Genomic DNA, 288358 nt, shown 5'->3' with positions numbered 1-288358 from the left:
ATTACAATAAAACCAATTTTTAACATTTGGATTTTTTAAAAAATTGAGTTTCAAATCTTTTCCCTCCCTCCCTCCTCTCTACCACTCATTGAGAATGCAAGCAATTTAATAAAGGTTATACGTGTGCAATCATGCAAAAAAATATTTTCATGTTAGTCATGTTGTGAGAGAAAATATAGACCAAAAAAAAAACCCCCAAGAAAAATAAAAGAAAAAGTACACTTCGATCTGCATTCAGACTCTATCAGTTCTTTCTCTGGAGATGGATAGCATTTTTCATCATACGTCCTTCAGAATTGTCTTGGATCATTATATTGCTGAGAATAGCCAAGTCATTGACAATGCCTGGTCATATGATATTGCTGTCACTTTATACAGTGTTCTCTTGGTTCTGCTTATTTCACTTTGCATCAGTTCATGTAGGTCTTTCCACACACTTATGTAGTTTTAATTACTTTTTCTTTTTTGTTCTCATGCCAAAACCTTGTGAGGTCTCCCCAGTCATAATTTTCTATATAAGCATCCATGTGGGATCCCTATAGTACCTGGCATCATAAGATAACATTCTTTATGTCTGCCTTGTTAGTTAATCTCATATAGATGGAGGTGAGGGGAAGGGATTCCATCCCTTTGATTCTTATCCTCCTCAACCAATTACATGTAAGGACTACTTGTCCACTGATTACAGTACCCAAAGATCATAAGGCATAAATCTGGAATTGGAGAGTACAAATAATCTTAATGAACTACTTATCACCATCCAGACACCCCTAAAATGGAGAGAGTATTCCTAACATGTCAGAGATGGGACCTTGTCCTGTATAAAAAGTGAAAGATAGGGGGAATGTTGGGAATTGCCACCCCAATCAGATTCGGAGGACTGGAGCATCCCCTTTAATTCCATCTCTCTTTAGTGTACAGTATAAAGTGTACAGAATATACTTTAATAAATTTCACTGCAAGTGTAAATCTTATGCTTAGGATTTCTTCTTTTCCTTAGTGAAGATTCTGAATTATAATATAATATAACCACTTATTTTAGAGGCTTTTGACACCAATTTTAATTATTGAGATGAGTAGGAAAAATTTAACAAGTGTTCTCATTTTAAGAGTCCTAGAACTTAGAGTGCTCATTCAAATTGCTTCAGTGAGTGACCTTGATTCAGTGTCTACATTCATTAAAATCATTGTCTGTGAGCCCCCATTAATGTGTCTTCCAGGGGGCCTATTAAACTAAACATAATTACTTTAAAAAATAGAGGCATTTAAATGAAATGGTGTGGTAAGAAAAGTAGCAATAAAATTTTCCCTCCTGCCTAAAATGGGTACACTGTCCCCAAAATACATAATCTGGAGGTAGATTGAGATACATAGGAAATATACATAGCCAGGGCATATACTTAGGGAACCCACACACAAGAAGGGCATCTCAAATCTCTGATAGTGAGAAGCTATTGATATCTCCTGATGATATCTTCATGCTACACTTTCTAGTGTCCATTGGATATATAGTCTCTTACAAATACCATTCAGCTGGCATAAAGTCTCTGCTAGATGTGGCTTACATAGTCTCCTCCATATTTTTCATGAGCTTATGATCATTGAGTGTCTTTATCCTTTTAGCTTCCAGCCTCAGCTATAATCTTCAGTTCTCTTAGTCCCCAGCCAGAGATCTTTTTCAAAAATAAAATTTTATTGATATATTTTTATTTTATATAACCAACATTCCCTAGCATCCTCCTCACAGCCTTAAAGGATATAATCCTCACAACAAAGGATTAAAATGAGTAGGGGAAAATGTTTAGCAAAATTGACCAATACAACCAAAATGTCTGACACTGTATGAAACGTCCCATGCTCACAGTTCTGTACCTATTTAAAGAAGTGTGGGGATGTGCATTTTCCAAAGGCTCTTTTAAAGGTCATCTTGCCTTAAATCAACCAAAAGCCTTTCTTTTCTTGATCTCTTAGAATTTTGACCAGGCCTCTTATCTTGAAGAGGAGATTCTGAGCTCTAGAAAACAAGCTCTTTAGATCAAAGAGTAAGGGCTTGTCAGCTAGCTAATAGTCTCAAACTTCATCTTTTCTTTGGACTCAACTTTTCTGATCCCTGACTGGGCTTAGGGCCTCCATGGGTGACCTCACTCTAGGTCAGGGGTTCTTAACTTTTTTCTGTGTCACGTGAATGACATGATTTAACCTTTTTTTTTTGGCAGTCTGATAAAACCTAGCAATATTTTTTTCGGAGTATTTAGAAGTGTACAAAATACATTTTGAAGAAAATGAAGAAGTATTAAAGAAATCAATTGTATTGAAATGCAGTTTATCACAATACATATTTGAAAAACAAGTTCATGGACCTCAAGTTAAGAATCTTTGCTTTAGGTCACAGTGAGCATTTCTTGTGCCTCCTGATTTTGATCTCTCTATCCAGGGGTGTGGAACCTGCAGCCTCAGGTAGACCCTGGGACTCATCAGCAGCAGATATGATATTTGAATCCATAGGAGCTGGTGAGATCACTAAGTGACATAGTGTAGAGGGAAAAGAGAAGAGAGCCCAGGAAAGATCCCTATGGGATACCTAGAGTTAGCAGGTGTGACCTAGATAAAAATCTGGCAAAGGAGACTTAGAAGTGAAGGTCAGAGAAGTAGGAAGGGAACCAGGAGAAAGCAGTGCCACAAAAACCTAGAGAGAAGAGAGTATCAAGGAGAAGTGGGTGATCTGCAGTGTCAAAAGCTTCAGGGAGGTCAAAGAGAATGAGGATTGAGAAAAGGCCATTGGATTTGGCAGAGAATGGTTTTGGATGAATGATGAAGGTAGAAGGCAGACTGTAAAAGTTAAGAAGGGAGTTACAGGTAAGAAAGTGGCAGACCTAATGTATGTGGTCTTTTCAAAGAGTTTAGCCACAAGAGATGAGAGATACAGGATGATAATTAGCAGTGAGGGATGAATGAAGTGGTTTTTTTTTTTGAGGATAGGTAGATGTGAGCATATTTATAAGCAGTAAGGAAGCAGCCAGTAGACAAGAAAAGGTTGAAGGTGAAAGTAGGGATGAGACAGGGCAATTTGCTGGAGAAGACAGGATGGAATGGGATCACGTATGTAGATGTATATATGTAGAAAGCTTCTCCTTGACAAGGAGATAGTGTCCTATGTGAGGTATGTGGGATGAGTGATTGTGAGGAGTTGAGGATGGTACTGAGGTTGTAGGTTTAGGTGGAGATGGAAGGAGATGAAAAGGAAAGTCAAACGGGAGGACTGTTGGAATTGGAAGGAAGAACTTAAGAGAGGAACTATTTTAGCTTTCTCCTTTCTGCTTCTAAAGTTGTAAAAGCCTTGTTGTCTAGTAGCAAGAGCACCTGACTTTGAGCCAGAAAATACTTGGGTTTGCTTGCATGGATGCATCCTTTGTGACTATCAGTGGGTTGCCTTTGGATCTTCATTTGTAAAATGAAGATAATAGTAACCAACATTGACATAGCATTGTAAGACTTGCAAAGCACTTTATATGTATTATTTCATTCGATAGCAATGCTAGAGGTGCCTATTTCTCAATAGGGTTGTGAAAGTCAAATCAGATAATGAATACAAAGCTCAATCAATCAACAAGGTTTCTTAATGCTTACTGCGTTCCAGGAGCTATTCTATGGAAGCTTCACATTTGAGCAGCAGTGCAGAGTAATAATAGAGAATATCTTGGGGTTCAAGTCCTTCTTCTGACACATACTGGCTACATGTGAACTCGGACATGTCACAACCTCTCAGTCCCCAGGTAGCTTTCTAGCACAAATAATTACAGAGCAGGTGTGTCCTACGTTGGTGGATGGAGTTCGCTATACCAGTGTAATTATTGGTATGGTCCAAAAAGAAGGAAATCACTTTTTAAGACAGTCACGAAGTAGGTGCCCATCAACTGGGGAATGACTGAACACATTATGGTATATGAATGTGATGAGAGTTCCATGAGATAGAAAGAAGGAGATGAAAAGGGTGGAAGTTAGGTTGTTGAAGTCTCACTAGTACCTCATGCCACAGGTGATTAGGAAAGAGAAAGACCAAAAAAAAAAGATTCTAAATACAACTACAAATGAAATGGAGCTCAAAAATTATAAGTCACTGGATCACAGATTTGGCCCAGAAGGGACTGCTGTTGACTAATTAAGCTGCCAGTGCTGTCTGTGACCTGTATGACCTACAAACGTGCTCTTGATACCTTCTTATTTATAACCGCTAGCTTTACCCGTAAGTCCCCAAGGAACATTGACAATAAATTTTCAAGACTCCAGACAAGGAGAACTGCTATTCATATTCTATGTTTATTTTGAGCCTTTTACCATTCAATGTACAGATGCGTGATAGAAATTTGACACTTACATAGTTGATTTCATCCCTGTAGATATCTATATCTACATTGATATAATTCAGACTCTCATATTCTCACTTAAAGGACCCAAATGACTTATGTTGTTGAAGTTTTATTGCAGGATGGAAAGCCTAGGGAGAGCTGAGCTGTAAAACAATTGTTCAGGTTTGGAAAAAATCCTCAAATCCCCTACTTTTGGGGGCCAGCTGAATTCAAATTGGACTTCTGTTTGTTGAGCAAACAATCTGGTGAACCAGATAATTGGCCACTCTTCATTAGATACAGTCTCTGGGTAGTTTTTGACCTTCAGCATGGAGACATACTTGTTCCTTCCAGTATTTAATCTCTAAACCTGAATTTTTCATGATCCTCTGAATTTAAGAAACCTTGGCTGCTGTATAATTTTAGGCTATTAAGCAATTTCTTCATTATGCATAGATGAAGATGCTTTAACGTTCATACAATACTAAATTCTAAACAGTATAAATCAATTTTAATAGCCTAAAAGTACACTGTATGATATGTGGATATTGACAACTTAATGCTTCCTGGTAGCTATAGACATCAATTAGCTCTGAATTGGGGCCATAGAAAATGCTTAACTCAGCTGCTGATTATGGAAACGATGGTGGCCATGAGAGATGGCAGCTTAAGTGGAGAGTGAGGCATTTTAAAATTCTATTCCTTAAGTTGTTTTTCTTTACTTATTCAGAGAAATATAGAATCTCAGAGCTGGATGGGAGCCCAGACCTTACCCAGACCTGAACCAGCAGCCCCTTTACAATGTGCCCAAGAGGCATCCTGCTTTTCCTTCATGACTTTTAGTCATGGGGGAACCTACTGTGTTCTGTGGCAGTTTCCTTCAATTTTGGAAGGCTCCAATTATAAGAAAGTTTTCCTTTACATCCTACCCAAATGTGCCTTTCTACAACCTTCACCTTCTAGAAAATGTTAACTCTTTGAGAGCAAGGAGGAAATGACCAAATGAATAAAAGATCATTTATTATGTTCTATGCATAAAGCTTTGTGCTATGTGTGGGAAATACAAAAATAAAAGCAGCGATTGTCCCTTCTCTTAAGGAGCTCACATTCTAATGGAGGAGGCAACACATATAGGAGGTTTCAGCTGCAAATTAGATAGAAATGTCTTTAGAGTACAGCAGCATAGCAGATGGTGAAGCCTTTTTAAAAAATGTTATTTCACATGTTAAAATCATATGTTTTTGATGTTGAACCATTTGACTATGCTAAGGACTTTAATGGGGAGAACTTTGTTTTCCCAGGTTTCAATAGCTGTGGTTGCTGATGGGGTGGAGGCTTCAGCACCTGCGGAAGCAGTTACCAGGTCCCATTTCCATAGAGTATGCCTCCTGGAAAAAGTGACCCGGGCAAGGAATGATGAGACACTCTCTTATTTTTTCTATTTATATCTCCAGTGCCTAGTGTAAGAGCCTGATACACTTAAGAAATGTTTGTGGACTGATGGGTTGGCTCCTAGGGCCAAACAGACCAAGTTCAATATCTCTTCAAAATCTTCCATATTCCCTTTGAAGGGAACCCTCCCTCTACCCCAGAGAACAGGAAAAACACTGGGATTTTATGATAACTCAGGAAAAAATGATAGAGAAGACACCAAAAAGGCCTCAACATTTGACAGATGAAGAAACTGGCTGAAGGTTAAGTGATTTGTCCAAGGTACCACAGATAGTAAATGGAAAGCTGAGTGAACAACTGAGACATTTTTCCTAGGAGAGTGAAGATGAATGAATAATGATCTTTTTCAGGACTAGCTGTGATGGCAAGGTCAGCTCTTCTAAGTTAGCCAAGAAAGCAGAGCACTGAGTGCCCCTTGCAGGTAGTCGCAACTTTGCCATTTTAGAGACATAAAATGGTTTTTCCTGATGGGTAGCAAGGTCAGAGGAAATGTGAGGATGTGTCAGTGGTATATTGAAAACTGTTCCCATGAATAATAAGGAGTAAAAAACTGCTGCCGTTGTGAAGACACATATGAGAAATAGGAATGATAAAGGGAAGATCCAGTGTGTTCTCTTCTCCCTTCTCCCTGATGTGCTCATACCAAGAGCTCTTTTGTTATAAGCTGCCCTTCCCTTTGGAAAATTCCTAAAGTGACTTCTCTGTTTTCTAGCTGCACCCCAGTTCCTCAAAGACCTTAACTGTGAACGACTCAACATGATACATAGCATTAGACTTCTAGAGCGGGAAGGGACCCTAGGGACCAGGTAGTTTACTCTTGCCTTGTTTTATGGAGGAGTAGTGACTTGTCTAAGGTTTCATACAAGTACAAATGACAGAGGCAGGACTAATAGTAAAGCGTGCCTCCTGCCTCTTGGCAGAGAGAAGGGCAGAGCAGGGGCAGAATGAGACTTTCAGATATTGCCCATATGTTCATTTATTTTGCCTTATTTTGATACAAGGGAGGGTTCTATTTGGGTGTACTTCCACGTGATTTCTCTTTCTGGGCTCTCTCCTTTTTCTATTCACCTGCTACCCTGGAGAAACCTTTGCTGTGACTCCTACTTCTCCTTGCTTTGCCTTGGCCCCTACTTTCACTCCTCCAGTTTTCCAGCTTGTCCTTATGTGTTGTGTTCCCCCAACAGGTTTCTTGTTTGTATGTGTCCCCAGCACCTAGCCCAGTGCCTGACATGTTGTGAATAATAAATGCTCTCTTTCTCTCTCTCTCTCTCTCTCTCTCTCTCTCTCTCTCTCTCTCTCTCTCTCTCTCTCTCTCTCTCTCTCTCTCTCTGTTTTTGTTTTTCTTTCTCCCTCTCTTAAAAAAAAAAGCAAACCACAAAGAAGGAAGACATTTGCATGCGAGCCAGGACAGCCTTGTCCATGGATTGAAGGATCTATCTTCCACCTGTCAAGGAAATGCTCTCCTTGCCGAGATCACAGCTAATCCTGGAAACCTAGGTAACCATTGTAGCCAGGAGTGTTTTCTTCCATTTATGAGAGTGAGTCAGACATACACACCTTCCACTAAGCCAGGCTTCTTTCCGTAAGCTGCATCTTGATCTGTCAAGCATCAGAAGCCAAATGAAAACTGCATTGAGTTCAAAATCCATTGGCTCACCATCTGCACATAATTCACTGAGGTCACAGCCCATCTAACTGGACTGGTGAATGAGTGGACAAAGGGTTCCTTTCAAAGGAGGATCCTTAGTTATGATGCTCTGAATATCAGCGAACTTACATTTTTATTCTTTGTTTATTCACTTCAAAATTCTCCATAAAGGTCTCCAGTCTGTGAAACTCCTTTCTGAAGGAGTCACCTGCTTCCTGATCATTTTCAGGAAATGGCACAAGATCCAACTGTTACTTCATGTTGGGGGCCTGAAGAACAACATGAATGCCCTTGGAAATGAGCCCAGCAGCCCTTGCCCCTAGAATCACTGAATGTCTGAGCTGGAGTGAGTCTTAGGAGTCATCTCCAAGCTATTACCCCAAAGCTTTTAGGGTATGGTTGGTTGTCTTCCCTCCCAGACTCAGTCTTGCCCTTGGTAGTCCCAGAGACTGAGGAGGGAGTGCTCAAAGGATCCCAAGATAAACTTAAATCTTAGCAAATCTTCAGGAAGTGAGGAGGAGAGACAGAGACAGAGGGACACAGAGAGAGAGGGAGAGAAAGATAGAGGGAAAGAGAAGAGGGAGAGGGGAAGAGAGAGAGACAGACAACAGGCAAAGAGAGAGACAGAGACAGAGGGACACAGAGAGAGAGGGAGAGAAAGATACAGGGAAAGAGAAGAAGGAGAGAGGAAGAGAGAGAGAGAGAGAGACAGACAGACAACAGACAAAGAGAGAGACAGAGACAGACAGAGAGACAGAGGGACACACACAGACAGAGAAAGATAGAGGGAAAGAGAAGCAGGAGGGAGGAAGAGAGAGAGAGACAGACAGACAGACAACAGACAGACAAAGACAGAGACAGAGACAGAAAGATGTAGAGAGGAAGAGAAAGATAAAAGGAAAAAGAAGAGGGAGGGAGGAAGGGAGAGAGAGAGACAGAGAGAAGGGAGAGAGAGACAGAGAGGGAGAGAGAAAAGGGAGAGGGAGAAGGAAAGGAAAAAGGAGAGATGAAGAGGGAGATAAAGGGGGGAAGAAAGAGGGAGAGGGAAAAGAGAGACAAAGACAGAAGGAGACAAAGAGACAAAGTCAGGCATACAAAGTGCTACAGCATCCTAAAATCCTGACTTAGATCACAACTCATCATGATCTTGATGGCTGCCTTATAGAATAGCACTTCCATATTCTTTCTGGTGCCAAAAAAATATGGAAATGCAGGGGCAAAACAAAAGCATTCTCTAGAAGCCATCAAAACGTGGGTTTAAATGCAAATGAAGAAAGTGAAGCAGGGAATAGTTGAGTCACTTGTGGAGGTCACCCAGTTTAGAGGCAGTGTATGGAAAAATGATGGAAAGAACCAGAGGACCGAGGCAAAAATCCAACCTTTGATGGTTCCTACCTTTATGACCTTGGGTAAGACATTTAATACTTGGGTGTCAGTTTCCTCTTCTGCAAAATGAAGAAGTGATGATCTTTGTGATCCTTTCTAGATGTAGGCAGTGAGAGAGTGAAGGTGAGAGCCCGGGTCTCCTGCCATAATTGGCTTTTCCTGCAATACTCATGCTTACAGTATCCATATGTCACTGTACCGACAGAAGAGTCAACCAAAGGGAATGAACATTAGCCTTTCTAAAAATAAATGAGGAGTAGTATGGTATAGTAGAGAGTCCTAGGCTAGGAGCTGGGAAATCTGGGTTCAAACTGTGCCTCTGACACTTATTACCTCTGTGACCCTGTGCAAGTCACTTACACTTTATCTAATTCAGGCAAGTCCCTGGGGCTCATCAACTGAATCCTATGTTGTCATCTTTAGAGCAAGGGTTCTTACTTTGCAGTGTATCATGGACCCCTTTGGCAGTCTGCTCGAGATTATGGGCTTCTCCAAATAATGTTTTTAAATGTACAAAATAAAACACAGTACAAAGGAAACTAATTATATTGAAGTAGTTATCAGTATGTTGTTATTCAGTTGTTCAGTCATGTCTAATTCTTTGTGACTCTTGGCAAAGATAATGCACTGATCTGCCATTTCCTTCTTCAACCTATCCCCATTTTACAGATGAGGAGCTGAGGCAAATAGAGATTAAGTGACTTGCTTGGGGTCACATAGCTAGTAAGTGTCTGAGTTATCAATATGTTGTTCAGTTGTTCAGTCACGTTCAACTCTGTGACCCCATGGACATATCCATGGAGTTTTCTGGTGAAAAACACTGGAGCAGTTTGCCATTTCCTGGCAAGTTACTAATATAAATGGGTATAAATATGTGTGTTTGTGTGTATACACACATACACATACTACATCTATATATAGATATGGATAGATATATAGATATTGATACAAAAAGCATATATCTGAAGATAGCTGTAAATACATACATAGATACATATCTATAAAGATAACTATATGTAATATAGCTATTTCTAGCTCTATATGTGAATCTCTAGATCTATCTCTAGATATTTATACATATTTGTAGATCTAGAGATACCTAGATTCATATATAGATATAGATCTAGAGATATTTATACATCTAGATAAATAGATTTCTATTTATCTAGATCTATAAATAGGTATCAAAAATCCATAGATCTATATCTATCTATCTATCTGTCAATCTTTCTACCCAAATTCATGGACCTTAGTTAAGAGCCCTTGCTTTAGAGGGAGTTTCAGCTCTCTGATAATGATGATGATATTATAAATCTTCTGTCTCTTGATGTATTTACATAAAAATACTTGAGTGTGACCTTTGGAGGAGGCAGGTACTTCATTGGCAGTAAATAAATATTTTCTGAGCATAAGGAGGCTTGTAGCAACCGTTGCAGGGTGAAGTAAGCAGAACCAGAAAAACCAGCTAATTGAAATGGAATGCTGTGACCAAGCTTACCCCCAAAGAATTGATATGAGAAAGTAGTTTTCTATGCATCTTCACAGAAGTGGGGTGTTAGGGGTGTGGAACACTGCATAAAAGGTCAGCTTTTAAGAAACATTGGTTAATTTTGCTGAATTGTTATTTCTTCTTCTTCTACCTACTCTTCTTTCTTCTTTTTCTTCTTTTCCTCCTCCTCCTCCTTGTCCTTCATGCTAATGGCTCAGGAATTCAAGACAGGTTTGTAGATCCAGGGCATCTCCTGAACTGATAGTAATCTTGGGGTTCCAATGTTCTTTGGTCTTGTGTAGAAGTCTTTCTACTGCCTTCAGATTTCCTTCTATATTTTCAGAGCCTGAAGGAATAGTTTTGTGATAATTGTGAGGAATAAGAATCCTGTGGAGACCTGTCTGTGTCATCCATCCATGGGTTCTGGGAACAAGTAGGGTTGGGAACCCTGTACTCTTAGATCACAGAAGCAACCAAATTTGTCCTCAAGTTCTGCTATTTAACACATGTTGTTCATGTTTATCAATATATATTCTTTTGACAAATGTGATGTTTTAGGAAGGCAGCATGGTACAGTGTAAAGAATGCTAACTCTGGAGTCTGAATATCTGAGTTGAGATTTTGCCTCTGAAACTTACCTGTATGACTTTGGCCAAATTACTTAACTTCCCTGGGTCCTAGTTTCCTCACCTCTAAAATGAAGAGGTTGTATTATATATCTTCTAAGGTCCCTTTCAGTTCTAGAGCTGAACCTATGATCCTTGTTCCTCAAATGATTGTGTTCCTACACATTTGTTCATATGTTGTATTCCCCCTGAAGAATGCAAGTAATATGAAGTCTTTTTGTTTTTATGTCCTCGATGCCCTAGCACAATGCTTCACACATAGTTGATTTGCTATTTTCTGCTTATTTTGCATGGTTATTACTAGATGGTACTCTCTCTTGGTCTCATAGCTACTGACTTACCAGCTTCTGCTACTTATCCCTTCAGTATACCTTCTGACCATCTTGGTTCCTGTCTGCTAGGGTACCTCTATCTGAAAAGACTGTATTATTGGACCAAAAACAGACAAAAGTGCTCCAAGACTAAGATTAAACTAGTTTTTAAATATTATTTCTACAGTTAGAAGGAACCATATCCTTGTCCCAAGTCTCTATCTGATTTGAGTTAGAAAGTCCTTGCAGACCTGTTAAAGTTACAAAATTAATCATACCCTTTGACCCAATTATTCTTTTATTGGGAATGTACCCTCAATGGTTTGTCAACAATAAAAACAACAAAAGATATTTATTTAAAGATTTTCATAGCAGCATTTTATTTATGTGCAAAACCCACATCAACCTAAATGCTCATCAATTAAGGAATGGTTAAATAAATTATGTTACATTAGTGTAATGGAATATCACATTGTAATTAGAACCAGAAAAATATGAGGAATGTAAAGATATCTGGAAAGGTCTTTGTGAGATAATGCAAAGTGGAAAAAAGCATGATTAGAATGGAATATACCTTAACTATGATCCACATGACCATACAAAAAAAAAGTCAATGAGAATGAATGGACAAAGAATCCTGATGAGGATGTAGAGGACTATTAGATTGTAATCTCCTTGAGGCCAAGGACTATCTTTGCCTTTTTTGTATCCCTGTGCTTAGCACAGTGTCTGGCATATAGTAGTCACTTAATAAATGCTTATTGATTGATTGGCTTGGAAGAGGGGAGGAAAGGGAAAGGAATAACCATTTATATAGCACCTACTGTGTGCTGGGCACTGTGTTAAGCAGTTTTGTAATTATTATCCTTTGATCCTTGCCTATGAGGAGTTTATGGTTTATTAGAGAACATGAAGGAAACACAGATGTCTTCTGTAAAAGCTGTATGTGAAAAGGAAAGAGAAAGGAAAGGGATAGCATTTATATAGCACCTACTATTTGCCAGGAACTGGGCTAAGTGCTTTATAAATATTATTTCATTTGATCCTCTCAACAGCCCTGCTGAAGCAGATACTATTATTAACCCCATTTTTATAGTTGAGGAAACTGAGGAATAACTGAAACATTATAATACATCATATGTTGGCATTAATTTAAATGTAAGTAGTTATTAAGCAAGTTTAGTTGGTTATTTTGATACTCAGCGCTCAGTTTGTAATAAAACATTAATTTTTTTTTAAAAGGAAGTCCATGTGTGCCCCTGATCTCATTCGAGGGAGCTTTCCTATAAAACCCATGGGATTCTTTGTGTTTAAGTCATTTTTTCCCCTGAGACTCCTAAATTCCATGCATTTTGCCAGCAAATGTATCTGAACAAACACAAAAGCTAGACCATGAGGGCAAGGTTGTTTTCTTTCTTTTATTCCCATTGGGTTTCCTTTTTCTTAATTTCTTTCTTTATTCTGTATTTGTGACCCAGCAACAAGCCTTCCAGGCTTTGAGCAGCCCTACAGAAGTTATCCCTGATATTATTACCCTAAGAAGCAGTATTGAGATGGGAAGGCAATCTGAAGTCTGTTGGCCAAGAAATTTGGGAATAGAAGGGTATGATGGGGTGTATATGTAAGTGGAAATAATAGCTAAATGATTCTTATTAAATTTTTGAATGTTGAATGCCTATTTGAACCTTCCCTTATTCTGACATGAAAACAAAACAAAACTTTTCACAATGGAGAGATACAATTATTTTGACAATCATGTTATTGTTTATTACATATATGGTAGCTGTGTTTTCTGAACTAAAACTTGGGACAGATGGTTTGGCAATGGCTTTTTTTTTGTTGTGAAACCTTATTAAAATGCATTTTCTTTTCTTGAAATTGAGGCTGTTCTAGGAAATCTGATGCTTATGGTCAGTATAATTATAGATAACTGTGGGATGTTTCATTGGGGACAGGGTGGGAACCTTTCAAATCACTGAATTGTGATGTACCCACAGCCTCAAAATAATATATTTTAACTTTGAAAATCATTCTTAATTATGTAACCAACCTCAATCATTTCCAACTCATTTATTCCAAGCATTCTTCTAATGCTATTGACTTTAAACCATATTTGGGGGTGATGGTGCTTAGAGCTTTTAAATCCTGTTGGCTTTTACTGTACCTTACAAATCAAATGAAGTAATATTTGTAAAGTGCTTAGCACAGCGGTGACACATAGCAGGTGCTTATTCCCTTCTTGCCCTTACAGACATTCCTCGTACACTTCTAGTTTAAAAAAATTATTAATATTCTTCCAAAGTTGGGAGACAAAATAATCCTATTAAGGAGAATTTTGTGAATATTAACAACCAGCACTGTGAATCATATTAATTGCTTTTTGGAAATCAGAAAGTAATGTATTCTAGAGAATTTTTAATTTTTAATTGGTCCATAAATTGAGGATAGTAGTAAAATAACTATAAAATACAATGAAATTCTAAACCTTGACCTTGTGCTGGAGACCTAAGGTGGTGCTGTACCTTAGTGTGATAATATTTGTAAAGTACTTAGCAGTAGTAAGTGTTTAATAAATGCTTATTCTCTTCCCACCTTCCCTTCCCCTGTATCTATAATAATAAGCCAGCCACAAAAATACTTATTCTTAAAATTGGATTATTGACTAATGCTCTTCAAAGTGCCAAGAATTTTTTGTGGTGAGTAGGAACATACCTGCAGCCCCCCATCCCCAACATCTTCCCCAGTGGTTTGGATATGTTTATATTTTCCTTGGTCAGGTTTTTAAGAAATATGCCTAAAGCCATATCACCCTGAATATATCTGGTCTTGTTTGATCTCAGAAGACAAGCAGAGTGGAGCATGATTAATAATAATAATAACAACAATAGCTAGCATTTACATTGTTTTTAAGGTTTGTAAAGTACTTTCTAAATATCATGTCATTTTATCCTCACAACCACCCTGGGATAAAGGCACTATTATTATAGCCATCTTACAGATGAAGAAACTGAGGCAGGCAGAAGTTATGCGACTTGTCCAGGGTCTCACACAGCCAGTAAGTGAATGAGATCACATATGAACTCAGATCTTCCTGTCTCCAGGTCTAGGGCTTCATCCACTGTGCTGCTTATGCTGTCTTTGTTAGTGCTTGGTTGGAGATTGTCTGGGAATAGAATACCAGGGACTTTTGTTTGAGGCAGTGCCCTATAATGGATAAAATCCCAGACAAGGGAATCAGAAGATCTGAGTTCTAATCCTTACCCTGACACTTTCTGTGCCCCTTAGCCATGTGATTTTAACCTCTTTGGGCTTTGTTTTCCTTGTCTGTAAAATGAAGGTAGTAGTACTTATCCTGTCTTCTTCACAGAGTTGTTGTGAGGGTCATCTTAGATCATGAAAGTGCTTTGGTAACTCTAAGGCCATTCCAGAAGAGTGAGTGGTCATCATGGACTCACTGTGTCCTCTTTGGATTCCTCCATGCCTGGAATGCTCTCCCTCCTCTGCTCCAACTGCTGACCTCTCTGGCTTCTGTTAAGTCCCACCTACAATCCCCTCTTCTACTGGAAATCTTCCCCAATCCTTCTTAATTCCAGTGCCTTCCCTTCATTAATTATTGCCTATTTATTCTCTGTATAGCTTCTTTTGTGTATATTTGTTTGCATGATTACAAGCTCCTTGAGGACAGGGACTGGTTTTTGACTCTTTTTGTATCCCCAGCACTTAACAACAGTACCTGGCACATAGCAGGTGCTCAATAAATGTTGACTGATCATCTAAATGTGTAGGACAACATGGAAATCCTTTTGATTTTGCCTTTCCCTCCAACTGGTTCCCCTTTAATTTTAATTTTGAAATTGGAATGGGATCATTTGTTCCCTTCCAGAAGATGCTGACCACACACTTCCTTATGCAGGATGAGAAGAGCTTTGCTGTCATGCATAGACAAAAGAAAGAAGGAAGTTCACACCTTTTCCCTTTAGGCACCAGACGCTTTGCTGCTTCTTCCTGTCTGTCGAAGTTGCTTACTCCAAATGCTGGATTCTAAAGCAAACATGGGCTTGAGAATCAGAGCCAGGTGGGACAAGCCCAGCAAGGTTGGATACAAAGCTTTCTGTCTGAGGTGGGGTCCTTAATGAACCTTCTATTTTGTTATGTTTTTAAAGTTCTTAGAGAGGATCAAGTTGGGGTAAAGGGGTGAGTGACTTGTCTAAGGCTACATAGCTAGTAAGTGTCTGGGGCAGGATTTGAACTCAAATCTTCCCAGTTTGGTGCTCTGTCAGTTAGAGCACCTAGCTATCTTAGTGAGGGAACTCCCTCAACCCATGTAGTCTGAATAAATGATAAAGGGCTTACTATGTGCCTATACTATACTAAATGCCAAGGAATACAAAGACAGTCCTTTATATGATAATGGAGGAAGACAGTTCCTAAAGGGGAGCTAGAAAGGGAGGGTGTTGAAATGCCTGAGAAGTGATGTTTAGAAGCTAGGAGCCAGCCAGAGAAACTGAAAAACTCATGTATCTAAACCCAGTTCTAAGGAAAGAGTCCAAAGTTTCCATGGGAGGGTGTGAGGAGGATGTAAAGGCAATATGGTTTGGAAATGACTGAAAAGTGAACTCCAAGACTTCTAGTCTTGGGGAGTTGTACTTAACAAGTATTTAATGAATGATTGTTGGATTGTGTTGGGTTGTGTGAGAGAGATGGAATTTGTCATGGGTCTGAGGGCTAACATGTGAGGCTTGATGGTATCCTTTAGTGCCATCTGTTCATGGGCCTTTATTAGGGCTGGACCCAATTGGGCTGAGCCAAGGCATACAGGGCAGCATGGGAGTGCCTACAAGATATCTTCTAGTATTCAGTGATGCCATTTTGCAGTGGATGAGTGTCTAGCTGTGTGTATGCTCTGTGTAGACCTGTCATGATGTAGGAGCATTTTGGGTAATGCCTCAACCTTGGCTTTCACCTTCATCTTCCACTTGGGTCTGGGCAGGAAGGGAATGGAACAAAAGAGACAGGGAGTCGGGGAGGTGGGCCAAGAGGTGAATGCATAATTATGGTCTGGCTCCAGGCTCAAGGATCCATTGGTGAAGAGCAGCAGCTCAGTCTGAGTCCTCACTGAGCTCTTCTCTCTCCCAGCCTGCTTCCTGTTTGATGGACTTCTGGGGAAAGGGAAGCTTTCTGACTCTCCAGAATTTCTCTTCTGCCTGAACTAGGATGAGATCTGCCTCCTGGACTGGAGCCGGAGGCAAAAGAGGGCCATTCTTTCCCAGGGCCTCCTTTCCTCCCTCCACAAATTGCTATGTGTTCACCAGAATAGATTCTACCTTAGTCTGATAACCTCAATCTCACATTTTTTATATTTATTTGAATTGACTCCCAGGAGAGCAGAAAATTGCAGGACAATGAATGGATAAGTCTATAATGGTCACAACTATAGGCATTGTGACTTCTGGATGGAGGAGGTATTTTGAGGATGGGGGCCTTCCCACCTTGCCAGCCTTCTTTTGTGTGTTCTTAACATAAGAGTTCCTGCTGTAAGGGACCATTGAGGTCTTTGAGTCTATTTTACAGATGAGGAAACTGAGGCCCCAGAAAAGTTAAAATACATACACAGCTAGTGTCTCTTAGGCAGGATTTGAACTCTGGTTTTCCCGATTGTACGTCAGGTGCTGTCCCCATTATGCCAGCTAGTTGCCTTAGAAATTTGGCAAGGATCATACAGCAAGTATGTGTTACAGGCAGGACCTGAATGCAGGTCTCCCTCATTCCAAGTTCCACTCTCTAACCCCTATTCCAGAGTTTCTATGTGGTGGCACGATTATGAGATCCATTTGAGAAAACCCAACCAATCAATCAATAAAGAAGCATTTATTAACTGCCAAGGCACTGCCCATCGTGCTAGAGTGATAAAGAAAAAAATGAGAAAGACCTCACCCTCAAGGAACTTACATTCTGTCGGGCAGACAGCTTAAAAACCTATAGGTGAATCTAAAATATTTATACCACATATACAGTACTTTGGTGGGGGAAGAGGAAGGCACTAGCCCAGCAGGCAGGGAACATCAGGGAAGGCCTTCTCTGGAAGGGGCTGTGTGCACTGAATCCAGAAGCCCATGTGTATTTACTTCCCAAGATAGGGGCTGCGCTTATGTTCTCACCATCTTGCAGTTGGCTGGATTGCTAGCCCTTAGAATGCTGGTGCCGGTCTACTATGAGGTTGGTTCTGACTGACTTCCCCCTCCCCCCTAGTCTTTGGGAGTTTGGCTCTAGGAGGGAAGAACAGAAGGGGCATCTTGAAGCTGTGATGCATCTAACAGAGCTAAGACTCTGTTGCTTGTTCTTAGAAAAATTTTGAAAGGAAGAGCAAGGGTGGAATATGTACCTGTGAGGGTTGTAGTCATGGACCAGACCTGGAAGGCCAATACATGGACACCCATTTACACTGTTAACAAGGCATTCACACTCTGACATTTGCACAGGGATATGTTCTCCTCATGGATATTCCCGTGTCTCAGGAAAGACAAACATTTCCATACAGACCCTTGAGACCCTTAGTCCTGCATTTTGAATTTACTTAAGATAAAGGAGTTCAGGACCCAGGCTAAAGGTAAGAGGAGGGAAGGGAGATAGAACTAGCAGGAAATGAACACTGGACCAGGAAGATGAAAAGGGCTTCAGCCTAGATGGAAATGGTGGGTTTGATCTTGGGCATGGCACTAAGTGGTAATCCAATCAATAAGTCAATCAACCAACAAGATTTTATTAAGCTTCTGCTAGTGTTAAGCATTATGCCAGAGGCTAGAGAAGCAAAGTCAAAAGTGAACCAATCTTGGTCCCAAAGGAGCTTAATGATCTGGAGCTGGAGTGGGAGGATGGAGGAGAAAATCAAAATGGATACAAGATGATTTGGGGTGAAGGGGAAGTAGTAACAGATGGGAGGATAATAGAGTCATAGATTTGGAGCTATTGGGATCTTAGAGACTCAATCTTCTTATTGAGGTCACTGAGGCATGAGAAGTTAAGTGACTTGTCCAGATCAGACAGGTAGTAAGTGTCTGAGGCAAGATCATCTTAATGTTGAATTGGGTGTGAAACAAAAAATTTAAAAAGAAACAGCTTCTAAAACCTTTTATCAGCTCTTATCAGAAAGTATTTCTGCCTTGTTGAGGGAAATATTGGGCTGTGAATAGGGGGATTCTCACTATTACCTGTAAGTTAACTTTTGGTTCTGAATACTATAAATGCATTATTCTCCTTCCCATCGAAAGATGATCCTGTTGACATCCTCTGAGGCAATGTGTTTGGAGTTGTTTTTCTGATACTAGTGTGAGGGATTGTCCCTTTTCCCCTTCCTCCCCCCTCGACAGCGTTGTTGCTAAACCATCTGTAGCCTGTTTCATCCATTCTGTGAATGAGGCCCTTACAAAATGGTAAAGACTAGAACTGGAGGAATATTAGCTGTTGTCACACTGTCCTAGGACTCAGTGCATTGGCACAGATTGTCTTTGCCAGCCTGGCCCCCTTTCCACCATGCCTTCGTCACATCTTCACCCCCCCAAATTCTCTTCTTTCAAGGCTTACTTCATTTGCCACCTCCTCAATGGAGCCTTTTCTGATTTCCCCAAACTGAAAGAAAGCATCCTCTCTTTCCTCAGATTTTCCTGGTTCACTTTCTGGATCTCTCCTTCACCCTCATCACATCCTAGCATGTATTATACTTATCCCCAAATGTCAAAATCAACCCTGCTCTAAAGGGTTAACAAAGAAATGGGCAGAAGAAGTTGTGCAAAAAGATTTGTGAGGGAGACAGAAGAATACTGGACTTGGAGTCAGGAAGATCTGAGTTTGAATTCTGCCTCAGACACTGGCTTTGTGACCCTGGGCAAGTCATATAACCTCTCTCAGCCTCAGTTTCCTCATCTGTAAAATGGGGATAATACCTCACACAATTGGTTTGAGGATCAAAAAGGATAATATGTAAAGTGCCTACCAGACCACAAATCTATGTAAAATATATTATTATTTTTACTTCAAGAATGATGGGCAGTCTATATGTTCTGCTGGTATCTGTTCAATGTCAAGAGGTCTAGAGAAAGGTCCATAAAATATTTGGTGGACTCACCATGAAAAATTTCCAAGAGGACATAAACAAAGGCTGCACAGAATGAAAAATTGTGGATAGGTTGCAATTCAAACCAGGGAGGGAGTACACATGCCTAATCAAGGACAAATCCATCAAAATGTTAAAATATTCCTCCTCTCCCCAAGTAGAATGTAAGATCCCCAGGGGCAAGTACAATTTCTATTTCTTTCTTTCTTTCTTTTTCTTTTTCTTTTTTTTTGTTGTTGTCCCCTTAGGGACTACCCCAGAGCCTTGCATATGGTAAACACATGTTCAGTTAAACATTTGTTGTATTGAATGAAAATTTTCTTGTTGCAAATCTGAGTGGTCCATTGATCAATGGAGCATCTTTGTCTATTGCCCTCATCCCCAGCTGTGCTCTAATAATAAGAATACAGCAGTTATGACCATTCTCCCTGTATTGTATCATACCATTGGAAAACATTTGCCGGGTGTACTTCTTTAGGGAAGTAAATCAAGCTACATGGACTGCAGGTGGGCAATGCCTTGCTGAGCTTGCAGATGGCAGAGAATATTTAGACATGGCTCAGTGAAAGTGGTGTTTCAGAGGGTGTGTGGGAATGAACAGAAGGGGGAAGAGTGCAGTCAATGGGACCAAATGGTCTCTATGGCAATCCAACTTTCCCTATTACTGTTGAGGGCATTACTAACCTTGGTGCCATCCTTGATTCTTCACTGCCTCATCCTTCATATGCAATCTGTTTCCAAGTCCTATTGATTCTTCCTTCTTAACCTCTCCCATTTATGTTCCCTTCTCTCCACTTACAAATGCTGCCCTGGTACAGGCCCTCATCACCTCTTAGACTTTAACAATAGTCTTCTGGTTGGTCTCTTTGCATCAAGTTTTTTCTTACTCTAGTCTGTTCTTCACTTAGCTGCCAAAATGATCTTCCTAAAGTATACATCTGACCATGTCACTCCCCTACTCAAGAAATTCCAGTGGCTCCCTATCTCTTCAGGATCAAATGGAAAATTATGTGTTTGACATCTAAGGCCCTTCACAACCTGGCCCCTTCCTACCTTCTCAATTTTCTCATGCCTGCTTCCATGTATTCTATAATCCAGTGACATTGACCTTATTGCTGTTCCTTGTACATGGCTCTTCATCTCCCATCTCCATGCCTGGATATCCCCATGCTTGGAATGCCCTTTCTCCTTACCTCTACCTCCTGGTTTCCTGCAACACTCAAATTCTACTTTTTGCAGGATGCCTTTCCTGGTCTCCCCTACTGCTAGTGCCTTCCCTCTCAAGATTCTCTCCCATTGACCTTGTCTTAATCTGGTATGTAAATAATTGTTTGTGTGTTGCCTTCCTCATTAGAATGTCTGTCTTGATATCAAGGACAATGTTTGTGCCTTTTTTTTTTTTGAGGGATATCACAGCAGAAATGGAAAGGAATATTAGAAGGGAAAAATAATAGGGATAATAATAGTTGACAATGACACCCTAACATTTCCCAACTGTGGCCCAGAGCCTAGAACAGCTTTGTGTGTATATTGGAAGTGGGATGAGGTGGAGGAGATGGGGGTTGGAGAGTCACATTTGCATTCTGGATGGGCTGTGCCCTATATTTTAAGCTTCTTAGATTCTTCAAAGCCGTATATTCCCTGCCCCTCTCTCATTTGCAAATGAGGAAGCGGATGCCCAGAGAAGTTAAGAGACATGTCCAAGGTTACACAGGTTGTAAGCACCAGAAGTAGGATGTGATGCCAGAGCCTGTGGTCTTGCTACTTGTCCATTGTCTATATCTTTTAGGGCTCCTGTAAGAAAGATAGAATGAGCACTCTGAGGAGGGGTTGCCCACTGAGTACAGAGAACACCCTAGTGGAGGTGCCAAATTACAACCAGGATGGATGGTAGCGTGTCTAAGGAGCCCTCCACCCCAGCCTAGACCATTGTTGATTTGGCATGGACAAGCTGTCAAGATGAAGGGTACCACCTAATAACTGGTAAGAAACTGTTGCACACTGGAATGTTACAAGGGTCCTTCCCTGCTCTAATCATGTTTACTCCTAAGCTTTGTTTACTCAGACTTTTGTTTCTTTTCCTTCTCTAGGCTAGACTGTTGCCTAAGGATGTATTGATGTTACAAAATGCTCCCATAAATGGGAGCTGGTTTTTTTCCATGAGAACTTCAGATTTAAAGAGTGAGGTGGGGTCATCTTCAGAGATCATTGGGTGATAATAGATGCTTTTTGACTGACTTATTGAAGAGATGAGGGCCATCACAGCAGGAAAGGAAGGGAACATTAGAAAGGAAAAATCCACAAGAAAGCCTGATTGGTTGGATAACAATAGTTCACAATGACACACTAACATTTCCCGACTGTGGCTCAGACCCTAACCAGACAAACAAAAAAAGGTTAAAACTTCTTTTGTAGTAAGAACAGAATTGAATGTACCTACTTAAAGTTGGAGCAAAGGGATAATGGCTTTCTATTGTCATAACTAATTCACATCGACACAATACCTAATAGTTTACAAAATTCTTACCTTACCAAAACCATAGATGGCAGGTAGTATAGATTTTGTCACCCCACTTTGCAGATGTGTATTTTTTGGTGGTCACATAGCTAGTAAGTGATGGATCCCAAGATGGAACCCAGGTATTCTAACTCACAGTTAGGGATGTTTGATTAGAGAGCTAGAGACAGAAGGGACCTTTGAGGTCATTGGAGGCCAGGCCTGACTCAGGTGGTCTGGCAGTTCTGGGTTGAGACTGGAAAAAAATAAGGCACTCAAGGTCCCTCAGATAGGTAACAAAAAGAGGCTTACTTAGCCACATCATGGAAAGGATACTCAAAGGCTGTCACACTGATTCAGGTAGGTTTGGCCCTCTTCTTATCCGTGCAGCAGTGAGTCTGGCCTACAAGTCAGGGTGGGGTGACTCCACCATGAAGGCAGGGGAGACATCCATCATGTCTGAGGGGCACTGACTTTTCATGGGCTGGCCCATTTTATGCCTTTGGGCAACCAGGAACCTGGTTTAATGACTCCAGCCTTAGTCCTGTGGGCCAGTCTTCTCAGGGACAATCTTCTTAACTTTTCCCTCCCCCAGAAACCTAGCTTGGAATGTGGAAATATGTTTAACATGATTGTACGTGTATAACATATCAGATTGGTTGCTGTTGTGGGGAGGGAGAGGAGAGGGGAGAAGGAGAAAAATTTGGAACTCAAGATCTTACAAAAATGAATGTTGAAAACTATTTTTACATGAAATTGGAAAAAAATACTATTAAATACAAAATAAAATAAGGTATAAAAGAAACAAAGAGTTTAGGCTGAAATAAAATCAAATTCTCAGTTACAGAAAGAGGAAAATTGTGGTGTGACAGAAGTTAATGAAAAGATGAAAGGGTTTTATTTAGCTAGAAGATCAATAGAAGTGAAAAATATGATGTGGAAGTTCTTAGTGTGGAAGCCACCTCATCTTCAACTTATGGTCTGGAGAGCAGACCAGAGCCCTGAGACTTGTCCATGTTCCTGCATTTAATATGGATGAGAAGGAAATAAACTCAGATATTCTTAACTCCAGTAGTACAAGAGTACTTTATCCACTAAGTCACACTGACAAGAATACTGTGATGTTAGATTATAATAAAAATATATTTATTCCAAAAAAAGAAAAGAAAAGAACCCTAGCTTAGATTACATAGCAGTGACCAAAATGTCCCCCCAGAAGTGATTCCTGGAAGTGATACTATTGCTTTAGGACATTTTGTCATCATTTACACTTTGCCGGACTTTGAAATGTTAATTTAAAAAATTAAGATTACCCTTTATCGAATTTATTATCCAATTAGTAGAGGCTTTACCCATACAGAAAATTTAAAAATACATATACACATATACACATGTGTACATATATGTGTATATACACATATATGTATAGTTTCTTTTCACTTGAAGTATCACCCTTGAATTTTTCAAAATGAAAAACAAACTTTTTTCTCATGACACAAAATTGCTGATGAAAAACGTGATGATATAAATAGCTTTGCATAAACATAAAACCTAAAATCCACTGGAATTTAATGTCTCCAGTAATATTTAACAAATTGAGCGCTCAGAAAGTGCACCTCCCTGTCTACATTGCAGAAGTAGTAGATTAGGAGTGTGTGATGTTATGTATCTTGTTAGATACATGTCAATTGATCAATCAAGAAGGATTTATTAATTCACTATTATAGGGTGGCCACTGTACTAGGCACTGGGGACACATAGACAGAAATGCAACAACTCCTGCCCTCAAGAAGCTTACCTTCTATGGAGTATGTTAGTTTTGCTGTTGGGTATGTTGCTTTTCCCCCTCTTTCTTTTAAAATCTCTGTTCCAAAGGATTGCTCACTGGGGTAGGGGAATGGAGAAGGAATCCCTTCAGAAACAAATGTAATATAAAAAGACATCAGTAAAAAGAGAAATTTTAAAAGGACCTTTGGGAGGTTAAAATTTTAAAAAAAAGATCTTCTTTGGAAATGTCTTGTGTGTTTAGGCATTTCTTAGAGATTTAAAAGTATTTGTTTAACCTGCCCTGTTTTTAGGACTGATCCTCAGTGGAGCTTTCCTGAAAATTCTCCTTCATATTTGTGAATCCTTAAGAATCCCTCTAATCATGTGTCTCAATAGATTCAAAGGACTTTGACATCCTGGTATAAAAACATCTTGGTCTCATCAGGAGTGTTGTTTCATATGAAAATTGTGTATTTATCTTTGATTTATGTGAAGTAACATCTGTGACCTTTGTGAGGCTGAAAGTTAGTGGAAGGAATGTAACCAGAGGAGTGACAGATTTGGTTCTTCTCTGCAAGCCAGAGGGATATGTTTCCTTTTTGGGCAGCCAGAGGCAGTTTTCGAGTGTGAATGCTCATTATGAAAGGCAATGTGAAAGGCACATTATGACCAGAGGCTTTCAAGGCCCTAGTAGGCCTGGGTAGACTACATGACCTTGGGACATGACCAGCTGAAAGTGACCATGCCATCAAGAGAATGACAATGGACAGAAGGCAGCAAGTCGGGGCCTCCAGTGCAATTATTTTAGACATTAATATCACATTTTGATGTGTCTTCCATGACAAAATCCATTGCCATAAAGCCCTAAGTTAAAATAAGCATTTTATAGGTGTTCAGCCAGTGTTAAATAGAATAAATATAACAAGAATAATTGGCATAGAAAATTACTGCCTAATTAAGTATTTTCTTCTATGAACTGTCATTTGTCTTTAGGGGAAAAGCTATTGTATAGAAGCCTGAATCCCATTTTTCCTTCTTCTACATCTAAAAAAAAAAGACTGAAGTGGGCACAATACTTTGATTTTTGAAGACTTTTGTGAAGTGACAAGTTAGAACAAAGACTTGAGCAAAAGAATAGTTTTAGTCATCTACATGAAAAGGCTTTTCCCATCCGTTCTGATTGAGTTGAAAGTGAATAATTTGGATGAGAATGGGAGAAAATGTCTAAAGGGATACAGGAGATAACCTAGGGAGTGCATCAATGAGCTCAGATTTCAGAAGGACATATCAAAAAGATAGAAGTGAGGGCAGGCAACTGAGAACAATACCAAAAGCATGTACGTGTGGGCCTGTGAGGATAACAAGCAAAACTAAATCATAGAATGAGCTAAAGCTTGCAATTAATGCTAAGAAGAGCAACAACGGCATGAAGGCTTTTAGAAGTGATGTTGGAACCAATGTTCAAAAATGCCCTCTTTGATTCTGTGTGCTTGGAATTAGATGAAAATGAGATGATGGGGAGAAGATTATTCCTCTACATTTCTTCTTCTTCAGGGTTAAGTGACTTGCCCAGGTTCACACAGCTAGTAAGTGTCTGAGGCCACATTTGAACACATTTGACTTTAGGGCTAGTGCTTTATCCACTGTGCTACCTAGCTGCCTCTACTTTTCTTCTCTAAAGGAAATTAAGTTTCCTTTATAGGGAGGCCTAGAGAAAATATGGATTGGGACAGGGATTGAACCTGTGATTTCATTGATGTAGGAACTCCTGGATGAAGAAATTTTCTGCCAGCATAAGTTGGCACCTTCTCTGTACATAGCCAATATGTGATTGAACTTGAACCTAGATCTTCCTGGCTGTGAGGTCTGCTGTCCATCTGCTATGCCAGGATCACTCTATAAGCAAAGGTGATTATCAGGATTTGAAACATAAAAAGGAGTTGGTAATTGGTGAATTGTCACCAGGCCTAAACAAACTACATGTAAGGATAAAGAAGGAATTTGCCAGTGTGATGGTTGGTGATTTTTGAAGAATCATTTGGGGAATCTTTGAGGGGAGAGGTGCTGAAGGAATGAAGATGGGTAAAAGTATCTCTTTTCAATAAAGAAGAACAAGGTGGAAAAAAGAAAAAGACCTATATGTACAAAAATATTTATATAGTAGCTCTCTTTGTGGTGGGAAAGAATTGGAAATTGAGGGGATACCTATCAACTGGAGAATGGCTGAACAAGCTGTGGTATATGATTGTGGTGGAATACTATTTTGCTATAAGAAATGACAAGCAGGATGGTTTCAGAAAAACCTGAGAAGATTTAAATGAACTGATGCAAAGTGAAGTGAGCAGAACCAGGAGAACATTGTACACAGTAACAGCAACATTGTACAATGATCAACTGTGAATGACTTGGCCATTTTGATCAATACAATGATCCAAGACAATTCTTAAAAATGCTGTCCACCTGTGGAAAGAGAACTGGTGGAGTCTGAGTGCAGGTTGAAGTATAATTTTTTTACTTTCTTTGTTTTTCTTGCTTTTTTTTTTTTTGCAACATGGCTACTATGTACCAGATACTCTGCTAAGTGTTGGGAATACAAAGAAAGGCAAAAACAGTCCCTATCCTCAAAGAACTCACAAAGTGAATTAAATACAAATAAATGCAAAGTAGTTAAATAAAAAGAGGTTTGGGAAGGAAGGGGGTGGAGGTGATTAGGAAGGCCTCATACAGAAGGAGGTACCTGACCTTCAAATTTAAAGGAAGAACATGATTTTTTGAGGTGAAGATACTGATGGAGTGCGTGCATGCGAGATGGCCCATGCAAAAGTCCATATTCCCAAGATGGAGTGGTATTTGTGAAGAATATGGAGAAGGACAAATTCATTGAATCTCAGGGTCAAGGAGAAGGAGTAAGGCTCAGGGAAGTTGGAAAGATAGGTTGGGGTCAGGTTGTTTAGCATTTTAAAGGCCGACCAGAGAAATTTATATCTGATTCTAGAGGCAGTAGGTTGGTTAATTGGAGGAGTCACGTGGTCAGATATACATTTAAGGAATATCAAGTGAGGAGACACTTGAGGCAGGGAGAACAATTAGGAAGCATTTGCAATAATCTAAATCATAGGATAGCACAATTTCTAAGGAATCAAAATTTGCTAGTCACTTAAAGGATGTCATATGGTGGGCATAAATAGGCTATAATACATTATCAATGATAAATTGCAAGGGAAAAAAAGCCTTAAAAATTACCAAAAGGGTTTTTGAATGCTTTTATTTTCAATGATAATTGATTGCTGTATGTATAAATTATTTTCATAAGGATTTTGTAAATTTGAGAAGTTAGGTATTTGGTTGAGTAATTGTTGACATTTCCTAAATCATCATTTTTTTTGTCATAAAAATATCTATGACATTTTCCCCTTAATTTTTAATTTTCCTTAATTTCCTAAGGTTTTTTTCTAGAGCTGGAAGGAATTGTTTAGGTCATCTAGTCCAACCTCATAATTTTAGGCATGAGGAGACTAAGGCTTAGAGAATGTGATTTGCCTATAGTCTAGCAGGTAGTATGAGAAGGTGGGGTTGGAACCCAGGTCCCATGACTGCAGAGTCAGAGTTCTGTCCACAGCACCATGCTGAGAATTAATCTCTTTATGCCTTCAAAATTTGTGTGACCTATAGTGTAGACATTTTTATATATGCATACTTTGGTCTAGTTCAGCTGCTATTCCATTCTTGAGTTCTTTTTCTTTTTGTGGCATTTCTATTTACTCTGGCAGCATAATAGCAACTGTGATGTTAAAGTACAAATGTGGTAGCTTATTGTTATTGATGGAGAAAATTGTTTAGACATTTTGAACATGCCTATATATGCTTACATAATACATACATGTATATATGTATGTGCATACATATATACACACTCAAAAAGCATACACATACACTTCACTGAATAGAAGTAAGCTTCTTTAGGACAGAGACTATATTTCATCTTGTCTATATACTCGATGCCTCATATAATGCTTAGCACATAGTAGATACTTAATAACTATTTGTTGATTTATGGATATAGCCTCCCATGGTGACTTGAAGTATGACTCATATATTTAAACAAGCTCTGATGTGTTTCTTTTTTTTTTAAAGTCAGTTCCATTATTTTATAGCTATACCTAACAGATTTTAATTTACTTTGGCATTGATTGATAGACACCTCTCGATGAGTTACTGTTTTTTAATAAATGGCTGGAGAGAATCTGAAAGTTTGTTCTTTGTGGCCATGAACCAGGACCAACATTTCAATCAGAGTTAAATCAGTGCTTTGCAGTGGAAAGCCATGAGAGAAGGATGGAAGGAAATACCCAGTAATCATAACTGTGAATGTGAATGGGATGAACTCTTCCATAAAACAAAAGCAGATAGCACAGTAGATTAAAAACCAGAATCCTACAATATGTTGTTTACAAGAAACACATTTGAAGCAGAGAGATGCACAGAATAAAGGTAAAAGACTGTAGCAGAACATATCCCTAATTAAACATTGAATTAGAAATTCTGAAAATCAAAGGAGAGATTAATAAATTGAAAGGGAGAAAACTATTGAACTAATAAATAAAACCAAGAGCTGAGTTTTATGGAAAAAAAACCACCCAATAAAATTGATAAACCTTTGGTTAATTTGATTAAAAAAAAACAAGAAAGAAGAAAACCAAATCATCAGTATCAAAAATGAAAAGGGTTACTTCACCACCAATGAAGAGGAAATTAAAGCAATATTTAGGAGCTCTTTTGCCCAACTGTGTGCCAATAAATCTGTCCATCTAAGTGAAATGGATGAATATTTACAAAAATGTAAATTACCCAAATTAACAGAAGAGGAAATAAAATACTTAAATAATCCCATTTTAGAAACAGAAATTGAACAAGCCATCAATGAACTCCCTAAGAAAAAAATCTCCAAGGACAGATGAATTTACAAGTGAATTCTATCAGACCTTTAAAGAAGAATTAATTCCAATACTATATAAATATTTGGAAAAATAGGTGAAGGAGTCCTATCAAATTCCTTTTATGACACAAATATGGGGCTGATACCTAAATCAGGAAGAGCCAAAACAGAGAAAGAAAATTATAGATCAATTTCCCTAATGAATATTAATGTAAACATTTAAATAAAATATTAGCAAAGAGATTATAGCAATTTATCACCAGGATAATACGCTATAACTAAGTGGGATTTATGCCAGGAATGCAAGGCTGGTTCAGTATTAGGAAAACTATTAGCATAATTGACCATATCTATAACAAAACCAACAGAAATCATGATTATCTCAAGAGGTGTGGAAATAGCTTTTGACAAAATATAGCGCCCATTCCTATTAAAAACACTAGAGAGCATAGGAATAAATGGAAATTTCTTTAAAATGATAAGTAGTATCTATCTAAAATCATCACTAAGCATTATCTATAGTTGGGATGAACTAGAAGCCTTCCCGGTAAGAACAGGGGTGAAAGAAGGATGCCCATTATCACCACTATTATTCAATATTGTACTAGAAATGTTAGCTTTAGCATTAAGAGAAGAAAGAGAAATTGAAGGAATTAGACTAGGCAATGTGGAAATAAAACTATCACTCTTTGTAGATGATATCATGGTATACTTAGAGAATCCTAGAGAATCAACTAAAAAACCACTCGAAACAATTAACAACTTTAGCAAAGTTGCAGGATATAAAATAAACCCATATAAATCATCAACATTTCTATATATAACAAAGCCTAGCAGTGAGAGATAGAGAAATTCCATTTAAAATAACTGCAGACAATGTAAAATATTTGAGAATCTGCCTGCCAAGACAAATCTAGGAACTATATGAACACAATTACAAAACACTTTTCACACAAATAAAGTCAGATCTAAATAATTGGAAAAACATCAGTTGCTCATGGATAGGCCAAGCTAATATAATAAAAATGACAATTCTACCTAAGCTAATTTACTTATTCAGTGCCATATCAGTCAAACTGCCAAAAATTATTTTATAGAGGTAGAAAAATAATAACAAAACTCATCTGGAAAAGAAAAGGTCAAGATTATCAAGGGAATTAATGAAAAAAATGCAAAAGAAGGTGGCCTGGTCATATTATATTATATTATATTATATAATTATATTATAAATTATATTATAAATCAGCAATCATCAAAACTATTTGGTACTGGCTAAGAAATAGAGTGATGGATTAGTGGAATAGCTATGGTACACAAGACGAGTAGTAAATGAAAATAGTAATCTACTGTTTGATAAATCCAAAGACTTCAGCTTGTGGGATATGAAATCACTATTTGACAGAACCTGCTGGGAAAACTAGAAAATAGTATGGCAGAAACTAGGCATAGACCAGCATCTCACACCATAGACCAAGATAAGGTCAAAATGGATACATGATTTAGGCATAAAGAGTGATATCATAAGCAAATTAGGAGAGCAAGGAATAGTCCATCTATCGGGTCTATGGAGAAAGGAAGAATTTATGACCAAACAAGAGATAGAGAACATTGTGAAATGCAAAATGGATTATTTTGGTTACATTAAATTAAAAAAGTTTTTGCACAAACAAAACAATCAATCAAGATTAGAAGGAAAGCAGGAAAATGGGAAGCAGTTGTTACAGTAAGTATTCCTGATAAAAGCCTAATTTCTCAAATAGATAGACAACTGAGTCAAATTTATAAGAACACAAGTCATTCCCCAATTGATAAATGGTCAAAGGATATGAACAGGCAACATTCAGATAAAGAAATTAAAGCTAACTGTAACATATGAAAAAATGCTCCAAATCATTAGTAATTAGAGAAATGCAAATTAAAACAACTCTGAGGTACTATCTCACACCAATCAGATTGGCTAATATGACAGAAAAGGAATGATAAATATTGGAGAAGGTGTGGGAAAATTGGAACACTAATACATTGTTGGTGGAGTTGTGAACTGAACAAGCCATTCTGGAAAGCAATTTGAAACTATGCCCAAAGGGCAATCAAACTGTGCATACCTTTTGATTCAGCAATACCACCACTAGGTCTGTATTCCAAAGATATCATAAAAAAAGGGAAAAGGAACTATATGCACAAAAATATTTGTAGCAGTTTTTTTTGTGGTGGCAAAGACTTAGAAATTGAGGGGATGCCCATCAATTGAGGAATGACTGAACAAGTTGTAGTGTATGAATATAATGGAATATTATTGTGCTGTAAGAGATAATGAGCAGGCAGACTTCAGAAAAACCTGGAAAGACTTACATGAACTGATGCTGAGTGAAGTGAGCAGAGCCAGGAGAACATTGTGCACAGTAACTAATAGCAACATTATGCGATGATCAACTATGACTAACTTAGCTCTTAGCAATATGGTGTTCCAAGACAATTCCAAAGGCTCATGATGGAAAATGCTAACCATATCCAGAGAAAGAACTATGGAGTCTGAATGCAGATCAAAGCATACTGTTTTCACTTTTTTTGTGTCTTTTGTGACTTTCTCCTTTTGTTCTTTTTCTTCTTTCACAATATGACTAATGTGGAAATATGTTTACATAATTGTACATGTGTAACCCATATGTAATTGCTTGCCGTCTTGGGAAGGAAGGATAGGAGAGAGGGAGAAAAAATTTGGAATTCAAAATTTTACAAAAATGAACGTTGAAAACTATCTTTACATGTAATTGGAAAAAAATTGAATAGTATTTTTTTAAAAGTGCATAGGCACACAAAAAAAGAAGAAAAGAAAAGAAAAAAGAAAGAACATGTGATTGGAAGCTAAATGGCAAGTACCTTGGTCTGCTCTGGCAAGAGCAAACCCAATAGCATCCTGAGCCTTCTTCCTGGCCATTTTTGAGATAACATGGTTCCACAGTGAAGGGCTTAGTGCTTTGGGATGACACAACACATCCTAGGTGGTCCTTTGGTACCTTTCCTTTCCCTCCTACATGGCTATAGAATTGACCTCTGATCCAGGAAGAATGGAAAACTTTGTGGACCTTAAAGGGAACGACACTGCCCACTAGTACTCTCTTGATTTCCACCTACTGAACTCATCAGGGATCTCTGAGTATCTCTCTGAAGGGATGGGAGAGGGGAAAAACTCCTTGTACATGTATTAGTCAAGGTGAGTTCAAGACTCACATACTACTGAAGACAATTGATTTGTATGCAGATAAGTAAATACAAAATATATGTGTAGATTGAAAGTATAGGTTAGTTTGTTTGTTTTAGTCAGAGGGAAGGAATGAACGCCCTTTGGAAGCAGAAGCCACTTGCAACTGGATAAGCCTAGGAATTTTTGCACCCTGATAGGAGTCCAGGGGTATTCAGATACATGCTAACATCAGTGGCCAGCCCATTGTAGGGAAAGGGTGCTGATATCTTGATCTGAATCTCATGTTAGCCAACATCATTGTTCTGACTCGGTGTTTGTTACCTAGAGATGATCAAAAACCTTGGGTGCTGCAACCGAACCTCCTACTCAAAGCTTCTCTGTCTATACCCAAGGTCCATTGAATAAACTCAATCCAGTCCAAACCAACTTGGTTCAATGAAAAGAAAGATTACCCCCATACTAATTATTGACTCAGCATGTGTTTCCTTGAACCATGGTCTGAATTCATCTAACTGAATAAATTCTGCAAACACGAGGAAAGCCCCTTAAGGAATAATAGCTAGCATTTATATCATGTTTTAACATTTGCAAAGTGTCTTACAAACATTTTCTATGAGAAAATATTTGGTATTTTCCACTCCTATGTTGTTGAACTAACTTTAGACCAATAGGTGACCCTAGTCTGGCCCACTAACCCATTTAAAGAGTGATCTGCCCAGATAGAATTTGCTTCCCCATTGGGGGATCCAAGTGAATTTATCTCCTCTCTACTTCCTCCCCCTCCTCTACCTCACTGATGCTAGAAACCTAGTATTATTTATCCTTATATCTTGATTATTTGCCATCTGTGTCGTTACAATTGTCTCCAGAAAAAGATAAGGTGATTTTTTTTTTATTGTGCTCTTCGTGAATGTTTGCTGTAAATGAATGGTCAACAGTGTGTGGAAGGGCAAACTAAAACAAACTCCAGGACAATTAGTCCTAGACTTAACCTTGAGCCTATATTAAAGCTCTCTTTCTATCTCTAGAAGAACAAATAAGGGCTTCATATGCAAAATACTTCGCTTGTATCTTTGTGAAGGTAGGAGATAACAGATGTGGAACATTGTATACCAAGTTTGGCTTGAATGAACTACTTTCTTCCCATCTTTCTTTTTCATTTTTTGTTACAAGGGATGGCTTTCTGGGTAGAGGATAGAAAAGAAATCTATCCAGAAAAGAAAGTTATATAAAAATAATAGATACTAATACAATTAAAATATGCAAATAAAAACATTTTGGGGTGGGGGAGGATAGCACTAACTTCTGGAGATATCAGAAAGGGATCTTGCAGGAGGTGACATTTGTGAAGGAAATTAAGGATTCTGAGGGACAGAGATGAGGAGGGAGAGCATTGCGAGAATGGAAGATAATTTGTACAAAGGAATGGAGGTGGCAGATGAAATATTTTGTACAAGGAATGTTTATGTATTTTACAAAGGATACTTTTATTGGTCTAAAGTTGGTTCAGCAACATAGTAGAAAATACCAAATATTTTCTCATAGAAAATGTTTGTAAGACACTTTGCAAATGTTAAAACATGATATAAATGCTAGCTATTATTCCTTAAGGGGCTTTCCTCGTGTTTGCAGAATTTATTCAGTTAGATGAATTCAGACCATGGTTCAAGGAAACACATGCTGAGTCAATAATTAGTATGGGAGTAATCTTTCTTTTCATTGAGCCAAGTTGGTTTGGACTGGATTGAGTTTATTCAATGGACCTTGGGTATAGACAGAGAAGCTTTGAGTAGGAGGTTCGGTTGGAGCACCCAAGGTTTTTGATCATCTCTAGGTAACAAACACCGAGTCAGAACAATGATGTTGGCTAACGTGAGATTCTGGGAACTGATGACCAAGATCCAGATCAGACTTCTAAAGGGAGCCAGGTCAATGATTCACTATAATATACTTTACTCCCTCCAACCCCCTTAAGTCTATATACATGGTGTTTGCCAGTGTAGATCTCCTTCCTGTCTCACCTTTAACTTGGCTTCATAAAAAGAAAAGGCAAGTCAAGAAAACAGCTAAGGTGGGGGGAAGGGGTAACTTCACAGGCCATTTAGCCCTGAATAGGAGTCCTTTTCCATCCAACTTTTGCTTAAAGATTTCCAGTGATGGAGAATCCACATTTCCCAAGGCAACCTGTTCCATATCTGAATAATTCTAATCACTACAGAACTTTTTCCTTACCTTGAATCAGGAAATTAAGTACATTGCTTCTAGCTCAGCTTTGTAAACCTTTGAAATATTATATAAACAGGAATTGATATTATTTCTGAAGCAAATCTAGAAGCTTGGCTCTGGGTGACATCTCTCTCCTCTCCTCCATTTCCCCACTTATTTCCTTCCCTTCACTTCAAGCTTATTATTTTGCTGATCCCCTCTCACCTCTCCCCTACATCTGTGCCTTTCTCCCTTGTGTCCTTGATTGACTGGAAGCAATTTTCACTGCCAGGCCACCTTCCTGCTTTTTCCCCAATACTCCCCTCTAGACTCACTTCCTTAGAGGAAGTCTCTTTCTCACTGCCTTGACCATATGAAATCTTTGGACACAAAGGTGACAGAATCAACACGGCCAACATCTCTCCTTGTGCCTAGGGTTTGTCTTGTGTGGCTGCCAAGGTTCAAATGGCCAGGGGCTGAATTTAATTCCTGTTCTATATGGGCTAGCCCACTATTGGTCCTTGGTAAGTGTTAAAGAACAGCCATTTTGGTGAAGAATGCCGACAGCATGGGATAGTGGAAAGAACAATGAAATGGAAGCCAGAGGACCTGGGTTCAATTCCCATTTCTGCCACTTATTATATGTGTGACCTTTGGCAAGTTGATTAACTTCCCTCAATTTCCTCACCCATAGAATGTTGAGTGGGACTAGATGACCCTAATGTATCATTGCCACTCTACATCTATGATCCTATGAGTGTACCAAGAAAGGACAACATTTCCATATATGGATCCTTTTAATTAGCCCTGACCCCACCTAACCTCATTTGCATTTGTGTTATGGGATAGGAGCTGGAGCTGTGATTTCACTTGTGTAGGGAACCGCATGGTGAGGAAGCTCCTACCAGTACAAGTCAGTGTCTTCATTGCATCGCAGAGTCTCAGAGAGTTGTCTGGGACACTGAGTCACACAGCCAGTATGGACCAGAGGTAGACTTGGGCCTGGGTCATTCAGGCTTCGAGGTCAGTTTTCTTACCACTGTCATGCTGTCATTCACTCCACAAGTGGGCTGACTCTTTAGCATCCTCCTTGACTTGGGTCCATGTTCTTTGAGGCTGGTGTCAGCAATGATTCACGAAGATAAGTGATCATTTGTTACTTACAGGGTTGGAGGGTTATCACTGGGCCCCTTTTTGTAGCTGAAGGATTGATTATGAGGAGAAGGAGAACAAATGGAAGTTTCTTTTCATAGTGCTGCTAGTCATTGCCAGAAGCATCAAAGGTTTCAAACCTAATGTAGGCAGGGAGGGTAATGGGAATAGTGGAGAAGTAGACTGGGCACCTTCACTAGTGCTCAAAGAGATTCCTGGGAGTAGAATCACTTATCCAAAGTGGGGTGGGTGGGAGGGAGATGAATATAAGTTAGAGGAGAGGGCATAGGTAGGAGAAGACCATTGGGAGACAAAATAAATCAATAATGGCAGCTTATGTCTATATTGTAGTTTTAGTTTTAGAGCTGGAAGGAATCTTAGAGGCCTTTGAGTCCAACCTCTTCCTCCTACAGATGAGGAATCCAAGGCACAGAGGTTAAATGACTTGCCTAGGGTCACTCAGCTAATAAGGGTCAGAGGTAGGATTTGAACCTAGGCCTTCCAGCTCTGAGTCTATCTTTCTCTTCAATGTCCCATACTGCCTCTTGGTATAGTTGATGGTGAATGGGCCTTGAAACCAGAATGATCTGGTTTCAAGTCTTGTCTCTGATGCATGTTAGTTGTGTGACCCTGGGCAAATCACCCAATTCTCAACACTCTAGGCAACTATCTTATAATTAAATAAGATATTATTTGTAAAGCACTTAGTGAAGTACCTGGCACATGCTGGATGCTTAATAAATGCCTGCTCCTTTCCCTTTCCTTCTCCCTATCCAACTTTAAATTACAAAGTACACACCTACCTGCATTGGTAAAGGTAATTTCCTCACCAGAGAGTTCGAGTATAGTCAAAGGTCCAGTCCCTATTGCTATCTAAGGCTTACAAAGTGTGTTAATAATAAGCCAAATGTTACAAATGACTTTCATCACAACCACTAAGATAGGCAAAGTGTCCCAAAGAAAGGAGGTAACCATCCTGCTTTCCCCTGCCTCGCTCAAACCAGTAAGATGCAATAAAGTGTTTCGAGCACCACATGTTAAAGACACCCTGGAGAGTATATTAAGAAGGGCAAACTGGATGGTGAGGGGCTCCTAATCATTCCATTTGGGAATCAGTTGTAGAGAAAAATGGGAATATCTAGCTAAGAAAAAGAGGACATGACAGCTGTAGAAGATGGACGAGATCTATTTTGATCAGGCCTAGAGGACAAAACCAAGAGCAGCTTTGAACTCAATGTACAGAAAAGCTTCCTAACTTTTGGAGTTCCCAAAGTGGACTGAATTATCTTGACATGTTGTGAATTCTCTTTGACTTGAGGTCATAGAATTGTGGGCTTCTAGATCTAGAGTTGGAAGGGACCTTAGAGGTCATTTGTTTCCAACTCCCTTATTTTACAGATGAGAAAACTGAGTCCCAGGCAGGTGGAATAACTTGCCCAAAGTCATATAGAGCTGGAAGTTACCTCAGAGACCATCTGGTCCTTTCCCCTCCATTCATTTTCTGTTACTGTTGTTCAGTAATTTCAGTTGTATCTGACTCTTTGTGACCCCATTTGGGGTTTTCTTGGCAAATCTATGGAATGGCTTGCCATTTCCTTCTCCAGCTCATCTTACAGATGAGGAAACTAAGACCCAGAAAATATGTGACTTGTCCAAGATCATATAGGTAGTAAGTGGTAGAGCTGAGGTTCCGAGTTCAGCACTCTTTCCACAGTCTCACAGCTTGTCTTCAACTAAAGGTTGGGGCGATGTTCTCCTGACAATATTGTAGAGGAGATTTTGGTCAGGTAAGGGTTAGAATCTTTAAGATCATAAATTGTAGAGCAGGTGCCCATTTGCACTGATAGAAGCAGTTCACTCCAGGAATCCTCTATGTCAATGAACTCACAGATGAACTAATTTTTTTTAAAAATGTTGGACTAGATGACTTCTGAGATTTTCAAGATAAAATTTCTGTGATTCTTTGAATCTTGTGTGGGCATAAGTTTCATTACCCCACAGTGGAAAGGACTGATGGAGATACTAAATATTGATAAGACATGGTCCCTGCCCTCAGGAACTTATAATAAGTAGGGAGATAAGACATGTACAAGAAACAAATGCCTATAATTACGATATTAATTAATTAGCTAAAGAGATGATAGATAAAGGAGAGAGATATGTAGATAGATAGAGGAAAGAGATATGTAGATTTATTGATAGAGGAGATAGATAAATAGATAGAGGGTAGGTAATTAGGTAGATTGATAGAATGTTTATCAAGGCTTACTATGTGGGAGAAGGGAGGGGAGGATATTCTGGGGAGAGAGCAAAGATGGTGGTGGGAAAGTACAGAATGTGTTGAGGTGGTCAAAGATAAGTCAAATTGCTTGAGTATTGAGTATGTGTAGGGTAAGGCTGTAGTATGAGATATAATTAGAAAGAGAAGTTGCTACAAGATTGTGGAAGTCCTTGAATATTAGACCAAAAAGTTCAGAATTTACCTAGGCAGTAGGGAGCACTAAAGATTTTTAAGCAGAGTTGTGATATAAATTTGTTGTAAAGTTGTTTTTGAGTCTTGTCCAACTCTTCATGGCCCCATTTGGGGTTTTCTTGGCAAAGATACTGGAGTGCTTGGCCATTTCCTTCTCCAGCTCATTTGACAGATGAGGAACTAAGGCAAATAGGGTTAAGTGACTTGTCCAGAGTCACATAGCTAGTATGTATCTGAGGCTGGATTTGAATTCAGAAAGTTGAGTCTTTCTGATTCTAAGCCCAATGTTCTATCCATTGTGCAGCCTGCTCTAGGCTGGTGGCTGTGGGAGCAGAAAGGATGGGACCCATGTGAAAGATATTGTTGAGATGGAATTTATAGGACCTGATACCCAATTGGATATAAGAGGCGAAGGAGAGGGAAGGATCAAAATAATTCCTAATTTTCCAATATTGGTTACTGGGTGGTGTTGGTACTAGAAGAAATAGCAAAGTCAGAAGTCCTTCTCTTACTGATATCTATGGCCTTCTAGTCCTATATATTTTTTCTGGCATTGCTGTGCTCCAAACAAATATAGTCTTCCAGTCATGAGTCCTGACATTTTCTTACCCATTGTAAATTACAGAATCTTAGAGCTGGAAGGGACCTTAGAGGTCACCTAAACTGACCCGTTGGCTGAGCCAGATTTCATTGCTGGTTTCAGTATCGCTCATGGGCCCTTTTTCAATGACACGCAAGAACTTCAGAGTTTGAGAAGTGATGTGTCACTATACGGATAAAACACACAGGTCTATACCTAACATTATAAAGTAAATAATGTCTAAAGAATCAATTTTTCAAGAAATAAAGGTATTCCAGTTTTTTTAATGCATAGACTGATTTCTTTAAATCTGCTAATTTCTTTGAAGCTAGAGAAGGTATTAATTTTTTCCATTTCTTTTTTCTTTTCATTTCTTCCTTTCTTTTTTCTCTTTCTCTCTATCTTCTCTCCCTCTTTTCTTCCTTCCTTCCTTCCTTCCTTCCTTCCTTCCTTCCTTTCTCTTTCCTCCCTTCCTCCCTCTTACCTTTCTTTATTTCTTTCCTTTTTTATTCAGAAATTTTAAACTTCAAAACATTTATTTAGTGCCTAGTATATGCACTACTCTATGTAAGAACTTGGGGAAGATACAAAATTTAGATAAAACAGATCTTGCCCTCAGCCATCAAACAATAAACCATCTTTTATTAAGCACCTTCTGTGTGCCTGGAACTGCACTAGGAACTGTGGATAAAATGACAAAAATGAAACAATCCCTGTCCTCAAGGAGTTTACATGCTAATGGATTAAACAACATACATATGTATGATCCACCAACAAGCATTTATTAATCGCCTACTCTGTGTTAGTCTTTGGGGATAGAAAGTAAGAAATGAAACAACCCCTGACTTCAAGAACCATTTACATTCTCTCAGCGAAGATGATATGAACGTGCATAAATGCATACAAAATAAATAAAAGACAGCCACTGGAGAGGGAGAAGACACTATTAGCAGGGGAATTAGGAAAGGCCTTATGAGATCTGAAAGAAACCGGGGATTCTCAAAGGTGGTGGTGAGGAGTCATTGGAAAAAGCATCAGTGGGGGCAGCGAGGTGGCACAGTGGATAGAGCACCAGCCCTGGAGTCAGGAGGACCTGAGTTCAAATCCAGCCTCAGACACATAACACTTACTAGCTGTGTGACTCTGGGCAAGTCACTTAACCCCAATTGCCTAGCAAGAAAAATACAAGAAAAGAAAAACAAAAGAAAGAAAAGCATCAATATCCGAGGCTGAAGGCAAAGCTGAAACTTGGTTGAACCAAGGAGTTAAATTAATTTACCTCTAAATTTCCTTCAAACTTCCACATAAAAACAGAGATAAGAGATGGGAGATGGAGTCTTGTGCATGAGTTAACGCAAGAAGGCCAGTTTGACTGGATGGTAGGATGGTGAAGGGGAATGGTATGTATGTGAAGGGCTTTAGATGTCAAATGGAAGAGTTTATTTGCTCCTAGAGGTAACGGGGAGCCACTGGAATTTACTCAGGAAGGTGGGGGCATGGATAGATCTGCACTTTAGAAAACATCACTCATGAATGACACCTAACAGTTCTGGATTCCATCTGTCCTGATGCCAGGGTCTTTTACTCCTCAGATAATACATCCAATGTGTCTTCTGTAAGAGGAGTTTTGATTGTCTGCTTCTTGATTTAACCAAGCTAGTACTGTCAGCCACCTCCATGAGACAAAGTTCCCAGAAATGACCACCTTCAGGTACGCTTATTTCTTTAGGAGAACCAGAGCTAATTCTAGTTCCTTCCTCTGAGATGCTTTCAGCTTTTTCTTGGAATCTCGCAAATAGACACTTGCAATAAGAGCTGGCCTTTCTGTAGTGGTGAAAATGCTGGCATTTAAAACTCTTCATGGCCCCCTCTCACCTTTCCCATCTTCTTACACTTTGCTTGCCTCAGCTACCTTTGCATCTTTGCTATCTGTACTTTTCCCTGGCTGTCCTGGCCCTCCATGCCCTCTGCCTCTTAGTTTCTCTGGCTTCCTTGGAGACTCAAATTCTACCTTCTGCAGGAGGCATTTCCCCAGTCCCCCAGCTGTTACTGCCTTCCCTCTGAGATGTTCTCCAGTTTACACTCTATATACCCTGTATGTGCTGGGTTTTTATGTGCTGTCTCCCCTATTAGAATGTAAGCTCCTTGAGTGCAGGGATCGGATTTTTGCCTTTCTTTGTATCCTCAGAGCTTAGCACAGTAAGCACTTCACAAAGGCTTGTTGGCTGACTTACTAACTACTTTGTCAAGTGTTTTACTCACAGTAATCTTTGTGGGTGAAAATATGTTTTGTATGACTGCACATGTATAAACTATATCAGATTGCTTGCCTTATCAATGAGAGGGGAGGAGAAGGAGGGAGAGAATTTGGAGCTGAAAAAAAATTTAAAAACAAATGTTAAAAATTGTTTTTGCATGTAATTGAGGGAAAAATAAAATATTAATTTTTTTTAAAAGAAATTTTCTAATGAAGAAAAAAAAAACCCAATCATTGTGGGGCAGCTGATGTATGCATTATTGTTTTGCAGATGAGGAAAGTGGGACTTGGAAAGGTTGCATGGTCAGTAAATGATAGTGTGAAACCAACTCTTGTAACTCAGTCCATTCTTTTTCCACTATGTCAGGCTGCCGCTTGAATAGAATTTCCCCCTCATGAAAGAAATGCAGAGGCCTTTTTGTCTTAATATGCAGACAATGCTATCCACTCCTTATTCGAGTTTAAGAAGTGATAGGCAGATTGCTGTCAGGTGATTAGAAAAGAAACTGATTTTTGTTCCAACCCTTTCTTTTTAAACTACCTGTGAAGCTGATAGGATTATAGATTTAGATGTGGAGGATACCTTAGAGGCCATAGAGTTCAACTCTTTTATTTTGTAGATGTGGAAACTGAGACTCAAAGAGATTAAATGAATTGTGTTGAGTCACATAGTAAGTGTCAGAGGCAGGATTTGAACTCACACCTTCCAAATTTCAGGTCTAGTACTTTCACCACTATGCCAGGGGTTAAATGACTTGGCTATAGTCACCACCCCTACCAGGTTTCTGAGTCAAGATTTGAACTCAAGTTTTTTTCCTGAAAACAAGTACAGGGCCCCTTCCCTTGCTATTTGTCCATCCACATCCATCCATCCATCCATCCATCCATGTCTAGGAGTCCTGGACCCAGCAAGCTCATAGATCCACAGCATGGTACAGTGAAAGGAGAGCTAGATTTGGAGTTAGAGGATAAAGGTTCAAATCCTGTCTTGGACACTTATTACCTTTGTTGACTTATGTAGGTCACTTACCTCTCTGAGCTTCAGTTTTCTGATCTTTAAAATGTGGGATTTGGACTTGACTAAACTTATGATTTAAATACCAAAACTGATTAAGATGTAGTTGCCATTTCCATTTCTTTCCAAACCACCTGACCTATTTGTTCTCCTCATCAGGCACTAAGGCTTCCCTTTTCCAAATGCCTTCTCTTTACTCTGTGTGTGTATATCGGATGTACTTAGTGATTTACATATTGCTTCCCACAACTAGATTGTGAGCTTCTTGAGGGTAGGTACCATTCTTGCTTTTCTTTTGTTCTCTAGCCCTTAGCATTGTGCCCAGTACATAAGAACCTTATTGACTGATTCTCACTTGGCTGTGTGTCCATGAGATCCAGTTGGTAGATCAAGTGATCTAGTAGGTATCCTCCTGATCTCTTTACCTAATAAGTCACCACCTTAGTATTTGTCACCTCTGACTCTCTGCAGAGCTTTTGGCTTATCACATAGTCCTGTAGAGAGACCCTGCCTAATGTGTTTTCCTTTGGGTTCTGGGTGACCTCTGACCACTGCTCTTTGCTTACCATTGAGAACAACCTTCTGCTCTATCAATCTGTGAGAAGCACTATGGCGTTGAACATCTTTGTACAGATTTCCATGGGGACTTCATTGTTAAATAGAGATGCTTATCTGAGAATTTCTCTCTCTCTTTCATTATCTATCTCTCAAATCTCTAATCTATTATATCTATTTATCCACCTATCATCTATTATATTTATCAATCATCTATTTTATCTATCCATCTACCATCTATTATATTTACAAATCATCTATTATATCTACCACCTATTATGTCTACCATCTGTCTGCTATCTGTCTTTATTTATATATCTCCCTATCACTATCCATTTATCTATTTAATGAAGTAGAAACAGAAAGAAAAGAGGGTTATATGACTTTCTTGTGATAACAATATGGCTGGCCAAAGCTGTGAATTTGGTGAAATTCGCCTCTCCTTTTTGGGCCCTTTCTTTCTCTTTAGGTGCTCTGGTCTCCCTCACCTAATAGGGTCCCAAGGCACTCATCCTGTCATAGTCTCTTCTGTTAGGTATGAAAGTAGTTTAATAGAACATTATCCTTTGACTTAATGGGAATTACTAGAAAATGACAGACAATGGGCAAAAGCTTAACCAAAGAAATACATTACTAATGGTAGAATATTTGTTATCAGTAGAAGAGACAGGATGTAGTGTAGTGGAAGCAGCCCTGACCTGGAAACCATGAGAGACTAGGATTCTAGACTTGTTTCTGCCATTACAGAGATAAGCAGGTTTCTACACATTATTTTACTTTCCCATAATTTATCTGTAGTTGAGAGGTTTGCATAAGACAGTCTCTAAAATTACTCCCTGCTCTAATATATATTCAGATATTTTTAGTTGGGATGGTCTTCCTGGTGTCCCTACTCTGCCAATACTAGTCCTTTTGACTAAGAGGGGTCTATGCTCCTGTGTGTGTGTGTGTGTGTGTGTGTGTGTGTGTGTGTGTGTATGTGTGTGTGTGTGTGTGTGTACATGCAGGCACGCTCGTGTCCACAACCCATGACTCAAGGCCATGTTTGGATTTTTGGTGCCTGTTACGTACGGATCCTTTGAAGCAATTACTAAGACAGAAAATGGCCCCCACAAATAGGCTCATAGTTCTAGAGGTAGAGGCCATCTCAGCCAAGGCTTTCATTTTACAGATGAAGAAACTGAGGCCCAGGGAGGTAAATTAGGTAAAATAGTAATTATGTAAATTAGTCACATAGGCAACAAGTGGCCAAATGTGGGATTCAAACCCAAGTCCTTGGGCTCCAGAATCAATATTCTTACAATATACTGCACTGCTGCAAAGGACACACACATATATGCATGTGTATGTGGTATGTATATAGATATGTACAGGCATCTATATAAACAATATACTCATGAAGTTCATCAACACATATATGTATATACACATGTATAAATTCATGTATGTACAATTCCATATGGGTGTATATTATTATATAATCATATATATAGGTATATATAATTATATATTTAATTCCATACGTGCATATATGTATAAAATTATATTATATATACACATAAAATTATATAATTATATGTGTGTATATAAAATTGTATAGTTATATATGTATATACATATAAAAGTATAAAACTATACATGTGGCTGTATAAAATTATATATATACACACATATACACACACACACACACATACATTTTACAAATAAACTTTGTTTTAATCACCCCAGTCATGTGAAGTCTACAAACTGAAGCTCTCAGCTTTTTCTGGTCTGGGTTTGCTAACACATGGGGCCCAGATTCTTCTCTCAATCCTTCTGTCACCATGAAGGGCATTAAAAAAAAACCCCAAACCCAAACTTCTCCTTTCCCTCTCCCAGCCCCAGAGCCAAAATTTCCCATGTTCTCAATCCAAGAGTTAATCCATTCTCCTTAAAGAAATGCTGACAGACTCTTAGTCTGGCTTTGATGTTTATCTTAGGTAGACTGGTGATAAACTCCAGTTCCACCCACTGGTGTTGTTTCCTTCTTACTCCTGCTTCCCATCTCAGTTTCTGAGAACATGTGAGGAGGTATGTCAGAGTGAGCTAACCAACCATTGCTAGTCAAAAACATTTTCCTCTGGCCATCTGTGTGATTCATTGTGGACTTTGGTTGAGATAATTGTTGAATTGAGGCTTCTAACCTTTGAGGCAGGTAGGGATTTTGCGCTTAGAATCAGGAAGACCTGAGATGAAATCTTGTCTCAGACACTTAGGAACAAGTCTCTTAAACTTTCTCAGCCTCAGTTTCTTCATCTGTAAAATGGAAATACCTTCCAAGGTTGTTGTGAGGAGTAAATCAGCAAAACCTTAAAATGCTATTTAAATGTTAGCTATTATTATTTGTCTGGTTGCCCACCTGTGCTGTAGACAAAGGGAACAGATCATTTCATTTCTTAGAGCTGCCAGTGGGACTAAGCTTTGCCCATAGGGGCTTTGGCAGTCTTAAGAGTGAGACATGGAGGAGGAAAGATAGATGAAGATGGAAGGGGCATCAGAGGAAGTTAAGTGACTTGCCCAAAGTCACACAGCTAAGTGTCAGAGACTGGATTTGAACCTAAGTTCTCTGATACTATAGCAGCTTTTCTCCTGCACTCTGGTCCTTTCTAAGTCTAGATGTATGACCACATGAAAAAACCTGCAGTGAAGACCCCTAATAATAATCTCAAGGGACTACTCAAGTTTGCTGAGGCCAAAGGTTGGCAGCTTTCCTCCCAGCGTCTGTGGCAGGGACCCAAAGCTTTTTAGAGAGTGAGAACCCCTTGTTGATGGCAAAAACCTTGATGTACCTCCCAACTGAAGCAGTGGCAAAGACCATTGTTGAGGTGGAGGTGGTGTCAGCACAAGGGGCAATCTGATGCAAAGTAGCGGTGGATAATCCAATCATGGAAAAAGTCTTGCTTGAGAGGGGTGGCTCATTCTCTGGAAAGTCTGACCTGTGCCCCCCTGGAGGTTGGGGGTGGATGGGAAGGCAAGTGACAGGACCTTGTAGGTAGCTGCCCAGAGCTAAGCAAGGGGTTAGGGTTCCACTGAACCAGATGGGATTGTAAAGAGTAGGGATGCCAATGGTTATTGGAGGGTAGAAGTCCCTGTGAATTAGGGGTGAGTCGTGTCTCCTGTATGGAGAAAGCCTCCTCATGGAAGAAGAAGCACCCCCTTGGATATTCAGGCCCTGGAGCAAAGCCCTGATTGCCCCAATCTCGTTACAATTCAGTCCCCAACATGAGAGTAGTTATTGAAACTAAATAAAAGTTAAAATGATAATGCTTGGTGTGTCTCCCCCTGCCAATAACTTTGTGGCCTTTTAGGGCTCTGTGGCCCCAGGTTGGGAATCAGTGCTCTAGAACCTAAGTCTTGTTTTTGTCCCTGAATAATTAAAATGGTTTTTCCAAATTGCAAAATTAAAATGGACTCTTCTGTTTTGCTTCCTTTTTGTTCAACTCTCTCTTTTCAAATGTAAGAGTGGCTCTTAATAATCAAAAGATATGGTATGAATACTGTATTGGAAATATTCAACTTAGAGTCACTAATGTTGGGGTAAAATTTTGTATCTAATGTTTATGACTTGAGTTTTGTGTTCTATAAAATGCAGTAGTTGGATTAAATGGCCTCTGGGGTCCCCTCTAGTTCTAAAAAGATGATCTAGTGACCCCTTTACAGGTCACTTCCTCTCCTTGGGCCTCAGTTTCCCCATCTGTAAAATGAGAGGATTGGATCAGATATCTCTTAAGGCCCCTTTGAGCTCTAGAGATCTTTTTCAGTCAGGTCCCACTCTTTATGACCCCATTTGGGGTTTTCTTGGCCAAGATATTGGAATGGTTTGCCATTTCCTTCTCCAGCTCATTTTACAGAAGAAGAAACTGAGGCAAACAACATTACATGATTTGCCAAGGGTCACACAGCTAGGAAGTATCTAAGGCCAGATTTGAACTCAGGTTGTCCTGACTCCAGACCAGGCACCACCTAACTGCCTAATGATTCTGCTTCCCTACCTACTTTCTCAAGTCTTTAGGGCCCTGTCAAGTTTTAAGCAACTTCTTTCGTCATTCAGAAGCTTCTACCTTCCCACCCCTGGATTTCCCTCATTTCAAGCCTGCAGCAATCAGCTGATTATTTTGTTTTAATTAAAAGAAGAGTCTTTAAGCTAGGATTGAAACTATACACCCATACACACACCCATACACACACAAATATGCACACACCTCCACGCACACACACACATATTTCTGAGCTGCTCTGGAAATAGGCTGTACGTAGTGTGCCAAGGGTTATCATCAGAGGTCAGAGATATTTTAGGGCTTGCGGACAACAGCTGATCATTTCTAACACAGCAGTGAAATTAGCCTTGTTCTCTTTGGGAAGAAACAAATAATAACAGTAATAATAATCTGGAGGCAGCTGTGATGGTGAGGAGAGAGATTTGAAATCAGAGGATGTTATATTAATTACAATTAATTATATTAATTATAATATATTAATATTAACAACATTAATTATAATAATAGCTAGCATTTATGTATCACCTGCTATATGCTGGGTGCTGTGCTAAGTGCTTTACAAAATTTTATTTGATCCTCTCAATGACCCTGGGAAATAGGTGCTGTTATTACCCCCGCATTTTACAGGTGAGAGAATTGAGGCAGACAGAGGGGAAGTGACTTGCCCAGTGTCCCAAAGCTACTAAGTGTTTGAGGACAGATTTATTCCTGGTTCAATCACTTACCAACTCGATGACTTTGGGTGAGTCACCTAACCTCACTTTGCCTCAATTTCCTGATCTGTAAAATGAGAATGGACTAGGTCTAGCTCTCTTCCAGTTCTAAATAGAGAATCCTAATAACTCACATTCCTATGGGAACTTTAAGGCTTACAAGGCTTTCATGTAGTACCTGGGGATACTTTCCCACTCACAAGAAAGGTCCCCCAAGGAATGGCTAGCAGGGCACTCTGTGGGTATATATCCCCATAAGGCCCCCACAAGTATATTTATCTTTAACAGTCAGTCAAGGGACACAATTAATTCAAAGCAAAAGACATTTAATGAAATTATCTAATTTTTAAAAAAGTAACAACCAAATATTTTCCCAATGAACCTGGAAGACATTCCCCACAGATACATACAACATCAGTGGGTAGCATGGACACAGAGAGGGCTTGCAGGTGAGGAAGTGCCAATACACACACACACACACACACACACACACACACTTTTACTGCCCTGGTCTTAGCTTCCACCAGATGCTATGCCATCTCTGAATGTTGCTCCACTGTCCTCTTCATTGCACCTATCACTATTACTATCACTAGGCTTACTCTCTGGGTAAGTTACTTACTTCTTTCATGACCCCATTTGGGGTTTTCTTGGCAAAGATACTGGAGCAGTTTGCCATTTCCTTCTCTAGTTCATTTTACAGATGAGGAAACTGAGGCAAACAAGGCAAAGCGACTTGCTCAGGGTCACACAGCTAGTAAGTATCTGAGGCCAGATTTGAACGCAGGAAGAGGAGTCTTCCTAACTTCAAGCCCAGTGGTCTATCTATGGTAACTCCCTAGGACTCGTCTCTTAAGTAGGAAGAAGTTCTCATAGTACACCTTCATATATAGATGGGATCACTGAATCTCAGAAATGGAAAGTAGCCTGTCCGCGCTTACACAGCTGTCAGAACCAGGATTCAAACTCAGTTCTTTCCAACTCCAGCATTAAAGAGGTCATGGCCTAGTGTATAGAACACTGACAGACTTGTAGACAGGAAAACTTGGGTTCCAATCCTGCCTCAGACACTTACTAGCTCTGTGACCATAAGAAAATCACTTAACATCATTGTGCTTCAGTTTTCCTTATCTGTAAAATGGAGGATAGCAATAGTATCTACTTTTATAGTTGTAATAAAGTATATAATAAGAGTATCTACTTTGCAGTTGTTATAAAGATCAAACAAGATAATGTATATAAAGTGTTTTGTAATCTTTAAGGCTCTATATGAATGCCAGCTATTATTATCATAATCATTATTATTATTACTTTTTTTTGCCACAAGAAATGAACCCAAAAAATCAAAGCAGACGTGTAGTTGGAAGGAAAGCATCATCAGCACTGGCCACATTCTGGTTCTAGGGGCTTTGGTAAAAATTGGATCTGCAGAGTAATAGACAGGTGGTATTTTTTAACCTATTCATCCCTTTAGGAAAGTAAAGCTGGAATTAGAGGGGACCTCAGAGCTCATCAAGTCCAGTCTCCCCCATTTTACAATTTAGGAAACAGACCCAGAGACTTGTCCAAAATCACACAGGTAATATGTATCCAAGGCACTATTTGAACACAAGTCCTCTGATTCCAAATACAATATTCTTTGATTTGAACCCAGGCCATGAGATCACAGATTTAGAGCTGGAAGGGAACCCAGAGGCCATTTGTCCAACCCTCTTCTCTTGCAGTTGAGGAAAAAGATACCCAGAGAAAATAACTGACTTGTCCTCAGATCACAGAGGTAGTAAGCATCAGACAAAAGACTCAAACCTGGGTCCTTTTGTTTCCAATCCAATACTTTCATCACACTTTGGCTAAAATGCTGTGTTAATGAAGTGGGTCTATGAGTGGAGTCTCCATGGGTGACATACTTGTGACACATTCCTTTGGGATCAGTTTGACTAACACAAGGACATTGCAGTGTGGCCAAGCCAGCAGAACAGGGCCATGCTATCTCTAGGGCCATCCTCACCTAAATTAGGTCTGTGTGGCATGGGCCCTTAAGCCACTGTAGGAGTCCCCGACTCCCCTGCCAAATATCTTCATCTCGACTGTTCTTATATTGTGAGAACAGCTGGTAAAGCTCAGACAATCCAGAGCTTGATGTAGGTCGTCAGGCCTTGGCGAACAAATATCTTTCCATTTCCCTTGCCTGGAATGCCCCAAGGATCCCATGGAGGAGCTCCTTCATCATGTCAGCTCAGGACAGTTGGGATTTCTGGTGGCTACTCCTGGGAAGAATTTCCTTGGTGCTGAAAGACAACACCATGGCTATAGACCAACTGTGAAGTGGAAGTGGCCAAGGGCCTGGAAGAGCTCCCCTTCTGATGACAGCTGCCCTGCTGTGGGGACGTCTTGGAGCTGGGCATTACTTGAGCTGAGGGCCTGGGAAAAATGCTCTAGACTGTTCATGGGAGAAAAGATTTCAAAGAAATAAGAACCAAGAAGTGGAAGGGATCTTAAAGGGACCTGACCTGGTCCAACCTTTTCTTCTTATGAAGGAGGAAAGTAAGGCCCAGGGAAAGGAAGTGACCTATCCAAGGTCACCCAAGTAGCAAACTGTAGAGCTGCGATCATCAGATCCTAGATCAAGAACTGGAAGGGACCTTACAGGCCGTTTAATCCAATCCAAAGTCCATACCATATTTTCCAGGTAGAATTGGTCTTTGATCACTCTGATACTGGTGGTGTGGAAGTGTAGGCATGGATGGGAATGGTAAATAAGAAGTTTCATCTCACAGAATAACTGCTTTATATCACGCTTTTTGTGTATACAGTTACATTTGGGAGGAACAAGATGATAAATGACTTAATTGAAACCAGATTTGAGAAACATTCTATATAATGGGAAGTTCAGGAGCTGAGATTGGCAGCCCCCAAACTAGCCCCTGTACTGAACAACCTTCCACTTTGAGAATGGGGTTGAGACTGACAAATTTAGGAAACAAAGTAGAATCTAACAGAGACAGCTAGGTGGCTTAGTGGACAGAGCCCTGGGCCTAGAGTCAGGAAGACCTGAGTTCAAATCTGGCCTCAGATACTTGTGATACTATATGACCTTGGGCAAGTCTCTTAATTTCTATTTGCCTTAGTCCCCTGGAGAAGGAAATGGCAAACCACTTCACTATCTTTGCTAAGAAAACCCCACGGACAGGACATGGTGTCCATGGGTCGTGAAGAGTTGAGCACGACTGAACAATGGTATCTATTCTGGAGTAAGGAAGTGAATCCTTTTTTTTTTTTTTTTGGCTAGGCAATGGGGTTAAGTGACTTGCCCAGGGTCACACAGAGCTAGTAAGTGTTATGTGTCTGAGGCCAGCTAGCTGCCCTGTGAATCCTTTTTTATTCATTGAAAAGACTATGTGTACATAATACAAGTGTATCTTAAAGCAGGTACATGAAAATGATATGTTTTAATGACACAAGCTAATAGGACTGGAAATGCAGGAGAGTAAAACCCAAAGCCCTGATCAAATACCAAAGATATAAACAATTAAGAATCTTAATTCAGGAAGTCATAAAGCTCAACTTTTCTCTCATTAATGTGGCTTTCATTAATCATGGTGGCTGGAAATCCAAATGCCAAAGGAGTTTTATAGTATCAGTGAAAGACCAGTAACTGTACTTGGAAGACCATAAGGTTCATAGGTGGCAACAATGACTAGTTAACAGCTAGGCTATTGAGGAAGCATCAAAACATGTCGTTCGTGTTGGTATTGAAAAAAGTGTGGCAGTAAATAGAATTTCCTGGGTGTATGAAGTCAGTGTGTCTGATAGGCCTTGAGTGGTGACAGTCAAGAGGATGAATGAAGACACTCTAGAGTGAGTCAGGAGGAATGACGAGAGATGGTCTAGAGGAACAGTAGCCCTCAAGTCATCAATTAAAGACACTCAAGTATCAATTACCAGAGTATCTTTAAGAGGAAAAGACTCAAAAATAATGAAAAAGGTCAGAGATGGTACTTCTGCCCCTGAAAACTGCAATTGAGAGGATATCAATTACAGACCCGTATGTATTCTTTTTCTACAACCTATGAAAATAGTCTATCTATGCTGAAGGGAGGCCAGCTTGCACCAGCTCAGGACAGCTGATTGTTAAATTTTCAGTGGAAGCATCTACACCTTGTAAATCAGAAACGCTGTAATTGAGGCTTGATGTCTTATTTGTTGGTTGTCTAGACATAAGAAAGGGACAGAGAAAATGTTAATTCAAATTCTGCTTTAAAGTGTGTTGTGACTGTCAGGGGGGATAGGCTTGCCATGTGGATAGGATGAAAGATGGACCAATGGCTGACTGAAGTGGTCTATTGGCACCTCTATGATACTCAAGGAACCAAAGACCACTAGCAGATTGGTTAGATCTTCAATGTGGAGTTTGCAAAAAGATATGGACCAATCCGGCCTCAGACTAAACACTTGACACTTACTAGCTGTGTGACCCTGGGCAAGTCACTTAACCCCAACTACCTAAAAAAAAAGATATGAACCAGAATTGCATAGGAACAGAAGGCGTGGGGTATGTAGGGTCTCTATCAGTGGAAGGAATACCAACACCCATGATATCATGGAAACTCCAAAGAACTAATTAAAAGTATATAATCCAATCAGACCCAACAAGCTTTTATTAAATGTCTCATGTTTAAAGCACATTCCTGGAAAGTATACTACCAAGGTAAGGGAACTTACCCACAGCATTCAGAACTTCTCCATTTGTTGTAACCAATAGTTCCATGTATGTGGTGTGGTGGTGGCTGAGGGAGCACCTGTGTTTTCTTGGTGTTCATTGTTAGGCCCAAATTAACACAAGCAGCAGAGAATTGATCTATACTTTGTTTCATCTCAGCTTCAGCGGCTGGACTGAGTGCACAATCATCTGCAGAAAGAAAATCATGCACCAACCCTCCTTCCACTTTGGTCTTGGCTTGTAGCCTTTTCAAGCTAAAGAATTTACCATCAGTGCAGTAGCTGACCTTGTTGTCGTGTTCATCTTCACTGAAAGCATTTGACAACATGGCTGAAAACATCATGCTAAAAATCATGGGAGCAAGCACACAGCCTTGTTTCACTCCATTGGTGACGAGGAAAGTATGACAACATTGTTTATTATCCAGAACCCAGGCAAGCATGCTGTCATGAAATTGACATGCGATGCTGATGAACTTCTCTGGGCAGCCAAATTTTGGCATCATTTTCTTTTTACATAATTTTCCATAAACCCTCACGATTGGCAGTATCAAAGGCCCTGGTCAGATCTACGGATGTTGCATGCACACCTCTGTTCTGCTCCTGGCATTTCTCCTGGAGCTGTTGGGTAGCAAACACCATAATGACTGTTCCTCAGCCCTTTCTAAAGCCACACTGGCTCTCAGGTAGATGCCCATCCTCCAGGTGAAGGATCAGCCTATTAAGGAGGACTCTGGCAAGAATCTTGCTAGCAGTGACTAAGAGAGAGACCCCCTTGTGATCGTCACAGGACAATCTATTTCCTTTACCTTTATAGAGATGGACAGTGGAGGCATCCTTGAACTCCTGGGGATAACCTCCTCTTGCCATATAACCTGGAAGATTTCAGTGAGCTTTTGTATGAGCAATGAACCCCGTACCTTGTAAATATCAGCTGGAATAGAATCAGTACCAGGAACTTTGCCACATGGAAGGAGCCTAATGGCTTTTAAAACCTCTTCTTCAGTTGGAACTTCAGCTAGGGAGGGATTGACCTCAACCTGAGATAAATGGTCAGTGACCTCAGGATTGACTGATGATGGTCTGTTGAGAACACTATGGAAGTATTCCCCCTGTCTCTAGGATCGTGTCCTTATCACTAGTCAATGTGGCTCTATCAGCATCGAGTAGTTGAGATGCACCATAGGTCTTTGACCAGAGCTAGCTCAGTGTTTGGGAGGCTCTGAAGGAAAGTATGGGAGAGAAGAGGTATTAGACTGACTACCAAACTGAAGGTCTACAGAGCCATTGTGCTGACCTCATTGTTGTATGCCTATGAAACCTGGACAGTATACCAGTGCCATGCCAGGAAACTGAATCGCTTCCATTTGAATTGTCTTAAGAAGATTCTGAAGATCACCTGGCAGGATAAGATACCAGATACTGACGTCCTTTCTCGAACTAAACTGCGAAGCATTCAAACTCTGCTTCAGAGAGTGCAACTTTGAGGGGCTGGCCACATTGCTCGAATGCAAAACATGTGCATGCCAAAAAGACTATTTTATGGAGAACTCACACAGGGGAAGCATTCACATGGTGGTCAGAAGAAGTGATACAAGGACACTCTCAAGGTCTCTCTTAAGAACTTTGGACTTGATTGTGTGACATGGGAGACACTGGCACAGGACTGCCCGGCCTGGCATGCCCACATCACAGAAGGTGCTGTTCTCTATGAGCAAAGCAGAATTGAAGTAGCTCAAAGGAAACACAGGAGGTGCAAATTTAGAGAAACCACTCCCAATGGTCACATGGACTATTTGTGCCTAACCTGTGGGAGGGCATTCTGAGCTTGAATTGGTCTGATCAGCCACAGCCAGACACACTGAAACTTGACTCTAGAATAATGATGTCATTCTGGTCTTCTACACAACAACTTTGTTTAAAGCACCAAGAATATAAAGACATGAAGAAAAAATATCCCTGCCCTCAAGGAACTTACATTTTAGGGATACAAAATATAAAAAAAAAGTAAAAACATGATAATTTGAGGAGAGACGCAGGATTTACAATTAGGTGGATCTGCATAATAATGCAGAATAAAGGATAGCATTATAATAATCGTAGTTTTCCATTAAAGTCCTATTTTGATTCCTTGTGATGATCCTGGATTCTTGAAGGCTAGCAAAACACCAGCTCCAGGTTGTACCAAGTGAGCAAACTCTCCTGTATGGGCCTAGCGTTGGACCATGTGCCTAGAGTCTGAGACCCAGCTTAGTTCAATTTAAGGAGGCTCACTGCCAGAAGCTTGATGGTAACTTTTTTTTTTTGGCTGTAATAACTCATGTAGACTGTTTACTAAAGTCTGTAGAAGGTTGTAGTCTGGATTGATGGAGAGAATTGAAACAAAAGCCCTTTCTAAGTGACAGAGAGGGCTGGCTTCAGGGCCAGCATGATCTGAATAAATTTCTCACACAAGTCCCACCACTGACCCATACTAGCTATCATTTAGCTTAATACTATGCAGCCTTTCTAAGACTATAAACTAAAGAATGATTGCTCATCTGCACTGGTGGTTCCCTCACAAGGAGTTCCCTTAAACAATGAAATAATACATCTAGATAAAAAATATTAACATAATCATCTCTGTACTTTTAAAATGGAAATGAAGAAAGTCCTAAATGTCTTTACAATCAGGCACAAATCTCATTTTTAAAAATTACCTTGTAAAGCCTTCTGTCTATATGCATTTGGTAATTGCTGAGAAAAATCGGAAAGGCTGAGGCTGTGCTTCTAATTAACTTCACCATGGATGGTGGTATAGTCTTTAGTGTGTGTGAAGGGGGGTTGGGTTGCTCTTTAAAGATGGTATTATTGCTAAAGAAATAGGAATGAAAATCTCAAAGCTTAGTGAAGGTCCATGAGGTCCAGGACTTCAGTGTTTATATCCTTTACCCTGAAATTTTTTTTTTTTGGTGAGGTGATCAGCATTAATTGACTTGCCCAGGGTCATACAGCTAGTAGTGTTAAGTGTCTGAGGCTGGATTTGAACTCAGGTCCTGCTGACTCCAAGGCCAGAGCTCTATCCACTGTGTAACCTAGCTGCCCTTACCCTGAAATTCTTAAGGATGAAAGGGGGAAGTTAGAGATGTACTATCACCCAGTCCAGAGGTGACCACTCTCTCTAAGAAAGGGAAAGGGAATGTGAGTCTACAAAAACATCATTCACTGTGGTGGTGGGGACACAGTACTAGAGACAAGATAACTTGGGAGTGGCTATAATCCAGTGCTATGGAAACCTTTCCACGAACCAGACCCAGATGTTAGTTTCCTGGCTTCTGTTTTCCCTTAACACCTTCCTTTAACCAGTCTTCTTCAACCAGCCCACTTCATACTACCACCTTCTGCCCCCTGACCACACTCTCCAGAGCCTTACTTCCATCCATACCTGACTTCTATGAGAACATCACCATCTCCTATGACCTAGCAGGTCTAATCACCTGCCTGTCTTAATTGGCTTTTCTCCATCTTCTGCCTGGACTCATTCCTCAATAGTTAGTATACTACATACTTCGAGTGATTCTGAATAGCTGGATGCTGATAATAAAACGTTTTCTCCGTCAACAACCACCTACTCACTCCAATTTTCTTTAACCCTTCCCCAAAACCCCGCTCTAGATCTTCCTGTCCTTTTCACTGTGTTCTATGGAGTGCATGTTCCATAGATAACAAATCTCCTTTTACCCTAAACCTTTTCCTTTTTCCATCTTCCATATTTCAGAACTCACTGAAATCTGGCTCTCTTCTGAAAACTCTGCAACTGTGGCCACCTTTTTCACTAATGGTTCCATTTTCACTCATTCTGTCAATACTGACTGTGGTGGAAGAGTTGAATACTCCTTTACCTCCATCACCACTTCCAGACTCTTCTTCTACCACCATCACTCAGCAACTCCTTTGAGGTTCATGACATCCAAATTTTCAGTCAATCCAGATTCTGGAAGCCATTATATGCTGATCCCTAGGAAATTCTCCTTCCTTCTTTAATGAGTTCAATGCCTACCTCATAATCAATCATTCCCCCCACCTTCTCCCTCCACCTCCACTCCTGCTTTCATATTAGGAGACAAGCAAGTTGACACTCTCTCAAATAATCTAACTTTCTTATTCCTCAGTCTACTCAATTTCCCATGATCTACTCCTCCACTGCACCTCAGTTGCATTCAGAGATGGTTATAGCTTTGCCTTAGCCATCATCCGTAAGTATTCCACTTGTTCATAAACTTGAATTCACTTATTTGGTTATAAAGTTTTATTATTGTACTTCATTATTGCATCTTTCCTTATGCCTTCTGATCCCCAACACTGTTCTTCATTTTCCCTGTGCCCTTTATTTGCTCCAGCTCTCCATTCTTCAGTGAACTGTTCAGTTCAGTTCATCACCCTTTCCCTGGCTATGCTCTCCTCCTTATCTTTCTCTATCCCCTAGTGAACCAGTTCAGCTCTAGGCTATTTTATACTCTCAAATCTCTTGGCCCCATGTCCTATCAACAATCATGCCTTGCCAAACTCCAGCTCTGGACTCCTTTCATTCTCTGCTTCCTTCACTCCTATTCATATGCTGCTGAAGAGAGCGAGGGGAAATTATAAAATCATGCTGATTGATTTCACTATAGGATAAGCTTGACTGGGTCTTCACTGCATCAAGGCAATTCCTTATATGTCTAATTGATTTACTATTCCATTCACCAACATAGCTATTCTAAGCTTTTTCTTCCCTTGTATATGCAGTTTTATACTCTAGGCTTCTTAACCCTGCCCAGAGTCTCTAGCCACCAAGTAGCACTGTCTTTCAAGTCAGTCAGTCAATAAGCACTTATTTATTTACTTATTTTTGGCTAGGCAATGCCCAGGGTCAAACAGCTAATGAGTGTTCTGTGTCTGAGGCTGGATTTGAACTCAGGTCCTCCTGACTCCAGGGCCAGTGCTCTATCCACTGAGCCACCTAGCTGCCCCCCCACAAGTATTTATTAAGTGTCTACTGTATAGCAGGCATTGTACTAAATGCTAGAGAAGCAATGAAAAGCAAAAGACAATCCCTAACCTCAAGGAGCTTACAGTCTAATGGAAGACACAACATGCAAACAACTATGTACAAAGAGGCTATAGACAGGATAAATAGGAAGTAATAGGACCTTTGAACTGAGTGGTTGGGAAAGGTTTCTTGTAGAAGGTGAGATTTTAGCTGGGGCTTAAAGGAAGCCAGAGAAGCCAGGAGGCTGGGATGAGGCTACAGAGCACTGAAGGCATGGCAGGCAGCCAAAGAAAGTGCCCAGAGCTAGGAGACAGAGTGTCTAGTGCAAGGAACAGCCAGGAGCTCGGTGTCACTGGGTGGAAGAGGACATTTCGAGTCATAAAGTGTAAGAAGACTGGGAAGGCAGAGGAAGCTAGATTGTGTCCACACAGGTTAGCTGTCACAGAGCATTATCTAAAAATTTGAACTTTGAAGTAGCTAGCCATGAGAGAACAGGTGCTTTTTCACGCAATATTTTGAAGAAAGGCAGAATACAAAGAAGTGAAGAGCATAAGGTTATGTGATTCTCTGATAATGAAACTAAGGGTGAACAGATGTTACTCATTGTAAAGGGGCCCACTGCTGTGCCAGTAGGGCTGTTCCATCACCAAAGATCTCCTACTTGGAAAGTTAAGCAAATTGCCTGTAAAAATCCATCATTGCCCTGGTGCTCGTTGATGTAGTAAGGACTCCATCAACTCCTCAGCAAACCTCATGGTATCTTGACATCAATGCAGGAAAGAGGCAAAGAATTCATTTGCTTGGATAGCCGTTCCTGTCCAAAGGGATGAGATGAGCTCTTATAGCAATGAACCTGGGCATTCCTATTAGTTTAAAAGCTCTTTGGGCTCGGACTAATGTGGAACCCCACTTATGTCTGTACAAGACTCATTGTTTAGCATGACACAATGGGACAAACATTGGATCTAGAGTGAGGTTACCTACATCTGTTTGTTGGCTCTGATACTAGCTACATGTGGGACCTTGGACAAAGCACTTCCTTCTCCGTGCCTCAGTTTCTCATCTATAAAATGATGGAGTTGGATTAGATAAGACCTAGAACTGTGTGTTGGCTGTGATGCCAACTACATGTAGGACCTTGGAGAAAGCACTTCCTTCTCTGTGCCTCAGTTTCTCATTTGTAAAATCATAAAGTTGGACAAGATGGGTTCTGAAATCCCTTTCAGTTCTAGATCTAAATACCTAGATGACTTGTAATAAGAATAAAAATAATGATAATTAACATTTATGTAGTACTTTAAGTTTTATAAATCTCTCACTTTAACTGAGAGGTAGGTGCTATTATCCCCATTTTACAGCTAAGGAAACTGAGGCAGACAGCAGTTAAGTTTTTTCCCAGGGTCACACAACTATTAAGTATATAAAGCTGAATTTGAACTCAGGTCTTCTTGACTTTAGATCCATACCTTATCCACTGTGCCACCTAGGTAGGCACAATTCTTTCAAGATTCTAGGAATTTCTCCTTTAGGTGATCACTGATCACTACCACAGCAGGAACAGAGAACATTTGTGATGTTTGAATAAAGGACTGAGTGGAAAAAACTTTCTTTTTTGAATAAGTACTTATGGTGGTGGGGTTGACACAATTTTATTGAGTAGAGAAGATGGGAGACCTGCTTGAATGAACCTTGAATGATAAAAATGACTTCCAAATGGATCATGAGATTTTGTTTACAGTATAGTGCTTTATGAGCGTTGGAAAGTATTAGAAAACAGTTTTCCAAAAGTAGTTTAAGCATTCTTCCTCCACTATTGACCCTATCCATTTCACTAGTAATCCCTTTCTCATTTGTCTGAAGGCAAACGCCATGTCCACGCTGGGTCTACATGCCACTGGGGTTATAAAACTCCAGATCTAGAGCTGGAGGGGACCTCAGAGGCATTGAGTCCAAGCACTTTCATCAGACAGGTGAGCAAAGTCAGGCCTGTTGTTGTTCAGTCATGTCCGACTCTTGGTGACTGCATTTATAGTTTTCTTAGAAAGGGTACTCGAGTGGTTTGCCATTTCCTTCTCCAGCTCATTTTACAGATGAGGAAACTGAGGCAAACAGAGTGAAGTGACTTGCCCAGGGTCACACAACTAGTAAGTGTCTGAGGCCAGATTTGAAGAGAAGTCTTCCTGACTCCAAGCCCAGTATGCCACCTAGCCATCCCAAAACAGGCCTGGGTTAGGGTTAAATATTTGCCCAGAGGCACACGGGTTCTGAATTAGTGGAATCCAAATTGATGGGATCTTAATGTATTCTTTGAAGAAAAGTTATTATTATAAACAGAAAAGAATGCCCTTACACTGACGTCATCCTTATGTCTGTTGAGGGATTGGCTTTTATTCAGAAGGCCCAGGATAAGGCTCTGGAGCTGGAGAGTGGTTTTTCAACATTTCTGTAAGTAAAGAGGGTGTGGTAGATAGTTGACTTCAAAGCCAGGAAGACTTGGGTCCAAGTCCTGTCCCTGGTATGTAATGGCTATGTGACTTTGGGCTGGTCACAACCTTTCCCTGCCCCTAGGCAGCTCTCTAAGACTGAGAAATAGCAAAGAAGACTTTGCTGTTGCTGTTATTCAGTCATTTCAGTCATGTCCGACTCTCTCTGACCTCATGTGGGGTATTCTTGACAAAGATACTGAAGTGGTTTTCCATTTCCTTCTCCAACTCATTTTACAGATGAGAAAACTGAGGCAAACAGGTTTAAGTGACTTGCCTAGGGTCACACAGCTAGTAAGTGTCTGAGACCAGATTTGAACTCAGTCTTCCTGACTCCAGACCTGGCACTCTATCCACTGTGCCATCTAACTGCCCCACAGTATAGCATGGATACCACTAAGTGGTACTTTTAAAAAAAATAGCATTTATTAAGCATCTCCTGTGCGCCAGGGACTGTGTTAAGCACTTTGCAGATATTATCTTGTTTGAGCTTCATGACAACCCTGGAAAGTAGGTGCTGTTATTATCCCCATTTTACAGATGAGGTGCAGATAGTACCTATAGAATACAGACCATCTTAGATGTATGTTCCCCTGGGGGAGGGGAAGGAGAAACTGGAAACCCAAAAAGCCAAATTTCTTGTGACATCAAAAGATGATATTATCTATAAGATGATTATGCTTTTGTGCAATTACATGCACAGAGGGTCATACCTTGAGTGATGGAAAGGACCTTAGAGGTCCTGTATTCCAGAAGTGTCAGACCCATAAATGGCATCACTGAGCCATGCATAAGGATCCCTGTGGGCACATATTTCCTTAGAAGCTCACATATTAACATTACCTGTGTTTTATTGTTTATTGTTTATTTTGTTTTTAAAAACAATTCCCCAATTATGTTTTAGTTCAGTTCAGACTGCACTTGGGAGTATTTCCAGCTGCATTTAACACCTTAGATGTAGACCAACTACCTCATTTGGCAGGTAAGACAACTGAGACTAGGGAGGTCATAGTATCACAGCATCATGAACTCAAAGGGACCTCAGTGGCTATTTAATCCCAATTGATGGCTAAGGAAACTGAGGCCCAGAGAGTCAGAGTGACTCTCCAAGGTCACATGGTAATAAATGCCTGGGATAGGATTCAGAACCAGTCCCCTGACTCCACATCCAGTGCCCTTTCTCTTTCTCTGGAGCCATGTTGCTTCTCCTGTGTAAAGGCTTCCCAAAATTTAAAGCCGTGTTAATTCCAACCATACACTAAGCCGGAAGTCTTAAAAGTGCTGAGGAGCTCAGTGGCTTGTGCGGTTTTCCTCTTGAAAACTGACTTGGCATGTCTTGGCTGTAATTTCATTGACTATGGCAGTGCCAATCACTAAAAGGGAGGCTTCCCAGGAATGAGATTTTTTTCCTTTCCCTGTTCCTGTGGGATTTTAAAAATTGCCCTTCTGAAGGCCAGTCTCTGCTTAGCGAGTCTTTTATTCAGCTGTTTTATCTGCTGATTGGTTCTGAGGGAAATAATGTCCATCAGTGGGAGCACAGTGACTTACAGCCCCTACTGAGGCATGTGTCCAAGAACTTCATCTCCTCCTGGTGTCATAGCATGAAAGGACCTTCTCCAGGCTGTCTGTAACACCCACCAGAATTAGATTAGGAATCAGGCAATCTTGTGCTGGGCTCTACTGCTGACCAACACAAGTTACTTTACTTCCCCAAGCCTCAGTTTCCCCATCTGTAAAATGGAGATAAAGATACCTCTTACAGTGTTATTGTGAGGTTCAAAGGAAAGAGCTTCATAAACTCTGAAGTGCTATACAAACATCTCACCCTCTTTACCAAAGGTTGGAATCAGTAGTATAATGGAAAGACCCCTGAATGGGTAACCACAGGACTTGAGTTCAAATTCTGTCTGAGCCATGTACTACTTGTTTGACTCTGAGCAAATCATTTCACCTCCTTTGGCCTTAGTTTCTCCATCTGTAAAATAAAAGAGTTCAACTAAAATGCCTCTAAGATTACTTCCAGCTCTAGATCTGTGATATTTTGTTAGGAATACATTTGAAAAATGAGCTATGCATTTTAAGGTCATTAGTAATACAAAATCAATGACCAGAATTTAATATTGACATTAACAACTAATAAAGTATCATTGAAATACTCATATTTTGAGTATTATCCTGTATGTTGATTATTATTATCACCTTGATAAAAGGCAATGCATGATAACTTAAGCTGAGAAGACCTGAGTTCAAGTCCTGCCTCTAACATATATTGGTTTTATGATCCTGGGTAAGTCACTGAACCACTTAATGCTCTAGGCAATTCTCTAAGACTATAAGTTTCAGAGAAAGTGTGAACCTTTATTGGGAGATGGAATTTATTTACTCTAGAGTTCCCTATGCCAGTGAAAATCCTAGGTCCTATCTCTGTCCTTATGATCATTGAGAGACTGTCATAGCAAAGAGCAGGCTTGACCTGGAGCCTTGAAGACTGTGGTTCATGTCCTAGTTGTAGCTGGCCCTAGGCAAGTCACTTGACTCTCACCCTCAGTGCTATCAGCAACTCTCTAAGACTATGTTAATTACAGAAGTATTAATGATCTGCATTGGTGTTGGGAATTTATACTCTGGGAGTTCCCTGAATTGATAAAATCACTGGTCTGGACCCCTTGCAAGGGGGCTTTATGGAGGGGACATTCCTACAATATGAAGGGCAGTCAGGTAAGGTGGAGGAAACAGGTCAGGTCCCCTGGAACCTGGGTGGAATTGGGTGCTCTCTGTTGAGGCCCCAGAGGGAACAGGGCAACCCAAGCCAGTAAAATGTGGTGAATTTTTATAAGGTCTTATCTGTATCTAGCAGGACCATGCACTGGGGGAAGGGAGCCAGAAGCCTGCAGCTGGGGACTGGTTTTAATTCATGCTAGTTTAGAGGGAGGCTTCTGGAGAATTGTCAGCTAGTTTATATTCAAACTCCCCAAAACAGGAAAGGGGCTTTGAGTCATTACTATGGACCTTATCCTGATCCAGTGACTTGGGAATTTTTAGCTTTCCCAGGGCCTCTTAATTTAGGGGGTTGGGGAAGCTATTGGGATCATTACATGGCCGCTATTGGATGAGTCCAGTAGAAAGCTGGCCAAATGCCCAGCACGGAATTGGATGCCATCCATAAAGCAAGTTGGGTAAACTTCCAGAATGCCAGGTTACTAGATGATATTTACGGGGTCCTCAGGCCACTCCTATACCCTCCCCTGCTGGGGAAACATCCATAAAAATGTAGGTCACCCCGAGAATTTCTAGGCAAAGGTCTGATAGCTCCATAGAAAAGCCTATTACTTCCCCAGGAGCTTTGGAAAGTAGAATGTCCTTTTTTGAAAGGGCAGGCTAGCAAGCAACTCATTTGTGTTACTGTCACCCCATACTCTGCTGACCACTATTCCCTGGAATTCTCACCCCGAGACACTCTGCCCCATAGATGACCTGGTCAGTGATTTGGCAAAATGGGAACATGGTTAATCTAGTCTGACCCTGATATTCAGGGCTTACCTCCTCTCCAGCAGTGATCAAAATGTCTCTATACCGGGCACCCATATACTTCATCCTTTGAAAATGGGGAGACTTATATGAACAGATGCAAAATGAAGTAGGCAAAACCAGTAAAACAATGTGTGTGTGTGTGTGTGTGTGTGTGTGTGTGCACATGTGTATATGCAGGCAGCTAGGTGGAACAGTGGATAGAGTGCAGGGCCTGGAGTCAGGAAGACATAAGTTCAAATGCAGCTAGCTCTTGCTAGCTATGTGATCCTAGGTAAACCACTTAATCCTGCTTGCCTTAGTTTCTTCATCCAAAAAATGAGCTGGTGAAGGAAAAGTCAGACCACTCCAGCAACTTTGCCAAGAAAACCCCAAAAGGGATCACAAACAGTCAGACATGACAGGGAAAAAAATAAACAACAACAATTATGGATATGGATATGATGTCTCCTTCCAGTAGAATGCAAAATCTTTGAAACTAAGTATTGTCTCATTTTTGTTCTCATAGTTCCAGTGCTTGCAACATTGGGATAGGACAGGACCTGAGATTTCACCAGTATAGGGAACTACTGGATGAGAAAACCCCTATACCGATGAAGGTCTGCACCTTCTCTTCGATTTATATTCTTAGAGAGTTGTCTGAGGACATCGAGAAACTAAGTGATTTGCTCAATTTCATATAGTGGGTGCTTCTCAGAGTTGGGACTTAGACCCAGATCCCCCTGATTATATGTTTATTGATTGATTGACTTTGAGGCCAGATCTCTGTATGCTATGCTGTTTTCTACTTGGTACACAGTAGATACTTAATGAATGTTTTTTTAATTGCTTGTAGGAATTGCTGTTGAAATGTTTAAAAATACAATTTAAGGGAATCTGTAGGATTTTTTTGTGGGGGGGGGAGGGAAGAAGATATATTTATTTTATTCTTTTTTCCTTAAAGTGTCCTAAGAATGTGAGCAGTTATTTAGTAATAGACATATTAAGGGTTAAATAAATGAAAGCCTCCTTAACGGTATTTTTAAATGTTTTCTTTCCCCTTTGAAATGCTGCTCATAAAGTCTTTGCAAGTAGGCATGGGAAACAGACTACCAACTCGGATTAATCTTTAAGTGAGAACAGAATGGGGGTGGGGGCGGGGAGTACTGTACCTCATTAACAAGCGGATATCCATTGTGTCCTTTTCTAGATGAATGGTAAAACTGCCCCCATCGAGATAAAGGGTGAAACCACAGAGTTTCCACTTTCCCAAGGATTTAGCCCCCCTCCTCCCCGTGCACCTCCACCCCAACCTCCATCCTTCTCTCCTCTCCCAGCCTAGCCACTCACCCCCTGGCCTGAGCTTTGCCAGCTCTGTCCGCCCAGTTCCTCTTTGGCTGTGAGCTCTGGCCCTGAGCCCGTGCTGTCCCAGAGGTCAGGAGAGAACTCCTATTTCCCTGCTGCCAAACCATCTCATTCAAAGATTTCCTTCAAATCTCATAGAAATGTAAGATGTTAGAGCCTTACAGGGGCATTTCTTCCAAACCTTTTATTTTATAGATAAGGAAACTGAGGCCCGGAGTGATATACTTGCTCACGATTATGTAGATAAGGGGCAGAGCTGAGACTAGAAGCCAGGTCTCCTGACTCTCAGGCTAGTGCAAGTTCAACTACAAGAGGTCTTAGAAATGGCTTTGATAGGGGCAGCTGGATGGCTCAGTAGAGAGAGTCCAGCCCTGGAATCAGGAGGACCTGAGTTCAAATACAGCCTTAGACACCTACTAGCTGTGTGACCCTGGGCAAGTCACTTAACCCCTATTGCCTCCAAAAAAAGAAAAAGAAAAAGAAAAAAAGGAAAAAAATGACCTTGATAACCCCCAGCCAATGAAAATCAGCATCTTTCTGCATCTTCTGGCCTTAGAGAATTGCCTGAGTGTACAGAGAAGAAGTAAAGGCTCACATAGCACCCAAGGTTACACAGCCACTATGTGTCAGAGGCAGGAATTAAACCCAGGTCTTCCTGGGTTCCTGCAAACAACTATACAACTAGGTAAAGTAGAAGTTAGAGCCCTGGACTTGTCAAGAAGAACTGAGTTCAAATTCTGCCCCAGACACTTGCTGGCTATGTGACCTTGGGCGGCAGTTCACTTAACTTTTCAGCCTCAGTTTCCTCATCTGTAAAATGTTAATGATAATAATAGCATTTACTTCACAGAGTTGTTATGAGAATCAAATAAGATAACATGTACAGGGCTACATAAATGCTAGCTGTTATTATTAGCAACAACAACAACAACAACAACAATTTGTATCACATCTATGATTTCAGTGGAATAGGGAACTTCTTCTACCAGTACTAATCTGTACCTGCTCTTCCATTTATACAGAATTCCACTGAGAGGTCATATGGCCGGTTCATAAAGTCTGTCAGGGGTAGAAATTGAACTCAGACCTTCCTGACTCTGGGCTCAGCTCTCTACTACCACATTGCCTTTACATAAGGAGCCTTTTCCAATTAAATGGCTAATGTTTGTAATTGATCAATTATTTATTAATAATAGCTAGCATTTATATAGTACTTTAAAATTTACAAAGCACTTTACAAATATGTCATTTTATCCCCACAAAAATCCTGGGAAGTAGCTGCTATTATTATCCCCATTTTACAGATGAGACATCTGAGGCATGCATATTAATCAGGCATTGAGAATATGATGAAGAAAAGGAATCAGTCACTGCCCTCAAGAATCATGTTTCATCATAGGAAATGGCATATACACATATAAAAAAAGTAATGGGGGGATCAGCAGAGTGGGGGCTGACCTAGCCACTAGGAGGTACAGGAAAAGACTCCATGGAGGAGGAAGGGGCTTTTGAGCTGAGATTCCAAGGAATGGGGACAAGGACAGAGACCATTTCAGGTAGTAAAGAGGACAGCAAATGCAAAGAGACGTTCTAGATTCCTCTTCTTCTTCTTCTTCTTCTTCTTCTTCTTCTTCTTCTTCTTCTTCTTCTTCTTCTTCTTCTTCTTCTTCTTCTTCTTCTTCTTCTTCTTCTTTTTGCTAGGCAATGGGGTTAAGTGACTTGCCCAGGGCCACACAGCTGGTAAGTGTTATGTGTCGAGGCTGGATTTGAGCTCAGGTCTTCCTGACTTCAGAGCCAATGCTCTATCTACTGTGCCACTTAGCTGCCCTGACATTCTAGATTCTTAACTGTTATTTGTTTACTTGTCCAAACGATTCTAGACCCCATGAAGTTCATATTAAAGACAAAAGCAAAGGAAAAAAAATCTCATAAAAAATGAAAGGAGTTTTCTCTCTCTTTTTCTCTCTCTCCCTCTCCATATATGTATAAAAACATTTATTTATCTGTCTATCCAACTATCTTGTTGCCTTAGGAACTAAATTGATTAAAGGCAAGAACTGTGACTTTTCATATTTTGGTGCAGTGTTTCTGAATTCCGAGTATTCAAGGTTCTTTCCTGAGGCATTCTGGGAAAGTCTGGCATTTGTACCCCCAGCCTACGTCAGTGCCACTGTAAGCAGATAACTGCAATATCTTGCTCATCTGACACCATTCGGGAGTCCTGAAAGTTTCAAAAAATAAAGGGAGGGGTAGCTGAATTTCTGTTGCTCTGATTTTAGCACCATTCTTCAGGCTTTTATGGAGGCTTAAGAGCCAAAGTTTAAAGTTCAGCTTTGACCTTCTGAATGGAATCCAGTAAAATTTTGTTGGCATAACAAGCATTGTCTGTTTGTTTGACTTTTATGGTCTGTCTGGGTAAGTGCCCGGTTTCCAAAGCCATGAAAAATATTCGCTAGGCTTGGTCTGTGACATAGGGTATATCATTTATGCTCAGAGTCTGGGTTTTTCCTTTTGTCAAATTCAATGCTGTTCATTTCAGTTTGATTTAATTTGCTCCAGTCCAAAGTGCTAGGGATATAGAGACACAAACTTCCTTCCTTTGGCTTTAGAGGGATTGAAAGTTAGTTTGAAGGTTGAATTTCATGAATTTAACCTTTGGGTTCTAAGAGTAAGGGTCCAGTAGACTAAGATAAAGTCAGAAGCTTAGATTTAATATAGACTCCAGTCCTGGCTTGGTTATTAACTTTTTAGATGATTTTGGAAAGGTTGCAAATATCCTGGCTTCTTATTAAGAGAGGAAATTACCCAGCATTATGGGACAAGCGTCACATAAATGGCCCATGGTATTGGATTTTGCCAAATGAAAGTGACATAGAGATACTTTATTTTCTCTTACAGGGATGGAAGGAGAGGGGAAAATAAAGAACAACTCTTTTTTCTTCTAGAAGTGGAGAGTTAGGGAGTTAAATGGAGTCATCATATCATTGTGGGTAGATATTGGAACAAGGCATTGTGTGGTTGGGTAGGTTCCACTCCCCCACCCCTCAAATACACTTGGGTACACTCCCATGGATAGCCAAGGTCAGATTCCACTGTTGCTGGTTAGGATTGAGCAACTCTTAAAGTGACTGTTCCACATTGCAAAGTTGTAGTGCCAAGGTTGTACTCTTAATGTATCCTGGGAAACATATGACCTAGGATTCTAGAATCATAGGACCAAAGACCTAGACCTAGAAGTGACCTCTGAGGCCATCTAGTCCAGCCCTCAATTTTATAGATGAGAAAACTGAGGCACTGGGAGGTTACATGTCACATAGGTAATCAATACCAGAGGCAGAATTGGAACCCGGCTTCCCTGTCTCCAAATTTTGTGCTCTTTTCAGTACATCTCATTGCTGTAGAGTCCATTGAGGTAAATTCGTGTGTCTGTGTATTCAGAACAGCCAAGGATGGTTGAGTTGTTCCAGCAAAAGGTGATCACAGAATAACATAACTTTGGAATCAGAAGAGATCAATCCACACCTGAAAAAAAAATTCTTGTTGCGCTTTACCTGGCAGGTGGTTATCCAGTCTTTGCTTGCAGACCCCCAATAAAGGAAGACCCACCACCTCCTAAGGCATCTCTATTCACCTCTTTTTGAACAACTCTAATTTTTAGGAGGTTTTTCCTGACATCCTTGGGATGCCAGGCAAAGTAAATCTAATCTCTCCTCCAGAGGTTGTTGAGTTGTTTTTCAGTCTTGTCCGACTGCCATGACCCCATTTAGGGTTTTCTTGGTAGAGATACTGGAGTGGTTTGCGATTTCCTTCTTCAGCTCATTTGAGAGATGAGGAAACTGAGGCAAACAGCACTAAGTGACTTGCTGGGGGTCACACAGCAAGGAAGTGTCTGAGGCTGGATTTGAACTCAGGAAGATGATTCTTCCTGACTCTAGACCCAGTATGGTGCCACGTAGCTGCCCTTCTTTCAAATGAGAACTACTCAGTTACTGTAGGATATCAAGACTTCTGAGCCTTCCCTTGCCATGTTAACCATCTCCTTTTAGTTGCAAGTGTTTGAAGAACTTTTGGCCAATCATATGGACTTGGGTTGATTAGATGGAATTTTAAGGCAATGGAAGATTTATGGCAGCAAACATGTTAATTTTCAGTAACAGCATTTCCCAGTGATACTGATAATACATATTGTTTTAAATTTAAGGAAATAACTTTTTTTTTCATATTTGTAAGTCTGGGTGTTGCTATAAGAATTTTGTCTTTTGTATACCATAAATTCAAAACAAGTTGTAAGCTCCCTCTCCTTTTAGCCATGTACATGCCTATATCTTAGTCTTTTTTAAATTAAAAACTTTCTTTTTTTAAAATTTTTATTTTTTAGGCAATTGGAGTTAAGTGACTTGCCCAGAGTCACACAGCTAGTAAGTGTTTTAAGTGTTTGATCTGAGGCCGGATTTGAACTCAGGTACTCCTGACTTCAGGGCCGGTTCTCTATCCACTGCGCCACCCTAAATTAAAAATTTTCAATTAATGAACATTTTTCTTCCTCTCACCCTTTATTTCCACCTCTCCCCCCAGAATAACCACCACCATCACCAACACACAAACTTCCTAATAAATACACATAACCAACCAAACAAAAAAAACCTCCCATGTTGACCATGTCCAGAAATGTGTGTCTTATTCTGTGCCCTGAATCTATCATTTCTGTGTTCTAAAGTGGTCTTCAGTCTGGACTAATCCTTTGTCATTGCTTGATCTGAATACTTAAGTCTTCCAGAATATTTGTCTTTATCATGTCGTTATTATTCTATAAATTGTTCTCTTGGTTCGGCTCACTTTACTCTGCCTCAGTTCATGGAAGTCTTCCCAGTTTTCTGTTAAACTCTCCCAGAAACTGTCTCTGGACACTTATTTAGTGTCATACCAATACAACTACCAAAAGATTAATAGAGCTAGAAAAAATAATAATGAAATTTATCTGGAGGAATAAGCAGTCAGTAATCTCAAGGGAAATCATAAAAAAAAGGAGGTAAGAAGGGGTCTTAACAGTATCAGATCACAAACAATACAAAGATTACAAACAAAATGGATTACAGATTAAAACCAGAAACAAAACAATAAGCATCGAGATGATTTGGTAGTGGCCAAAGCCGTGCTTCTCAAAGTACAGTCTGGGGATCCCAGGGGACCCCTGAGATGTTTAGACCCTTTCAGGGGGTCCTCAAGGTGAAAAAAAAAATTGCATACTAATACGAAGATATTTAGCACTGAGCCCAGTGCAATAGTAGGTGTTTAATAAGTATTTATCGATTCATTGATCATTTCTAACATAGTAAATACTATTAGATATAACCCATAAAAATACAAGCTCATGGAGGGGGAGTCCTCAATAATTTTAAGAGGTAAAGGAGTCCTGAGACAAAAAAGTTTGAGAACTGGAGAGTAAAGGAATAGAGAGGGATCCGTGGAACATATTGGGTATGTGACATACAGAAGAAAATAAATGCAGTATCATAGTGTTTGATAAGTCCAAAGATCCTGACCAATGTATTAACGACTCACTTACTTGACCCAAACATCTGGGAAAAAATTCTTTCCATTAATCCCCTCTCAATGCTTCTTATCGGCAGAAGGCTTCCACTGTTGCTTTAAAGCCAGAGAAGATTTATGAGAGATGAGATCATAATCACTCTCTTCTCCGAGAGAGGAATTGTCCTTACAAGAAAACGCAGAAGCTGCAGAAAGGCCTGGGGCTTGGTTCAGGAAGGGAGAGGAGTTAGCAGTACGGAAAAAACGGTCTCTTCTTGTGTGAGCAATGACATTAGTTATTTCGTACAGCCTCCCCGGAAAGCACTGCAGTGTTGTAGCTTGTAATTGAGGAATGGAAATAAAATGAAACCTCATTAGTGAAAATGGATTTGGAGTGGAGAAAGGGGAGAAGAGAAAGTCAAAAGGAAAAAAAACACAAACACAGTTATTTTTATTCTCTCTGCCTCTCTAGAGGTGTAAATTGTGAATTAAATCGAGTCTGCTCATAAAACAGGAGGTGTTGACTAGGGCTGACACCTGTCTTCTGCCTGTTCTTACCCAGCTGGAAATAGGGGAGTCTGCCTATTAATAAGTTAATTCTGGGCCTCACTGGATTGAACTGGTAATAAATCAGGAGTGGAGATGATTCTGGGAGGGGGGAGTCTGGGGCCTGCTGCTAACAGGGCTAGTGTTCCTTAAGGCAAAGGAGATACCAGGTCAGAGCAGTCATGTCCATAAATCTGGCTTTCATGGCCAGGTGATTTGAGAAATAAAATAAGCCCCAAGACAGGATAGTGAATTTTTATGGATTCCTGAAGGTTCACACATAGCCATAGAACTGATAAAATAATTTTAATATACTTAGGAAGATAAGCAATTTCTGAATTTAGAATCATAGAACTAGAGCTTTGAGGGAAGTTAGAGGGCATTTATACTAGCTCCGTCATTTTACAAATGAGGAAACTGAGGCTCAAGAAGGCTGAGTGGCTTGCCCTAGGTACCAGAGGTGAGAAGCCTCAGGGACAGGATTTGAAGATCAGTCCTCTTTCCATTGTACTGTGATTTCTCTCTAGGCCTTTTTTCATGTCCTTGAGATTCCTGTTGTCTAAAGTAGGGGCTCTTAACCTAGGATGATACATAGACTCTGGTGGTTTTCAGAGGGTAGTGAACTTGGATAGGAAAAAATTACATCTTTATTTTTACTAATTTGTGATTTTCTTGTAATCTTATGTATTTTGTTTTATATGACTAAAAATGGTGTTCTGCAAAGGGCTCCATCCCCCTTTTGTCTCAATCAGACCCCCTGCCCAAGGGGTCCACTAAAAACATGTGTTCCTTACATAAGCAAGCTTGGAAAGGATGGACAACTGACCCCCTCTACTCCCTGAAATAAACATACAACAATGGCTCCAAAGAAGAAAGAAATTATTACTGGATAGTATCTTTCAGATTTATTCTGACAAAATATGAAGAATATGGGAAATATGAATGTGATATAAATATGCTTGGTGAGTCTGTGTGAGGCATCCACACTAATTTTCATCAGTGTGGGAGAACTTCTGGTGTGGAAACTCCCTCCACTGCTGCAGGTCAGCAACTCATCTATCATTCATAGTCTCAAAGAGTTGCCTGTGGCACTGAGAGGTTAAGTGACTTGACCCATGGTCACTTAGCCAGCATGCCTTAAGGGCAGGACTCAAAAGCTTCCTGACTAGGAGGCTAGTTTTCTAGTTAATGTGATAACATGCCTTTTTCTCTTATAATAATGTTCACAATATAGCATTTAAGGTTTGCAAAATGCTTTATTACATCTCTTGTTGTTCATCCTTGGTTTCTCAAAGAGTACCAGTGACATCACAAGGGTGATGTCTTGACTGGGCATGAATTGGATTCAACATGCTCAAAGTTGTCAGCCTCACTCTCTCCTCCAGAATCACCTATTGCCTCATTTCATCTTTACAATAATCCTATGGAGTAGCTGCTATTATTATCTCCATTTTACAGATGAGGAAACTGAGTTCAAAAGAGTTTAAGTCACTTACCAAGCATCCCGAAGTTAGTCAGTATCTGGCTTTCTCTACTCAAAGTCCAGCGTTCTGTCTTCTAAACTACCCAGCTACCTAGGTACAGAGTAATCACTTATTAAATGTTTTTTGAAGAGAATCAAATTGAACTCTCTTTTTCCGGGCATAGGCACATAGAAAAAATTTCAAAAGAGGAAGAAGAGAGAGCACTGGTTGCTTTTGCTTTTGCTTAACAACTTCCAAGAAGCTTTTATGGTCCTTTTTTATGGGCCAACATTCTAATGCTAAGGAAGATCTCAAGCACTCATAAAAACGGACATTTTGCAGGTAATGAAAACAAATAAAATTTTGGGATAGCATAGTCCAAATGAAAATTCTTCATCTTTACCATTATTATGAGAAACTAGAGATGCTGTACACTGTATTATTTCATCCAGGAAATTGATTTTGCTAAATATGTGAATGCGTTTTGCATCTTTCCAAAAACATTCTCCAGTGGTCTTTGTATTTGGAAATGAACAGGAGCCCTTTGGGATTTGAGTTGTTTACCTTGAGGCAAAACGTAATTTTCTCTTTCTAAATAATGGCTTCTTTAACTCTAATTGTTCTGAGCTGCAGTTCAATAGGAGATGTGACAAACATGAATATCTAACCTCCTCTCTCACTTTCACTCCTGCCCTGTGTCTCTAACTTTTCCACTTGGATATTCCACAAGAACCTTTAACTTAATATGTTCAAAACTGAATTAATAACCTCCCCCACCTCCCCCACATCTTTTTCATTTCTGGACTTCCCTATTTTTGTTATGCCTCTCGTCTGGATGTGCTCTTTGCTTGCATGTACTTACATGGCTATGACCTTAGCCTTGGCCTGACCCCTTTTGAATTAATCTCTATCCCCTGCCTCCACCACTCATCAACTTCTCCTCCTTTGAGGAAATATATATCTGTCTAGATATATCACCATATCTGGAGCTAAGTCATTCTTCTTCCTTTAGCAAGGAATTTTATTCTGGCTTACAGTGTCTTCTCTATCTTTGAAGGCTTCAACCTTTGTATTATGTCTTCTCAAAGCCTTGTTTTCTCAGTTTATTAACTTTCTCAATTCCCATGCTCTGCACTTTTATTGTATCTCAGTCACACCCAGGTTAATCAATCAATCAGTTATTCAGAATTAAGTGCTTACTATGTGCCAGGCACTGTGGTAAGGTCATATTCATAAGCTCACTGTCACCAATAAATGTTTCACTTCCACAACTAAAAACTCTGAAATTCTTCTGACTATAATCTCCAATTTTTGTATCTCTCCCTGTGCCTGACCCCTCCATTTAAAAAAAGAATCAATTTGATTTGTTCAATCATTTAATTTCTCTACCCCTCCCACCCCCAACTCCTTTCTCTTGTTGCCGTCTCCCACTAAAACAGAAAAGAGAAAGAAAAAGGCAACTATGAGTAACAACATGCAAGGCAGATTCCCTGCTTGGTCACATCTAAAAATGTATGTCTCATTCTCCAATTTGAGTTCATCACTTCTTTGTCAGGAGGTAAGCAGCATGCTTCTCCTGGAAGCTGGTCCTTTGGAATTGTGACTGTTGACCGCTTAGTCAATACCTCATTCCTCTTAACCCTCTGCTTCTTGCTCACCATGACCTCTAGTCACTCCATCACTTAAGGCACTCCCAGGCCATCTTTGCTTTGTTTATGTTCTTTCTCAATCTTCATCCTTTAATTAATCAGTTCAACTTTATACTCTCTTCACTGAAGAGAAAACCTTGAAAACCTTGTCTTCTTGTTCTATCATCACTCATGCTTTGCTAACCCCCACCATCTACCTTCTTTGTATATCAGATGCCAACTGGGCTCTCACTGCTACAGGATAATCCATTTACCCTTCTCTAATTGACACATCACTGCCCTCCCCCCAGTGGTTGTTTAAAATCTTTTCTTCTTACACTTGCCACACTATCTCCTATCCCCATCCTCTCAATAGAGAACCTTGACTCATACTTGGCTGAGAAAAATGGAAACTATTTACCATGAGCTCTGTCTCTTCTGTTCTAAATCTCAAAATCCCTCAACATCATCCTTTTTTTCTCTCTTCTTTGTTCTAGTCTCTGATGATGAGATGGTCCTACTCTTCATGGAGACTAGTGCCTCTATTTGTGTCCTTGATATCATGACCTCCCATTTTCTTTAGAAGCTTGTATCTATAAGCATACTCTCTTTCTCTAATTTTCTGCCACTATCTATTGGATCCTTCCATGCTGCCTCTAAGTCTCTCCCATCCTTAAAAAAATCCAGATGACTCTACCATCTTCTTGAGCTATCATGAAATATCTCTACCCCCTTTCCTAGAAAAAGCTGGTTCTGTTTACTGCCTTTCATTTATCTTCTCTCACTCACTTCTCAATCTCTCACAATGTAGTTTCTAACCAACCACTCAGCTCAAACTGCCTTCTCCAAGGTTATTTTCTTTCCCACTTGCCAGTGTAACCATGAATGAGTCACTTAATCTTTCTGAGCCTCAGTCTCTTCATTTACAAAATGAGGATAATAAAACTTGTAGGATAGTTGGATATTTTAAATGAGACAGTCAATCAACAAACATTTATTAAGCACCTACCATGTGCAGACACTGTGGGATACACATAAAAAAATGAAAAAAAAATCCAACTCTCAAGGAGCTTACATTCTAGTGGAATAGTGTTTGTAAAGCCTTTGTAAACCTTAAGGAAAATATAAATATCAGCTGCTATTAATATGTTACTATATAATTATTTTTTTAAATTTTATTAATTTATTTTGATTTATCAACAATCACTTCCATATGCTTTTGAGTTTAAAATTTTTCTCCCCCTTCCTCCCCACCACCCTCCCCAAGACAGCGCACAATCTGATATAGGCTATACATTTACATTCCTATTAAACATATTTTCACATTAGTGATGTTGTAAGTAAAAATTAAAACCAATAGGAGGAACCATCGGAAAGAGGAAACAAAACTCAACAGAAGAGAAGAAAAAATGATAGCAATTCAACTTCCATAGTTCTTTCTTTGGATGTGGATAGCTTTTTCCATCATGAGGCCTCTGGAGATGTCTTAGATCCTTGTATTGCTGAGAAGAGTTAAGTTTATCAATATTAGTCATCTCACAACATGGCTGTTACTGTGTACAACGTTCTCTTGGTTCTGCTCACTTCACTCAGCATCAGACCATACAAGTCTTTCCAGGTTTTTCTGAAGTCATCCTGTCATCATTTCTTATAGCACAATAGTATTCCATTACATTCATATACCACAACTTGCTCAGCCATTCCCCAACTGATGGGCATCCTCTCAATTTCCAATTCTTTGCCACCACAAAAAGAGCTGCTATGAATATTTTTGTACATGTGGGTCCTTTTCCCATTTGTTTGATCTCTTTGGGATATAGCCCTAGAAGTGCTATTGCTGGGTCAAAGGGTATGCACATTTTTATAGCCCTTTGGGCATAGTTCCAAATTGTTCTCCAGAATGGTTGGATCATTTCACAACTCCACCAACAGTGCATTAGTGTTCCAATTTTCCCACATCTTCTCCAACATTTATCATTTTCCTGTTTTGTCATGTTGGCCAATCTGATAGGTGTGATGTGGTACCTCAGAGTTGTTTTGATTTTCATTTCTCTAATCAATAATGATTTAGAGCATTTTTTCATATGACTATAGATGGCTTTAATTTCTTCATCTGAGAACTGTCTGTTCATATCCTTTGACCATTTATCAATTGGGGAATGGCTTGTATTCTTATAAATTTGTCTTAATTCTCTATATATTTTAGAAATGAGGCCTTTACAACTAGAGAGACTGGTTGTAAAAATTCTCAATTTTCTACCTTCCTTCTAATCTTAATTGCATTGGCTTTGTTTGTGCAAAAACTTTTCAATTTAATGTAATCAGAATTATCCATTTTGCTTTTCATATGTTCTCTATCTCCTGTTTGGTCATGAATTCTTCTGTTCTCCATAGATCACAATATAATTATTAATAACAAATGAAATAAGGGAAGGATTTTGAAAGCATCATACAAATGCAAAGTAGTATCATTAGCCAATGTTGTTAATATGTTTGACTGTTCAGGACTTCAAAGTAAAATACGAAAGGACCCAGTGAATACTCTTTATTTTTATTTTCAGTACTGGTCATTTTTTGCAAAAGAGTTCAAATGGATAATTTTTTTCACGGACGTTTGGAGTACTTGCTCTCATTGAGATGTCGTGTGTTTAGGGACAATTTCTCTAAATTTACTTCCCCCGCCATGATGACCAAATAAACTTGACCTCATTAAAAGAAGCCTGACAAAATTGGTTAAAACTTGTACAGTCTGTTTCATGAGATGTACAGTGGTTATTCTGGGTAGTTTTCTTCTACTGCTCCCCAGGGAAGATGGTAAATTTAGAAGGATCCTAATTATAATCCAAGAAGTCAGAGAGGTGATCAAGTGCTGGCTGATATTCTAGCCCCCATCCCTACATGAGTTTTAAGAGACATTGAATGAGATGGTAAAAGATGCATGAAACCCAGCCGTAATTCAGAGCTAAGTATACTGTCAGCAGTCTGCCAGGATCATTGCTATTTATTTTATTTCCTTCATTCTCCCATCTCAGTCTTTCCTCCTAAATATAGGGAAGGTTTGAGCTGATTGCATATGGCTAAGGGGAGTGCTATTTTCTCCTGGTTTTCATTGTCCTCTAGAGTGGAACCTCTAAAGGCTTGATGAGATAACTGACGTGTTACTCTCTGTTTCGCAGTTTCTTTCATCAGAACTTTAGCCTCTCAGGGCTGCAATTGTTAGTAACAAGTAGCCCACCAAGGATGAAATTCTGTACTGGCAAAAACAAAACCAGACAAATACACTTTGTACCCAATTGTCAAAAATAGATGGTGTGGAATATGGGAGGAGGGAAAATATGTAAGCAGATACAGTAATGATGACAGGAAGGTGCTTAAGATCCAAATTTCTCTTTGCTGAAAATTAATCAGTGATGATGGAGAGGAGGAAGAAGGGGAAAAGGTTTGGAGGGAGTGAAGATCAAAAGTGTTCATCGAGTCAGAACCAGGGTCAAATAGCAGGAGATCCATCAGTAGCAATTTGAGAAAGGAACAAGAGTAGAAGACCTAGATAAGGAGTAAGTCAGGGTATAATCGATTCACCAGGCTGGGTACCTGTAATGATACCTTGGAATCCAGTAATGATTCTCTGCAAATAGCATCAGCCTTTCTTTGTTTTAGAAACAGAGACTCTATAACTAAGAGTTTTGCATTTTTTAATATAAAATTGGCTTTATTACATATTAATGCTAATTATGGAAGCTAGGTGGCACAGTGGATAGAATACTGGGCCTAGAGTCAGTAAGACCTGAGCTGAAATCCAGCCTCAGACACTTACTAGCTGTGTGACCTTGGGCAAGTCATTTAACCTCTGCCTGCCTCAGTTTTCTTATCTGTAAAATGGGATAATAATAGCATCTACCTCCCAGGGTTATGAGGATCAATTGAGATAGTACTTATATAGCACTTAACATAGTGCCTGGTACATAGTAGTCTATAAAAATGTTAGCTGCTGCTACTACTTCTAATACTACTACTACTACTGCTGCTGCTGCTGCTGCTACTACTACTACTACTACTACTACAACAAAATACATACACACATACATATATACATATTATATGTATATATGTCAATGTATGTATATGTATGCATACATATACATACATATATACACATACATGTGTATGTATGTGTGTATGTATATTTATATATGTATGTATGCCTACCTCAAATCTAGCTCAAAATCTGTGATTTTTATGATCTCTTGGCTTCTGGGACACTCATGTCTTCTGATTCTATTCCTCAGTTTCTTTTTAGTGAATCAGCAAGGATTTATTAAGCACCTGCTATGTGCCGGACACTGTGCATTGAGGATACAGAGAAAGCCACCTTTGTTTCCTTGAACTGGGTGTTCTCCAAAACCCTGTCCTGCGCCCTCCTCTTCTCTCTTGGCACAAAGACTCTTGAAGATGTCATCAATTTCCAAGGGTTCGAGTATCATCTCTACCCAGATGGCTCCTAAATCTATGTATCCAGTCCTGATCTCTCTCCTGAGCTTCAATTGTGAATGGTCAGCTTTCTGTTGGATATCTCTTCCTGGATGTCTGTAGTCATTTCACATTCCACATGGAACTTTTAACTCAGAAGGAACTTTTCCTTCTTTAAATCTACCCCTCCCCTAAACTTCCCTCTTCCTATTGAAGGTATCCTTTTAGTCACCTGGATTCCCAACCCTGAAGTTTTCACTCTCTGTAACTCCATAAGTCTTGTTGATTCTCACCTCTATCCCCTCCTCTCCATGGTCACTCTAGGCAAGGCTCACATCGCTGCTCATCTGGACTATTGCAGTATTGGTCTCCCAGCTTCCAGTCTTTCCCTTCTCCAGTCAATCCTGTCCACAGCTGCCAAGACAATCTTCCAAAAGAATCTTTGGTGGCTCTCATCTCCCTCTAGGATAAACTGCCAACTCCTCAGGCAGGCGTTTCAAGCCCTTTACATTCTGGAGCCAGCCTACTTCTCCAGACTTGTTTGCTATCCCCTCACTTTATGCATTTTCCATTCCAGACAAACTTGCTGTTTCTTAAACTCAGCATTCCATTTCCCAACTTCATGTCTTTGCAGAGATTGCCTCCCATTCCTGGAATGTACTCCTTCCTGTGTCACTCAAAGACCGCAGGTTACTTCAAGAATCAATTTAGGTATGCTAGCTAGGTGGCACAGTGGATAGAGCAGTAGCTCTGGAGTCAGGAGGACCTGAGTTCAAATCCAGCCTCCAACACTTACTAGCTATGTGACCCTGGACAAGTCACTTAATACCTATTGTCTCTCCAAAGGGGGGAAAAATCAATTCAGCATTCACCTCCTACTAGATGTACTAGTTAAATGATCTTGTATTTACATCTCTGTTTACGTGGTGAGCCTGCAGTAACTGGAACATGAGATATCATTCTGAGGTTTTGTATTTGCCTTATAAGCAGCTGTCAGTTAATAAATAGTCACTGAATTGAAATAAATTTGTTGCCATACTTTGGATGTAGACACATGGAGCTTCTGTCCTCCTAGGAAGATCTCTAACTATACCCACATGAACAGCTTCCCACTAATATCTGTCGTGAGTTTGTGTCATATAGTGGAGAGCAGACAAGCCTTCTCACTTGAAGTGAGGGAGTGAACTTGTTTATATTTGGGCTTGTAATTCATCAAACGTTATTGAACACCTTGTAGAAGGCACTATGCAAAAACAAAATGGAGATAGTGGATGCCCTCAAGGATCTTAAGTTCAATTACATAGATGCAACTGAGTGGATTTGATAGAGAAGGGTTAATAACAGGATCTGGATGTAGGAGGTAGCATCTGATCTGGGCTTGGAAGGAATCTGGGATTCATCAAAATGGAGGTGAGGAAGGAGCTCATACCAATCATGGGGCCCCACTCATGCAAAGGCACATAACTAAAAAAACATGAATTTCCCCTTTCCTCTTTTCTTTCCCCGATCCTTAATTCATTAAAAGAATAGTAATTGTAGAATTAGACTGGAGGATGCTAGGGCTTAAATTAGGTAGTATTTCATAGAGTCTGGGATCTATCCATTTCCTTCCAGACACAGCTCAAATGCCACCTCCTACATGAAGCCATTCCTGAGACCCCCCAACTGCTAGTTTCCTTCCTCTGTTTCTCCATTATATTTAACCACTTTGTATTTATTATTTTCATATTTTTTCTGTACATAATTATATATGTATTTGTTGTCCTACTTTATTAAAATGTACTCTCCTTGAGAGTAAGGATTTGTGTGTGTGTGTGTGTGTGTGTGTGTGTGTGTGTTATATGTGTTTATCTCCAGTACAGAAAACATAGTAGGAACTTAATAAATGCTTGTTGATCAATTGATTTATTTTATTTTTATGCCAATCTCAGTTGGATGAAGATAGAAGTCTGTAGAAATTTCATCTTTGGCTGGCATGAAGGGGAATGTATTCCTTAGTCATCCCTCTCTCCTCTCCCTTTCCTTCCTACCAAATAATTAAGGCCCTAGTGACATGTATAAATAGCCCAAGTTGAGAACACAGTCATATCTATGTCTCTCTCATCACCACCAGACTCCATAACTGATGTGACAATTAAAATACTAATTTAGTTCCGAGAGGCACATGGCAAGTGTCCTACAGAAGATGGTATTTATATCCATAGTGAGCGATGCTGACTTTGTCAACTGTACCTTTGGCACATCATCTGATCCTTTCCCTAGGAGTTAATGCAATTCTTGTTATAACTGAGGATCCGTGGTGATTAGCTTTCTAGGCCCCCTTATCTTACAGTTATCTTCTTGGCTTGGGACTGTACTGCTGTCATATCGATAACTGGGAAAGTATAGAGGAAGCAAGGAGTCAATTTGAAGTATCAGATTCAACAGAAAAGCTAGTTGAAAAGAGGCTGATTCTGAGCTGAACACACATTCTGTAGCTTCCTGAAACAAAAGACATTTGACTTCAGCTGTGCCAGCAGGAATTCACAATTCTTACTGTGTGTTAAATTGTGCATTGTGACATTGAAGGAAATAAGGACAGATTGCCCAGGTTGCTTGAGTCCTCCACAGAATGACTAATCATTCGAAGTCATAGAACTTTCATTTTTCTTTGTTATCTCTCAGCTCCCATCATCATTTGTTGTACATAGTAGGTATTTAATAAATGCTTATTCAAATGAATGGGAATCACAGTGGGAAAGATTTGGGAGGCTAGCTGTTCTAGCCCCCTGCTTAGTACATGAATCCCCTCCCCCATATATTTATGTGTATATATATATCTTATATATATATATATATATATATATCTATATATATATATATATATATATATGTATATCATATATGTGTGTATATAAGAAATGCAAATGCCCATTCTGCCTGATGTTTGAACACATACATAGTACATCAGAGAAAGAGTGTTGTACATGAAATTGCAGGTAACTTTTAGCTTCCAAAGCTGTGCTTCTTGTGTGTGCTTCTTTTTTTGGCCTTCCTTCTGTTCTATTTTCTGCATTTTAAAAAAGATGTTTCAATGATCCTTTTTTTCTTTCTTTGTTTCTTTCTTCTTTTATTGCCCCTTTCTTCCTTTCTCCTCTTCCTTCTTCTCTCTCTCCTTCCCTCTCCCTTTCTTTCTTTTCTTTCTTTCTCTCTCCTTCCTTCCTTTTTCTTCCTTCCCTATTCCCCCTTACCTTCCCACCCTAATCTCCAATTGGTGGAAAAAAACCACAGAGCCCTTGTAACAAATATCCATAGTCAAACAAAATGGATCTCAAGATTTTTCTTGATTCATTCTGCTGCTGATGCCTCCCCACCCTCTGAAATTACTTTGTATCTTACAACATTGATTCTATATATTCTTTAAAAAGGACATTTCATTTCCCCCAATAGAATGAAAAATCCTTGAGGGTAGGGATGGTTTCATTTTTGTGTTTGTATCAACAATTCCCAGCATAATGCCTGGTATACAATTGGTGCTTAATAAATATTGCTGATTGATTAATTTGGATAAGACACATTAATGTAATGGAAACTTAGAGACTGACTGTTTTCCCTTTTCATCCATCCATAAGGATGTTGGCAGTGGGTCCCCTTTTAGGCAGGAGAAGAAAATCCTTCCCCTCTTTTCCTTCTACTTCTAGATTTTCCCCACGTGGCTGCTGTTTGAGGATTTTAGTTAAGTCTATCCCAGCAATGTCACACTGAATCAGCAATGCAGCTTAAAAAACAAACATGATCTGAGGATTTACAACTAGGGATCTAAGCATGTAGGAAGAGTGAAATAACTTTCCCATTATACTTAGTCCTTATCTAACCTTGGTCTTTAATTCAAGGTTCTATGACTGAAGAAAGTCTTATGGGGAGCCACTAAGATAACAAAAATAGATGGTCTAGAGAAAAAATGACCCGTGATGAAAAATTATAGGAATTGGAATTTCTTGTTTTAGGGAAATGAAGGCTAAGATGATGATTTGATCTAACAGAGTATGATATGATTTAATATAATAATAGTAATATTAGTTTTTATTCAGATAACATTCTAAGGTTTATGAAGTGATTTATATAATAGTTTTTCCCCCTTTGGTCCTCTTCACAACCCATGTGAGGAACACAGTACAGATTTTACTATCCTGTCACAAAAAGTGCCCTGGGCTCAGAGTCAGGAATACCTGGATCCAGATTATTTCTTCTGTACTTACTAGCTGTCTGATCATAGATAAGTCACTCAACACTTTTTTTTTTTGCCTTTTGGTGAGGCAATCAGGGTTAAGTGACTTGCCCAGGGTCACACAGCTAGTAAGTGTCACATGTCTGAGGCTGGATTTGAACTCAGTCCTGACTCCAAGGCCAGAGTTCTACCCATTGTGCCATCTAGCTGCCCCCGTCACTCAACACTTTTAAGCCTCAATTTTCTCATCTGTAAAATGGGGATAAAATATTTGTCTTACATATCTCATAAGGATCTAGTGAGAAAATGAATATAAAGTACTTCATAAATCTAAAAGCATTGTTTTAATAATAATAGCAATTATTATTATTATTAATATTATCTTCATTTTGGGATCATAAATTTATGCTCAGAGTTCATCTAGTCCAACCCTTTTGTTTATAGATGAGGAAACTGAGGCTGAAAGAATGTCTTACTTTAATATTTCCAGGATCCCTGATTGTGTTGATATAGGTACTCCCTCCACCTATTCTGGCGGAGAACTATTCTGTTCCTAACCCCTTTTTGTTGGGAGATAGTGTTTGTGAGTTGTGGCTAAAATATTCATCACCTTTCAACCAATTCAATTCAATTCAATAAGCAATTATAAAGTGTGTTCACTATGCTAGGTACTAGGTAAAACACTGGTGATATAGAGACCAAGATGAAAAGGTTCTCACCCTCAAGGAGCTTATGTTCCATTGGAGACAGCAACAAATACATGAATACGAGTAAATACAAAATATTACACAGTCATTTTGGGGAGTAGATAGCGCTAATGATTTGATGTCTGAGAATGGCCCCTATGTAGGAAAGGATGCTTGAGCTGGGGATTCCAAGACAGAGGTGAAGAGGGAGGGCTTTCTAGGCATAGAGAGAACTGAATGGTACAAGGAACAGCACAAAGACCAGTGTGACTGAAACCGAGAGTGAATGAATAATGATAATGATAATAATAATAATAGTAAAAAATAAGCTTGAAAAAGTTGGCTGGAGCTAGATTGTGAAGGCATTTAAAATTCAGAGGTGGTTGTTGCTATTATTGTTGCTGAGTTGTTTTTAGTTGTATCTGATTTTCCAGGACCCCATTTGAGGTTTTATTGGTAAAGATACTCGAGGGGTTTGCCATTTCCTTCTCCAGCTCATTTTACAGATGAAGAAACTGAGGCAAATAGGGTTAAGTGACTTGCTCAGGGTCACACAGCGAGTAAGTGTCTGAGACCAGATTTGATGTTGTGGAGTTAGACAAGACAATAATTGACAAATAATTGGATGGGAAGGTGAGGGAGAATGAAAGGTCAAGGTGAATCTGATGTTGTGAACTAAACTGACCAGAAGGATAGGAGAGTTAAGAAAAAAAGGAGAGATAAAGATATTGAACTCTGTATTGGGCATATTAAAACACCCTGCAGGGTAATTATTGGGAAGAACGTAACATCTCAGTCCTGGAACAGACCTCAGAGGTCATCCAGTGCAAATTCCTCATTTTATAGATGAGGAACCTAACGCCCAGACTGGGGAAGGACTCTCCACAAATTATGCAGGTATAAATAGCAGAAGAGGCAACTAGATAGCTCTGCAGATTTTGTACCTGGCCTGGAGTCAGGAAGACCTGAGTTCAGATCTGGCCTCAGACCCTTACTAGCTGTATGACCCTGGGTAAGTCACTTAACCTCTGTCTTAATCCACTGGAGAAGGGAATGACAAACCTCTCCAGGATCTTTGCCAAGAAAACCCCATGGACAGTATGGTCCACAGGGTTACAAAGAGTTGGACATAACTGATTAACTGAACAACAACAGCGGATGACAGAGTGGGGATTTGAACCCACATCCTCTGACTACAAATCTACTGTTTTGGCTATTGTAATGTGGAAGTGATGCTCAGGAGACAATTTGGGGGGCTAGATATATGGATTTGGAAGTCACTGAATTAAATTAAATCAAAAACTTGTTTTTTATCCAAAGGTCTTAAAAGTGACATATATTTGTACTAGCAAAGGTGAATCGTGCCCTTTACCTTCTGACCTCATTAGTGCTTGCCTGAATGTTAGACATTTCCTGGGGAGGGTGGATGTGGTTTGCTATGAAATAAGCAGGGCTTAGGGTTCAAACTCTATTCTGTTGCCTATTGTGTCATGGCGGTAGGTATTCCTGGGTTCTTAGAGAATCAGAGAATGTTAGAGTTGGAAATGACATCAGGAGTCACCTAGACCAATCCACACATGAAAGGAATACTTACTGGAAGATGCCTGACAGGTCCTTATCCAATTTCTGCTTGAAAAGCACCAAGGAGAAAGCACACCACCCCCACTTCTCCATCTCTGGAGGCAGCCTCTTCTACCCGGGGACAGCTCAGGTTTTTGAGAAGACACTCTTGACACAAAGGCTCAACTGGCCTCTTAACAATGCCCACCCATTACTCCTTGTCCTTCCCATTTGGGTCAAACAAAATAAGTGTGATCCCCCTTCCACATACTGCACTTCCTATATTTGGAGACAATTGCTATGTCTGCTTTGGGTCCTCTCTATTGAACCTCAGTTTCTCCATGGGTGTGTTGTGGATGATCACAGCTGTGGCTCATCTTCCTCATAGAGGTGCTGGGAGGCTTAATAAGAGAATTGGTGAACCCTTGGATTTGATGAGCATTATTGTTACCATGACTGTCACAGTGCCTAGATGTCATGGTGATTGGTACCATGGAAACCTGGAAAAAATAAGGAATATCATTTTCTCTCCTGCCTTTTTTCTTTTAATGACTTCAACTCAAATCCTGGTGGTAGGTTGGCATGCTTTTGTGATTTAGTGGAACGAAGAAATGTATTATTGAAAGCACGTTGGTCTATTTGGTAAGTTGTAAAGCTTGTTGAGAAAACTAATGGAAGGAAATATGCATTAATTTTAGCCCCCTACTTCTGAGAAACTCAATCTTTCTCCTGGTTATCTAAATTTTGGGGGTTTTAACCTCCTGTAAATACAATATGAGTCAAGAATGTGAAATGGCAGCCAAAAAAAAAAAGCTAACTCATCTTAAGCTTCATTAAAATGTAATTGTTGTGATATAGGCTCCTTCTGGACACAAAAGCCAGTGTCACTTTTAAACCATTCACTTTATCTGGCTTGTTTGTCCCCACACAAGTGGCATCTGGGAATACTACTTTAAGTCACTACCTTGAAAGACAGAAAGATAGACAGGAAGGAAGGAAGGAAAAGAAAGCAGAGAAGGAAGGAAGGAAGGAAGGAGGGAGGGAGGGAAGTAAAGGAGGGAAGGAGGAAGGAGGAAGAAAGGAAGAAGGGAAGGAGAGAAAAAGGGAAGAAGGAGTGAAGAGAGGAGAGAAAGAAGAAGGAAAATAATTTATTAATAATGTCTTACCATATGACAAACACTGTTCTAATTGCCCAGTGATATAAATGCAAAAGCAGAGATGGTCTTTGACCTGAATGGACTTACATTGTAATAGGAAAAGACAACACATTGAGAAAAGTAGTGACCAGGGTAGGGTATTTTGGTTTAGGAAGTTTAGGGATGATGAGTTGAACTAAAGAGAGAAGAGGGACACACTCTATCCAGGAGCAATGGCAGAATTGACGTGATTATAGTCCCCAAACTAGAAAGTGTGGGGAAGAACAGAAGGTAAAAATAAGACCAAGGCATGATCTTTGGATTCCATATAGCAAGTCAGCTGGCAGGAAGATGGTCAGGGAGTAAGAGAGTAGAAAGAAGCATGGCTGGGGCAATTCTGAAATAGTGGGTGACCATCAGTTACCCTTACAAGCACTTGGACTTACAAGACATCATACATGGAACAGGTTTTATTGATACAGTAAAGAACACAGAAAAGACTTGTACTGGAGGTCATAAAGAGTCAAGAGAGTTCCTTTCTCTGTTCTTGTGGGCTCTTCCTTGCCCTATCCTAAGAGAGACCTATGTAGTGGCCATTATTGCTCTTGGGTGGGAGTTGGGGGGGTAAAAATTAGAATTTTCTTATTCCAATTGCTGTGGCTTCATCTCCCATTTGATGCCTTTTGCTATTGGCCAATGTTATAGGATTCCTCATTAACATTGGTATCCTTTAGAGTTCTCCTTCCATAGATACTCTCTCAAAGTTGCTCCCTTTGCCAGGGATAGGGTATCAGATCTGGAGTATCAGAATGTGGCGGGACAACACTGGGGTCTTGATGCTCAAAGAGTTACATTTCTTTTACCATTACTTCCCATCCAAGGCTAGAATAACTCCAGGCTCTTACTCCTTTTCTTTTATGCTGGGTCCAAAAGTACCACTCTACAAATAAGAGCCTTTTCAGGTGCTAAGGGTGCTATCTTCTACTGACCTGGCTTAGCTGATTTTCTATTTCTCAATCCTACATGAGTTAGAATGAATTGGTCTTAAGTATTCCCTCAGAGCTTCTAGTTAGGAGGCTTCCTGCTCCCTCAATGAATAAGGGTGTTTAGAGGAGCAACTTGGCTTCATCTCCTGCTTGTGTTTCTATTTCTTATCTTCCTCCATGGAGGCTGAGACAGGCTATATACAGACTAATGTGGGAGTTTTAAGAGAGCCCTGGAAGGTCAATGGAAAGTGATTTGGAATTATATTAAGTAAGTGACCACACTGTCTACCCACTTTTGATCCAGAGGTCTCACTGTCAGGCATACAGCTTAATAGGTCAAAGACAGAAAGAAAGGTCTAATTTATAATAAAATATTTATAGTGACATGTTTTGTAGCAATGAACTGGAAAAAAATTGGTACTTATAATCTGGGAAATGGCTAAACAAATTGTGATATGTGAATGCAATGGAATATTACTGTGCAGTGAGAAACTAGGAAGAATAGAGAGAAACACGTGAAGATTTATGTAAACTGATACAAAATGAAGCTAGCAGAACCAGGAGAACTATGTATATAACTAAACAATATAGATGGAAATAATAACAAAAAATTACAATAAATCTCTCCATGAACTAAATGCTGCATAATTATAATGAGTAAACTTGACTTTTGGTTAAGATATGAGAAAATGCACCTTCCTTCCTTCTTTGCAGAGGTGTGAGATCGTGGATGCAGAATTTTATATGTATTGTCAGACTCAGCAGATATGTTCTTGTTTTGTTTTTTTGGCCAGGCAATGGGGTTAAGTGATTTGCCCATTGTCAAGTGTCTGAATCTGGATTTGAACTCAGGTCCTCCTGACTCCAGGACTGGTCTCTATCCACTGTGCCACCTAGCTGCTCCCTCAGCAGATATGTTGGTTGGTTTTGATAAATTGCTTTTCTTCCACTCTCTTTTTTTGTTCTACATTACAAGGGATAGCTCTATTCGTGAGGAAGAGGGAGGGATATATTTAGAAATGGAGGTATCATAGAAATGAGAGATTTAATAGTATTTTTTAAAAGAAGAAAGAATTAGAAGTTGGGGGGACACAGAATTTGGGGTGATAGTGTGGGGAATGGAAGCTATCCCTTAATCCTAATAGAAGAACAGTGACTAGGACAAAAGAACAGTCCTGCTCAGACTAGGTAGAATATTACGTTCAGTTCTGGATGGCACATTTTAGGAAGCACATTCACAAACTGGAAAGGTCCAGCAGAGTGTGATCAGGATAATTAAGAGGACCAGAGACCATTTATACTATACTGGAATTGATGGCAAGAACTACATGAGTTTAACTTGAAGAAGAAGAGACATAAAAGGGACATGACAGTGGTCTTAAAGTATTCAAAGGGCTGTCACAAATGTAAGAGAAATTAAATATGTTCTTCCTTAGGTAAAAACTAGGAGCAGTAGTTAGAAGTTTCAGGGAGGCAGAAAAAGAGGCCAGATGAGCAGTTGTTGCCAATGCTGTAGAACAGAATTCTGAATTGGCTTACATGGTCTCTGAGATGCCTTCTGACATTGGGATATTGGTGTTCTCTTTTGTTCATTGCATTGATTGGAAGACATGGGTTGGGGAGGGTCATGGGAATTGTATTCCTTTGTCCTTTTATCTAGTGCCATAATGGAAGAAGAAATGGCTACAGGCACATTTCTTAAGTAGGAAGGTTTCTCTCCAGATCTTCTGATAATTCATCATCTTATTCTTTGCCTGTAGATTTTTGCAGTTGCCAAAAGGAAATAGGTCCATGCTTGGGAAATTAACTCATCAGATTTGCTGTAACCTTTTGAATGATGAGTCAACATCCTCATTATTGGTTGTAATAGAAATTTCAGAGTGTTAAAACCAACAGCTCACTTTTGCATTGTTCTCTATGAATTAACATGCCTGCTACTCATTTCCTTCTGGAATGGCTCGTCCAATTTTACAATGATTATTTAAAGCATTAATTTCCTGGAAAGAAACAACACTGAAGCCATCAGCATTATGCATGTTGTGCACAGTGGAATGCAAAGCTAAAGTCTTATTTCAAGAGTTTATTGCCATTTTGACAACATATTTCATCTCTTCCACTGAAGTGTTATTGGAAAAATGGCCCCGTGTATAATCTGGTTCTAAAGCTTTACTGTGAGTGTCAAGAATATTTATTATAGATTGTGAAGAGGAAAGCATTACCCATTGCTAGGAAAAAGCTTGTTTGGCATTTCACAGTCCCTTTTGGTTTCTCCTTCAGAAAACATTGATGCAGGCATTGACTGATCTGATTAGAAATGCAGATCTGATGGGCTATTTTTCTTTTTCTTTCTTTCTTTCTTTTTTAGTTTAAAATAATTCACAGAATCTAGTGGATTAAAAAAAGAGATAACAAATGTGAGAGAAAGGAATGAATGATTTTCTGAGAACAGAGAAATTAACTGTTCTATCCATGGGTGTCCTGCTAATTTGGAACACAAGAAGGATATTATAAAGGTTATCACTGGAAAGACATTCTAAACATCAGGGTAACCCACCCAAGCCTTCTCATCCCGTGCAATTTATCTTCTTTCTTTCAATATATTTTCCAAAGAGGATCTGCCCAATGCACAGATGACCTTCTTCAGGTCTTTTAACATCCATTGGGTACCAATGAAGCACTCAGGCTATCCATCTTATTTGGGTTTCTTGACTGACCCACCTCCTTTTCCAAGCAGACATTGCTTGATGATATATTATTTTCTCTCCTTCTTGAGTGTAAAACATTGTTGGTAATATGCTACAATCTACTCACTCCCACTTTCCTTGTGTCTCTTCGTTGCCTTTTGGGTCATTCTCAATTTTAATTCTTTGGCAGGCAAAGTATTCTATAATGTACTGCTATATGGTATCACTGGGAGAAAACTGTTTAAAAAAAATGATAGTACAGTAGAAAGAACACTGGCTCTGGAATCCGACTAGATTAAAATCTTTTCTCTCCATCTTACTACCTGAGTGGCCTTGGGTAAGTCATTTAAACTCCTTGGGCCTCATTTTCATCATTTGTAAAATGAGGGGTTTGGGCTAGATGGTGGCTGAAGTCCCTTTCAGCTCTAGTACTATGGTCCTGTCACACAAAATAAGGAGGGTAGACCAAAACATATTGGCATAAACTAATCTTTTTTTTTTTTTTTTTGCTTTCTGGTTTCCTGAATACCTGTGCTTTGGGAAAAAAGCCCCATAAACACGTGTTGCTGTAGTCATTTCAAAGAGTTTTTATACCTGTGAAGTAACATGTAACTGTGAGGCTTCCCATGGGATGGCATCTTCTCTCCATTTACCTTGGTTGTTTCTAATTTGAGAGTACCTACTGATCCAGCTATGTACTGGAGCTATATATCCAGGAGGGATGCACTGTTTCTATCCAAGATCATGGGTGCTTGGTGATGGAAGAATGCAGGTTTGTTCCACATAGTGAATATTTCTTATTTATCTGTTCCTATTGGCAAGTTTTTGGGTCACAAATAAACCATCATCACACTGCTAGCCAGAGTCAATACAAAGAATTGCATGGTCAGCTAAAGTTTATTTGTGTCTGTATGCCTTTTCCCTTCCTGCTTTAGCAAACCAACAAGATCCTTTGCTTTGCCAATAGGGGCCCACTATTCTACACTTGGCTGCTCAGTCCAGACCTGATAGCTTTTCAAATTCCCAGTGCTCTGAAACTGCCTCTCTCTAAAGTTGCCTTCACTTGCTTGCCCTCATCAAAGCTTCCATTTTCTCAGCATAGTTGGATATCATGTGTGAGGAAGAAAACTATGGGATGAAACAAATTCACAGGAACCTGTGAAAGACTGAGAGTCTTTTAACCTTGAAAAAGGGGGATGCTTGTCTTGGCCTCAGGGAAGAGTTGGGAAAGTATTCCTCCTTCCTTTCTTTTTTCTGATTTGGAAAAGTATGAGGGTAGAACGTTGCATATTCTCTTAGAAAGGATCAATAACAATAATGCTAGCAAACATTTACACAACACTTTAAGGTTTACAAAACACTTCAGCATTATTGCATCATTTGATCTTCACAAAAATCCTATAAAGTAGGCACTATTATTATTCCCATTTTACTGATGAGAAAATTGAGACTGAGAGGACTTGCCCAGAGTCATACAGCTAGTAAGTGTCTGAAGCAAGATTCAAATTCAAGTCCTTCTAACTCCAAATCATACACTTGATCCACTTTGGCACCTGAACTCTGCCGTACAGATCACGGGGAATCCTATGTCCATATGAGCCTTGGAGCTATGACATACTGCTGTGAATAATTTTCACCAGATCAGAATTCTCAAGGGCATAGGCCACCTTCTGTTTAGACAGTCCTGGGAAAACCATAATTATAAACTGAACCCTGGGTTACATTCTAGATCCTTGGAATGGGAGAAGGAGGCCATTATAATTTTTCCTTTCTTCCTTCAGTTATAGCCAGAGCATTAGGCCCCAGGAAAGTAGTCCCCAGTGAGTCAGGCAACTAGATGGAGGTGGCAGCTTTCTATTGCTGTTAGGGTAGGTCTTCCTTAATTCAAAACTGATTTGTCCCTTGAAAAGGAATGCTGCCTCCTAAAATCTAGCCTAGAGCTTAGAATGCAGGATATATAATGTGGCTTCCAAAGTGCAGGAACCTGAGACATGACCTCTCTAGCTTGGAAGTAGCAGACTGGGCCTAACAACATGGAGGTCCTCCAAAGAGTCTATTTTTCCCTGTGCCTATTCTCAACCCTCTCCCGAGTTCTTCCCTCTTTGTCTCTCCTTTGACCATAGTTCTGAGGATCAGATTTTTCAGAGTTGGGGAAGTATGAGTATGGAACATTGCATATTCTCTCGGAAAGGATCGATAATAATGCTACTAATGCTAGCAAACACTTGCACAGTATTTTAAGGTTTATGGAATACTTCAGCTGTATTATGTTGTTTGATCCTTACCAAGACCCTATAAAGTAGATGCTATTATCACCCCCATTTTACAGATGAGGAAACTGAGGCTAAGAGAGGATTTGCCCAGAGTCACAATATTAATTTTTACAAATAATAATATTTGTAAAAGCACTTAACACAGTCTTTAGCATATAACGAATGCTTTATAAATGTTTATTTCCTTCCTTACTTCTGCCCCTTCCCCCCATCTTGTATTAGACCTGGTAAACCAGCGTGGCCTGATGTCAAGGTGGGCACAACTGAGCCAAAGATCATAGAATTAGATTCAAAGCTAGAAGAGCCTTGGAAGGCTATCTACTTCAACTCCCTCAATTTACCTGTGAGGAAATTGAGGCTTTTAAAGGTTAATTAACTTACCCAGAGTTACACAGTCAGTAAGTGTCTGAGGCAGGATTTTAACTCAGGTCTTTGTGACCTCAAGACCAGTGCTCCATTCACTGTGCCTTATAATTTCCTCAAGGAGAAATGATCTAACTCTAGGATTATTAGGATTGCTATTAAGAATTATATTCTCAATAAACAGGGGTAATTTTGGTAGATTTTTGTATTAGTACTAGCTCGAGATTTCTCTGAAAGTCCTTGTGCTTGTTAGTTTTCATTAAATTACTTTCTCCTCTCTCTTGAGCAAAAGTGTCTGTTTATTCAGTGGGATTCCGTCTGCCAAGAGTCCTTTTGTCCACTGCCAAGAAGATTCCGTGGCGTGAGAGCATTGGCCTGTGACAAATTTGGTGGCAAAATGTGGGCAGTGTTCTTAATATTTGCCTAGTTGGCAAAGACTGAACCCAGGGACAGAGAATGCTTGAAGATTTTTTTTTGCTTGAATTTCCAGAAACAGTGGTCTACTTGTGATTGTTCCCCCATGGCCCTCCATGTCCATCTCCATCCCTTTGCTTTGGGCTGTCCTCATACCTGCAATGTTCTCCCTTTTCCCCTGCATCTCTCTCCTTCTCTGGCTTCCTTCAAGGCTCAGTTCAGATCTCATCTTTTGTAGGTTAAAATCTTTCCTTCTGAGATTATCTTCCAGCTACTCTGTGTATTTATGTAGGTGTATATACACATACATACACATATACATAGATACATATGTGCACACATGTATGCACGTATGTGTACACACATAATACAATACAATACAATACAATATAATATAATATGATATGATATGATATAATATAGTATAGTATAATATAATATATGATATGATATGATATGATATAATATAATATAGTATAGTATAACATAATATAACATAACATAACGTAACATAACATAACATAACATAACATAACATAACATAACGTAACGTAACGTAACGTAACATAACATAACATAACATAATATAATATAGTAATGTAATATAATATAATATGACATAATGTATAAATATGTCTTATGTCACTAGTTATTTACATGTTGTTTTCTTCATTAAAATGGGAGCCCTTTGAGGGCAGAAACTGTTTTGTTTGCTTTTTGTTGGATTCCCTGTGCTTAGCACAGTGCCTGAACATAGTAGGCACTTAATAAATGTTTATGGATTAATTGATTGATCATTTTCTTAAATCTGGACAAGCAATAAACAATAACTCAAGCCTTAGTTTGTTGTGTTTGTTGATTTCGGAGTTGTAAATGCTTACACTGAGAATTAAAAAATTTGCTGCACAGCCCTGGAGGAATTCTCAGTCCTAATTTGAGTATTAGTTCAGTTTTGTTTACCTCGTTCTTTTAATAAGCTGTTCCCCTGTAATGTTTTCAAGTGAATGGATGAATGAGCTTACTAAGAGCTTACTACTTGCCAAATACTGCCGAGGGAATACAAATATAAGGCCTGCCCTGAAGGAGGAAACTCCTTGTAAACATCATGTATGAACATTCTAATGGGGGAGACAACATGGAGGTCAGGAAGGGAAGGGAGGGCTTGGTCCATAGCCTAATTGAAATGGATAGCTTTTTCTAGGTTTTTTGGATGAGGGTGTGTGAACTAAGAGAAATGAAAGAAGGTCTCTCCAAATACACATGGACCCTTCATGCTGTAAGAGTCTCTGACACATGGGTTAAAGAATCATTATGACTCATCAATAAGGTTCCCTGATTTGCTGCGGAAAAAGTCCTCTTCAGGCACATAGGAGGCCAAAGTATCACTGAATCAGGGCTTTACAGTTAGAGGCAAATTTCAAGACATTTTCTCATTTTGCAAATGGAGGACATTGGAGTCCAGAGAGGTTTGGGGATCTGCCCAAAGTCATACAGATCGTAAATAGCAGAGTATAAATTTGAACCCAGGTTCTCTAATGTCAGATCCAGCACTCTCTCTGTACACTGCTGTATTTCCCTTTTCTACATATATCAGCTGTTAATGGGCTTGGGTACCCTATCTGGCTTTGGTCATCTCTGTCTTCAGTCCACTGTGAAAGAAGTAGCATCTTAATTATTGTGGTTAATCAGCACCTGAGCTTGCTTTAGTACCTTGACAGAGTAGCATTGTCAACTGGACTGGGGTCTGGTTGTACTAACACAAAAATGAAATGATACTTATTTACTTGGGAGATGATACAGGGTGTCCCAAAGGTCTTTGTGCCATTTCATCTATTAAAGTTCAATTGCTTAAAATGGCAGGAAGACTTTAGGAATACCCAGTGTATGTATGTGTATATCTATAGACCTACATCTATATAGATATGTATCTGTATAGATAAGTATATATTTATATCTATCAATGTGTATGTATATATACATATGTACATACACATATATGTATATATATATACATGCACACATATATATGTGGGTATGTGTATATGTGTGTATATGTGTGTGTATATATATGTATATCTGTGTATCTGTCTCTCTACCTGGTCAGCTAAATGGCACAGTGGATAGAGTACCAGCTCTGGAGTCAGAAAGACCTGAATTTAAATCCAACCTCAGATACTTACTAGCTATGTCACCCTGAGCAGTTCACTTAACTCTGCCTCAGTTTCCTCATCTGTCAAATGAGGTGGAGAAGGAAATGGCAAACTACTCAGGTGTCTCTGCCAAGAAAACCCCAAATGGGGTCATGAAGAGCTGGACATGACTGAAATGGATGAAAAACAACAAATGTGTATATATGCATATATGCAGGTAGATAGAGAGATAGATAGATAGACAGACAGACAGAGGCAGTTGGGTGGTGCAGTGGATAGTGCTAGGCCTGAAGTCAGGAAGACTCATATTCTTGAATTCAAATCTGGCCTCAGACACTTAACTAGCTGTGTGACCCTGGAAAACCATTGAACCCTGTTTGCCTCAGTTTCCTCATCTGTAAAAGGAGCTGGAGAAGGAAATGGCAAACCACTCCAGTATCTTTGCCAAAAAAACCCCAAATGGGGTCACAGAGAGTCAGACACAACTGAAACAACTGAACAACAAAATAGATGGATATCCATATAGATAAATAGATGTAGAGATAGATATATAAATTACTGTAAATTCTTTGTCACGTGGCTGTGGAAGAAATACAAACAACATGCTCCATGCAAGTGAGCCACTATAATTTCTCCCTGCTTTTTCATATTTAAAAGAAATGAGATGTTCAGTCCTTTGTCGTTCTTGTTTGCAGCTTTCCTGGGAGGCATTTAGATTTTTGGTCTATTTCCTTGTCTTTGAGACCTGTCTTTTATTATCTGGTGACTACTTGGGAGCTATCTGTGCCATACAGGCCTCTGAAAGGATTCTTCATTTTACCCCAAGATGCTTGTGTTGCTACAAGAATGGACACCAGAATCCAAAGCTTCATATAGTCTCGTAACTCGAAGCATCAGTCTCTTTTCCAACCTCCATTAGCCTCAATAACCACTCTTTCCATGTTCCCACAAATTTGGGAGCAAATTCCTCTTTATGGGACCAACTGGTTCCATATCATCTGTACCCTCACTCTCTCTATACTGATCAATGCCTCTTTTCTCTTTCATCTTTCCCTTCTCCCTTCCTCTTTCTTTCCTTCTCCCTCCATCTCTCCCTGCATCTCTCCACATCTCTTTCTGTCTCCCTGTCTCTGTCTCTGTCTTTCTCTCCTCTCCTCTCTTTTTCTCCCCCTCCTCCCCTCTCTCTTGTTTCTCACTTTCATTCTACTTAATTCACTCAGAAACTGCTCCATGCCTCATTCTGTCACAAACACAGATCCAGATCTTACTAACGCCTTGCCAAGCATGCTCGATCAGGAAATGCATTGGTCCACTTTAAATGGCATGGCAGGATAATTAACAATTGTGGACAGCTTGCAGTCATGTTGGCCTTCCCTGCACAATTTTCTACTTTGTCTCCAAAGCTTCATCTTAATGCTAAGAAGAAAAGGGGTTTAGAGGAGTAAATGAATGATAATGATTTTAGAAGGCTTCAATCTATAGGAAATGATATTAAAACTAACAGTTAAATAAGAATAGAAAATTCCTGTTTATTTAAAAAAAGAACAATGAATTAATTGTCTTCTTTTGGGAGATGGAGTGACCATCTAATCTCCACAATAGAAGAATGCAAGGTCATTCCTAGTCTGATTAGCCTAATTAACTTCAGTAAGTATCCTTATTCTTGAGTATAGTGAAGACTTATGGAAATGAAATCAGCTATCCATGAACAAAAGACATTTGAAAGAATGTATTTTCATCTAACTCACAACCTCATAACCATAGAATAATTAGCAGGCATAATGATATTTATTCATTTATTCATTCACCAAACATTTATCAAGTGCTGGTTGAGTGTAGAACACTGTGCTAAGGCGTTGGGGAAAATATGATGATGACTTATCGTTGCTTTCATTAAGCTTATAGTCTGATGTCTAATATGCAGACTTTGAAATATACACAGCATTAGTGTTTAATCTGGGAAATAACATGTAGCTTTGTTGCTTCCCATGGGATGCCATCTTTTCTTCATGTACTTTGGTTGTTGCTAAGTAGAGAGCACTTACTAATCCAACCGTGTATGAGGACTCAAAATCCAGGAGGGATGCACTGTTCTTGTCCAAGATGCTTGGCACTGGAAGAATACAAGTTTATTCAACCTAGTGAATATTTTGGACTTACATATTCTAAGTGGCAAGTTTTTGGGTAATTCTGTTGTTCAACGTACCCATCATCACATCGATAGCCAGGGTCAGTATGTTGAAGAATTAATTGTAAGATGGGCAAAGTTTGTTTGTTTGTGTCTGTGTGCATTTCCCCTCCCCCACCCCCTACATTCTCAAACCAAGCAACTTCTTTGCTTTACCAACAGGAGCCCATTATGCCACACTTAGCTGCTTAGTCCAGATCTGCTTGTTGGCTTTCCAAATTCCCCATGCTCCAAAGTTACCTCTCTCTATTCACTTTCCTATAATTGCTTCAAAACTCCCATTTTCTCAGCACAGTTGGACCTCATTGTGAGGAAGAAAACTATGGGATGGAACAAATTCACAGGAACATGGGAAAGACTAATAATATTTTAACCTTGAAAAGGGGATGCTTGTCTTGGCTTCAGGGGAGAGTTAAGAAAGTATTCTTCCTTCCCTTCTTTTTCAGAGTTGGGGAAGTATGGGTGTGGAACATTGCATGTCTTCTTAATGCCAGCAAACATTTACATAGCACTTTAAGGTTTATAAAACAATTCAGTTGTATTGTATCATTTGATTCTCACAAAATACCTATGAGGTAAGTGCTATATCATCCCCATTTTACAGATGAAGAATGATGAGGCTGAGTGGGGTTAAGAACTTGCTTGGGGTCACACACCTAGTACATGTTTGGAGCAGAATTCAAATTCAGGTCTTACTGACTCCAAGTCCAACACTTTTCCACTATGCCTGCAACATCTAGCTGTCCACCAGTCCTAATGTGACATGATCTAGAGTAGGGCTTCTTAACTTCGGGTTCTTAGTAGTAAATAAAATTGTTAACTCTATTTTGATGACCAATATAATTACTTTCTTTTGTAACCATATATACTTTATTTTATGCATTTAAAAATATCAATCTGAGAAGGGATCCCTAGATTTTTTTAAGCAGGCTGCCAAGGAGTCCATGACAACTCTAAAATTGGGATAATAATAGCACCTACCTTTTAAAATATTTTCATAACTCTATTTCAATATAATTGTTTTCCTTTGTAACCATACATATAATACATTTAAAATATTAGTCTGAGAAGGGATCCATAGATTTTTTTAAAATTTTTACCCAGTCTGCCTATCTTTTAAAAATTATTTTTATAACTGTATCTCAGTATAATTGTTTTCCTTTGTAACCATAACTTTATTTATGCATTTAAGAGTCTTAATCTGAAAAGGGATTCATAGGCTTCACTAGCCTGCCAGAGGGGTCCAGGATACCAAAAAGGTTAAGAAACCCTGGTGTGGAAAGTCCCCTCATCCTTCTGGGCACCCTTGCATCCTTTCCTGGCAGCAGAATCAGAACCTTTATGCCAGATGGTAGGCAAGCCACATGGATACGTTCCTTGGTATGTACAGTTCAATTTGACAAGCATTTATTATGCCAACTACATGCCCTGCTTAGAGCTGGGAAATAAGGCAAAAAAAAGAAAAGAAAAAGAAAAGAAATGGTACTTGCCCTCAAGAAGCGTACCTTCTTATTGATGGCAGAAGGAAGGACAACCTATGCAGGTGCAAATAAGTGTGGATTTGCTGTTCTCCAGCACCTAGGAAGGAGGCTTCTTCAAGAATGGAGTCATGAAGGTTGGCTGGGTCCTGGGGTCATTCTACGTGGTGCCGAATTACTAGGTCCTAAAGTCGTTTGAGAACTTTGCAGCTTTTCCTTTTTCACAGCCAGGGGTGTCAGATTTAACACTGACTGCACAAAATATACTCTCTTGGGGGGGGGTTAGGGCAGGGAGCACTGGGACAAAGTAGTTTGGGTAAACAAACTTATTAATAGAAATGAGGCCCCACAGGACACATAAACATATACAAGCCACGTGATATTAAATTCATGTGTGAAGTTAACGTGGATTAAGCAAAACTTTTTATAGGGCGTGTGGTTAGTATCAAGTTTGGGAGCCGGGCAACGTCTAGTCAGACTGTTATTTGGTGATGTTATTAACTATTTCCAATCAGTTTAAGGCCAGCATGAGGGCAAGGATGGTTTGTTTGAAGACGCAGAGCACAGAGCTTGGCACACAGCAAGTGCTTAATAAATGCTTGCTGAAAGAACAAACTTGGCCCCAAAGAGACCTCTTCCTACTGTTTTGTAGAGATGGGGGTCCACGAGCATAGAGCATTGCATATATTGTCAGATTTTTTCAATATAGTGATAGGTTTTGTTTATTTTTGTTCTTCCTCTTTAAAAATTGTTGTTTTTTAATGTAGGATGGCTCTCTGAGGGAGGAGAGGGAGAGGGATACAGGAAGAAATTTAAGCTATATAAAAATAAAAGACATCAATGAAATTTCTAAAAACTGCTTGTTGAGTTATTGCTCAGAAAGCCGTCTTCAAATTCTGCCTCTGACATTTAATAGCTGTGTGATCAGAACTAGTCACTTAATAGCTGAGTGCCTCTGTTTACTTATCTGTGAAATGGGGATAAAGTACCCCTAGCCCTATTGTGCCCTTCAGTGAAGAGGTCACAGTATCTAAAGGGTACCATAACCTTTAAAGTGCTACATCAACAGCAGTTGTCATTATTATCAGTGGTTCATAACACCTTGGAGTCATGATTTGTCATGCTCCTCATGTGAAGCAGACAGTGGCTGGAATCTTTGGCCTGCTTTTTCAGATAGAGCTATGGCCTCACATTTCTATTGTACTCCTCCTAGGTAAGCCAGCGAATCACCCTGAGGCCCAAGCATGGGCTCCCACTTCTCACTGACCAAATTCCTTGGAAGATCTTGGGTAGCTGGAAAGCTATGATAGACACACTCAGATGAGTAGTCTGGGCCTGAATTAGAAAAGATGATTAACTGTCCCTTACTTGGTGAGCCCCAAAATGAAAGGGAATGTGAATATGAATATAACACAAACTACTGGCCTCAGTTTCCTCATCTGTTAAATGAACTGGAGAAGGAAATGGCGAAACACTCCAGTATCTTTGATGAGAAAACCCCAGATGGGGTCATGGAGAGTTGGACAAAAGTGAAAAGTGGCTGAAAATTATATAAAACAAAACTGTTCTGAGATTAGCTTGAAATACTCCATGTATTGTATAATTAATATCACATCGATTACCTTCTCAGTGGGTGGGGGAGGGGCTGGGAGGAAGGGAGAGAATTTGGAACTCAAAATTTAAGAAGAAAATGTTTAAAATAAATAATAACTATAATAATATATAATATAATAAATTAATTAACAAAAGGGTCTCATCTTCCTTTCTAGTAGAGACAGTGTTCTGTGTGGTGGTCAGTCATCCAGTATTTATTTATCGCCTACTCTGTGCCAGGCATTCTGCTAAGCATGGAGCTCATAAGGGTAGAGCTCCTGGCTCAGTCAATGAGACCCAGGTTCAAATGTCCCCTCAAATATTCACTTGCTGTTACCACCTTGGGCAAGTTTTTTAATTGCTTCCCCCCCTTCAGCTTGCTTATCTCTAAAATAGGGATAATAATAGCACCTACCTTACAGGGTGGTTGTAAGGATAAAATGAGATAATGTGCATATAGTGCTTTACAAATCATAAAGTGCTGTAGATAGCTGTTATTAATCCTTAGTCAGAGTTGTTCATTTCAGTCATTTTTCAGTTGTGTCTGACTCTTCGTGACCCCATTTGGGATTTTCTTGGCAAAGATACTAGAGTGGTTTGCCGTTTCCTTCTCCAGCTCTTTTGACAGATGAGGAAACTGAGACAATTGGGGTTAAGTGACTTGCCCAGGGTCACACAGCTGGTAAGTGTCAAGTGTTTGGTCTGAGGCTGGGTATGAACTCAGGTCCTCTTGACTTCAGGGTTGGTGCTCTATCCACTGGGCCACCTAGCTGTCCCCAGAGAGGAGAAATTCTTAAGGAGATTGGAGAGGTAGGGAGGGTCAGGTTGTGAAGAACTTTAAAAGCCAAAAAGGATTTTATATTTGATCCTGGAAGTAATATGGAGCCACTGGAGTTTCTTAAGTGAGGGGCAGTATGTGTATGACAGAGTCTGACCTGCTGTCTAGGAAGATCACCACGGGGGCTGTGTGCAGGATGGGTTGCTGGACAGATACGCTGGAGTCAGATTGCCTGTCTTAGAAACCAGACTAATGAGTTTGTCTCTTATCCTAGAGACAAAAGAAGATCCTGAAGGTTTTCAACTGGTACCACCAAACCTGTTTCTTAGGAAGCTTATTTTGTTGCCCATGTGGCAAATAAATTTTGGGGGAGAGATGAGTCAGGGAGACAAATTAGCAGGTGATTAAGGTCACTATTAAGGCAGAAATGACAAGGTTTAGCAATCAATTAGCTAGGTGGGTGTGTAGAAGTGATGAGCTGAGGATAATGCCAAGGATATGAACCTTGGTGTGGAAAGGATGGATGGGTCAGTTGAAAGATGATGAGGACCAAAATCCAGAGTCTGGTAGGTGGAGACCCTTTATGTAAATCATTTATGGATACTATAATAATAACAACAGTAATAGCTAACATCAATTCAGCATTTAAAGATTTGCAATGTACTTCCCATACACTACTCTCACTTAATCCTCATGGGAACAGTGTGAGGTGGGTACTCTTATTATTTATTCCTCATTTACTGGTAAGAAAAGTGGGGCTCAGAGAACTGAAATGACGTGTCCAGGATCTCCTTGCCAGCAAAATTCAGAAGCAGGCTTTAACAGCAAGTCCTTCTGACTTGTGCAGTGGTCTTCCATTTGGCCTAAGGAGAGGAGTCCAGGAAAGGATGAGCATGCATGGCTTTCTGGGCTAGTTGTCCTTAGGGCAAAAGAACGTTAGAGGAGAGGGCAGAGACAAAAGATGACAGAGGGAAATGGAGGAATTTTCTTTGAGCAGAAGAGTAATGCAGTCACATCTTTAGGATCATAGAATCCTGCATTTAGAGCTGGAAAGAATCTTAGAGGCTCGATAGTTTATAGATGAGGAAATTGAGGTCCAGAGAGCTCTCACAGCTAGTAAGTGGCAGAGTCCTGGGGCTCTGACTCCAAATTCAGGGTGCTTTCCACAACACCAAATTGTCAGTAAACAGAAAATTCCAAATGAAAAGAATGTTCCAACTAGACCACAACAGATTGTGTTTGGAATGATTTGGGTTGTTAATTCTATACTCTGAAAGATTTCCCTCTGATTCTGGCATATGGATGCTTTTAACATTCACCTGTGGAAAAGAGGAAAATGGATGGCCACCCCATTGACTCAAATGGGCTTGAGCAGCCCTGTTTTGTAAAGATCATCATGTCTTGTAATCTAATCTACCAAAAACTCATAGGCCAGCTAGGAAACCTGGAAAAAAAATGCCCTTCCACAACTTCTCTATTTCTGCTGAGGGCAGCACATCCCTTAGATTGTGAGCTCCTTGAAGGCAGGGACTATGTTTTTGAGTGCTTAGCATCTGGTAAGTCCTTAATATGTTTGTTGGCTAATTAACTAGACTAACATCCTCCCAGTCACTCCATTAGATAACTCAGAGTCTCTTTGGACTCTTCCCTCTTCCCCATATCCCACACCCTGTCCTTTGTTAAATGCTTTTTCTCCTTTATCGGGTCCCAGCCTCATTCATCTCTGTTCCCTATCCACTCATCTGGCCACCACCGTCTTCATGGGTTTCACCTCTGCCTGTTTCAATCTTACCTATCCTCTAAGACTGAACTCAAGTGCTTTCTCTTCCATCAAGGTTGTCCTCCCCACTTTGGAAATGATGTCCCCTCATTTCTACATCACACAGTATTTCTTTATTAGCTCTTCTACTACTTATAGTGCCCTATTTGCTATTATAATTTTTTGGGCGCCTATCTCATTCCCCCTACTAGGTTGTAATCCCCATGAGGGTTCCATAAGATCAGAGATTTAGAGAAGGAATATCACAGACCATTTAAGCCAAACACTTCCTTTAAATTTAAAAAAAAAATTTTGTTATTTTGAACTTGTTAGGCATTAGATATTTCCATAGAAGAACAGAAAAATAGAATTGCATATGAAATCAGGAATTGCTATTACAAATAGCTTGCTTTTTTAAAAAAAGCATATAATATATTCAATGTGTTAGTTTTAAAGTTCAGCTTCTCTGTCTCCCTCCAAACCTTCTTCTGTTCTCTTTTGTGTTTATTTAAATGTTTCTATAATATTGTACATATAGTTATTTGTACATTATTCCCTTCAACAGAATGTGAAAAATTTTTTTTCTGTTTAAATGTATTTTATTAAATAGCTTCAGTTCAGAGTTTCATTGTAACAAAACCATGAAGGGGCTACCAACATTCAGAACAAACACTAGCTAGTTTTAAAATTATTTTTATGTCATCATGCAAAAATTCTGTATCAAATGCCTTCTATTTTCTATTTAAAAGAAGATTTTTTTAAAAAAAAATTATCTAGGAGCCGCTAGATGGCGCAGTGGATAGAGCTCTGGCCTTGAAGTCAGGAAGACATGAGTTCAAATCCAGTCTCAGACGCATGACACTTACTAGCTGTGTGACCCTGGGGCAAGTCACTTAACCCCAATTGCCTCACTAAAAGGAAAAAAAAAGAAAGAAAAAAATTATCTAAATTCTATAGATGCTGATGTTAGCCCCAGAAGAGGAGAGTAAGAATGCTAAGGAAAGGTGGGGCTTGAGCCCCAATATTAAGCTGTGGCTCTCAAGGACCATTTGCCTCCAAGACTGCAAAACTAAACCATGTTGTGAAGTTGTCTCCATGCTGGTAATGCAGAATGCAGGAAAGGAAAAGGAATCTAGAGCCCAGAGGATGGGCTTGCACATTGTGCTCCATTGAGTCTGACCAACAGAGCACAGGGACCAGGTTTTTTAAATTTAAATTTAAATTATTTTATCCCCACACTTAGTATATACTTGTTGACTAAAAGAATGGCTCTTTTCTTTTCTTTTCTTTTCTTTTTTTAAAGACCATGATTACTCAGTCCCCTCAAATCCCCCTGCTTATTAAAAAAATCCTTCCCCTGTGACCAAATCCACATATTGGCAATATCTGAAAATACTTGTCTCTTTCTGCATCTAGCCTCCATTACCTCAAAGTCAGGAATTGGACAGTGTGCTCCATTATTAATCCTTTGAAGGCCTGATTGGTCACTGTACTCATTAGGTTTTTTTTTTTAAGGCATTTGGGGTTAAGTGACTTGCCCAGGGTCACACAGCTAGTAAGAGTTATGTGTTTAGTCTGAGGTTGGATTTGAACTCAAGTCCTCCCAACTTCAGGGCCGGTGCTGTCTCCACTGTGCCACCTAGCTGCTCTGTACTCTTTAGTTCCTAAGTCATTCAAAGTTGTTTTTCTTTACAGTGTTGTAGTTGTTGTGGTCTAGGAGAGACAGGACCCCGAAATTCAAGGGCAAGCAATGCAGGTCCTGCCTCGAAGAATTCAACCCAAGCCTTCTTTCAGCCAAAGACAAGGTTTATTTGAACACTGATAGAGGTGGGCAAGATTTTAAGAATCTGAGCCTTCGTAATGAGAATACAACTGGGCCAGATTCTTGGAAATCGGAGAACCTTAATGTAGGCAAGATGGACCTTTTACACAGTGGTCAAGGAGTGGCCAATAGTTTGGGTGACTGGGGGGTAACAGAGAAGGACCCAGGAGGGCCCTGTGCCCCAGGTGAATACCAGGGACCTGGGCCATGTAGGAAAGTCCAGGGTCTTTTAGAGGTCCATCATTAGTGCCCCATCATAGTCACCACATAAATTGTTCTTCTGGTTCTACTCATTTCACTTTGCATTAGTTCCTAGATATGTGGCACCCCCTCTGAGGCCCCTCACCCAAGGTACATTGGCAGGATGGGTCTCTAGGAGGATTAATATTACTCCTTCCCTCAGGATTCTAGGGGTTATCCTAATGGGTTCTAGCTTCTAACAGTGTAGCTATTGCACCCCCATTGAGTCCCCCACCCCATATCAAGCAACCAGCTGACATCAATGAACTTTTGCAAAAGAGATATTTACTGAGAAGGTGAGGACAAATGTCGTTTTTAAAAATCTCCCAAAACAGGAGGGTGGGACCATTATTAAAGTAGAATTGTAGTGAGGTACATACATGGAGAACATATATGGCCAAGGAGTACTTTCCCATTCCTGGCCCCAGACAGAGACAGAGACAGAGAGAGACAGAGACAGAGAGAGAGAGAGAGAGAGAGAGAGAGAGAGAGAGAGAGAGAGAGAGAGAGAGAGAGAGAGAGAGATCAGCTGCTAGAGGCTTTTGTATACATGCTCAGTTCTGGCTCATCTTCTTAAGTCGTCAGTCCTTATGACTCAGAAGTCAATTAGAAGGCATTCCATCATTACATATTACTAATTCTGAGTCATTATGACCCAATCTAGGCACTGTGCAAGTTTCTACTATGGCTTTTGGACAGAGACCAAGTAGGGAATATCTCAATAGGCTTTAGAGATTGGGGCCCTCATTGGCCAATCCACCTATTATAAAGCTCTTGCTAGGTTTCTGAATCCAATCCTTTTATCGTTTCTTATGATGCAAGAATATTTCATTACTTTATATACCATATTTCATTCAACCATTTCCCAATTGCTGGCTATTCCTTTATTTTCCAATTCTTTGCTACAGTGCTGCTGTAAATATTTTTGCATTTATGGATCCTTTACCCTTTAGCCTTGATCTCATTGGAAGTATAAATCTAGTAGTGCTATCATTGGGTCAAAGATTATACACAGTTTAGTGACTTTTTGAGTATAGTCCAAATTGCCTTCCAGAATTGAGGGACCGTTTTACAACTTTATTAAAGTTGTCTTAGTGTGACTGCATTCTCATATCCCCAGTGAGAATGGATATGCTTTCCCTTTGGGTCATCTTTGCCAATATGATGCCAATGACTTCATTTCACAGATGATGAAAATGAAACTCAGAGCGACTAAGTGATTTGTCCAGAATAATGTAGCCATTAAGTGTCAGAGTCTGGATTTGACTCATAGTCATAGATCTAGCATAGACCACAGAGCCCAACCATTTACAACCCCCTCATTTTATGTACAAAGAAACTGAGGCTCAGAGAAGTTTAGCGACTTCAGTCACAGAGCCTGGTCCTTCTTAACCTTAGTGTTTTCCCTCTGATGTCATCTCCAGTTTATCCTGTATATCACTTGCTTGTACACAGTTGTTTGCACATTGTCTCCCCTATAAGACTGTGAGCTTCTTGAGAGCAGGGATTGTTCTTTGTCTTTTTCTGTATCCCCGGTGCTCAGTGCCTGGCATATAGTAGGTGCTTAATAAATGCTTGTGGATTTGACTTGACTGGAAAGGGTCTGAAGCAGCAGTTTAAGCCTTTTCATTTTTAGCTCCTTTCCCTCTTTCATTCTCATCTTCATTCTTTATCTTTTTTTCCGCTTTTCATTTCATCACCTTCTTTCTCTTTCTCTTTGTTACTCTTTTTCTTTTTCTCCTTCCTATTCCCTTTTTTCTGTTTATGTCCCTTTCAATCTTTCATTCTTTCTGCTTCCCTCTTTCATGCTTTTTTATCTTTCATTCTTTCTCTTCTATTTCTTTTTCATTTTCTCTCCCCATCTCCCTCTGTCCCTCTTTTTCATTCTTTTTCTTTTTAGTTGTCTCCTTCATTCTTTCCCCTTTCTTCTTCCTGCCTCCTTTTTCTTTCTCCCTTGCTTTTTCTTTCTCTTTCTTATCTCACACACTTCCTCCTTACCATCTTCCTTTTATTTTGCTTATTCACATCATCTATCATCTCCTTTTGCTCCCTTTCATTCTCTCTCACTTTTCTCATTCTTTTATTCTCTTTCTCTTTGGCTCTTCCCCTTTTGACTTCTCTCCACTCTCACTCTTCCTCTTTTTCCTCTCCCTCCATCCTTCACTTCCTGTCCCTTTCTCCTCTCCCTACTTCTCTCTCTTTCCCCCTCTTTCTCTTCCTTTCTCCTTTCCTTCCCCCTCATTATCTCTTCCCTCTCTCTCTTTCTCTCTCTTACCCAGCCTTTCACTTTCTGTCCTGGATTTCATTTACTCGGGGGTCTACTTGTGAGCCACTGTAGAGCTTTCTCTCCACTGGCTAGCTTTGGGTTACTGTCTGCTGTTCCTTTTCCATGGGCGGGGCATGACTAATTGGGCTCAGTTAAAGCTGATAAGGCAAATATAGAGTCAAGTACTGCAGAGCAGGGTGCCCTTTCTTCAGCATCTTTTCCTGAGATCTGAGGTGGCTAGAGCTTGCTGACTTAGTAAGCCTGGGGCCAGAGAACACAGAAGAGTTTTATTCTTCATGCCTGTGAGCTTAGTCAGTAAGAACATTGTGCTAATGAGGAGAATGCGGTCATGGAAGGAGATCTGCCCTTGGAGGCAGAAAGCTTGGGTGTGAGTCCTGGCTGTGACATGGGCTGCGTAGGCAAATCCCCTACTGTGTCTGGGCTTCACTTTCCTCCACTATCAAGTAGACTCGTGGTACCTGCATCACAAGGTTGGTTTTTAGAATCAAAGAAATGGCATATAAAATTGATTGGGGATGCCAAGCTACAGATGATGCCAAGCCACAGCCGGGGGCCTTGACTGAACACTCTTCTTGCCTCTGCACAGTCCCCGGAGAGAAGGAGCCAGTTACAGATAGAAATGTTAAAAAAGCAATAGAATTGTTAAGGGAGGGAAGGGGAAGAAAAAATGGAGAAATGAGAGCTGAAGAGAGGCAGGGAAGAGAGAAAGGAAGAGATGAGTGTGAAGGAGGGAAAGAATAGGAGATGAAGGAAGGGGGAAAGAGACTGATAAAGCAGGGAACTGTAAGCATTAAGGATCAATGAAGCTCAGAGCCAAAGAATAGTAAATATATGGAGCTTGCTTTTTGCTGGTATTTTGAATCATATGGACTGGATAGGTCACCTGGTAATGATGAGGACCACTCCCTCTACCTCTGGTAGATGCCCCCAATAGGAAAGATCATTTTCATTCTTTCTTTTTAAAGTGAAAAAAAAACCATGCTTCAATCTGCACCCAGAGTTCATCACTTCTGAAGGATCATTATCTTAACTATTGATGGACTTAGGTATGAGGTCTTTGGTCATTTTTCTTTGTTTCAATGGATAGGTTAAATCACATCTATTCTATATTTGATGGCTGATTAAACTGAGTATTTGCATGAGAGCAAAATGAGCCATGTGCTAATATTACCAGGGTTTCCCTGGGTTTAGGCATAAGTCAGAAGTTTTTGGTGAAAGGCATCCTTCCCTCCCCATTGCACCTGAGTCCTCATGTCAGGGGATACTCAGCCATCAGGGAAACACTCACAGCTGTCAGGTCTTGGCACAAGAAGGTCAGGGTGAAAAGATTCTGAGCAAATCCACTGGAATGCAGCCTGAAGGGTACCTTCTAATGAAAGGGCCAGTGACGTCATTTCTCTATACAAGGGACACCACTTTTATTTTGACATGGAACTTGGAGGCTGAAAGAGGCAATAAATGAAATATTCAGTTACTGGTAGTTGGGGAAGGAGGGGTGCACTAGGAGTGGTTTGTTATTCTGATCACCCTCCTCTTCTCTCCATCCTCCCCCCATACCCACCTCCCTGATCTCCCTGGGGAAAAAGAGCAGTGGAAAGTTCTGATTTTGGTGTTTGGGTACAATGTCAGTGTTCTGCCCTGCCTCCTTCCTGCTTCTGCCAGTCACTGATCTTGTTTGGCCTCAGGCAGTCTCTTTCTTGCTCCATAGCCCCCTTTCTCACCCCCCTTCTCTTCTGTTCTCTACTCTTCTCTCTCTCCCTCCTATCTTCCCTTTCCCTCTCTTTCCTTGCCCCCCGCGTCTCTCTTTCTCTTTCTCTGTTTCTTTGTCTGTCTTTCTCTATGTGTGTGTCTAACTGTGGGTCTCTTTGTCTGTCTGTCTGCCTCTCTCTGTGTCTGTCTCTCTCTCCTTCTCCCTCCCTTTCTCTCCATCTTCCTCCCTTTCCCTCCTTCCCTCTCTCTGTTTCTCTTTTTGTCTCTCTCTGTCTCTGTCTGTCTCCCTTTGTGTCTGTGTCTGTCTTTATTTCTGTGTGTCTCTGTGTCTTTCTGTCTGACTCTCTGTTTCTACCTTTGTCTCTGTGTCTCTCTGTCTGTCTGTCTCCCTCCCTCCCCACCTCCCTCCCCTTCTCTCATACACTCACACCTAAAAAAGATCACTTTTATAATTTGCTGGTGGATTTCCAAATGCCAGTGTTCATTTCAGGAGCACATTTGTTTCTCTTGCTTGGGACAGCCTAAATTTTCCACTGGCTCAGAGCTGAGAAAGCTTCCTTTTTGTAGCCTCTCCCATCCCTTGGTACTGAGGAGGGAGTGCAGGGGGTAGAAAGCCATATGCCAACAGGCTCATCCTGGTGTGCTTAGAAGAATCGTGTTCATCAGAGAAGGCATATTTCTGGAATTACTCGAGGGCAGAGTTTGGCTAAGGCTTAGCTCACATTGTTTCAGTGTGGGCCATTCCTTGAAGATGATAGGAGGTGAAGGACTAGGAAAAGCAAAATATACGATGTAAATAGATAAAGAACAGTAACAACCATGAGAACAAAGCTGAAAAGCTGTGTCATTATAAGGATCAATCTTAGCCCCAAAGGAGAGAAAAAACTGCACCTGCCTCCTTTGTTTGAAGAGGTGGGGGGGGCGGGTCATGAGTATGGAACATTGAATATACTGTTAGATTTGGTTAATGGTTACTTTTACTGAACTGACATTTTTTCTCTAGATCTCCCCCCCCCCTTTTTTTCTTTGTCATAAGAGTTGGCTTCCTGTACAGGGAGAATTGAAGGATATATTTAAAAATGAGGATGATGTCAAAAGAAAAGCTATCAATAAAAAAAAGGTAATAATAAAATGTGACAAAAATTAGTCACAAAACCCAAAAGAAAATGGTAAGGGTGAATGGTATTAGGGAATAAAAAGCCCAAAGCAAAGTGACCCCTGACTTTCTAAGTTGCTATTGCTAACAAGATCAGCAAAGTTTCAGTTTCCTAGGAGGAGAGAACTAGTGGAATCCAAAAAACTCTGAAAGGAGAAAGTATAAATATTACTCACTGTCCAGTAATTAATCTGAAAGGTCCTTACTGCTTTGAAGGACAGCTGCACATGTAACTATTCTTCAAGGATGGGCTCAGGGCTAACCTTTCACAGGGGCTAAGGGTCCTGGCACTCTGGAGGTTATACAGTATCACTTTGGGGCCCTGTGGGAGTTTCACTCCTGTTCTCTGGGCTGACGCCAGAGATTCTTTGGACAAGACCATTTCTTAACCTGAGCCAAAGGTTTAAAATACATATAACCCGGAGGAGGCTGTACATGATTATGGTCAATATTAACATTTAAATACATCAATTTAGGACTGGAAGGGATCTTGGAGGTCATGTTACTCACCTTTCTGATTTTACAGATGAAGAAACTGAGGCCCAGAAAAATTCAATAACTTGTCCAAGGTCACTCCTGGCTTAGAAGCCAGATACCCAGCCTCTATACTGTGCAGCTTCTCAATTTGCCATTAGCCATTATTCTCTAATGTTGCATGTACTTTTATCTAATTCCATTTAAAAATGCTTATGATTCTTTTCCTTTCTTCATGGCAACCCAAGCTTCCAAGACCTGCCTAGTGTCATGCATGTCTCTGGCCACTCTCAATTCCTTAGGCTGAGTTATACAAACCTGTGAAAGTCAATCTTGATGCTGTTCGTCATGTGGTTACTGCCTGGGTAAATGAGCATAGGATCTTATGGGTCATGTACTCTGCACATGTATCACCTTATCTTAGATGTGCTGAGAGCTTCGAAGGCAAAACAAGAGCCCCAGGAAGAGATCTGTTTCCATATAGGACCTGATGTATGTATTAATGGCCTGTGCCATATTTCAGTGTGCAATCCAGGCGTGATTTCAGTAGCACATATATTTACATGCACAGGGAGCTCATAACTGTGTCACTGTGCCTACTCCAAAGTGAGTGTCTGACCTTTGTGTATGCTCAGCTTAGAACTGTCGGCCGTGTAGGAAGAGTGAGAAGGAATTTTGGAGCTCTCGGTGTGGTCCCCAGATAGGAGCCAGCTCAGGAGATCACAGATGTAAAGCTGGATGGTGGGCCTTCGAGGTCATCCAGTCTAACCTCTTCATTTTACAGATGAGGAAAATGAGACCCAGAGAACTGAAGCGACTGCCCAGTCACACAATCCTGTCTGAGGCAGGATTCAAATCCAGGCCTCCCTGACTCTAAGTCCAGTGGCCTCTCAAATTCCTCAGGGCTAATTAATTTCAAAAGCTTTCCTTTGTGTTCTACTCTTTGTTGACTTTTTTTCTTGGTCCAAAGCCTCACCCTCACCATGACTTTCTAGATCATCTTTGCATCCTATCCCATTTGACTCCCTTTCCTCAAATCTTATTTTTCTGCTCAGCTGAACTATTTGTTACTTCCTGAATTTGCCCTATTCTTTCTCAAAGTTCCTTATGCTAGATTCTCCACCTGAAAAGCCATTCATGCCATTTGTTACTTCTGAAATAGAGACCAAACAAAAATACTACTTCTTTCGTGAAGACTTTCTTTGATTTCCCCAGTTGGAATTTGTTTCACTTCCAGCCAACATTTTTAAGCCCCTCCTATGTGTAAGGCTTTATGCTAAGTGCTGGGAATATAAAGAACACAATACTTTTGGTTTTAAGGGGCTCACAATCTAATAAGTATGAAAAGATAGACAGAGTTTAATGTCCATGCTTGTCCCTGAGGAAATGTAGAAAGTTCGTAAAGGACTCACATAAAGAATGGATACAATTCTCCTCCTTTTTAGGCGAATCTTACCTTCTCTATATGACCTTATATAGCTCCTCAGACTAGTAGAACCAAGCCCTCTCCCCCTCTAGTCCAGACTCCTTTCGGAAGGGAAATGAACATAAGGTTGTTAGAGAGGTGTAGAGAGACTCTGGACTTTTCCAGAGTGAGACCAGCCATGTCTCTCCCTTAGTGTTTTGTGGATACTCCTGAGGGGTAGGGGTATCTTTCTCTAGTAATATGGACTCAAGGTACCATTTCAGTGTTCTGACTGTTGACCTATAGTGATTAGCACCTCATTCTCTTTAACTAATGAACTTCAATTACCCTTTACAATTACACTTTACTCCATAGATATAGCAAGGACAGAGGTATAAATAAACCTTTCCTCCAACACTAGGCGCATTCTTTTCTATACCACCTTGGTTCCTAGAGAGAGTAGACTCAGACAATTCATTTTCTATACAGCATTGGTCCTACCAAGTTCACTTCCAAACCTGCCATAATCACCAAATGAGCTCCTGCTGGGCTGAATCCTGAAGGCCTTTCTTCAGGGGCTCAATACTGAGCTGGCTGGATGACACACCTGGTATGGACCCCCTTATCACAATTCCTGATGGTTCACTGCTCATCTTTCAAAGCTCAGAATATAGCCATCTTCAATATCATTCTTCTAACCCAGTATCATTTGCCTAAAATAGAAAAAACAAACAAATGAACAAAAAGAGCAAAGGAACAGAGGCTTGTGTTCACAAACCACATATCAACATTGGATAGAGAGTACCTGAGGCATACATCTTAGGTCCTTATCTCTATCACCTGAATAAGCAGTTAGAAAAGAGAGAGAGAAAATGCAAAGGCCAGCCCCTGGCTGACACTGTAATACAAGGAGATACAGACTACAGCTGTGATTTCAGTGTTCCAAGAGGAATATTTTCCTACCTCTTTTCCAAGGTCAAGTTTCTTGGTCATTAGAAGTTCATAGCATTTAGTTTCTTTGTTTTTGTGCTCGTTCTTTCCATTTACGTTGTTGTAGTCATTGAGTATATTGTTTTCTTGGCTCTGCTTACTGAAATACTCCCAAGCATGTGAAGATTTCCTCTGGCAGAATGGGCGGATGAGAACAATTTGTTCCCACGGCCATGAAGGTGGCTGCAGCAAGCACTGTGGAGTGCTTGGAGCTTGGTTAGACATGGAAGATGCCAATGTCATCCACTGAATCCTGGATCATCCTCAGTCATCTTGACTATTGTCCTGCCACTGGACTTGAATAACTCAGGAAGAAAGGGTAAGGCTGATGACTTTGTGAAATTCTGCCTCACTTAAGTCCAATTCACGTGTGAGTCAAGATATCACCCTCCAAGAGTCTTTTGAAAGTATTAAATTGGTCACTGTTTACATTTTGTATAAAAAGGCAAAGCCATAAAAAAGAAATTTAGAAAAAGACCAGAATGGGATACAAGTGAGGACTATATAATGCTGCTTTGAAAGCATTGTATTTTTTCCAACTTTTTAAAAAAAATTTTTAGGCAATTGGGGTTAGGTGACTTGCCCAGTGTCACACAGCTAAGTAAGTGTCAAGTGTTTGGTCTGAGGCCAGATTTGAACTTAGGTCCTTCTGACTTCAGGGCCGGTGCTCTATCTGCTGTGCCACCTAGCTGCCCCTATTTTTCCAACTTTTGGAAAGCATGTTAGAGATGAATGAGGTCAAGTAACTTTCTAAAAGGTCGGAAGATTCTAGGAAGGTGAGAGTTAATTTATTAGAGCTGTGCTGTCTCCATATCCCTACATTTCCCTAGCTGGAAAAGGGAACCCTTCTCTACCTCAAAGGGAATAGAATTGTATGGGTTAACTGAAGCCTGAAGATGTTCCGTAGGAACTTGGGAAAAGATACATGAAGGCACAAGCTCTGCTGTTAAGACCAAGTCCCAGAGAACAACTCAGCCGCTAAAAATCTGAAATAATTAATTCATCAGTGAAGGTCCCTGAAAATGAGTCAGAGGAACTCGATGAGCCTACCTCTTTTCTTGCTTAGTAAACACATCTCTCCTTTATGTCTTTTTAAAAATTCTTATCTTGCCCGTGGGCAGTCTAGAGAAAGACAGCATTCTTCCTTTGTGGTTACCTAGCCTCTCAAATGTGTCTTATTAAAGTTTCTACCACTTTTATTTTTTTCTTTCCAAAGTATTTGGAGTTCTTCTCCTGGGGTGCTTCTCTCTCAGACTGCTGAGCCTTGCAGCTTGTGTGAGCCTCCAAACTGGAGTTGGGAATTCACATATCCATGAGGGGTGTATGTCAGACATGTCCTCTCAGAGTGCATTGTCAGCAAATGAGATTCTTGGTGCTCCTTGAGCCTCCTTGAGAGAGGATGTGCCAGGCAGTCAGCAAACCAGAGAGAGTTTGGGAAATGAATTTGACCTGTGTAGCTAAATTCTCTAGGAGATTGAAGCTATTGGAGTGAGGAAGATTCGCTTGAAAACATTTTGTGACTAAGTTGGGAATTCTTGGAGGCAAGGCTTTGGTCCACTGGTGCTCCTGTTCTTTGAGAGGGCTCACACTGAAGACTTCTTTTGTCCTTAATGAGAACAACTACTGGCAATCCCAGATGTGCCCCGAGGATGCTTTCAAGCCAGACAAGACACCAAGATTATATCACTATCATGTGATATTCTGAAGCTCTTGTGATACTGAGGTATCCATATTAATGACGATGAATGGCCCATAGGTCTGGATGATTTGGTACTGAATCTGGGCAGAGTTAGAAATAGCTTAATAAATGGCTTTATAGCCTCTGAGGCACCTATTGTTAGATATGAGATTATAATTTGCAAAGTTAATAGGTAGTCCTGTGCTTGAGGGATCATTATATTCATTTAATTTCCTTCCTTCCTTCCTCCTTTCTCCCTCCCGCACTCTCTTTTCTTTCTTTCTTTCTTTCTTTCTTTCTTTCTTTCTTTCTTTCTTTCTTTCTTTCTTTCTTTCTTTCTTTCTTCTTCCTTCCTTCCTTCCTTCCTTCCTTCCTTTTTTTCTTTCTCTCTTCCTTTCCTTCCTTTATTTCTTTTCTTTTCTTTCCTTCCTCACAAAAGGGAACTAGCCAGTGAGTCCAGTCATCATGAGCACACTCAGTCATCTTGACTGATGCAATCACTATATGGATTGTAGCATATATACAAATAATATTTCCATCCTGCTGATCGTGCAAAAAAGAGATGCCTTTCAATTGGCTGCCTAGCCAATAGCCAAGTCCCAAGGAGGGTTAAGTGACTGGTCCATGGTCTCATAAGTGGTAAGCATCAGAAGGGTTATTTGAACCCAGATCCTCTGATTCCTGGATTTCAGTTTCTTCATCTGTAAAAAGCACAGGTTGGACTAGATGGTTTGTTGTGTCTTTCCCATCTCTAGATCTATGCTCCTCTGATCTTGTTATTTTGACCTCCCACAGAGGCCCTCCTTAGATACTTCCCTGAGTCACAGAGGTGAGTCTAAGTTCAAGAATAGGTGAAGCCAGGAGACAGACAAACCTTGCTTATTTGTCAAGGTTAAGTTTGCAGAGACTCATCCTTTGGAGAAGGCAGAAACTTCTTTGGCCCCAGGAACTTGGGAAATTGCTATTCCCACTGATTGAGGAATGGCTAAGCAAATTATGGTACAAGACTGTAATAGAATATTGCTGCCCTGTAAGAAATGATGAATATGAATAGCCTAGAAAAGCATCAGAAAAATATATATGGACTGATGCAAAGTGCTGAAAGCTGAACCAGGTAAACAATAAGAACAATAACTCTGACAATGTAAATGAAAACAAAATTAACACGTATTAAGTCTAGTCTATAAACATAGTTGAAGTGAAGCCTCATATACTGGATAAAGAATCAGGAACAGTTGGAAATTGGCAAATGCTATCGATCAGTGCTTGATTTATTGTTTTGTTGATTGTGTAGACTAAAGAAAGTGATGGAGAAAGCATTAATAATTGTTAAACATTGACCAGCATGCTTCTGTATGAGGACATAGCTTCAATGTGTCCTCTGTGAGTTATTTGAGAAAAAACTGAAAAGATTCCGTCCCAAACAGCAACAGAAGCAGAGAATGGACCTTTGAGCTGAGCTTGATCCCCTCTATTCTGCTTACCATTCCTGGCTTTCAGCAGAATACTCACAAAAAAGAAACTCTCTTGCTTAAAGAGCTAGACTTGGAATCAGGAAACCTGAGTTTGAATTCTCCCACAGGCAGTTACTCACTGTATCACTTCTCTGTGGCTTCAGGCACATCATCTGTAAAATGAGGGCTGTTGGCCTCAGTGGCTTTTAAGGCCCCTTCCAGCTCCAAATTTATGATCCTATGAACCCAATATTGAATGTTGCGATACTTGAGAACCAAACAAATAATCCCATAAAGCAACAGCTCTACATTAAACACCATTCTGCTAGGTCTTCTAATCTGTTTATGCTACCCCCCACTTTAAGTTTAGGGCAGGTAGGTGGTGCAGTGGGGTGCCAGACCTGCAGTCAGGAAGACTCATCTTCCTGAGTTCAAATCCAGTGTCAGACACTTACTAGCTGTGTGACTCAGGGTAAGTCACTTAACCCTGTTTGCCTCAGTTTCCTCATCTGTAAAATGAATTAGAGAAGGAAACAGCAAACCATTCTAGGATTTTTGCCAAGAAAACCTCAAATGGGGTCATGAAAAGTTGAACATGACTGAGCAACAAAGACTTTGAGTGGCAGAATTGGATTAACTGAAGATAGTGTTGTGAGAGAACCATTGCTGGCCTAGGAGTACCTCAGTGATTATGATGAGGGTCCTTGTGATGAGAAATTTCTGCAAGACTGTTTGGTGCCCATCAGATGATTTCTGCATTTGGGTCAGGCCTCTCCAACTATAAACAAAAGGAGATTTTTGGCTGGAGAAATATCAAATTTACTTTGTTAATGAGGGAGGTTGAAACTGGGAAAATAATCATGTGTTGTAAACACAGCCTTGTGGTTGGACTTGTGTAAAACATAACCCTGGGAAAAGGCTAACAAGAAAAATGGCCTTGGAGAGAACAAAAAGACAGACAAATTTAAGCAAGCCCAAGGAATAATCTAGGCGAACACTGAAAATCATTTCAAAAAGAGGGAAGGGTCTAATTAGTTGGTGAGCTACTTGCCTTAGAAAAATTCTATAAAAGGGGCAAAATATAAAAAGCATGTCTTTTGTTACAGTTTTTGAAATAGAATTATTATAGAATCATAAAATTACTAATTTAAAGCTGAGAGGAAGAGGTCATTTAGTCCACTTCTCCATTTTACATGTGAGGAAACCGAGGCTCAGAGAAATGACATGATGAAATGACTTACCCAAGGTCACAGAGGTTTGTGATAGGATCATAGATCCAGGGCTGAAGGGGACCTTAGAAACCACTTAGTCTAGGAGATGAGGAAACTGAGTCTTCGAGAGCAGAAGTGAATGTCCAGGGTCAAAGAGAGAAGCAGAGCCAGTGAGTATTTGGGCTCTGTACTCTGTCCAGAATATTCCTCGGCTTTATCTTAGCCCTAGAAGTTGTTTTACCCATTGGATTGGGAGCTCTTTGAAGCAGGGACTCTCATTTTGTCCTTTGTATTTCCAGCACTTAGCACAGTGCTAGGCACAGAGTAGATGCTTAATATTAGTTTATTAACTGACAACCCGATGATAAAATCTTAAGTGAATCCGTTTTTTCGCTTGCATTTTAAAACCTTCCCCCATGCTCCCCCTTCTGCTTTAGTCCTCTGGTTAATGTGTTCAGATGGGATCTTGGCAGCCAGATGGAATGTGATCTATATTTAGGGGCTCCATTTGACCTTAAGTCTAAATATGCTACCATTTCTTAATTTCTTCATAAATATTCTTGGAAAGTAGATTGTCATTTATCTTTATGGCGTACAAAAGTCGTTATGTTGACGAGGCTATTTTTTCCTCAAAGAAATTTAAAAAATCATATTTATTCTCTTAAAAACTGTTCCCATTTTGACAAAAGTGAAACGGCTAATTTAAAACCATTTTTACCTTGTTTGCCCCTTGTCTTGCCAGGTGCCTGTGCACAGAATTGCAACTGGCATGGGGCCATTTGGGCTTTGCCCCAGAGTGGAGAGGGAACTAGACTTGGAGCCAGGAAGAGCTGGGTTCAAATCCTGCTTCAGACACTTAATACATGATCCTGTGCTTCAGTTTCTGCAGCTATCAGATTGGGTGGTGGTGGTAGAATCAATGGCTTTTTAAGGTTTCTCCCCTTTTTGGTCTAGTTACCCCAAACTGCTCTTTTTCCACTCTGCTTGTGGCAGCAGACTCATCCCAGGGGACACTTCCTATCCCTTTAGCACCTTAGAAAACTATGGTATCTATTGGAGCTAGTTTCTTCTGCCCAGGGGCCATATGCTCCCTTTCCTTGCATATCCTGCTACTCACTCAAGATAGAAACATTGCTAGTCATGGCACTAACTAGGAGTACAGGGTGGCACAGGGGCAAAGTGAGGGTCACCCTTTCAGCTGGTGGGAATTCAGCTAGAAAGCAGTTCTGAGAGTTAAGAAAGAGGAGGATATAGTATGACTTCAGCATCAATGCTGAATTTTGCTAACGTGATTTTTTTTTTTCTGTTCTAAGAAACTGTGCCTACCCGTGTATGGGCGTCATGGTGAAAAGATGCCGGTGACAGGCAAAGAGGGAAGTATAAAAGATGGTGCTTTTCTTAAGCCAGAGAGAAGCAAGAAAATGAATACACAATGACTACATCATTGTAAATAGAAGGAATAACCACTGCAAAACAGTAGAAAATTAATATTGCAAAAAATCAAGAATGACTGAAAAAGAAATGTGAGAAAAAGCTTCTCCCACTCCTTTGTACAGGTGATGCGAGTGGTCTATGGGTGTGCAACATTGCACATAATGTCAAAAAAAATTTATTTGATATATTGATTGATTTTGCAGAATTTTTTGGTCTTTTTCTTTAAACTTTTGTTATGAAGGAAGAATTCTCTCTGGGAGGGTAGAGGGGGAGAACTACAGGAGGAATCCAAGCAATGAAAAAATTGAGGTTATAAATAAAAATCTACTAAAAAAGAAAAACTAAAACAAAAAAGGAATGAACTTAGCATTTGTCAAAGTTGCTTGGGTTTCAGTGCTGTAGACAAAAGTCCTCTGTTTTGCCACCACTCTCAAAATTCACATGCAGAGCAGGGCCTTCATAATTCTTCTGCTGTCCTGGAGCAAGGAAGTCCTAGTGAGCCAACAGGAAGCTGGCATTGACAGTAGCATCCGCTGGTCAGGGCAATGGAACCCTGTGGCGGGTTCCAATCAATGTAGCAGAAAGAATAGTCATTCTGAATTTGATTTTTCTTTTTCTTTTGAAAAGGCTTTGAAAGATAACATTCACATCAATGGGTCTTTCAGGTATCAGAAAAAGAAGGCTGTAAAATATGAGCAGGCTTGTGGGGGTTTGTGATATCTGTCTTCAAGTATTTGAAGCATTGTCCAGTAAAAGAGAGATTCTACTTGTTCTACTTGGCTGCAAAGGGTAAAACAGGGAACAATAGGTGTATGTTGCAGTGGGACAGATTTAGACTTGATTTAAATAGTATCTACAAACATTTATTAAACACCTATTGTATGCCAAGCACTATGTTAAGTGCTTTTTGTTGTTGTTTAGTTGTTTTCAGTCATGTTCAACTCTTTGTGACCCTTTTGGGGGATTTCTTGGCAAAGATACTGGAGTGGTTTGCCCTTTCCTTCTCCAGCACATTTTATACATAAGGAAACTGAGGCAACCAGGGTTAAATGACTTGCTCATGGTCACATAGCTATTGAGTGTCTGAAGCTGGATTTGAACTCAGGTCTTCTTGATTCTAGGACCAGTGCTTTATCCACTGAGACACGTAAGTGCACCATATGAAGTGCTGGATTTAAGTGTGTGTGCAGGGGAAATCATCAAAAGTAGAGCCTACCCAAAAGTGGGATGGATTGCTTTAAGCATTTTTTAAAACATTTTTATTTAAAAATTTGGGTTCCAAATTCTATCCCTTCTTCCCTCCTTCTCCTCCTTCCTCTCTGAGATGACAAGCAATCAGATATAGGTTATACATGTGCAATTATGTAAAACATTTCATTTTGTATAAAATGTATAAAACATGGTCATTTTGTGTAAGGAGACTTGAATAAAAGAAAAAAAAGAAAGAAGTGAAAAATAGCATGATTCAATCTGTATTCAATTAATATCAGTTCTTACTCTGGAGGCAGATAGTATGCTGTGTCATTAATCCTTTGGAATTGTCTTGGATCATTGTATTGCTGAGAAGAGCTAAGTCATTCATAATTCTTCATCAAACAATATTGCTGTTAACTGTGTACAACTTTTTCCTGGTTCTGTTCACTTCACTCTGCATCAGTTCATGTAAGTCTTTCCAGGTTTTTCTGAAATCATCCTGCTTATCATTTTTTATAGCACAATAATGCTCCATTATAATCTTATACCACAGCTTGTTTAGCCATTCCCCAATTCATGGGCATCCCCTCAATTTCCAATTCTTAGCCACCACAAAAAGAGCTGTTATAAATATTTTTGTACAAAAGCTCCTTTCCTCTTATTTTGGATGTCTTTGGGTTATAGACAGACTTAGCACATAGTTGCACATAGTTCCAAATTGTTCTCCAGAATGGTTGGATCAGTTCACAACTCCACCAACAGTGTGTTAGTGTCCCAGTTTTCCCACATCCCTTCCAACATCCAACATTTTCCTTTTTTTGTCATATCAGCCACTCTGACAGGTATGAGGCAGTACCTCAGAGTTTTAATTTGAATTTCTCTGATCAATAGTGATTTAGAACATTTTTTTTTCATCTGACTGTAGATAGCTTTGGTTTATTCATCTGAAAACTACCTGATCAAATCCTTTGGCCATTTATCAATTGGGAAATGACTTGTATTTTTATAAATTTGACTCAGTTCTCTGCATATTTGGGAAATGAGGCCTTTATCAAAGATACGTGTCACAAAAATTTTCCCACAGGTTTTTGCTTTCCTTATAATTTTGGCTACATTGATTTTGTTTGTTCAAAAACTTTTAAATTTTTTATAATCAAAATTACCTATTTTATATTTTGTAAGGCTCTCTGTATCTTCTTTGGTCCTAAATTCTTCCCTTATCTGTAAATCTGACAGGTAAATTATTCTGTGCTCTCTTAATTTCTTATGGTATCACCCTTTATTTGTGAATCATGTACTCATTTTGACCTTATCTTAATATATGGTGCAAGATGTTGGTCTATAGTTTCTGCCATTCTGTTTTCTAGTTTTCATCAGATAATGAGTTTTTTGTTCCAAAGGCTTAGATCTTTGGGTTTATCATATTTACTATGATAATTTACTATAATGTAATTTGTTAATCTATTGCATTGATATACCACTCTATTTCCTAGCCAGTACAAAATTGTTGTGGTAATTACTGCTTTATGATACTGTTTGAGATCTGGTAAGTCTATACCTCTTCCTATTTTCACATGTTTTTTCATTGATTTCCTTGATATCCTTGAGCTTTTGCTCTTCCAAATGCATTTTGTTAATTTTTTTAGCTCGATAAAATAATTTTTGGTAGTTTGATTGGTATGAAAATAAATAAATTAACTAATTTAAGTAGAATTGTCATTTTCATTATATTGGCTTGACCTACCCATGAGCAAGTAATATTTTTCCAGTTGTTTAGATCTGACTTGTGTGAAAAGTGTTTTATAGTTGTGTTCAAATAGTTCCTGGGTCTGTCTTGGCAGGTAGACTCCCAAGTATTTTATTTGTCTATAGTTATTTTAAATGGAATTTCTCTATCTCTTGCTGCTGGACTTTGTTGATAATATAGAGAAATGTTGATGATTTATGTGGGTGCTTTTAACATTTATTAAGCACCTCTCATGTTTCTGGGACTGTGTAAGGCAGTGGAGATACAAAGAATAAAACAATCCCTACTATCTAGGGGCTTACATTCTAAGGGAGTGTGGTATGGTTGGGGGGAGGGCAGAAGGCTATAGTTGAGGTTGAAGTGGCAATACTTTTTTATGGATGGATTAGATTAGATTTCTTCTAAACTTCCTTCCAAGCCAGACCCAGCAATTCTGTGCAAATTGCCTCATAAACTAGAGAAGGAGGTCATGACCCTAATCGATCATGATGACTGTTTGAACTTTGTAGAAATATTTTCCATGGATTTGGTCATTGAATGAAAAGAACCATTGTGCCAAATATGTGGCATGATGGGATTCCCATTTACAGGAGATGCTAACGTTCGTCTCACAGATTCTGAGTTGGGAGGGACCTCAGAGGCCATCTAGGCCAACTTGGACCTGACCAAGAATGGCCTCGATGAAATGTTCGACAAGGGATCCTCTGGCCTCTACCTAAAGACCTCCACTGAGGGGAGAACTCACTACCACTGAGTTAGTCCACTCCATCATTGGATGGCTCTAGTTATTGGCAAATCTAATTCACATATGGAATTTAAATCTTAGCCTATATGACCAGAGTCAGTGTGGTGCAATGGAAAGAGGGCTAAATTTGAATTTAGTGTCAGAGAACCTCCCATCTCTACCAGATGTTACTCCAGATTACACAGGGAACACTCAACCACTCCAGATATGCATTTTATTCTCCAGTGAGCTCCAGCAGTTACATTTTGTTCACTTTCACAACTTCTTCCCCTTCTTCCCACTCCATTGGTAGACATCTTAGATGGCATCTTTGAAGAGCTATAATTCAGGTGGGATGACCAGGACTTTGGACCAAGGAGCTAAAATTTAGTGGACAATTACAGCCCATGAAATCCATCAGCAGCACAGAAATAATTAAACTTGGCATTTATTTGCCATGAATAAGTAGTTAAGACAGGATGCTACCAGACTGAATGTTTTTTCCTTGTTTTTCTAAATCACCCCTATCTTCCATGGATGTACCTCAGACAAGTTTCTCCCTGGATCAGGACCACCCTGTTCTCCCCCAGCTCTCTAGCAGCCATCTCACTGTGTACCAAAGTCTTATCCCATTCTCAATGGATTTATCTTTAAAAGTTGATGTGGAGATATGATCCATGCTGTTTGTACTAGGCACAAAAATCACTAGTTATGGCTCTGCATCTATGTGGATTGCCTACTGGATATCCAAAAAAGGAAAGTGGGTACTTCTGGAAAAGGGAAGCAGATATGATACTGAACTGGTTAAAAGGAGAATTAAAGGGAAAAAAATCAAAATAAAATGATGCCATCTTCACCACCAAGGGCATGGAGGTAGCTGAAGGAAGAATACTGCCAATCATACTAATGGTAATGATGATGATAATATTTATATGATGATAATATTTGCTATATAAATGTGCCAGGTACTGTGCTAAGTGCTTCACAAATATTACCTCATTTGATCCTTAGAACAGCCCTGGGAAGTAGATGCCATTATTATACCCATTTTACAGTTGAGGAAAGTGAGGCAAACAGAGGTTAAGTGAATTGCCCAAGGCCACAGGCTAGTAAGTAATTTTACAGATGAGGAAACCAAGGCCTAGAAAGGTGAAATGATTTGCTCAAGATCGTTTAAAGAGTAAACAGAGGGGCAGCTAGGTGGTGCAGTGGATAGAGCACCGGCCTTGGATTCAGGAGGACCTGAGTTCAAATCCGGCCTCAGACACATAATAACACTTACTAGCTGTGTGACCTTGGGCAACTCACTTAACCCCATTGCCTAACCAAATAAAAAAAAAACAAAACTAAAGAGTAAACAGAGTCAAGATTTACACCTGCGTCCTCTGACACCAGGGCCCAGTCATTTCCACTGAAAGATATTTGTTTCCCAGTTCATTCTGTGCCTCAGTTTCTCCATTGTTACATAAAAAATGTGCATCTTCTCCTTTCAGCCAGAGAATATTGGTCAAGGGTTCTCTCATATTGGAATGGAAAACCACATGTAAGGTCTATCAAGGATTACTAAGGGTGCCTTTTCTTCTCTGATTTTAATGAAACAATTTCTGCCAAAGGATCTTAACTCTCCAGGTTTTCCTAGGTTGAGTTAATTAGCATAGGCCTTTACTAAGAATTCTAGGTGTGTTTTCACGGGGCTAGTGCCTGTTAATCATTCTTTACCCCTCATCTCCATATATAACATCATTATAATAGAAAGCACAATCATTGGATTGGCTTCTCCATGGACAGAGATTGGATTTGAGATCTCATTGGTATTAGGAACTTCCTGTTCAGGAAACTTCCTCTCCCAGTGCAGGTCAGTACTTTCTCTCCAACCTATAGTATTAGAGATCTGCCCAGAGCACAGAGAGCTCACAGAGTCACATAGCCAGCAAGTATCAGAGTATCAGATTGGAACCCAGACCTTCCTAGGTTGACTGTCCACTCTGGGTACTCATGCTGCTTCTACAGTATCACAGGAACATAAATTTCTCACAGGCAGAAGGGATTTGAGATCCATCATTGTATTTAAGGAAACTGAGGCCCAGAGAAAATAAGTGATTTATTCATAGAATTTATAAATGCCATTTCAATAAAGCACTGTTCCTGTGGACCATCTTTATGCCATATGTTTTAGGATCCCAGATCTAGAGCTGGAAGGGGTCTCAGAGGCCATCTGTTTCAACCTTCTCATTTTATAGACAAGGAAACTGAGGTTCAGAGAACTGAAGTGACTTTAATGAAGACCTCATAGGTAGTAAGTATGAAATGCATGATTTGAACACAGATCCTCTGGCCCAAAGCTAATGTTTGTTCCTTCCACTGTACTACATTGCCTACGTTTGGGGCTCTGAAGTGGCTTTGAAAACCAGAGTCCTATGTTAGAAGAGTATTTAGTAAAATGAGCTTTTGACTCCTTTTTATATGACTCCTAATAGTGATGAAACAGCAGCATGTAAGCTCTTTGAGGGCAGGGACTATTCCTTTTTGCCTTTGTATCGCCAGCGTCCAACACAGTACTTTGCACATAGTACTCGTGTGATAGATGAGATATTGAGATATTTGGCTGACTCCTAATAGATGCTTTGTTGTTGTTTGGTCATGACCAGTTCTTCATGGCCTCATTTAGGATTTTCTTGGCAAAGATACCTGAGGGTTTGTCGTTTCCTTCTCTTTTCTTTCCTTTCTTTTTTCTTTTTTTTTGCTAGGTAATGGGGTTAAGTGACTTGCCCAGGGTCACACAGCTAGTAAGTGTTATGTGTCTGAGGCCGGATTTGAACTCGGGTATTCCTGACTTCAGGGCCGGTGCTCTATCCACTGCGCCACCTAGCTGCCCCTGCCGTTTCCTTCTCCATCTCATTTGATAGATGAGGAAACTGAGGCAAACAGGGTTAAGTGACTTACTCAGGGTCACACAGCTAGGAAATGTCTAAGGCCAGATTCATACTTGGGAAGATGAGTCTTCCTGACTCAAGGCCCAGAACTCTATCTGCTGTGCCACCTAGCTGCTCTAGTAGGTGCTTACTATACAAGCATACCTTTCCCTCTCCTTTTGTTGAATTGAATTGATACATGTATGTATGTGTGTATGGAAAGTGGTCTCATAACTACCTGACTTTTACCTCCTTTGTGTCGTTTGAACCTCACAACAATCCCATGGTGTGGTATTCTGGGCATTTTCATCCGCAATTTAGAGGTATGGATATTGAGTTTTCAGACTTCCCTAAGGGACTGGCCTAAGCTAGCAAGGGTCAGAGACAGGATTCAAACTCAAATTTCCCTGGCTCAAAGTCCAATACCCCATTCACTATGCCTTCTGATCTTAAGATGGGCAGGCTTCCTTCCATCTTTTTCATGTTTGGGTTCTGGCCCATCACAATCTCAGCCCTACTTTCCCTTCTCCCTCTCAGTTCTAAATAGCTGACGTGCACGTGACTCTTGGTTGCTTCTGTGGGGCACTATCCCTTGGGCATTTGTGAGAGGAGATGTGGCCTGGTATGTAGGCCTCCAAAGCAAGCTGCCAATGTTTTACTGAAAGGAAAAAAAATCACGTGAAGATACAGAGAGGAAAAATAAACTCACTTTATCTTCCACAAATACTTTGAATACAAGAATTTCCCCCCCAGGGGGTGGAGTGCTGGGGAGGATAGGGAGGTTAGGTAGTTTATTTAAAACACATAAGCCAAAACAAGGCTATGTGTTCTTTTTAAATCTTTATTTCTTCAAAAAATATTTTTCTAACCATATAATCCTATTTCAGCACTTGTTCCGCTGTAGGAGGAGGGGGTGTAATATTCCCTTTGTTGCTAGAAATTCCCACTGGATCTCTTCCTATTAATAGACTTACTGGATGAACACTTGGGTAAATGGAAAAACCCCAGAACACATCTTAGGAAGGGACTAAGCCAACTATACCCCTGCCTATACATCTGCATATAAGCCGGTAATCATTAACTGCTTGACTTAAATTTGAGCTCTGAACTCTGTGGCAAGAAGCCATCACTGGTTAAAACTTAACTGTTAGCAAAATGTCCTTCGTTTTCAAAAGTCTAGGTTATTAAACTAACTGGTTATTAAAATGCCCACGTTCAGTGGCATGGCAAGAGTTTGGGCCGTTGTTTCTATTTAGAAGCTAAAAATATAAAGAAAAACCCCAGGCCTGTGGAAAAAAAAATGAGAGTGCTCTGTTGGGAAGTAGAAAAACCCATGAGAGAGGACAAGGGGGTAGAAAAAAAAAAGTCAGGCCGAATATTCCCAGAAGACGCAGTTTTTATCTGTTCTCTTATGACCCCATCTAAACTCAGTACGATAATTCATTGGAGAGAACCTTGTAATTTGATGAGGGTTTTTTAAAAATTTTGTTTTGGTTTGTTTTTGTGGAACAACAACAAGACAGCCTTTCTTTCTGGAAAATAACTTGGTCGATAATAATGTATTTTTCCCTTTTTTAGGAAATTAATTTATTTTTCAAAGATAGTATCAATGCCTTTTTATTTCTTACATCACAGTCATTTCTGCATATTCTCTCCCTCTGCCTCCACCACCCAATGAACCTTCCTTGATAGCAAAGTAAAACAGTCAAAACCAATCACCATAGCAATAGTATCAGGCAGCCTTTGCTTCTGAGTTCAGTTTCATGAACTGGGAAAGGGTCCCATGGACTTTCTTGGAGCTTGGGCTGCATTTAATTTTCATTTGACTGACATACAGGATACATTTTCAATTACTTGATTCTATTTTCTCTCAGGGGCTGCTCTTGCTGAGATAGGAAAGCAAAAGTTGATAGGACACTGGCCTCTTTTATATTGTAGCTTGCACTCCAGTAGTCTATCTCCTTAGTACCATGGCCTTGATTTAGATTTAGAGCTGGAAGAGATCTTAGAGGTCATATACCGTAATTCTCTTTTTTATTTTAGAAATGAGGGAACCTAGACCATGAAAGTTAAGCTATTAGCTCAAGGTCACAGAGCTAGTAGGTGTCAGAACTGGGATTTGAACTTGTATCTCTTTTTCCAAATCCATCACCTTTTCCTTTGTGCAAATAATGTTGATATTTTCTTTCTTTCATCATTGATCTGGCCTCCCCTTCTCTCTTCTCTCATCCTCGCCTTCTTCTTTGAAGTGACTTTAATAATTATAGTTTACACTTGTTTGCAACTCTTTCACTCCTACAACCGTGTGAGGATAGTTGTAAAGAGGCGAGTCATAGAAATGTGCTTCTGTGAGCCCCAAAGATTAGTCAGGACCATGGACAGGGATGACTATTAATCATCTGCACTCCTCCCACCCCCAATTACAGTCCTTTAACTTGGAGGTTAACTCATTCAATTGTTCCTCCACCTATGTGACCATGCCCATTCCTCTTGTTCCCAGGATGTAGTGTCAATCAAAAGTTTCTGCCAATGAGTGCTTACATTTGTAAGTAGTTCTATTGGATTACATAGATGTGCATATCAGTTCTCCATTATCTTCTGTAAGGTAAAACCTCACTTTTACTGACATTAGCTGCAGTGTAAGAAAACAGAAAATTCCATGTTTTACGCAAAATGCCTGATTCCCAACAGGCTCAGAAAAAAGTGGCTTGAATCATTCATGGTGGTCGGTACTGACTTCTTCCCCTTAGCTCAAGCTCATAAGAATGACCTTGACCATCATGGTCTGTGTGCTGACACATGTTATATGCATTCCTGTGCTCAAGGTGCAGAAACTCAGATTCCTGTTCCATCAAGTCTTTGCATGAATGAAGACAAAAAGAGGTCTATTTTGCCATCACAGAAGAATCAGTCTGGGAGGGGAAGACCTTTAGAGTTTCTGGCCAGAACAGAAAACAATTGCTAATAATGCTCACTCTAAGCTCTCAGAACACAAACAGTGAGCAAGTGAGGCTTGGCCTAGGACCTATTATTGCCGATCTGTGAAAGCCAGAGTGATTTGGGTTTAAAGGCATAGTGTAGTACCTTCATTTGAATCACAATGGGCTTTTTCAAAGCCTGTTTTTTCAGAGCTATATTTCAAGAAGTCATAAATGTAAACTGTGCAAGACAAAGGGTTAATTGTCCCAGCTTTTTGGAGAAAAATGATTTAGGACAGTAATCTGGGGGAAGCTTATAAATCCCTGGACATAGACCTATTACATAGGCAATATAGGTATAATTGTCTCACTTTTGCAGATGATGAAATGGAGATTCAGGGAGAAATTACTTCTCAAGGCAAGAGTGTGCTGGAGCCAGCTCAAGCCAGCTAAGGGGAGCCAATTGTTAAATTTTCTATGTGAACATTTCACACTTTGGAAATCAGTAAGTTATAATTCTGGGCTTAGATTATTGTTTTGTTGATTGTCTAGATTTAAGAAAGTGATGGAGAAAATGCTAATGCAGACTAGATTTAAACATGTATCCCCTGAGCATTTTTTTCCCTTGGAAACTTCATTGTTATTGTTTAGTCATTTTCAGTTGTGTCTGACTCTTTGTGACCCCATTTGGGGTTTTCTTGGCAAAGATACTAGAGTGGTTTGCCATTTCCTTCTCCAGCTCATTTTATAGATAAAGAAACTGAACAAACAAGGTGAAGTGATTCATCCAGGGTCACACAGCTAGTAAGTATCTGAGGCCAGATTTGAACTCAGGGAGATGAGTGTCTTCCTGACTCCAGGCCCAGCACTCTATCCACTGGGCCACCTAGCTGTCCTGGAAAGCCAGTTGTTAAGTATTTACCAGCATACCCCTGTCTCAAGATAGAGTTACAGATAGAAAGTTAAAAGGTCATTGATCTAAATCTAGAAAGAACCTTAGAGGTCATGGGGTCCAACCTCCCCCTTTTAGAGGCAAGAAACTATAGGCATAAAGAAATTGTGACTTGCCCAAGGTCACACAGCTAGTAAGTGTCTGAGGCAGGATTTGAACTCTGATCTTCCTGACTCTAAGTTCAGTGTCAGAGGGAGGATTTGAACCTAGATCTCCTGACTCCAAATCCAATGTTTTTTTTATTCCACATTGAACACAAAGACATGATGAGAGGGTAAAGGGGTTCAAAGTGATAGGATAACTTTTGAGACTCACAGTATTAGGATCAAAAGGTACCTTAGAAATCATCTAGTTCATTCCTCTTATTTTCAAGAATGGTGGATGAAAGACCACTGGCCTTGGAGTCCACAGTCCAACACTTATTAACTTTATGATCACTGGGATTCATTTAAGTAATTTTCTTTATGTGTTATCTAAACATATATATATATATATATATATATATACATATATTCAATGTTGCCTAATAAATAATTTTCAAAGAATATTCCCTTTACCTTTGCTTAGTCATTTACTGGTTTCTTCTAAAAAATGCAATAGAAGATGGGAATATTAATATATATGCCACCAGGATTTTTCTATGTGAGTCAGTTTCTTGCCTTAGGATAGGGGTTTTTCAGGGGGACCCTAGGACCATAGATTTCAAGTGCTCCCATGCACTTGGATGGCAAAAAAAAAGCATATTTATTTTCAGTAATCTTTAACTAAAATTTAGTGTTTCTTCCAATTTTTTAAAAACATGATTCTGAGATGGGCTCCATAGGCTTCATCAGATAACCATAGAGGATCATGCCATAAAAAAGGTTGAGAAGATTCACTTGAATAGCTGGTTTCCAGAAATATGGTGCATCCAAAAGCAAGGATCATTTATTTTTATTTTTGGAATCAAAAAGCTTTTCCTTAAAAAAAATTTAATTGAATTTTTATTTTCAGTTCCAAGTTTTTCCTCTCCCTTCACTCCCTCCTCTACCCATAAGAAGTCAAGAAATATGATACCCATTACACATATGAAGTCATTTAAAACATATTTCCACATCAGCTATGTTGCCTAAAAAGGCAAAGAAAATAAAGAAAGGAAATAAAAATATACTTCAGGCTACACATTGAGACCATCTGTTCTTTATTTGGAGGTGAGTAGCATTTTACATCATGAATCCTTTGAAGTGATGGTGGATCATTGTATTGATTGGTTATCAAATCTCGATTATCTTTACAATGTTGCTGCTAGGTATAGATTGCTCTCTTAGTTCTGCTTACTTCACTTTTTGGAGTAATATATTTTTATTTATTTTATTAAATATTTATCAATTACATGTAAAAAAATTTTAACATTCATTTTTTAAAAAAATTCTCTCCCTCCCTCCTGCCTCTTTTTCACCCCTTGAAAAGGCAAGCAATGTGATATTGATTATACCTGTGAAGTCATGCAAAACACATTTCCATATTAGCTATATTGCAAAAGAAAACATATACACAAAACAAGACATATAAAGAAAGTTTTAAAAAGTATGCTTCAATCTGCACTCAGTGTTTATCAGTTATCTTTCTGGAGAGGGATAGCATTTTTCATTATGAGTCCTTTGGAATTGTCATGGATCATTGTATTGATCAGAGTGGCTAAGCCATTCACAGTACATGATCCTTACAATACTGCTGTTACTATGTACAATGTTCTCCTGGTTCTGCATACTTCACTTTTCATCAGTTCATTTAAGACTTCATGGGTTTTTTCTGAAACCGTCCTTCCTGTCATGTCTTATATTATACTATTATATTCCATCACAATCATATACCACAATTTGTTCAGTCATTTTCAAATTGATGGTCATCCCCTCAATTTCCAAGCTATTTCCAAACTTTAAACCCTGGATTAGATTCAATCTATTCTAGTTAATGGTCTAGATTCCTCAGTCTTCCTGAGATTTCTTCTTCCCAGACCAATAATCAATGAATAGCTTCATCTTATGGGAAAAAAAAACAATTTACTTAAAACAGACAGCACAGCCATTTCAAGAGCAGCAAAGAAGAGATTACATATAGTGTAGTACCTTGAGGCATACCCTGACTCACAGGGCAGATTCCTCCAGAGAAGAACTAAGCTGGCTTCAAGAACTATGGGTCAGGGGCAGTACAGTAGATAGAACTCTGGTCTTGGAGTCAGGAGGAAGTGAATTCAAATCCAGTCTCAGACATGTGACACTTACTGGATGTGTGACCCTGGGTAAGTCACTTAACCCCGATTGCTTCATGGAAAAAGCAAAACAACAACAACAACAACAAAAACAACCAAACCCAAAACAAACAAAAAAACTATTGGTCAATATGGGTCTATATCCTAAAGCCATGACTTGAAAACATTGATCATTAGGCCAATTTGTGCTTCGAATGGATAGCCATTGAAGCTATTAGTTCAAAGCAAATATATTTAATTAAATTGTACAGCAAGAAAAGTAGCAACAAATTTTTGTTTTCTTCATAAACCTGTGGTGGTGCATTCTCCCGTAAACATATATAAGATCATTAGGAAGAGTGGACATAGAAAGTATGTGCAGGACTGCACTGATAAAATGTTTAACAACCAGCTCTCTGGGGAAAAATGTAGCTGTGACACACTTTTGAACTTAATCTGCACTATTAACATTTTCTCCATTTTTAGAAAGTCTAGAATCTAGACTCTAGATAATCAACAAAACAATAAATGAAGCCCTGATTTGTAGCATTTGCTGATTACTAAGGTGTAAATGCTTACACCGAAAATTTAACAATTGGTGGTCTGGGGCTGGCTCCAGCAAACCCCTGAACATGTGTAGAGGAGTCCATACAAGGAGCCAGTATAATCAAGGCATATATGTGGAGAAACCTACAGGGAACATGGGTGGTAGGGCAAACACTGAGGGTGCACATGTATAGAGAGCATGTGTCTAGAGCAAATGCATGGAGGAGCAATTCTTGCCTTGGAGGCTATAGGGCTGCTAGTGCCTACTATTGACGTCATTGTGCTGCTGCTTCTGCCAGACCTCTTTACTGATCTTGTAGTCTCTTCCCAGCGCTGCTCTGATGGGCATTCATCCAGATGTTTTCTAGCCTGACTCATTGTCTTGCCAGAAGCTGCTCTTCCAGACACATAGACTTCACCTGCCTTCCCCTTCCAGCGGGGGGAAGGCATTCTTCTTAAGCCTCTTGCTTCTGGCTCAGCTGAAATCCTTTGCTTTGTCTTGCTTAAGAGAAAAGCAGGTGCTGCCATGTTCATTTAGTTTAAATCCCAGAGATACTTTCCTGCTATAGCTCCTTTAGAAAAAAGAAGAAATCTTGCTTCAGACCAGCAAAAAGTATCCCCTTAGGTTTTCCTAGTTTGTTCCCTCTAGTCTTAGCTACTAAATTCATTTCCCTAGTAGAAAATTCTCAGTCCTAGGTTCCAAGTTTAGTACAGTACAGAGCAAAAGTCCTCCCAGTTAGCTAATGCTATTGGGCTTAATGTTTTCTTTCAATGAAATTTTTTGTTTGCTGAATTTCAGGTTTGTTGAGGGAGTTCGAATTAGTGAGCATTTCATATACTACAGTGGGCATTCTGCATAAGTACTAATTTTAATTTCTGAAGCCTAAAATATAAATCAGGTAACAGCCATTTGCTCTATAATAGTCAATAAGCTTGGTGGGTGTGGGGTGGGAAGGGGTATGGGATTTCCAAATTTTGGAACCCAAAGCCTGTTCTACTCTCCCATGCCCATGGATAGGGGCAGGAGAGGAATCACTGAGGTAAGGCCAAGATCTAATGACAAGATCTTTGTCTCCTCCATAACCACAGTTCTGGCTCTTTTATGGGCTTTGAGGCACTCCTTAGAATTCCAGATACCCTCTGGGAAAGGGAAGGGAAAGGAAGGGAAGAAGTATTTATTGGGTGCCTACTCTGTGCCAGAGACTGTGGTAAGTACTTTTTACATATATTATCTCATTTGATTCTCACAGCAATCCTGTAAGGTAGTTGCTATTATTATCCTTATTTTACAGTCAAGGAAACTGAGGCAGACAGAGGTTAAGTTACTTATCCAGGATCATACAGCTGGGAAGTATCTGAGGATGGATTTGAAATCAGGTCTTCCTGACTGTAGGACCAGTACTTGATCTACTATGTCACCAGCTGCCTCTAATCACCCTCCCAAACCATCTCCATCCACATTCTTGACTCCCTATCCACTAGTAACTAGCCTTCCTTGTCATTCATTTCCACTCGTCATCGCTGTCTTATTGAAAGTTAGGGGGAAGGGGAAGAGTGTCCGACTTGTTGGGCTGTTGTTTCGTTACTCTCTCTCTCTCATACTCTGGTGTATCTGAGATTTCTTCAATATGAGTGCTCCTCATGATGATGTCAAGCACAATCTATCCCCATGCGTTTCCCTAAGTTGACTACAGAGAGTCTCTGAGCATGTTGGGCATCTTTTCCCCATTGTCTTGATATCCTGAGCCTATTAGTGGAGCTTGCGGGCTGTCCGTTACTCACTTTCTTTTTCTATCATACTAGTCTTTGATGACATCTTTTATTCTGTTTCTCTTATAATTCTTCCTGTTACAGCCTGCCCACACTTCCCAGATGCATCTCCCATGCTCTCTGGATGAAAGTCATCTTTAATTTTTTGAGATTCATGGTCATACCTTCTCTTTGGTTATATATAGTATTGGTATTAAATAGTATTGATATTACCATGGATATAGTATTGGTATTGAAAATAAATCTTTGTTTCTGGGAGAAGTTTAGGGGTCATTAATTTTTTTCCATTTATAAAAAAGCAATATAATGCCCTTCCTCCTTTTCACCTCTAATTTAATTCTACTTCCAACTCATTGTCTGTTTGTGGGGTCTGTCTAAAATATAAAGATTGGTAGACAAAAAATTTGACCCACTTCTACCACAATGCATAAGTAGAAGGAGAGAGTCTAGGACCCCTAACAGTTCAATTGGTTAGAGAGAATAAGGAAAAGTTGAGGTGGGAGTGGGTCTGGAATTTGACTACATGTTTTTTCCTGCTAAGAAAGCAGCTACAGCTCTAAAGAAGCGAAAGTAAAGGTCACCCAAAGGAGAATAGAGAGATAGATGATGAATGTGAGCAGACCAGGAAGGATTAATTTAGAAGCAGCAAAAGTATGTCATCAGAGATATATTGCTGGAAAAAAGATGGGCCAGTCACGTAATGAGAGTAATGGATATTAAATGGACAACCTTTATATGACTGGTAACTACACCATGCAAAGAGATGTAGAAGGCTCCCAGCAGATTTGTTGGGTTATTGAAAGGTCATGGAAACTAGAGATAAAGGAAAGGGGATGGGCTGCTCTGTGCTTGTGTTGATGAGATCATAGATACAACCGAATAGTGCCTGCATCATGACTAGCTTAATCTCCATTATATTTACTCAAGAACGTTAATGGATTATTTATGAAAGCTGAGCCTAAGGGACCCCTCATATCCCTTCCACCAGTAAGCAGTTACGATCACAATCATTGAGTCCATTGTGTTTTCCAGGAGCAGAAATGACCTTCTACATAGTTCCCTCACATGAAAGCCTATCATTTTGGGGGCCACATTTCAGAAATGATAGGCTTTCATGTGAGGGAACTATGTAGAAGGTCATTTCTGCTCCTGGAAAACACAGTGGACTCAATGATTGTGATCGTAACTGCTTCTCTGTAGGTTGAAAAATAAGCATTCGTATTTGGAATATTATTCACAGGGTAGCAGCATGCTATCTAATCTCTCTGAATATTTTTAAAGATAACCAATTAAGAGATGAAATCCTTATTTTTTCTCCTGCTCTTTATATTAAGCTGCCCCTAAACTTTAAAGACATAGTGTTCTAGATCCATGATACTGTTAAATATCTTAAATAGAAATATCACTACAAGGACCATAGTGGAAAATGTTCTCAATTGGCTAAGAAGTGGCTTCCTCAAGTGCTGCTTCTGAGAAAAAGAGCGCAGGTGGTTTTTTGTTCTTATTTATTTATTTACTTGCTTATTTATTTATTTGTTTGTTTGTTTGTTTGTTTGTTTTTGCTGCCTTGGGTCTAGATGTCATTCTGGTTCTTTTCTAGCCAAGACAGAAGAAATCATAAAATCAGGGAAACTCTCTGAACCGTGAACGTTGAGGATCTCTGCATTACTAGTAGACATTGACTTTCATATGTAATATTCCATCTCCTCCTCTATATCTTTGCATGGGCTGTGCCCCATGGTGCAATGGAAAAGGATTTGGAGTCAGAGGATATGGGTTCAAAGACCAACTTCACCACTTGCTACCTGTGTGATCCCAGACCTTATTTTCCACATCTGCAAAATGAGTGTGTTATGTTAGTTCTCTTCCAGCTCTAAGTCAATGCTCTTCTGATCTTAGATTCTTATGATTGTCTGATTTGTCACCACAGGGAACCAACAGTTTTCCATTGGAGCTGATGTCACTGAACTTGAGTTAAGTTCCCTTTCTGGGCTATCCAGTAAATGCTAGACCGCTGTGACACAGTGCTACAATCCGAGGCTGTGCCTCATAGGCCAAATGAAACCTGAATTTAAGCTCACTCCGGAACAGATGGTATTAAAATTGGGGTACTACTCATTCTTCTGGAATGGAGGTCAGCTATTTTATGCCCAGTGAATAAGTCAAACCCATCACAGAACGTGAGGAAACTTCCAATTTGCCCATTTCATCCAATAGTATACTCTAATCCAATAGATCATATCCTTTTGATGCTGTTACAAGAATGATTCAGGCTATTTTTGCCCAGCTTGGTCCAGATATCATTCATTAGCTATACAAGTGCTTTGGTCAAATGCCTGAATGAACAGGTGTAAGACTATTAGCTGACCAAATATAAACTCACATAGTTCATATGCTTAACATGCTCAAGCATTTATTTAGAAAGCATATTCATTGCTGAAGGCACTACTTTGTCAGCTGTCTTGGTATACGTGTCTATTGAAAACATTATGAAAACTGGAAAGGTTTAAGCTACTTTATAGGGGAAAGAAGAGGTGATTAAAAAGATGATAAAAGATATCTTCATTATGCTTGGTAGGCTGTTATGGGATGGGACATTTAAACTCCTTCCTCTGTGACTTCATATAATCTACAATATCCTCCTTCCTTACTTTAATGTCTTAGAATCTTTAGATCCTTCCAAAACTTGGCTCAGGCACCATCCCCTATATGAGATCCTTCCTGATCCCTCACCCCCTCCTAAATCATAGGATCATAGAGCAAGAGCTGAAAATTGCTTCAGAGGCCATGTAGCCCAACCTACTCATTTTATACATAAGGAAACTGAAGTCCAAAGAGGTCGTAGTCATAGATCTCGAGATAAAAAGGGACCCTAGAGGCCATCTGGCCCAACCTTCTCATTTTACATGCAAGTTAATATCCTTGCTTTGCCATTTGAATAAATGCCTTTGCTAAAGAACTAACTGAGTTTACTGCCTGATTAAGGGAAAACACACAATGGGGGCTTGTGAGCTAGCATTTAGTAGGATAGTCACACACAGGATTGCCCCTAGCACTCTGGGAATAGGAACAGCCACCATTTTGGGGACCTAGCCAATCAGTGATAATGTGAGATAGGGAAGTGAGCCCCAAGGAGGTGTGAGATACAGATAAGAAAACTGAGGCCCAAGGAAATTAAGTCATCTGCCCAAGACCAGACAGTAAGTAAACATTAAGCCAAGGTCCTCTGATTCCAGAGTCAATTCTCTTGGCACTGTACCATGCTGCCTCCTTGTCAGTGCACAACCTACCAATATTTATTCATCTCTATTCATACCTAATTTTCCAAGCAGAATGTTAACTCATCTCTATTCGTGTCATATTGTCCCAGGAGAATGTAAACTCCTTACATATGGGGACTGTGTTTTACTTTGTTTTTGTATCCCCAATGTCTAACAGAGTGCCTCGCACACTAGGCACTGGAAAAAATGGTAAAAAAAAAATTGACTATTGTAATTTTTTGTCATTTTTGCCAACGTGAAGATTATGAGAGGAAGCCTCAGTGTTGTTGATCTAGATCTTGCCACTAGACCCAGATGGCTCCAGAGGAGAAAATGAGTCTGGTAATGTTGCACAGCCCACCCTCACTGAAATCCAATTCACTTGCAAGTCATCGCATCACCTTCCTGATGTCATGGTCTTCTTGGAGAAGGAAGGACGAACAACAACAACTAAATGGTTGTGGATTTGAATTAAATTGATTTCAGCTGAGTTGCTTATCTATTCCTGAGTCAAATGCTTCTCTCCAGTTGTCTGAAATGCAAAAATTCTCTCTTCCAGCACTGTACTCTCAGGAAAGTTTTAAATAGTACATCTATTCATCTTCTTGACAGCACTAATTTCACGTATATACATGGTTGGCTTTTGTTGTTGTTACTTCATGATAAATTCAATACAGGGAAGGTACTATTTGGCTCCAGAGAAATCTGTAGTTCTTTTTTAAAAAAAGTCTTTAATTTCTGGCAATTTCATTTCATTTGGGGTGTTTGGTATGTCTTCCTCTGGGTTGCCTTTTTATATATTATTATCTGACTTCGAAGATTGGATAGGAAAAGAATACTTTTTAGTTTACTTCTAAGTAATCCTTGTTTAACAAGGGCACATTTTCATTTTCATATTTAATTTCTTTTAAAAACCTTCCTCTAACACTCAATAGATCATGTAGGCTTCTCTCTCCCCATCTTAAAACAGATAATGCTTTTGTAAAGCAAGCAGCCTTTGAGGGTGACTGTCTCCTATAGAGAGAATGCAGGCAATGAAAGGAAGAATAAATCAGATCTGACAGGAAAAAAAGTCTAGTGCTTTATCGCTGGTTGACTGGTGTTCAATGTGGGGGCCATTCAGATATTCTGCATTCCTGAGAGTCACTGTATACTAATCATTGCTTCACTGCAGGCATTTCAGCAGGATTTATTGCAGCAGACAAGCCATGTGATCTAATCACAAAGTATTAAATTAGTGTCTGGGAAGCCATGTTGGTGCATAATGTATGAGTTCTCTTTGTGGTTCTCTGCTGCAACAAAATGGGTCGCTTTGAGGAAAGTTAGCTGCCTTTATCAGCTTTTCCATCCATAAAATGGAAAGTGCATTTCTTTTCACATAAGACTTTGAGACGGTCAGGTGAGAAAGCGAGCCAGAGAGGATGTGAACCTACAGCTTATCTCCATAAATGATTTGTATACAAACAATAACATTAGGGATACTGACCAGGAAATGTCTAATTAGAAAGGGAAGTGGACCAGTCATAAAATGGCACCAGGAGTAACTCATGGGACAGCTCAAGCTCTGCCTTTGTGTCTGCAAAATTCTAAAAGGCTTCCAGTCTAATGGCATTTGCTGCGTGGAGGATTTGCCCAACAGTATTGGAAGGCACAGATAGATTATGATCTATCCCTCATCATCCCCCTAGACTCCATACCTTTACACTGGCTGTACTCCATCTCTGGAATGCCTTCTCTCCTACCTCCTGGATTTCCTGGAGACTCAGTTTAAATCCCACATTCTGTAGGAAGCCTTTTTCTGTTCCTCTGCCAGTGCCTTTTCCCAGATTACATCCCACTGACACTGAATATATTAAATATATACATAGTTATTAACATGTCTTCTCCATTGGAATGTGAGTTTCTTCAGGGAGGGGACCATGTTTTTATCTATACTGATATCCCTAGGATCAAGGACAGTACCTAGTGCAGGTTCCCCAACCCTGGCCTAGTATATAGTAAGCAGCTAATAAATGTTTGTTGATAGACTGACTGATCTATATCAATGAGATCATGAATTCACTGAAGCATATTCCTGTCCATAAATAGTCCTGAGACCATCAAAGAAAGACAGGTCAAAGATATATAAGATTATAAGTCAAAATAACACTTTGACTAACTCTACCTCTACCTGTGTAGAATGAGCATCCCCCATTTCATTTTCTGTTTCCTTGAACTGAGCAAAATGGTTGCCTATTTTGGGCACCTCACAGAGAAAAATCATAATATTAATACGGTACATCTAATGTGAAAGCTTTAAATGAACAGGAAAGCCAGACCTCCCAGTATAGGTTATTTAAGTTTACAGAATATATGCTGAGAGGAAAATATTACCTCATCTTTGCTATGGTCATGTGAGATTGAGAAAAAACCTGAAAGGCAAGCTCAGACTATTTCACGATTACATCAGATAATTGTATACGCCCTGACAAAATGGCCCTGCTTAGTCTAGGTTTTGAATGGCAGCCAATGACCTCATGAAGAAAGAAAAATTAACAAATTCTAAAATCAGAGACCTGCTTGCTCTTCCATTTTGAAGGCTGATCATTCTTTGTTTTATACAAGACATTCTTCATTCAACAAGGCCCATAAGTAATGATGACATCTTTGACTTTCTGTTGTTGTTCAGTCATGTCCAACTCTTCATGACCCCATTTGGGGTTTTCTTGGCAAAGTTACTGAAGAGGTTTGCCATTTTCTTCTCCAGTTCATTTGACAGATGGGGAAACTGAGGCAAACAGGATTAAGTGACTTGCCCAGGGTGATACAGCTAGTAAATGTCTGAGGCCAGATTGGAATTCACAAAGATGAGTCTTCCTGACTCCAGGCCCTGCATTGTCCACTGCATTGCTCAGCTGCACTATCTTTTTGTAGGTGTATGTGAATATTTTCAGCTATGTAATCGGCAGGGATCTAAGTTTAGTGAATGCTGTATGTACTGTCTAATGCCTACTGTGTGATCAAAGCATTATAATCTGAGGCATCTAGGTGGTGCAGTGGATAGAGTGTTGGACTGGAGTCTTAAAGACCTGAGTTCAAATCTCATCTCTGATACTCTATGTGTGACTTTGGGAAAGTCACTTAATCTCCTGTTTCCACATCTCAGAAAGAAAAGAATTGGACTAAAGGACTTCCAAAGTTGTTTCCTGCTGTAGAGCTAAGTGGGTTGCTTAGAGAGGTTATAATCCTGCCCCAGGTCACATAGTAAGTAGGAGAATCAATGGATTTGAATATGTCTCCAGATTCCAGGGCAGCTGGGTGGTGCAGTGGATAGAGTGCCAGGCCTGAAGTCAGGAAGACCTGAGTTCAAATGTGACCTCAAACACTTATTAGCTGTGTGACCCTGGGCAAGTCATTTCACTCTGTTTGCCTCAGTTTCCACATCTGTAAAGTGAGCTGGAGAAGGAAATAGCAAACCACTCTAGAATCTCTGCCCAGAAAACCCTAAATGGGGTCATGAAGATTCAGACATGACTGAAATGATTAAACAACTCCTGATTCCAAATCTAATATTCTTTCAAATGTAACAGAGGTCTTACTTAAGCTGAAGAATATTTCTTTCACAGCAGAACTTTTTCAAGTCTGCAAATGCTAGGTCTTGAACCAAAGCCTATGACCTCTGTTCTTGCCATGGTGGTATGTAGCCTTCTCACACTGAAGGCCTGGCCCAATATCCATTATGCAGAGGCATTGCTTGGTGAAAATAGGAGGCAACACAATATGGTGGGCATGTACTAACTCTGTATTGAAAGGCCCTGTGTGAAGTCCCAGGCTTCTGACTTATTACCAAGATACTTGCCCTCACTGGGCCTCAGTTTTCTGCTCTGTAAAATGAGGTTTCAGAGATGGAAGAGGTCTTGGAGGCCACCTTGTCTGACCCCTTCATTTTAGTAAGTAACTTGTCCAAAGTCACACAGGTATTAAGAACGAGAGGCAGGAGTCTTTCTAATTCATCATTCATAGTGGTGGCACCAGAGAACTTCTGAGGTCCCTTCTAGCTCCATATGTGTGATCCTATGACTTAGACTAGCAAAAGAAGAATAGGTCAGAAAGGGAGGAAGACAATAGTAGCAGTAGTAGAGACAGCTCATGAGTCTCTTAGGTCAGGAAAGTGCCGAAGATACTGTGATAGTTGCCAGAAGATGCAGCTCGAGGAGCATGTTTCACCGGCACCATCTTGAATCTTGCCATAGTCATGTTCCCATTCTGCCCAGGGCAAGGCTGAAGATTCAGCAAAGGAGATGCGAGCATCTCGGGTGGGGTCCCTCTGTCATACATCATGCCTTGGGCTGGGATGAGAGGATGTCTTTGGGTCTTTGATGGGTTTCCTCAAGGACTCTAAAAACCAGCGGGGGCAGTTGGCCAATTGAGAGATGACTCTTATTCCTTCTTGACTTCATGATCTCAGCCCAGTTAAAAAAAAAGAAGAAATAAAAAGCTCTGGCTACCAGACTTGGCTTTGAAATGATGAGAATAATAATCCTTTTGGCAGAATGGAATTTGTTTCCCTCATCAAGGGCTGGCTGTGTCAGGCTGGGTGGGGCCTTCAATACCTGTCTGAGCCACAGTCCCCCCCCCTCCCCATTATTCCAGAAGAAGAATTAACCCTTTCAGCCTAGGTGGTACCTGAATTCAATGACATTAATTAATTAACCAACCAACCAAGCATTTAGCTTGTTTGTGTATATTTGTTTGGGGCAGCTAAGTGGTGTAGTGGATAGACCATTGGACCTGGAGTCAGGAGTATTCATCTTCCTGGCCTCAAACACTTAATAGCAGTGTGACCCTGGGCAAGTCACTTACCTTGTTTGCCTCAGTTTCCTCATCTGTAAAATAAGCTGGAGAAGGAAATGGAAAACCACTCCAGTATCTCTGCCAAGAAAACCCCAAATGGTGTCACAAAGGGTCAGACTCAAATAAAAAACAACTGAAAAACATATATTTGTTTGCATGCTGTCTCTTTCACTAGATTACAAGGTCCTTGAGGGCAAGGGCTATTTTTAACCTCTTTTTTTTTTTCACCCCAGCATTTAGCACAGTGCCTGGCACATAGTAGGTGCTTAATAGGTACTTATTGGTTTCTATTAAGTACCTACTATGTGTTGAGTACAATGCTAAGAATGCAAAGACAAAGGGAAATAGTCTGTACTGTTAAGAAACTTGCATCTATGAGAAAAAAATAGATACACATAGAAGTAAACACAATCATTTTTTAAAAACCAGGCCTATGATTTTAATGGAATAGAAACTAACTCCCTCTACCAAACCAAATTAGCCCCTGCTCTGCAGTTTATAGTTTTAGAGAGCTGCATGGTGTGTTGAGGACTGGAGTGACTTGCCCACAGGCACAAGGCCAGTATGTATCAGCCATGGGAACTGAGCCCAGGTTTTCCTGGCTCTGAGGCCAGCTGTCCATACATTACACTGTGGCTCCCTCTTATACATGGCAGGCATTTAATAGCATAATTGCTCAGCTTTCCAGATCTCTCTGGACTCAGTAGAGCTCTTTGCTCAGACCCAGTTTGCGAGAGCACAGAGACTACCTTGTAACCTAGAGCTTTGGCTTAGCGACAGTGGGAGGGAGCAGAGGATTGTGAAGGATGCTGCTTGGATTTTATCTTTGGGTCTGACGTTAGAGTTTGATAACCCTCCTCATGTCAGGCCAGACTATGGGATGGGCGCCTTTGCTTAATGCGTCATCCTGATTCCCTATTTCTATCCATGCATTATCTTTTTCTTGGTCACTGAGGCTCAAAACTTGAGAGTCATATTTCACTCCACCCTCTCTCTTATTCCCATTTCCCAAACCTGTTAATTCCATCTCTGAAATCTCTCTCTAATCTGTCTCCTCCTTTCTATCCTATTACTATGAAGCCTAAATCAGGACCTCATTACCTTTCTCTTGGACCATTGCCATGATCTCCTATCTGGCCTCTCAGTCTATTTCTTCCCTGAATCAACCTATATATTGCTTCCAGATAACATGCCTAAGGTACACCTGTGACTACCTGGTAGCGTATCAGGAAGACATCTTTATACAATGGAAAGAGAACTGACCTTGGAGTCAGAGGATCTGAGTTCAAATCCTACCTTTGAGGCTTACTGCATGAGTGATGTTGAACAAGATCACTTAGCCTCCCTGGGGCTCAGTTTCCTCATCTGTAAAATGAGGGTGGTGGGGTTGGGCTATATGATTGCTGAGGTTCCTTCCAGCTTGAGGTCTAGAATTTTTTTCACATATGATGGCGTAGGGAATGTTGGCCTTGAATCTGAGCTGGAATTCTACCTCATACACTTCCTAGCTGTGTGATCTTTCATCTTTCTGAACTTATTTCTTCAGTAAAGTGGGAACTTTCTGAACTTATTTCTTAAGTAAAATGAGACTAATAATGGCATCTACCTCACAAGGTTTTTGTGAAGGTCAAATGAGGCAATATACATAATTTGCTGTATATTGATTTTGCAGACATATATGTGTATTTGTGTGTGCTCATCAGGTTTTGTAAGTTTTAAAGATCTATAAAATGATTAGCTATTATTATTATTATTATTATTAATGCCATCTCCCGCATCTATACCTTTGCAAAAGTTGCTCCCTCATGCCTGGAATGCTCTCCTTCCTCACTTCTACCTTTTAGAATCCCAACCTATTTAAAGCTCAGCTCTAATGCCATCTCAGAAAGGGTTTCCTGATCCTTTCAGGTGTTAGTGATTTCACCCCACCCACAAATTACTTGGTACGGATTTTATATTTACTTATCTGTGAATGTGTTACTTTTTCCCAATAAAATATATGCTCTTTGAGGTCAGGGACTTACTTTTGTTTTCTTTTTTTGTATCTCTGTTCATAGCTCAGTGCTTGGCTAAGAGTTGCTCCTCTTTTGTTTTCAAAGAGGACCAGTGACATCATGGTGATGTCATGGCTTGTGCGTGAATTGGATTTAAGTGGGGCAGAGTTGCACAAAGCTGTCAGCCTCACTCTCTCTTCCTGAGCCATAGAAGTCCAGGAAAAAAGTCAAGATGACTGGCGATGGCCCAGGAATGCAGTGGATGACCTTGGCGTCTTTGATGCCTGACCAATCTCTATAGTAGGTTGCTATTGGTTGAATCTCTGACTTCTCTGCCCCACCAAAAAAAAAATTGACTCTGGATATAGTCTTTATCTAGCTATTTCTCTCTCTCTCTCTCTCTCTTCTCTCTCTCTCTCTCTCTCTCTCTCTCTCTCTCATCTGTCTCTTTCTGTCTCTCTGTCTCTGTTTCACCTTCCACACTTTGTACCACACTTATAGTATTTTGCCTTGTAGTACTTACATATTTGCGTACTCTTATCTCCTTGATCTAGACTGAGGTCAGAGATTGTGCATTATTCATCCTTATATGCCTCCTCCACCCTCAGATCCTAACTCTTGCTCAATAAATAATTTTTTAAATGAATCAATAGATTGACCTGGAATGTAGCAAGGAGTGGTGGAAAGAGCACAAGCTTTGGAGTCAGAAGACCAGGTGTCAAATTCCAGCTATGTTACTGGTAACCTGAGATTCAGTGTCCTTATCTATCAAATCAAGATGTTAGACTCTTCTTACATCCCTTTGCTGCTTTAAATCTATGAGGCAACATCATACAGTGGAAAGAAAGCTGGATTTGAAATCAGAAAACCTGTGAGTTTGGGTAAGTCATTCAGATAAAAGCAAGATGCCTTTTTTGCCTGCAAGTAAAAGTAAACACACCATGAGCTGAGATTCTGAGTGGTTGCCACCCTGGAAGCTCAAAACAATCCTGGAGCTGACAAAGACAGTTCATCATATAGTACTGACCCTGAGTGCTACCAATCTCAACCAGCTCTCTGGATCTCTACATGAAAAAAGAGCTCTAGGAACATTTTCTTTCTGTATTGTATGCATATATAGCCACACCTTCTCCCTCTAATTTATGTGTCCTAGCCCTGACTCAAAAGATTGTATTGATTTTTTTTATATCACCTTTATTTCCAAATACATCCCTCTCCCTTCCCCTACTCAGAGAGCCATCCCTTGATAAAAAGAGTAAAAAAGAGAGGAGAAAAAACCCAGTTTAATGAAACTAAGCAACACATTAAGTGAGACTGACAGTAGGACAGAGATGTTCTTCACCCATGCTCCCACATCTCTACAAAGAAGGAAGGGAGGTGCATTTTTTTACTCTCTTCTTTGGGGAGAATTTTGATTCTTATAATCCTATCTAGTACTCAGTTTTGAATTGTTGTTGTTTTTTAATTTACATTGTTGCAGTTATTGCGTATCTTGTTTTCTTGGTTCTTCTTACTTCACTTTGCATCAGATCATATATGTCTTCTTGTGCTACTCTGTATTCATCACAGTCATACTTTTTTTACTCTGGGATAATATTCCTTTCCATTAAAATCAATCATAATAATGATGATGATGATAGCTAGCATTTACATAGGACTTAAAGGTTTGCAAAGTGCTTGACAAACATCTCAAAACAACCCTGAGAGGTAGGAGCTATCATTATCCCCATTTTACAGATGAGAAAATTGAGGTAGAGATGTTAAGTGATATACCCCAGGGTCACACAGTTAAATGTGAGAGCCTGGATCTGAATTCAGAAATCCAGGAATTTCTTCCTCCAAAGTCTAGCATTCTGTCTTCTGAGACACAACAATGTGTTATCTATAGACAGTTAATAATTTCATTTCCAGTTCTTTACTCATTAAAATGCTGCTATAAATATTTCGGCATATATGGAGATTCTAGTTTTTGTCTATGAACTCTTTGAGATATATATGCCTAGAAGTGTAATATCTGGGTTAAAGGACATGGGCGTTTTAGTAACTTTTCTTAACATAATTCCAAATCACATTCAGTTCATAGTGCCCACAACTCCAACATAGCCCAAAGACTAACCTCAACACTAACTTCAACCCTGCTTTTAATCCCAATCTCCCTAAACCAAACCTCCAACCCCAATCCAAACCTCAACCCTAACTGCATCCCTAGCCTTACTCCATCTTTATGTATCACCCAGCATAGCACAGTTCTTTGAACATAAGTCCCAAAGGTTAAGTGATGCAGTGCTGGAGTTGGAATGAGAAAAATCTGAGTTCAAATCTTTCATCAGGTACTTACTAACCATGTGACTCTGGGCAAGTCACTTGACTTCTCTTAGTCTCAGTTTCTTCATCTATAAAATGGGGATAGCCCCTACCTCACAGGGTGAGGATGAAATAAAATAATATTGGTATAGCACTTTGCAAACCTTAAAGTACTATAGAAATGATAACTATTATTAATATATTTGTCAAATGGCATTAAAGGAACAGACAGGAAGAGATTTATCCTTACTCAGTCCTTCCCAGCTCAGTAGGTTTATCCGTATAAGGTATCCTCCTCTTCTATAGGCAAATAGGAACTGAGAATCAGTTCATTGACATCCCCAAGGCAAGAAGAGCGAGTGACTCCTATAATGCAGAGTCCCTGCATGTCATTGTGAGCTAAGATTTTCATCACTGTGCCATTAAATCACTATGTATGTGCCATGGCATCATGACACAAGTCCAATGACGTGATTTGTTTCAGTTTGACAAAGTGTATTCCCAGGGCTCAATCCCTCCTCCTGCTTTTGATGAATGTTCTGCTTTCTCTGGGACCTTGGGCGAGGTCCATCTGACCATTCTATGTTACAGTTATCCATTCAGCAGAAATAGAATGGAGATAATGATTGGGCAAGTGGAATGATTCAAGATCAGCCAAGGAGAGGGGCTGCAGAGGGCTGAAGTTATATCTTTTTTCTTAGTACTGTTATTAACAAGACTAGCTCCTTTCATTCGGACACAGGGCGAAGTATAGACACAGGCTCAGCCAGTGCATAGTGTCTGATGTCACACAAGACATGATGGGAGGAATCATAATTGATTTTTTTCTCACTAGAATTTCACTCGTAACCTCTTCACTCCTGGTTCAGGGCATTTGAAGTCATCTTTCATTCTCCTGGCTCCTGTACCAACTATATCCGAGCAGTTGCCAAAATCTGTTGATTCTCTTGCTAAAGCATCACATATAACCATCTACTCCTCTCCAGTAACATGGCCATCATCCTAGTTTGGGTCCACATTGCCTCTGGTGTGGAATATTATGTAACTTCATAAATGGTCTGGCTACCATCAGTTTGGACATTCTCCAGTCTATCCTTCGTGCAGCTGGCAAAATAATTAATGGAAGCATTCCCCTTCTTCACAGGCTTTAGGATGCCTCTGGGATGAAAGACAAACTCTTCATCCTGGCATTTAAGACCCTTCAAAATCTGATTCCAGGATGCATTTCACACACATTGCCTTTTAACAACTTATATTCTAGCCAAACTACACTATTATAGCTGGTCCTCAATTTTCCTCTGCCCTCTCCTACCTTCATGTATTCGTGCTAACTGCTTCCCAGACCTGGAAGACACTTATGTCTCATTTCTACTTCACATAATCTAATGGAAAGAGTACTAGGGATAGAGGACCTAGGTTCTAATCCTACCTCTGATTCTTAACTAACTTGGGTGACCTTGGGCAAGTCACTTAAACTCTCTAGGTCTTAGTTTTGTGTGAAATGGTTGGATAAGATTATCTCCATTTAATCTTAGCATAAGCAGGTTGAGAAATTATCAGACAAATGATCTTTAAAGTACTTTATACCTTGAAATATATGATCTCTACCTTTTGAAATCTTTCTCTTTCTTCCACATCCAGTGGAGATTCCCTCTAAGTGAAGCCTTCCCTCATTCTTCTGGGTGAAAGTGATTTCCTATATCAATCATTCAATCAACAAGCATTTATTAAGCAATTTCTGCATTAGACACTGGGAATGAAAAGATAAGATTAAAAGTTCTGTCCTCAAGAAGCTTACATGCGAAGAGAGGGAGGAGGGATAGCGGGGAACAATACATACTGAAATAAATAAATAAAAGTTATATACACAATAAGTATATAGTGTCTCCTCCAAGTTACTTGAGCAGCTAGGTGGCACAGTTTCTTCATGAGTTCAGATCTGGCCTCAGACATTTGCTAGCTGTGTAACCCTGGGCAAGTCACTTAACCCTGTTTGCCCTAGTTCCTCATCTGTAAAGTGAGCTGGAGAAATAAATGGCAAATCATTCCAATATCTTTGCCAAGAGAACACTAAATGGGGTCACAAAGAGTAGGTCATAACTGAAAGGACTGAACAACAACAAAACCAGTTTACTTCCTTAACTCTTACAGCATTGGCAAGTTGGGTTCCCAGAGAGTACTGCTGCTTCTCCCTTCAAGATTCTCTTTTCAGCTTCTGGCACTATGGCTCCTGTGTGGTCCCCAGTATCAATCAACCAATTGAACTTCATCTTCTTTAAGAAATTTACTAAGATGGTATAAAAAATATTTCCCCTCAAAAGATATTTACTGAGAAGGAATAAGAGGTAGTATAAAACATTCCTACCATTCTGGGGTGCTCTGTCCCTGTGTACACAAGGTTGGTGGGAAGAATGGGGTGAAACTTAAAGTACAAAGGTAGTAAGATACATATGAGGTCCAGGCGTGTTTCATGAGTATTGGCTTGAGAGTCCTCTCTCTTTGTGGAGTCCACATGAAGTTCAAAACAGGGTTTGGTGTTAATGATGGGCAAGTCACTCTTCTGCTCAGCTCTTTGCAGGGTTTTACCTGGTCTCCTCCATCTCAGAATATTCATTCGCCTAAGGTGAAGAAAGAATCATCATCAACAATAAAACTAAACTGGAAGAGTCATGTGTTCACAGGCTCATGGTGGCTGGTTAGGATAATGCAGCCAGCTGCCCCTGCTGAGAAGCTAAAACCAATCTTCCTTCTTGAAGCTGACAAAGAAAAGAGTGAGGGATCAATGGATTGATCCTTTTTATTTGCACACTTGATTCTGGCTCATCATCTCCTAAGCCATCACTCTTTTCAGCTCCATAGCCAATTAGAAAGCTAGATATTATCATAAAGTACTATCCCTGAGTCATCATGGCTGGAAACTAGCTCCCCAAAATTTCACATAAATTAGTTAGATGGAAAAGAATATCTATGTATACTTCAAAGGTGACCAGTTCCCCTCCCCCCCTCCCAATTATAAATGCAGAGTAAAGTAAAAGTAGCTGAGGAAAGGTCTCATGTGTAGGAGATGATGCTTGACTGGAACTTTGAAGGGACTCAGGGATTCCAAGAGGCAGAGGTGAGGAGGAGGAGCATTCAAGACTTGGGGGGACAGTGCATACAAAGACATAGAGATAGGAGATAAATAAAACCCTCCAAGACTCTGATACCTGATGACTTCAATGAAATGGTGGGAAATTATAAAATCCTCAGTTTAGTTTTTAAAGCCCTTTCCAACCTGCTCCCAACCTGTGTTTCTAGCCTCAGTGGACATTACTCTCCCTTCTACACTTTGTGATTCAGCCAAACTAGCCTTTTCTCTATTTCTCACATATGACACTCTATCTCCTAGCTCCATGCCTTTTCCTTGGATTTCTGCCATGCCTGGAATGCACTCCCTCCTTATCTTTACCTTGTGGAGTTCCTCTCTTCTTTGTGCCTATCTTGTTAATGGTCCAGTAACAAAATGGCAGATCTTCACTGGAGTACCTCCAGGGAGCTGTCCTTGGTCCTGTTGTTTAAATTTTTTTTTTTAAATCAATGACTTGGGTAAAGTTATAGATGGCACATTCATCAAATTTTGCAGATGACAAAAGGCTGTAAGAGATCGCTAATACAGTAGATGTCAGAGTCAGGACTCAAAAGGATCTTGACAGGCTAGGTCACTGAGCTGTATCTAACAAGATGAAGTTCAATGGCAGTAAATATAAAGTCTTGCTTTTGGCCACAAAAAAAATCAACTTCACAAGTATAAGATGGGGAAAGCATAATTATATAACAGTTATTCTAAAAAATGTCTGGGGATTTCAGTAAACTGCAAGCTCAATGAGTCAGCACTGTGTAGTGACAGTCAAAGAAGTGATCCTGGGTTATATTAAGAAAAATATCTCTTAAGGGGGATGGAGAGATGCTAATCCCAGTGTACTCTGCTCTTGTCAGACCTCATCTACAGCACAGTATTCAGGTCAGGGAATCAGGGTTTAAGAAGGTCACTGGTAATCTGGAGAGTGTTCAAAGGAGGGCAAATAGGATGGTGAAGGACTTTGAGTCTTTGGAGAGTCAGTTGAAGGAACTAAGGATGTTTAACTTGAGAGGAGATTCAGAGATAAGGGGTGGGCATGACAGTTGTCTTCAAGTATTTGAAGAGTTGTCATGTCATGTCATATCATGTCATGTCATATGTCATGTCATTTAATGAGGAAGGATTGAGTTTATTCAGTTTGGCTTGAGGGAGAAGAACCAGGAGCAAAGGAGGCAAGGCACAAATAGGTCAATTTTAGTCTTGATGCCAGGAAAAACTTCTTAACAACTTAACAACTGTCCAAAAGTAATAGGAGCTGCCTCAGGAGATAATGGGCTTCTCCCGCTCCGAGGTTTTCAAACAGAGGTAGGTGATTCAGGGTGGGCATTCCTTTTGTGTGTAAGGAAGCCCTGATGGCTGCTAAGGTGCTAACTTACAACTCTCACATGCTTTGATGAATAAGTAATTCTGTTACGTATAACTAGGCACCTGCACAAAGAAGCTTTCATTGGCGGCTTCTAGGTGACCCCTTTTGTATAACCAAGGAAGGAACAGCAACAGCCTATGGGCCTCACACCTGGAGAGGCTGCCTTTCCATGTAGACTCTAGGTATGAAGGACCACCAAAGTAATGTACCTAGATGACATTTTTTCTGAAGCTCTCTTCCTTCCCTTCCCAAGTTGAAAACATTGTTTCTCCTCCTCCTCCTCCTCTTCCTCCTCCTCCTCTTTTCCTCCTTCTCCTTCTCCTTCTCCTCTTCCTCCTCCTCCTCTTTCTCCTCCTTCTCCTTCTCCTTCTCCTCCTTCTCCTTCTCCTTCTCCTTCTCCTTCTCCTTCTCCTTCTCCTCTCTCCTCCTCCTCCTCCTCCTCCTCCTTTCCTTCTTTTTCCTTTTTCTCCTCCTTCTCCTCTTCCATCATTTACATAGGACTTTAAGGTTTGTAAAGTTTTTGATGTCACATAGCTTGTAAATGTCTGAAGTAGAATTCAAACTCATATCTTCCTCCTTCCAAGTCCAACCTTCTCTCCATTGTACCACTTAGCTGTTGATATTAAGCTTTCTTCTTCTAGGCTAAAGGAGCTGGTCTAGTGGCATGCTTAGATGCAGACAGCAAATGGGTTTCATTATTGAGCCTAAATCGATGTTTTTATCAGCATTCATACTTCATACATGGAGGTCTTGGCTCTTTGAGGGTTTGGAGAAGGTAAATGTCAGGGAAGTCTCTTGTTTACTGATACCACAGAGGGACCTTAGAGATCTAGTCCAACTTTCTCATTTACAGATGTGGAAACTGAGCATAAAGGGAGCCAAAGTAACTTACTGAAGGTCACACAGGCAGTAAGTAACAGGGTTAAGATTTGAAATTCATTGCTCTTCCATTAATGTATACTAGCTTTGGAACTTAGATTTCAAAGGGATTGTAGAGGCCTTAGGATCATAGATATAGAGATGTAAGGGACATCTGGGTCCTTTTAGTGCACCCCTCTCATTTAACATGTGGGAAAACTGAGTCTCAGGGAGGTAGAGTTACTTGTCCAAGATCATGGAGATAATAAGAAACAGTGTCAGAATATGAGCTCAGTGCTCTAGTTCCAAATCCAGCACTCTTTCTATACGCTGATTTCCTTCAAGGATTCATGTAGATCTTTTTTCTTGAAGGAGAGACAAGATACTAAGCCAATGATGTCAAACTCAGATAGAAACTGGGGGTCACTTAATTGGACATAAGGATCCCTGCAGGCTGCCTTGAGTTAGAAAACTACATACTGACATTATCTATGTTCTATTGTATTTTTTTTTATTTTGTTAAATATTTCCCAATCATATTTTGATCTGGCTCAGGCTGTACTTAAGAGTGTTTCTGGCGGCAATGCAGCCCTTTTGCCATATGTTTGACACTTCTGTGTTAAGCCATCATTTTCACCTTCCAATCTACCATCAATCTGGGTAGAATTCTCATTGAATTTGCTAGCACTGGTGGTTACGTAAAGACTTTGCCTTTCATTTTTTTTTTCCAGTCAAGCCATGGGTAAGTTGTAAAAGGTTACCAGATTGGCTCTGTATCTGTGATCAGTCAAAGGGGGAAAACTTGGTATCATATGAAAATGAAAAACATTCCGCATCAGAGGACTCAGCTGGTTACAAAACAAACACCAAAGCACCACACTGTTTCTCATGTTACAAGAGCAAATAAAAGAGGGTGAAGGTGGAATTGTAGCACATACAGAATGTTGGGTAAACAGGAGAGAAGCTAGAGAATGTTATGAATCTTTTAACTTTTTTTTTAATCACAAGAAGCAAGCAAAGGCTCTGAAATGAAAATGAAAAATATTCTACTCTAGGCTGTCCCCTCCAAACCCAAGAGAAATTGTTGAAATTCCCTTATAAAGGATTCCTTGTCTCTGGTTGCCCAACAATCTGCTTTGGATTTTTGGATTTAAATCGCTATTGAAGATTAGTTGATGTGAAATTTATCCCTGGAAAAGAGATGAGGAATTGTACCTCTCTCCTTTCATTGCAGAGTTGGGGGATTATAAATGTAAAGGATAACATACATGGCCAGACTCAGCTGAAGTGTTGCTTAATTTTGCAGAACTGTTTTTCTTCTCTTTCTGTTTTTGTCCTTTGTCAGAAGTTATGGCTCATTCAGAAGGTGTGGGGGAGGGAATTTTTTGGAAGTGAAGGTGATTGATAAACAAAAGATAACAATAAAAATTAATCAGTCGGTAGGGTTTTGTAGGGGGAAAGAAGAGGGGTGGAGGAAAAAGGAAGGGAAAGATAAGGAAGGACACTATTGTGACATGAAAACAAAATAATACAGTGCAGTTAACTGATACTATTTACAAAGTCTAGTAAACACAGGGAGGGCAAAGTAGAAAACACGTAGAATTTAGTGTCCTAGCTTGATGCATGAGGCAATCAGGCAATCTAGTGGTAACAACCTTCTGCCTAGTTTCTGCTCAAGAAGCTTAAAGCTCGTAGGATCATGGGACCTAGAAGGGCCATAGAGATAATTTCTTTCTTTCTTTCTTTCTTTCTTTCTTTCTTTCTTTCTTTCTTTCTTTCTTTCTTTCTTTCTTTCTTTCTTTCTTTCTTTCTTTCTTTCTTTCTTTCTTTTTTTCTTCTTTCTTTTTTCTTTCTTTCTTTTTTCTTTCTTCTTCTTCCTTTCTTTCTTTCTTCTCTTCTCTCTTCTCTTTCTCTTCTTCTCTTCTTTTCTCTTCCTTCTTTTTCTTTCTTTCTTTTTCTTTCTTTTCTTTCTTTTTCTCTTCTTCTTTCTTTCTTTTCTTTCTTTCTTTCTTTTTCTCTTTCTTTCTTTCTTTCTTTCTTTCTTTCCTTCTTTCCTTCTTTCTTTCTTCTCTCTCTCTCTCTCTCTCTCTCTCTCTCTCTCTCTCTCTCTCTTCCTTCCTTCCTCCTTCCTTCCTTCCTTCCTTTTCTTTTCCTTTCTTTCCTTCCTTTTCTTTCTTTGTTTTTTTCCTTCCTTCTTTTTCTTTCCTTCTTCCTTCCTTCTTTTGTATCAGGAAGTGCTAAGCACTAGAGATGCAAAGGCAAAAGTCAGAGAGTCTGCTCTCCAGGAGCTTATATTCTACTAGGAACTACTTTCATCCCAGTTACCCACAACACCTAGTTTCTCTTCTTTATAATATCTTTATGGCAATTCTCTTAATGAAAACAGAGAAGTTATTGAAATTTTTTTTTCCAGAGAAGCCCACATCATGCACACACATGCACACACATATATGTTGTTAGAACTTATTTGATCTTTAGAGATTATTTTCAAAGTCATAACAGTTTTAACAATGCGAATCGCACTGCTTATTGTTTGTTGATTAAAAGAAACAATGACCCAGTTAAAGGCAATGTAACCTTAAAAATTATCCTCAAATAAGGTCTGTTTTATATATGTTAAAATTACACACGTATACATGAAAGACCTAACTTTATCTAACAATCCACTAAATATCAGCATCAAATAAGAAACAAAACAGGGAGACATGTGCTCACCCCCCGCATTTACTAATCATGATATCCTGTACCAAGCCCATGTAGAAGAGGGAGCCTTTATCTACCATGACAGTCTCCACATGTTCCTTTTGGTGATTTACATTGTGCTGATTACATCAAAACTCTGAAATACTATAAAGTCTCCTTAATGGAATCCATGGCTATTCCGAAGAGAACAGTTCATCCACCCACACTGTAAAAAAATACAAAGTGGTTGAAGAACACATATTTTCAAGATTATTACAGATAGAATGACTATCTATGGATATAGTCCATCAGAATATATGGATTAAGGCCAATCGATGGTGCAGCTCTGGGTCTAGAGTCAGGAAGACCTGAGTTCAAATCCAGCATCAGATACTTACTGGCTGTGTGACCCTGGGCAAGTCGCCTAACCCTGTTTGCCTCAGTTTCCTCATCTGTAAAATGTGCTGGAGAAGGAAATGGCAAACAACTCCGGTATCTTTGCTAAGAAAACCCCAGATGGAGTCATGAAGAGTCAGACATGCCTGAAAACAATTGAACAACCATAATATATGGATTAAGTCTATATATATGGAGTAAATTCCTGGATAGTCAGTCAAACTGCATGTCAGAGTCTGGGAAAGATATGTTTTTCATCCTCTATGTTTTTGCATGCAGATGACTAAACTGGTCTCCTTTGAATAATCATGGACCTTATTAAAATTACCATAGTTCTCTTCCTTTTTTTCTATGCACATATATACATACATATATGTATATATATGTATGTGTATACATATATATACATATATGTATACACATACATTATCATGTATGTTTCAAATCCTGATCCACATTGTTGTTTGTTTATATAATTTGTCCAACAGATAGAAATATACACATGCATTATGTATGTGTTATATATATGTGTATGTGTGTGTGTATGCATGTGTGTATATGACAGGTGATATAAGTGAACAAAAATCTGGACCAGGAATTGAAATTTATACAGACACATATAATGTATGTGTGTGTACATATCCATACATATGTGCAGGTGAACAATAACAACCTGGACCAGAAATTGAATAAAAGGAGAAAAGATTCAAACCAAAGTCTTCTAGACTCCAAGGGGCAGGATGATTTCAGCAAAACCTGGAAAGACTTACATGAACTGATGCAGAGTGAAGTGAACAGAACCAGGAAAAAGTTGTACACAGTTAACAGCAATATTGTTTGATGAAGAATTATGAATGACTTAGCTCTTCTCAGCAATACAATGATCCAAGACAATTCCAAAGGATTAATGACACAGCATACTATGGCAGTTAATGACATACTACTTTGCAACATCTCTGATATCAGTGGCTTTATAGGTTTATAGGTGGCACAGTAGAGAGTGCCTAACTTGAGCCAGGAAGACTTGAGTTCATATCCTCAGCCTTAGACACTAGCTGTGTGACCCTGGGCAAGTCATTTGACCAGTCTAGATTCCTCCCTTGTAAAATGAGGATAATAATAGCACTGACTTTACAGGGTTGTTGTGAGGATGAAATGAAATAACCTACATAAAGCACTATGCAAAATGTAATGCTCCATATACATTCTAGCTATTATTATTATCATAATTATTGTTATTTATACCTTTTCTTTCTAACTTACTTGATGAGGTCTTAGAAGGCAGTGACCATATCCGATACTTCCTTGTGTCTCCCATAGCACCAAGAATAATGGTTTGTTCATAGTTTTGTTGTTGAGTTCTTTCAGTCATATCCTGCTCTTCATGACCCCATTTGGGGTTTTCTTGGTAGAGATACCCAAGTGGTTTGCCATTTCCTTCTCCAGCTCATTTTACAGATGAGGAAACTGAGGCAAACGGGGTGAAGTGACTTACCCAGGGTCACACAGTGAGTAAGTGTCTGAGGCTGGAGTTGAACTCATGTCCAGGCCTGGTGCTCTATCCAATGCACCACCTAGCTGCCCTTTGTTCATAGTAAGGGCGTAACAAATTCTTATTAATGGATTAATGGATCAATTTCACAATCATTTATCCTTACCACCACCCTCCTCAACTTCCCAGCAGCTGAAATCTGATTAAGGACAGCCTTCTGCTTGGATAAAGAGAAAGGAGAAATATCATTGCCTCATAGATCTAAAATTAAGAGGGAGCTCAGGGACCATCTGGTCCAGGAGTTCTCATACCCATCATAAATGCGCATGCCTCAGGGTGAGAACTATGAATCTAGTCCATCACTTACTTATATAAGTGGAGAAACTGAGGCCCAGAGAGGTTTCTGATTTGCCCAAGGTTGCATAGGAAATGCTGAAAATTGAATCCTGCTTCTCTAATTCCAAATCCACCACTCTTTCCCCTAAGAGTATGTAGTATGGTTGGGAGAGGGGCATTGGCTGGAAGGAACCTTAAAGTGCAATATACATGTGAACCTAATGTTGCCTACAACCAGCCCTGAGACAGCTAGGTGGTGCCATAGTGCACTGAGCGCAAGCCATGGAGTCAGGCAGACTCCTCTTCCTGAGTTCAAATCTGGGCTCAGGCACTTATTAGCTGTGTGATCCTGGGCAAGTCACTTCACCCTGTTTATTTCAGTTTCCTCATCTGTGAAATGAGCTGGAGAAGGAAATGGCAAAACCCTCCAGTACTGGTGCCAAGAAAACTCCAAATGGGTTCACAAAGCATTGGACACAGCTGAAAAATAGAACAACAACAAAGATGCCAGGCACTGTACTGAGCTCTGGGGATGCAAAAGAGGGCACAAAACTGGTCACTGCTCTCAAAGAGCCCACTGTCTAGTCTAATGGGTCCAGTCTAATGGAGCCAGTCCCTGTCTATATGAATATAGAGAAAATGCCCCCAAAGTCTTCATGTGCACTAAGATTTTAGGGACACTTGGTTTGCCCACAGCTTCACAGAACATAGAACTGGGAGAGACTTTGAAAGCCATTTAATATAAATGCCTCGTTTTATAGCTAAGGAAGCCATGGCTCGTAACAGTTGGAAAGAGGTATGAATTTGGAATCATAAAGACCTAGGTTTTAATTCCACCCTTTATGCCTACTTGTTTTGTGACTGTGGGCAAGACACTTGAATCCAGGGATGTGCAGCTCTCACTATCTCAGAGAACCTATTGTTAAATTTTCAGTGAGCCAGTTGTTAAATTTTCAGTGGGCATTTGCATCTCAGAGAGTGACAGATGCTGCAGATCAGGGCTTCATTTATTGATTTGTTGATTGTCCAGCTCAAGAAAGTTATTGAGAAATGTTAATGATGAAGATTTCAACTTAAAAGTATGTTATTGAAAGCACATTATGTAGGAGAGAGGTGGTTGTTAAATATTCACCAGCATACCACTGCTAAATCCCTCAGAGCCCTAGTTTCTACACCTGTAAAATGGTCATAATAACAAGGTAATTATGAGAATCAAATGAGATAATGTGTGTAATGTGCTGTGTAAGTCTCAAGGTCTCAAAGAACTCTATGACACAGGGTGTCTGTGGCTCTGGAACTCCCCTATTGTAGGGTTTGGTACACTGTGACTGCCCTAATTCATTTCTTAGTGTCTAGGAGGTGACTTGTATGGGCTTTCTTAGGATGTCTGAAAGGATATTAGAATTTTCTAACTTCAAAGTACTACCTTTCTGGGGAATGTAAATGAAGTGGTATTCTTTGGAGAAAAATATACCTTCAGAGACAGTTTTATATGTATCTTCATAATTAATACTTCCCCTTCCCCCTGTTAGGATCTTTGTATTTTGGAATTTTATATCTCTTTCCCTTTAGAATATGAGTTAGCATTCTTATGTAGAATCTCATTGGGGGTAAAAACCTCAAATGACTCCATAAGGTTTTTGATCCTTACCTGAAAGGCCAACCCAAAGCCCTCCTCCTGGCACTGGGAAAGCAACTTAAAATTGGTTACTGACTTGTAAATCTAGGCAGTTTTAATGGCTTCTCATTTTCCTTTTGTTCTCACCCCTGAAACCAGCTGAGAATATTTCCCCGTTTCCTCAATTAAAACTTTATAGATAACTGCTCATTTGCAGCTAAACAGCCCCAAAGCACCTGGCATCATAGATAAAAGACTACATATCTCCTTTATTAACCAACCTTGAGTAAATGAGGAAAACATTCCACTCATACTTGCATGCCCCTCAGCCAAAGATCTTCAAGGGTAGCCATTGAAGTGCAGGGAACAGATAACATACTGTTCCCTACTTATCATTGTCCTTGAAAAGGAGGGAGCATCTCTAATATATGCCAGAGAATGCACCTTTTCTATACAGAGGGAAAACTGGGAAGCCATTTTGGAAAGAGCTGCCATATCATCACCCTATTCTGATCACAGATTTGGAGGATGATAACACCCTTCCTCGCCTGGCTTCAGCCAGTGGCAAAGAACGTGCTGTAATATCTTTTAGATATATAAGTCTCATGTGTGAGCTTTCTCCTTTTCCCTTCTCTAGTGTGGAAGCTGGGTTACCATATGAACACTCATTTGATGAGGTATTTGCCACCAAATAGAAATGAGTAGGAGAAACTGATGAAGTAGTTTTCAAACTCAAATTCACACAGAGAGACCTCCTTCTGATCACTTCAGTGAATGGCTCTCATTTATCCTGTCTTTCTCCTTTCCCCAGGATTAGTGTGGGAAATTTGAAATAATCATAGTTATATAAATATAGCTTGAGCCCCCGTCTAGCACATTATCAACCAACAGACCAGACAGAAGTCATAAATCAAATAGCAAACATTAAATTGGAATAGAATCCTAATGATAAAGTAAATAACAAAAGAAATCAAAATGTCTGGTCATTCTTCTTCTCCTCTACACAAAGGGATATGATTTCTCATCCTCATGGGAACATACTGGAAACATCTCTCCAAGTTCTATTTCTTGTTAGTTAGCTAGCCTTCACTGTTGCCCTTTCTCTCTGCCTCTGGAGCTTCCTTTCACTGTATCTCTTCCAACCTGTTACTGCCATCTGCTGGAGCTTTCATAGGGCCATAGATCTAGAGCTAGAGGGTCCTTAGAGGTCATCTATTCAGCCCCTCATTTTGCAGATGAGGAAACAGAAGCCCAAGGAAATGGCTTGCCTAAGATCACACAAGTAGTAAGCCACAGAACAAGGTTGGGACCCAGTCCTCCTGACTCTAAATCCAACGCTCACTCGTTCCATTGTATCCGACCACCTCTCTGATGCCATTTTGGTTTCTTTTGCGGAGGTATGTTTGTGGCTTCTATCAGCTAGAGCTGCCACCTGCTCTGACTTCCTCTTCCTCAATGAACTACTTATGCCATTTTCTGGACTTGTTATTTTCTATAAGTTATTTGGCCTTGAAGGGAGTGTTATTCCTTTTATTGTGTGAGACTACTCAGGGCCAGCATACCTCGGGTTAGTCAACACTTTCTCAGCTGTTTAGTAAATCTGGCTTTTAGCTATTGCTGAGTAGCCCACAAAGGGATCTCTTAAGTAACTCTGCAAATTTTTTAAAAATCTAATTAAATTTTATTTTTCTAATTCACAAAAATCTATTTTCTCTCTCTCTTACCTCTCTCCATTGAAAAAGAAAGACCAAATTTCCACATTGCCATGTCCCAAAAATTTATGTCTCAGTCTGTACTCCGAGACCCTAAGTCTATCATGTGTTTGTCAGGAAATAATATAATTGAAAAAAAACCCCACTTCACTCATTTATTCCTCCTCCTCCTCCCTCTTGCCCTTCCCCTCCCCTCATTCCCTTTCTTATCCCCCCATCTTAATCTACCTTCCACCTGCCTTTCTCTCTCTCCCCTCCTTCCATCTTAATTTCCCTTCCGTTCCCCTCCTTCCCTTTCCTCTATCTTGATCACCCTTCTCCTCCCTCTCTCCCTCCTAATGTCCCTTTCCCTCCCTTCCCCTTCTTCCCCTCCTTTTTCCTCCTTCCCTCCTCCTCCTCTTTTAGCCCTCTTACTCAATTAGGTTAAGGTAAGTGAATTCCTTTTAGCTCCCATCACACCTCTGGCAGCTAGCATCAGATCCATGAAAATTACCTAGACACTTTGAAAAGCCTCAAGGAGGTCTTTAGAAGTGTCAAATCTGTGACCTTTGCCCTGCATTTCTGCCATCAAGACCAAGGTACATTTGCCAGCTAGTGACTTTTACCCTACATTCCTTCTGCTCCAGCAAAGTTCCCTATCTCCTTTATATAAATGTCAACCATTACAATTATTTTTATTAAGTGAATTACCCAGGGTTACACAGGTGGTCAGCATCAGAGGCACATGATTTCATAGTAAAAGAAAAAGGCTGCCTGCCTCAGAGAAAATCCTTTTCATTCCTATCTCTGACACTGGGCAGCCCTGATCTTTGTTTATCCCTGGTCCTTATCATTCTCATTCCTTGCCGGATCTTCTCTGGAACCAAGCCCCTTCACTCTCTTAAGTGAAGAGGGCTGGGTGGCCAGGCTGCTTCCAAAGACTTTTGCCCCCTTGAAGCCTGAAGACAGCAGCCCAATTCAGTTTTCTTCTCTGGTTGACAATCTGACAGGACTCTCAACCTTTAGGGCAAAGAGCAGATAAAGAGAAGATCTTTAGAGTCCACCCAATTTTTTCCCCCTCAAAGACCACCAGAATTAGAATGGTCTATTTCCACACGCTTTGCACAAGCAGCCTTTTCCAACTTCCTGTCACTATGCAAGTACCCCATTAGCTCTCATCAGCTACAAAGGGACATTGGTCAAGCCCTACAACCGAACTCCCCAGTTTTATCAGACACTTGAAACCTCTGCCAACAAACACAGAGAAAGCATGACCGTTCTTTCCAGCTAGATTTGACTTTTATATAAGTGTTTGACTGTGTTGACAGGAGAACAGCCCATGATGATATTACAGACCTTACTGTAGCTATTAGCCGGAGAGACTGAGGGAGGCCCCTTATGCCCACATCAGCCTTGGGTAGCAATCACTCTGATAAAATGTACTTTTCGCGTGTTTATTTTTCCTGGTAACCTTCTTTTGGGTCAAGAGAGGCACACTATTTCCATCTCATGTTCCCACTCTGCTCTGTTGCATTCTGTTCTTGTAAGTAGAATAACTGAGGGATAGAGGCAAAATCAGCAAAATAGTTCATGCTTTCAACTGCAGCATGGGCTGAATTTTTGAGACTGGCTATTGAGAGGGGTTCGTTCACAAGGGAAACTGCAATGATTGAGCAGTCCTCAAATCAAAAATGACTCGGGAAAATAGAATTAGGATTTTCACTAAGGCCTGGGGTATCATTAAGAAACAAATACCTCTAGGCAGTTAGGTGTCAGTCAGTCAAGAAACATATATTAAGCACCTACTTTGTGCCAGGCTGTGTGCTAAGCACTGAAGATACAAAAAAAAAAAAAAAGGCAAAAGATAGTACCTGTCCTCAAGGAGCTTATAGTCTAATGGGGGAGACAGCAAACAAAGAAATATGTACAAACCTTCTATTTACAGGATAAATATTATTGTTCAGTTGTGTCTGACTCTTTGGACCCCATCCGGGGTTTTCTTGGCAAAGAGACTGTTGTGGTTTGCTGTTTTCTTCTGCTGTTGAGATGAGGAAACTCAGGCAAATAGGGTTAAATGACTTGCCTGAGGTCACAGAGCCAGTAAATGTCTGAGACAAGATTTGAACTCAGGTCCTTTTGACTCCAGACACCACCTAAAGGATAAATAGGAAGTAATTAAAAAAGAGAAGCCATTAGAAGTTAGAGAGGTTGAGAATATCTTCCTGTAGAAGATGACATTTTAGTTGGGACTTAAAGGAAGATGGGAAAACCAGCAGGTGGAGTTGACGGAATGCTGATTGGGAAGACCTGAGTTCAAATTTGCCCTCAGACACTCACTGTGTGACCCCGGGGAAGTCACTGCCTTGGTTTCCTCATCTGTAAAATGGGATAATAATAGCACCTAACTTCCAGGATTGTTGTAAGAATAAGATGGAATAATCTATGTAAAGCACTTTGCACGTCTTAAGGCGTAACTATTATTGTCAGAATGCAAACTTCACAGAGAATTCTTGGGCAGAGTTATTTTATAGCAGATACTATTGGAGCAGCGTTTTCCACACAGGGATCATAAATCTAGAGTTACAAAAGGCCTCAGAGTCCAACTAGTTCACAGGTTCTTGATGGGAGTTGGTGGACTTTTTATTTTTAATATTCTGATAAATGTGTTTGCATATAATTGAATGTAATCCCGTGTGTTTTATCTTATGCATTTTAAAGCATGACTCTAAGAAGGGGTCACTCAGCCTCAGCAGACTGCCAGAGGGGTCCATGACGAGTGAGGTTAAGAACTACTGCTCTAGCCAAAGCCTTCACATCACAAGGGATCATCTTTCCAGCCAGGGCAGCTTCAGAGGAGCTTGATTGCATATCAAGTGGCTGATCTCTAGTGGTATAAACAGTGGCAGCTGGGTGAGAAGCCCTGAATTAGGACTGGGGAGATCTCATGGTGCCCACATTACCAAGTTCACTGTTGTTAACACTTATGTGGATATCATTATCAAATTATCATCCAGGAAGGATGATGGATTCAACAAACACTGATATTAAGGACTGGTTAAAAAAATTTTTTTTACCTTAATGTAGAAAATATCTTGGCAGAGATGTAACCAAATGTAACCACTGGGCATTGTCTTCCCCCATTAAAATGTAAGCTCAATGAGGGTAGATGCTGTCCTGCCTGCTTGTATTTGGATGCCAAAGACTGAGATCGCAAACACTTAATAAATGCTCTATCTATTGGCCACATAATGAGAAGATGGAACTCGTTGGAAAAGACCCTGATGCTGGGAAAGATTGCAGGCAAAAGAAAAAGGGGATAGCAGAGGATAAGATAGATAGATAGTATCATGGAAGCAACGAACGTGAACTTGGATAGACTTTGAGAGATAGTGGAGGATGGAGATGCCTGGTGTGCTATGGTCCATGGGGTCACGAAGAGTTTGGCCTGGCTGAACAACTGAACAACAACAAAACTAAAAAAAAAATCTACCAATCAATTGATTGATCTACCTACTTGTGTATCTGTATCAATCTGTCTCTAGCTATCAATCTATCTTTATCTATCAATCTTTTTCCATCTGTTCATCTATCTATCTATCTATCATCTATCTGTCTGTGTATCTGTCTTTATCAATCTGTCTGTCTCTAGCTATCAATCTACCTGTATCTATCAGTCTGTCTCTATCTACCTATCGGTCTGTTGTATCAATCTATCTGTTTCTATCAATCCATCTATCCATCTATCTGTCTGTCTGTCTCTTTAGCTAGCTAGCTAGCTTTACTTACATATAAGTGTTATTGTTAAACCATTTTTGCAGATGAGGGAAATGAAGCCAAGGGTCATGCAGCTAACAAAGTGATTAAGGCAGGGTTTGAGATCCTTTTGAGTCCAGATCCAGCCCACTGTCCAAGTAACCAAGATACTCCTGAAATTCAAGTGCTGTTTGGGTGCTGCATTTACATTTATTCTGAGATGCTCAGCTTAGCTAGTATAAGGGTGGAAGGCTATGGGATGTGTGTGAAGCAGCCATGTTCTTCCTTATGATTTACTTTTTTTTTTTTTTGGTGAGGCAATCAGGGTTAAGTGACTTGCCCAGGGTCCACAGCTAAGTAAGTGTCAAGTGTCTGAGGTTGGATTTGAACTTATGATTTAGTTCTCCCTGCTGAAAAGCCCCCAAGTCCTTTCAGGTTCTACCATTCTAAATACTCCCAACACCCCAATCCCTGCAGACCCATTGGTAGTGGAATTTGAAATAATTAAAGGGTAAGATTGGTGGAAGGGAAAGGTGAGGGATGAGGAGGAATCACATTCCTATAATGTAGAGTATGGGGAAAGAAAAAATGAGCATGAACAATGGAAAATATTCTATAAATTATCTCCTCAGCTCTAGTGCAGCAGAAATTTGACAAGGGAAATATAGCAGATGGGAATGAACTTAAAGGCATAAGGCTAGGACCAAATTACGTGCAGTTGGGAAACCCAGAAGAGCCTGGGATGACTTGATTGGAGGGTTTGCCTTGAGGAGGTGTAGGAAATAAGATTGAGTGAGTCAAGTAGAGGCTTGGAGGCCTTGAATGCCATAGTTTGGAATTTTTCACCTTACATGTGCTGGCTACCTCCATCACCAGATTCATACACCCTGATGGGAGTGAGTGACATGACAAGAAAGTAGAAAACCTTTCTATTCTTCCTTTGGCCTTTTGGGTCAGCTTCTCTCTTGTTTCTCTCACTTGTCTGACTCCCAGTTTTTTCACTCCATTTATTTCTCACTTTCCTAGGTTTCTGAAAGTGGTATCTCAATACATATTTTTAGGATCATAAATTTAGAGTAAGAAGGAATTTTTAAAAATCAATCCAACCAACCCTTTCATTTTATAAATGAGTAAACAGAGGCCCAGAGAAATGAAGTGACTTGCCCAGGGTCACAAGAAAAGAGAAGTGGGTTTGAACCCATGTCTTCTCAACCCAAATATTATGATTTTTCTATTGTGGTTCCATATTCTGCTATGCTGGTTGGTTTCAGAAGGTAGAATTAGAAGTAATAATATTAACATAATTGAGAATTTATGTAATGCTTTATGAGCTGTAAAGCACTTTATAAATATTATCTCATTTTATCCTCACAACAACCCTGGGAGATATGTGCTATTGTTATTCACACTTTACAGATGAAGAAACTGAGTTAGATAGAGGTTAAGTGACTTGCCCAGGGTCACATAGCTAGTAAGTAGAGGCTGAGGCTGAGTTTGAACTCAAGTCTTTCTACCTCCTGTTAAGCGATTATTCACAGCACTAGCTAGTTGCAGTAGAGTAATGGGGAGAGGCAAATTTTAGCATGGTGTTAGGAAAAATTTCCTAGTAATTCTCCCAGAGTAGAACTGGCCACTTTGGGAGGTAGTGGGGTTCCACTTTATTGGTGGTTTTCAGGCAAAGGCTATGACTACTTAGGATCCTAGATATAGGGCTGGAAAAGTCCTTTGAGTTCCAACCCACTTAGGTCAACCTTTTCATTAAGAAACTGAGGTCCAGAAAGGTCAATATCACATAGGTATTAAGTCTCAGGGCCAGGATTTGAACTCAGATTTTCTGACTCCAGAAGTAGTATTCCACAACACTATCTAAGACATTTGGGGCACTTAATTTATATAAAAATAAATTAATAACTATTATTATAATATAACACTGTAAAATAGATCCTGTCTCCAGAGGCGGCAGAGTAGAGTGGAAAGAACATGGGTTTAAATCTTGTTTCTTCATATTTATTCCATTGTGTGACCTTAGGCAAGCCACTTCACTCTAGGTTTGTAGGTTCCTTCAATATCTAGACCAGGGATTCTTGACCTTTTCTATTTTATGTCATGGACCCTTATGGCAATTTGGTGAAGTGTATTTTTAAAAAATCATAATTGAAGGAAAGGCTAACTTTCAGTTAGAGGTTAGTGGGTTTTCCCCTTATCTAAGTTCACAAAACCCCTGACATCCATGGACTCCTTAGGGGAGCTAAGAACTCCAGCTTTAGATCAATGATTTCACGGTCAATTTCCTCATCCCAGAGATCAGCCTATATAAACATTAAGGTCCTTTCTAGCTCTAAATCTTATGGACTGTGTTACAAAAAGGTTGGCTTGGATGGAAGGTACCATCATTCCTTGCATGTCTACTTCATATCTTTTTAATCAAAGGACTCTGAACAGAGGCTGCATTTGAGTTTTATGATTTCATTTGGAAAGGTTTCTCTTAATTCTCTCTGTTTAATCCTCATTAACCTTTATATTACCTACTTCATTTTATAATACAGAAGATTAATTTTTTTTAATGGTAGTACAGTGCCTGGGAAATGGAAAAACAGGTTTTCAATAACTGAAGTGGTTCTGCCCATCTGACCACCTTGGCTTCATTACTGGTTTCTTGGCTTTGACTGTAAATCGTGATGCATCCTGGGTAGCTGAAGGAGGTCAGGGGATTGGCTACCATGTGCACAGATCCAAACTGGCTCATTTTCTGCCCATTATGTTTAGAAAGAAGCAGAGAAGTGTTTTGTAAGTTCTACAAATACCTCCTCCACACTCAGGCCATGGAATCTTCCTAAGCTCAAGTGTAGCAGTAAATAATCAACTAATTCTCCCCCCATCTCCAGGTTGGCTGAAATTTAACTTTCTTTGAATCTCTGTCTTCCATAAAAGTAAAACCACATCCCAGTTGGAGGAGTTCCTCCCCCTTCCCCTCTTCCTCCTCCTCCCCTTCTCTTCAGTCACCCTGGAACAAGACCTGGCCAGACTGTGCCAGAGAAGACAGCCAGGCTTTACCAGTATGGGGAGAAGGGTGACTAGTTAGAATTTAACAGAAGGGGTGAAAGAAAAGCCCCATTTCATCTTGGCCCTTGCCAAATAAGACTTTCTAATCACCTCCACCAGAAAAAGGATGCCTGAGAGAGTTGCCCATCACTTTTTACTGGGGTTAAGCCAAAGTCTGTGAGAAATTTTGAGTTGATTCAGAGAAAATGAGGTTGGTTGAAAAAAATATGAATGCACGTCAAACTAGAAGCTTTTACTTCAGTGTCTAGGAGCAAGTCACAGAATATTAGCTCAGAAGAAATGGCAGAAGAGCTGACTTATTCCTACATATGTACAGGTCTCAGAAAGGCAAAGCTGAGCTGGGGAGATCAATCAACAAGCATTTATTAAATGACTAGTATGTGCCAGGTACTGTATTAGGGAGTACAAAGACCAAAAAGAAAAAAAAGAAAAAGAAAGTCCCTCCACTTAAGAAATTTACAATCTATATACATAGATACAAATAGACATAGGGACTGGACTTGTGATTTCATTGGTATACAGAACTTCCAAGGGATGAAACTCCCTCTGCCAATACAGGTTAGCATCTTCTTTACCATTTATAGTCTTCAGAGTTGCCTAAAGTATTGAGAAGTTGAGTGATTTATCCCGGGGTAAATCCAGACAGTATTTCAAAGAGGTGGATCCCAAGTACAGGTCTTTCTGGCTTTAAGTCCAGGTCTTTATCAACTATTAACAAGCTAATTTTAGGGGCATCGAAGTGGTGCAGTGGATAGAGTGCCTGGCCTAGAGTCAAGAAGACCTGAGTTCAAATCTGGCCTCAGATACTTACTAGCTGTGTGACCCTGGGCAAATCACTCAACCGTTTGCCTCAGTTTTCTCATCTGTAAAATTAATTTGGAAATAGCAAACCAGTCCAGTGTCTTAAAATAACTCCCTTATTTAAACTAAGATCACTAACCTGGTTTAAATCCTTTAGCATGTATGCAAAGATATCTTTGAAATTTAAAAGTAGTTATGAATTTCACAAGTTTAAAATTTTTTTTAAGGAAAACCAGGGCTGTCAACCAATTCCCAATAGCTGTAATTAAGTTCTCTTTAAACTAAAGCTAATAACAACAAAAATAATTGGGAGCCCTGATTTGTTTTTCATTAGTATAGAGATTTCCTGGTGTTGATGAGCACTTACCCTCCAATTTACAATTTTAGAAAGTTGCCTGGGGCACTCAGACATTAAGTGACTTGCCAAGGTCACCTAGCTAGAGTAAGTCAGAAACAGAACACATGATAGCCTTCCCATACTTGAAGATAGCTATCATGTACCACGTGAGTCTTTTTTTCCTCTAAGCTAAAATGTGATTAGTTCCTTCAACCAATCATTTTTTGGCTGCCACATCACACTACTGATTCATTTAATTTTCAGTCCAATAAAACCCTCCAGATTTTTTTTTCATAATGTCTCCCCCACCTCATACTCATGAAATCTATTTTTTGTACCCAACGTAAGACTTCACGTTTATCACTCTGGAATTTTATATTATTAGATTCAATTCAACAATCTAGCCTGTCAAAATTCCTCTGGATCCAGACCGTGTCATCTGTTGTGTTAGCTGTCTCTAAAAGTTGTTTTTTTTTTAATCAGCTGCAAATGTGATGATCATATTTTCTATGCCTCTATCCAAGTCATTGAAAAAAATGTCAACTAGCACAGAACCAAGGACAGGTCCCTTGTATAGTCCCTGGAAGACTTCCTGCCGTGTTAACATTGAACCATTAACAGCAACTCTTTGAGTCCAGCCATCCAGCTAGTTTTGCATACATTGTACTGTATTATTGTCTAATCTATGTGACTTTATGTCCTCCATAAGAAATATACGTGATACTTTATTTTACTTTTTCTTGGGCAAAGTGTTAAGTGTTAAGTAACTCGCCCAGGGTCACACAGCTAGTAAGTGTTATGTGTCTGAGGCCGGATTTGAACTCAGGTCCTCCTGAATCCAGGGCTGGTGTTCTATCCACTGCACCCACCTAGGTGCCCCCTATGTGATACTTTATCAAAAACTTTGCTAAAATATAGATAAACTATACTCACAGTTTTCCTCTCATCTTCCAGTTTAGTGATCCTGTCCAAAAAAAAAAAAGGCAATAACATTAGTCAGGCATCATCTTGAAAAAGTTATGTTGGCTCTTTGTAATCATTGCTTTCCTATCTAAGTAGCTGCCAACCATCCTTTAATGATCTATTCTAGAATTTTCCTAGGAATCCAAATCAAGTTCACTGGCCTAGAGTTTTCAGACCCTCCCCTTCCTTTCTCTCTCTGAAAATCAGAACATTTGCCCTTCTCATATCTTGTGATACCTCTCCCATTTCCTATGATCCCTCACATGTTACTTAAAGTGGCTTAGCCATCACACCTGATGGTTCTTTTTGGTCCCAAGAATATCAATTGAGCCTGGTCACTTGAATTCATGAAGGACAGCTTAGTACTCTCTTTCTATCCTTCTTACTTGAATATCAGCTTTTTATTTGTCATTTGTGTTCTATCATTTCCAGTGTAAAGGTCATCTTTTTTTCTTGCAGAGAAAACAGAAATGAAATAGGAAATGAGTATCTTCTCTCTGTTGTTAATTGTCATTGTCCCATCAGTCCACAAGCAAAGCCTGATCGTTCCTTTGATCTTTTTTTCCCTCCTGATATAGCTAAAAATTCTAATTAAACCCTTTACATTGTCCTTAGCTTCTCTGATCAGCCCCACAGACATCTTTACTACATATTCAAATGTCGTAAGTCACAGGTGGGGAAATAGTTCCAGTAATATGCATATTGAAATACACTAAGCATGCAGAAATTAGCACAGGCTGCCCCCACACCTGCTATGTTGAGAAGACTCTCCCTCTTCCCTTCTACCTCTTAGAATCCCTAGCTTCCTTCAAGTCGGGGTTCAATTACTCCATAATACAAGAGGCTTTTCTTGTTGCCACCAATTGCTAATACCTTCCTCCCCCCAATTACTTTCTCATTACTTTGTACACATATATTTTTAATGAACTTATCTGCATATGTGCACAGTAGAATGTAAGCTCCTTGAGGGCAGGGATTGTTGTTGTTGTTATTTTAAATTTCAAATCCCCATGACATGCAGTAGGTGCTTAATAAATTATTGTTGAATGAAATTAATGACTAGTAGTATGCTCAGTTGAGTACTCTTTTTTAAAGGGGAGATACATATTTGAGGGAGGCAGTATGGTACAGTGGGAAGAACACTGGACATCAGAGGAATTAGATTTGAATCTTGACTCTGTTCTGTGTGACATTGGACAATCTCTTAATCTCTCTAAGCTTCAGTTTCCTCATCTGTAAAATAAGGGAGGACATCTAATTCTAAATCTATGAGCCTATGATCCAATGAGTCTGTGTTGTGGTGATTGTTGAATCCTTTCAGTCATGTCCAACTCTTCGTGAGTCCATTTGTGGTTTTCTTGGCAAAGATACTGGAGTGGTTTGCCATTTCCCTCTCCAGCTCATTTTATAGATGAGGAAACTGAGGCAAACAGGGTGAAGTAACTTACCCAGGGTCACACAGCTAATACATGTCTAAGGTCAGATTTGAACTCAAGTCAGTACTGACTGTGGGCCAGCTGTGCCACCTAGCTACCCAATAACTTCACAGAGTCTAAATAGCCTAGATCTATTTAGACTGGCCTCAATGTATCATTCTGAACTCTTCCAGAAGAGGTAGAACTAAGAGCCTTCCTTAACTTGGGGAAGCAAGGAGAGCCTGTAGTTGGATGGCTTTCGCTCAGAAAGGGGCCAGGAGCATAGGATCATAGATCTAGAGTTCCAAAATCCATTAAAGACCAATTCAACCATTTTCATTTTACAGCTCAGGAAGCTGACTCCCAGAGAAGTCAAGTGACTTGCCCCAGATCACATGGGAAGTAAGCAGCAGAGCAGAGATTTGAACTCAGATTCTTTGGCTCTGCTCTAGTTTCTTTTGGATTTGGTTGGGCAAAACCAGAGGTTGGTTCCCAGGGATGTTGTATATTATAAGCTGAGAGGCCAGATGTCAAAGTCATCACTGGAATCATAGTAGGGTTTAAGAAGAAGGAGTAAAGAGACATGGTGAGAAGAGCAGAGCATCCAAAATTGGATAGCAAGCAAGGCTCAGAGTTTTGCAGAATCCAGTTTGCTATATTCACTTTCCTGTGGGCACATGGGAGTTTTTAGGCCATATGAAACCTACTGTTCATTCTTCTCCCAATGAGTTGCAGCTGTGCTGTCCCAATTTAATTAAACATAATTAAACTCATTACTTATTAAGCACCTACTGTGTGCAGGGCACTATGTCAGGTTGAACATGCTTTGCATTTACTTATCTGTGAGCACATTGTATTTTTCCTCCCCTCCGACCCCTCTCCCCCTGTAGAATACTGTATAAGATCTTTGACAGAAACAATTTCATGTTTACCTTAGTACCCCAGTGCCTTTTACGCATAATAGATACCTTAAAAGCATTTGTTGGATTGAAGGAGTCTACATTCTACTTTTGGTTGTTCAGTCATTTCAGTTGTGTCTGACTCTTCGTGACCTCATTGAGGTTTTCTTGGCAAAGACCCTGGAGTGGTTTGCCATTTCCTTCTCCAGCTCATTTTACAGATGAGGAAACTGAGGCAAACAGAGTGAAGTGATTTGCCCAGAGTCACAAGCTAGTATGTGTCTGCAGCTGGATTTGAACTCAGGTCTTTCTGAATCCAGGTCAACACTATATCGACTGCACCACCTAGCTGCCCTTCATTCGATTAGATACTGTCATTTATTAGACTCTAAAATAGGGTTTCTTAACTTGGGGTTCATGAATTTTAAAAAATTGATGACTGAATTTCAACATGGTTTATTTTCTTTGCAATCCCATGTATTTCATTTTATGCATTTTAAAAATATGATTCTGAGAAGGGATGCATAGGTTTCATCATAGTGACTGCTGAAGGGGTCCATGACAAACAAAACCCCTGCTCTCTGACGATGACTGCCTCAAAGGGGTGGCCTCTTTGTACTCAGTTTATAAATGAATCTAGAACTTTAGAATACCCGTAGCCATTGGACTTGGCCATATTCTATCAGACTTGGTCAAATTCAATTAAAACATGCTCATCTTCAATTGTTACCATTGTTTTTTTTTCTTTTACTTCTGTTTCCTGTTGTTGATGGTCCCAAGGAGACATTGCATGGTATAGATATCCTATTTATTGGATATTTAAATGTAGCTACTTTAGCTGCTGTTTCTTGAGATTGTCAGAGCAGGGGCAAATTCATGAATGTTGAGACCCTCCCATTGCCTAGGACAGAGGACCATGCACACAACAATCCTTTCCTTTTGAACTAATTGGATGGATTATGTCTGTAACATACAATCATGCTGAGCACAGAGAGGTTGGGGCACTGGCTGCCAACCCACAAAGCACATGAGGGGAATGAGCTCCAGAGCTCCTTGCTGGTTCTTACAACAGACAGGTCATATCCAGACTCTGAGCATTTTCACTGGCCATTCCCCATGCCTGGAATATTCTTCCTCCTCATCTACCTCCTGGTTTTCTTCTTCCTTAAAGTCCCAACTAGAACTTCATTTTCTACAGGGAGCCTTTTCTGAGTCCCCTTAATGGTAGTGCCTTCTCTCTGTTGATTTCTCCCGATTTATCCTTGTGATATCTTCTTTGTACATGGCTGTTTGCATGTTGGCTCCCCCTTTAGATTGTGAGCTCCTTGAGGGCAGAGACCCTCTTTTACCTTTCTTTATATTCCCAGCACTTAGTATTATTGACTGACTGACAGGACTGAAGAGTGAGGTTCCTTGATTATATTCATTAAATGTCTTCAAGACAAGAAGCTTCTAAAATCACATAAAGAAGGTCTTACATTCACTAATTCCACCTATTCACTTAAATTGTGCTAACTTCACTTGATGGGTAATTATAGGAAATCTTTTTCCTCAGTGTAGTTGGAGCTATAATTTATGGGAAGGTGAAATATCATTAATAATTATATAAATTATATATGTATATATATATGTATATATATACATATATACAAATTAAGTGCTAGCAACAATGTTTTAAAATATTTTCAGTTGCTGTTATAACTAGGGATTTGTTGATGGTACATTGGCCAGACCAGAGATGGTATGGAAACCACAATGGGGCAGATAACTAGAGGCAAAGCAGGTGTTGGAGAGAAGCCAGAATAGGAGACAATAGTAGAATAGTATGAGGACAGACCATCATTATCTGGGAGATGGAGAAGAGGGTAGCAGGTGCCCAACCATTAGGATCAAGGATCAGAGGTGGGATTCATGAGCATGAAGAGGTGAGGCAGGAAGGGCTCTTGTCCAGGAGAGCTTAGGAATACTAAACTGGGATGAGAAATGGGCACTCAAAATAACAGAGCTGGAATAAATCTTAGAAAGCATCAAGTCCATTGTACCTGAATGGGAAACCCCTTTTCAGTCTTCCCAACAAGTGGTCATCTGCTCAAAGTCATCTAGTGATGACTTCCTAAGACAGCATATTCTCCTCAGAGGGCTAAGAAGTTTTTTCTTAGACAGATTCTAAATCTTACAACCTGCAACTTTTGCCCATTCCTTCTATTTATTCCCTCTAGGGAAAAGTCTAGAACAGGTCTAATCTCTGTACCAAATGATAGCCCTTCAAATACTTGTAGGCAGCTATCTTGTCCCACCCCACCCTCTCGCTGTCTTCAACCACCAAGTCTTCTTTTCAAGCTAACGTTATCTGTTTTCTTTAACTATGCCTGGCAGTTCTGAGCTTCCTAACCATACTAATGGCCCTCCTTTGGACTTGCACCAGTTTACCAATATCCTTCTTAAAATGAGATGTCTAGAATTGGACCCAACATTTCATATATGTCCTGACTAGAGCAGAGGTGAATTCAATTTAACAACAGTTTGTTAAATGCCTACTATGTATAAAATACTGGGAATACCGAGGCAATAATGAATCAATATTTTCCCTCAGGGGAAAGATTATCACCTTACCTGTTGTAGACACTACTTTAATTAATACAGGCTAAGATCCCGTTAGCTTTTATATTGGCTAATACGGCACATTGTTGGCTCATGATGAACTTTCAGTGTGCTCAAATTCTGAGGTTTTCAAAATCTCTGAATCAGAATCTTCCAGCTGGAAGGAACCCTTGAGGCTATCTAGCTAAAACCATAGTGAAGTTAGAGTCTACTCTACAAAATATGTGATAGGTTGTCATTTAACCTTTTTGGGGAAGATTTCCAGTGAAGGTAAATCTCCTGAGGCAACCTGTTCAACTGCTGGAGAGTTATAATTTTAAAGAAGTTTTTCTTTACATTGAGACTAAATTTGCCTCTTCAACTTCTCCCCATTGCTCTTAGTTTTTCCCTCTGGGGATAAGCAGAAGTCTAATCCCTCTCCCATATCATAGTTATCAAATACCTGAACACAACTATCAATCCCTGACCTCCCCCACATAATGCTTTTCAAGTCTAAACATTTTCAGTTCTTTCAAATGATCCTCATATGGCATGATCTCAAAATCTTTTACCATATTGTTTTTTTTAACCATATGAACTTTTGTCTAGTACACCCTACATTTTTCCCATTCTGTACTTATGTGATTTATTTTTTGAACCCATGTACTGGAATTTATATTGATTCTTATAAACTTCATCTTATTAAGTTTGTCCTAGAATTTTAGCTTGTTGGAATACTTTGGGATCCTGACCCAGCCATTTGACATATTGGTCTTTCTTCCCCACTTTACGTCATCTGGAAATTAGATCAAACAATATCATCTATGTCTTTATCCAAGTCACCAATAAAAATGTGGAATAGAATGGATCCAAGGATGTGAACCCTATGGCATTCTTCCACACATTTTTCCATGGGTTGACAGATTCATTAATCACCATACTTTGAGTTAAGTCATTTAACTAATTCTGAAACAATCTACCTGTGCTAGCTCTAATCCAGCCTGAATTGTTCCATGTTTTCCACAAGACTATTTATGAGAAGCTCTGCAAACTTTGAAGAGTCACATAAGCATAACTTATTATGTTATCATTACTATGGTTATCAAATATTTGTCTAATATCCAGGTATGCTATAGCATTCCTTGGATACTTCCATTTAGAAAACCTGTCAAAGGGGAAGGCTAGTTTGGCCCGACTTGTTTTGAATGAATTCTTGGTAGCTAATAATTATCAAAGGCAGCTAGGTAATGCAGTGGATAGATCTCTGGGCCTGGTGTCAGACACTGAATGGCTGTGTGACTTTCAGCAAGTCACTTAACCTTGTTTGCCTCGGTATTCTCATCTATAAAATGAGTTGGAGAAGGAAATGACAAACCACTCTGGTATCTTTGCCAAGAAAACTCCAAATAGGATCACAAAGAGTTGCACATGGCTGAAATGACCAGACAACAAAATGATTATCAACCCTGCCCTTTTCAAATAACATGTTCTAGAATGTTGCCAGGAATCAAAATCAAGATCACCTACCTGTAGTTGGAAGAATCCATCTTCTATTCTTAAAAATTGTGCATTTGCCTGTCTTTACTTCTGTGGCATCTCTCCAGTCTTTACAATTTTTGCAAGATTGCAAATAGCAACTCAGCAAATGTATGCAAGTTCCTTTAGTGCCCTAAGATGCAGTTCATTCAGATGTAGTGATTTAAATTCAGTAAAGGTAGTAGGGGCAGCTAGGTGGCACAGTGGACAGAGCACTAATGTGGGGTAGAGAAGATCTGAATTTAAATCTAGCCTCAGACACTTACTAGCTGTGTGACCCTGGGCAAGTCACTCAACCTTTATTTATTTCAGTTCCTTATGTGTAAAATGAAGATACACTGGAGAAGGAAATGGCAAACCACTTGCCAAGAAAATTTCGTGGATAAGTCACGAAGATCAGAGATGACTGAACAACAATTACAACAACAAATGGGAGCAACTAGATGGTGCAGTGGATAGAGCACCAGCCCTGAAATAAGGAGGACCTGAGTTCAAATCCAGCCTTAGACCAAATGCTTGACACTTACTAGCTGTGTGACCCTGGGCAAGTCACTTAACCCCAGTTGCCTTAAAAAAACAAAACAAAAATAAACAAATGGTAGTTCACCATCTTCTCACTTTTCCTGTTTTCCAATTCTCAGTCAACCATCTTTATTTCTGTACTTCCTCATTGGAAGATGATTTTCTTTGATAGAGGAAAGAGAAGCATAATAAGACTTAAGTAATTTCTTTCTTTCTTTCTTCCTTCCTTCCTTCCTTCCTTCCTGTCTATCTGTCTTTCTTTCTTTCTTTCCTCTTCTCTCTCTCTCTCTCTCTCTCTCTCTCTCTCTCTCTCTCTCTCTCTCTCTCTCTCTCTCTCTCTCTCTCTCTCTCTCTCTCTCTCTTTCCATAGTTTGACTTAATTTATTGAAGTGTTTGAATTTTGAAATTGGCAACCATGGAGATCAACACTGCTCTGTGCCTTACTCTTCTTCCTGGGGGAGACAACATGTGGGCAAGCAGACATCTAAAATTTCCTCCCAGGCATCAGGTCCATAGACATTAATATTATTACTTTATATGTATATATGTAAGTACATAGGCCAGAGCTGGAGAAACAAAGCACCCTGAGCTCTCATAAGCAAGGCTGTAGCAATCAATTACTGCACCAGTGTACAGCAAAGGATGTTGTATGACCCTCCCCTCCTTCATTTGGTTTGTAGATTTGTCCCTTATAATTATTCAGGTTCTACTTTCTCTTCCCTTTAATAATCTTTCTAGCTATAACCTTCTTACCCTGCCTCATGCCCCTTTGACTATGCCTCCCTCATTCTCAGTCTTTAATCTAAGAGCAATCCTGGATCTGGACATGAGGCATAGAAGGAACCATGCTTTGGTGGGTCATAGAATCATCATGTCAAGAACTAGATGGGAATTTAAAGATAACATGGAAACTGAGACCCAGAGAAACAGTGGCATGGTACCCTGGAAAGAGTTCTAACTCCGAAGTTGTAGGAGTTGAATACATATACTTCCTCAGATATTTGTTACTTGTGTGACATTGGACAAGGTCCCTGGGCTTAAATTTCCTTGGAGCAGCTGGGTGGCACCATAGTGGATAGAACACTGGGCTTGGAGTCAGGAAGACTCATCTTCCTGAGTTCTAATCTGGCTTTGGACACTTACTGGGCAAGTCACTTAACCCTGTTTGCCTCAGTTTCCTCATCTGTAAAATGAGCTGGAAAAGGAAATGGCAGACCACTCTAGTATCTTTGCCAAGAAAACCCCAAATGGAGTCACAGAGAGTCAGATAATGACTGAAAAATGACTGAACAACAAGAGCAAAAAAGGCTTAATTTGGAAAGAGTTGCTATGATGGTAAATATGTGTGTATGTACTTTGGAAGAACAAAAAAGAACAAAAAGAAATCAAAGATAGTCTTTGAGAAGCTATGGACCAAGGAACATCGTACATGCCATGATGCTGGGTGGGAAATTGACAGCAGGAGTGGTCAAGGAGAAGAGGCAAGAAACAAAAGGATCCAATTAGAACGGGGATGAAGTCCAGAGCTGTCTGAGGCACAGTGCAGGTTTTCCTTCACATTTTTCTTTTGAAAACTAGTTTTATTGAGGTAATAGCATAAAGTAAGATTTTCCAAAGGAGATTTTTTTGGGGTATGAATAGCAGTGTTTCCACAGTCAGAATCATTCCTAGATAGAAAAGTAATGACATGTCTTATAGCTCTGTAACATGGAGAACAGTAATAATAAGTTGACATTTATCTAACCCTTTAACATTTGCAGTGATTCACACACACATACACACACACACACACACACACACATGCACACACACACGATAGCTAGATAGATATAGATATGGATATCTACATATCTATATATTTATACATACATACACACACATATATATGTATAAAATTTGGTCCTCTCAACAACTCTCCAAGTGCCATTATCATCACCATTTTACAGGTGAGGAAACTGAAGTGAAAGAGATTGAATGACTTACCTAGCATCACATAACTAAGGGATGGCTTGTGCGAATGAATGGGGAGGATAAAAGATTGAGAGCTGGACACCCAGTCTAACACCCTCAAAATATCGATTGAATATACTAGTTCCCAAAGATGTGAAATAACTTGTCCATGGTCACACAGCTAATGATTGATAGAATTGGGATTTTAAGCTAGGTGCTCTAAATCCAAATCTAGCACTCTTTTATCTTCGTCATGCTGCAATGCCTTGATTTCAAGGCCAGTGCTCTATCCACTGTTACCCCACTGCCTCCATATAGGAAACCAAAGGTGCCTCCCACCTCACATCCCCAAGTACAGAGTAGTACCTTGTGGCCCAAGGACAACAGCATTTAAAATGCCCTTTACCATGCTTGTCCCCTTGCAAATCTGTACAAAAACATCCGCTTGGGCAGAGACGTTTACTCTGCCAACATCATCATTCACTTCTCTTATCTACATCTGATTACCTCAATAGATGCAAAGTCCTTTAGCCTAGTAGACATGTAAAGCAACCCAATCCTTTCATGATGCTAAGTTTTTTTCCCGTCAAGGAGGAAATCAGTATAACAAAACCATTCTTTTTACTTGCTGGTTTGGATTTGAAATCCCAGTTCTGCTACTTAATACCTGCATGACCTTGAACAAGTCTCTTGATCCCTGTTTTTCACATCAGCAAAATAAAGGAAGTGCACTGGATGACCTTTATCCTCCCAGTTCTAAATTATGACCTTTCCAGGACAATAGGGAAAGAATAAAGCTTAGTCAAAAGGAAGAAATCACTAATAGCCACATTTCAAGAATTAGATATATCACAACATAGAGGAATGTGCAATTCACTGGGAATGCGCAATTCATTGAAAATTACAAGATCCCTAGGTCCTAGTCTTGGCTTTGCCAATAGCCAACTGTCTGTGACCTTGCCTCAGTTTCCTTCACTGTAAAGTGAGAGTCTTGGACTAAATGATCTCTAGCATCTTATCCATCTGTAACATATCAACTGTGATTAAGTCTATGGAGGCTTTTTCTGTGCTAACACACATGGCAAGACTGACCTCAGCTCATAGTTATTTCCCTTCTTCTTACTACGTGTCTCATCAAACACTCCTCTTGTCCTTACCATAAACACAAGCTGCTAAAGCTTAGCCCTGGAAGATCTTGGTTCATTATCCAGCAGACAGGTCTGTGGGCCAATCATCTGTCTCTTTTAAATAAAATTTATTTTTGCCACGGAATGTAACATGGAAGGTGTTGGAATTTTGTTTTCTTCCAACCCAAGTCAACCCAACCCAATCAATCCAGTTAACCTCAACAAGCTATTTATTAAGTTGTCTGCTCTGTGTAAGGCACTGTGAGAGGCATTTGGGACATAAAGAGGTACAGTGATATTCTAGCTTGCTGAACCAAGCCCTGAAGGAGGACAAGAATTCTGAAAGGTTGATAATGATAAGACTATTTCCTGGCAAGATGGATGGCCTGTGTGAATGAATGGGGAAGAGATAAAAGATTGAGAACTGGACACCCAGTCTAACACCCTCAAAATACCGATTGAATACACTAGTTCCCAAAGATGTGAAATAACTTGTCCATGGTCACACAACTAATGAGTGACAGAACTGGGATTTTAAGCTAGGTGCTCTGAATCCAAATCTAGCACTCTTTTTATCTTCGTCATGCTGCAAACTTGGAAAACAGCCTTTTACACAGTCTTTGGAAACTTTCATTGTTACAGAATTTAAGAATGACTCTGGCATTTTAGGAAAACTCACTTTTCTAGGGGTTATGTAGCAGAAAATGCCTTCAATAGAGTTTCAGGAATCTTGGGGACCAGAGAGTATTTTCTAGGTAAGAAGAATGCTTCTTTCCTAGTAGCATTGAGATTTTTAGTTTTTATCTCTGGAGCCTAGTACACAACAATAAATAATAATGGATGCTTATTGGTTGACTGATTGACTGGTTGTATAAGCTGAATAACTAAGAGCTGTTCACGTGCTAGTAGCAAAACAATTAGCCCAATAGGTTCTGTGTGCAGTCTTCCCCTCCAAACAAAACAAAACAAATCAGTGTTCCAGGGCTTTCTAAAGATGAGCATTCTTCTATTCAACAGTGTCAACAGCCTGGCCATTGATTTTGTCAGGAGAATCAGAGGCTCTTAGAATAGAGGATGCCTTAGAGATTATTTAGTCTTGGCTCTTCATTTTATAGATGAAGAAAATGAGACTCAGAGATGATAAGTAACTGTTGACTGTCAGTCAGTTGATTAATATTTATGAAGTGCCTGTGATACAGCAGACACTGTGCTGAATTCTGGGAATTCAAAGAAAGGGAAAAAACCAATCTCTAACCTCAAGGAGCTTACAATCTGATGGGGGAAGAATAAACATAAAAGGGAGCTGAAAAACAGAATGAAGGGTACCCAGTGTGGGGGCATGATAGAGAGGTCCAAGGGAGTATAGTCAAGAGGGAAGTGAAGAGATGGCTGACCTAGGTCTACTCCGTAAACGGAGGTTTGAGGAAGAACTGTTGAATCTCTACCCTCTGATCAGAAGAAGAGAAGGTCCCCAGGGGCAGAGTATATTACCAAGAGGCAGCATGGCAAGCCCATATTGTGCTGGACTTGAAGTCAGGAGGACCTATATTTAAATCCCACCTCAGATACTTATTAGCTCTATGACTCTGGGAAAGTCATTTAACCTCCTTTGGAACTGGCTCAGGAGCAACTCCCTGAAGGAAATGGCTCTTCCCACCAGAAATTACTTTGTATGTACTTTGAATATGTAGCATCCCCCTCTGTGCTACTCCCTTTTATACATACTCACAATTTGGACTCTTCAGGGTGTGTGTGTGTGTGTGTGTGTGTGTGTGTGTGTGTGTGTGTGACTGTCTCAGGTTCAAAGTATTCTGTGGGTCTGTATTCCCCAAACTAGAGTTCATAAGCCCCCACTAATGTGTTCCCTTTCAGTGGTTATACAGAGGATGCCTTTAGTTCAAAGCAAAGGTTTTCATAGAAATCGCATAATAAGAAACACAATTTCTTCATTATAAACCTGGGACATATTCTCCCACAAGCACATAACATTGTCAGAAAGAGTGAACACACATGGAGAGCATTAAGTAGAAAGGCACTTGTGCACAGAAAGTTGGTAGGGCAGCTAGGTGGTACAGTGGATAGAGCACCAGCCCTGGAGTCAGGGAGACTCATCTTTATGAGTTCAAATCTAGCCTCAGACACTTGTAAGCTGTGTGACCCTGGGCAAGTCACTTAACCCTGTTTACCTAAGTTTCTTCATCTGTAAAATGAGCTGGAGAAGGAAATGGCAAATCATTCCAGTATTGTTACCAAGAAAACTCCAAATGGGGTCACAAAGAGTCAGGCACAATTGAAAAACAACTGAACTGCAACTGAAAGTACATGGCCCAGGCACATGTAAGGAGAGCAGGTGCTCTCTCTGATGGTGCCATTGTCTCCACTGGACCCTGCCAGATGCTCCTCTCCTGGACTCCACTGTGCTAGATGCTGCCAGACACTGTTCCCTGAAATCCTTGGACAGTACACTCTGCTGTTTCAGCCAGCCTTTTGAGAAAAGCAGACACCTTTACTATAGGAATGGCTAGAGCCTCCTCAGTTTTGCTTCCTGAGAGTTTTGGCCAAGACGGTCCCCATCTTTTGAATAGGAGATTCCCAAATCCAAGTATTGAGCTTTATAGAATGAAGAACAAAGCAACATAAGTAAGCTATTGCGCTCGGGTTTAATCTCCTTCCCCTGCCATCCTTCCTTCTTTGGGGCTGGGCGCCCTTAGTCAGACACCTCACCCTAAACCCTGGGAGCTAACCAATATGCTTCTAAATTTGCATTTCTGACTAACATTAACATTGTTGCTGGGACCAAGGGGCTGGGGCACTTACTTTTCTAGCAAGTGACCTAACTTCCCTGAGTCCATGCAGATGATCTGAATGAGACTCAGTATTGGGGGACTCTGGCATTTAATTAGAAGAGTCTGTTAAGGTTCCAGCCAGACTCCTCAGAGAAAATGTTCTCTAGCTTTAGGTTTTGGCTCATAACTGTCCTTGTCCTCAAAGAAGACCCTTACATCATGGGGGTGGTGCCATCACATGCAAATGAATTGGATTTAAGTGAAGGAAGACTGTGCAAAGTCAACAGCCTCACTTTTTCCTGCAGAGCCATCTGGGTCCAGTGGCCAGATACACATCAGGATGACTGGAGATGGCCCCCAGCTCATTTCTAAAAACTCTTCAAAGGGAGGATATAGAAAGGTACTAAAAACATACTTATGAACCAGATATAGATCAGACATTTATTACCTGTACACTAAAGAAATGCTAAAGAACATGAGATTCACTTATAGCTACAATTACAATCTTCTATCATTAACATTAAAACACAGAATCATTTATGGGAGTATTGAATAGGCATTGCACATTTCACCCCAGCTCTGCACTGTACAACTCTTAGTTTATGTTTTCTGCCAAGCTAGGTCAGGGCTCTGGCCCACCTTCCTTGAGGTGTATATTTTCTCCAATAAAAAGACTCCCCTTACCACCAACTAGTTCCATCCAGTATGCCCTGGGCTTTTTACATTCATAAGGTTATCTCCAAGTCTGGACGTGTACAACTCAAGAATGATATTTGCTCCTCTATTTAGGAAAGAAAACACAAACCATCAAAGACAGTCAAGGACCTAGATGCAAACTTGCCTAATTGAGATTTCCCACTCTGGGTGTCCCTAGGGAGTGGCTACCATGTGGATGGAGTTCAGAAAAAGAACTCCCTGTATCTCTCTATGGTCTCACAGGAAGTGCAGAGAGAACTGCTTGCCCTATGAGAGAGACAAAGGAAGAGAGTGAAAGGTATAGAGTCAATCCCTTTCTAAAGGTCTGACGAGCCAGCAGCTCTTCTTCTTCATTATCCAGTAAGGGGATTCTCTGTCATCTCAGAGGCACTGAAGACCTGAGCCACACTTAGTTGATGGGAAACAGTCAGAGAGTTTGTTATTCTCAAAGTGCCCAAGTACATTCCACGGCTGGAATCACTGAAGGTAATCTTGTGTATTCCCTGGTCATTTCCCCTGGTGTCCAGAGTTCCCTGAATTTTTATTTTTTTAATTTTTCCTACTTGTTTATATAAATGGATGAGCAGGGACAAGGGTATAGCTCAGGAGTTCTTAACCTAGAGTCCATAAACTTGTTTTTGGATAACTATGTCAGTATAACTGAGTTCCTTTTTTGTCCCATGTGTTTTTATGCATTTAAAAACATTCTGATAAAGGGTTCTTAGGTGTCACCAGACACCTAAGGGTTGTCCACCTAAGGGGTGGTTCCAAGGGGTCCAAGTCACCAAAACAGGTTAGGGATCCCTGCTATGGAAGCAACCTGCACTCAAGAGGCAAGGTAATTGATACCTGTTCAGTGAATTCCAGCCCTTAAGGTCTGAACCAGGCAAATTTGGGGAGTGTTTGTCTCAAACCCTTACAAATATATTTTATTGTTATTGCTCCCCCTCTGTGTGATAGACTGTAAGCTCCTTGTGGCCAGGGATTATCTGGAGTTTTGGCTTTGTGTGCCCAAGGCTTAGTACAATGCCTGCTGCATAGTGGGTACTCAGAAAAATGCTTGTTGAATGAACGATTGAATGAGCGTATGAGTGAATGACCTCTGACCCAATATCTATTGTATTTCCCAGGAATGAGGACACATCTCTTTGTTTCCTATCATCTTCAGCGATCACAGGTACCTTCATGACCGCCTTAATGCTAGTGCCTTCCTTCTGTTGATTATTTCCTGTTTCTCCTATATATAACTTGTTTGTATGTAGTTGTTTGCATGTTTTCTCCCTCATTAGACTATGAGCTCCTTCAGGGCAGGGACTCTCTTTTGCCTTTCATTATATCCCTATACTTAGTTAGCCCTGTACCACCACATAGTAGGTGCTTAATAATTGCTTGTTGACTGACTGGCCTTCATAGGAGATCGTCCTGCCTGTCCTTGGAATACACCAAGATGATATAAAGAAATAGCACAGGAAAAGATGAACCCATTGGGAATTTTAGAATGATTCTCACTTCCAGAGTTTGCTTTTAAGCAGCAGAACCAGGAGCAACGGGTTAGAGTTGTAGGGAGGCAGATGTGGGGCTTAACGTAAGAAAAACAGTGTAAGTACAATAGTGTAAGTACTGGGTTCCCCCCTACCTCATAAGAACTTTTGAAGCTAAGGTTAGATGGTCCATTGTTAGGCATAGGATTACATAAGAAGAGACCCCAGAGGTGATCGAGTCCAGTCACCTAATTTTATAGATGAAGAAACTGAGTCACAGAAACATAAAGTATGTTGTCCCAGAGTCATACAGCCAGTCACTATCTGAAGCATGACTTGAACCCAGGTCTTCCTGATTCCAAGTATAACAGGTTATTCAGTGGGCCAGCATGCTAAGGAGCAAATTTTTGTTTAGGTACTGATTGAACTAGATTGTATCTAAGGTCCCTTCCAACTCTGGGATTCTGTGATACTGTGAATGCTCTGTTGTTGTTGTTCAGTTGTTTTTCAGTCTTGTCTGATTCTTTGTGGCCCCATTTGGAGTTTTCTTGGCAAAGATACTGGAGTGGTTTGCCGTTCCCTTCTGCAGCTCATTTTATAGATGAGGAAACTGGGGCAAACAGGGTCACATAACTAGTAAGTGTCTGAGACCAGGTTTGAACTCAAGAAGATGAGTCTTCCTAACTCTAGGCCCAGTACTCTATGCACTGTGGTGCCACCTAGCTGCCCTGGTTAATGCTCTAGTCTGCATGTATTGTTCAAATTATAAGCAGGATGAGTTTATCAGTTCCCTGTCCTTAAATAGAAATAGGGAGCCCTTCCAGGGTAGGTGACCTTTCTGGTATGCAGTATTATCCTTAAATTGAGAGGAGGATAAAGGAGGAGAGGGCTGTGTGCCCAGTAGATGCCCCTTCTTAACTATGCCAAGGTTGGGAGGAGGGGTGGTGGATCGACGGACCTCCCAGTATTGTTCTCTGCCTCCAGCTGTTTGAGTTATACAGGCAGAATTTGAGGCTGAGCAGAACTCAAGCTGATATAGTAGCTAGATGGGAAGAAGTAGGAGGGGGAGGGAATTCCCACGTTTGGTTAATGGTCAAAGAGTCTCCAATTTTAGGTGACTGGGAGTCTCTTCCCATGTCTGAAAATGTATTAACTTAGTAATATCAGGATCATTTATAGTATAATCTCTGTTCTCTCAGTGTCTAATTCTTTGGATCTCTTTATCTCATCTGGGGCTGCTAGTGAGGCCAGAGGCTCATCAGTCTATAGAGACTATATCAACCAGAGATTCTTTAACTTTTTTATGACATGGACAGCACTTTGGCAGTTTAATGAAGCCCATGGACCCCTTCTTAGAGAAATATTTTAAATGCATAAAATAAAATTCATAGGAATGACAAAGGAAACCAATTTATTGAAATATATTTGTGAAAACATGAATATTTTAAAAAAACAAGTTCATGGAGCCCACATTAAGAATGCTGGATCTAGCCTAGATCTTTCATTTTATACACCAGAAAAATGAGACCAGAGTAAATGATTTGCTCAATGTCATACCAATATAAATGGCAGAGCAAGCATTCAAAATCAGTTCCCCTGACTTCCAATTTATCCTGTCTATAGCTTACAAATAGCAGTTATTTGCATGTTGCCTCCCCCATTAGATTGGGAACTCCTCAAGAGCATTATTTTTATTTTTATTCTTGTATCTCTAGCATTTAGCATACTGTCTGGAATGTAGTAAATCCTTAATAAATGTTTATTCACCAAGTGCCTGACTGGCTGACTCTAAATGGCTTTTTTTTTTTTTGCCACATCAGACTTCTCCGTAGTTCAAGGTGGGTTTGTCATACCAATATTCCCTAGAAGAGTGTACTGCTCTATTCTCCTTATCTGCCTCCAGTTCCCTTATTTTAGCTGTTTGTCCTCCACATTGGGAAAGTATGTTTCACTCTACTGGGAGTGGAATTAATTAGTATAAGTGGCCTACGATGAGGCTGAGGCTGTAGGCTGGTGTCTGATAACCAATATCTTCTTACTGGTCACCTTCCAGACATACTAAACCCAAAAGCAATTTCATAGCACTTTTGTGCACCAATATGATGAGTACTGTCAGGAGAGGAGGTGGGTATAATTCACATTTATATACTATTTTACGATTTACAAAAAGTTTTCCTCACAATAACTCCAAAGGTAACGTGACGCAAATACTATCTTCAATTAATAAAGAATTAGAGGTTGTGATTTGTCCAGGGCCACATGACTAATAAATATTGGAGCCAGGTCTTGAACTCAGATTTTTTGTCTTAAGGGCCAATATTCTTTCCACCTCTCCATGTCATACTTCCAAACATATGCTATTCAATTCAATCCAGTCCAGACCAGTCAAGTCTGGTCCAGTTCAATCCAACTCAACCCAATCCAAATTCAATTCAACAAACATTTATTGTGTGTAAGGTATTATGCTAGGTGCCAAGGATACAAAGAAAGAATAATAATATATTTATTAATCACTTAGTATGTGGCAGCCCTCATGCTCAGAGACAAATTGATAAGAAGTCCCTGCCCTTAGGAAGCTTACATCCCACTAAGGGGATAGCATATGTAATGTTTTAGGTTTAGAATTAACACAACAGTTCCCAAGACATTATCATTCTCTTCTTCCTCCAATGAATAGACTATGACAATTTCTAAATGAGAAAGAACCCAAGATGACCAAAGAATAGACTCCCCATCACTATCAGGACAAAAAGGCTAAATGAAGATTAAAACACAAGTAGTATGTGTATGAGCAATATATATGCAAAGAGTAAGAAATTTTATATCTTTGCTAATAATCTGCTTGCACATTTTTGTATCCGGTGACTATTTCACAAGCTTTCAACATAGAGCCCTTGGACTAGATGACTGCTAAGTTCCATTCCAGCTTCAAACTCCATAAATTCTAATATTAACATTAATTGAATCAGAGATTTTTTTAAGTCATTGTGTATGCAATATTTTTTCTCTTAAATTTTTTTAAAGTCCTGAACTGAATAAAACCAATAAAATGGATATTTCCATATGCATAGTTAAACAGAAAAGAGGATTCTACATGAAATTATAAATTTTGATTATGTATAGCTTGCTTTTCTTTTTAAAAAACATAATAATTTAACAGTCTATACTCATTTTATCAAAATGTGTCAGCTTTCATAAATAGCCCCACAATCTAAAATAACACAGTTTTGGAAGAATGAAAATGGCAAGTAACCAAGAGGGTAATGAAGAGACATATGGTGGGTGGAAATGGGCAGCTGGGTATTATCAATGATGACCTTGAGTCGAAAAGTGTCTTAACTTCACATTTTCCAGAAGATCTCTTTGACAGATTTCTGTTCTAGAAATTGTCCTGGAGTTGTCATTTAACCCTTTCTTCTCTGGATCTTCTGGCTCCTCACTGTCTTGATTGGTGATTGTTTCTCCTGGCCCACAATTTCAGGCAGACTCCAGTCACATTTCATTTTATTCCCTACTCCCCGGTCGTCTTCCTGATAGCATTGCCAAAATCTTGCCTCTGTTTGAATACTCTCCCCCTCTCTTCCATTGCCTACTCCGGTTCTGGAACTATGATCAAAGCAATGTTGCGTTGTTCCTGAAAAGGGTAGATCAGTCTCTTCCTTGATGTATCCTTCCTTCCTTGGCCACTACTCCCCTATGTGTGTTGACTCCCTCTATTAGAATATTAGCTCCTTGAGAGCAGAGGCTAGCTTAGCTTTTGCATTTGTGTTCTAGCTCTTAGCATAGTGCCTGGCATATTATAAGTGCTTAATAAATGCTGTATGTATATATGTATGTATGCATGCATGCATGTATATATGTATCTATATGTCTATCTAGATCAACTATCATCTATCTCCATCAACCTGTGTCCTCTATCTTTTTCTCTACCTATCATGTCTATCATGTATCTCCTTTGTCTGTCTGACTGTATGTCTATCTCATCTATCTATCTATCCATCTATCTATATCTAATTTCATCTATGTCCTCTATCTTTCTTTCTGTCTATATTATCTATCCCATCTACCCCTTTCTACTATCTGTGTATTTATCTCATCTATTTATCATCTATCTCCTCTATTTATCTGTCTGACTATTTGATCTCTCTGTCTGAACATCTATTTCATCTGTCTGTATGTCTATCTCATCTCTCTCTCTGTATATCTATCACTTTCATCTATTCATTCATTGTATCTATCTATCTATCTATCTATCTATCTATCTATGTATCTATCTATCTATCTATCTATCTATCTATCATACATCCAGGACTTAGCATAATTCTGGGGATGAAGTATTTAATAAATGCTTTCTAATTCATTCACTCATTCAACCATTCATATTTGATCAGAAAAGTAAGTGAGCTGGGTTTGTAGCAATTGCAAAGGGTACCAGAAGGCTAGCCCAAGTTCTTTCCTGGTAACCATAGAATGTTAAAAGTGCTAAGCAAGGCTTCTTACACACTTGAATGATCTTCTGTGGAGGATTTATGAAAGCAAATGGACATGTTTTAGCACGGGATGAGAAGATGTGGGTGAAGGACCCATCCATTGTTGCTAAGACGGATTCATTAAACATTCAGTAAAACTGAGTACCGCATCAATGTTAAGTACATCTTATATTCTTCTTTCTTCCTGGCGTTATCTCCATATTTATGAGGGAAAAGGTCCTCCTTGCTAGGCTTGCAGGCTGATCCCTTAATCAAACATTGCATGCCATCTGCTTGGGACCTTATATGGTGTGCCAATAATAAGCAACAATAATTACTGTGGAATCTGAGGCTGCTTCCTGTTATCTCATCTCTGTTCTGTAACAGACGGGATCACTTCCTAAGCCTGTGTAAAACAGCGATGTTGACAGAAGGAAGAACGTTTGTTTTTAAGACTTAGGCTGGGGAATTGTTTGCTGAAGCTTCCTGGCTTTTCTGGCTGTTTTTGCAAACCAGGATCATGGGGATGTTTAGAAATCCAGCCTGAGCCAAGAGCCCATGTGCCTCTAATAGATGATGACTCTTGGTTACATCAGCCAGGGACATTGACCCAGATAACACAGGGATTGTTGAAGGTAAACGAGTGTTAATGTGAAAATGCTTTTGGTATCTGAGGCTCAAGTATTTTGGGTGGAACGATTATTTAGCAGTGCAATGACTGATTAATGTTCCCTTCTTTTAAAAAAATTGATGCCTTTTGTTTTTAACATCTCATTCATTTCTGGATATACCCTTCTCTCTTCACCTTCCAAGAAAGCCACCCCCTTTTAAGTTTTTTATCTTTTGTTTTTTTTTTCATTGCCTTTATTTCCCAATATAGCCCTTCCCTCTCATGACCATTATAACAATTTTGAAAAGAGAAAAGAAAAGATCTGGAAAATTAACTAATACATCTACCCAGTCCAACATTATATACAGGGTTGAACACCCATAGTCTACAAAGAAAAGAGGGGAGGTGCATTGTCATGTCTCTTGTTTGGAGTTAAGCTTGATCATAATAATTTCTAAACACTAAATGAGAGATGTCCCTTCTAGTAAAGATTAAAAAAGAAGAGAGGAAAAATTGGTTCAGCAAAACTTATTAACATAATCAATTTAATCTGAAAGTACATGTAATGTTCCACACCTATAGCCCCGTAACTCTATGGTGACTAGAAGGAGATGCGTTTTCTCATCTCCAGAGCTAAGCTTGGTCATTACAATTATACCACAGTCAAATTCATATAATTGTCCTTTCTGTTTACATTGTAGTCATCATGCATATTGTTACCTGGTTCTGCTTACTTCTCCCTATGTATCAGTTCATATTGTATCAGCTAGGTGGTACAGAGGACAGAGAACTGGGCCTGGAATCAGGAAGAACTGAGTTCAGATCCAGCCTCAGACACTTCCTAGATATGTGATCTCGGGCAAGTCGCTTAACCACTATCTAGCTGAGTTTCCTCAATTGTAAAATGGGGGTGATAATAACTTCTACCCCCCAGAGTTGTTGTGGGAGATCTAATGAGTTAAAATTTATAAAGTTCTTTGCAATCCTAAACCTCTACCTAAATGCTAGGTATTATTAAGTCTTATCATGTTTGTCTGAATTCTTCATAATTGTCTTTTTTTTATGTCACAAGGCCACCTTTCATTTCACTTCTACCTCAGGAACAGTAATCAAATTGATATTATCATCATTGTTATTGGAAAGGGCATGACAATATCTTACCCTCTATTTCCTCTCACAGTGCTGGTGATTAACTAGCAAAAAACTCCCTTCTGTAGTCCACTTCTCTCTAAAACTATACTCTTAATATTTGTAAAAAAGCCATGATAAGAAAAAATATTATGAATTTAGCAACACTTCTAAATACATGGTGTGAGTGACAGATTGCCGACTTACAGTTAGAGGTTGGAACCAATTCTGCTGCTGATGTGGACTGCCTGTGGGATGTGGGGTGGGTCACTTAAATTCCCTGGTCTCAGTTTCCCTATCTGTAAAGTGAAAGATTTGGATTAGATGGCCTCTGAGGTCCCTCCAGCTCTAAATCTATGATCTTAGGGAGCAGCTAGGTGGCACAATGGATAGAACACCAGTCCTGGATTCAGGAGGACCTGAGTTCAAATCCGGCCTCAGACACATAGCACTTAATAGCTGTGTGACCTTGGGCAAGTCGCTTAACCCCATTGCCTAGCCCAAAAAACAAACGAACAAAAAAACAAAATAAATTTGTGATCTTAGAAGTCATTTGAATTTTTTGGGCCTCAGTTTCTTCATCTGTAACTTGAGGGAGTTAGCATGGGTGACTTCTAAAGGACCTTGTAACTAGAAATCTATAATACTACAATCTTGGATCTTCCACTAACTATATTATGTAGCCAAGTCATTTAATCTAGCTGAGCCTCAGTGTGCTCATACGTAAAATGAGGATGTTGGACCAGAGCCTCTGCGGTCCCTATGTTCTTATGATCCCATGAACATCTACAGCTAGGTGGTGTAGTGAATAGAATGTTGGACTTGTAGTCAAGAAGAGCTGAATTCAAGTCCTGTGTCCATCAGTTACTAGCTGTGTTTTTGTTATTGTGGGGGGTTTTCTTGGCAAAGATACTGGAGTGGTTTGCCATTTCCTTCACCAGCTCATTTTACAGATGAGGAAACTGAGGCCAACAGGGTTAAGTGTCTTGCCCAGGGTCACACAGCTACTAAGTATCTGAAGCCACATTCGAACTCAAGTCTTCCTGACTCCAGGCCCTTGGGCAAGTCATTTACCTCTGTCTTTCTTCGTTTCCCCATATGTAAAGTGGAGATAACAATATCACCTACCTCTTAAGGTTGTTGTGAAGATTAGATGATATTTGTAAAGCACCTTTCAAACCTTAAAGCTGTAGATAAATGCTAGTTATTATTATTTCATACACTTGAAAAATGGTAATATTTGTGTAGCATCCCAACTTCCACATAGGTCTTCCTTGGCCAGTTCCTTCTTATACTTGTATGTGCCAGACCGTTGATTCAGTCAATAGAAGTATCGTGGATTTGGAGATGAAAGGACACTTAGTGGTCACCTAGCCCAGCTCCATCATTTGACAGATATGGAAGCTCAGATCTAGAGAACCCAAGTGACTTGTCACTAAGGCAGTACCTTAGAAGAGTCATTATTTGAACCCAGGGCCACTAATCCCAAATCCAACAATCTTTGTACTGTACCATGTTGTTCACTTAGGATCACAGGACCTCAGGTTTAGAGCTGTAAGGGACCTCTGAGGCCAATTACACTGAATAATTTAGTGTACTGCCTAGAGGGCATTTTGCAGTTCTCAGAATTGGGAAGTTCAGCTGAAGTGATGAGGTTCAACCTTAGATCTGGCTTCACATTCAGCTACTTTAAAATTTGGATTTGGAGTGAAATTAAGACAAAGATACACGTGCTATGGACTAATAGACTCCTTATGGTGGCTCCCCAGAGAGCCCTGACCCACTGGTTGGGAATCTCATTACTCGCTCTCTTTTCTGCCTTCCTTCCTTCTTTCCTTCTTTTCTTCTTTCCTTCTTTTCTTTCTCCCTTTCTTCCTTCCTTCCTTACTCCCTTTCTTTCTCTCTCATTTCGGTCTCTGTCTTTGTCTCTCTCTCTCTTCTTCCCTCTCTCCCTCTTTTTCTCTCCCTTCATTTTTCTCTCTCTCTTTCCTACCCATGCTCTCTTTCTCCCCTCTCTCAGTATATATGCACACCTCACTCATACTATATATGGATAGATATAGATATGTAGATATATCCATTACATAGACAGATAGGGATAGAAATAATCTGGACCTGTGGTTTCTCTAGTATGCCTTCCACTGATCTAGATTAGCAACTCTTTTGTAATTTATGTCAGAGAGTTGCTTGGCGCACTGAGAAGTTAAAGTGATTTAGCCAATCCCACAGCTAATGAGTGTCTAAGGTAAGACTTGAAGTCAGGTCTTCCTGATTTCAAGGCCAACCCTCTAGCCATAACACAAGTATTGCTTCTCTCATGATTATGACACAAGGCAGAATGTGGTTAAATACCCTAAAAGGGGCATAACCAGTATATTTTAGGACGTTCCTTCAGGCAGACTAGTCTGTCCTAGATTTAGAGCTTGAAGGGACCTTTGCATTCCTCTACTAGTTCAACCTTCTTGTTTCATAGGTGAGGCCCAGAGAGAGGAATTGACTTGACCCAAGTCACCTAGGTAGTAAGTGGCCAAAGTGAGATTTGAACTCAGGTCTTCTGACATTAGATCCAGAGTTCTTTCTTTTGTGTCTATCCTCATGCTTAGTATGAAGTGCGCTTCTGGTAGGTTGTACATGCAATTTGGGCTCGTTAGAATATGAGCCCCTTGAAGGCAGAGAATGGTTTTGCCTTTCTTTGTATTCCCAGTGCTTCGCACATGGTAGATACTAAAGAAATGTTGACTTGACCTAACCTGACTCTTGTTGAAAACTACTTCAGACCTGAATTCTTATAAAATTAGCCTATATTAAAACACATAGGGACAGCGAGGTTGCACAGTAGATAGAGCTCCGGCCTTGGAGTCAGGAGGACCTGAGTTCACATCTGGCCTCAGACACTTGATACTTACTAGCTATGTGGCAAGTCACTTAACCCTGAGTACCTCACCAAAAAGCAAAAAAAAAAAAAAGGAGGAAAGAGGTATGAAAAAAGAAATCAAGAAAACACACACACACACACACATACACACACACACACACACTTTTCTCTAGCATCCTGATATGTGGCTTCTGTGACAAATTGTGCTTTTCCAATCCAAAAATTCATTTAACCTTTGGGATGTCAGCCAGAAGATGGAGGGATCAGAAATGGAAGTGGGCCAGTCATTCAGCAGTGGCAATTTTCCTGCAACCTGGAGAAATGGTGACAGCAAAGCATCATGGGACCTTTCTCAGCCTTCCTTTTGGTTCATTTCCATGTGGTTAGGTTACCCTGAATGTGGATATCTCTATGTATCCAGTGTCTTTCAGCATAATATGTGTCATGGAAACACAGATCTTCAACTCTTGGGCGGCATGTGTCAGTTGTCAACTGTCACCTGGTTATATGACTGCCTTTTTACTTGATGCCTGGAGAAGATGCACATACCTTTCCCAACCCCAAAACTTTCTGGTTTCTGAATTCTAGTCATGAAAGAGAGCTGATGGGATTATCTGGAACTGCCAAAGAATGTGTAGAAGAGAAGTCTTTGAATTGTGGATGGTAACTAGTACTAATTTTGTAGCTTCGGTGAACTTTTATGATTATGTATTTTCTCCTCTGAGTTGGCCCGCTGAGGCTGAGTTCAGGACTGGCAACAGCTAAGCAGAATCCCGTGATGACAGAATTGTGGAGTTGGAAGGGACATTGGAGGTCCTATAGTCCAGGCATTCTTGACTCTTTGTGTGTGAGAGACCCCTTTGGCAGTCTTAGGAAGCCTATGAATCATCTCAGAATAATGATTTTAAATGTAGAAAATGAAAAACATAAGCTTATGAAGGAAACCAATTATATGAATGAAAATAAAAAGTATGTATACCTATAAAATTATATGTAACTATATATAAAACAAATATATTATAAATAATATATAAAATATGTGTGTATATGTATCTGGGAGTTCTGCATACCACATGAAGTCACAGATCTAGACACTCCTCCATAGGAGCTAGGCGCTGCACTAGGCACTCAGAACACAAAGACAGAAACAGAAAACAAAATCACCCCTACCCTCAAGTAGTTTACCTTCTACTGGGCTCACCATCACCATAAACAGAATATCATGATGATAGTTGGTATATTCAGGTTAACCGAGCTATATCCTATTCCTACATATATCAAATCCTCTTGAGAAAACAGAGATTTAAGATTGAATGTCCCCTTTCGGGATGGGGAGAATTAGGAAGAGGAATAAAGGGTAGTAATATTTATATCTATAGTATAGTTATATGTAACATATTGTATAATATACATATTATATATCATGTGTATTATGTACACATATTGTCTAATATATACATATTTATATATAATATATAACCGTATTATATAAATACCCCTAAAAATTTCTTCTCCTCTCCTCTCCTCTTCTTCTCTCTCTTTCTCTCTCCATATATGTATATATGTATATGTATGTATAGCTATATATTTAGTGGAAAAAAGAAAGCAAGCAAATACCATCAGTGAATCATTTTAAAATATACAAAAGAGTGAAGAAGGAAATTTAGAAGAGGATGTAGACAAGCAGGAAAATGTTGAAACTACTGTGCTAAATTCAAAATATAAAAGTTAAAATTAAAAACAAGCTGGGAAGTAGTACAGATTCTTGGTTTCATGTACAGTTTTTTCCTGTTCTTTGTATAGAGAGATGCTTATGTTTATTGATATTTGTCAAGTTCATAATATGAAAGAGGAAAATGGAGAGAGAGAGAGAAAGAAAGAAAGAAAAAGGAGAGAGAGGGAAGGGGAGAGAGAGAGAAAGGAAGAGAGGGGTGGGGGAAGAGAGAGGAGGGAAGAAAGAGGAAGGGAAAGAGATACAGAGTCAGAAAAGATAGAATAGTTTAATCTTTGGGTTTTCTATTCTCTTTGCCAACCATAAGCTCAGCATTAATGGAATCAAATACATTACTAAGTGAATGCTGGTGATGTTAGGGTGAGAGTCTACAAATACAAAGGGCTATGAGGCCAAATAACCCCCTTTGGTTTTAAATGACAAGAGTCTTTGAATCCTTTCATGTCAACCACATTGGTGGAGGACTGAAATGAAAGGAAAGACTCCTTTCTGAGGAAGACAGTTCAGCTCCCGTGCTGCACTGAACAGTTCTGCTGATTTCTCCAGGATAAACTGATGGGTATAAAACTGTGTCACTGCATTGCACATGGAGGCTTTGTGCTGGGGAATTAAGAACTGGTTGTTGTCCGTTGATTATACCATAAATGAGAGCTTTAGAATATATTCAGTTAGAGATGATGGCTTTTAGGCTACTTGAGACTTGGGGTTGGTATTTCAGCCCTCCGTGGTTACCCATTTCCCCTCAGTCTAAAAAACATATTCTTCCTACCTTACATGATGGTATTCAGTTGGAAGGCTGATGGAAAGAGAATTTGTTTTGCTTTAATTTTTATTTTGTTGATAGGGTTTTGTTTTCCATATGGATTGTTCTCAATTTTTTGAGAACGTGCAATTTTTATTTTAAAATACTGGCCATTTTGAGTTCCTGGGTCCATCTTACATTTATATGAATATAATGGATTACACGAATATGGATGGTAAAGAAAAAAAAGAGATTGAGTGTGTATACCTTTGCCTGTAAAATACTTGATTAAGAGAAAAACAGAATTATTCTGTAACTATTACTGTTGCTAAGAAGCAGCTGGTGGTACAGTGGACAGAACACTGGGACCTGGAGTCAAAAAGACATGAGTTCAAATCCAGCCCCAGATGTTTACCAGCTGTGTGACCCTGGGCAAGTCACATAACCTGTTTGCCTCACTTTCCTCAACCATAAGATGAGATTAAAAATAGCACCTACCTCCCAGGGTTGTAATGAGAAACAAATGAGATTATATTTGTTAAGTGTTTAGTACAATGCCTAGCACATAGTAGATACAATAAAAATGCTTATTCCCTTCCCCTATTACAATGCTCTTTTAGAGTTAAAAATTTGATCAGTTAAGCTGAGTGGGGCCATTACATAAGTAATCTTTGAAAGAATTTAATTCAGCAATTCAATTCGACAACAAACATTTATAAATACTAATTCTGTAAAGGCACTGGACACACAAAAATAATGTTTACTACCTGTGTTTCTTTGGGCAAATCATTAAATCTTTTAGGGCCTCAGTTTCCTCATCTGTAAAATGAGAGAATTGTACTGAATGGTCTCTAAGCTCCCTTCAAGCTCTATGATCTTATGACTCTGAGATATAGTCCCTGCCTTCACAAAGCTGACAATTCAGTAGCAAAGATTTGTGGAAACAGACACAATAGCTTTTAGGTTTGAGTCTCCAATAGAAATGCTAATGGAATTTACTGAAGCCAGGAGGATTTTATCAGTTCAGTACATCTGCAAGTGGGAAATGTCAACTTCCCATGGAATTGACCTCAGAAGTGATGATGGCAGGGGCAGCTGGCAGTGATGTGAGGCTGAAAGCAGATAATTAATGAAATCACCTTCTCACAATGAAATTAATCCTGGCAGAGGCTATTTAGAAAGACACTGGAACTGAGGGGATAAGTAGGTACGAGGCTGAAGAAGACCCATGTCTTCATTAGCTAATGTCGCTCTGTGAGGGAAGACTGCCTACTGATCCTAGCCAACAAAATCCAAAAGCTACGTATCTGATTTGATCTAATTCCCCATGTCATAGCTGGACCCAAGTGGCTCCGGAGGAGAAAGGGAGGCTGCCGGCTTTGTACAGCCTTCTTCACTTAAATCCAATTCACTTGCATGGCACTTGCCCAGCATCACCTCCTTGATGTCAAGATCCTCTTCCAGAAAGAAGGACAAACAACAACAATTGCAGTTGGTAGTGTATCCAATTCTGAAGACAAGACCCCAGGGAATCTTTATCTTGGAAGAGCCTGAATAGGGAGAGTGTGCATCTTTTAGGACCAGTCCCAATGATGTATTTTTTTTTTTAATATGTGTTCTCAAGAGAGAAAAGCCATTGTATTTTGTGCATCTGGGGAGAGAAAAACACCTTGGTGCACTGATTTGTGTAGGTCAGATCACAAGCAGTGACACGGACCTCCTGGCTGTTCCACCAAGACACTATATTGTCTCAGCTCCAGGAATTTTCTCTGGGTGTCCCACATGCCTGGAATGCTCTCCCTCCTCTGCTCTGACTACTGACCTCTGTCTGCCTTCCTTTATATCTCAACTGAATCCTATCTTTTACTGGAAATCTTCCCTAATCCCTCCGTTAATTATTTCCTATTTATCCTCTGTATAGTTTGTTTTGTGTGTATTTGTTCGCATGTTGTCTCCCTTATTAGATTGTAAGCTCCTTGAGGATAAGGGCTGTCTTTTGCCCTTTTTTGTAGCCCCAATGCTTAGCTTAGTGCCTGACACATTGCAATCTCGAGCAAGTCACTTAACCTCCATCTGCCTCAGTTTCCTTCACTGTAAAATGGAAATCATAATGGCACCTACCTTGATTGACCATTGTGAGAATAACACAAGATATTATCTGTGACGAGTTTAGCACAGCGTCTGGCACATAGTAGGTGCTTAAGAAATGCTCGGTCAGGGCGGAGCCAAGATGGCGGAGTGAAAGCAGTGACTTGCTTGAGCTCTCCCCCAAACCCCTCCAAATACCCATAAAAAATGGCTCTAAACAAATTCTGAAGCAGCAGAACCCACAAAAAGACAGAGTGAAACAAATTTCCAGCCCAAGACAACCTGGAAGATTTATCAGAAAGTTGTATCGCACCGGGCTGGGAGTGCAGCGCAGTGTGGGCGCACAGGCCGCTACAAACCTGGAGCAGGCCTCAGAGGACTGAATCGTGGGCAGCTGTGGAGGTTTCCAGACTCCTCAATCCGTGAATGCCAAAGACAACTTAGAAGGTCAGTGGGAAAAGTCTGTTTCTGTTGGTGCTGAAACAGGAAGGTGGGGTTTCAGCTCCTTTCCCCAACAGTGTGGCCCTGGGGGGGGGGCAGCTGCTTCCTGAGCTTCCGGCCCACAGACTGAGGGGGAATCCAGTGGCTGATCAGAAAGGGATCGCAGGGATCTCTTTGCCAGTGCTGAGGCAGGAATCTCTTGCTTTGCCCGTGTTTGGATCTGGGTCACTGTTCTGGGCAACAGTGCTGGGGTGAGGAGGAGTGCTGCATGGTGGAGCTTGTAGTGGCTATGGAGAGAAACCCCTCCTCACAGTTACAGAACGGAAAGGAATACTTGTGGTCACCGGCCAGGAAAGGAGTAAACACCTCGCCCCTTATCATACCACCTTGGAAGAACTGAAAATTTACAGGTCCCTACAAGTATCTCTGAAAACAGCTGTACAAACCCCCGAAGCTTGGGACAGTACATTCTCCACATTGGAAGCAGATTTATACCTTAACAAAGAGTTTAAAACTCAAGTAATTGGCCAGGATCACGAGCAAGCAGCACAAAAAGAGTAAGACTATAATATCTTTGGTGAAAAAGAAGATCAAAACATACAACCAGAAGAAGACAACAAAGTCAAAGCTCCTACATCCAAAGCCTCCAAGAAAAATATGAATCAGTCCCAGGCCTTGGAAGAGCTCAAAAGGGATTTTGAGAAGCAAGTAAGGGAAGTAGAGGAAAAACTGAGAGTGATGCAAGAAAATCATGAAAAACAAGTCAACAGCTTGCTAAAGGAGACCCAAAAAAATACTGAAGAAAATAACACCTTAAAAAACAGCCTAACCCAAATGGCAAAAGAGGTCCAAAAAGCCAATGAGGAGAAAAATGCCCTAAAAAGAAAAATTGGCCAAATGGAAAAGGAAGTCCAAAAGATTACTGAAGAAAATACTTCCTTAAAAATTAGAATAGAGCAATTGGAAGCTAGTGACTTTATGAGAAATCAAGACACTGTAAAACAAATCCAAAAGAATGAAAAATTAGAAAACAATGTGAAATATCTCATTGGAAAAACAACTGACCTGGAAAATAGATCCAGGAGAGAGAATTTAAAAATTATTGGACTATCTGAAAGCCATGATCAAAAAAAGAGCCTAGACATCATCTTTCAAGAAATTATCAAGGAAAACTGCCCTGATATATTAGAACCAGAGGGCAAAATAGAAATTGAAAGAATCCATAGATCTCCTCCTGAAAGAGATCCCCAAAGGAAAACTCCTAGGAATATTATAGCCAAATTCCAGAGTTCCCAGGTCAAGGAGAAAATATTACAAGCTGCCAGAAGGAAACAACTGAAGTACTGTGGAAACACAATCAGGATAACACAAGATTTAGCAGCTTCTACATTAAAGGACCACAGGGCATGGAATATAATATTCTGGAGGGCAAAGGAGATAGGATTACAACCAAGAATCACCTACCCAGCAAAACTGAGTATAATCCTTCAGGGAAAAAATGGTCATTCAGTGAAATAGAGGACTTTCAAGCATTCTGATGAAAAGACCAGAGCTGAATAGAAAATTTGACTTTCAAATACAAGACTCAAGTGGAACATGAAGAGGTAAACAGGAAAGAGAAATCATAAGAGACTTATTAAGATTGAACTGTTTACATTCCTGCATGGAAAGATGATATTTATAACTCATGAGACCTTTGTCAGTATTAGGGTAGTTGAGGAAAAAAATTATATGTATGTATAGATAGATAGATAGATAGATAGATAGATAGATAGATAGATAGATAGATAGAGATAGAGGGTGAGTTGAAGATTAAGGGGTCATATCTGGAGAATAAAATTAAGGGATGAGGAGATTATACTCAGAGAAGAAGAAAGGGAGAGGTAGAATGGGGTAAATTATCTCACAAAAAAAAGAAGAAAAGGCTCTTACAGTGGAGGGGAAACGGGGAAGGTGAGAGGGAATGAGTGAATCTTATTCTCATAGGATTTGGCTTAAGGAGGGAATAACATACACATTCAATTGGGTGTGGAAATCTGTCTTACCCTACAGGAAAATAGGGGGAGAAGGGACAAGAGAGCAGGGGGATGATAGAGAGGAGGGCAGATTGGGAAAGGGGTAATCAGAAGTAAATACTTCTGAGGAGGACAGGGTCAAAAGAAAGAATAGAATAAATGGGAGGGCAGGATAAGATTAAGGGAAATAGAGTTAGTTTTTCACAACATGTCTACTATGGAAGTGTTTTGCATAACTGCACATGTACAACCTATATGGAGTTGCTTGCCTTTTCAATGAGGGTGGGTGGGAAGGGAGGAAGAGAGAAAATTTGAAACCTAAAGTTTTAAAAACATATGTTTAAAAAAATGTTTTCACATGCTACTGGGAAATAAGAAATACAGGAAATGGGGTACAGAAGTCTATCCTGCCCTACAGGAAAATAGAAGGGGAAGGGGATAAGAGAAGGTGGGGGGGGAGAGAAGAGATAGAAGAGAGGACAGACTAGGGGAAGGGGTATTCAGAATATATGCCATCTTGGGGTGGGGGGAGGGGAGATGGGGTGAAAATTTGGAACTCAAAAACTTGTGGAAGTGAATGTTGAAAACTAAAAATAAATAAATTTATATTAAAAAAAAAGAAATGTTTGGTCCCTCCCCTTGAGTTCTGTTAAAAGTCATTCCTTCTTCCTTCCTTGGATTATGCCCACTTTAGCCTGATAAACTAGACAAGTCTGTAAGGACTAGATCGTGGGGCTTTGTTTCTCTTATTAAAGCAGGAACGTAAATTCTGTATTGGTATTTTCACTTCTCATTAAATGCTGAGGCTATAGCTTATCTTGCAGAGCTTTTGATGACACATTATGGATATATTGCACATTTGTCCAACCCCTAAACCTGAGGTTCTTACTTGGGGTTCGTGAACTTAAAATCTTGTAATATTTTGATAGCTATTTCAATATAATTGGCTTCCTTTGTAATCCTCTGTACTTTATTTTATGCATTTAAAAATCTTATACTGAGAAGAGCTCCACAGGCTTCACCAGACTGACTGCCAAAGAGGTCTCGGACACAAAAAAGGTTAAGAACCCCAAACAGCATGTCGCTTCATACTAGGCATCTTGTGGGATATTAATAGATGCCTGTCTAATTGAATGTTTCATCATATAACCAGTAGTTAGATTATTTGCCACCAATGATTATACCTTGATAATGAGATTGCATCACTCTTTAGTTTAAATATCTTAACTCTAGAGCATCTTAGATGGAAAAGAACTCTTCAGTTTGGGAGGCAGTTGGAGATAGAGAGACCTGAGTTCAAATCTTCCCTCAGACACATATGAGCTAGAAGTGGGACTCTGGGCAAGTCACTTCACTGCTCTGAGCCTCAGTTTCCTCATTTAGAAAATGAGGATAATAGTACTCAGCTCCCAGATTGGTTGTGAGAATAAAATGAAATTATTGATGTAATTTATTCTGAAAACTTTAAAGCACTTTTGTTATTAGTCAGTCAACTAACATTTAATTAAGTACCTATAGTAAACAGCTAGGGGGTGCCATAGTGCATAGAGTGCTGGCCTCAAGTCAGGAAGACTCATCTCCCTGAGTTCAAATCTGGCCTCAGATGCTTACTAGCCATGTGACCTTGAGCAAGTCACTTAACCCTGTTTGTCTCAGTTTCCTCATCTGTAAAATGAACTGGAGAAGGAAATGGGAAACCAGTCCAGTGTCTTTGCCAAGTAAACCCTAAATGGGGTCTCAAAAAGTTGGACGTGACTGAACGACAATGAAACAATGCACCATGCTGTATTCAATTGGGGACAACAGCTGGTTTGCAACCCCGACTTGTATCCCCAGAGTAATCCCATATCCTCTCTTTTAGTTTTCTGGGTAATTAATACTCAGTTTATTAATGAGACTAGCAATAATCAATAAATTGATTCTCAGTGGTCTCTCTCAAAACCAAAGACTTTGTCCTCTCAATCCTATGTTCTTTTCTAAAAGTTCCACTTCCCCAAAAAATAATCCACTCACATTAGAAAAAGGCTATTCTAATTTTATGTATTTTGGCCTTCAAGACCATCTGATAAAGCCCTTAAAAAGCACAAGCTGAATATTCAAAGAAGTAGTTAAAAGTTAATGAGGTGGGGCCTCTATGAGGGAGAGGCCAGGTCATGGTCCTTTGCTAGAGGGAAGTTTTTCTTCCTTCAGATTATTCTTGGAATTTGGGAAATGATTGATCCAAGGACTTGGTCTTTGTTCTACTTGGGTTAGACCCTTGAGCAGAGCCCCACACCCAAGGGTTCCTGGTGTTATTGGACATTCGGGAGACCGTGTTCAGGGCCAAATGAGTCAGCAACATTAAGTGAAATCTGGCCTTGCTTCCCTGGGTTTGGGCTGATAAAGCAGCCCACTAGTTCCTGGGAAAGGGCCTCACATTTAGAGATAGGCAGAACAGAGCTTAATGATTGTTCCTTCCTGAGAATTTCTAAAGTCTTCCACACCTGGGCCACTTTTGAGCACTTTATTATCAATGAAAGACTTGATAACCATTTGTTTATTCATTTTCCTGATGTATTTTAATTTATTTTTTAACATTAACTTTTTAGAAATTTTAAATTCCAAATTCTCTCCCTCCATCCAGCTCCTTCTTCACCCCCTGAAAAAGCAAGCAATATGGTACCCATTATACATGTCAGCCATTACTTAAGTACCTCCTATATGCCAAGCACCTGAGCTAGGCCCTGGAGATTCACAGACAGAATTGAAACAGTCCCTGTCCCTCAAGGAATTTATATTACATGCTATTTTAATCAGTAAGTGTGTCAATAAGCATTTATTAACTGCCTATTATATGCCAGGCACTGTAGTAAGTACTGAGACTACAAAGAGGGGGAGGGGTTAAAGACAATCCCCACCCTGGAGGAGCTCACTATGTAAAGGTGACAGGGAAGGGAATAAGCATTTATATAGCACCTACTATGTGCCAGGCAGTCTGCTAAGAGCTTTACAAATATTAACTCATTAGATCCTCACCATAGCCTTGAGAGGTAGGTACTATTATGATCTCCATTCTATTGAGGAAACTGAGGCAAACAGAGATGAGGTGATTTGCCCAGGGTCACATAACAGTAAGAATCTTAGGCTGGATTTGAACTCAGGTGGTTCTGACTCCAGTCCAAGCGCTATGTGTACTGTGGCTCCCCCTAGAGGCCTAATGGAGGAGACACCATGCAAACAGCTAGGTACCAACTGGATGGGACTGCCAGATGGGACAGTGGCCCAACTCTAAATCTGTGAGCCTACCTGTGTGACCCTGGACAAATCACCTAACCTTTCCATGCCTCTGTTTTTTCATCTATGAGAAGAGAGGGTTGTCTACTCTAAAAATAGGATTCTATAATACATGTGGAGTTGATGCTAGAGTTACTATAATCCCCATTTCACAGATGATGCCGACCAAGCTCCCCCAGATTTAATGCAGCCTAGATCCAAAGTAGAGGTACCCCCTTAATGGAGATGAGAGAGGAAGATAGTCCTTGTGCTCCAGAACCTGAAGATATTTTATTGTTGGAATGAAGAAAGGAATGGATTAAGTGTAGTATGTTAACAGTGGTTATATAAGTGGACACACAATAGAGGAGTGGAAAGCAGATCCCCTGGACTAGACCCCCTATTCTTTCATAGATCAGCTTCCCCAGGCAAGCAAAAAACCTGGAGGCTTTCAAACTAAACGTGGCCCACCTGATTCTTTGAGCTGTTATTGGATGGTGCTGGACAATGAATGTCAAATGTGTTTCTGAGATTCAGTGCCCACTCCTCAACCCCTACCTAGATCATTAGCATGGACAGAGAAGAGTTCTATAGAGTTATTTGTACTAATTGAAATAGTTATTAGGCACAAAATAAAATATATAGAAATGATCTCTGAGAGAGAGAGAGAGAGAGAGAGAGAGAGAGAGAGAGAGAGAGAGAGAGATAGGGCTTTTCTTTCTGCCAATGTCACTGGCCAGCTGAACTGTCAATCACTATCAGGCCAGCCAGTCTCAGTTTTCATTGGCTGTTGTCCCATGTCTGACTGACCCCCCCCACCCCACCCCACCCCACCCCACCCCACAGGGCAGGTGAAGGATGCTAGATTCTGATTCAGCCTGGGAAGAGGGTCCCTCCCTTGAAGATGAAAGCTGTGCATTGCTGCTCCAGAAAAGAGACAGCAGCCGCTGACACCGCAGGATTTCAGTGGTGCTTGGCATTTTCCCCAATGCCTGCTAAGGAACATTGGTGGGGACAGGGTGGGGAGGATATCCTTTTGAGGCAGTGTCCCCGAGTGCCCCAGTGTGGTTGCTGCCCTATTTAGGAAGAGGAATCATGGGATCAGAGGATTAGAGATTGAAAAATTAAAGGGACTCTAGAGATTATCCAGTGTTACCCCTTATTTGTCAGATTAGGAAACTGATAAGCAGACAGGGAAACGAACAATCATGTGGCTTTTCTAGTGATTAGGGAAAAATTCCAGTAGCCTTCAAGCAGCAAATGTACCTAATAGCATTTTGACACACCAAAAATATTGGAATAGAGGAATGTCACACCTTTGTCCAGGTTATGTAATTCTCTTGGTGGCTCGAGCTCTGGACTTGGAGTCAGGAAGGTGTGAGTTCTGACCTAGCTTCAGACACTTACTGGCATCATCCTGGGAAAGTACTTAACCTTTCTCAGCTTCACTTTCCTGATCTGGAACTACAGGGCCTCTGAGGGCCCTTCCAGATACCATGAACTTCCTGTGCCTTAGTTTCCTCATTTTTAAATTGAGGGAATTGGATTGGATGGCCCAGCTCCAAATCTATGATGATATTCTTGACTGTGATATGACCAGGGAGTGGGAAGAGCAGCATTTGGTGAGATGGCAGCTTTTGGCTGAAGTTTGAAGAGACCAAGGTTTATACTTGACCCTGAGACTGATGCCCTTGTTCAGAAACATTCCAACTTCCGGATAGCATCTTCTGATTAGAATAAAATATTTCTATCCTCTCACTTAAAGTATCCCCTCTTATTTCTACTTCTAAATGCATTTCTTATTTTTCCTTCCTTTTTTCCTCCCTCCTTCCCTCTCTTTCTCTTCCTTCCTTCCTTCCTTTCCTTCCTTCCTCTTTCCTTCCTTCCTTCTTCCTTCCTTCCTTCCTTCCTTCCTTCCTTCCTTCCTTCCTTCCTTCCTTTCTTCCTTCCTTCCCTCCCTCCCTCCTTCCTTCCTTTTCTTCTTTCCTCCTTCCTTTGGTTTTTTGGTGGCATTAGGGACTGGGGGTGAGGAGAGGAGCAGCAGCTAAGAAAAACATGGGTTTTTTTCCTCTACAGAGCCACTCAATTTTTCTTCATTTTTGTTCATTAACCCTCAGAATACCAGAGTGACCTATCTAGGCCACTTCATAATCTATTTCCTTGGAAACAAGTATGCAACTGAAGGTTGGGGATGAATCTATCCTTAGAGCCCTGTAGGCTAGAATAGTGTTATAAATATTTCAGCATACTTTTATTAAAATAGCTCTGTTTTCTTATGCTGGGAATAAGCAGAGGCTCCTGGCTTCCACTGTGAGCATGCTGTTGAAGACATAAAACCAATCCCATCCGAATTTATGGGCAGTTGTTAATGAAGAGCCATATCCCCATGCCATGAATAGCTCTAAGCCTCACCTTACATATATTAGGAGAAACTGTCACAGAAAGATATAATTAGAGGTGGGAAATGCTGACAGGGGAACTTGGAGGACCTTTCAAAATGCTTCTGGGAGCTTGAAGTTTCAGTAGTCTACAAGGGACCTGGATTGAAACCAAGTGGGAGATCATCAAGGACCTTAGGGTGGAAGAGGAGGGGATAAGTACTGATTTTTTAACATCTGGCCCAGCCTCCTAGTTTTTACACATCAGGAAAGTAAGATCTAAAGAGTTTAACGGACTAGCCCAAGGTCACGTAGGTAATAAATAGCAGAGTCAGAATTCTCGCCCAGACCCTCTGCTTCATATCCAGCACTGTCTATTGAGCCATGAAGTTTTCTTCTGTGACTTTCTGAGTTAAAACACTTCAATAAAACATAAGATTAGGTAACTGCTAGATTTATTTTCAGTGTTCAGCCTTTTAAATAAGGATCTAAGGCTATTTCTGCTGCATACAGGGGTGAGTAATAAGCAAGCTATTTCACACTGTAAGATGTTAGAAAGCAAGGGTCAAACATACACCCAGGAACGTGGGGACTTTGCCAGGTCCTAATCTAGTGACGTTGCTTTTGTTTCATGGCATCACAGAATTTCTCCGTTGGAAGGTTCTCAGTGGCAATATTTTCTGATTTGTTGGTCTTTGCTCCTATAGGAATAGGGAACTCTCAGGAGAAGAAACTCCCTTTACCAATGGGGGATTAGCATCGTATCTGCTACTTACAGTCTCAGACAGCCTAAAGAATTGGGCAGCTAAGTGACTTGGCCAGGGTCTCACAGACAGTATGTGTCAGACTTCAGTTGAAGTGTTCCCGGCTCTCTATCCGATACTCTGAGCTGCCTCTTGTTCGGCCAGTGAATACCAGGGCGAAAACAAAGCCCTCTACAACCACCTTGACAAGCGGTCACCCAGCCTTTGTTCAAAGCCCTTCATTGAGACAGAACCCATGACCCCTGTAGGCAGTCCATTTAACATTTGGACAGCTCTCAACATTAAGAAGCATGACCTGGTGTCAAGCCTAAATTCACCTCGTTTACAACATCTACATGTCACCCCCAGTCTATAGTAGGGTGAGATGACTGAATAAGTCCTGGCCATACAGGATGTCCCCCAAAATCTTAGTGCGGTTTGAGACTGTTAAAGCTTAAGACTGCACTAAGACTTTAGGGACATCTTATGCTGACCACGTAAATGAAGTGTTTGGGTAAAATTTGCTCTAAAAATAGCTATTTAACTGGTACAATAGAAACTGGGGGGGGGCTAAATCAGGGGGGCATAGATGTAGAAGGCAAGGCTGACTGTAGGGTTAGTGTGGGGAGAGTATCTTTCATCATACCTAGGTTGCTGACTGCAAGGAAAACATTGGTCGAATTTCAGTTTTCTCCTATCCTGTCCCTGTATGCCCTCTGCTGGAGGTGTTAATGAGCATTAAAAAACTCAGGAGGTGGGAAGCATGCTAGGAAACACTTAATGAGGCAAAGCCTGGGTTGTGTTGCAGAGTGGATCTTAAATCTCTAGTAGAAAATTAGCTGGATTTCTGATCCGCCATTACAGAGTTGACAAGGAGAGTGGGGCCCAGAGAGATTAAGCAGCATATTCAAAGTCACAAAACAATGATTAGAACCCAGGACACCGAAAGTCCAAATGAAGAAAAGTCTAAAAACATCCAGATTTGGAGTATGTGTTAAAGATCTCTTCTCATACCCAAACATTTAGCTCTCCTAGTGTTTCCCTTCCCTTCCTAGAAATCTAGAAAATATGTCTCTTCTCATAGGAGTTAGGGTCCCAAGCTTTCTGTAAGGAGGAATGGCTGAGCATATCGGAAAGCCCAATATACCCCAGGCATAAGACAAAAATCAATGCACAGTGAACCATTTGTAAAATGCAACAAAGGGAATGAATTAAAAATGCAAGGAGCCAAATCTGACAAATGTGTGATAATACAAAATATAAATACATAAAAAATGGGGACCTGTTTCTAATTTCACCTATTCCAGGGGTGGGGAACCTGTAGCCTCAAGGCCATATGTGGCCCTCTAGGTCCTCAAGTACAGCCCTTTGACTGAATCCAAATTCACAGAACAAATCCCCTTAATAACAGGATTTGTTCTGTAAAACTTGGACTCTGTCAAAAAGCCACACCCAAGGACCTAGAAGGCCATAAGTGGCCTCAAGGCTACAGGTGCCCCACCCCTGACCTATTCCAAGCACAACAGGGCAAAGTACATCCACTGGCAATTTTGGGCATGAAGAATGGAGGATGAGGTTGGAAAGAAAGTTGAAAAATATACAGGGAAAAGGGAAATCCTATAGCTATATCTTTCCCCCTCTTTGTTGAAATTATCCTGCCTCTTTCATTCTCAAGGAAATCTACAGTTGTAATTACATTAGCCAGCTACTATGCTTTGCCCTAACTAGGTAATATAATTATAACTCTTGCTTCCTAATTATAGGGTTTTCCAGGCTTCCAAAAATCCTACTGAATATGTGTCGCATTCTCACTTGCAGGGTATACACTATGAGGAGATAGTGACCTTGTCTTCAGAGAGGCCCAGGCTGAGAAAAGCTGTGCCTTGCTGGAGGCTGTTTACATTGTGCAAACAGCTGGATGATACTCTGATTTCTGCTCCTTGGATAAAATACTGCTGTTGGCAAGGGCCATATGTTCCATAGCATGCTAGAATATTATAACCCTTCACAACCATTGAATAATGATACAGAGCAAGTTTTTTTTTTTATGATAGTGCAGTCAGAAGCTATGAGAAAGCAGAAAGCTATGCTTCAAATGGCATGGGACCTTCAGGCAGCAGCTGCAGTAAAAAGAACATGTATTTATTAAAACCTACTAAAGGCTAGGCACTTTGTAAGTGCTAAGCTCCTTATAAATATTATCTCATTGATCTTCACAACAACCTGCACTCTCTGGTTACAGGTATTGTTATTATATCCCCATTTTTCAATTGAGGAAACTGAGGCAAAAAGGTTAAGTGACTTACCCAGGGTCACAGAGCTCAGAAGTATCTAAGGCTGGGTTTGAACTCGGGTCTTCTTGACTCCAGACCCAGTGCTCCATTTACTGTGCCAAGTAGCCTCTCTGCAGTGGATAGGCAAAGGAGAGTCATCCCTGAAATGGACATGCAAGTTAACACATCTGGGTCTTTGAATCCCATGTTCACACTTTGGAGCTTTGATATCAGCAGGAAGGCTTTGAGACCATGCTTTCCTTCAAGAATCTCCAGAGGCTTCCTTTTGCCTCCTTAATAAATTTCAAATTCTTTTCCTTGATCTATAAGGCCAACGCATCTTCTTTCAACCTTATCTAACCTTATTCCACTCTATGCACTCTAACTTCAGCTAAAGTAGACTGAGTACTTTCTGCTTCCTGCAGAGATCCTTCCTATCTCTTTGCCTTTGCTGGAGAAGCTCCTTATCCTCTCTCCTCATCTTTACCTGCTGAATGTTCACCCAGGTGGTTGAAAACCCACCCAAAATTCTACCTCCAGGAAGCCCTTCCTTAACCCCCTTTTGTCAGTAATGACCTTCCCTCTTGGACCCTTACACTGCACTTTATTTTGAAGGGCTCTGATGCACCTGCCACATAATATCATGCATCATTTCTGTCTGGGTTTTGAGTCTTACCCTTCTTATGCTGTGAGTTCCGTGAAGGCTAACCCTAATTTAATTTCTAGCACTGTCATCTTGTAGCAGTGTCCTGCATGGAAAAGGCATTTAATGAATGTCCAATGAATGAATAACACATTATCCTCAAGAGGAAGGTGAATTATAACTCCTAATTCCATATCCAAAGGACCGAATGCAGGGGGGAAAGTATATGGTAAAATTAGAATGTAAAGCTTTCATTCACTATCTTTTCTCAGATTTTATTATTGTCCCAAGGCCAAACTTCTGATTGTCACCTTGCTTATGTGAGGGGTATGTCCACAGAATTTCATTTTGCCTTGCTCTTCCTCAAACAACTCAAACCATCTGCCAACTCGAGACATTTTTACCAGCTAGCCCTCATGCAGGAAATGTTTTTCATCCTCATTTCTGCCTCTTAGCCTCTTTCCTGGCTTTCTTCTGATCCCAGATAAAATTCTACCTTTTATTGGAAGTCTTTCCCAACCGCACATCATGCTAGTGCCCTCCCTCTGTTGATTAATTCTGATTTATCCTCTATACAGTTTGTTTGTACAGTTATTTGCATATTCCCCCCCATTAAATTGTGAGGTCTTTGAGAGTAGAGACTGTCTTTTGCTTTTCTTTGTATCCCTAGTGTACTGTATGGCACAAAGTAGGAACTTAGTAACAGTTATTGACTTAACTGGCTACAAGACTTGAGGCTGAGCCAGTGTCTTTTAGAAGGCTGTATATGAGTCTGTGATATGTTGATGTCCTTGGGAAAAGATTCTCTTTGATGAGGAGGTTCCTCTGGGCACAAGGTCTAAAAAGATGACCCTACAAGACCCACAGGATGCAAACAGACTGGGACAGCAAGACACAGTGCTATAATCAGGCTATAGAGAGGGAAATTACTATGTAGCGTGGTGCTCATGTCATTCGTAAACTTGGCATTTTGTCTGGACGAGCATGACGACTACAGAAACAAGTTAAGAGCTCCGGACTTTCTATCTTGCCCTTGGGAACTTCCAGCAAAAAAAAATTCTAAGAAGCAAATGTGCCATGTTCCAGTTTCGACCCCTTGAATTGTGCTTTACCCACTAACTCCACCCCCCTGCTATGACTGGGAGTTAGAGATTGAATCTCATTATATTATAGCCCTCCTTGATGTATAGATTAGTACACTTTGGGTTTAAACTATCTTACTATTTGACTCTCTTTCTTATTATTTATATCTCATGTTATAATTAAATGCTTTGCTATTGGATTTATGTACCTTTGGTATGTCTAACATATACAGTTGAGGCTCAGGCTATGAGTCCTACCTCAAAAGCTCATGCAAAAGCTGGGAATGACCAAGGGGTGCTATGCTTGTAGGGAAGGGAATAGTTTATATTAGCCAATTACGTTGCCAAAAGACAGTCCTTTTCTAACCAATAAAATTACATAGGCTCTAAAGAAAGAGGTAACAAGTAGTGTTATTTAAATACATTCAAAAACAAAGTAGATTCCAGAAACTATAGTCACGTAATGTCAATGTTTGAAGAACTGCCATGTGGAAAAGGGCATAAACAATAAAGGGCAGAACTAAAACCAATAGGTTAAAGGTGCTGGGAGACACATTTTGGCTCAATATAAAAACCAATTTTAAATAATTAGAGCCACCATTGGGGTGAATGCCATCATCATACTTGTCTTGGATGTTGTCGTGGGGATTGTGCTCTGAATGAAAATTAGATTTTAAAATATCTTAGGTCCCTTCCAACTTCAAGATTCTATGATTCTAAATCTTATTTTTAAAAAAAATTTTTAAAAATCAAGTCCTCATAATTTCTAATTGATGAACTTTTTTGACCTCCTTGGATTTTAAATTTGAAAAACCCAGTTGACAGCTCAGATGCTGCTGGAGGGAGTCATTCTGTGACCTTGCACTCTCTGGTTACAAGAGAAAAATTGTCTGGTTTCAAATTACTTTGAGCTAACTGTATATAACATTGACCTTCTGTTACCAGTAACAGAAACTGGTGAGCTACAAGCAGACGGAGGCGAGAAATGCCATTCAAACAAGGACGAGAGAACTCAGCCAGTTATGTGTATAAATCTTAATGACACTCAGAACCCAAGTAAACTCTTAGAACAGCCAAAGTTTGTTATTGATAATAAGCACAATAGAAGAGCTAACATAGGGATCATCTTCCTGCTGTTTTAAAGCTTTGACCTGGGGGAAAATGGTTTCCATGGAAAAATACTTCCTGTGGGTAACAATAATGATCATGCACACAGTATTGTATAATTGAAACCCACTGAGCTTTCAGTCACATTTAGAATCACGAATATGTCTTTGGCATAGTAACTTCATGTGATAGATCATTTCTCTTATTTTGCTGGAAGGCAGAGATAAGTGAGGGATGTGGGTGAGTGGTGAGTTGGGTGCTAACTCAGCTCAATTGGGAAAGGCATAATTAAGGCTGAGAAGATGGTCTGGTAGGGAGGTCAGACTCACCCACCCCAATCTCTAGAATTTTTGCAAATTCATTTTGTAGAAGGGCACTGAATCCTAGTGGATAGTGGGATAGCCTTGGAGTTAGAAAGACCTGGGTTCAAGTCCTGACTCTGAGATGTTCTAGCTCTGTGATTATGGGCAAATTAACTTTTTTTTAAAACTACATTTTTCAATTTTGTTTTTTCCGCCGCTGAATTTTCTTTCAATATGCCTCCCCCTTCCCTTTCCAAGAGGGCCATCCTATATGACAATTTTTTCTACCATTTTTTCTTTTATTCCATATTTCTTAATTACATGTAATTTAAAAAAATAATTGATTTTTAACTTTGACTTTCAAATTCTCTCTCTCCCTTCCTCCTCTACCTAGCTTTGAAAGGCAAGGATTTGATAATAGATTATACCTGTGAAGTCATGTGAAACATATTTCCATACAAATAATAATTCTTAAAGAAAAAAAAGAGGGTATAGAAAAAAATAAGCAAAACTGATCAATACATACAAAAAATTTGAAAATATTGGGGCAGCTAGGTGGCGCAGTGGATAGAGCACCGGCCCTTGAGTCAGGAGGACCTGAGTTCAAATTCTGCCTCAGACCAAACACTTGACACTTACTAGCCGTGTGACCTGGGCAAGTTACTAAACCCCATTGCCTAGCAAAAAAAAAAAAAGAAAGAAAAAGAAAAAGAAAATATATGCAATGTTCCACTCCCATGGACCACCTGCCTCTGCCCAAGGAGTGGGGTAGAGATCTTCTCATGTCTCCTCAGTGGAGCTATATTGTTCTTTGTATGTCTGTAATGTTTGCTGTCAATGGTTTTATTGTTATTATTCTTGTCACTGCCACTGTGTATACCATTTTCTTAGCTCTGCTTACTTTACTTTGCATCAGTTCCTAGAAATCTTTCCATATTTCTCTATAGTCATCCTATTTGATATGCCTTGTAGTGCAGTAATATTCCATGACCTTCGTATCCCAAAATTTGCTTAGCCCATTCTCCAATAGGTAGACAGAATCTACTTATTCCCAGGCAACTCTTGAGGATGCTAAGTTATGAAGTTGCTATTCTATTCAATATGGGGAGTTTCTACATTGGAATTTTCTCACACTAATGAAACCACAGGTCCAGAAGCTCCATCCTCCCCACTTCCCCGTATTTTTTGTCAGAGTAATAACATTCCTTGGTCTCCAGAATGTAATCAATAGCACAGACTCCTCACATGTTTAAGTCAAGTGTGATAAGTGAAGTAATTTATACATATTTTGCATTATAAACCTATAGTAAAGTATAAACTCCTCCAGGGCATGGATTTTTTTTTTCATTTTGGCTTTGTATCTCTAGTATCTAGCACAGTGCCTGGTGTATAGACAGTGCTTAATAAAAATAAATGCTTACTGATTTGAATTGCAGACTCAGTATCTTTCCTGTTCTGGTAGAAACAATATTACTGGGGGCTTTAAAAGCAAAGCTGAATGTGTAAGAGTGATGGCTTCTTGTATCTTACATTATACCACTTGACATTGGGATATACGTTCTCAGAATGCTCTTCTCTGAAAATCTCAAAGTCCTGTAATGATACTAACAAGTTATCTCTTAATTGGGGGGATGGGGATCAGTGTGGTTCAATGGAAAGAGTACTGAGTCTAGAGTCAGGAGACATGAGTTCCAATCTTGCCTCTGACAAATAGATCTCTTTTATGTTGGATAAAGTATTTATCCTTCCTGGGCTTCAGTTTCCTCACGTATAAAATAAGATGGCTGGCTGAAATGACCTCTCAGATTGCCTCTAGCTCTAGATCTGGGATTGTATCAACTTTATCACACAAGTTCTTCACTACTGCAATGGCTCTTTCGCTTATGGGTATGGCTATTCCCTCCAATAGTGCTGATTGCTATCCATCCATGTTTGATAGGTATGTAAATTGTGGTTTTTTTCTACTAATAGAGTGCTTTAAGGGTTGTGAAGTACCTTATACTTTTAATTTAATTTTCATTTAATTACCACAATAATCCAGGAAAGTAAGGGCTATTATTATCCTCATTTTACAGATAATGAAATTGAAGCTAAGTGACTTGGCCAGAGTCACACAACTAGAAAGCGTTTGAGATAGGATTTGAATTCAAGTCTTCTTGACTCTCAAGCATTCCCCATGTTTACTGATACTAGAGTGCTTTTACATGTGATACAATGAGTACCAGTAGGCTTGATAAAAATGCTCCTAAAACTATGAATCAAAATCTCAATGTCACAAAGGTCATATTTTCATAGAATACTAATAGTGATGATGATAACTAGCATTTTTTTTTAGCACTTTAGGGTTTGCAAAACACTTTACATATGTTATTTTGTCTTCATAACAACCCGATGAACTAGGTACTATTATTATTCCCATTTTACAGATGAGGAAACTAAGGCAGACAGATTAAATGACTTGCCCAGGATCACACAGCTAGACAATGTCTGAGGCAGGATTCAAACTCAGGTCTTCCTGATTCCAGGTAAGTCATTTAACCTCCCTAAGCCTCAGTTTTCCCATCTGTAAAATGGGAGGGATTGGAGTAGATGACCACTGAGGTCCCTCACAGGTCCCTCTAAATTACTCTCTGATCCTATTTTCAGACATAGGGATACCCTTTCCACTGATGGAGGAACCTCAGTAAATGGTTTCTGCTGTCTGTGCTATTAGCCAGTTTTATTGATCGCTGTCTTGAAATCTCTGGAAGTTGATTCCCTCACCCTCACACACAGCTAAAATCTGGTCATCTCAGCCAATTCCCATTGGATGGCACTCATCATCCCACCATTCTTAATTGTGTACAATTTGCTCAAATTGTCAGTTTGGTTCAGAGCCTGCAGTTGACATGGGTATCCAAATAATCCCCTTCCAAACCAGAGAAGCTACTGTCTATTGTTAGAGAGTGAGGGGGAGGCCGTGTTGGCAGCTCCTCTGCTGTCTGGCTGGAAGTGGATTCTGGGGCAAAGAGAGACAGTACCAAGTGTCTCAGTTTGTCAATCTGCCTGTGGCAGAGGTGCAGAGGCTTTAAGTGTGCCATGCAAACAGAGTGTATATGACTCGGTTGTCCTGTCCAAGTAGTTCCCCATTCTTCTAGTGTGTGTGTGTGTGTGTGTGTGTGTCCCTTTCATCATCAAGGCAGAGGCAGGTACACTTACAGCTACTGGGGACTATGCTGCTAAATCAAATTGGACTCCATTTCCACTGTCTTTTGTGGAACAGGGAGAAGATCACTGCATGAAGAGTCATTGAACCAAAGTTGAAACTCCAGCTAAGCTATTTATTTCCTGTGTGAACTTGGGCAAGTCACCTAACCTCTCTTGGACTAAGTTCTCTCATCTGTAAAATGAAGGGGTTGAACTAGATGACCTCCAGGCTCCTCTCCAGCTATTGGCTATCCTTCATGTATAGAGGGGGCGCTGCTTATCTACCATTCCTAGGCTACAACCTTCTAGTGGCATAGATAAATCCAACTTCCTCATTTTACAAATGAGGAAACTGAGGCCCAGAGTCTAAGTATATAGGAGTCTCTATACAGATTGAGCTAAAGCTATTTGGGATAGTCATCCACCTCATCTAAGAGAGAAGAGCATTAAGAAGGAAGGACAGTCAATAGTAGGAAGATTTGTTTTGTATGCATGTATAGTCCTATTGAGAAAGTTTTTAAGGGAACTAGGTATATTCTCAATTAAAGATTTTTCTTTCCTTGTGACTTGCCTGTAGTCAGTGTTTATGTCACAAAGCAGCTCAAACAGAAATCTCCTTAAATATAAATAAAAGTACACAATGTGAGAAGAATCTGATTCTGTGTATCCCTGCTGCTAGGATTTCCTTACCAATAACAGTCTTCGTTCTATGCAACCAAGAGCCCTTAACAAATGCTAATTAACTTATAAATTGCAGTATAGACATTAGAAACACTCTAAGGGGCCAAACAAATAGCTCAGTTAGGCAGTCATTGGAGATTGATTGCCATGACCCAAAAAGCAGCTCAGAGCTGGCCTGGGGCAGTGGAATGACCAAGGCTTTGGAGTCAGAGGATCTGGGTTTGTATCCTGGGTCTGTGACTGACTGACTGACTTCCATCCTTCCTTCTTTCCTTCCCGGCTCACTTCCTTTCTTTCTTCCCTCCCTCCCTCCTTCCTTCCTTCCTTCTTCTTTCCTTCCATCCTACTTTTCTTCTTTCCTTCCTCCATTCTTCCTCCCTCTCTCCCTCCTTCCTTCCTTCCTTCCATCGTACTTTCCTCCTTCCCTTCCTTCCTTCCTTCCATCGTACTTTCCTCCTTCCTTCCTTCCTTCCTTCCTTCCTTCCTTCCTTCCTTCCTTCTCCTTCCTTCCTTCCTTCCTTCCTCCTTCCCTCCTTCCCTCCTTCCCTCCTTCCCTCCTTCCCTCCTTCCTTCCTTCCTCCCTCCCTCCCCCCTTCCTTCCTTCCTTCCATCCTTCCTTCCTCCTTCCCTTCTTTTCTTCCACTCACACCTATGGCAGCAAGAATATATACTCTTTTAGCTGAACCTGAGATGAGATCTCAAGACCCAGGCTACCTCTTAGGCTTTGTGTTTCTTTCTCTGAGAATATATGACCAAACAGAAATGTTTCTGTTGGGAGCTAAGGAGACAATCTCATGTGTTTGAGAGGTCTGGAGTGCTGGGTATTTCATCAGGTTCTCTCTGCACTGTGGGAGGTGCTTCCTGCACTTGCTGTTATCCTTCTTGAAGGAGAAGATGACTACTTTTGGTTGATGAGCTCAAGCCCTGATGTGGCTTAGCTTTCTAAAACACATAGACCTCAAGAGAATTGTTTGGACAGTGTAGAGTCAAAGTGAAAATGAAATACCTATTCAGTACTCCCCTTAAATGCTTCAAGCAACCTCTCTGGAGAATGTAAGAGTTGGCAGATTATTGTGTCGTGTTTAAAATCTTTGATAATAGGTGCTTATGGGTTTTTTTTTATAATTTTAAACATTTCTTTTGAGTAGAGGAAATAAATAGTTGTGGCATATCTGATCTCTTGGGCAGCTAGGTGGCACTGCAGTGGATAGAGTATCAGGCGTCAGGAAGTCAGGAAGACTCATTTTTTTGAGTTCAAATCTGGCCTCAGACAATTACTAGCTATGTGACCTTGGGCAAGTCACTTCACCCTGTATGCCTCAGTTTCCTCATCTGTAAAATGAGCTAGAGAAGGAAATGGCAAACCACTCCAGTATCTTTGCCATGAAAACCCCAAATGGGGTCATGAAGAGTCAGACATGACTGAAAAACAATTGAACAACAAATATTTAGTAAATTTAATAAATTTCTGTTCCTTTTTGGAGAGACCCTAGATACTAGCTAAACCCAAACTTTAAGTGACACCCCCCATTTTTTATTATTTGCTTTCATTATTATTATCTTATTTTATTTTATTCAAGTGATTACTCCCTACTGGGAGTATGAACACAAAAGGACAGAAGCAAGGAGAAAAGGGCCCTGATACCTCTCTCTGGAGGGCAGACTTCCTGCAGAGCGGAACATAGTCTATGTAGAAGTCCAGAGCTGGGACAACTTAGTAAAAGAGGGCACCTCAGCCTTTTGGGTCTGGTGACCTTGGGCTATTCTTATACAAGGAATCTTGGGTGGCTTACATAAAATTCCTAGAAAAACCTGTGCTCTACTGATGGGTCAGGAACATCAGATTTTCACATTGAAGACCATATTTTATGTGTGTGTGTATATGTCTGTGTGTATGTACACACACTGTCTTGTATGTATATATATATACATATACATATATATGCATATATATACACACATATACATATGGAAATGAAGAAAGACAGAGAAAAATAGAGGGAAAGAGAAACATAGACAGTGTTCCAAAAGTCAAGACTTTAGGAACAGTGTGTGTGTGTGTGTGTGTGTGTGTGTGTGTGTGTGTGTGTGTGTGAGAGAGAGAGAGAGAGAGAGAGAGAGAGAGAGAGAGAGAGAGAGAGAGAGAGAGTATTTCCTTTTGGAAATTTATGTAGTACTTTTCCAAAAGAATTTTTAATATCTTTATTTTTGCATCAGCTGTATTTGTCTTTATATCTCTTCTCTATCCTTTGTCAGAGAGCTATCCCTTACAACAAAGGTTTTTTTTTAAGATAAAGGAGTAAGAAGGAAAAAAAATCAACAAACCCAGTAAACGCATGGAAAAATTAGGTAACATATACAATGTTCCACACCTGTGGACCCAACATTGCTCCCATCCCACCTCATTTGTCTTTATTTCTGGAATCATTTTCTATTCCCAGGGAAGACGATGCTATAGTATCCCAGCTATTACTTTCTCATTCCTAAGACCTTGTATTTGCAATTTTTGGAGTAAGGAACTTATGGGAATTTTGACATCTTTGACTTCATCAACATATTTCTGATTCTTCATCTAAATTTGCTCTTGCTTCCTTTCCAAATGAGGGAATAGCATTTTCCCCTATACCTATGAGAAATGCCATTTGGCCAAGGCGCCTCACCCGGGCACAGTTGGGGATTTTGTTAGTTTATTTTTCAATGATATAAATTCTCCTAGGCTCTTTTCAGGAAATGCCTTCCTGCCACCAGAGAGGTCAAGGTCACAGAGAGGAATCTGAGCAGAGCAGGCCAAATTGGAAAGCTAGCTCTCCCTGTCCTCAGTGTTTGCTGTCAGCCCTCCCGACTTCCTCTTGACAGTGTCCTACTCCCTCATTTTGAAGTCTGTATGAAGTCTGAAAATCAGGACCCAGCATGCCTACCTTCTGGCTGCAAGATTTAATGCTCTGGCTCAGCCAGTCAGGTAGAACTTTACACATTTGAGAGCAGGAAGATGCTGCCTGGATTGGTCAAGTATCGTGGGATGAGTAATGCCTTCAACAGAAATTTTGTTTACTCATTTTCTGTTGTGTCTGACTCTTTGTGACCCCATTTGGGATTTTCTTGGCAGAGATTCTGGAGTGGTTTGCCATTTCTTTCTTGAGATCATTTTACGGATAAGGAAACTGAGGCAAACACAGTTAAGTGATATGCCAAGGGTCATACAGTAAGTAAGTGTCTGAGGCTGAATTTGAACTCAGGAAGATGAGTCTTCCTGACTCCAAGCCCAGCCCTCTAACTGTTGTAGCCCCACCTAGCTGCCCTCAACAGAAATAGGTTGACTTTATTTAGAAGTAAGGCATCATCAAGCTGGGGCAGATGAGGACTGAAGAGAGGAATGACCCTTAGAAATGATATGGTCCAGGGGTGGCAATGAGTATAGCTATGAGGCTCAGTGGATAGAGTGCTGGGCCTGGAGTTGGGAAGACTCATCTTCATGAATTCACATCCAGCCACAGACACTTACTTGATGTGTGATGCTGGGCATATCACTTTACACTGCTTGCCTCAGTTTCCTCATTCATAAAATGAGTTGGAGAAGGAAATGGCAAGCCACTTGAGTGTCTGCCAAGAAAACCCCAGATGGGGTCACAAAGAGTCAGATATGACTGAAATGATTCAACAACAACAAAGTGGTATTAAACTCAGAGAGCTAGATATGGGGGGCCCCTGAATCACACCGAAGGATCCTTTCAGGCAGCATGTTGACTTAGAACACCACATATGTTTAGATATTTTTTTTTATTACTGCAGCAGCATATTAAAATCAGCTAGGACCTACAATTTAATCTGGTTCTGGCCATGCATGGGACTGTTGTGGACCACACATGGCCTGTGGGAGGTGCGTTTGACCACTCTTATTTAGTCCATCCCCCTTATTTCTAGATTCTATAACTAAGGCTCTGAAATATAAAATGAGTTAGCTGAGAGGTCCTAAGAAAAGGTACAGGTGACTTCCACAAGTGAAATCTGTGTTGCATACCACGTGGAGAGATTTTAGAGCATGTCAGAGGGCAGAAACTCATGGGGCACACCAAAGGGAGAAGTGTGTGAGAAGACAGAAACTAGCCACAGGCTTAGAGCTAGAGGGGCTCTTTGAGGTCATTGGGTCTGAAGCTGGCCTTTTACAGATGAGGAAGCTGGGGCCCTAGAGAGGGAAGGTGAATTGCCCATGGTCACATAGGTGGTTAGTATCAGAGTAGGTTTTCAAACTCAGGTCCTCTGACTGCAAATCTAGCCCTCTTTCCAGTGTACCTTACAAAAATGTTTTCCCTTGCAACTTATTTGGTGGTAGTGGTGTGCATATTTCTTAAGTGTCTGAAATGTGCCTAGCACTGAGTTAGGTACTGGATACAAAAATGATGTGCAAGACTGTGGATGTGGGTGTAGTGCCAACCTACAACTCTGTAGATGAACCCTTGGGAAACAAGACGGTTTGTCCTTGAGAAGTCTCTTTCCTTATAAAGGCTGCTTTCTTTCAGGTCCTCTCATCTGTCTTCATGTCCAAGTACAAAGGGGCTGCTTTGTCAGTATTTCACACCAATGTCTTTTTTGTTTCCATTCCAATAAATAGAAATGTTCAAATTTCTAAAAGTATCATCTTACCCCGAGACAAAAATGTCCACTGTCTTCAAGGAGCTGACATTCTAAGGGGGAAGGGTGGCATGTAGATATCAATCAGTCAGTCAATAAACCACAGACAAGAAGACTCTGTGGGTTGAGTCAATTCAGGATGCCACCTACTCTGAGGGAAAAAAAAATTAGGATACTAGGAGGTTACTGCTTCTCAGGAAGTCACCACCATGAGGAGGAAACAGGATGAGAAGGACTCAAGGGTGATCTCATCTGGAGTGTTGTTACCAAGGAGAATAAGTGACTCATCCAGCAGTTTCCTGTTTATTCTTGCTAACTAGGTGGTAAATTTATTTATTTCTATCCATTGAAGGATTACAAGCACTATTGGCACCCTCTAAATGTCAGTACCCTCGGGCAAAGCTCCAGTTACCCTACCTTAGTTCTAGCTCCACACCTTTTATTTTTCTGATTCTGTGGGGGGAATGGAGCCCCTGAGCTGCCTCTAGAACTGTGTTAAAGTGTTCCTATCCCTTTTCAGGGGATAGGAACTGCTACTATTAGGAAGTAGTTTATTCTCAGTATTTCTTGCCAACTTTGCCCAGTTATAAAGGTGGGAGAACCCTTAATGTTTCCCTAATGGTTTACAAGACCCTAGATAGATGGGTGCCTCGAATCACAGGAAATGCAATTGGGGGAGGAGCTAAGCCTTGCCAGGAGGGTTCCTGAGCATTATTCATTCTCTTCTGTTTCAGTGGCTCCTTGGTGACTGGAGCCTGGTTCCTTGGGAAACGGGGCCTCTTTTTCAATGCCTAACTGGACATATAAGAGAGCTAAGCCAGGGGCCCTTGCCAATTCCTTCAGGGAGTTTTTAAAGAGGCCTTGCCAAGCTGAGAAACCACGTGTAGAAGATAATGATGACTGCCACCAACGAATAAGGCTAAGCCTGGCGCCCATGACATTTGGCATGGGGCTGGAGGTCATTGCCCTCCCCCCTCCCATTTTATTTCCATCCTCTTTGATGAGTCATTAATAGCGCTTCAGGGAACACAGAGGGCTTTTATAGGCATCATGGTCCGGCCTCAGCAGGGTTTCCAAAAAGAAAATATTTCTGGAGTAGAAAAATCCTTAGAAGTGCCTCTAATAGGACATATTTAAATTTCCATCAAGGGGCATATTTATCTAGAGAAGTTATTCCTAACACTTTCAGGTCTCAGTGAAGTATAATGTCTCCCTGGGAATTTAGAATATATCTAAAGGGTATATTTGGTTCTGACTGTACCCAGCCCACCTCTGATGAGCAGAGATTTGGGGGATGACTGATGGAACAATAGCATGTGCCTTCAGCCATCCTGATTGTTTGTCATTACAACACTGGAAATTTCCAAGGGGAAATCAAAAGAAACCTATGGATACAGCCATGTAAGAAAGAGTCTGGCTATTTTTAATGGCAGCCTTTTGTCTGAAGATCTCAATCTCTGCTTGATGGGATTTGTTGTGGTGAAAAAAAAAAACAATTCCAGTGAAGGAAAGGTTCTGGCGCAGAGATGAGAGCAAGAATCAACTTGTAGCTGCCCCTGCTGTAGGCACCTCCCCAACACTGAGCCTTTTAAGTGGACCCTTGGTTTCCCAGCCTTGTTTTTCTGCCTTTGTGCATAGATTTCCAAATTACAATGAGAAGATCCTAGGAATAAATGAACGAAGCTTGTATGATCTCCAGATTTCCAGGATGGGGAGGGGGGTTTGAAGTAGAAGAAGGCCTGCCAGCTCAAATACTCTAGAGAAGGTTTGAAAACAGATACATACACAGATGTGAATAATGTATAGGTGGTGTGATCTAAGTGTACACGTGGTAGTGCTGCAGAACCTATACTCTTCCACACCTGACTCATGTCTCTGTTTTCTACACTCTACAGAGGAGCAGGCTGCTACTTAATAAATTCACTAGCTGGGAAGTGTAGTATATGCTTTGGCCATAAGGTGGTGCTATCTTCAGGACCCAAACTATATGACTTCATCAGCAGATGGCCTTAAGTGTACAATGCTGGCTTTCCCAAAGGCCAGAGTATTCCTACTGCTCGTTATAGGGTCCTTAGATTACAAAGAGTCTGACACAACTGAAACAACTCAACAACCACAGCTAGCCAACCCCCTACCCCTATTGTGTCAAGCACTCGTTGTTTGTTGTTAGTTCTCCGTGAAGACCAGTGACGTTGCCAGGATGATGTCTTGACTTGCTCGTGAATTGGATTTAAATGAGGCAGAGCTGCACAAAGTCAACAGCCTCACTCTCTCCAAAGCTCATGAGGTGGTAGTGATGGTCCCAGATTTAATATAGATACAAGATTATGATCTAGAAGATGTTCCAAAATTAATAAAATAGGAAACCTTTTTTCTCTTCATTCAACTCCCCACCCTGCTATCAATCATAAAGACTTAGATGATTGATTTTGACAGGTTACATGACTTATTAAGACACTATAAGGGGGAAAGGGTAGCATAGCTAAAAAAAAAAAAAAGGAACGAAGGAGTTTTTGAATAGCAGAGCTATAAAGAAATCATTTCCTCCAACTGGCTGTCCTTTGACCTGCTGACTATTCTCACTGATCAGGTTATGGGGAGAGAATTGGAATTCCATGTTTGAAATTTCCCAGAACTGGCTTGGCAGGCTGACCAGGGAAAATGGAAGAAATGCTAAAATTTCAGAATGAGCCCTTTAGTCTGATCTTACTTTTCTGGAATTTCATGGCAGCATCCAGTCCTGTTCAGTATTGCAATAGTACAGTCTCTTTTTGCCAGTCTGACTTACATCCCCAAGGTCCCAATCCTGCCTCCACTGTGGATGAGCTAATCAGAGGTCTCCAGGGTCTGAACCATCCCACCCTGTAATGCTTTGTCCTCATGGCAGTTCCCAGAAACCTCTCTACTCCTATACTCACTGAGCATCATTCATGGAATGGCAGATTAGAAATCTCTCCCAAGTGAAATCCTCAAAACCATCCCAGGAGGCAGTACCAAGTTGTATGCCCATATGCAATATCTTCCTTTGCCTTCCATGGTTTCATCTCAGTCTTGAAATTACACCTGGATTGTGGTTGTAAACCCTGCTACAATGGTCCCTAAGGAAAGTCATTTATCCTTTTTGAAGGTCATTTGGGAATCAATAGAATTCATAACACAGTTGGTAGATCAATTTTTAAAACTTATAATATTCCTACGTGTCCTATAGGAACCACTACGGTGAATGGTCAGGTAGTCAGTTATTCATTAACCACCTACTGTGTGCCAGGTACTGTGCTAAACACTGGGTGGTGTCAAGGGGGATGGAGGGAAGAGAATAAGCATTTATAAAGCTTCTACTATGTTCCAGGCACTGGGGATGCAAAGGAGGAAGGAGAGAAAGAAATAAGTATTTACAAAGCTCCTACTCTGTGCCAGGTACTGTGCTAAATAAACACTGAGAATATAGAGAAAGGCAAAAGACAGTCCCTGTCATCAAAGAGCTCACAATCTAATGAGAGAGACAACACGTAAAGAACTATGTACAACTGTGTATATACAGGATAAATTGAAGATAATCAATAAAGGAAGGGACTAGAATTAAGAAGGATTGGGAAAGGCTTTATATAGAAAGTGAGGTTTTGGTTAGGACTTAATGGAAGCCAGGGAAACTGTGGTGTAATGAAGAGAGCCTTGGGCTAGGAGTCTAGAAACCTGGGTTCTAGTTAAGTTTCTGCAACTCATTTGTTTTGTGGCACTGAGTGAGTAACCTCACTGCACTCTGCCTCAGTGTACTCACCTGTAAAATAAGAGGCTTGGGCTATGTGATCTCGAAGGCTCTTTCAGTTCTAACATTCTTGGATTCTATATCATGAGTATGCGAATTACCTAAGGATATAATCCAAAGTTTTACAATAATTATTCTGCCTTATACGTGTGTAACCTGCATGTCAATTGAGGACAGGTGGACTGGGTTTCATCTTTGAGACATCAGTCATGATTACACCCTGCTCTTCCCTCCACCCCTCTACCCTGCTAAATCTGGGAACATCTCAATCTGGTTCATTTCTAGGGCATCTGAATAAGATTACCTGCTAACAAGGCAACTAATAAGCATTTTGAGCATAAACACATTTATTATGAAAGAGATAAGGCCATAAGTGGACCTCAGATCTGAGTCCAATAAAAAGGAATAAACATAACATTAATAGGAAAGTAATTAAAATATGGACTCTGAGTCCCCTGACCAGAAGCTGATGGCAAAATTTTTTTAATTGTAGTTTTTAATATATCTTTCTTTCTAGATGTCTCCCAATTATCTCTCTCTACTGCATTAATAATGACACAGAGATTAATAGTGCACTGGTCAATCACATTTATCCCAACTGTAGGCCTAAGAGATACATGGCAGCTAGGTGGTGCAGCAGATAGCACTGGACTTGCAATCAGGAAGGCTCATCTTCCTGAGTTCAAATCTGGCCTGACACTTACTAGGTGGCAAGTCACTTAACCCTGCTTGCCTCAGTTTCCTCACCTGTAAAATGGGCTGGAGAGGGAAATGGCCAACTACTCCAGTAGCTCTGCCAACCCCAAATGGGGTCACAAAAGTGATTTGACTGAACAACAACAACAACAAGGCTTAACAGACAAAGTAAAACAGAATGGTAAATAAACCTTTAAGAAACAGTCAAGTATCCCAGGGAGAAACAGGTGTGTCTGGCTCCTTTCCAAGAGGAAACTTGGAGAATGACCACCTTGGGTCTTGCCTTCTGGATAGGTGTCAGCAAAGGAGGATCTGCTCACATATGCCTCATGGCTCCGGAGATCTGGCTGTGGCCTCCTCAGACCTCCTTGCTGTGGGCCCTTTCCCACTTCATGGTGAATGCTAGCTCTCCAGTTTCCCTCTTGAAGCTTTGTGCAGTTTCTTCCTTCTCCATTCTCATAGCTTCTGAGGAAGTGCTGGCACCCTTTCCTGCCTCTGTGGGCTCTCTCCAACCCTATGGATTTCCCTGGCTTAGCTTCCTTACCTCTCAGTCTCTTTGGATGGGTCCTAACTCTCTGACCTCTCTTTTTCTGTTCCCTTTGCTGGATCCTCTTCCAGATCACTCCCTCTAACCATAGGCATCCCTCAGGATTCTGTCCTGGGTGCTCTTCTTCTCCCTCTACTACTTCACTTGGTGATCTCACCAGTTCCCATGCATTTAAATACCATCTCTATGATGATGATTCTCAAATCTACCTATCCTGCCCCAGACTCTCTGCTGACTTCCAATCTCACATCTCCAATTATCTCAGACAGCTCAAACTAGATGTACAGTAGACATCTTAAACTCAATATGTCCAAAATAGGACTCATTATCTTTCCCCCTAAATCCTCTCTTCTTTCCTATTACTGTACAGGGCATTAGCATTTCCCCAGCCCCTCAGGCTTACAAAGTGGGAGTCATCCTGGACTCTTAACTCTCTCCCACCACTCCACCATCCAAGTTCTTGCCAAGGCCTGTCAATATGATCTTTACAACATCTCTTGAACATGGCCCTTTCTCTCCTCTACCACTCTCCTGCTACCACTTTAGTTCAGGCCCTCATCCCCTCATGCTTGGATTATTGAAACTGTCTGCTGGTAGGTCTGTCTGCCACAAGTCTCTCTCCATTCCCAATCCATCCTCCATTCAGCCACCAAAGTGATTTTCCTAAAGTGCACCTAAAATCACTTCCCTACTCAACAAATTCCAGGGCTCCTTATTGCCTCCAGGATCAAATACACAATCCTTTGTTTGGCATTCAAAGCCCTATATAACCTAGGGGAAACTAGATAGCACAGTGAAGAGTACCAGGCCTGGAATCAGGAAAACTCATCTTCCTGAGTTCAAATATGACCCTCAGACACTTACTAGCAATGTGACCATGGGCAAGTCACTTAACCCTGTTTGCCTTCATTTTCTCATCTATAAAATGAGCTGGAGAAAGAAATGGCAAACTATGCCAGTATCATTGCCAAGAACACCCCAAATGGGTTCACAAAGAGTTGGACACAACTAAAATGACTGAACAAATTTTAAAAAAATCATAACCTAGCTCCTTTCTACATTTTCAATCTTTTTATACCTTACTTCCCAACACATATTCTTCAATCCAATGACACTAGTCTCTTGGCTGTTCCTTGAACAAGACGATCCATGTCTCAGCTATGAGCACTGTCTCTGATTGTCCTCCATTCCTGGAATGCTCTCCCTCTTCTGCTCTGGCTACTGACCTCCCTGGCTTCCTTTAAGTCCCAACTAAAATCCCACCAGCAAGCCTTCTCCAACCCCTCTTAATTTCAATGCCTTCTCTCTCTTGATTATTTCCTTTTTATCCTGTATATGGCTTGCTTTGTGTTGCTATCGTATCAGAAGTCCCCAGATGTTGTTGTTCACATATTTGTTTGAGTGTTGTCCATTAGATTAGCCATTGTTGGCCATTGTGCATTCCATTCGATTGTAAGTTCCTTGAGGCCCCGTACTGTCTTTTGCCTCTTTTTGCATTCCCAATGCTTAGCACAGTGCCTGGCACATCGTAGGCATTTAATAAATGCTTATTGACTAACTGACCCTGTTGAGCCTTCTACATAAGTTGTGGGCTACTCCTCATGTTCAGCAGAGTGTTTTGGATGCACAGGACCTTTGTCTCCATAGTGGCTCTCCCCGACCAGTGATGGGCACTGAATTCATAACTAGCCAAAGCTACTACCCTTCTCTGATTGGTGCTGTTTGTTGTTCAAGTAGTTTTCAGTCATGTCTGACTCTTTGTGACCTTTTCTTGGCAAAGTATCTTGGCAAAGATACTGGAGTATTTTCCTTCTCTAGGTCTTTAGGGGCATCCAATTTAGCAGTTCTCAGCCTTATTATATGTAACAATCTTATGCTGTTGTCCATCTATACCTAGAATCATGATCTTAATAGTCTCAAAACTTATCCATAAAAGCCATTTTTGAGGTCAAGAACCCTAACTTGTAAACAGGATAAATCTCACTGTCAGTAAGGTTCTTATTGACAAATGTAATAGGATTCCATTGGTTATTTCCCTCCCTACCCCCTTCTCTTCTCTCTTCTTTCTCTTTCTCTTTCTTTTTTCTTCTCTCTCTCTCTCTCTCTCTCTCTCTCTCTCTCTCTCTCTCTCTCTCTCTCTCTCTCTCTCTCCCCAAGACTTTGCATGTGTTTGTATTTATTCACTTTATTTTATGCTGTACATATGTTTTATGGATTGTTATCTCCCCCATTAGAATATAAGCATCCATGAGGTCAGGGACTGTTTCATTCTTTGTACTTGTATCCTCAGCACCTAGCACAGTGCCTGGCACCTAGTAAGTGCTTAATAAAAAAAAATTGTAACTGATTGATTGATTATTCAAGGTTTAATTGTTCACATATTTTAATTTTTTCAGTTTTCTTTACTGCTACCATGTGTAAAGCATACAAACTATGGGAAGCTTAGGCTGGGAAATGAAGGTAAAATGGTAGGATCATCCATCTGCTAACTCTTGCACATGCTACTAAATTCTATAATAGGTTTCCTCCCCCTCACCCCAAGCACTCACTTTCTCATTTTCCTATTTCAATGTTCTTGTTTATAGGTGATTGTTTAAGGTTAAACCAGAATAGGATGATACTTCAGACCCAAGTGATACATTGACCCAATTGGAATTAATAAACAACTTCACAGTGGTAGTTAAATTGATAATAAATTTTCTGGCTGCTAATGGCACATCTTCTTTGACTCTGCCAGAAACTGAGAATAGAATCAATGGAGGAAAGAAGGAAAGAAAGCTCTGAGAGAAAAGTCATGAGAATGTCATTCCTAGTTATCAGCCTGCCCTGGGAAAAATTATTTAACTGAGATATATTTTTTGAATCAGCAGCCTCCTCTTTCTTTTCTCCTTTCTCCTTTCTATAGGCCTCTGTCCTTCCAGTCTATTGGCATTTTTGTCCTCCCTTCTATCTGATTCCCACCAGAAGACCATCCACAATGCTTAAGTGGAAAGTGATCTTACGCTTCTCAAGTATTTTTGACTGGACCTCATTATTGCACTTCTTATCTAGTATCATAATTTTGCATGTATCATTTTATTTCTCCTGTTAGATTACAAGCTCGTTGAAGGCAGGTACTGTTTTATTTCACCCTTGAATGAACAGATACCTGATATATAATGTAGTAAATATTTTTTGATGTAATAGAAAAACTGTTCACCAAAAACTTTCCAACATCACATATTGACCAGTTCCCTATGAAATTAAGTCAATGTCACTCCTCAGAAGTATTTGTACTCTATACTATTTGTCTCATCAAAGAGTAAAAGGTGATTCAAGCCTCCCTAAGTACTTTACTTGCAGTTATGGTAGCCTCTACCAGAAGAATGAAGATATTTCTGTTTAGAATCCAAACTTTAGATCCAATGACTAAGTGCACTTCAAGAGTTGGTAACAAAATAGATTACCACACAGCTTAATGTCTAATCGCTTGTATTTCTGTATAAAACATTTTTTTAGCTACAAATTTATATGTAGTCTTAATTTTTACTTCTTTATTAAAAAAAAGAATGCCTTAGCTAGAACAAGGGTTACAGGCAAAATGTACTCCTAAGTACAAATAGAGCACTTTTCTTACCACTTAACTGTTATAAACTTTAATAATATAAATCTTTAGTGTATACTGCTCTGCTCAACTTAATTTTCTTCTCTTCTCACAGACCCACAAGCTACCTCAGGTTACTTTCCAAGTTCCTGACTCATTTTTCTCGTCTTATTTTTGGCTTTTCTTTAAGATAAAAGTGCTAATTTCCTTCTTAATACTTCCCTGTTACTCTGTAGATACTGCTATCTCTTCTCTCTGGCTGGGATAGGGAACTCTTAGTTTCTACCATCAGTCATCATAATCATCATCAAACATTTATTGAGTGCCTACTGTATATATCCCAGTAAGTTTAACCAACTTCACAAAATAGAGGACTATGGAGAGGGAAGGGATTCTAGCAGCATAGGACCATGAAATTGAGCTGGGCAGGATCTCAGAGGCCAGCTAGTTCAAGATCCTCATTTTACAGATGAGGAAACTGAGACCCAAGCAGGCTAAGTAAATTGTCCAAGGTCACACAGATGGCAGGATTTAAACCTTGGTTCTCTTATTCCAGAATCAGAGCTCTTTCTATTATATTACATTGCTTCCTTCTTAGAGGTCATTTAGTACAACATGATCTGAAAAGCAATCTCTTCTATTATATTATGAACAGTGTCTATCCAGCCTCAGCTTGAAGACCTCCCATTGCATTTTAGCTACCATTTTCTGGGCAATAAAATGGAGACAAACCAAAAGCATTTCTACTGACATTAAGTGACATAAAAAAAGAGATAAAAGCATCAATCCAACCCCTCACAATGGCTAGACCATCTATAGAATGTCTCCTGGAGTTTAGCACAAATGTCTGCACAGGTTTTCGGAAAGGGTGTCCCTTATATGTAAGAGTCATTGAACAAATGGGAAAAGTCTGAGTTACATGTAGTGACTAAGGTTTTGATCTTGGTTTGCAATAGTTCATCACACAGGAATGAATCTGAGGAATGGCAGAGACCAGGGAGTCAGGGGGAGTATGAGAAGGAGAGAAGAGGAAAAACTCAGGAAGTGTGCCCTCCTCAGTTGAGACTCTTCCCAAATGTCACTCCTATTCTATTCACCCCCATCCACCTTCCATTCCTGGCACTGGGTGATTCGTATCCTGTTGCTGCCCATTCCATTTTTAATATCGATAATTAATTTAATAATATTGAATTATTAAAAATATTTTCCTTATCCTAAACAATGGCTCCTCTCTCCAGCTTCTGCCCATTGCTGCTAGTTTTATCCTTTGGAGCTACGCAGTCCAAACTGAACCCATCTTCTAAATGACAGTTTTTCACGTACTTGAAGGAAGTGCTCATGGTTTACCTAAAGCAAAGCATAGCCAGCTCTTCCAATCCATCTTTGTTTAGTACTTTCAAAATCCTGGTCACTCTCCTCTGGACATGCTCTAACTTGTGAACGTCCTGTCTAAAAATTGGGTGCCCAGAAATGTACACAATACTCCGCCTGGATTGAGCATGGTGAAACTATCACCCTTGCCTAAGATTGCACCAGCTTTTCTGGCTGCCACATTCAACTTGCAGTTCAACAAAAATACCACATAATTTCTATGAAAAGTAAGGTCTAGTCATGCTTCTCTGTACTTGTGATGTTGTCTTTTTTGAGCCCAGTTGTAAGAATTTACAATTATCTTTATTAAATTTCACTTTATTTAGACAGAGCCAATTATTAGGTCGGGGGGGGTGTCTTACTTCTGTCATCCAACGTGTTAACTGTCCCTCTCAACTTTATGCTAAAATTTGATGCACATTCCACGTATTCCTTCAACTCAGTTACCAATAAAAATGAGGACCTTAGGCTTCCTATTGTGGACATGCCTCAAATTGTCATTGATCCACTAATTGGTACTCTCTGGGTTTCTACCATGATTTTTTCCTTCCCACCATGGATTTTCTCACATGAATATATATTTTCTTGCCATTCAATGCTACTTCACTCAACTACTGATTTAATTTGCTCCTTCTGAAGATCTGCTCACCCAAACCAATGCTCCAGGTATGAGTTCCATACCAGCAAGTCTCAGTAATGCCGTGAGTATTAAGATATCATGAAGATCTAAGTTACCTTCTTACATCCCCTTGTTTATTACTTGTACTCTGTACATTTGTATAAAGATCCATGGCCACGCTTTTCCTAGTTATTGCTTCTTGTTGTGGATTTATCCTTTCTACTGATGTCCTTCTTTTTGCTGATTTCTGTAGGATCTCACTGATTGGGAGTGACTTGACCAAATCATAGTGTTATAGAAAGAAAACTGAAGGATCTTGGCAGTTGTCTTCTTCAATCCTGTCATTTTACAATTGAGGAAGCTTTAGCCCAAGTGACTTGCCTAAGGTCCCATAGGTTATAAGTAGCAGAATTAGGATCTGAACCCAGGTTCTTCGACCCCAAATCCTGCACTCACTCATTCTGAGTCTCCATTTCTACAGCAATAAAATGAAGATGATAACACTTGCACTACCTGTCTTATAGGGTGGATTAGAGGCTTTATAAACCTTAATGTGATATATTATTGTGAGCTATTATTACTATTTGGCACTGGTAGAAGTCCAGTCTTAATATAAGTTCACTGGAAAATCCTCTTTTCCCTTTTCTGCTCACTGGAATTGAGATTCCCCAGTTCTCAATTGCCCTTGTTGCTAGCTCTAATGGCTAATTCTCATGGCTAATTGGCTACTTATTGCTGGTGGCTCCTCAGTGGGTTTTTATCTGAGACAAGTTTTTACTGTCTTTTCTTTAATATAATGCTATTTGCTCACTTGTGTTTCATGTGTAATTAGCAAATTCCTGCCAATGTGCTCATGGAAACTGTAGCTGCCTTAACTATTATCCACAAGAAGGTCTTGTGTAGAAATCCAACTTACAGTCAACTCTTGCCTCTTCCTTTTTCTCCTCCTTTTACTGTTGCTTAGACTTCAGGTACCATCAAAGCTCACCTTTCCATCATCCAAACATATTCTGTCTGCACTGGTCACGAAGTAAAGCTTTTTCTTTAGATTAGTAGCTTTCAAGGCAGTGGACAGACCGAGGGTGGGGAACCTGTGGCCTCGAGACCACATGTGGCCCTCTAGGTCCTCAAGAGCAGCCCTTTGACTGAATCCACACTAAGGGATTTGTTCTGTGAAGTTCGGATTCAGTCAAAGGGCTGCACTTGAGGACCTAAAGGGCTATATGTGGCTTCGAGGCCCGCAGGTTCCCCACCCCTGGAATCGACCACTGAGACTGGAGTTAAGAAGACTTGAATTCAAATCCGACCTCAGACATTTATTAGTTGTGCATGCCTGGACGAGTCATTTAATCTCTTCTCTTCCTCATCTATCAGATGGGGATAATGATAGCACCTACCTCCCAAGGGTTGTTACGAGGATGAAATGAGATAATATTTGTAAAACTTAAAGGGTATATAAATGCTAGCTATTATTATACTACTTATAAACATTCCTCTCTTGTCTCTGCTCTCTCCCTTTTTTTTTCCTTTGGTGAGGCAATTGGGGTTAAGTGACTTGCCCAGAATCACACAGCTAGTGATTGTTATGTGTCTGAGGCCGGATTTGAATTCAGGTCCTCCTGAATCCAGGGCCAGTACTCTATCCTCTGCACCACCTAGCTGCTCCCTGCTCTGTCTTTGTTGTAGCTGTGATCTTCTCTTTCACAAAATGAAAGTACACCATTATACTGTTCTTGCCCCCACCAAACTACTGTATCTGAAACCCCTCCATGGAGTGAGATATAGTTCTGGTTGCCTTCTATTTGATTACATGTACACACCATATATGATACTCATACACATACATATTTAAAGATATATATATATAGATATATAGATATATATATATACACACACACACACATACACACATATACATACACATATATTACACACACACACACACACACACAAACACACATGCATATAGTGCTGAGTTCCCTAGATAACTACAGGTCCCATAATAGTTATTCCTCTCTTCAAGTTGCCTTCTCTGTCCTGTCTTTTTCCACTAAATTTTCTGAAGGGGCTGAAATTCCTAGTTATGGAAGCTGATAAAGAGTATTCAGTTGGGGGAGATGGAGGCAAGTGGTAACAGTGAGTGAGAGTGAATGAATGAAAGTGAAAGTGGGAAGAATTGAAAAGAGTAGAAGAAATTGAAAAAAGTAGAAGAGTGGGAAAGGGTGGGAAAGGGACTGTGATGGTTGGATATGATGTAGCCAGATATGGACTACTAATATCCCAAGAATTAAAGTGGTGGGTTGCCTATAGAGCAGTAGGGAGGCACAAGATTGGAACATATTGCAAAGGGGGAATTGTGCAGGAGTACAGTTTATAACCCATCTGCCTGTGCGTTGTGTGTGACTCTCACCCATAGTCTGTGAGCTGGGCTGGAAATGGGACTGGTGGTTTGGCTGGCACTGGCATTTCTGGGGCTCTTGGGCTAAGCATTGTGCTAAGTGCTGGAGTAGAGAAGATTGAGTGGGGACATGGTAGCTATCTTAAGCAACTTTGGAAGCGAAAATTCGATGTATAAGCTCATAGTCTAACAGTTGGGGTTAATTGGAGTTAGTATCACAGGCAAGCCATCTACTTCCTTTTTATCTATCACCCTCCCCTCGATTTCAGAATGTGAACAAAGACACTCTTTCTCAACTCCTCCCTTGGGTGGGGAAGAGGGAAAGAAAGGGTGACTTTCCCTTAGTAGATGCTTTTCGCCACCTAGAGTAGAAGCTTCTCCTCCTCTCAGGAACTGACCAAACTCTTTGAACTAGCCGGGAGAGGACATTGGAAGGGAGTAAAAGTGACCAAGACGTTGCATCTGAAGGAAGTGTCTTCCTGCTTACTCTATTATTCTACTTATTCTTGGCTTGGGTCCAGATTCATCCATGATTTGATCTTTCTCTGCATTTAGGAAGCTTATAAAAAAAATACTAACAAAATAAAACTCATTGAGATTTTCTCTCATTTAGTTTCAGCCCCCAGCCAGGAGAATGTCTGGCACTTTGAACCCAGGTTAGAACCTCAGTCTTTTTATTATTCTTTGTATACCACGAACTGTCTTCTACCTCTCTCTCTCTTTTTTTTTTGAAGCTTCCTCTTCCCAAATATAGGCATCCAGGAAACAAAATAGTTAGGATCTATTAGATTTTTTTTGGGGGGGGGTTAGGCAATTGGGGTTAAGTGACTTGCCCAGGGTCACACAGTTAGTAAGTTGTCAAGTGGTTGGTCTGAGGCCAGATTTGAACTCAGGTCCTCCTGACTTCAGGGCCAGTGCTCCATCCACTGCACCACCCAGCCGCCCTAATCTGTTAGATTTTCATCTGGAGCTGTGGTTCTTAATCTTTTTTTTTTGCATCATAGACCCTTTTGGCAACTTGTGAAGTCAACGGAACCCATCTTAAGATAATGTTTTAAATGCATAAAATAAAATACATTACAAAGGAAATCTCTTATATTGAAATATAGTTATCAAAATATTTTTCAGAACAAGTTCATAGACCCCAGGTTAAGAACTTCTGATCTAGAATAAGCCAATTTTAATTTACTAATTAAATCAGGAATTATGAACAGATAGAAATAACAGAGAAACTTGGAAACAAACCTCTGCTGTTACAGAGGAAATGAGGGGGAAAGAAGCACTATGAGACCTTTAACAAACTCCTGGAGAGAAAAGTTCAGCTGGCCTTAGTCTATTCCAACCACACCACTCATCAGTATCCCAGCAGGGGAGGCAGTGGTCAATGGGGCCAAGGTTCCTTAAATGTGTCTAGTTTCCAATATAGTTTCCTTTCCCTTTCTGTGCTTCCTCCTTCTTGACTCTATCATCTCTTTCCTCCACCCCCAGCTCCCGAGCCATTCTCAGGTCTAAACTCCCTGTTTCAGTTGCTGTTGCATCACATAACCCAGAGTTTAGGATTGTCTCTGCCCCTCCCAGTACAGGATGAAGCAATGCTAGACAACATTTCCCAGAAATAAGCAACAAGGCTCTCAATCAGTCTCCAAAAACCTGCTACAGTAAGGTTGTCGTTTTAGAGCAGGCAGGGACTCAAGGGATCATCTGCTCCAAGTCCCTCATTTTACAAATGAGGAAACTGAGGTTGAGGCAGGTTGAGTGATTTGCCCATAGTTATACAAGTAATAAGATTCAGAAGTGGGATTTGGGTTCAGATTCTCTAACTCTGGAGCCATTGATCCCCAGAGGACAGAACCAGGTGCAGTGGTTGGAATGTAGGCATGATATAAGGAGGGGAATGTTTCTAACAATCAGAGCAATCCCAAAGTGCAATGGCCAGACAGCCTCAAAGAGGTAGTAGGCTTTCCTCATTAGAGGTATTCATGGATACATGGGATATCCAGTTATTGGGTATGTTGTAGAAAGGATTTGAGTGGAGGGGTATAGTTTGAACTAGACGGCCACTGACATTGCTTCCACCTCTGAAACTTGTTGATTCTGTGATGGCACAATTGATCATAGACTCAGAATTGGAAGAGACCATAAGGGAAATAGAAGGAACACTTATTCTGTAGTCAGGAGACTGGAGTTCAAATTCTGCTTTTGTCATTACATGTATGATCTTGGAAAAGTCAGTTAAACTCTTCAGGCCTCAGTTTTCCTCATCTGCAAAATATTTATTGTTTTTCAGTCATTTTTTAGTCACGTCCAACTCTTCATGACCCCATTTGGGGTTTTCGTGGCAGAGATACAGGAGTGGTTTGCCATTTCCATCTCCAGTTTGTTTTACAGATGAGGAAAGTGAGGCAAACAGGGTTAAATGTCTTGCCCAGGGTCACACAGCTAGTAAATGTCTAAAGCTAGATTTGAACTCAGGTCTTCCTGATGCCAGTCCCAGTACTCTATCCACTGTGCCACCTAGCCTTAAAATGAGTGGATTAGATTTGGCGACCTAAAGAGTTCTTTCAATCTCTAAATCTTTGATCATGAGCATATTATGCTCTGATAGTCTCATTAGGGGCACAGTATTTCCACCAAGCTCTTAGTTGCGATACAGTTGAGCATATATTTGGAAATGAAGTGTGCACATGAAGTTATAGAGTCAATGACTTCTTCCATACAATGTATCTGAATCTTGATTTCTGACGTAAAGGAGATAAATAGTGACTGTTCAAATCTTCCCCAGGTTCATAGGATCATAGATTGGATGGGAGCTTAGATGTCAGCTAGTTATTTAGATGAAGAAACCACTTTTCAGAGAGGGAAAGTGACTTCTCCAAGGTGATTTATCCAATTACATAGCAGAGTCAAGAATCAAACCCAGTTGCTCTGATTCCAAAGCAAGTGGTTACTTCTCCCCCGCTCCCATGACTTCATGCAGCCTCTTCATCAAAGTTTCTTTTCCATGCTTCTCTCCCTCCTCCCCCCACCATGAACTTTACTGTTTGTCTTCTTGCACAAACCACATGCCTCTCTGGACCTTGGTGGTTAAATTTGTTTTCAATTTATAGTGAAAGCATTCCCGCACCTACACAGTCATCATTATGTCACATGGGAAATGAGATGAAATAAAGAGATAACACCTAACCTCCCTCTCTACCACCGCATGTTGAACCCACTGACAAAGCTGTTGTTAAAATATGTTGACCCCAAAGTAGACTTGAAGCTAAGCCGCCGTATTTCAAAAATCTCAGCCAAGATTGTTGGTTTGTACTTTTCCCAAAGGCTTTCTGGAAATGGATGAGGTCATTGGCTCCAAGGTCAAGGTCAAATGTCAAGAATTCCCTTTGGTACCATAACCAGAAGGGTGTGATTTTTGACTTATGGTCTGAGCAGCCATCATGGCTAACATTCTACGGATTTTCTGGTGTGTGTACAATTTACAATCTCTCTATAACCTGCATACACAGGACAAAGGGAGGAGAGACACAGAGAGTTACGTTCCAGGAAACTTATCTCAGCCCACTCTCAGACTACAGAAGGACCAAACAAAGGGCCAATTTCCATTGGCCGGAGTTGACTATTGCTAAATGAGAACCCCACATGTGCCTGTGCAGAAGGTAGTGAGTTACCCATGTTGTAACCACAGGTTTCATCATTTAAGATAAGGCTAAGTCAAACACCATCACTCCCACCCACATGAGCTCATTCCTGTTGCGAAATATTCACTTGAGGTTTTCTCATTTCCAGTATTTTTTTGTGTGGGAGGTATAAAACATCAAGCAGTTCACATCAAATCTCATTGCAGTGGGGTTGTAGTCACTTTGATTTGCTGAAGGCAAACAACCAATCAATCAATAGATATGAATTAAGCACCTACTATGTGTCTACCTACTCTGTGTTCTCTGAACTGGGGTCATGAATTTATTATTGAATGAATTATTATGAATTATTAATAAATAAATGAATAAAAGAAGGAAGGAAGAAATCAACCAATCAATTAGCAAATTCCACCTTCTTCCAGAAGTTGCTCTAATCTGCCTCACCCCTGGTGCCTTCCCTCTGAGATTGGCTTCCATTTGTACTGTATAGATCTTGTAAGCAGTTATTTGCATGTTGTCTCTTCCGTTAGAATGAGACCTCCTCGAAGGCAGGACCTGTGTTTTTTCATTAGCAAAGGGGCTTGGTATATAGTAATCACTTAATAAATGCTTATTGAGTGACTGACACTTATTAAGCACTTTGCTATGTGCTCAGACACCATACTAAGTACTGGGCATATGAATATAAAGATGAGACAGCCCTCATACTTGAGGAGCTCACATTATACTAGAGAATTACCTGAAAGAATTATAAAGGAAGGAGCTTTATGCAGAGGCAGGGACCTTCTCCTTGGGCATAGCTACAATTCAGCATGTATTGTTGTTGAGTTGGTTTTTAGTCATGCCCTACTTTTTGTGACCTTATTTGGGGTTTTCTTGGCAAAGATACTGGAGTGATTTCTGGTTTCCAGCTCATTTTACAGTTGAGGAAACTGAGGCAAATAGGGTTAAGTGACTTGCCCAGGGTCACACAGCTGGTAAGTGTCTGAGGCCAGATTTGAACTAAGGAAAAAGTCTTTCTGACTCCAGACGTGGCTCTCTACCCACTCTGCTACCTAGCTGCCCCCCTCAGCATGTATTAGTGCTCATCTAAATGCTTCCTAATAAAGAAGAACAGACATTTCCACAAACAATTAAAATGTAAAGCACTTTAAACCCATAATCTCATTTGTGTCTTACAACAACCCTGTGAAGTATTACAAACATTATTGTCTCCATTTTGGAAATAATGAAACTGAGGCTGGGAGAGATTCACAAGATCATAGATCCAGAGTGGAAGGAACCTTAGAAGTTACTCAATCCAGCTCCTCTTTTCACAGTCAGTTAGTCAATGAGTATTGTTAAAGCACCTACTATGTTCCAGACACTGTGCTAAGAACTGAGGATACAAAGGCAGGCAAAAGACAGTCCCTGCCCCCAAGGAGCTCACAGTCTAATGGGGAAAATAACATGCAACAAGGTATTTACAGGATAAACTGGAGATAAACAATAGAGAAGGACTAGAATTAAGGGGAATCTGGAACAGCTTTTGGCAGAAGGTAGGATTTTAGCTGGGACTTGATGGAAGCCAGGAGGCAGAGTTAAGGAGAGGGGACATGCCAGACAAGCCTGTGAAAATGTTGAGTCAGAAGATGGAGTGTTGTGTTAAAGTATCAGCAAGGAGGCTAGTATTATTGGATATCAAAGTAGGTGTTTCTAATAGTCAGAATGACTTGGTCACTCAAAGCTTTCTTAAGACAATATTGTTCTTATTATATACAATGTTCTCTTGGTTCTGCTCATTTCACTGTTATTTCGTACAAGTCTATAACTAGATGTATATATAGAATGTGTATACATATGTGTGTGCGTGTGTATGTGTGTATAAGGTGTGTCTAATGGTAGCCATGGGGGGATGGGGAGGGAAGAAAAAAGGAAAAAATTACATAGTAACTTTATGATATATTTAAAAGGAATGGTACATCTACATAATAGATTTGCAATTTCATGTGCCATCACCTTTCTTCTATCCTGCTATGTTATGGAAATGCTTGTTTTATTTCTTAAGTTCATAATAATATAAATAAAATTTAAAAAAAATAAGTGTGTATTTGGGGGAGTACAATAAAACTGTAGAAACTAAGGCCAAAAGAGAGCAAGTGATTTACCTTTGCTTACACTGACCAGGCAGGAAATGCACAGAGAATGATGGGAAAGTGCTCACTTCTCCACTTCCCACTCCCAGAAGAAGCTGGAGACCCCTGGAATGTAATGGGAGGGCTCCGACTCTCCTCTTCCCTTCAGATGCAGGAGATCAGGCAGGAGACATACATGACATATAACAAAAGAAAAGAGTATGAGCAACAGCTTTCAAAAGGAAATTCACAGAATTAAAGACTCAGAGTTAGCAGGGACCTCAGAAGCCTTCAAGTCCAACAATTCAGAAATACATTGTAGGAAAATGACTGAACAAACACTGTATAATTTCTACTAGAGCTTTCACTTCATGAGATTATCTGTGCTCCCAGATTTTCCTGAGGCCATAGAGCTTCTGCAAAGAGTGTAGTTTCAATACTTTCTTTGACACTTTAGGGATCTATGACCGCCTTTGAGGGGGTACTCCTGCCACTGAGGCAGATCTCAACCCCTCCCTGACTTCGTAGATGGTTTTTGAGAGTTGTCCTGGACAAAAGCTCAATCACCCTGTGGTCAGCTTGGTCATGAGCCTCTCTGAATTTTCCTAGGCTGGTTCTTGGATGAGCTGAAACCATTCCACCTCAGTGAGATGTTCTAGGGATCATGTTTTATTAGAATAGGCTTGAAGATCTCTGATGTTCACCATTTGTGGGACCTTGGGGAAGTCACCAACTTTCTTGGGCCTCACTTTCCTCATCATAAGAAGGCATTGGGTTAAATGGCTTCCTTTTATCTCTAAATCTATGATCTAGGTCATGGGAAAAGGCATGACAGGCCTGTTAAGCAGGTACAGCATTAGAAGCAATGCAAATAATGGAAGACTAGTCAAACATTAGTTAGGTTAGATGCCTTGTCACTAATTGCCTAGAAAAGGGGGAAAGTTGACTCCATCAGCAGGGATGATTCAGCATCATTAACAAAGCTGAGATTTTTTAAAATGCAGCTGCCTACCAGTAATTGGGTCATTTTCAAGTATTGAGCTTGAGTGTGTTAGGAACATTTTCATCATCAACTCAAAGCTGAAATAGACTGAAAATTGGTACTCGGGAATGATTTGCCTAAAATTTGATCTCCAGGCCTTCTCCATCCAAGGAAGAGAGGAAATGTTCTTTATTCTGAGAAGTAGAAGAGCTTAGCCAGTGTCTACCAAAATTCACACTGCTGTGGTTATGGACTCCCACAATTTTTTACCTTTTACCCCTGCCTTCCATGTCAATGAAGCCTGGCCACAAAGGACAGAGTTGGGAAGACTGGAAGACAATTACAGGTTGTTACATGCTGCTGAGACAGAAAGTTGGAAAATAAGAAGCATTGTTTATGTGTAACCAACACATTGTCCGTGACTTGACCTCTAGATTCATTTGGACCCAAATTCATACTTGGAGTCTTCTCAATTATTACCAAATATCTTACTTAGGTTTATTTCTCCACCTAGCATTTCTCACGGGAACAACTATATTTGACTAATAGGCAGCAAAGTGGCACAGGAAGTGGCGTCAAACCCAAGTAAAAGGGCCACTAAGCCATACATCCTTGTTAGCCACATGTTGACTTAGAAAACCACATTCTAACATTATCTCTGTTCTCTTGTATTTTTATTTATTTTGTTAAACATTGCCCAATTACATTTTAATCTGATCCAGGGCACTGGGGAGTTTGTTGGGTCACAAATCAAGGCTGTGTGTTTGACCCCTCTGGCATAGAGGATAGAGTGTGAGTCTTGGAGTTAGGAAGATGTGAATTCAAATCCTGTTTCAGATACTGGATAGCTGTATGACTTTGGGCAAGTCATTTGACTTCTGTCTGACTTGCTTTCCCCATTTGTAAAATGAATAGTACCTCCCACCTTCTAGGATTGTTGTGAGGATCAAATGAAATAACATATGTAAAGGACTTTGTAAACTTTAAAGCATTATGCAAATGATGGCTCTTATTATTGCTGTTCTTTTTGTTATCTAGTACTTAACTAAATTCCCTTACAAGCAAACATAACAAGATACGTAACACAAAACGAATTTTTACAGTCAATGGACACAGAAAAGGACTAGTCTATGAAGCTATGGATGGTCAGGAAAATTTATCCATTAAATAAAACAACTAAATTTAGTCATCAGCACTTAAGACAGGAGGAACAGTTGCTGATTCTGCACTATTCTATTATGAAGGAAAGAAAGAAAGAAAGAAGGAAAGAAGGAAAGAAGGAAAGAAAGAAAGAAAGAAAGAAAGAAAGAAAGAAAGAAAGAAAGAAAGAAAGAAAGAAAGAAAGAAAGAAAGAAAGAAAGAAAGAAAGAAAGAAAGAAAGAAAGGAAGGAAGGAAGGAAGGAAGGAAGAAGAAGAAGAGAGGGAGGGAAGGAAAGAAGGAAGGAAGGGAAAGAAAGAAAAAAGTAGCATGTTTCAGTCTGTATTCAGAACAATATCAGTTCTTTCTCTAGAGACAAATAACACGCTTCATCATTAGACCTTTGGGATTGTCTCAGTTCATTGTATTGCTGAGAATAGCTAAGTCATTCACAGTTCTTCATCATACAATATTGCTGTTACTGTGTACAATGTTCTGGTTCTGCTCACTTCACTTTGCATCAGTTCATGTAAGTCTTTCCAGGTTTTGTAAGGGTATTTCCTTATTGGATCCGGGATTTCATTGTTAAGAGAACTCCCAGTGAAGGAATTGCCACCTGCTCTGCAATTTATATTTTTATGGAGTTACCTGGGGCACTAAAAGGTTAAGTGTTTTGCCCAGGGTCACACAGCCAAGTAAGTAAATATTTAAGGTGAGACCTGACAGACACCAGGACCAACTCTCTATCCATTAGGCAACACTGTCACCCTGTATTGCTTTAAGGTTTACAAAGTAATTTCCTCTCATGGAGAATTAAGTAGTGTCAAATCTAATAATGATAACAATGATAAATAATAGTTGCAATGTACCATACAACATTATATCATTTGATCCTTACAACATCCACAGGGTGGTGGTGGAATAAACTATTTTATGGAGAATTACTGTGAGGTAGACACATGGAGGTCAGAAGAAGCAATATAGGGAAACTCCAAGGTTTCTCTGAAGAACTTTGGAATTGATTGGGAGACGTGAGATACACTGGCACGGGAACACCCAACATGGCATGCTTGAATCAAAGAAGGCTCTGTGTTCTGTGAGCGAAGCAGAATTGCAGTAGCTCAAAAGAAACATGAGATGCACAAATTCAGAGCCATCTTAGATGTTCGTATGGACCAAATGTGTCCAACCTGTGGTAGAGCCTTTAGATCTCCCATTGGTCTGACCAGCCACAGTTGGACACGCTGTACCTTGACCCCAACATGGTGATGTTATTTTTTTCCTCTTGGAGGATTAAGGACAACTGCCATTATTACCCCCATGTTATCCCCATTATTATGCCCTTCTTTCTGTGAATTCTGGTTAGGTGACTGTGGTACAACATAAGGGAAAGCTCTGATTTTTAAAAGTTCATTTATGGATAGTATTTTCCTTTAATTTGCTTAAGAACTCAGTGTGTGAACTTCTGAGGTAGACCATTTTTTAGTCAGTCACCCTGTGTACAATTCTCATTTTGTGATCCACCTTCTTGCTCAAATGAGTTTTATCAAGATTTCAGGTCAAAGATTCAGGACTGCACAAAAATAAAGGTCCTCACCCATCTCTGGTTATATTTACATGATTTATATCACCAATCTGTGTGTCTATTTGCCATCTCCCATCCTACAAAGGCTTCTTATTTCCTCAAGGACAAAGAAGGGTGACACCAGAGTGACAGAAAATTGTTAATATAGTAACAGAAATTGTTAATACCAAATGTAATATGGACTGCCACTCTCTTAAATGATCCTTGTAATGTCCTTACGTTTCTACTCTTAAGGTATTTACTCTTGATTAGGTTGAACTGAACCATACCCTAAGTGCTCCCATCCAGGGATGTTGCCTTGTGGGGAGCCCAGCCCAAGGGTCCATCCTCCTTTCCATTGGGATTCATGGCATGAAGGGCAAAATAGCCAGAATGGAGTGACTTTTCTTGCCCAGATGGCCAAGGGCCACTGGGGTCTCATGGCCAGGCCTTGTCACCTCATGCTGCCTCCTCCCCCTCTCCTCCTAAAGATAAAAACGTTTTCATGGACCTCTTTGGTTGGGAAATCCACTAGACATTCCCCAGGGTGGCAAGTTTGCTATCCTGTTATTTCAACTAAAGACACTTTATTCCTCAGTTCATGGTTTTGATTTCTTTCGGGGCTTGACAAGAGGCATCCCAGACAGCATCCATCTTTGTCTCACTTCATTGAATCTCTCTCCTTCTTTTCCTTTCTTTCTCCCCAGGTTTAGTGCTCCTCCCTCTGGAGAGTGAATTAACAAACTAGCCAAGACTGATAAATTTAAAGCAAACAGCAGGTAGTCTGGTGTAACAGAAAGAACCCTGGGAGTGAAGTGACCTGGGCTTAATTCCTAGTTCTGCTGCTAAAATAACAACAGTATCAATTGAGTTCAAATACAGCCTCAGACACTTACTACCTGCGTGACTTTAGGCAAGTCACTTAACCTCTGCCTCAGTTTCCTCATCTATAAAATGGGGATAATAAGTTGTTGTAAGGAACTTAGCACAGTGCCTGGCATGTATAAGGCACTATATAAATGCTAGCTTTTAGCATTATTATTAGCATTAGCATTTATAAAGTGCTTTAAGGCTGGCAAAGCACTTTATATACATTGTCTCCTTTGATTCTCACTATAACCTTGTAAGGTAGATGCTATGGTTATTCCCATTTTACAGATGAGAAATGCTAGGGAGACACAAATTAAGTGACTTGCCCAAACACAGACATTAGACCTTATGCCCTCCTGGCTCCAAGTTCAGCATTCTCTCTATTATGTCACCTAGCTGGCTAGTATACCAACTAACAAACTGTGTGACCTTGAACAAATTGTTCAGCTTCTGAAGGCCCCAGTTCCCTTATCTGTGGCACAGTGAAAAAGAGCCCTAGGCTTGAATTCTGACTTCCACTTACTGCTTTTATGACCCTTGAGTAAGGCCCTTCTCTCAGCCTCGGTTTCTTCATCTGTGAAATGAAGAGGTTGGACTAAATGTCATTGAGATCCCCCCTGGATCTGACGATCCTAGGAGGTTGAACTGAAATAGATGACTAAGAGATCCATTCCAACTCCAAAACTTTGAGGGTTCATTCATTATTTTTAATTATCCTTTGGTTCTTTCTTTTTACCCTTCCTGCTGTCTAGGAGCCTAGGAACAGTGAATTTTGAAAGCAGTCTCAGCCCTTCCATTCCACCAAAACACCTAATTTTATTTTGGGCAAGTACTTCTTGCTGAATTCTTTCCATGCTTGCCCAGTCCTCTGAGTAAGAACTGAATCAAATGAGATGCATATTCAGCAGTGTGCTGGTAACATCTAACAATCGGCTCTGGAGGAGGGATTTTTATAATGCTTTTCAGTTTAACCTGCATCATTAGCATTTTCTCTCTGCCTTCTTAAGTCTAGACAATCAACACAACAAGAAATCAAGCCCTGATTTGTTGTGTTTGCCAGTTTCCAAGGTGTAAATGCTCACATTAAAAATTAAACAATCAGTTCTTAAGAACCAGTATGAGCTGGCTTTCTATGCTCCTGTGTATTGGTCAGCTTTATCAAGGGATATTTCTGAACAACATAGACAAGAAATGCAAAAGGACAGGACAGTGAGCTCAGGGTTTACCAGAGAAAGGGCTTGGTTGCCTTTGGGCAATTGAGATGCTCTTTTAATGACTCCCAAACTGGAAGTGAATGTTGAAAACTAAAAAATAAGTAAATAGAAAGAAAGAAAGAAAGAAAGAAAGAAAGAAAGAAAGAAAGAAAGAAAGAAAGAAAGAAAGAAAGAAAGAAGAAAGAAAGAAAAGAGAGAGAGAGAGAAGGGAGGGAGGGAAGAAGGAAGGAAGGAAGGAAAGAAAGAAAGAAAGAAAGAAAAAGAAAGAAAGAAAGAAAGAAAGAAAGAAAGAGAAAGAAAGAAAGAAAGAAAGAAAAAGACTTCCCAACTTCTGTCGGAAACAAAGACCTCTCTTTCTAATACATGACATTCTCCTGGTTTTTTTTATGGCAAAACCAAAACATGGTAAGGTTCATTGCTGTCTCCAAAGAACTGAAAATAAGCATTACTCAGAGGTCAATGGAGATGTGCATGGTGGCTGTGGGCAGGCTGCAACACATTACATGCAGAACATTATGAAAGATAAATGGAGCAAAGTAAAGAAAGCATATGGGTGAAAAAGAAGAAGAAATTGACCCCTAGCAAGAGTGATGGGTTGGACGTATTCAGCCCATAGCTAAGGAAACTGAACTGCAAAGAAGTCAAGTGACTTGACTAGGTTCTTATATCTAGTAAATATCTGAGGCAGAATTTGAATTGAGGTCTTCTTGACTTCAAGTCCAGTGCTCTAAAATCTATGCTGCCTAGGTGCCTATGATATCTCTTGAAGTTCAGATAAATGAAGGAAGGCTTCCAGAACCTTAGATGGCCTCCCTGTGATGAATTTATGGGAGGACGTGGGGGTGTGTGTGTGTGTGTGTGTGTGTGTGTGTGTACTAGGTGCAGAGGGAGAGATGGATTGAAATTTGCAACATTTGAAGGAACACCCATATCAGTGAGATCAGGAAGAAAGAAGGAAGGAAGAAAGGAGGGAGGGCAGGAAGGAGGAAAGAAGGGCAGGAGGGAGGGAAGAAAGAATGAAGAAAGGGAAGGAGGGAGAAAGAAGGATAAGAGGGAAGTGAGGGAGGAAGGAAAGAGGCTGGGGGAAGGAAGGAAGGAGGGAAGACAGAAAGGAAATCTTTATTAAGCACTCACTATGTACCAGGTATTGTGCTAAGTAATTTACAATTATTATCTCATTTTATCATCACAACAACCATGGCAGGTCAGTGTCATTATTTTCCCCATTTTAACACATGAGGAAATTGGAAGGCTAAGTATCTTGCCTGGAATCACACAGCTCCTGAGGGTCAGGTCACATTTGAACTCAGATCTTCCTAACTTCAGGCCCATCTCTCTATCCACAATGCCACCTAGCTGCTTCTCTGAGTAGCTGAATAGAAAAGAATGGAAACACTGAGGAATATGAATGTCTTGTCTCTTGCACTGTCCAGCCCTTAGATGTACCTTGACATCCTCAAAGGCAAAAAAGAAATTGAATTCTAATGTCAAGGTCTTTTGGGGGAGGGGAGTAGGAAACATCGGTGTTACTCTCTTTCTTTCCCATGGCTTCCATCTCTGGACTTTCTGAATGGATCTCTTAATGATCATTGTGGATGCCAGAGTCTTTGAGCTTCTAAGCCCATGGAGCCAAGTTCTCTTCTCAGCCTACCTGCATGTGACACCCATTAATTTCCATGGGAGCTACATGTGTTTACTTGAAGGGAGAATTTAGCCTGTAGGATTTTTTTGTCTCATAATTAATGACATTTCCAGCCACTTCAAGTGTATGTTTTGTATCTATAATCATTGTTTAAGAAGATTGCATTCCAGAAAAATTAGAGACTGTAGAGTCTGAGCCCCTCCCACAGTATGATCATTCTCTATCCCCTATGTCTCTCTCTCCAGCTGTTTGCCTTCACAACTAGGTTCTCAAATTGAGGGATTAAGATTGGATAGATGGAAGGATTTAGTGATGGTCAGAGTTCTAGCATTCTTTGTAAAACATTTTCCCTTCCCATCTACATGCCTTCACTTGGGCTGTTTCTCATGCTTGGAATGCATTCCCTCCTTGTCTCAGTCTTTTAGAATCCTTAGTTCCCTTCAGGGCTCAGCTCAAACATCCATCCTTACATGAATCCTTTCCTGATTTCCTCCCCACCCCCCTCCACTGGTAAGGATATGATTCCATAGGTAGACAGAGGGAGAGATGAGAGGAAGGAAGGAAGGAAGGAAGGAAGGAAGGAAGGAAGGAAGGAAGGAAGGAAGGAAGGAAGGAAGGAAGGAAGGAAGGAAGGAAGGAAGGAAGGAAGGAAGGAAGGAAGGAAGGAAGAAGGAAGGAAGGAAGGAAGAAGGAAGGAGGAAGGAAGGAAGGAAGGAAGGAAGGAAGGAAGGAAGGAAGGAAGGAAGGAAGGAAGGAAGGAAGGAAGGAAGGAAAGGAAGAAGGAAGGAAGGAAGGGAGGGAGGAAGGAAGGAAGGAAGGGAGGAAGGGAGGAAGGAAGGGAGGGAGGGAGGGAGGAAGGGAGGGAGGGAGGAAGGAAGGAAGGAAGGGAGGGAGGGAGGGAGGGGAGGAAGGGTGTTGCCCAACTGAACTGCCCAGTGGGGCAGCTCCTACTACTCACAAGTTGTTGTTTGTCCTTCATTCTTGAAGAGGACTGTGACATCAGGAAGGTGATCATGACTTGCAAGTGAATTGGCTTTAAGTGAGGCAGGGCTGTACACAGTCATCAGTCTCACTCTGTCTTCCAGACCTGCCACGACAAAGGAGGAAGGGGACAAGTATTTAGTAACTGTTTACTATGAGCCACACACTGTGTTAAGTGCTTTACAAATATAATTTCATTTGCTCTTCACAACCCTCTCACAACCCTATGAGGTAGAAGTCATTATGATGCCTGTTTTACAGCTGAGGAAACTGAGGCAGACAAGTGAAATTACTTTCCCAGAGTCACACACTAGGAAGTGTCTGAGGCCAGATTGAACTCAGGTCTTCCTGACTCCAGGCCCAGTACTCTATCCACTGAGCCAGTAGGCACTAAACAAATATTTATTGACTGACTCTCTCTTGCTCTCTCATTCTCTCGCTCTCTCACTCTCTCTCTCACTCTTGCTCTTGTTCTTGCTGTCTCCCCCTGTCCCTCTCTCCCCTTTGTCTTCTCCCTCAGTCCCCATCCCCATCCCCATCCTCCAATACCCCCAGTTTTAATTCTGAGTTAGAATTTGTACAAGGAGCACGAGTACATAAGCCCTGGAAGGGTGGAACAGCTGCAGACTGGGAAGATTCCTGAGTAGCAGGCAAACGAATGGGAACTTTACTGGGTCAACAGCAGAGAATCATTGAAGAGCTCTGAGCAAAGGGATGATTTAACCAGATCTGGACACAAGTAAGATGCTGGACTGTAAAAGAGAAGATCCCAGACTCTGTTCCAGAAGCTCTCATCATAGATAGTTCTGGCAGGTGAGGAGAGGCCTTCTCATGGCTAATTCAATTGTATTGCCTTCCTATCTCAGAGCAGTTTGCCCAGCCTCTCTGGGACCTCTCAGGGTAGGTCAAATCCCTGCTCTGAGTGCTCTGGATCTAATTTCCTTGCGTTATTGCTCAGCCAGAAGGCAGACACTAAATAAAGTCGGCCTCCCAGCTCCCAATGACATCCTGTCTTCAGGCCCAGCGGAAGGATAATGGCCATGTAAGATTTCTGGCACGACTGCTGATTTGCAGTCTCTGCAGGAAATTGCAGTGTTTCCGAGGACAATATTCTTAGTCAAAATAGATTCAATGCAAAGCTGGAATGATGACCGCAGTCAGAGTTAATGATAACTGTGTGTTTGGCTGGCAACCATCAGAAGAGAAACGTTTTCTGCTTGCAGACAGGGCACTTACTCAAGCTTGCCCTAAGTCTTGCCTCCTTATTCCCGACCCTCTCATCAGTGGAACAGAAACCACTGGTGTGCTCTCCTTGGGTGCCTGACACAGATTAGGGATGGCAAGAGGCAATTTCAGTAATGATACGGTGTGACATTCTGAACCAAGCTAAAGCTGAAATGGGGAAATGGGGAGCTGGGGTGAGGTGGGGAGGCATGTCATAGGAGAATTGGGATCTCTTTATCTTTCCTTTTTTTTCTTTTGGGATGACAGGTTGTAGGGTACCCTTGAAACATCCTCCCTTGACAAAGTTAAAACTAAAATAGATTTAATCATAAGAGAAAAATAGGGAGACTACACTATATGTCAGCCATATTGATCAATATTGTTTTAGACTATTTAAAATAACTAGACAGTAGAAGGATGGAATGTTGTTGTGGTATAGAAACTGATGAGCTGGTGGACTTAGAAAAACATGGAAAGACTTGGATTTAGGAAGGAAGATGCTATCCACCCTCAGAGAAACAGAGGACAAACAATTATAATACAGTCTTGTATAAATGCGTATGAATGTATATGTCTATATATGAGTATGATTATAGCTAAGTGTACATATATGCATGTGTATATATGTATGTTTGTGTGTATATATGATATGTACATATGTGTGTATAGCCGTAAACATATATACATACACACACGCACACATGTATATATGTGCTTAATTGTACCTTTGGAGGAGGGAGAAGGAGAAAAAAAGAACAAAGTAAAAAGCACACAGCAGAGAAGAAAAGAAAACTTATAAGGAAGCAAAGAAAAAATGGGTAGTTGAGAACACAATGAGTAGTATTTATTATATAGGCTTTCTTGAAATAGAAACTTATTGCTACATATTTTTGATCTTCTCTTGAGTTTTGCTGTGCACGTGGTAATGCTTTTTTTTCTTTTCTTATTTTGTATTTAAGTTTTCGTATTTAAGTTTTAAATAAATTAATTTTTTAAAATCCTCCCTGTCTTCTCCCTAGATGCAACTCAAATCCTACCCTCTACAGGAGGCCTTTCCCAGTACCCCTTATTCTAGTACCTTTCTTCTTCAGATTGCTTTCCATCTACTCTGTATGTATCTTGTATGTACATAGCTGTTTTCATATTGTCTCTTGCATTACAGCATCCCTTCCACATCACGGGGATTAGGGCTGTCCCCATGACCTGGAAAATCTGTGTAAAGTTTTTTGGCCCTTTTCACACCCAGAGAAGAAGTGTGAATTATTATGGTATTAAAAGATAAAATATGTTGATAATATACATTACTAAATATTTATATGTTATGAATTTCTGAGTTTCTGAACTTTTTCTCTGTCATCTGCTGGCCTTTGTATGCCGTCTGCAGCTTCCACAAAACTCCCCCCAGATTCCCATTTAATTTCTTATACTGACCTGCAAAATATCAAAACTATGACGGGGAAAGTTGCGATATAGAAGGGATAATTGTAGAATGTGAGCTCCTCAGGTGGGTGGGTGGGACCCATTTTCACCATTCTTTGTATTATTTACACTTAGGACAATGTCTGGCTGGTAATAAGCATTTAATAAATGCCTGTTGCTAGAATGAGGAAGTGGAGAAGGGATCTGCCTTGTAAACAGATCCCTGGTAGCTTTAGTCACCCCCAGGTAGAAGAACTAAGTGCTTGATAAATGTGTATTGAATGACTGACAAAATGAGAAAGGAACATATGCTTAACTTGGGACCAAATAAGATTACTGAGTATAAGAGTGGGTGGACAAAAGTAAAAACAAAACTTTAACTATTACCCTTTAACACAAATTCCAACTCAGAACCAAAACTATGGGTGTTGGAGGATAAGGATGGGGGCTGAGGGAGGGAACAGGGAGGAGAGAGAAAGAAGGTCACATCAAGGGATATAGTAATAAACATGAATAAATCATGTGCATGTACAAATACATGCTAATGCATACTAATGTTCATATTCTAATGCCAGAAAATTCTATTCTCCATGACATAATAATGATAGCTAACATTTATATGATGTGTTAAAGTTTGCAAAGGCAGCCTTGAAAGGAGCTGCTTGGGATCATGGAAAGGCAACTTAGTACCTGTGTAGCTGTAGACAAGTTATTACACTTCCCTGGGCCTCAGTTTCCTCATCTGTAAAATGAAGGTTTGAAATAGTCAAGCTCTGAGGATGTCTTGTAGCTCTAAGTCTATGTATGATACTATGATGATGATGATGATCAACATTTAAATAGCACGTTAAGGCTTAGAAAGCCCTTCACTGGTCTGATCTAATTTGAACCTCCCTTGCAGCACTGTGAGGTTATTATCATCATTTAACAGACAGGCTCAGAGTTCAAATGGATTGCCAGGGTCATGTGTCTAATAAGTGTCAGCGGCAAGATTCAGACTTGGGGCTCTTCAAGGGCTCATTCTGCTGAGCCATCCCTACTTCAGCACCGGTCAGCTCCGACTCTGAACCAGCGTTTTCCACTTGCCTAATGTCCCCTTGGCTGTTGAGTAAGTCTTGTAGAGGCCATTCTTTGCCTCATTTCTTATTAAGCCTTAATCACTGAATGGGTGTTGCCTCAGTCAAACAGAGACCTGGGAAAGACCTTAGCTTGAAAAGACCAAGATTCCCCACTGCATCCTGGGCCATCTGCAGCTGTCCTGATCCATATTTGGCCACTGGACCTAGATGGCTCCAGAAGAGAAAGTGAAGCTGGTGACTTTGCACAGCCCTCCCTTATTGAAATCCAATTAACTTACAAGTCATGACATCATCTTTCCAATGCCATGGTCCTCTTTGAGAATGAAGGACAAACAACAAGTTTTGTAGACAAAGATGCCAAAGAGCAAAATTTTGAAGTAAGAGAATTTGTCATCAGGAACCAAGGATCGTAGATTTAGAGGTGGAAACAACCTTAGAGGATAATTAGTCCTACCTTTCATTTTACAGATGAAGAAACTGAGGCCTGGGGAAGTTAAGTGACTTGTTCCAGGGTCATTGAAATAGTAAGTGGCAGAGCTGGGGTCTCACCTGAGGTTCTCTTCCTCCAATGTAGTGATCTTCACCTTGTAGCATGCTGCCTCCTCCTTTCTGTACTTCATTTCTCTCTCAATATCAGATCATTTCTCTCTCAATATCAGATTTACATTCTCTCTTTCCACTTTCCTGCTCCCCTTAGTCCTTACTTTCTGGGCAGGATCTGATAAACTCATTCACACATGGCATAAAATGACTGAGAATGCTTAAGGTAATACTTATCCCAAAGGATATTCGTATTCAAGGGAACAGAGGCTGCAATTAAAAGAATGCCTTGAAGCGAAGTAGAGATAGGCTTCTTAACCGTTATGTATATCTTGGTCTCCTTTGGGAAGTGTGGTGAAGGCTGTTGTTAAATGCACAAGATGAACTACATAGAAATACAAAGGAAACCAATGATATCAATATAGTTAACAACATATCTTAAAAAACAAATTCATGGATGCCAAGTTTAAAACTGCTACATTGGAAGGAATCTGTGGTTCTGAAGTCCTGGGATCTTCATATTATTTATAGTTGTTATTGTTGATAGGAACTCACACTTATATAGAGCTTTAAGGTTTATAGATCATCTTCCTCCCAACAATCTTGTGAGGTCTGTAGGGTATTAGAGTTCTTGGTTTGGAATCAGGAAGGCCTGAGTTCAAATCCAGCCTCAGACACTTACTAGCTGTGTGACCTTGGGCAAGCTATTTAATCTCCATTTGCCTCAGTTTCCTCATCTGTAAAATAGGGATAATGATAGCACTTACTGCCCAGGGTTGTCGTGAGGATCAAATGAGATAATAATTGTGAAGTGCTTAGCACAGTGCCTGGCACATAATAAGAGCTATATAAATGTTAGCCATGATCATCATCACCATTATCATCACCATCAATATCATCATCATCATCATCATCATCATCATCATCATCACCATCATCATCATCATCATCATCACCATCATCATCATCCTCATCCTCATCATCATCACCGTTATCATCATCTCCAATTTACCAATGAGGAATCTGGAGCTCCAAGAGGTTAAGTGACCTACCCATGGTCACAACAGCTAGTAAGTGTTAAAGCAGGAATTGAGCCTAGGACTCCTTACTCAAAGTCATCTGTTATTTCACACTACCATAGTTGAAGAGAACTCAGAGTTCCTGTACTTGCAGATCTGCCTGATGCACTAGTCTCCAAGAAGACAACATCTAGTTTTTGCTTTCTTCCATTGACAGGGAATTCATTACCTTCCAAGGGAATCCAATTGATTTTTAGATAGCTGTAATCATTAGAATATTCTCCTTTATTCTTATATTGAGCTAAAACCTTCTCCCCTGTCAGTTTAGCTCATAATTCCCATAATGCTCCAGTAGCATGGCCTTCAAGATCCCAGGATTATCCTCCACAATACAATAAGCAAGACTTCTTGACATTGGGGAGTCATGGATTCCTTGGGCAGTCAGTCTGGTGAAGCCTATGTACCCTGTTTCAGCACAGTGTTTTTAAATGTATAAAATAGAGCAGTTTACAAAACAAAACAAAAAACAAAACTGAGTGCATTGAAATACTGTTATCCAAGCATTTTTACTTAAAAATACAAGTTTAAGAACCCCCTGTGTAAGGCCACAAGAGGCATTGAAACAAGGTTTTCATGAAGGATGCTGAGCTTTGCAGTGAACAGTCTACAGAAGCAAGAGTCCCCAGTGCTCTAATGTGTGCTTCAGAACACCTCTCCATCCTGATTTTCATGGTTCCCTCCCAAAGTGTTGCTCATGGTTTAAAAAATGGAACCTTTGTACAGAGAGGCTGAAGGCCAAAGGCCAAACTCCTCTTCCTGCAATGCAGTACAATGTACTTTTTAAAAAATCATGATTGTCTGTGTTCCCACCGAGTGTGTACATAAATATAAGAGCTGGGCCTCTTGCTGGGACATGTTTTTGCTGGCAGAAGCTTCGAGTATCCAACAGCTTCCAACTGGGTGAGGTTGGGGTGGAGGGTAGAGAAAAGGTGGGCAACCTAGAGGCTGAAACAAAATTTCCTGCCTAGAAGACAAACATCTCTCTACCCCCCCCCCCTTGAATCCAGTTCTACGGTTCTGCTGTTTTGCTGGGGAGCCAGAGGAATTTCTAGTCTGTTTGCTTTATAAGAAGGAGGAAAGGGAGGGAGGCAATATACTGGGTGAGGAGGCAAAGGTGGTGATGGTGTGCTTTTTTGTTTTTTGGCTTGGTTCGTTATCTCTTCCAGCACTTTCACCTGTCAAAACATTATGAGAAATTGGACTACAACAAAGGAGAAAGAGTCAGGAAACAGCAAGAGAGTAGTCATTTAGCAAGGAGACCCAGGGCCCTAAAAACACAAAATACGAGAACTTTATTTATGGTGTGCCTGGAACTGTTTTGCTTCATGAAATCACAGGACACTAGAGTTGGAAGGGGGCTTAGAAACCATCTTATAAAACTCCAGTCTTACAAGCATCCCTTCTACTTGAGACGTCCTTGTAGCAGGAAACTCACTACTTCACATGGCAGTCCATTTTCAGACAGTGCTCATTATTATGGGAGGGGAATAAGAGAATAAACATCTTTATAGCACCAGCTCTGTGCCAGGCACCATGTGAAGCACTTGTATTTATTTGACAAAGATTATGTCATTTGATGCTCACAATGATAACGGAAGGTAGGTGCTATTATTATCCCCATTTTACAGTTGAGGAAACTGAGGTAAACAGAGTTAAGTGACTTGCCCTGAGTCACACATCTAGTGACTGAGGCTACATTTAAATTTGGGTCTTCCTGACTCTATTCACTGGACCACCTAGCTGCCACTGTTAAAAGTAACTTTCATCCACTAGGATACTAATTGTGATTGAGGTGTTTCAAGCTAGAAAGGACTGTAGAGGTCATTTAACAGATGAGCAACCTGATGGTGAGGACTTAGTATCATAGGCTCATAGATTTGGAACTGGGAGGATCCTTAGAAGGTCATTTAGTCCAAGTTTCATTTTACAGATGGGTAGACAGAGGCCCAGAGAGGCACCAGAACTTACAACAAGGTCACACAAGTGGTAAATGACAAATCCAGGATTTGAACCCAGGAGCTCTGACTTGCCCTGCAACAGATAGCAACATCAGTATTCGAAATCAGATTCTGTGATTCCAATCCATCCTCCTTTCCACCAGGTCACACTGCTTCATCTGCCCTCTGGGGACAAGAAGAATTAGTCTAGAATCCCAGAATGTCAGAGTTGGAAGGGACCCAGTGGCCAGATATCCTAACCCATACCGAAAAAAAGAATCCTATCCAACAAATGCTCACCCAGCCTTTGCTTGAAGTCCTCAAATGGAGTGGAATCTATTATCTCTTCAAGAAAGAACCCCATTCCACTTTTGTATAGCTCTAATTCTTGGGAAGTTTTTCTTCATATCAAACTTAAATGTGTCTTTTTGCAGCTGTGTCTATTACCAATTTGACCTGTTTGGTCCCTGGGCAAAACAGAGCAAATCTAATAATACCTGTCCCACACGACAGCCCTTCAAATATTTGACAGTAGCTCTCATTTCTTACCCTGCCCCCCATCTCTACCTCCCACCCCAGTCTCTCCTTTTCTAGGTTAAACATCTATGATTCCTTCAACCAGTCCATGCAAGGCCTTCACCATTCTTGTTCCTTTCCCCTGGATGGTCTCTAGCTCAGCAATGTCCTTCCTATACTATGGTAGACCAAACCAAACACAGTACTCCAGTATGATCTGACTAGGGCAGGGTATCTATTTATTCATGGAAGCTATGCTTCTTTAAATAGAACCTAAGAATTGGCTTTCTTTGGCTGCCATATTATCAACTCATATTGAACTTGAAGTCCATTAAAACCTCCAGATCTTTTTTCAGAATAATTATTTTCTAACCACACCTTCCCTACCATGTACTTATGAAGTCAATCTTCTGAACCCAACTGAAAGACTTTATGAGATTTATACTCGTCGAATTTCATTTCATTAGTTTGAACCTAATGCTCTAGCCTGCAAAGATCTTCCTGGATCCTGGTTTGGTCTTTCAGTGTCAAGTCAAGTCAACAAGCATTTATTAAATGCCTATCATATATCAGGCACTGTGCTAAATCCTAAGGATACAACAAAAGACAAAAACAGTCCTTGATCTCAAGAAACTCATATCCCAGTGGGGGAGTCAACATGCAACCAACTTCTACAAACGAGATACAGAGCAGATAAATTGGAGATAATCACTAGCATTATCAGGGATTGGGGAAGGCCTTGCATGGAAGGTGGGATTTTAGTTGAAACTTGAAATAAACCTGGAGATGAGGTTGGGGGAAGAATTCTAGGCTTGGGAGACAGCTGGTTAAAATGCATGGAGTCAGAGATGGAGTGCTGGGTTTGAAAGACATTAAGAAGACCAATATCACTACATCATAGAGTACATGGAGGAGAATGGAGACAGAAGACAGAAGAAGGGAAGGGTCCAGGTTATGAAGGACTTGAAAAGCAAAGCAGAGGATTTTATATTTGATACTGAAAATGAGAAGGAGCCGTGAGAGTCCCTATTCTATAAGATACCCTCATGGATATGTGATCCATTGGTCAAAATATTAGAAAGAAGGAAGAAGGAAGGAAGGAAAGAGAAAAGGAAGAAAGAGGAAAGAAGGAAAAGTAGAAGAAAAAGAAAGAAATTTCTATAGTGCTCTACTTACATTTTCTTATTTCAATGTCAGTCAACCAGTCAATAAGCATTTATTAAGCCTCTATTATATACCAAGCACTCTACTAAATTCTAGGGATACAAAGAGAGACCAAAAAAAAATCCAGTAACCCTATATCTAATGGAGGTGACAACATGTAAACAGTTTTGTACATGCAAAAAATCTGTATATCACAATAACCCTGTTAAGTGGATACCATCAGTATTATGATCTCCATTTTCCAATTGAAGAACTTAGACACGTTAAGTGATTTGCCCATGGTCCCACAAAATTAAGTTTCAGAGGGAGAAATTGAATCCAAGTCAATGAATCCATTACAATTCCACCACCGCTTATTATACCCTCTAACGTTTGGATCATTGTAGGCACACGCTTTCTGAGAGCAAATAAGATAATAACATGTGCAAATCATGTTACAAACCTTCAAGTGCTACGTAAACAGAAAATATGGTCATGTATCATTTAATGTAATGTGTCAATGTATATAATACAGTAATATATGGAATTAGTAGTTCCTCTCACTTTGGCTACCTGACTATACCATACAATCTAAATCTTAATTTCATGTAAGTATGAAGATAAGTGACTAATTCATGAGTTCAACATCCTACTTGGAAAATTTGGGACAAGAACATCATTTTGTTCTGCTGGGCTGCTTTCTGCCTTTGCCTGTGTCCCCAGGGGGAAAAAAGTACTTGTTGGATTTCCTAAGTCATTTTAGTCCATGACCCAGTACAAATGAATCTCCTTTTACCTGGTTAGAAATCAGATCACTTTACCCTGATTCCATCCTGTCTCCATTTCAATGGTAGTAAAAACCCCCGAAACTTTCCAGGACATTGCTGGAGGTCTCAAGAATGAGGCCTTTCTGTGAGGCTGAGTGGTTTCATTCATAGCCTGTGGTTTTGATGATCTATTTAGAAGAAAGTGCATCTTTAGGCTGAGCTATCTGAATAGTTGAATGCTCAGCCCCACACTGTAGATGGTCAGGAAAAAGACAGGACTTGAGGACCAAAAAGCTTTGATTCTACTCAAGGCTTAGGCTCTTACTAGCTCCCTGACTCTGAACAAGTTACTTAATTTCCAAGTCCTCATTTCTGAGTCAAAACTAGGGCAAGATGACTGGGTTTTTGCACCAGGGTGAAAAATTTGAAGAGCACTGGAATTAGAGAGAGAGGTTCATACTTTTCTTAGCAAACTAGAAACAGCATAGCTTAACATCTAGTTTTCAAGCGTCCTTAGCTGGCTGATAAGAAGCTATCAGATAAAAGGTTAGATGAGATTTTTCCCTGCCCTATCTTTTTTTTTTCCCTCCTACCAACCTGGCCCTCAAACTCGGGGTATTAGTGCTATTTGTGTCATTGCCTGGGGAATAAAAGTTCCTAGCTATTCCTAGCTTGTTGTATGTCCTTCCTTCTTGAAGAGGATCGTGACATCAGGAAGGTGATGCCATGATTTCCAAGTGAATTCAAATGAAGTGAGGAAGGGTTATGCAAAGTCACCAGGCCCACTCTCTCCTCTGGAGCCATGTGGGTCCAGTGGCAAGATATACATCAGGTTGACTGGAAATGGCCCAAGATACAGTGGGAGACCTTGGTCTTTTTGAGCTAATGTCTTGCCCAGGTCCCAGTTTGTCTGAGGCAGCATCCTTTCAGTATGGAAGACTAAGTGAGAAATGAGGCAAAAAAAAAAAGACTTCTTTTACTTACTCAAAAAAAAAATCTTCCTTTCTTCAAGCCAAATGCTGTATTCACTGTGCCACCTAACTGGTTCAGAAACCATCTAGTCTAAACCTCACATTTTACAGAGAAGGAAACTGAGGCCCAGATGAGTTAAGTGACTTGTCCAAGTTCACATAGATAGTAAGATTTGGGATTTGAACCAAGATCCATGAACTTTAAAGTCAGTGCTCCTCAAAAAACACAAAGCGCTTAGGATGTGTGGAGGGGAGAGACAGCCTGGTATAATGAAGTGAGTATCGAAATCAGGAAGACCTGTTCTGCTCCTACGCACACATAAGTTTTGACATGTGTAGAGACATGTTCTAGGCTCTGGATGCAGGGTTAACCAAATAGATTAAAGGTGATTTGTGAGAAAGAGTACTAGCAGCTGGAGGGATTTGGAAGAGGCACCATGTGCAAGGTGATATTTGAGTTGTTGGGAAGGAAACTAGGTATTCTAAGAGGCAGAGGTGAGGAAGGAATGCATTCCAGGCATGAGGGACAGTCAATTCAAAGGCATGGTGATTGGAAATGAAGTACCATGTATGAAGAACAGTAAAAGGGGCAGCCAGGTGGTGCAGTATATAGAGCACGGGCCCTGGAGTCAGGAGGACCTGAGTTCAAATCTGGCCTTACCAGTTGTGTGACCCTGGGCAAGTCACTTAACCCTGATTGACTCAAATAAAAAGGGGGGGAAGAGCAGTTAGGTGGCATTGTAGATAGAGCACCGGCTCTGGATTCAAGAGGACCTGAGTTCAAATCTGGACTCAGACACATAACTCTAGCTATGTGACCCTGGGAAAGTCACTTAACCCCATTGCCTAGCCCAAAGAAAAAGAAAAGAACAGTAAAAAGACCTGTTTAGCCTTAGAAAACATGAAGGAGAGGTATGTGTTATAAGTTTAGAAAGATAGATTTCAGCCAAGTTGTGAAAAGCTAGATGCCAAACAGAGAAGTTTACATTTGTCTCTAGAGGTAATAGGGGAGTATTGGAGTTCATTGAACAGGGGAGTGATATGGCCAGATATGTGCTTTACAGATACCATTTGGGATGAGGAAAAGACTCGAGTCAGGGAGACCAATCAGATGGAATGTTGCAATAGGTGTCAAGAGGTGATAAGAGTGATCCAATGTGGATGGGGAGAAGAGAATGCTGGATTGGAGAGATGTGGAGGCAGAAATGCTCAGATTTGACAGCTGAATGGCTAAGGGGATTGCTCCATAAATCAATTTTTTTGGTCTTCTGGCTCGGAATAACAAGGACTGGCAGCTCATGGGTAGAGCACATGTGGAGAAGCAAGATAAGGTAGAGAAAGTAAGATAGGTGAGTCTGGCAGAATCCTGCATGCCAGGAGGATCTGACCTCAGCTCAGTAAGCAACAAGATTTGCTAAGTTCTTGTTACAGAGCTTTGAAACTTCCTTCCCTGGATTTGGATTTTCTTGGTGGTTTTTGGTGTCTTTACATTTTTAGACTGTATGGTGATTGTTTTTCTTCCATAGATACATAGAAATAACAAATTGTTTCTCCAAAACTTGTCACTGATTTTGATCCAAAATCGGTAGTAGTAAAAGAATGTAGGACTAAACATTTTTATTGACTACCTATATATTTGGAAATATTTCTGAAGTGTTTCTATAAATAAGTACTTTCATCCCAAAGAGATTTTTTTGGGGGGAGGCAATTGTGGTTAAGTGACTTGCCCAGGGTCACACAGCTAGTAAGTGTTTAAGGCCGGATTTGAACTCAGGTCCTCCTGACCACAAGGCTAGTGCTCTATCCACTGTGCCACCTAGCTGCCGTAAAAGAAATTAATTTTAAAAGGCTACAAAATTAAGAAATATTTGAACTAGTGTTGGTCAATAGCTTTGAGCCTGAACAATACAGCCTCCAAAGCAGGGGAAATGTTACTAACCGAAGGGCAACGGAGGGGTACATTGTAGGTGTGAGTAGGCTGCATCCCATTTTCATTTTTATTTTTTGTTAGGCAGTGGGGTTAAGTGACTTCCCGAGGGTCACACAGCTAGTGTCAAGTGTCTGAGGCTGGATTTGAACTCAGGTCCTCCTGACTCCAGGGCCTGTGTTCTATCCACTGTGCCACCTAGCTGCCCCCGTGTACCATTTTAAAAAGGAGTTACAAAGTAAGACTGGGACAAAAGGTATCATCAAAGTAATATTTGAACAGAGAAGAAGAGAGACTGAAAGCTTGCATGTTCTATGAGTATTCTCATGATGTCAAGAGGAACATGTTGGATATGACCATCTATGAAAGGATAATGACAGGAGTCAATGTGGGATGAGCAAGAATGGATGGATTGCTATCTGTGTCACTGGAGGGAGTGCCTGAACTGAGATGTGAGACAGAGATGAGAGAGAACTGAGATGATAGAAAATAACAGAAAAAAACCCAAGACTGTATATTTGGATGATCTCAATAGAAAAAGTATAACAAGTAAATTGGCAAAAAACCACTCCAAACAACCAATATTCTCATTATTTAACCCAGGAGTTCTTTAATCCTGGGTCCATGAGTGGTTTTTTTTTATATTTTGATAACCTTTTCAAATAATTGGCTTCCTTTGTAACTCTGTATTTTAACTTCTGCATTTAAAAATATGATTCTGAGAAGGGGTCTATAAACTTTACAGGATTGTCAACAGGGTCCATGACAGAAAAAAGGAGTCCCTGGTTTAATTAGAGGCTTGTGTGTGTGTGTGTGTGTGTGTGTGTGTGTGTGTGTGTGTATGTATGTTTGCTCTGTAGCCTGTGTTGGGGCCAAAGACTGAGGATGATTAAGCCCAATATCATGGGAGGGCGATAAGCAAATTCGTGAAATCAGAATTTTGTTTAAGCTGCCGTGAAGAAGGATAACTTTTTGGCTGGTCGGACCCTATTCCTTCCTTACCTCAGCCTCTGTGGAAAAAAAAAATGACAGTCTCTGATTCTTCTTACTACATATGTTAGCGATTCTCAAGCTATGGAGGAACTTTAGAGATGATCTGGTTCAAACCCCTTATTTAATAGATGAAAAGTAAAAGGTCCAGAGAAGTCGAAGGAACTGGGAAATTCAAATGAATTCTCACTTGCAAGCAACACTATTAATGACAATAAAGGTGGAAAAGCTTAGTCTAAACAAACACATAATTAGAGTTGACATAGCATAAAAAAGACCCCAATTAATGAATGTGTTAATTCTCCTTTTTGTTGCTGAAATATACCAAATTATAAAAAAGGAAGAATATGAAAATTTATATTATCATAGATTCTTGAAACTAGAAGAGATGTCAGAAGTGATTTATTCCAACTCTTACCTAAAATATGGACTTCCAGACCACATCGAGAGGGAATCCATGACCTCACAAGGTGACCTACTCTGGTTTTCTTCAGGGAATTTTGTTTCTATTAATTCAAACTCTACAACCGTGAGACTTCCACCTGGGAAAGCCTTGGGTCCTAGCCCTCTGTGTCTAAAAGGAAAAAAAAAAGAGTCTAACCTTTCTTCCCTATGCAGACCTTTTGAAGACAGTGACCGTATTCCTATTCTCTCTAATGCTTCTCTTTTCCATATGAAACATCTCCAGGTCTTGAAAATGATCTTCACATGGTCTGGTTTCACATGTTGTCACCATCTTAATTCCCCTTCTCTGTACACACAGTGCCTTTCTTAAAATAGCACAACCAGAATTGAACATAATTTTCAAGGTGTGGTCTTGCCAGGACAAAGTACAGTTGTTCTATCATTTCCTGGCCTGTCCTCTATTTGGAGCAGGGTCAGGCTCCGCTTTTTCCATGTTCTTCAGTTCATTAAATTTACATTGCAGTGCTTCTGGGGAAATTGCCTAAGGCTTAGGTTTTTGTTAATGACAGACCTCTCCAAAAGCAGAAGTAAAAAGGTATTTTATAATACAATACAAAGGTAATTTACGATAAATTTTACAGTGTAAACTGGCTATGGGACAGGTATTTGTTTTCTACACAGAAAAGACTCACAGCTTTCATGATCAGAAAAACAGGATTTGGTGCCTTAACTTTTAACTACAGTTATACTCTCCTAGGAGGTTAATATCAAAACATCATCACAACAGAAAATAGTTTGTAGGACTGCTGAATAGGTATTGTTACATTTCGTCTTGGTTCTATACTGTCCAAACAACTCCTGGTCCATATCTTTTGGCAAAATGTCCAGACTGAGACCCATCCTCTTCATTAGGGAGGGAGTGCTCTATCAATAGAAACTGAGTAGACTCAAGTGATATCTATTAGCCTTTCCATTATCTTTGATTATGTAAAAGTAGGTATTTCTCCATATCATTGCCATTTAAAAAATCAGTATATATATTGAATCAGAAGTACTCAGACCAAATTGAAGTGACCACTCCTTAGATGAAGCAAGATGGTTAGATATTTAATATTTAATCATTCAATTTTCTAATTACTACTCAGATATTTCATTGTGATTGAGAACATCAATGTCTTTTTATTTTTTGTGTTTATTGTATTTGACAAGTTATTCATGATTTTAATTACACTATTAATTAGTTAATTCAGTGTCACTAAACTCAGTTCCTATGGTCTGCATTCCTTACTGATAAGAACAGAGATATCTTTGTAGAAATATGCTCATGCTCCTCTCTCCCAGCCAGCACTTTCCTCCCATCATTTAATATCTTCTCTCTCCATTTCAAGACCCACAGGGGGGTTGGCCTAATGACCTCTGCAGCTGTCAACTATTTCAGAAGTCAATCTTTGAGCTGCCATCCCAGACCCCAAGGAGGATACCAGCCTCCTTTCCATGCCATGCCAGAGCAGCCTGCCAGGCATGGCTGACCAAGCCCTAATGCACAACTTTTCACTTCTCACTCAACTTAAACCAGATGCAGCTATGGGCATTTTTATATGACATTCATATGTACTCATGTGAAAACGTATTCTTCCTATGCTTCTCTTTAGCTTAACTTGGAGATTGATTTGTTTTCTTTGACTTGTGGGCAGAGAGAGAGAAGTCTACCAGAACTACTCAAGAAAATTGAATTCGAAGAATAGACTGGACCATTAAACTTAGGAGTGGGTGATGGATGTTTTCGTTTTGTGAGCTAAAAAAAAATGTATTTTTAAAAATGTGGACTCTGCCTGAAGTTAGCTGGTTTGACTAGGCGACGTCCCAGATGACCTTTGAAGTTTCTGTTCAGCTTTACAGCTCTGAGCATGTTCTCCATGGCACTCTGTCTCAGTAACAAGGATAGATGATTTTTAAGGGAGCCAGCCAATTTTCATGGTGCCAGACCAAAGGGCAGAGCATTTCCCAATGCCTTCTGAGTCAATAGCCATGCACTGTGGAGTTGTTGTCCCTTACCTTGTTCTATAATAACAATAACTGGCATTTATGCAACATACTTTGTGTACAATACTCATACAAGCCTCACTACACCCCTGGTCAGCTAGGTACCACCCATATTATTCTTTGTTTGCTAAAGATAGGAAACTAAGCCTTAGAGAAGGTAAGTAACCTGCCCAAGGTGACATGGCTAGTTAGCGGGATTTGGACCCTGGTCTTCCTGATTCCAAATACAGCCCTCTGGTCCCTGTGCCATGGATACGTCTCATAATAATAGCTAGTATTTATTTAACATTTTAAGGTTACTCAATCCTTTCTTTCCATTTCCTCTAAGCTCCTTATACCTTGCTCATCCTTCTTTAACATAAAGTTAGAGTTGGAAGAGACCTTAACAACCATTGAGTCTAATGTCTTCATTTTGCAGATGAGGAAACTGAGGCACAGAGAGGTTCTTACTCAGGGTCATACGTCTAGCACATATCTGAGGTAGGATTTGAATCCAGGTCTTCCTGAGTCCAGGCCCAATGCTCTACACACAAAATCATTTTGCTCTGATACATCCGTTATTTCATCTCTTTCTGGCTCCATTTCATACTTCACTTCACAAACTCTATGTTCCATCTAAATTGAGCTAGAAGCTGTCCCCTAAACTTGGTATTTTGCCACTCAATCAAGCCACCGACAAGCATATATTATGCATGTACTGTCTCTCAGGCCGTGTGCTCAGTGCCAGGGACAGAAAGATAAAAAAGTCGAAACCATCCTTGCCCTTCAGTATCATACATTCTAGTAGGGAGACACTACACATCTAAGAAGTGGGAGACCAGGGAAGAGAATTTTATTCTGGATAGTGACAGGGATGGTGAGAAAAGCCACTGGGCTATTGATTGTCATCTGCTTTCTGTGGTAGTATTAATTTTATTATTTTAATATATTTAATTTATAATTAATTCATTATTGTTCCCAGGTTCCCAAAGCAAAACAGGGGGAGGGGAGGGGTACGCTCAGAACAAGGAAATAAAAAAATCAGAAAGTAAAAAGCCAACACATAAATCTCCAAAGGCACTCACAATAGGGATTGTTCTTCCAGTTCTTATGAAGACGTTACTCCAAAAACTTTTATCTGGAGTCTAAATTCCCTGTCGCTCACAGGATAAGGGATGTGTTTCTCCCTTTGTCCTTCCTCTCTCCTCTCCTCTCCTTCCTCTCCCTACCTCCATTTTCCACCAATCTTCATCTTCATAGATTTTGGGCAGCCTGTCAGCTTCTCAGTGAGACTCCAAGTCTCTAGAGAGCCTGTCATTCCCTCATCAGTCATTTGTTTTCTTTGACCTGTGGGTGAGTTTGTCTGTCTCAGTACAAGATAAGGGCAAAAAAAGCTAAGTTTTTTCTTCTCCCCTGACTGTCTCAGCTCTCCTGGTATAGGCATCATCCTCTTTATTAACTCCATTTAAAGTATAGAATATTGAGGAAACAATATGAAACTTCCCTTAGGGTGGATCACTGTTTGAGTGAATGGGAGAAGGAATAGTTTCCATATTGGCTTTGTAATAATAATTACTGATATTTACTAGAGTTTTTAAAGTTTGGGAAAGGCTGTACTGACATCAGCTCTTTTGAGCTTTACAACAACTTTCTAAAGTAGGCAGCACAAATATTATTACCCCCATTTCACTGATGAGGATGATTTCACCATGGTTGCTCAAGTGGTGAGTGTCAAAGCTAAAATTGGAATGCAGGTCTGACTTCAAGTTTGGAAATATGTGCTCTACCACACAGGGTTTTTAAAACACAAAGAAAACTTTATGAGAGAGGATATGATTCAATGCCAAAATACCTAGCCCAGAGGCTAGTTCTCTCTTCATTACCCCACACTTCTAACTTCATAGAGAGACATTCTTATTGTTCACTCATGTCCAACTCTTTGTGACCTCATGGACCTTCTATCCTCCATGCACGCCAGGATCTTCTATCCTGCACTCTTTCCCAAAGTCTCTCCGATCTCATTTTCATTGCTTCCATGATACTATCTATCCATCTTTTCCTCTGCTTCTCCTTTTGCCTTTGATCTTTCCCAACATCAAGGTCTTTTCCAATGAATCCTTTCTTCTTCCTACGTTGCCTAAGTATTTAAGGCTCAGCTTAAATTTGACCTTCCAGTGAATAGTCTGAGTTAATCTCTTTAAGTATTGACTCATATGATCTCCTTGCTGTCCAAGGGACTCCCAAAAGTCTTCTCCACAACTTGAAAGCATCAATTCTGTAGTGCTCAGCTTTCCTCGTAGTCCAACTCTCACAGCCATGCATTGCTGCTGGAAAAACCATAGTCTCAACTATACAGACCTTTGTCCTCCAGGTGATGTCTCTGCTTTTTAATGTGCTGTCCAAATGTCAAATATTGCAGGAGTTCAGAGATCACTGAGGACTGGAGTGGCCAGGGAAGGGTTTTTTGGAGAGACAGAAGTCAAGTTGGGCCTTGAAGGATAGGTAAAATTTAAATAAATGCAGTGGATGAGAGAAGAGTATTGTAGGTAAGGAGGCAGTAAAATGAGTAGTAATCTTGGAATCAGGGAACCTAGGTGCTGGTCTTTGCCACTGATGTTTACCACCTGTGAGACCTTGGGAAAGGGAAAAGGAAGGGAATAAGCATTCATATAGCACACGCTATACAAAGTCCTATAATAATAGCTAATTAATAATAAGAGCTAACATTTATATAGTACTTCTTATGTGACAAGTACAATTCACAATTCTTATCTCATCACAACAACCCTGTGAGGTAGGTGCTTTTATTATCCCCATTTTACAGATGAGGAAACTGAGGCACAGGGACACTGAGTGACTTGCCCAGGGTCACACAGCTAGTAAGAGTCTGAGGCCCAATTTGAACTCAGGTCTTCCTGACTCCACTCCCAGGGCTCAATCCCCTGTGTTTCTCCTAGCCTCAGTCCCAGCTCAGGGAGCTGGACCAGATGACTTCTGAAGTCCCTTCCTTGGAGAGACTACACCAGAATGAAGGCTCAAGCTATAGCATTCTAGAAACAGCCCTGCTCAGAAGTGCCCCTAGAATCCTGGCGAAGAGCTACAGCTAACCTTGGGCCCCTGGTTTGGCAGCACAATTGTAAGTAAATATTATTGTTGTTGTTCATCTTTGGTACTTGACGAGCACCAAAATGACATCATGGTGTTGGGGTCAAGGGACAGTTTGTCCGACTGCGGCTGATCAGACCAATACGAGCTCGGAATGCTCTACCACAGGTTGGACACAAATAGTCCACGTGAATATTTGGGCTGAAAATGAAGTAAATATAAATAAATGAAGATGGAGTAAATATAAATGAAGTCAGACTCTCTCTCTCTCTCTCTTTCTCTCTCTCTCTCTCTCTCTCTCTCTCTCTCTCTCTCTCTCTCTCTCTCCCCCTCTTTCTTCTCCCCTCCCCTCCCCTCCCCTCCCTCCCTCCCCTCCCCTCCTCTTCTCTTCTCTTCTCTTCTCTTCTCTTCTTCTCTTCTCTTCTCTTCTCTTCTCTTCTCTTCTCTTCTCTTCTCTTCTCTTCTCTTCTCTTCTCTTCTCTTCTCTTGCCTTCTCTTCCCTTCTCTTCCCTTCTCTTCTCTTCTCTTCTCTTCTCTTCTCTTCTCTTCTCTTCTCTTCTCTTCTCTTCTCTTCTCTTCTCTTCTCTTCTCTTCTCTCTCTCCCTCTCCTCTCTCATCCCTCTTCTCTGTTCTCTTTCTTCTTTCTCAGTCTCTATGTCCATCTTTGTCTCTCTTTTGTCTCTCTCTATCTTCCTTTCTGTCTCTTCTTTTTTTCTCTTCTCTGTCTCTCTGAACATTCACATATATGTATATATACATATGTATGTATATACATATACTGCATTCACACATGTGATACATACATATATAGATGTGTGTGTGTACACACTGGAGCCCAGGGAAGTTAAGTGACTTGCCCACAGACACACAGGCAGTAGAGGCAATAGAGGCAAAGGTTAGAATCCAGGCCCTCACTCTGGAGCCGACTACTCGTTCCACTGTCTCCTTACATTTACTGTTGCCTGAAATAGCATCTGGAGGCCATTGATGGGTCAGTGTAAGTCTCTGGCTCAAAAGAGTAGACAAGGTGGTGATTCTCCTTCCTTTGAGGTCTTCAAGCAAAAGGCAGAAGACCATCTATTGGATGTGCCATTGTGAGAATTCCTTTTATGTGGCACAGAAGTTCCAACCTAGAGAAAGGGTATGAGAAGCTTGTCAAGGGGGTGGGAGACATCTTTGGTAAATAGCTATATTATCCTACTGAAAAATTCTAGAAACTCCAAATTGTTTTCCAATCAATGAAGTTGGTTTTTTTTAATTTGGTTTACTTCTGGAATTGAAAATTTATTTAGTCTCCTTATTTTATACATCATGGACAAATGCATGGCACACTTTAGAATTTATTTCCTTTCATATTAGTACAAAGGGTCAAAGGACCAAAAAATTGATGAGGAAAAATGACTGGAAAACACCCCCACCCCCATACATAGGTTAGGGTCCCACAGCTCTTAGAGTCTGAGGCCAGACTTGAACTCAGGAAGATCCTTTCGACTTGCAAATTGCATGCATCAGTGAGAATAAGTAAAATGTCCAAAGCTGCTGAATTCAGTTCTCCTCTATTTTTTAACTCATTGTGCTCTACACACCTTCTCACCTGTTGCTTCACATTGCTCCAGCCCCAGTCCCATTTGCAGGTTGCTTTATGGTCACATTCTCAACTTTTCATAAAGGACAAATGTCCTTCTCTCATACTGCTTGACCATTTGGCTCTGAATACTGAAAAGTCCTTGGATAGAACTCTAGGCACAATGCCAAGAGTTACTCACCAAAAATGTTTGTCATTGTCTTGAAGGATAATAGAAGAGGGATTCTAAATAAGTGGTGGAATCTTCCAGATTGACCTTGTCTACAAATGATCTTTTGCTCATTGCATCAAACTTTAGAATACCAGGGGACTTCCTAAATGAGAGCTATGATGACTTCAAAGAGACAAGTTTAACAATCCACATAGGATAAGGCAAGTGGATGAAAAATGCCAATTATCTAGACTATTATATGCATTTGATTGGGCAAGTCATTGAATGAATATGTAAACGCAAAAATCTTAGGCAATATAAATGGTCAATGAGCTAGGCCTTGAATTGAATAAGAAGAAGAATATAATCTGGATTACATTTGAGAAATAGTCTTGTTTTTCTATCAATTCCAAGTCACTTTCTAATACAAAACTCACCTTTTTAAAAAATATATACTAGAAAGTCAAACAAGCATTTTTTTAGTGTGCTAAACACTGGGGATTCAAAGAAAGGTAAAAACACAATTCCTTCCCTCAAGGAGCTTATGTTCTAATGCGGCAGACATGGTTAAATCATGGAACTTGAAAACTAAATTTTTGCACATGGTAATATTCTCCCATTGATGCCATAGGGCAGAAAATAGAAGAAAACATTTTTGCATTTTGTTTTGGTTTTCGTTTCATAAAACAGATCGTGTTATGAGACACAAGCCTGTTTTCCAGATGGTGCCTTTCAGCTACCCCTCACCCGCTCATCTTTATGGGGCAGCAGCTGTGCCTTCATGATTCACTCTCAAAACATCATTCTTTGCATGTAAAACTGATGTTTCCAGCCACAGTTACTATTACTGCATCTGGGAGCAGGCAACAAGATGAGCGTGGACAATCAGACTTTCCACCCTGCCTGTCAATGAAGGCTGCCCTATATCTGAGCTGTTATTGTTATTAGCAGAGTCCCATGCTTACAGCTTCCTTCTGACTCGTGGTCTTGCCCAGCCCCCTTCACATTCAAAAAGTTGTCCCACTTTTGATTTCTCCATTCAAAAAGCCACATCACTTTTGATTGTGGCATTCATAATATTATCCCACTTTTGATATCTCCATTCAAAAAATCCTGCTTTTTATTTCTCCATTCAAAAAAAAATACCACTTTGATTTCTCCATTCAAAGAAATATCCCACTTATGATTTCTTTATTCAAAAAGCCACATCACTTTGGATTTTGGCATTCGAAACACCATCCCACTTTTGATTTCTCCAAAGTCCTCTTATTTATCTTCCTCCATTCAAATAGCCATCCCACTTATGATTTCTTTATTCAAAAAACCATCCCAGTTTTTATTTCTCCATTGAAATAGCCATCCCACTTTAGATGTCTCCAATCAAAAAGCCATCCATCCCACTTCTGATTTCTTTATTCAAAAAGCCACATCATTTTGGATTTTTGCCATTCAGAATACCATCCTACTTTTGATGTCTCCACTCAAAAAAGCCATCCATCCCACTTTTGATTTCTACAAGCCAGGCCTATTGTTGCTCCTCGAAAGCAGAAAGCCCCAGTCCAGCACCACGTGAAGCTACACTTTAGGATAGTCTTGAGAGAAAGAGCTATGTTTCACACCTCTAGGCTGGTTGGCTAAGTAACAGGTGGTTAGAGTGTTTCTACTTTTCACCTTCTTAATGTGTCCTAACTGAAAGAACACTGACTCTAGAGCCACAAAGGCCTAGGTTCAAATCTCATTTTTGCTTTTTTTTTTTGACTTGAATGACCTTAGGTAAGTCACATACCCTCCCTGAACTTCAGTTTCTTAACCTGTAAAACAAAGAAATTGAAATACAACTCCAGAGCACCAGTGATGAAGCATGTAACTCATTCCCAATGGAAATGTCTCCACTCAAAAATACATTTCTGAACATGGTCGTTGTATGGATTCATTTTGTTTGACTATGTTATGAGGATTTTGTTTTCCTATTTGTTTTCAGTGATAGGGGTTGGGTGGAAGGGGAAGGATAATAGATTTTTGTTAATTGAAAAAAAATTAATTAGAAAAAATAAAGGGGTTAGACTAGATGACCTCAGAGTTCACTTCCAGCTCTTAAATCTTATGGTTGCCTTCCTCAAGTTTATCGTAAAGTGGCCAAAATCAAGTTTAGGCATCACGTCTTCCTTTGACCTTCATCTCAGTCACACAGCAGCTGCTGAACAGACATACAAACATACTCAGTTCTACCCTCTCCAGCGGCATGTTGGTTATGCTGACTTGCTGTTCTTTTTCAATGACTGTTAGTCCATGACCACACGGTGTTGCTACCATCTGCTATCGCTATTTGGGGACCTAAGAGACGTTTTTGACATACAATCAGATCAACTAAATATATGATGAACTCAATAGACCATTGTTTGTCACATTTAAGGAAAGCCTTTGTGGCTTAGCTGGTGATACTCAGAGCTAGGAGCATAGAGAAAGAAATAAAGATTACAAAGGAAGGATGCTCATGAATTACCCTCCTCCTTCTCCCCACACCTTGGAAACGGGGGAAAGAGGGCTGACTCAGGAGCTTGCCAGAGATTCAAATCCTTCTTCTGATTCTTAATACCTGTGTGACCTTCTGCCAAGTCATTGAAACTCCAGGGTCTCAGTTTCCTCGTCTGTTAAATGAGCAAATGAACCAGATGGACTTTGAGATTCCTTCCAGTTCTGTCTCTATGATCCTATGAAGGTTTTTCTTAAACCTTCTGAGGAAAAAGAAAAGGGTGTTACCAGAGCCTCAGATACAATGGTCCTTAGGCTAATAACAGAAGAAAGGGGAAAGTCTTAGTGGTTTGGAAAAAATCTGCTTCCTGTATTGAGGTCATCCTGACACTAAGTTGTGAATACCCCTCCTAGTTTTTTTTCTTTCTTCCTTTCTTTCTCTCTTTCTTTCTTTCTTTCTTTCTTTCTTTCTTTCTTTCTTTCTTTCTTTCTTTCTTTCTTTCTTTCTTTCTTTCCTTCTTTCCTTCTTCCCTCCTTCCCTCCTTCCCTCCTTCCCTCCTTCCCTCCTTCCCTCCTTCCCTCCTTCCCTCCTTCCTTCCTTCCTTCCTTCCTTCCTTCCTTCCTTCCTTCCTTCCTTCCTTCCTTCCTTCCTTCCTTCCTTCCTTCCTTCCTCCCTTCCTTCCTTTCTTTCTTTCCTCTGTTTTTTTTTGGGGGGGTAGTCAGGGTTAGGTAACTTGCCCAAGGTCATATAACTAGTAAGTATCTGAGGCCAATTTGAACTCAGTTCCTCCTGATTCCAGGGCCATTTATCCACTGCACACCTAGCTACCCCCGCCACCCTTCTAGTTTCAGTGAATAGAACTCTAGGACTCATTGACATTCTATGAATGAAGAAAGCTTGAAGATACTAAAAAAGGCTAGGAGTTTATGGGGAAGGGTAGTTTACCTTAAGCACAAATCACACCTCTCCTACTCCACCAACTCCAGGGGACCCCAATTGTTGTTGTTTTTCCTTCATTCTTGACGAGGACCATGACATCAGGGAGGTGATGCCATGACACACATGTGAACTGGATTGAAGTGAGGGAGGACCCCACTTACCTCCAAGATCAAGCGTGAGATCCTTCCTGTACAACCTGTCCCCTCTCTGTCTTTCTAGCCTCACTGGACATCACACTCTCTCCTGTTATCTGTGATTCAGCAAAGCTGGCTTTGTCTTTCTCTCTCGCACACAATGCTCCATCTCTTCTCTCTCCATACCTTTGAAGTGATCGTCCCCCATGCCTAGGATGCCTAGAATGCTTACTTCTGTCTCAGAGAGTCCCCGTCTTCCTTCAAGAACAATCTTCCCCGTGACTCCTTTCCTGATCCCCCAACTGCTAGTTTCACCCCTTCCAAATTGCCTTGTATTTAACTACTTTGTGTCTATTTTTATTTATTCTCTTTATATTTCTGATGTATATGTGTGTACATATATATGTATATGCATAGATATACACAATACATGTGTATATCCATATACATGCATATTTATATATTTGTTGTCCAGTCATTTTTCAGTTGTGTCTGACTTTTTGTGACACCATTTGGGTTTGGTTTTTTTTTTTGGCAAAGATAAGGAGTGGTTTGTCATTTCCTTCTCCAGTTCATCTGACAGATGAGGAAACTGAGGCAAACAGGGTTGAATGACTTGCCCAGGGTCACACAGCTAGTCAGTATCTGAGGCTAGATTTTAACTCAGCACTCCTGAGTCCAGGCCCAGCACTACTCTATCCATATATATATGTATACACACAAGTACATTTAAATATGTACATGTGTATTTATATATACCTCTCCTCAACCAGCTCTAGTGGAGTTATACATTTAAATATGTGTGTACACACACACACACACATACACACACACACATATTTAAATGTACTTGTCTCCCACACTAGAAAGTAAGATACTTAAAGGGAGTAATTTTTTCATTATTTTTCTTTTCTTTTCTTTTCTTTTTTTTTTGCTAGGCAATGGGGTTAAGTGACTTGCCCAGGGTCACACAGCTAGTAAGTGTTATGTATCTGAGGCCAGATTTGAACTCAGGTCCTCCTGAATCCAGGGCCGGTGCTCTATCCACTGTGCCACCTAGCTGCCCCAATTTTTTCATTCTTTGTCCTTGTGTCTGGAGCACTTAGCACATAGTAGGCACTTAATAAATATTTGAATGAGTGATTGAGGGGCAAGGGTTCCAACTTGTTTCTCCTATTGACTTCCCACCTCTGACATCATAGGCAGGGAAGCCACTAGGGAAGCTGGTAGTTTCAAAGAAGGAAGAGTCCAGATATGGGGGGGGGGTGTATTTCCAAGCAGAAGACAGAATATCTAGAGCAAAGCAAATCTATCTAAAAAAAGCTAAGCCAAAGGGTAAAAAAAAAATCTGCTTTTCTGGACTCCTGCAAGCCCAGTACATTATCTCAACTTGCTTCAGGTTTCCAAGCAATTTCTGGTCTAGCAGTGACTCAGACACATGATTCATTATTGTCTGCAGATTTCCTGGTGTTTGTTGTTTGAGGACAACCAACATGCAGTAGCCCTGGATTACAGTGTCATTGTAATCAACAAAGCCATTGAGAGGGCTAGACCTTGACCCTGATGTGAGTTTCCAGGGCCCTTGTTTCACTCTCTCTCCCATCATTGATTGAGAAAACAGATTAGATCAAGTGGAACCTGTGCAAGGGGGCCTTGGGATAGTAGTTGGCTTGGAGTCTTGATATATCCAAGAGCTCTTTGGGTGTAGGATGCACAGATGAGATAAGCAAATTATTACCCTCAATCAACATTGTATTCTTCCTTCAGAGAAATGGAGGCATGCCCTGACAATATAGGGGAAACAGAGGAGTAGGAAGGAAGGTTTATGTGATTAATCTTTTATGCCTGATATGCCTCAATGGGCGGAACAAAATACCAGCTGAGTAATGAATATATAACACATATTAGATGTTAGGTATTGAACACTTGTACAAATGAAAAACATGGCTTAAAAGAAACCCACCCAAGACAAACAAGTTTATTGTACATAGCAGGCATTTAGGAGTGAATTAATGAATAAACACTGAGGGTATAAATTTACATTAGTGTGTGTAGGTGGAAATTATTCATTTTAATGTGAAATTATGCTTTAATCAGGACCATTTGTTGTTTGGAAAAGATGAAACAATGAAAATTTGAGAATAACCCCATTCTTTTTTATGAATATGTAGATTTTTCATTTCTATTAACTTTAGACTATTTGTTCATTCTTCCAATTGAGTTCTATGGTTGAACTTCTGTATTTCTTTTCCTGGAGGAAATCTAAAGTAAAAAAAGATTTGACATATGACCTTAAGCTGAATATTAGGAAATTTCCCAGAGAATCAAATCTGATTCTGTTGATGTTTTTAAAATTATCATTAAAAAAAAAATCAGTGGCAGAGCAGGTATATGGCACAGTGGATAGAGCACTGGCCCTGGAGTCAGGAAGACCTGAGTTCAAATTCAGCCTCAGACACTTGACACTTATTAGCTGTTTGACCCTGGGCAAGTCACTTAACCCTGATTGCCTCACCAAAAAAAAAAAATAATCAGGTGCATTATAGAGTAATGGTTTAGAGAGATGGCCTTGGAGGAAGGAAGACTCGAGTTCTAATCCTTTGCCTTATACTGTCTATGTGATGCTAGATAAATCACTTATGGTCACGGTTCCCAGAGGCAATGCGCTTAGATTTTAAATTATAGAAAAAGTGCCCATTTACGTTAGCAGAGGAAGTTCCCCACCAGGATCTTCCTACACTGATGAAATAATAGATGTGACCAAACAAGAATCAGCCATGATAGTTGAACTAAAATTTACTGGGTTTTTTTCTCCCATTAGGAAACTCAAGGAATCTAGGTGTTAGATTTCTTCAGTACTAGACATAAAGAGGATGGGGTGGGGGGGGTGTTCAGTGGCATTCAAAAACCAGAATGAGGAGTTGATGAAGAAACTGAACCTTGTGCCAGTAGTTGTAAAAATGCAATACCAGTCATTGTATTTTTGCATCCACAAAAGCTAGAAGCAGAAATGTATTTTTAAACAAAACAAAATAGGTAAGGGTCATTTATATTGTTGCTATTATTCAACTGGGTCTAACTCTTAGTGACTCCATTTGGGGTTTTCTTGGCAAAGATAATGGTTTGCCATTTCTTTCTCTAGCTCATTTTACAGATGAGGAAACTGAGGCAAACAGGGTTAAGTGACTTGCCCAGGGTCACACAGCTAGTGTCTGAGGCCAGATTTGAATTCAGATCTACTTGACCCCAGGCCTTGTGTCACCTAGCTGCCCTGTGATTTATATTACATCCTCAGTTAATGAAAGAGACAGGTAGGTGCACAAGATCTCTTCAAAGTGTAGGATACACAGATAAGATGGGCAAATTAAACCCTTATTTAATACCATATTCTTCATTCACTGATGTCTTTTCTTTTTTTTTTTTTTTGGTTAGGCAATGGGGTTAAGTGATTTGCCCAGAGTCACACAGCTAGGGAGTGTTTTGTGTCTAAGGCCAGATTTGAACTCAGGCCCTCCTGAATCCAGGGCCAGTACTCTATCCACTGCACCATCTAGCTGCCCCCACATTCTTCATTCAGAGAAAGACACATGCTTTGTAGAAATAGAGGAAACCTAGCAAAGAAACAAGATGGAGCAGTGGATAAAGACCTGGTCAGGATGACTTGACCATCCCACCGCTGCCACAGACTGGCTGTGTGACCCTGGGAAGTTTGCCTAACTTCTTAATGACCCAAGCAACTCTCTAACACAATAAATTTTAGAATAGTTGACCAGAGAGACCCCTCTACTAGATGAAATCACAAGTCAGATGTAGACGACCCTGCTCTCCCCATCTCTTTCCTTAATATGTATTACACTCCTCTAGAGGAGGAAGAAGGTTATCTGCAGTACTATTTGAATCTCATTAGAGCTTCTGGCACTAAGGAACAGTCAATAGATACTGGTTAACCTCTCATAAATAAGAGTGAACCAACCTGAAGAATGACTTCTCATTAACCATTTTGAGGTACCCACGCAGAGGAGTGGTGTTCTAGAGATTCTTGTTGCGATATTATATTTAATTATTAATGAAGTATAATGGAAAGAGACTGGATCTGACATCAGAAAACCTTGGCTTGGACACCAACTGGTTTGTGGTCACTGCTATTACTTCATCTGAATCTCATCTACAAAATCTGGCATGCAGGGGAGGGGCAATGTTGGACTAGGTGATTTATAAGGTCCCTTCTAGCTCTAAGGTTCCATGATTGTGTCCTCATGGAAGGTTCCAATGTCCTTTGCAAGTTGTTTGTTTTGCATCATGGTGTTTGACAGCAAGAGGCTTTGATGAAATGGAAGAGTGACTTAAGAGCATCCCCTGGTGGTCAACGTTTGTAATAAGGCATCCTTAGAGTAGCTTAAACATGCAAGAATCCATGAAACTGAGCATGGCTCAGAGGACAGTGAAGAAGAACGTGGTGGGTGGGAGTGGGTTACAACACAACCAATGAGGAGCTTTGAAGAAGAATTGGAATAAGTGATATCACCAGGGAAATGGGTGATTGAGAGAAAAAAAAGAGATAAACATGGAAAGTGGGGTAACTCTGGGTGTTCCAGGCAACTTTCTAAAACTATGAGTTGTGGAGAAGGTGTCAACCAACACCAGTAAAGAGAGTTTCCTCCACTGAGAGTTCCTGCGTCAATAAAATCAGGTCCAAAACAAATTACTTAACAGATATCATCCATTACTAAATCTGTCAGTATGAAAATAGGGAGGCTTTGTGTTCACTTGGTATTTTAACTTTTTCATATCTCTTCTGTTTCTTTAATACATGAGAGAAAAATGTTTTAAAAAATGGTTAGATTCCCATGCCAGATAGGGCAAATACTTTCTTTAAAAGGTGCCTTCTCCTGTGAGTAGTGGATTCCCCTTTACTACACATCTTCAAGCCTAGGCTGCAGACACTTAATCAGGAGTGTAGTAGAGGGGATTTTTGACCAGGTAGGGTCTGGCTAGACTTTATGGTCCATGAGAGTTCCTTCTAATTCTGAGGTTCCATATTTCTGTGATTGTCTTCAATATCCAGGGGATTAAAACAAAATGGGAAGATGAAGCTCTTCCCTTTTTTATACTCTTTATGTAGGGTCAAAAGAAATCAGACAAAATAAAGTTAACAAGGGATAGATAATAGGAATAGCAGTGGACATGGAGTCAGAAGAGACATCAGTTCTAATTCCCACCTCAGACACTCACTAGATGTGTGAGCATGGCCAAGTCACTAAATATCATTGAACCTCAGTTTCCTTATCTGTGAAATGGGAACAATAATACCTCTAATACCTACCTCACTAGATTGTTGTGAGTCTCAAAAAGGGTAATGGATAAAAATATCAACTATTATTAAAGGTGAAAGAATCTACCATTCCAGCATGGTGAGTCATAGAAGATTGAGGGAGGGGGTAAATTTTATTTTATTGATATCTTTTATTTTTGCTTTATCTCTCTTTCCCCATGTATCCTTCTCTACTCAACTTCCTGTATAACAAAGAATAAAAAGGGAGGGGGAGAAGGGAGGGGAATCAGCAAAACTAGTCAACACATCCAAAAAATCTGTTTCACAGCTGTGGACTCACAGGTCTACAAAGGACCAGGGGGAGGTGTGTCTTGTCATATCTCTCCTTTGGTGTCAAACTTGTTCTTTATAATATCACATTATTGCATTTTGATTCTTTTGCAGTTGTTGTTTTTCCATTTACATTGTTGTGCCCATTGTGTCTATTGTTTTTCTGGTTCTGCTCACTTCTCTTTGCATCCATTCATACAAACCTTCCCATGTTTCTCTTTATTCAATAGGGAATAGAATTAATATAATTTCTAAAAACAGTTGTGTGTATCCCCACAGATCTTCTCTACTAAGCTTCCAGGTCTGTAGGAACAGGGACTGTATCATAGGAACTTAGATCTAGAGACAGAAACAATATCAAAGACTATCTAAATGCCATTCTCTCCCTCCATTTTACAGATAAAGAAACTAAGGCCTGGACTGATAAAGTGGCTACCCCAAGGTCACACAGGTAGTAAGGGTCAGAAACAGATTGTTCTACCTATACCATGCACATCCTCCTGCCTCCAAAATGGGATTGATTTTTATCATTGAATTGATTACAATTCAGTTGGGGAGGTTAGTTAAATATTTTCATGTTGGGTAAATGCAAACTTAGTGCCTGATGAATTTTTTCCCACTCCAAATCATAGATGATCCAGACTTTCACAGGGGCAAACTTGTTCCATGCATTTCATTGATTTTTTTTCTTTAACTACTGAACACTGTATTCAAATAGCTTGCTCACCATAGCCAACATAAGCAAGTCTCAGGGTAAAGGTATAATTTGTAGAATATAGGTAACTTTCAATGTTCACAGGAATTTTATGAGCCCTCTCTGTGAAGTCCTAACTATGAGAGTTGAACTGAGATGCATAAAGCAAACTGTCTGAACCAATTTTTTTTTTTTTGGTGAGGCAATCGGGGTTAAATGACTTGCCCAAGGTCACACAGCTGGTAAGTGTCAAGTTCCTCAGGTCCTCCTGACTCCAAGGCCAGAGCTCTCTATTCACTGCACCACCTAGCTGCCCCTGAACCAATTTCGATAAATTTGCTTTTGCCTTGAGGTTCTCTGTTCCAGGCATCTTTAACCCATGGCTTTATGAGACCACTGGGAAATGTTCACCAGAAGGGTATGCTAGCTTATTCAGTCAGTTAACCAGTCAGTTACTCAATCAATTACTCATTCATTCATTCAACATTTATTAAGTGACTGCTGTGTACAAGGAAGACATTGTACTGGCAGAGATAAAATGATACTCAGATGGATTTGTGGTCTCATTCCTTCAACCATGCAGATCACAATTCATCCCTGCCCGCCCATTTTGTGCAACTCTTGTCCATATCTATCTTTGCAACTCGTGAAACAAAGATAAAATGACAAATAAAACATCTGCTCTCAAAGAATTTACCCTCAGGAGGCTTAGTAGGATTGACAATATTAATGACTTTACAAAGATCTTTCCCCACATTAACCCTGGGAAATCAGTAGTTTAACACAGAAATTCTATGCTTCTGTGTCTGCCTTTAGTGTTCCAAAAAAGCACTTAAAAGAGAAATCTCATCTCCATCTGTGTTTACTGTGTTTACACAAAGCCAAATAAACCAGTTAAGAGAGAAAGAACAGAGGCAGGAGAGCCTAGGTTCTTACTGTATTATTATCTCTCTTTTAAAAATGAGGAGCCTAAAGCTTAGGTGACTTCTCATGAAGTTAGTGGCAGAGTTGAAAGAATCCTAGACCTGATGTTAGAAAAGACCTGTGTCCAAATGACACCTCCAACACTTACTAGCTGTGTGATCTAGCAAATTACTTAAGCTCTCTGAGCTTCAGTTTTCTCATCTGAAAAATAGAGATAATAATACCTGTACTACCTACCTTCCTGAATGGTTTGAGACTTAAATGGATGTCAGAATAAGGATTCAAAACTAGATCTTGCTAAGCCTAGCATTTGTTTCATTTCTCCACATGCAATGCCTCTCAAAATGGTTGCAAATAAATATAATGGAAGCTCAAATTAAACAAATGCAAAAGAGAAGCAGAAAAGCATGCACTGTTATGACCTCAGATGAAGGTAGTGCAGTGGATACAGCTCCATGCCTAGAGTCAGGAAGATCTGAGTTCAAATCCAACCTCAGACACTTGCAGTGTGATTGTGATCAAGTCACTTAGCCGTTTGCCTCAGTTTCCTCATTTGTGGTTGTTTGTCCTTTGTTCTAGAAGAGGACCATGACGTCAGGAAGGCGATACGATGACTTGCAAGTGATTTAGATTTAAGTGAGGGAGGGCTGTGCAAAGTCACCAGCCTCACTTTCTCCTCTGGAGCCATCTGCGTCCAGTGGCAAGACACAGATCAGGATGACTGGAGATGGGGTCCCCTCATCTGTAAAATGAGCTGGAGAAGGAAATGGCAAACCATTCCAGTATCTTTGCCAAGAAAACCACAAAATGGAATCACGAAAAGTTGGACACAACTGAAATCATTGGACAAAAACAACAACAATCAGAAAGTATCAAAAAGAGTACCGAATTAGGAGTCAGAGGAGCTAGAGTCAATCCAAGCTCCCCTACTTACTAACTTTAGACATAAAGCACTGGAATAAGTTCCCTCAGGTCCTTTTCAGATCTAAATCTATGACCTCATCATCCTCTGACTAGGTATTACCTGAAGTCCTTTACAGCAACAATTCTATGGTCCTGAATGTGGCAATGGCTCTATAGTACTCTAAAACTTGAAGTAGCTTCAATTTCCCCCTCCATGCAGATTTCTACTGAACAGGTATCAAAAGGATACGTCAAGCTGAACAGGAGTTTAGGAACGCTCAGCCTATTATTACAAGTACTTTAAACATTTCACACTTGTCCTCAAATTTATACATTTCCCAGCAACTACCAGGATGGAATGTTGCAGAGCACTGCCATCCTTGTTCATGAATCTCTCCACCTCTCCCAGCCACATGACACCCAGTCACCTCTGCTTTTGCTGATCCAATATTTAGCCTGTAATGATTTCTTGGCATCTGATAAATGATTCTACTTGTTTTCTACTTCCAAGTCACTTCCACCTACCATGCTGTTTTGGTGACTGACAGCCTATGATTTTAGGAATCCATGGTTCTTGCCAAAAATGTATTTTCACTGAGATGAAGAAAGATTTTACAAAGCAAATAAAAAATGAGAGGCTACTTACAAGATATCTCAATAATAATTAGAGCTTCTCTGAAACTCCTTCCATCCCATATGTGTGTATATGTATATATATAGATATATATGTACATGTATATATATATATACACATGATATATACATATATAAACACATACTATACAAACTTATCAGACCTGCAATATGTGCATAAATAAATATGTATGTATGTATACACCCACACCCCTCCCTATGCCTGGCATCTTCATGTGTATATGGAGGTTGGAAGGGGAGTGCAGCATGGCAGAGTAGAGAGCTGGTCTCAGAACCAGGAAGATCTGAGTTCAAGTGCCATTTCTAACACATGCTGGCTGTTTGACTGGGAAAATCATTTAACATTCAGTGCCCCAGACAACTCTCTAAGATGCTACATTGCAGAGCCAATGCTGATTTGTATTGATGGAAGGAGCCTTCAGTAGGAGTTCCTTTATCCCAGGCATGGCCAAATAAAGAAATGAGTGGATGGATGGATGGTTTAAAAATGTGTCCATGTTTATAAATGTTATTTGTAACATGCATTTGCATTGCAAACTATTATCTACCTGTATATATACATATATAAATATATATGAATTTGTAGCTATGTATGTACATACCTATACATACACATGTATGTACATAATAAATGTCAGAGGCAAGATTGGAACCCAGATCCTCTGATTCCAAAACTTCTTTCCACTTCCTCCTAAGGAACATAATTCTGTTTTGTTTGGTACAACCTGACCAAAAATATGTATGTGAATGTATGTGTATACCTATGTAAATACATGGTACGCATGTATGTGTTTGTGTGTACATGCATGCAAGTGTATGTCTCTCTACCCATGCAGCTATCTGGAAGAGGAAGTAATAAAACAACAACAACAAACCTCTTGTTTCATTAGTCACATCTGTTCTCCTGCTGCTTTTCCAGAATCTTTTGAAAGAAAGCATCTAAACATTTTTTTACAGAGAACTAGCACCCTCTGTAGGCCATCGTCTTAATGCCTGAGTATGGGAAATGGGGCAGATTTTATTGTATTAAAGGGGTAGGAAAAATAAAATTAAAATAAAGGGGCAGAGATAGAAGTTGGCACGTTAACTTCCAAAGTCCTTTACATTTTCATAATTATTTCTTCCTCACTACCCTCCCCTCCCCCCACTTACTTTTAATGGATTGGTATTTGTTACTTTATAGAATAATTCTTCATTTTGCTTGATTTCTTTTTTTTTATTGTAAATAGAGGTAATATTTTTCCCCAGCTGAAAAGAAGCTCTCCCTCTTCATATCCTTAGAATACTTTATCTGACTCTATCTGGTGTTCTCTGTTACAGGGTCCCCTTGTATCTATAAGAGGGGGATGGAGGTTGACCCTCCCTCTAATGAAGGTTTCCTCTTCAGCTTTGAGTTGCTCACAGTCTAACACAGGCCATACTCATTTGGGAACAGGTCATACTGCTGTACAAACAGCATGGACAGGAACCATGATATCCTCAGTATCTAGTAAAGTACATGGCATAGAGTTAAAATTTAATAACTATGTATTGTATTGTTGAATCAAATAAAGGATCATGGGATCATGGATTTGGAGCTGGAAAGAACCTTAGAGTCATCTAACTCAACATTCTCACTTTGCAGATAAGAAAACTGAGGCCAGAGAGATTACATACAAGGTAATAATACTAATACTAATAATAGATAAGTGTCAGAGGCAAGATTTGAACCCAGATCCTCTGACTCCAACACTTCTTTGCACTGCCTCCTAAGAAACATAATTCTGTTTTCATGTTTGTATAGCCTGACCCAAAAAAAATTTTTTTTTACCAGCACAGTGAAATGAGTTAATATATAATCAAGAAACTCAGGGCTGTTCAAAAATTTGATATGAACTACTTGGGGGGTAGGGTTCCCAATGAGACTGCTAGTACTAGAGTCAGGAAGACCTGCATTTAAATGTGGCCTCACACATTTAATGGCTGTATGACCTTGGGAAAATCACTTAACCTCTCTGCCTCAGTTTCCTCAACTGTAAAATAGGAAACTTATTTCAGTGGCAGGCTGAGAGGATCGGGTTTTTTTTCCATCTACAGTCACATGCTTAGTTTTCTCTCCTAGGCAAACAGACACTACAGAGTAACCCCAATTAAGTGTTTAGTTGTTAAGGTCCAACCGTCTTAAGGCAAATTGCTCAGGATTGAGTAATCCTGGTTTTGGTTTTTTCTTTAATTTTTATTGATATGTTTTATTTTTACATGTCATTGGTTTCTAAATCTGTCCTTTCTCCTCTCCTAGTCAGCAATCTACCCTTTTCAACAAAGAAAAAAAGAGGAGGGGAAAAGGGGGAAAAGAGGGATGTTTATCAACTCTCACCCGACAGCACGTGAAATATTCAGCACCTTCTCCCACCTCCACTTCCAGAAAAGGGAGGGAGGGAGGGAAGTACATTTTTTTCAACTTTCCTCTAGGATAACCTTGGTCATTATGATTGCAGTCAGTCCATTTACATTTATAAGTACGTATATGTGTCAGGTATGAGTAGCTAGGTGGTGTAGTAGATAGAGCACTGGGCCTGGAGTCAGGAAGACTCATCTTCCTGAGTTCAAATCTGGCCTCAGACACTTCCTAGCTGAAAACCCTGTTCGCCTCAGTTTTCGCCTCAGTTTCCTCATCTGTAAATGGCAAACCATTCCAGTATCTCTGCCAAGAAAACCCCGAAAGGGACCATGAAGAGTTGGAAATGACTGAACAATAGCACACTAATAAGCACGCTAATAACACAATTGAGGAAACAAAAAGCATTTATTAAGCACCTACGGTGTGTCAGGAACTAGGGATACACAACCAAAACAGATAGAGATTGAGGGTAGAGCTGTGATTTAATCGCTATAGAGAATTCTCAGAAGAGGAAACTCCCTTGTCAACACACCTGTAATCACAAATGTAAGTAGGAAGACAATTCCTGCTTTTGAGGAGATTTTTCTAGAGGGTTGGGGAGAGAAGGAAATACATGAAAGGAAGTTATGGGGATGGGGAGATTGAAAAACATCAGGTGTGCAGCTTGGAGAAGACAGAGGCTGCCTGGGCTGGGCTTTCTCCTTAAATGGAGGTTCTAAGAGGTACCATCCAATTGGAGGGAGAGGCTGCAGGTGTGGAAGACTTCTGATAGGTGGATTCTGGAGCTAGAGGGGAGCTTCAGGATGAAGAGCTGAGACATGATAGAGCAGGTCTGGGGTGTTGTGGAGAGGAAAAAGGTATGGCTATCAATATTCAGTTTCATTTGTCATTTCTGTTTGCATTGCTGCTGTCATTGCATGTGTCATTTTCTCGGTTCTGCTTATTTTACTCCTGTATCAGTTCATATAAGTCTTCTTTCCCCATGCATCTCTGAATTCTACATATTCATTACTTCTTACAGAGCAGTGATATTCCATGATATTTAGCCACCACAATTGGTCTAGTCTTTCCCCAGTCAATGGGGCAGGAAAAGACCTTGGAGGTCATCCAGTACAATTCATCCCAGAATAAGAAATCTTTTCGTGTAGTTCCAACAAGTAGCAGTGCTTGAACACCTCTTGGGTAGAAGAAATAAGTATTTCCCTAGGTAACTGATTCCACTTTTGGCCAGCACCTATTATTAAGAAACTTTTTCTTATGTTGAGCCTAAATCAGCCTCTTCTACCAGTTATTCTCAGTTCTGTCCACCTAAGGCTAAGCAAAACAAACCTAGTCCCCCTTCCTTGTAGAACAGTCTTTAAATGTTTTAGCAATTATCGTTGATAACTCTTGTCTTCTCTTGCCTGAATGATCCCAATTCATTCAACCAATCTTTCTCATAGAGCATGGCCTCCAGTTCCCTCACCTTCCTGGTTGTCCTTCCTTTGAAGGCTCTTCATATCATAAATGACCTTTCTAAATATGATGCCCAGAACCAAGCACATGACCCCAAATCTGGTCTGACCAAGACAGATCATAGTAGAACAGTCACCTCCCTTGTTCAGGTCTATGTCTTTGTTAATGACTTATAGCAGCAAAGTACTGAAGTGGATTAGATCAATAGAGTTGGAGTCAGTAAGACCTGAGTTCAAATCTGACCTCAGACTCTTACTAGTAGTGTGACCCTGGGCAAGTTTCTTAACCGCTGATTGCCTCATTTTCCTCAACTGTAAAATGGGGATAATAATATTGATGTGGTTTAGGGTTGGTGGGAACCCCAATGACATGGTTTGGGGTTGCTGGGAACACCAAAATGGCAGGGTACAGGGCAATATCCGCCTGGAATGAATTCATACACCCAAACCATCTTCCAGTCAAGGAGCAGTTTATTGTAATACCTACAGAAGCAGGCAGGGTTCCTAGTGAACCTGCAACTTAATGGGGGCTGAGACTGATGCTTTTATATAAAAAAAGGACAGTGAAAGGATCTGGTTAGGATTAAGGAGTGGTAAGTAGTCTGGGGTGGACCAAGAGCTACAGTGAAAGGAATGTCAAGAAAGCTGATTAGGTATTTTGGTGGGCTGGAGTGGGCCAGCTGCCTTGGGTAGAAGCCAGGGATCTGGGCTGCTGAATTGTATGGGAAAATTCAGGGACTGGGTTGCTTTCAAAGACATGGTCTTTTCCTTTTAGGAGTCCAGGTGCCATCACTCCATCAATATAACTTACCTCCCAGGTAGGAGTTCGAGGGGTGAGGGTTTTAGAGATATATAGATATATATATATGAGAATTCCAATCGTCCTTTTACCAAGCCCACCCTGCCCCTGCCCTCAGAGTCCTCGTTGTTGTTCAGTCATGTCCAACTTTTTCTGATCTCATTTGGAGTTTTCTTGGCAAATATACTGGAGTGGTTGGCCATTTCCTTCTCCAGCTCTTTTTACAGATGAGGAACGAAGGCAAACAGGGGGAAGTGATTTGCCCAAAGTCCCACAGCTAGGAAGTGTCTGAGGCTGGATTTGAACTCATGAAGATGAGGTTTTCCTGTTTCCAAGCTCAGCTCTCTATCCACTACACCATCTAGCAGTCCCAGGATCCTAAAAGATAAGGGAACCAAGCTTCTGTTATGATTCCCTGCCCTTCAATGACAGTACAGCTTAGGATCAGCTCCCTTTGCCCATGATCCCAAACTAGCTGGAGAAAAATGAGGATAGAAGCATGAAAGCCTATGCTTCAGCCTGAACCTAATAATAGTTCTCATCTACATTGTGCTTTAAAGTTTGCAAATGGGCTTTATATACATTACCTCATTTGAGCCTTACAATATCCTGGGAGAAAGGTGTTATAATATACTCTGTGACTGCACTGATAAAAACAGGAAGAACAATAAAACAAAGGGGGGATGGGGATGTTGCATACTTATGATGATAAGTTTAGCCCTGAAAAAATTCTCCTTCCTCCCTCCCTTTCACTGGAGAGATGGAGAAGGACCATGGGTGTGGCATGTTTCATATGCTGTCAGACTAGGTCAGCCTTGGTTGTTTTATGGAATTGTTTTTTTTTTCTTTTTCTTCTTTTTTCATATCTGTTAAAAGGGAAGGCTGGGGAAAGGAAGGAGAGATATTCAGAAATGGATAGATATGGTATAAAAAACAAAAGATACCAATAATGCTAAAACTGTTTTAAAAGTTTCCAAAAAAATCCTTCATTGCCTGGGTCTTCATGCCGTCCAATAACAGCTGTTATTGGCACAAAAATGTCCATTCAAGGAAGAAGAGGGGAAGGGGGCACAAACAGACCTCCAAAAGGTAATAGTAAAGTGGGGAATGGGGAGGAGGGAGGCCTCTGGGACCAGCAAGCATCTAAAATATCCCCTGAGGTTTACAAGTTCCTGCCACTTCATGGTTTTCAGATATCTGGGGACCTTCTGTTGAATTCTTACTACAGAAAGTGACTTCAGAGAGTTGACACTGTAATTTGCTACTACCCTGACATTGACATGGCCAGACCCTCGGAAAGTCTTTCATGAAGATAACACCTCCAACATGGCTGTAGGGATTAATCCAACCCAAGTCAGCACCTCCTCTGAGGTACTTCAGATCTCTGCACATTTTCATGGAGGCTTGCATCTGCCAAAAAGAATGATACCATCAGAGAAGAACTGCTGCAAGCAGACAGAGCTAACATTTGAGCTTCATACTTGGAGATGAAATCAACTGACTCCCACACACCTTCCTAGCTGTGTCTCTGCATTGGCTCATCTTCCCCTCCCCCAAAACGTCTCTTTTCCCAGTGGCTCACTAATATCTCAGAAATGGTCCAATCAGTAATTTTCCTTCTTCCAGGGCAGGTCACCAAGATCCAGAGATTCTAAAATCACTCTGTGGGGATCCAGCATGCACTCAAGTTTGCCAGATGGACTCCAGGCTGAGAGTACCTGTTTTGTACCATGGTTCTTTAATTCTCAAGTCACAAATCAAGGCTGGTTATCCTAGGAATGAACACAACCTTCCTGGAGGATTTGGCCCCAGACAAGTCATCCACATATCACAAGGTGTTCCCACCTTCAAATTACCTAGGAATCCAGGCATAAATAATGCCAACCAACACGTGCACAGCCTGAAAACAACTCACCCTTTCCCAGCCTCAGCAATCAATCAAACCAAGTACTAATTCTCAGTCTTCTGTGCACTCCAATACAGCTCCCAACATACTCTATCCAAACACCCTGGGGCCACCTTCCAACCACACCTCTACCGAAGATTACCCACAATGGAGCTAAAAAATGCCCTGAGGTATTCAGTACAGGATTTAATCACCAAGTAAACTATATTCACATGATGATATGATTAATGAATCAAACATCTGCTGTGTGCCAGGAACTGATGATACAAAGATGAAATTAATGGAGATATGGATTATACCTTCGATTTCATTGATTTATAAAATACTAGGAGGAGGAACTCCATCCACTAATTCACTGATCTTAAAGAGAGTTGTCAACCACCTTCAGTGAGGATGAACAAGATATCAAGGTCAGCTACTGCACTAATGGTAAATTCTTCAATTTAAAAAGGCTACAAGCCAAGACCAAGGTGAAGGGAGGGTTGGTGCATGATTTTCTGTTTGCAGATAACTTTGCACTCAATACAGCCTCTGAAGCTGAGATGAAACAAAGTATGGATCAATTCTCTGTTGCTTGTGCTAATTTTGGCCTAACAATGAACACTAAGAAAACACAGGTGCTCAGTCAGCCACACCACACAGATGTGGAACCACTGGTCACAACAAATGGAGAAATTTTGAATGCTGTGGATAGGTTCACTTACCTTGGCAGTATACTTTCCAGGGATGTACACAGGCATCACCAGAGGTAGCTCAGTGTTTGGGAGGCTCTGAAGGAAAATGTGGGAGAAAAGAGGCATTAGACTGACTAGCAAACTGAAGGTCTACAGAGCCATTGTGATGAACTCGTTGTATGCCTGTGAAATCTGGACAGTCTACCAGAGCCATGCCAGGAAACTGAATTGTCTTAGGAAGATTCTGAAGATCACCTGGCAGGATAAGATACTAGGCACTGAGGCCCTTTCTCAAGTTGAACTGCCAAGCATTCAAACTCTACTGCAGGGACAGCTAGGTGGCGCAGTGGATAGAACACTGGCCGTGGAGTCAAGAGGACCTGAGTTCAAATGTGACCTCAGACATGTAGTAGCTAGCTGTGTGACCCCAGGCAAGTCACTTAACCCCCATTACTTCCAAAATTGAAAAAAAAACAACCACCCCACAAACTCTACTGCAGAGAACACAATCCCCATGGGCTGGCCATGTTTGAATGCCAAGCATAGGCTTGCCAAAAAGACTGTTTTATGGAGAACTCACACAGGGCAAATGCTCACATGGTGGTCAGAAGAAGTGATACAAGGACACTCTCAAGGTCTCTCTTAAGGACTCTGGAATTGATTATGTGACATGGGAGACACTGGCACAGGACTGTTCAGCATGGTGTGCCCTCATCAGAGAAGGAGCTGTTCTTTATGAGCAAAGCAGAATTGAAATAGCTCAAAAGAAACTCAAGATGCACAAATTTAGAGAACCCACTCCAAATATTCACATGGACTGTTTGTGCCTGACCTGGGGTACAGCATTCCGAGCTCATATTGGTTTGATCAGCCACAGTCAGACACATTGTAACTTCACTCTAACATAGTGATGTCCTTTTGATCTTCTTCAAGAATGAAGGAAGATTGCGCAATGACTAACGTTGACAGACTCAGCCCTTCTCAGCAATGCAAGGATGTAAGACATCTCCAAAAGTCTCATGATGGAAAATGCTATCCACATCCAGAGAAAGAACTATGGAGTCTGAATGCATATCGAAGTATACTATTTACTCTTCTTTTTCTTCTATTTTGTTGTTTCCTCTTTCTTGTGGTTCCTCCTATTGGTTCTAACTCTTCCTTACAACATGACTAATGCAAAAATATGTTTAATAGGAATGTATATGTACAGCCTATATCAGATTGCATGCCATCTTGGGGAGGGAGGGGGTGAAAAGTTTAAAACTCAAAAGCTTATGGAAGTGATTGTTGATAACTCAAAATAAATTAATTTTTAAAAAAAGAATGAAGGAAGACAATTAATCTTAAGAGAGTAACCTAGAGCATTGAGAGGTTAAGTGACCTGCCCAGTACAGGTCAGCAATGGGACTTGAACTCAGGTGTTCTTGGCTCTGAAGTCTTTAATCTACCCACTACCCCAGTGGTGCCTTCAAGGAGCTTACATTCTCATGGGGGGTGGGATGATAAATATGTATCTTGTGAGCCACCAATAATATAACAAATGGGAGACCAACCATTAATATTAATGTCTCTATTATGAGCCATTAGGGTAAGAAAATACAACTGGGCCTCCTCTTGTAGTCTCCATATTGATAAATCAGCAGACTGAGTGAAACGGCCTTTTTTCCATCATTTAGAAAAAAGTACCATGGGTTAATGGCTAGGATTATCTTCCTCACCAATTATCTTGCAGGGTGCATTGGTGAAGTGGAGAGTGTAGAGTCTCTCCTGTCAGATGAACTGAGTTCAAATATCAGCTCTGATGCTCAACACTTCTGTTACCTTGGACAAGTCATTTGACTATTCTGTGACTCAGTTTCCTCATATGTAAAATGAAGGGTCTAGATGACTGCTATCTAGAATTTTATGTTCCATTGGCCTTATTATAATAGGCTATTATGCCCTATAAGCAGACTAGCTTTCACATCCTTTCTTTAAGCCTGTAAGGACTTAATGCATTATTTTCATTCATCTCACAAA

At 40.2% G+C, this 288358-nt stretch overlaps 3 long non-coding RNA genes across 4 annotated transcripts; 1 reads left to right on the top strand and 2 right to left on the bottom strand.

Annotated features, from left to right (window-relative positions):
- Window positions 1-69139: 69139 nt before the first annotated feature.
- On the bottom strand, window positions 69140-84318 carry LOC110221745 (uncharacterized). Its single transcript, XR_002328219.2, has 3 exons — window positions 83966-84318; window positions 71417-71494; window positions 69140-69712 (listed from the first exon to the last, which is right to left on the bottom strand). It is a non-coding gene; the product is annotated as an uncharacterized LOC110221745 (long non-coding RNA).
- Window positions 84319-159211: 74893 nt separating this feature from the next.
- LOC110221744 (uncharacterized) lies at window positions 159212-260286 on the bottom strand. Of its 2 annotated transcripts, none has more exons than XR_013482899.1 (7): window positions 259954-260286; window positions 245921-246049; window positions 237586-237715; window positions 207224-207351; window positions 167423-167453; window positions 160468-160688; window positions 159212-159555 (listed from the first exon to the last, which is right to left on the bottom strand). It is a non-coding gene; the product is annotated as an uncharacterized LOC110221744 (long non-coding RNA). The 2 variants fall into 2 exon arrangements; XR_013482900.1 differs by having other exon boundaries at window positions 260137-260286.
- LOC110221743 (uncharacterized) lies at window positions 257617-280000 on the top strand. Its single transcript, XR_002328216.2, has 3 exons — window positions 257617-257967; window positions 264920-265098; window positions 278149-280000. It is a non-coding gene; the product is annotated as an uncharacterized LOC110221743 (long non-coding RNA).
- Window positions 280001-288358: the final 8358 nt, after the last annotated feature.

The sequence above is a fragment of the Phascolarctos cinereus genome, unplaced genomic scaffold, assembly GCF_003287225.1.
Source record: "Phascolarctos cinereus isolate Bilbo 61053 unplaced genomic scaffold, phaCin_HiC Scaffold_1;HRSCAF=81, whole genome shotgun sequence".
NCBI classification, from domain to species: Eukaryota; Metazoa; Chordata; class Mammalia; order Diprotodontia; family Phascolarctidae; genus Phascolarctos; species Phascolarctos cinereus.
Note: the sequence above shows the minus strand (reverse complement) of the source record. Positions and strands in the feature narration are given on the sequence as shown.